We start from the raw sequence: 244,042 nt of genomic DNA, 5'->3' as shown, positions 1-244,042 counted from the left end.
AATGTAAAATATTCTCCCTTGATGCTTTGGGCTAGTCATAGCACATTTAAATAGTGCACAGCCCGTTGACATCTTAGAACAATTTTTAAAATTATCTTAAACAATCACAAAAAATGTTTTTTGGGTGGATGAAATTCTCCAAGATCTTTTTTTTTGGGGGGGGGTGGTACCGGGGATTGAAATCAGGGGCACTCCTCAGCCACTGAGCCACATCCCTAGCCCTATTTTGTATTTTTTTTTTTAGAGACAGAGTTTCACTGAGTTGCTTAGTGCCTTACTTTTGCTGAGGCTGGCTTTGAACTCACAATCCTCCTGCCTCAGCCTCCTGAGCTGCTGGGATTACAGGCATGTGCCACTGCACCCAGCTCCAAGATCTTTTAACTAATGGAAAATACAAGGTGAGACACAAGTTTCATATTCAGGAAATGTTGTGGAGGAAGAGCTCTAGTTTTCTATTACATGTTTTCCCCTAACTTCAGAAAACATAAAAACAAAGTATTTTATTTCTTGAATATTTTGAGGTTATGCTCTCTACAGGGCTGTTTGGGGGCAAAGTGGTGCCAGGATTTCTGGAAGAAACTGGAAAAACACTAGAAAAAAGGTACCAGAACCTAGTTCCAATGTGCCTTGACCCTAAAAGAAACTTTCACTCTGGAGTTTCCAATTTAATAAAGGCTTTTAAAAATAAGTATTTGTAGACTGTGGTTTTCTTTCTTTTTTAAAATATACATATATTTTAAGACAAGCACTCTGCCACTGAGCCACAATCCCAGCCCTAGATTGTGGTTTTCGAATGTAAATTTTTATCAAATTATAATATTCTTTTTTTTTAAAATTATAATATTCTTATAAAAAGTGCATAAATCCAGCTAGGGGTGTGGCTCAGTGATGGAGCACTTGCCTAGCACTGGGTTCAATCCCCAGTACAGGGGAAAAAAAAAATTGTAAGTGATCATCTGAATGAATCCCCACAAAAGGTGGACAATCATGTAACCAGCATGCCCCTCTAATGATCAGCAATACTCAAAAGTCACATCTATTCTGATTTCTAACACCACCAATTACTTCTGAATAAAGGTTTCTTGAAGGGAAAATTATTTATTATTCATTTTATATTTTATCCCTTACCTTGGCACATTTCCTGGCAAATAACACTTTAAGAACATTGGTTGAAAGAGGGAAAGAAAGAGGACAGATGCCTGACTTTTTCTAAATCATTGACCAAATTAACTTACACAGATTATAGGGGGGAAGTGACATTCAATCTGGGTGAGAACTGGGACCTGGGGATGCTAAGTTGGAGACAAGCTGACAAACTTTATATAGAAGAGCGCACTTCAGTATCATGGTATATCTCCCCCCTCCCAGTGCTGGGGAGGGAACCCAGGGCCTCATGCATCTAGGCAAGTCTCCACCACTGAGCCACACTCCCAGACACCAATTCTGTTTTTTAGCAAATGTAAACAAGTGGAATAAATTCCAACCTCCTGGAAGTTTTCATTGGGCCTTTATCAACTCTACTCACAACACAGCCACTGTAACTGGTGAGGCCAATCTCCAGGGACCTGGTTTATTTTTCTCAATTGTAAAGCAGACCCAGGCTACAGAAAAGGACCCTCCCACCTGCCCAATACAGCCAAGAAATGACTGTTTCCAGGGCTTCTCCTCCCGGCTCCAAGGTCTGATCAGTCAGAGAACAAAATAGTCAGTCACCCCCTCCCTAGGCCAAAACATGTGATCCCCAGCCAGAGTGCTTCCCGCCCTAACAAATGAGGTAATGAGGGGCCAAATAAGGTTTCAAATGTCTACAGCCTCAGAATTCATTTTCCTGAACTGTATTTTCATATAGCTGGAATTAAGAACCAAGCATTGCCAAATCGCTGCTCTGCAAGACAGATCTATCAACTGTTGGAGATAATAAAAGGAAAACCCATTTTAAGCTTTGAACTGCTGTTCTTGAATGATTCCCAGAGAAGTACAGATCAACTTTATCTCTTGAAGGACAGACTCATTATGAATATTCTCACTAGATGAGGTTTCTAAATTCTTCAAGATACTTCAAAATTTTAAAAGGATCAGGCATGGAAAAGGAAGGCTATTTCACTCAGACATGCATCCTCCAAATGCCTCCCACTCCTTCCTCAGAGATATCAGAGATGAGACGTCAAAGACTCTGTACTTTATCAGATTTATGTTTTATCAGAAGTGGGCCTTCAAAGACTCAGGGCTGGGTTGAGGATATGTTTGTTTAATCTCCAGCAATTAAAAAAAAAAGACTCAATGCAGAGTTATTGGTCAAACTGGAGAAACATACAAATCCATTTAAATCATATGGAAGGTAGTCTTCAGAAATAGGAATGTGGTGTTGGGCTGGGGTTGTGGCTCAGTGGTAGAGTACTTGTCTCACATACATGGGGCACTGGGTTTGATCTTCAGCACTGCATAAATAAATAAAATGAAGGTTCTGTGTCTGTCTACAACTAAAAATTTTAAAAAGTGTTTAAAAGAAATAGGAATGGTGGCAATGTAATCCCAGCTACTTGGGAAGACGAAGTAGGAGGATTGCAAGTTCAAGACCAGACTCAACAATGGTCTCAAAAATAAATAAATAAACAAACAAACAAATAATTAAACAAACAAACAAACAGATGGGCTGGAGATGTAGCTCAGTGGGAGAGTGCCCTGGATTCAATCTCCAGTACTATAAACAAACAAAACAGCAACAACAATTTTTTTTTAAAAAGGAAGATAATATTCAGAAACAAATCTAACATATCTAATCTTTCCAAAGAGAGCTGAGCAGAGAAAGTAGTTCTCTTTCCTTCTTACCTTTTTCTTAGGTATGTCCAATTAGAGGGCCTTAAGCAAATGTCATCTGTGTACAAGTTGTTTCCACCAGGCATGATGGCCTCCCTGCCCAGATGCCTTGACTCCACCTGTAGGACCCTAGATGTCCTCAACCATGCTCTGAAGCATCCCTGGTGCTTCCAGGCCCTCTCAGATGTTGTAGCATATAACTGATAAAGAATTCGAAGCAGAATTTAACAAACCAGCAGCAATAAGTAATCAACAAAAAAGATAAAAATTCAGTAGAAAAATGGACCAAAGATTACAATCTGCACTTCAAAAAAGAGGGAACTCACAGGGTCAATAAATATATTCTCAACCTCATGGATAATCACCGCAGGGCAGGTTAACAATTAAGTAGTCAGTATTTCATAAAATTAGATTCTACGACATGCCAGATTGAAAAATTAGAAAGTCTGACAACATCAAGTGTTAGCAAGAACATGGAAGAAACTCATATACTGGTGAGAGTGTAAGCTGATACGGCAGCTTTGAAAAATAGCTTTACTTTTAGCATTTGAACAGGCACTGTTATGGTTTGGAGTGTCCCCCAGAGCTCCTTCATTGGAATCATGGCCCCCAGCACAGCAAGATTCAGAGGTGAGGCCTATAGGCTATGATTGGATTTGTGAGGATTCTGACCTTATTAATGGATTAATCTACTGATTGCTCAATAGAGTTCACAGATGTGGGACTTAGCTGGAGGGAGTAGGTCACTGGGAGTGTGGTCCTGGGGACTATAACTATCCCCAACCCCTTCCTGTCTCTCTCTGCTTCTTGGTTATGGGCTAAGCAGCTTTCTCCTGTCATGCCCTTCTGCCATGAAGTTCTGCTTTATCTCAGGCCCAGAGCAATGGAATCAGCTTGACCATTGACTGACACCTTGGAAACCTTTGAAACCATGAGCCAAAATAAACTTTCTCTCCTTCTAGTTGTTCCTGTCAGGGATTTTGGTCACAGAGATGAAAGGCTGACACAGGGACATACCGTAACACCCAGCAACTGCACAAATAAATAGCTAACCTAGAGGAATCGTGCATGTGTGCCTTAGGAGATTTGCATGAAAAAGTTCCAGCAACATTATTTATAGCAATCAAAATGGGAAATTCATATGTTCATTAAAAGTAAAAATGGAAGGGCTGGGGCTGTGACTCAGTAGCAGAGCGCTTGCCTCTCACACGTGAGGCACTAGGTTCGATCCTCAGCACCACATAAAAATAAACAAAGATATTGTGTCCATGTATAACTAAAAAAAATTTTAAAAATGGAAAAATGGACACATTGTGGTGAATTTTCACAACAGAAAACTATACAGGAGGATGGGCTGGGGTTGTGACTCAGCGGTAGAGCGCTCATCTAGCGTGTGTGAGGTTCTGGGTTTGATCCTCAGCACCACATAAAAATAAATAAAAAAAAAGGTATTGTGTCCAACTATAACTAAAAATAAATATTAAAAAAAGAAAACTATACAGGAGGAATATGATGAGCTACTTTTGTGCACATCAAGATGAATCTCAGAAACATTACAGAAGCAAGTGAGAGACTATTCCATTAGAGAGAGAGGAGAGAGGATTGAACAGAGCTACTACTGAGCTACATTCTCTGCAATTTTCTTTTTTTGAGACAGGGTTTTCCTCAGTTGTGCAGGCTGGCCTTGAACTCCTACCTCAGCCTCCACAGTGTCTGGGATTACAAGTGTGTGCCACTGCACCCAGCTACAGTATGGTTTTTTATGTCTAGAAAATTCAAACATGCCCAAATAAAACTAAACTAGGGGGCTTTGGGAGGTAATTGGTCATGAGGAGAGCAGAGTCCTTAGAAGAGAGTGAGCGCTCTCTCTTCCTGTCATGTGAGTGAGGCTATGAGGGGAAGTCAGCTGTCTGCTGAACTGTGCCTGGCACTGTTAGAACTGCTGAGCTAGGACAAGGTGTATTCTGATTTGCTATTTCTTCATGATTTAGTCTGTGTATTTCTAGAAATTTGTTGATTTCATCTGGATTTTCTAGTTGACACATCCAAAAACATTTTATGTTCAGTTTGTAAAAAGATTCTTTTTCTCATACACCTCCACCCCCAACAAAACAAAACTGTTGGGATTATGATTTTTTTAATCGTATTTCTGGAATATTATCCCTTAATTTCACCTTTTATTTTCTTCTTTCCCAGTACTGGGGATTGAACCCAGAGCCTTGTCTATCCATCCTAGGCAAGTATTTTACAATTACATCCTCAGCCCTTTTCAAAAAAATTTTATTTTGAGACATGTTCTTACTAAATTGCTCAGGTTGGCCTCAAATTTGTGGTCCTCTTGCCTTCTCGGCAGCTGAGGTTTCAGGTGTGCACCTCTGCCCTGCTTGATAAATTACATCTTTAGCATTTTAAAATTTTCTAACTATTGCAGATATATAGAAATACAATTGATATTTTACATATTTATTTTGTATTCTGAAAAAATGCCTAGTTTTCTTTATTCCTAATTTTTATAATTTTCATTTTTTTTTCTAGCTCTGTTGTTCTAGTTAAAGTCTCCAGTATAATGTTGAATAGAATCCATCTGTGAATGTGAGGCTTTTTATCTGTCCCCAGTCCTAAAGAGAAAGATTTTAATGTTTAACTAATCAGTAAAATTCTTACTCCAAAATTTCTCTCCCCTCCTTTTTTTTTTTTTTTTTTTTTGTATTGGGGATTAAACTCAGGGGTGCTTTATGGCTGAGCTACATCCCTATTTTTTTTTTTTTTTGAGACAGGGTTTTTACGAAGTTGCAGGCTAGCTTCAAACTTTTGATCCTCCTACCTCTGTCTCCTGTGTTACTAGGATGCTCTAAATTTTCTGCACCTAGATTTTTATTTATTTTTTTAAACTTATTTTTTAGTTGTAGTTGGATACAATGTCTTTATTTTTTTATGTGGTGCTGAGGATCAAACCTGGGACTCCCATGTGCTAGGCGAGCACTCTACCGCTGAGCCAAAATCCCAGCTCCTGTACCTAGTTTTCATAGAGGATGTTTCCTTGAGTTTGTAGATTGCTCAGAGTTTTTTTTCTTGAAGAAAACATTTCATTTTATCCAATGCTTTTTTGCATGTGTTGAGGTGATCCTATGACTTTTCTTTCATAATTCATCAGATATTACATTATTTAAAAAATATTTTGTGGTTGTAGATGGACACATTACCTGTATTTATTTTTATGTGGTGCTAAAGATCAAACCCAGGGCTTCACACATGCTAGGCAAGTGCTCTACCACTGAGCTACAACCCCAGCTCTTACATTATTTTCTTTTTAAAGAAATATAAACTATTGTATAAAAAATAAAAAATAAGTTAATTCATTGCCCAATCACCAAGAAATAACCATGAGTCTTAGGTCTATTTTGTGTTAATAGAATACTACAGACTGGATAATTTATCAAGAAATTTCTACAGGCTGGCAAGTCTAAGCCCATGGCTCTGGCATCCAGAGAGGGCTTTCCTGCCACTTCATCCTATGGCAGAAAGTGGAAGAACAAGAAAGGGCAAGAGCAACAGAGGAAGCGGAGCCCAAATCTCTTTTTAGCAAATCCACATTTGAGATGACTGACCCAATTCCCAAGATATGACCGTAATACATTCATGAGGGCAGAACCTTCAAGACCAAGCTACCTAAAGACCATTAGGCTGCACCTCCCAACATTGTTGACGGAGGATTAAGTTTCTGACACATGAACTTTGGGGAACACATTCAAATCTTAGCATAGTGCTTGACTCTCCTTACCTAACATCTTGGTGTTCTCAGCCTTCCTGTCTGACTCTATCTCATTCCACCAGTCATAAGTTCTACATTTAAAATATTTATTTAACCTTCTTGTGAAAAATAATACAGTCAGGAAAAGTGCATGAAATATGAATACTGGATACCATGAATATTTGTAAGGCAAATAATTACTTTGTCTCCATGAGAGAGAACCACTACCTCACTTTCATGCTAATCCATATCTTTGTTTGTTATTATGGGTTTATTACTTATGTAATAATATCCATTTATTAGAGGAGTTTTTTTGCTTTAAAATCTTTATAAATAGACTCATATTTCTTTTGTCTTTACTTAAAGATTTGATCTATGTTGAATATAGTTATATTCATTTGTTTTTATATCTGAGCATAATTGCATTGTATACAGAGAGACCACAGATGTAGATGGAAATTTAGGTTATTTCAATTTAGCTTGATTCTGCCAGAAACATTCTTGTACATTTAAGCTGATACAGCATGCCTGTGCTTCTCCAGAACAGGGCCAGGGGAGGAGTCACTGGGTCAGAAGCTAAGGCAGGGAATCTTGAAACTCTACTAGATAATAACAAATATTTCCCAAAGTGATACAACATAGCATCTTTATTAAGATCATCACTGTTCAATGGAGAACCTACTAGCTAGCCACATGTGGTTACTGACATTTAGATTAATGTCAATGTCTCTTGACCTGAGTTAATATTATACAATAACACCTATGGAATGGTAAGCACCAAATAACAGCTTTAATAAATATGATACAGGCAGGTGAGACTCACTTTGCAATTCTCTGTAAATAAGATTTTAAACATTGTGGTAACATTTATGTAACCTAAACATTTCCATTTTAATCATTATTTTACATGTACAATTCAGTGGCATGATTTACATTCAAAATGTCACACAATCATTATCACTATCTAGAATTTCAAGATTTTTTTTCTTTAACCCAAATGGAAACTCTGTAACCATTAAGCAGTAACTCATCATTTCTTGTCCACTTCATCCTCTGATGACCTCTAACCTCTTTTCTATCCCTATGGATTTCATACGAGTGGAATCATGTAACGTTCTTCCTTTCGTGTCTGACTGATTTGACTTGGCACATGCTCAAAGTTTCTCCTTGTTATCAGGACTTCATTCCTTTTTTGTGGCTGAATGATACGTCTTTGAATGTATAGACTACATTTGTTTTTCCATCCATCTTGTGGATGGATACATGAGTTTTCCCCCAACTTTTGGATAATTAGAAATACTACTAGTAAGAACATTGTTGTGATGGTTAATTTTAGGTACTAACCTAAGTGGGTTAGGGGATGCTTAGGTAGCTCATAAAACCATTATTTTTGAGTGTGTCTATGAGGTATTTCCAGAGATTATTATTTAAGTAAAGAAGATCCGCCCTCACCAATATCATAGGCATCATTATTCCATCAAAACCTGAATAGAACAAAAAAGAGAAAGTATAAATTTCCACCCTCCCGTCTTTACCTGGGACACATATCTTCTCCTGCCCTTGGACCTTGTAGCTCCTGGTTTTTGGGCGTTCAGACTCAGGCTGAATTACACCACTGGTTTTCCTGAAATCTCCAGACAGCATATCATGGGACTTCTTAGCCTCCATAATTATGGGAGTGTAATAAATATTCATCCATATATTGTTTTTGCTTCTTTGGAGATTCTAATGTGGTTGGCATACAGTATGTGAGTCTGTTTTTTTTCCCCCTTTTTTGTGAGGGAGGAGGATGCCTCACATCATGTTGTCCCAGTTGGTCTTGAACTCCCCAGTTCAAGTGATACTCCTGCCTCAGCCACCTGAATAGCTAGGACTACCGTGGTGGGCTACCTACCATGCCTGGTTTTGCATCCATTTTCATTATTGGAGGGCATACAGCTGAGATATAAATGCTAGGTTTTTTTTTTGCACTAGGGATTGAACTCAGGGGCACTCGGCCACTGAGCTACATCCTTAGCCTTATTTTGTATTTTATTTAGAGACAGGGTCTCATTGAACTGTTTAGTGCCTCACTTTTGCTGAGGCTGTCTTTGAACTCAAGATCTTCCTGCCTCAGCCTCCTGAGCTGCTGGTATTACAGGCATGTGCCACTGCAGCCGGCTGTAAGTGCTAGGTTTAAGGGTAATTCTATGCTTCCCTTTTTTCAGAACAACCAAATCATTTTCCCCAGCAACTGCATTATTTTGGATGGCCATTGGCAATGTACAAGAGTCCCAATTTCCCCACACCCTTGTCAATACTTATTATTTTTTTAAATCCTAGCCATCCCATGTGTGAAATCAAGGAAAGCCAAACTGTGAATGAAGGGGGGCCTACTGCAGTTAAAATGGCATAGAAAACTGAGGATCTTTTTATCATCAACCTACCACATATAATACTCTCCTTTTATTTGAAGTGTCTTTTTCTGGCCCCTTCACTCTTAAATGACAATATGTGTATTAAATTATATACCAATGAAACTATACTGTAAATATGTTATAATCTATATTTAGATATAACATTCATATATAAGCTAAAGGTGATATTTACTATCTATAAGCTTTCAAATTTTTTTTTTGGAGAATTTTAATATTTATTTTTTATTTTTCGGTGGACACAACATCTTTATTTGTATGTGGTGCTGAGGATCGAACCCAGGCCGCACACATGCCCGGGGAGCGTGCTACCGCTTGAGCCACATCCCCAGGCCCTCAAAAGTTTGATTTTTGTACTGTAGTTTGTTGGTACACTGTATGCAGTTCATTATTGTCAGGATGCGTTTACTTTTATTTTCTATTTATTGAGACACTTCTTAATTTGAGGAATGCTTTTTTTCCCCATTTTGAAGATTTCTTACTTGTGATTGCTTTAAATATACCAAATTTCCCATACTAAACCCTATTGATTTTGTGGGGGGAGTTCTGGGGATTAACAAAGGGAAGCTTAACCACTAAGGCACATCCTTAACCCCCTTTTTTATATTTTTATTTGGAGACAGGGTCTCACTAAGTTGCTTAGGGCCTTGCTAAATTGTTGAGGCTGGCATTGAACTAGCCATCCTCCTGTCTCAGCCTCCCAAGTCTCTAGGATTACTGGCGTGCTCCACCATGCCTGGCTATTTTTTTTTTTTTTTTTTAAATCTGTATTACACATGCTGGTATTACTTCCCTATACTATTATTAAAGTTTCCATATTTATTAATTTAAAAGTAGTTTTAGAAATATAATTTGTATACCATAAAATTGACCCATGTAAAGTGTACAATTCAATGGTTTTAGTGTATTTAAAAAGATGCTATTTGAATTATGGAATTACATCCTGATAAATCTATTGTAAATTGAAAATATCTTAAGTGTGTTAGCTTTCCATTACTGTGACAAAAAACCTGAGAGAAATCAACTTAAAGTTCCTCCTTAGGTTTTTTTTTTGTTTTATAGTTTCAGGGGTTTTCAGTTCATAGTTGCTTGTCCCAGTTGCTTTTAGGTCTATGGTGAGGCAAGTACATTATGGTGGAAGGCATAGCAGAGGAAAGCTGCCCACCTTACTGCAGAGTCAGAAGCAAAAGAGAGAGGGAGCAGTGGAGTTCAAAATATACCCTCCAAGGGCATGTCCCCAGTGACCTACTTCTAAGTATACTACAATTCCTAAAATTTTTACCTTCTCTCAACAGCCCATTTTAAAAAAAAATTTTTTTTTTTTTTTAGGTATAGTTGGACACAATACCTTCATTTAATTTATTTATTTTTATGTGGTGCTGAGGATCGAACCCAGTGCCTTGCACATGCTAGGCAAGTGCTCTACCGCTGAGCCACAACTCTGGCCCCCATTTAAGTTTTGAATCCATCAATGGATATATCTGTTCATGACGTCAGAGCCCTCATAATCAAATCACCTCCCTAAGGCCCCACCTTTGAACACTGCTGTATATTGGGGAGCTTTTGGGGGACATTTAGATTTAAACCATAACACCAAAAAAATGCATTTAATATATCTAACATACTAACCTATTCCCTCCAATATATATATACTCCACTTTTATTATATAATAAAAGTGGAGTAGCATTGGTTTAGGGTACTTACTATGGAACTGGAGGGCCATTGGCCATTATTCATCAAATCTGAGGCATCCACAGCAAAACCTTTGAACTGGGCTACGGATGTCCCCAACACATGAGCTAACCTTTGAAGCACTGCTAAGACCTGCTTACCTTGTGTACAATGGACCCTTTCCTCCAATACTACCCAGAGACTGAAACTAGATCTAATCTCTTTCTTATAAAACAACTTTGACAGCACCAACCATAGGTCCTGATTACCAAGTGATGTAATTACCATCTCCCTTGTAGCTTAATTACAGATTTCACTCTGTAAAACCTCAGAGGACATGTTAAAATCTACATTTTTCCAGCCTTTTCTTTTTGGATTGGGCCTCAATGAATTGCCCAGTTTGCTCCTGAACTCTCAATCCTCCCACCTAAACCTCTGGAGTAGCTGGGATTACTAAAGTCAGGAGCCACCAAACCACACTTGTAATTGTCTTTGTTCTTGACTAGACTGACTTTACTCTAGGTCAACACATCATAGTTTAGCAACACAGTACACTGTAGAATATTGATCATTTCCATGCTATCGTGATTGTATGGTTGACTGGTAGCTGAGGCTTGCTGCTGCTGCCCAGCATCATGAGACTATTGTACCACATGTTCCTAGCCAGAGAAAACATTCAAACTCAAAATTCAAAGTACTTTCTACAGAATGCATATTGTTTTCACACCATGGTAAAGTCCAAACATTGGAAGCTGAGCCATCATAAACTGGGGACTTTCTATATGCACAACCATCTAGTTATTTCTATTCAATACCTCAGGAAGAAACTATTTCTATCTGTATTAGTTTCCTGAGTATTGTCATAATAACTTGTTAAAAGCTGTGAGACTTAAAATAACAAACTGCCTCAGAGTTTGGAGTTTACAAATCTAAAGGTGCTGGCAGTGCCATGCTTTGAGAATCCTTTTGTGCCTTTTGTAGCTTCTTATTCCTCAGTTGACAGATGTGTTAATATAGACACATGGCCCTATGTGCCATCATATCACCTTCTTTGTTTCCAAATTTTCTCTTTTTATTAGAACAATCAGACTGAGTTAAAAGCCCATGTGATGATCTCATTCTACCTAAATCACCTCTGTAAAGACCCTATTTCTAAACAAAGTCACATTTCGAGGTAATGGAGGTTAGAATTTCACCATAACATCTTTCGGGAGGACAGAATTCAACCCATAAGGATAAATTTCTTCTTTTTATTTATTTATTTTTAAAGTTGTCAATGAACCTTTATTTTATTTATTTATATGTGGTGCTGAGAATCGATCGAACCTAGTGCCTCCACACATGCTAGGCAAGCGCTCTGCCACCAAGCCACAACCCCAGCCCCACGATAAATTTCTTCTTTAGCTATCACACTCTGAATCCTCTTGTCCTCTCTTGGTCTAAGCAAAAAATAACTTACATACTTTCCTGATAGATTGCTCTATTGTAAATTTTCATGGGTGCACTATACTGATCTTTTGCTACAGACTTCTCTTACATACTTAATTCAATTTCATCAATGTTTATAGCATGTATCAACATTTCATTCCTTTTTAAGGCCAAATAATATTATTCTATTGTATAGAATAGATATAAGTCCAGTCATCTTTTTACCTTTTTGATAGTGTTTTTTGAGGCAAAAAAAATTTTTTTTTAAACTAAAGACCAGTTTTATTACTTTCCCTTTTGTGGCTCATGCTTTTAGTGTCATATCTAGAAGTCCTTTGTCAAAACCAAGGCCATGAGGATTAACTCCTATATTTTCCTTTAAGAGTTTATGGGTTTTGTTCTTTTCATTTAGCTCTTTGATCTATTTTCTATTAACTTTTGTAAATGGTGTGATATGAGGATCAAACGTAAGTCTGTATCATTTGTCAAAAGACTGTTCTTTTCCCATTAGTCTTAGCGTGCTTGTTATAAAGCAATCCATCATAAATGCATGTTCATATTTCAACTTTCAATTCTTTTCCATTTATTTAATGCCTACTTTTTGTCCCAGTTTTACAATCTTTATTTTAATGTTGTTTTCTGCTAAGTTTTGAAACCGAGGGATGTGAGTCTTCTTTGTACCTCAGAATTGTTTTGGTTATTCTCTCGAGGTCTTCTGTAATTTCATACAAAATGTAAAGTCAGTTTGTTGATTTGTACAAAGAATTCAGGTGGAGTCTGACAGAGTCTGTAGTCTATACATAAGTCTGGGGAGTACTGCCATCTTAACAATATTGTCTTCCAACTCATGATTGTGCAGTTTAAAAAAAAAAAATTAGAAAGCAGTATGGAGAATCATTGGAAAACTGGGAATGGAAACACCATTTAACCCAGCTGTCCCACTCCTCGGTCTATCCCCAAAGGACTTAAAAACAGCATACTACAGGGACATGGCCAATCAATGTTTATAGCAGCACAATTCACAATAGCTAAACTGTGGAACCAACATAGATGCCCTTCAGTAGATGAATGGATAAAGAAAATGTGGCATATTTACCCAATGGAATATTATTCAGCATTAAAAGAGAATAAGATCATGGCGTTTATAGGTAAACGGATGGAGCTGGAGAATATAATGCTAAGTGAAATTAGCCAATCCCCAAAAGCCAAATGCCAAATTTCTCTGATTTAAGGATGCTGCTTCATAATATGCTGGGTGGTGGTGGTGGGGGAGGGTTGGGAAAGGAGGGGGGAGATTAAATGAACTCTAGGTAGGGCAAAGGGGAAAAGGGGAGGAAGAGGACGGGAAGAGGTATAGGAGGAAAGACGGTGGAATGCGATGGTCATCATTATCCTAAGACACGAAGGATGTCTCTTTGTGTACAGAGATATGAAAAATTGTGCTCTAAATGTGTAATATGAATTATAATGTATTCTGTTGTCATATATACCAAATTAAAATTTTTTAAAATTTATTTAATCTTTTTTTGTGAAAAGTGTTAGTTTTTATTTTTAAAAAATATTTTTATTTTAGTTGTACACAATACATTTATTTTGTTTATTTATTTTTATGTGGTGTTGAGGTTTGAACCCAGGGCCTTGCTCATGCTAGGCGAGCGCTCTACCACTGAGCCACAACCCCAGCCCCTTACATAGTTTTTAAAGTAAAAGTTTTACATGTCTTTTGTTAAATTTATTGCTAAATGTTTTATTCCTTTTGATGCTATTATGAGTGGAATTATTTTAATTCCATTTTGGATTTTTCACTACAGAAATATAATTGATTTTTGTATACTTATCTTGTATCCTTCAACCTTGCTGAACCCATTTGTTAATTCTAAGTTTTAGTGGATTCTTTAGGGTTTTCTATATATAAGATCATGTCAAATGAAAGCAGAGATGGTTTCACTCTCTAAGCTGGATATCTTTTCAATCTGCCTAATTGCCCTGGCTAGAACCTGTACTACAATGTTGAATAGAAGTGACAACAGTGGACATATTGTCTCATTCCTGACCTTATGGGAAAGACATCCAGTGTTTCAACAATAAGTTTGATACTATCTGTGGATGAGAAAGTGCCATTTTATTATTAGTTAGTATTATAATGAAAAGCATTTGGATTCTGTTAAATGCTTTTGCTGTATCTATGGAGATACAGGTTTTTAATTCATTGATATGGCATATTGATTTTTAGATATTAACCCAGCCTTACACTCTTGGGATAAATTCCACCTGGATAGGGTACATAGTTTTCTTTATATGTTCAGTATTTGTTTTGCCAGTATTTTACTTAAGATTTTTGCATACATTTACCATTTTTAATTTTTACAGATTTTTTTTAAAAATTTTCTTGACTAGATGTTTCTTTATTTTTGGTACCAGGGATTGAATTCTGAGCCATATCCCCACATCCCCAGCCCTATTTTTTGTATTTTATTCAGAGACAGGGTCTCATCAAGTTGCTTAGTGCCTCACATTTGCTGAAGCTGGCTTTAAATTCATGATCTTCCTGCCTCGGCTTCCTGAACTACTGGAATTACAGGTGTGTACCACTGTGCCCAATTAGATGTTTCTTCATTGCCATTTGCTCTTAGGAATACCAAAGGTTTCAATATCGGGGGTTGCGGAGTGGGGAGGTGGCAGTACTGGGGATTGAATCCAGGTGCGCTTAACCACTCATCCCCAGCCCTTTTAAAATATTTTATTTACAGACAGGGTTCTCAATGAGTTTCTTAAGGCCTTGCTAAGATGCTGAGGCTTGCTTTGAACTAGAAATCCTCCTGCCTCAGCTTTCTGAGCCACTGGGATTACAGGCATGTGCCATCATGCCCAGCGAGACATTTGCTTTTTAAAAAATTTTAAATTATTTTGTAGTTGTAGATGGATACCATGCTTTTATTTATTTTTATGTGGTGCTAAGGATTGAACCCAGTGTCTCACACTTGTTAGGCAGGCATTCTGCTACTGAGCCCCAGCCCAGAAACATTTACTTTTAAATTAAATAGGATTATTTGACAATTCTATACTAATACAATGCAATAATTTTATGAGTGTAAGTAACCAGGCAATATAGTCAAAAGTATAAAAAATTTAGAAGATAGAATTTTATCTTTTTGACAGTAATATTTTACAATTAATAAGAACCAATTTCACTTAAAACAATTTTCAGTGCTATAATGCAACAAATATTAGTCTCTATAATTAATTATTTTTTGTGCCAGGGATTGAACCCTGGGGTGCTTAACCACTAAGCCACATTCCCAGCCCCACCCCACTTTAAAATTTTGAGACAGGGTCTTGCTAAATTGCTTAGGACCTTGCTAGGTTGCTGAGGCTGGCCTTGAACTTGGGATCCTCTGAGTCACTGGGATTACAGGCATGCGCCACAGTGTCAGGTCTAAGATAACTTTTTTAGAGCCTTAAATTAAAAAACAAAAACAAAAACAAAAACAAACAACAACAACAAAAAACACTTATCTGTTCAGTAGGGAAGAAACAATTCTGTTTATTAACCTCATTGCATATTCAGAAAGGATTAAAAAACACACATATTTCCTGGACAAAAACTGTACCAAAAGTTTTCCTTACAAAATAACCTCTCAGACCAATCGTTTGGATTTACACAAAGACATATATACTGACACACATTAACTTGAACTAATACACAATTTAAATGTTTTTGCAATAACCTTCTACCAAACTCTTATTGCATTAATGTCAGAGAGTATGTTTTCTTTAACATCTTAAAAATAGTAATAAAAAGTTACAAAATAATGTAAGTGTAGAATTAAGGCTGAGACTATATATTCTAGTATTAATAAAGCCAAACAATACTTATAAAAAAAGATGCTGCTGCACATTTTATTTATATACAGAATAAGCCTTTGAAATCTGAAAAGCAACCTGTCACATATTCACTCATCAATTTAATGTTATTCTGTGTCTCTTAACATTTGAATTCCAAGATACCTGTGCTTTTTTTTTAATCCTGAATTCTTCATCAAGTTTCCTCACATATTTACAATTAAATATCTAGTCTCCAGAACCTTCCTTACATAAAGGCCAAAACACTTCTGTTAAATAAATTCACACAAAAGTAATAAAAAGGCTGTTTTCAAGAAATAGTTCTAACATATTCATGATAATTATACTGAAAAATAGTACATATACTTTTCTTCAGGATTAACAGATGCCACGTGCCAGTTTTCCAGTCATTGACATATGAGCACACGTTCTTCTGACATATTTGCAAGATAATGACAACCAAAGGGCATGGTGACTGGAATAATTCCAGTAAATCCATACTGTCCACTGAGATTCATAAAATTGAATGGTTGCTTTTAGTCATCTGGATACACATGAAAATTCATGCCTAGATACTTGTACTGTCCCCAGAAATATTCAGTTTGTTAAGTCACCTTTTGTTCTTCTGAGAGAGATGCAGAGGCAGAGTATTCTTAGTAAGACCAGTGGCCCCTTCTCTATCACCTTTTATACATCTGATTTAGTTGGAATCCTGGTGGAAGTAGGAAAAGAAAAAACATAGTAAGTTTTATGTACCAAAAATTTTCTTTCCTAAATTCACTCATCAATAATTGTTTACTTCACATGTATGCCCCCTCAAAAAGAGGCTGAAAGGCTAAGTAGTTATTGTAGATGGACACAAATACATGAATGTCTATAATGCATGTAAGTAATTTGAAACAGTTCTTTGAAATGGTAGCATCTTGGATCCAAATTCTGCAGATATTAACCTCTCTTGTGCTTTCCTTAAACAAAATTATGATTTTAAGAATTAACAGGAATTCTAATGCTTATTATAGAAGTCACAAAATAAAGACAAGCAAAAGAAAAAACATTTAAAAATACCTATAATCTCATTAATGTAGAGATGAACACACCAATATCTTGGTAAACATCAATACTGATGTATTTTTATTCATATACATCTAAATGTTTTCTTTTCTAATGATATCCCCTGAAAATGCCACCCACAAACAGAAGATACACTTCTAAAAAAAAAATAATTATTTTTCAGTCGGACACAATATCTTTATTTATTTATTTTTATGTGGTGCTGAGGATCGAACCCAGGGCCTCGAATGTGCTAGGCAAGCACTCCACCGCTGAGCCACAACCCCAGCCCCGACACTTTTTTTTTTTTTTAAATATTGGGGATTAAAATCTAGGGGGGTACCCCACCACTGAACTATATCTCCAGCATTTTTTATTTTTTGAGACACAGTCTTGCTAAGTTACTAAAGTTCATATTAAGTAGCTGAGATTATAAAACATTTTTGATAGTGCTAACTTAAAATCTTTTCAGTAGAAAATGCATTATAAAACTGCCTATTTAAGAAAACAAGATGGTCTACTGAATATCATGTGCTAAACATGGTTAATACTTGCTTTTTTAAAAAATTGAATATTCCTGAAATCCAGATGCAATTTATGAGTTAATTTGAAGTTTTTCTTAATAGTTCATGAAATGATGGTATTTCTTATAATTAATGACATCTTAGAGTTGATAAAACATGGTATATTTCCTCTATTAAGAGATAATATATACACATACATAATATATACAGAAACAAATACGTTTTTCTGTTTCTACTATTAAAAATTTTTCCTGATTTTGGTATTTCAAAACCGTTAAAAGACAGTTTAATTTTAGACACTCTGACACGTAGAAAGTGTAAGAATTGTCAGTTCAAAACTTACAGAAATAGAGACTGGGAATGAGAAAATTACCTCCACAAGAGGCTTTATTAGAATTTATGCTGCAGCATAAATGGAAGTAATACAGGGACTGATCTTGGTAACTGTAATTTTTTAGAAGACTAGTCTCTTTACTGAATTATATTCCGGGTTTGTTTTGCTCTCTCATGTTGCTGACACTCCTCATATGTATGATTTTTGGTTGTACAATTACATTTAAGAAAGAGGATTATACTGTTGACTTAAATTTCTTCTGCTGTTAGAGAAACAGAACTATTTTCCCATCAAGTGAGTGAGAATTATAACTGAGACAGAATAGAACAGGGTCATTGAAGTCAAAGGTTTTGCTTTCATTGTGGGTGGACAGCCAAGTACAGGTCACTGGCTCCTAGAGGCTGACATCAGACAGGGCTGTAGGGTGCCAGCAACTGTACCAGAAGCCAATATACCAACATTTAATTGACCGGTTACCACTGTTATCTAAATATGTGGTATCAGCTTTTTATCTGGAGACAAGATAACATTAAGTTTGGGCTGAAAATATGGCATATTTTAGCTATGGTTTCCTTTCCTTTTCCCATTCTGCTCCCATCCTTTTATCTCATGTTGCTCCTTTTTAGGGCTGGGCTTTTCACTCTTTGTTATACTTCCTGACTTGGGAGTCCAAAGTCTCCATCATGCAGACTGTCTCTCATTATTTCTAGTCTACTTTCCAATCCTTCTGTGTCTAGTATAGTCTACCCCTTATTTCTGTTCTCTTATTCCAGAAACCTTTAACTGATATTCAGTTAAAGGCAAAATGACATTTTCAGACAAAATATGGCTCCAATTTCTTTCTTATTAAAAAAAAATATTTTCTTAGTTCTAGATGGACACAATATTTATTTTTATGTGGTGCAGAGGGATTGAACCCAGTGCCTCACAAATGGGAGGCAAGCACTCTAATACTGAGCCACAACCCCAGCCCAATTCTTTTTTTTATTGATGTTTTTAATATTTGACAACAAAATATATTACAATTCTTATTACACATATAGAGCACATTTTTTTTTATATATCTCTGGTTGTATATAAAGTATATTCACACCAATTTGTGTCTTCATACATGTACTTTGGATAATAATGTTCATCATATTCCACCACCATTTCTAACCCTCTGCCCCCTCCCTTCCCTTCCCACCCCTCTGCCCTATCTAGATTTCACCTATTCCTCCCATGCTCCCTGTCCCTGCTCCACTATGAGTCAGCCTCCTTATATCAGAGAAAACATTCAGCATTTGTTTTTTTGGGATTGGCTAACTTCACTTAGCATCATCTTCCTCCAGTGCCATTCATTTACCTGCGAATGCCATCATTTTATTCTTTTATTCCAGCCCACTTTCTTTTGGTACACTTTTTCTACAAAAGTTACAAGAGAGAAAAACATGGTACCCAAGAAACAGTGATTCAACTTAAGAGAGTAGCCAAGGAAGCCTGAGGAAAGCAGAGCTGCAGGAAGTTTATACAGCAACTATCACTAATGCAGGAGGAAGAGGATCTGATCAAGATACATGGCAAGTGATAAAAAAAAAAAAAAGTGGGATGGGGGGGCAATTAGAAACTTCAGAAAAATTAACATACAAGAAATAGTCCAATAACAGGAATACAATTTAATATGATTTTAAGAATGATAGGAGTACAGAAGTTTTATGTGAGCCTGATGTTTGTAACACTGAATTGTGGTCTAAGTAAGAACATTAGAACCAAATATAGAACTTTGTGAGGTAGCCAGAAATAAGGTGCCCTTGTTTTGTAAGGGTAAAATTTCTAAGCTGATTCTAAGCCGCAAAGCCTGAGTTAAAGTGTAAAAGACCGGGCATTGTAAAGCTTCGAGGCCTAATCCCTGGTACCAGAAAAAAAAAAAAAAAAAAAACAAACAAAAATATACAGAATGTAATACTCATACACAACTTTGCCTAATACTACAAAATATTTACATAGATATCATTATGTAATAAGTTATTTGAAGGTTTCTACTCTTGAAAAAAACATGGAGGACTTGGGTGTGGTTGCAAGATAGAATATAATTAAATAATCATGATAACATTAAATGCTCAAATAATTTAGAACTCAGTTCAAAAGTCAATAGGTGAGCAAGGCAAGACAGACCTCCACCCCCAAAGAGACAGGTGAGCTATACCCTCTAAAATTTAATACAATAAGACAGACAGAAGTACAATCAGAAGTAGGAGAAGTTATACTCCATTTATATATGTTGTATCAGAATGTATCTACCTGCATATATAACTAATTAAAACTAATTAAAAAGAGAATGACTAAAAATTAATAGTTAAAACAAAGGTTGCCTCTGGGGAAATGGAATAGGTGCGAGGATACATAGGATGAGTTATTTTATTATCATAAGCTCTGTCTATACCTTTTGTCCAAAACAGGAGCCACTAGCCATGTGTGGTTCCAGAGCACCTGCAATATAGTTAGTCCTAATTGAGATTTGCTATCTTCTGAATTTTGAAGACTTTGTATGAAAAACAAACAGGTAAAATAGCTCTTTAATCATTTCTTGTATTGTTTAAATGTTGAAATAATATTTTGGATACTGGATTCAACAAAAGCTATTATTAAAGTTAATCTCACTGTTTCTTTTTCACTTTTCAATATGACTCCTAGAGAATTTTAGATTACCCTGTGTGGCTCACCTTACTTTGGCGTTTCCTCCCTGCTCCCCCCACCCAGGGCTGAGGACTAAACCTAGGATTTTCATGTGCTAGGCAAGTACTCTGCCACTGAACTAAATTCCCAACACTACGTGCTCACATTATATAATACTATAAATCTATACCCCTATTCAGCTTCTATACTTGTATGACTTTAATGAAAATGATACAACTATTAATAATGATGAATTAAAAAAATAAACTTTAACCCAGTCAACCTCCAAATTGCTATAAAATCTTAACAAGTTTCAAATCAATGTCTGTAGTAATTGAGAGGTCTAGGCAAACTCAGTACTGAAATTGGCACATATTCAGAAATATCTATTTACTCTATATCCTTAGTCTAGAAATGGTCCTATGGAATTTCTTCACTGAGAAGAAGGTTCTGTTCTCTTAAAAACCCGGAAAAATGCTCCCCACTACCTGGGGGGGTGGGGGGAGATTCCTTAAAAAATTATGTCAATGGGGGGTGTAGATCAATGGTAGAGTGCTTACCATGCTAGGTCCTGGGTCTACTTCATAGAAGTGCCAAAAAACAACAAAACAAAACAAAACCCAAACAAACGAACAAAAACACCTGGGTAACATCTTTGGGCTGGGGATGTAGTTCAGTTGCAGAGTGCTTGCCTAGCATTGTATGAAGCTATGGATCTGATCACCAGCAAGGATGTATATACACAAACAGAGAAATCTACATAAAGGCAGAGGGAATAATATAGTGATATAATAATAATATAATATCCTGTTTTTGAGCTTTAGTAATTATAATATTTTGCCAAAATTTTAAATATCCTTTGCCTGTTTTCTAAAATATATATTTAAAAATATACCCAGACAACACAAATACCTTAGTATGCATTTCTAACTATACATTTATTTTAATGTAAATATTACACTATTATCCATAAAATGTACAATTTAACATATTAAAGTATATTAAATACTTATATTAAAACAAATATGATTATACAATAATATTTACATGTAACATGAATATATCTAATAGCTAGGTAATATTCAAGTTTCTCCAATTATTTTAACATTGTTGTTTTATTTATATAATTTTGTGATTCTGGGGACTTAACTCAGGACCTACACACATGCTAGGCAAATGCTCTACCACTGAACTACATCCCCAGTTCTTTTTCTTTTGAGACAGAGTCTCACTAAATTGTGGAGCCTGGCGTCAAAATTGAGATCCTTCTGTCTCAACCTCCTGAGTAGCTGCTGTCTGGTTCAACGCTGTTATTTTAAAGCTGGTTTATTCAAATCCAAATACAAACCAAGGTCTGTACATTGCATGCAATTGTTAAGTCTTTTAAATCACTTTTATTGATTCTTCCTTCTTAATGTCATTTATTTGCAAAACAAAAAGCAAAACAAAAGCAGACATTTGTTTTATAATGTTCTGCATTTGGCTCACTGCTTCCTTGTGATATCTTTTAATTTGGCTCCAAAATTCTACATATTTTCTGGTAGAATGGTAGTTAATAGTAAATGGTGAGCCCTTCTCAAATATGTGAATCAGGGTCTAATGCCTTAAGTCATTTATTATATATAATAAAGTAATCTTCTTTTTATGTACCCAGAATGGTAGCAGAACACTGAGAAGAATCACTCAAATAATTTTCTGCTGTGTTAAATTCTTCCGTGGAACTCCAGTTGAGAAAGTCTAAGTAGAAGTGTCATTAGATTCAGGTTACTTCCTCTGAGGCACATACAATAGCAAATGTCCTATGACTTTTAGAGTTACTAAGATTGATAATTGAGATCAGGTGTGCCAATTTGATCTTTCCATATTCAGTTTCCTATCAAATTTTTACTTAATTGTTGAGTACTCTGCTGATTATCATTGCCTAGATTCTTTATTTAGCAGCAGCAAAGTCATGATGTTTTCATTTTACCATACTTCCTATACTTTGTTCTTACATAAGAATTTTTTCTATAAAGAACTTTTTAAAAAAGAATGTTCTCCAGCTTTTTGTTAACCTAAAAGTTCATAAAAGAAAGACAGAACACATATCTTTTCTTTATGAATACATCAATTTTTGTAGTAAAGAGTTGGTATCCAAGCAATGCCTATGATGATCAATGACTTTACCTTTTTAAACACTATAACTTTTTGCAACATGATGGGGAAGTGTGTTTCATAATCTGGCCTCTGCTGATATGTTCAACCTCATTTGTCCCTATCTCTCCCTCTCACCTACCACACTTGCTATCTACCGGCTCACATCTTCCAAGCCTACTTTTTCTCCAACTGACAGCAATTTCTATTTGGCTGACTCCCTCCCATCCTTCTTTAGTTCTCTGCTTCAATGAATTTTTCCTGACAACTGATACTGTTTTCCCACTACTTTGTGTCATATTATTATTTCCTCTTTCCTTACATGTAGAAAAAAAATAAAATTATTCCTCTTCTACACAGAATTAGATAACATGATGAAGAAGCAAGAACCATGTGACTTTTATTCATCCAAGAATATACAACACAAAGTGAGCATTCAAATATTTACTGAATATGCAGGTGAACAGGACATGGAATACCAATTATAAAGATGCCAATATCAAGGGAACTCCTTTATGGTTATGAGAAAGTTACTCAAATACAGTCTATACTTATACCTTTGAAAAATCCCCTATATACCATGATGCCCTTCTGTGGGTTGCCCTTACTGATATCTAAATCTAAAAAGGAAAGGGTTAGGCTGCAAATAGCTTGTTAGTTTTTTGGTAGCCATCTAAATAGTATCTGATTCTTCAAATCGAACATTATAAGCAATTTTTAAATAATGTACAAATTTAAAAAACAGTACAGAAGCCTATAGAAATGTGGGGGGAAAATAAATTATTTTGCATGTCCTATATTTAGGTATGATGATCCTATGAAGCAGAATGCAGGGCATTTGAAACTTAACCCCAACAACAAAAAAAGCAAGTTCACTCTTAATGAATTTCAGTAAAACATAAACAACTAACATTTCCAAATAGTAAAAATTATTAAGAAAACTGAATATCCTAGGAAAACAAAATAATTTTCTTATCTTCATTATCATTGCTTAGAGTTTTTTTTTTTTTAAATTCTAATTGTAGCTCAAGGAATAAATAAGAAATAAACTTATAGTGTTATTTATCATGATCCAGGAGCTTTGATAAACTAACCAATGATAATTTTCAGGTTATAACGTGCTCACCTATTTTGTCTTGTAGTTTCTCTTCTCATTCTTTTAGTAGGAATTGGACAATCTGTCATCTCAACTTTTGTTGAATGACGCAATGAATCATTACACTTACGCGTGGGAGTCATACCTATAAAGATACAAAATGCAGAACAAACTGAAATATTATATGAAAGAAAAAAATATAAACATATCTTATAAGAAAGATAATAAGATAAAATACTGAGAATGTCTCTTACTAGTCCTGCTAAGAGAACAGTTTAAACCATTCTGAGATGACTTGGAGATTTAAGAGTTTCCTGTCAATTTAAATTCTGATCATTTGCATTCTTTCTTTTTATAGCTGGACTCTCTATCAACATAAATACCTATCTCTACACAGAAAAAGTAGAAGTTAACAAGAAATAAATATATACCAAGTTTCTGCTCTATTAGTTTCAGACTCTTCTCTTGTTCATCTAGTTCTTGCTTTTTCTTCTTCATATCAGGAGTATGAAGGTATTCTAACTGACCATTAAGGTCCTCATTCACACTGCCTAGCTTGCACACAGCAGAACGATACTGTTGAAGAAGATCTGCAAAGAAACCAACCAGACTTTTGGTTAAATTACTAATATCACACCAAATCCACATTTTAGGGAAAAAATTAGCAACATTAGGCATTATGTTATAGTAAGACATGGGAACTACTTTTAAAGTCATAACACATTCGATGTAAAGCAATGAAATAAGCAAGCATAGTTAAGACCACAACAAACGACCACTAAATTTGAATATTCTCTGACTGCTTGACTTAGTCTGTGTCAGGAAAAGTTCTCCATATAGAAGTGCTTGGTTAACTGGATCACTCTCTCAAAGCTTACGTCCTCTCTGATTCAATTCCACAGAGATGAAGGGAGGGGGTGAAAGGGAGGCACTATAAAAGGAACTAAACATTGTACTGTTAGAAAACCACTGCTTCTCAAATGAAAACTGACTAGAAAGTTTTTAATAAAAACATTTGTAATTATAAGCGTGACACTGAGAATGCTATGACAAGTCATGGAGTGAATATGGCAGTGCTGCAACTTATGAAACATTGTACACTGGAAGGGAGGGAGGGAGGGAAAAAGAATCAAAAACAGTGATTATAGAATTCTTTAAAAAAAATAGTAGGGTAAATATTTAATTTTAATAAAACTTAACTTTCCTTAATTTGTCTAAAAATGCATTACATTGATTTCATAGTATAGTCTGTTTACACGATTTACTAGACAATAAACATTAAATATAGTGACTAGTTTGTCAGTAAACTATTTTATAAGTAAACTATTCTCCACAGGCCAAAATAGAAATACATTCACAATGTTCTTAATACTGTGACTCACAAAGCCTAAAATATTTACTATCAGCCCTTTTAAACTCTAAATGTCACAAAAAACAATCAATATTTGTCGGAATGAAGAAACACCTAAATATTTCACAAATATATATAGTAGTTTACATACAAAACTGTCCAAGATAATTACTACAAGAACAGAGTATATCAAGTATAAAAAGATATAGTACACTTAAAGTGTCAAGAATGGTTTAAGGAAGTATCCAACACGCTGGGAATCTACACTTAGAATGAGTGAACAAATACACTTGCATATGTATCTGTGTGCTTGTGTCCCTTTATCAGAGATGCATAGAACCTTAAACATTTCAGATTTTAGAGTTTTTCAGATTTGGGAATACTTGCTTAGACTTCATAAGTTGGTCATCCCTAATCTGAAGATCCGTGGACTACAGATACTTAAGCTGTACATTAAAATTCTGTATGTGGAACTGAATGACAACAAAATCCTTTCGTTCTTTATTCTCTGTAACTAAACTGGAAACCTAGGAAGAAAGTCTAGAAAAAAGCCTGGTTTTCTGCTCCGATGGCACTTCTAATTTCACACTAATATTTTCTGGGTTGGGGATATAGATGAGGTAGAGTGCTTGCTTAGCATATGTGAGGCCCTGGTTTCAATCATCAGGATTGCTCCCCTCCACCCCCAAAAAAGGACCTTCTTTACCTCCCTTCTTTTCTTTCTGGTACCAGAGATTGAACCCAGGGGCACTTAACCACTGAGTCACATCTCTACTCCTTTTTATTATTTAATTTTGAGATAGGGTCTTACTAAATTGCTGAGGCTAGATTTGAACTTGCTATCCTGCTTCAACCTCCTAAGTCACCCAGATTATAGGTATGTGCCTAGTTTAAAAGTACTGTTTTCTAAGCATATACAATAATATTTTGCATGTGAGTGACTTGCAAAGTTATGTTCAAACAAGGATATCAGCAATACTGCCCTTATAGAAAAGGCAATACACAGAAATTCAGGTTATCAAAATACTGTTTAGTTATAAGATTTTTATTCTTTCACTTTTTCTTTCTTTTTTTTAGATGGGGTGTCATCATGTTTTTCAGATATTTCAATTATCTGGGGGGAAAAAACTGATTAAAGCTTTACTGAGATATGAAGAGCAAAACAAATTTTTTACAAAGGGCAGGGGTGATACTGAGGATTGAACTGAGGAGTGCTTTACCAAAGAGCTACATCCCCAGCCATTTTAATTGTTTTTTATTTAGAGACAGGATCTCACTAAGTTGCCCGGGCTGGTTTCCCAAGGCACTGGGATTATAGGTGTGTGCTACCATGCCCAGTGGCAAGATAGTTTTTCAAACAGATTATTTCAATGTGAAAATAATAGAAAAGAATTGAAAGGTTAAAAAATATAAAAAGATTAAAAATATATCTTAAGGGCTCTTACTGGGCAAGTATTTAATAAGAACCCAACTGTCTAAGCATGAGTTGCTTTGGAAGACACAAGCAATTAGAGGGGTAGGTAGATTTTTTTTAATAGTTCAATTTGCACTTTGTGCTCTACATGATTTTAAGATGTTTATTGGCAAAAAACTCATAAGCACTATAACTATAGAAAAATGTCATGAAAAATTTATACCAGCTTCTGTTTCAATTTGCTTCAAAATAAGCAGAAGGAAGAGATAGAAGAGTAAATAAGTTGTTAAAAGGTGGAAATAAATGAAACAAGCCTAGCTATATTTTAATAATTCAAAGCTAGTGATAGGTCCCTGGGAGATAATTACACTGTTCTATTGTCTTATAAAATAAAATCCCCTTCCCTGAAAGCTGTAGCATTTAATAATCTTGGTCATTATTTATAAAAATATTAAGAATATTAAAATTAAAATATTAAGAACAAACTGGTCAACAGGGCAAGACATATTTCAAATAAATAAATAAAATAAGCTTTATAAGGCAGGGCAGAAGAATAGACAATTTGACTGATGTATGCACATTCCATGTATGTATTATATGTCAAAACGCATTCTACTGTCATGTATGACTAAAAAATAAATAAATAAAAATTAAAAAAAAAAGAATAGCTTTATAAAAAACAATAAATGGGAGTGTAATAATTGGGAGCTCAACCTTTAAATTAAGAAAGATATAATAAAGTATAAATATAAATAATGTCTAATCTGGTCAGATATGTACTTTGGAATATATGAACATAATAAAAAGAGTAATAGTTTTGATGTCATAATTATAAACTACATATTAATTTCTCTAATTGCTATTAATAATTCTCCCTTTCCTCTCTCTTTTTGTACTGGGGATTAAACTCAGAGGTGATTTACCACTGAACTACATCTCTAGTTTTGTTTATTTTCTGAGTGTCTCACTAACTTGCTGAGGGTCTTGCTCAGTTGCTGAGGCAGGCCTTGAACTTAGGATCCTCCTGCCTCAGCTTTCTGAGTCACAGAGATTTATAAGCGTGCCCTACCCAGCTCTGTCTTCCCTTCTTCTAAAAATCCACATCCTGGCCTCCTTAGTCATTTTCTTTGCATTTTAAAAGTATTCCTACTCACAAGAATGGTATGGAAAACTTGGAATAATACAGGAAAGAAGAAAGGTTTCCCATATCACTTTTTATTAGATAGGTTTGGAGGTTCAAAAAAAATTTTGTGGGAGTAGTACTTGGGATTGAAATTAGGACTTCACATATGTTAAGCAAGTGCTCAATTACTGAGTTACACCCCAGCCCTTTTAATTTTGAGACAGGGTCTTACTTTGTGGCCAAGGCTGTTCTGAACTTTAGAACTTCCTAAGTCAGCCTCCTGAGTACCTGGGATTACAGACATGCACCATAGCACTCAGCTTGGAGGTTCATTTTAACACATGATTTTTATGTTTTCTATTCCGTTTCTATTTAACTTTATCAGAGACATTCACAAGATTAAAAAATTCAATTAAAGCACTTAAGATTTCTAATGTTTTGCAGAAATTTACATTTAAAGTTCACTTCTAAAATACCTATAGGATGAAGTTAACTTTCCGAACACATCCTTAGGTTAATAGTCTACATATATTTTCTGCTATTTCCTACAATTTAGTTCATTTCATTTGTAGATTCTACATATATTATAGAAATTATATAAACATTTAGTCATTTTTTCAAGTCTTATGCTTTGATTTCATTTGCTCTTAAGCCAAATACTATAATGTAAGACAATGTATACCTTAGATTACAAACACTCAGTTTTAACTGTTAGTAGTTGACAGTTTTTTTAAAAGTATTTTCTAGTTGTAGGTAGATACAATACCTTATTTTTTTTTTTATGTTGTGGTGCTGAGGATCCAACCCAGTGCCTCATGTGTGCTAGGTGAGTATTCTACAACTGAGCCACAACCCTAGCCCCAGTAGTTGACAATTTTTGTGGTGGTCTGGATTAAAATTGTTTTTGTTCCAAGAACAATTAATGATACACAGAAGGGAGGTTCCCAAAGCTTTTGTTCACTTTGATCTTTACTAAGGCTAGGTGACTCAGGAGGGAATTTTTGTCCTTGGAGTGGTGGAACCTGAGCTATTAAAAAAATGGCACTCCAAGATGAAGGTGAGGGAACTCAAGGCTGCTAACTCTCTTAAAGTCATTTTTGGTTTTGTCTTGGCTGTTTCCAATTTCCTGTATCTGTAATTTATTCCAGTCTCCTTCTAGTATTCTTATTTAGCTTAAAGTAGTCAGGGATAGCTGCTCTTGCATACAACCAAAAGAACTTTATACACAAAAGTATCTCTGTAAACTGTCTCATCTGATTTGAATTTTTGTTGTTTAATCATCAGTCTGAAAATGTATCTTTTAAGATATATCAAGAAGAATAAATGTTAAAAACTTGAAATCCTTGTGTTATTAATTTTACATATATGGAAAGTCAGAAAGGCACAGAAATCAGATATTGCCTGTTATATATTGACATTGAGATGCATAGGTTAACTCTTGCAACTTCTATAAATGTGGCAAAATAAATATGTATTTTTAAAAATATATTTTAGTTGTAGATGGACACAATATTTTATTTATTTTTTTGTGGTTCTGAGGATCAAACCCAATGCCTCACACACGCAAGGCAAGCGCTCTGCCATTGAGCTACAACCCCAGCCCTAAATGTGTTTTTTATTAAAGTTACACTGTTTTCTTTTTGGTTTTGGAGAAGAAGCCTCCTGTTGCTGGTGGAAGTTAGCATTAGCACACTTAGATGCGGGCTAACACCACTAGAGACCCTCTATCCCACAGCTTCCCTCTCAACTGCAGTTGTGTTGCTCTGGGATTCAGTCAGGCAGTGAGGGGCCTGCAGGATGTGGTGGAGGCATGGCTGAGATTGGAGTTGGGGGCTATACTACCTGTGATGCCAATATCAGCAGAAGCCATTGGTATCTCCCCTGTGGCTGCCACTGCCTTGGTACTGGGTCCGGCTGTCATCATGACGGTGGTAGCTGCTCCAGAGGCTCCAATCAACCCACCATCCCTTTTGCCACTGTCCTGATTGCTGCAAAGACTTCCACTTCAGCCATGGCTGCATTAGACACCCAGTGGCTACTCTAGAAGACTTTGCTTTGGCTATAGCTACTCCAGATGACTGCCCCACCCCCACCCCCCAGCTGCTATGGATGGCTAGATCAACCTTGAAGCCACTCTGTATATCACCACCCATGATAGCCAGAGGTAATGTGGGTTCAGCATTCTTGTGCAGAGTGGCTTTAAACTGCAAAAAGTCTGTAGTCAGCAGACAGAAGACTGCGTATGTGGGCCCTGCCTCTGTCTATAAGTCCTCTAGGGTCCAGTCCAGAAACCTCTGTCCCATATACTGCTCTCCATTATGCTGAAGTATAAACCACAATAAAGTTCTTTTAGATGGTTTTATTTTTCATATTCATGATTTATATCTCAAATTGAGCAGGCCGAACTGGTGGCTCTAACAGCTCATAACATTATCTCTAAGAATGGCTAGAAGTCAGTGAACTATTGAGAGCTGCTCAGAGTTAGCAGTCTTAGCTAAGAGCCGTTAGGATGAGGCAGGAGAAAGAACAGGAATAGGCAGACAGAAAACTTGGGCCCCTTCAAGGTTAGGTTTCTGTCTAAAAGGGCTCAGAGACCACAGATGCAAGCTAAGCCCCATGATGGTCAGGCCAATTTCTGTTTAAGGAGAAAAACTAACAGTGAGACACCTATTGCCTAGTGCCCAGACTCCCTCCAAAAAGGCACAGTAACCTGATTGGACCAAAGGGCATGTAAAGAGCTCATACGGACAATGAATGCCTTACCCAGGATTGGGTTGGGAGCTAACTTCCTTACCCTATAGATTCATATAAACCCCTAGACAATAGCCACTCATTGGCAACCCTCTCTTGGGATCCTTCTCCTATGGGAGCTCTGCTTCCTTTCTTTTTCCTGGGTTGCGGGGATTAGAGGCGTGCACCATCACACCTAGCCTAGAAAGCTAAAAGTGTATGACAAATACACTTTGCATTATTTATATGTTACCAGTTAATTCTTCATGTTAGATTCTCACTACATTAACCCTTAAATAAAAGGTTAAAATCAAATCAGAAACTGTTATTTATTTCAACCTACCTATTTGTTCCCCTAAGATCAGACACTGTTTTGGGACTGGAGCTCCAAATACCATTCCTCGAAGTTTATCCATTGGAGGAGCTTTATTCTGAAGGCCCCCAAACTTTCCATTACTTCGAATTCGATCTCCATCTCTGGTCAGCAATGTGGGACAGTGTGTAATTTTAACAACCTATTGTAAGTAAATGGAAATAGTGGGTAACTTACTCTAACAGATAAGTGAAATAAATCAGACTCAGAAAAATCAAGGGTTGAATGTTTTCTCTCAAATGTAGAAGCTAGAACAAAGTAAGGGGAAAAAGTGGGAAGCAGGAAGGTCATATACCATAAAGATAGAGGGAAGATAAACGGAATAGAAGGAGACTGGAGGAGAAATAGATAAGGGGAAAAATGTGGAATGAATTTGATCAAATTATGCTACTTGCATGTATAAATATACCATAGTAAATTCCACTTTTACGTGTATCTATAAAGCACCAATCAAAAATAAATGTGTGAGCCGGATGCAGTGGTGCACGCCTGTAATCCCAGTGGCTTGGGAGGCCAAGGCAGGAGGATCGTGAGTTCAAGTCCAGTCTCAGCAATGGTGAGGTGCTAAGCAACTCAGTGAGACCTTGTCTCTAAATAAAATAGGGCTGGGAGTGTAGTTCAGTGGCTGAGCGCCCTGAGTTCCATCCCTGGTACCCCCTACCCCCACCGGCAAAAAAGAAAAAGAAATGAGTGGACGAAGGACAGGCAGAGTAGAGGAAAGGGAGTAGGGAGAGGGAGGAAGAAGGAAAGTGGGGGCACTGGGGACTGAAATGGAGTAAATTAAATTTCATGCATGTATGATTATGTCAAAAGGAACAACTATTATGTTTAACTATAATGAATTGATAAAAGCCAAAAACATTACAGTTCTACCGAAATTATCTGAGATTATCTAAGAGTATCTCTTTTCTAATATTGTCACTGATAATGCTGTCCTGAGTTTCAATTTTATAGGTGAAAAACATATCTCATTTTAATTTGTATTTGGCCTGTTAATTCATATATTTTAACCAATTTTATGTTGATGAATGTGCAGAATTTAAATTGGTTTTGACAAGGTATTTAGACATTTGTATACGTATTGGCAAATGAAATGGTTGTTGTTTTTGCAGTACTGGGGATTTAACTCAGGGGTGCTCTACCACCGAGCTATATATCCCCAGTCCTTTTTATTTTGAGACAGGGTTTAAGTTGAAAGGCTGGCCCTACCCCTTGTGGTCCTTTCCCCTCAGCCCCTCGAATAGCTAGGATTACAGGAGTGTTCCACCATGCTTAACTGGAATGATTTTTTGTACATAGTTCTAATATAATAAAATTTAAAAACATGTTAAAATTGGAGCTACAGATTTAAAAAGAAATAAAACATATACCTCTTTTCTATAATGATTGGCTGCATCTAGATTATCCAAAATAATGGTGTCTCCTAACAGCATACCAAATACTGAAAAAGTTAAAATAAAAAAGGAATTAAATTATTAATAAAACTATCACTTATAACCTAAGAAGATATTTTTCATAATCAGCATTTTATAGATCTTTATCATAAACGTAACATCTGTATAAAAGAAAGCCACCATAATATCCTTTACCTGTTTCACAGTGTTCTATATTATCTGGAAATGTTAACAAATCTCGGGCAAAAACTGGGTCTCCAATGGGTTTAAAATATAATTTTCCATTTCGAAAATGAGGTAGAGGTCTAAAAGAGAAAAAAAAAACTATAAAAACAAAAAATCCAAAACTTTTAAAATATATTAAATATAATTTATATATATATATTAAATAATAATTTTTAAAAAATTATTTATTTTTATGTGGTACTGAGGATCAAACCCAGTCTCTCACATGTGCAAGGCAAATGCTCTGCCACTGCCACATCCCCAGGCACTCCCTATAATTTTGTAATGTAAAAAATTGGAAAACATTAATATACTGAATGTTATTTTAATCATATAATCAACTCCAATTCACAAGTGATACTCCTGAATGATTAGTTATATGCCCTTAGAAACTAAAACAACACTTACCATATAAAAATTTTCTGGTTTTATCTGTACTACTACCTTCAAGTAGTTTGTATTACCAATATAAGCTACTTGTTATCTGGTTTGCAATGAAAAGAGAAAGGCATTCTCTTAAGTTGACCCAGATGAGGATTCGAGATACAACTGCCTCATGTGGAGATGGGCAAGATAGAAACACTGATAAAGGAGGCAAGTCTTGAGTAAACTGAATCCCTGTCCCTCCCAAATAAAGAATAACTGAAACCTTGAATAATAATGGGATTTCAGAGATGGTAGCTGATTAGGGACAGGGACTACTTTTTGGTACCAAGGATTGAACCCAGGTGTACTTAACCATTGAGCGACATTCCCAGTCCTTTACAATATTTTATTTAGAGACAAGGTCTTGCTAAGTTGCTTAGGGCCTCACTTAGTTACTGAGGCTGGCTTTGAACTCTTAAAAACTCCTGCCTCAGTCTCCCAAGCTACTGGGATTACGGGCATGTACCATGGCGCCCAGGGGGACTTTCTTTATATATAAGGAGAATGAAGCGATGGTGGGAGCTTATGCAAATAGCTAACTTTAGCAGAACACAGAATAACCTCCACCTTTAGGAAAAATAATAAAAGGAAGAGGAATATTGGGAACGGGAACAGGGAGCATAACCAGTTTCTAGAGCAAACTTTGGTCCTAAATACTAAATTCATACTTTCCTTAAATTAACCCTTCTTAACTTGGTCCTTAGGTATTACAGAGATAAAAAGAGGCTTCCTGGAGGGAAAACTCTCCTCACAAAAAGTATTACTCTTATCAACGCAGTAAAATAAATAAATAAATAAATTTCTTCTTTTTAGTTTGTCTCACAAAAAATATTACCCTTATTAACATAACAAAAATAATACTTTTTTTTTTTTTTAAAAAAAACATCCACAAACTTTTTATTTTGAGACAGGGTCTCCATAAGTTGCCCAGGCTGGCCTTGAACTTGCAAGCCCCTGGCCTTAACTTCCTGAGTCTCTGAGATTATAGGCTTATAACCTTATGCCTGGCTCAACACTATTGGAATCTTCTATGCTATCTAAAATGGATAATAATTAGCAGCAGAGTGGGAGATTTGAGCAGAATCGATAAATCTGAGTTCAAATCCCAGTTATTTTCTCAATCTTATTTTAAATTACAAAATAACATGTAAGTTTATTGACATAGGATATGTGTATTTGAGTTCCTAGTCTCTTTTACATCCTCACTTATTCCCACTTATATAGGCCTTAAAACCAAACATCTACTTGAGTCTGAAAAAGATAAAATTGGCCAATACTGTTAAACATTTTAATTTTTTTGTTTTGTTAGCATTTCCTTCTAGTATTTTGAGGTCAATTTAAAAAGAGAGACATAGTCAGAATACTTATACAATATTAAAAAAATAAGAATGCCGGGCCGGGGTTGTGGCTTAGCAGTAGAGCGCTTGCCTAGCATGTGTGAGGCCTTGGGTTTGATCCCTAGCACCACATAAAAAAATAAATAAATAAAACAAAGGTATTGTGTCCAACTCCAACTAAAAAATAATAATAATAAAAAGAATGTCTATGCATTCTTCATTTAAAAAATAAAAACGTGTCTAAGCAGCATACAGTGGTGCATATCTATAATCCCAGCTCTTTGGGAGGCTATGGTAGAAGGACTGCAATACAAGGCCAGCCCAGGTAACTTAGTGAGACTCTTTTCAAAAAAAGGCAAGGAAAACAAACAAACAAACAAACAAAAGAAAGAAAGAAAGAAAGAAAGAAAAGCCTAAGTATTTTCCACAATTTTCCCTAAAACATATTTGAAAAGCAGATGAAATAAAAATTCACTTGAAGAAATTAGATTAATACTATCCTCATATTAAAATAAGAATGTGATAGTCAACTAGATGCTCTTTTACATTTCAACTGTGCTACTGGCAGTTGTAATATTTATGAATGACTGTGCCAACAAACACTCTTTACCTAAATGATGGCATATTTTTCACAGGACATAAAATAGGACAAAAAAAAAATGTGTGTGTGTGTGTATGTATATATATGTACAAATCTCTATATATTTCATTACACACACACACAGCCTATTCCAAAGACATTTTGCATTCTGCTAAGGATAATAATATTTTTCCAACTTTCCTGTTGCAAAGGTAAAAAGACTTGTTCTGAATTTATGTGTGCATATGCTTGTGTGTGCATGTATATCACATATATAACCGAACATTTAGGCCAGGTGGTACTGCCCACCTATAATCCCAGCTATGCGGGAAGCTGAAGCAGGAGGATTCAAAGTTTGAGGCCAGCCTGGGCAATCTAGTGAGACTGTCTTAAAAAAGGGCTAGGGATGTAGACTGGTGGCAATGCACCCCTGGGTTCAATCCCCAAAACAAAACAAACAACACATTTAACCAGCAATAAAATGGCATATATAATGAAATACACTACAACATAGATATTAATGAAATATGTTCATCTGTGATGAAGTCAAGAATAATGCAGATAATTTGAGTCTTTTTTCTGTTTTGGTTATCTTTTAGAGAAATTATTTTTATTTATTTATAGTGCTGGGAATTGAACCTAGTAACTTGCACACATTAAGGCAAATGCTCTACCACTGAGTTAGACCCCCAGTCCTAGAAATCTTAAAACAAAACCAAAACAAACCACTTATATTTTTTTTTACTAACCTTTTCCAATCTGGAAGAGTCTTCTTATAAATAGAATCCAGGGGTAACACCTGTTGACGACCTTGGGTTTCATCATAGATACGACGAGCAGCATCAGTGGTTAGGGTGACCACACAATCCATGTCACTTGCCAGATGCCAAGAAATAACCATTGCAGCTCTATCATCTTCAATTTGTGCTAGATGTGCTATCTATAACCCATTTAAAAAAGCCAAGTGGAAATTTGAAAAATAAACATAAAAATTTGGTACTACTCCAAATAAAGGTGTTCTATGTTCTACTACTAGTAAAAATGTACTAAATAACTAATGCCATTTTTAGATTTATTAAACATAAATATAGTTATAATTAATATAATCTCTTAAGCAAAAAAAATTTTTTTTCTTTTTGTGGTGTTGGGGATTAACCCAGGGTCTTATGCATGCACGTGAGGCAAGCACTCTACCAATTGAGCTATAATCCCCAGACCTTAAGCAAAAGTTTTACTTAAGTATTACAATATTTCTTTCATAAAACAAATCTAAACATCACAAACAATAAGATTTTATTTCATCATTTGCCGATAAGAATACTTCTTTCAAGTTCAGGAAAAATGATCATTTTTGTATTTACAAATACTTGCTGTCACAAGAATTCCTGCTCAAGTTCCACCAAGGTTGGGCTATTGTGGCTAACATCAAACATTCATTGTATTGGTATGGTCATGTCTACCCTTTATTTTTTGCCCAATGTGGTAACAAAACTTGCCTAACAACAAGAATATTTTGTATCTATGTTAGAACCATCATAGTGCCTGCCCTTGTTTTCCAATTCAATAGAAGTAGGTGGGGAAGAAAGTAAGAAAACGGACATGTCAAAAAATAAAAAACCAAAAAACCCTAGTAAATATAAATGAAGAAAAAAAATTTCTAGTCAATGTAGGGAAGATTAATAGAGGCAAATAAAAGCAGAATAAACAACCCTTGTTTGTTACAATTAGATATATTTTCTAAAGAAATACTATAAAACAATGGAGTAAAATCTATTATGATGGTATATCAACCATAAACACACCTATATTTAATTGAATCAAAAAAATCTTAAAAATGCTACGAATTCTTCCTTCTTTAGGGATGAGATTTCAAGATATTTTAAGTTGAGGAGGAAAAGACTAAAATGTCCAAGTTAAGTGAGGTAGTCACATGTTAAAACTAAATACACGAGAATATTTTGGAGGAAATCTTCTATTGCTCCTCACTATATTTCCATTATTACCTGCTTTATTAGTTTTATGGCAAATTCCAGAATTTCTTAAAAGGAATCAAGGAAGAAAATTTAGGGACGATTTGGAGGAGTTAGAAAGTTTTTTGTAATAGTAGGATTTGTACTTCTGAGGAGCAGAGGAGAAATTATATAAAATGAAATTTCAAGTATTTCCTCCAGGAGATTCAAGACACATGATAAGGAATACTTAAATAGGGGACTTTTAAATATTTTTCTTCTCCTGAAATTTATTTTATACCTTGTTAGAAATATTATACTCTGAACAAAGAATTTTATGTTGAATGAACATGAAAATGCACAAAGAGATTACAGGTATCCACATGCTTAGAATAAGGACTCTTATTATAAACTGGTTATAGAGAACACCATTTTACAACATTGTCTTAGCATCTTCTTTTCCAATTTATGAATACACATTCTTAATTTTTCAATTTGCAGATTTGAATTTGAACAATAATGTAACATGGTTTGATCCATAAACACTGCTACATATGACCCTTTATTTTCAGTGTGTAGTTCAATTCCAGGGTAGATGACAATGTATAAAGAAACTTTCATGGATTCTGAAGTCAGAGACACCTGGGTTCACATCTAAGCTCTGCCATTAAGTATATCTTAACAACTAATATTTAAGTTCCTTGAACTTCAAGGTCTTCATATATAAGCCAGAAATACAATAAACTGTTTACACAGTGGTTATTAAAGTAGAATAACGTACATAAACAAGTACAGACTTTGGATTCAAACTGCCTATTTGAGCCTGTTGCTAGCAGTCCAATTGTGAGCAAGTTTTTTAGTCTCTCTATACCTTCAGTTTTAGTTTAATTTTAAAATGGCAATAAAGGCAACGAGACGTATTATATAGAAAAGTCTAACAAGTAAAACATACGTATATGCCCAAGTGTGTCAGGAAAAAATCTATTAAAAATATAAGAAGCAACACTTACTGAAATAACTTACTAATAGTAGCAAATAGATATTCTAACTGAGAAAAATATAATACAGAATGTTCATGATTAAATAGTAGGATCAAAACAAATATAACTTATTTGACAAAAGTAACCAAAGAGGGAAAGGAAAACAGAAAAAGGAAGAATGGTAGAATGGTACTCTTGCCATTGGCAGCAAATATATAAGGAATTTGCTACAACATTAGACTTGGAACTCAGAATTCTTCTGATAATAAACTGTAAAAAAATCTTAGCTCTCCTTAAAGACCTACAACATAAAAGCATATTTAAATAAGCCCTGATTCAGGATATGTGAACAATTTCTACCATAGCTCTCAATGACAATACTAATTATTAATTCAGTTTTAAGCTCTGCCAAATCCCTATTAGGGTACTCAAGAGTAGGCAATTCACTAGAACAAATTAACAAATACAAAGAAATTTGACATTAAAATGTCACTTTTAGACAACATATTTTCAATAAATAAAAACAAGATAATAGAGTGTACTGCTTCTTAAAGGGCTTCAATACATACCTTCCCCAAAACATCTCCACTGCCTTTTGTATAGTTTGGTAGAGTACATGATCTTCTGGGTTTTTTCTTTAGTTCTTCCTGTTCTGACATCTTTCTTTTCAAAAGTGCTTCAATGTGTGGTATCTATAATTTAAAAAGGAAAATTATCTACAAAGTCAATTACTCTTGTACCAGGCAGCCAATAAATACAGCAAAGAAAAGTTAACAATTTGGAAAATTTGAGAACACTAAGTTAATCAATGGACATTACTTAAAACAATGACAAAACACAACTATGGTTAACAGTAATATAGAAAGAATTCTCATCTTCACGCAACCCCACCACCCCTAAGTACTGGGAATTGAGCTTAGGGGTGCTTTAACACATTCCCAGCCCTTTTTATGTTAGATAGGATTTCAATAAGTTGCTTAGGACATTACTAAACAGCTGAGGCTGGCTTTGAACTTCAATCCCCCTGTTTCAGCCTCCAGAGCCACTGGGATTATAGGCATGTGTCACCACACCCAGATCACTGAATCTTTTATATGTGTGCATGTGTAGTGCTAAGGAATAAATCCAGGTTTTTGTGCATGCTAGACAAGCTCTCTATCACATAACTACACTCCATCTCAAAGACAGAATACTTTTTTGTTTGTTTAGCAGTGTTGGGGGAGTGAGCCTGGGGTCTGGAACATTCTAAGCACACATGCTACTACTGAACCTACTCCTATGTTTTTTATCTTTGTTAAGAAATTTCTATACATACTATTTTTCTTTGAAGTTGAATTGCACATATAAATTTTTTAAAACACTAAACTTCATTTTGTTACTTTATTTTCTTTACCATCATGTATGTTATTACTTATGTAGCCCCTTAATGCAGCTCTTCAGCTGGTGTTTTTATTGGTATAATTACACTGAAAATACAATTTTTTCCCCCTTTGGTACTGAAGATTTAACCCAGGAGTGCTTTACCACTGGGCTGTATCCCCAGTTTTTTTATTTTGAGACAGTCTCACTAAATTGCTGAGGCTGGCCTTGAACTCGTGTTCTTCTTCATGTCAGCCTCATGAAACAAACTGCAATTTCTTGGAAAAGAGCATTCTATCATTTTGTTTGTACCTTTTAATGTATAGTAACTGGAGAATAATGTACTCCAGTCTTTGTACCCTAAAATAATAGTGCCCACAGCATTCCCAATAAAACATAAGTAGTTGAATTTAATTTAAAAATATTTCACGCACAGTTAGAAACTATACCTGTTGTGTTACAGGAATGTCAATATTATGTGCTTTCAGTTCATTTCGCAACTGGGCCTCTTTTAATTTTGCCTCCTCAACTTGGCCTAAAATTATATATAACAAAAAAATTACATTAATTTCTGATAGTCCCCAAAACAAAGTTTGTGGAAAAAAAAATTCATTTTCAATTTCTTTTCTTTCCTCTTAATGTATAATGCTAAAATGAAAATTGACAGATGATTATTTTAGAAATTCAAAATTAAACTATGAATCTCAAAGTTGAACTCTAATATATAAAAAGGAGAGACACTGCAGCTAAGGGAGATAAAATATGCTCTAGGATCTTGTATAGATATACAAAAAGTATAGTTTGAGGCGGGCAGCATATATTTATTGGTACACTGGTTAAAATTTTAACTATATAACAAATGCAAAGTAAAAAACCTAGCAAAAACATCTGACAAAAGGGAATAATATAGATAATATAGTACAACTCAGCAAATGCCTTATTTTAATTGTATACAAAAATTATTAAAAATTGCAGCAAATATTCTGAGAATGGACTCATTTAAAAATAAGTTATGTATTTCAGTATTAGTGTGTGTAGTATCATAACACCATGGTGTATAAAATATATATAGGTGCATTACCCAAACTAAAAAATAAACTACTTCTTACTCTGTTAATAATAATGTCATCCAATATCTTTTGCCAGTACCTAGAGGTAAATATTAACATTAACACTGTATGGAAAACCATACATTTTCCACAGATCAGATTTCTAACAGAAAATTCCAAAATTTTACAATTTGTAAATATATAAATTTATTTAAAATGAGGACTATTTCATTTTAAAACTTGCCAATGATGAATAACAAATTATTATCACTACCTTTCTACAGAGTTCTCCATTTCACTTGTAGTCCAGGAAAACAGACACATTTGTGTTTTATGGTCTCCACCATCTGCCTCATTATTCCCCAAAGTCTAATTTTTTATTTCCTCTGACTACAAGATGACTTACATTTGATTTCATCAAGAAGCTGTTTGCTGGCATCAAATAAGCTTCTATACATAACAATAGACTTAGATAACTGGTCCTTTTCTTTTGTAAGTGCTGCCATTTGTTGCTGTTTCTTAACATCTAAGAAAAAAATTTAGATTTAACTTAAACAACTTAAAAATCACAACTTTTAAAAAATACATCACAAAATTATGTTAATACACAGCAAAGCAAGATTTATCAAGTACCTCTAAATAATAGGGTTTCATTATCTATTTTCCTAGAAACTTACCATTGTAAAACATAAATGGTAGGATATATGGTTCTAATGTTCTTGATAAAGATGGTAGCCGAGGCTCAAAAACAATAAAATATTCAGTACTATCCCTTCCAGGACTATTTTCTGCCAGTACTAGACTCTGTATAAATAAAGAAGCATTAAGGAAAATAAAGATTTGAAAAGAAAAATTTCAGTGTTACATATCTGATCATACTATTTTCAAATAAGTGGTAAATTAAGGTTTATTAAACTATCACCACCACTCAAGACACAAAATAAAACATTTTACCTTTAGGTATTGATTTAAAAGTCAAATGATCTTATCAATACAGCTTATGGAAAAATTATGTATAATAGAAAATAGAAAAAAATAGTAGCATTCCCTTCACACCAGATACATAATGGCCACTTATATGTTGATTTGCAAAATATTCATTCTCACCTTTAAGGTGAAGCAATGTGAAATAGCTTATGGGGTGAACATTATAAAAACAACAGAGAGAAATACCCAAACCCCAATGCTGAGATTAAGTTACAGCTGTTACCATGGAAGTAGACCCACCAGTCCCATGTGACATTTCAAGAGGTACTGAAAAGCTCTCAGGATTTGTTCTTTAAAATTTTATTGTTTCACTAATCCACAAAACACCTTTAATATACTTTAGCCAAGACCACATCATATAACTAATAAATGATGCAACTTAAATATTTTTATTCTAAATGATTTTTCACATTTCCACAGAAAATAATCTATTAGTTGCTTTTTATGAAAAAATTTACATAAAGTAAAATTTTTTAATAAACCTGAACACTGTAGATGAATTATTTTTCCAAATTACAGAGAACATAAACCCACCATTAAACCAATTACCAATGCCTTTGTTTCTGAAAGCTGTTTCCAGTGTATTATATATGAATGCAAACACATGATAATGAGAAATATAATAACTACTTAAAAGCATTTATTTTTGTAGGTAAATATCAAATTTCTCTTCAAAATAAAAGTGTGTATCAATTTATCCTTTCACAAACAGTATATGAGAGTACCTAATTCCCCTGATGCTGGCCAACATTTAACATCAACCATGTATTTTTTTTTTTTCTTTTCTAAAAAGGAGGAATTTAAAAACCAATCAATCATTGTTTTAAATCACCTTTCCCTGAGTGGTACACTGAGGTCATGCTTCTTATGTTTACTGCTCATTTATATTCACTCTTCCATTAAACTGCCTGCTTAAATTCTGTGCCCATTTACTTGTCTTTTTTTCTTACTGATTTGCAAGAAGTTTGTAAAGAGGTATTAAATTATGTTCAATATATTAATCTTCTATTATATATACACATATATAGAATACTATTTCTCAGCTGGGCACGGTAGCACAAGCTTGTAATCCCAGGGGCTCAGGAGGCTGAGACAGGAGGATTATGAGTTCAAAGACAGCCTTAGCAAAAAGTGAGGCACTAAGCAACTCAATGAGACCCTGTCTCTAAATAAAATACAAAATAGGGCTGGGGATGTGGCTCAGGGGACAAGTACCCTTGAGTTCAATTCCTGGTACTCCCACAAAAATAATTTCTCCACAATTTATTACCCTTAAATTTTTTCCTCCTTCTGTTATAGAATTAGGTTAATGAATCTCTAAGTACTAACCATCATAGATTGTTGAAATTATTAACACACTGGCACTTCTTTTAATTGTTTAAGATATGCTTATGCTACATTAAAATTTAACTTTTAATGTAATTAAACAATCTTTTCCTTCATATCTTGTTTGTTTTACTGTAAAAGCCTGAGATAGAAAGGACTTCCTATATTTTATAATCAATGATTAAAAAAAAAAGATACACAGAATAACAGAAACAAACAAAAGCAAGGATTTAACTATAAATAAGGATTAGGCAGAAATAAAATGGAAAAATGAATATCAGAATAAAACTGAGTTATTTTTCAGAAATTTCCAGGTCAAGTAGGCAAACAATAGCAAATTTGAAGACAAGAATTAACAAACTTGAACAATTTATAAATTTAATTTAGATTATAATTTGAAACAAAGCAATATATATTCTTTTCAAGCAAATATGGAACATTTACTAATTTTAGTTGTATTCTGGGAAAGTGTTTCTTATCCCCCCCCACCGCAAAAAGCACCTGCTGGGCTGGAGGGCTCAGTGGAGGCCCCAGGCTCAAACCCCAGCACAAAACAAAAACAGAAAACAAACAAGTGAAAAAACAAAACACATATTCTGTCTATGTCTGATATATCAAAGTGCATAAATGCATTCTATTGTCATGTGTAACTAATTAAAACAAATTAATTTTTTTTAAAGACCCATGATCTTGTTTAAAAAAACCAGATTTCAGCTAGAAAGGCCTGTAATCCCAGCAACTTGGTAGGCTGAGGCAGGAGAATCACAAATTTGAGACCAGCCTGAGCAACTTAGCAAGACTCTGTTCTCAACATAAAAAGTAAAACGGACTGAAGATGCAGCTCAGTGATAAAGAGCCCCAGGGAAAGCCCTTGTATTTTTTTTTTTTTTAAATCAGATTTCAGAGCTCTGCTCCAGACAAATTAAAAAAAAAATGACTCACCCAAAATGAAAACAAAACCCCTAAAAATAAACAAAAAACAATTCACACAACCCACAAAACACACACACCAGTATGTGGGAGCCATGACAAGACAAATTAAGAAAACTTAACTTTTGTTTATTCATTGAGATCGTAGGGACCTCTAGTGGTCAGAAGAAATTCATACACATGAGGGAAGTTTAGATTTTATGTGTCAGCTGCTGGGAAACAGCTTAAGCCACTATCTTTACCTCAGGAGTATATACAGCAGGAATTGCAATTTCAAATGTATATGAGCACTGGAGAGAGCAAGGGAGACTCAAGAAAATAGGACATAGGTAAATAAGAAATAGGTAAAGTGGGTTACATGTATTCTTCTAACACAAACCCACTGGGCATGTTAAACATGGTTTTCCACATATGGCTTTCATTATCTAATTTTTATTAGGGTACAAAAAATTTCATTTTACTCTTCCCTAAATTAAAAAGTGGAAACTAACATTTGTCTTCAATATCAAGAGGTAAGGAACAGCCACTGCTCAGGCCACACATAAGAGAATCCTTGCCAGTGTTGCTAGATCTTTAGATTTCTCCAAATAAATAAGACATGCATATCTTTATGTGACAACTCCAGATCTTTAAATGTTTGTGACTTTTTTCAGAATAGGAAGAACTATTCAATAAAGACATTGAGCAAATTAGTTAATATGAAAAAGGGTAAAATAAAATCCAGACAAATTGAAGATTAAAGGCATAAAAACTAGAGATAGCATTGTGAATATTATCTGCTTTCCCTTTAACATAAATAAAGGTTAAAAATCTAAAAAAACAAATTCAGAAAAAAGTACTTATGTATAAGAGTATTAATATCTTTAATACATATAAGATGAAAACAGTTAACATTTCAAAAGGAAAAGAGTCAATGAACAATCATACAAATCAAAACTAAAAATTGTTCAACCTTATCAGTAACAAAGAAAAGTTTTGTTTTTTTTTTAAATAGGGAACTTGGTTAGAATTTTAAAATGTTCATATGTAGTACTGCAAACAAGACAAAGATGGACAAATTTCTGGTGGGTGAATAAATAAAAAAGCAACTGGCAATAACTATCAAAAGATTTTTAAAATGTGCATATCCTGTATCTAACCATTTTTGTTTCTAGCAATTTCTCAAGGAAAGCATATATGTAAACATATATACTTAAAGAAAGCTGGTTGAAAATATTGTTAGTAAAATCAAACTTCAGAAAGAGCTAAACTTTTGCCAAGGATTGATGAAAATAAATTGTGGTCACCGTATTAATGATATCAGCTTATATCCATGATGAAGAGATATATCAAAGATAAGGAAAAAAGCTTTTTATAAAAGCATAGTCATATTAATGAAGCTTAATGTAATTGTATATACCCCTCCCTCAACATGTGTATTATTGGGGTGTGTGCATACTGTTGTGTGTAGAGAAAAACACTGGAAGGTTGTAGAATAAACTGCTAATCAGTGTTTCCTTTAAAGGGGGTACCATGATTATGGAGGTTTTTACACTGTGTGTTTTTTTCATAAAAATAAAAAAATGTTCATTTTAAAAAAGAAAAAAGATAGGCTGTTATTTATTAAATTTTACCTGGACTATTCAATTTTATTTTTATCCACATGCACGCAGCATTACAACGAAACATAAACAGTATACTGACATTAAAATTAAAAATCACTAGAATCAGAGAAAGCTATTTGTATCATGGCAGGGAAAAAGGAGGTCTTAATATTAGTAACAATGTCTTTGGGTTCAATGCACAATCTCAGAACAAAACTGCAAAATATTTCAGCTGACTTTCCAATTTGGTGCATTACTTAGAAGATCTTCATAGCTATACATACGAAAGTAAAGGTAGCTTAATATGTTGGTTTAAATTGTTAAGTGCAGAATGGTGAATCTCTACTTGTATACAACCAGAGAATTGAAATGTTGTGCTCCATTTGTGTATGATGAATTGAAATGTATTCTGCTGCCATGTACAACTAAGTAGAACAAAAAACAAAAAACAAAAAAAAGAAGAAGAAAATGTTAAGTGCAGAAATCTTATCTACCAAAAGATATAAACATTTACCGTGATTTCAGCTGAACCATTCACAAAGGGAAATTCAAGTATTCTAATTTTCCCGATAAAGAGTGGAGTATCAGTGTCTTCCTCATGAAAACCTTTAATGGTAGCTACTATAGTGCCAACCAAATTTATTCCAGTATGATTGCCATATTCATCCTTAAAAGAAATAGAAAATAACTATTAGTTATTGGTTAGAAGACTAAATCCAGGGAAGGACATGTATGAATCAGAAATAAGACACATATTTATAGAGCCCCAGCAAGAAATTATCCTCATCCTTTTAAATTCAAACATGGAATTCAGTCCTAAGTTTGTGGTCCACATACAGGAAATAGTTCCAGAAACCATTTAACCAGAGACAACGGTTTCTAATACAATGGTTCCTAACTTTCTCAATTGTAAGAACTCTCATTTAAAATTTCATATTATGTATCTTAGCATCTACTGCTGTGAAAAAGTCATCAGTAACAAAAAGGTATTATGAATTTATAGCACTTTTAAGTTGTTTTTTAGTAACTTCAACAGCATCAGACCTGTGTAAATTATACTCTTCAGGCAATTTTTGGTATGCTTATGAATGCAGACACTTGAAGTACTTACATGTCACCATTTACCCTGACAAGATGTTAGGGAAGAGAAGTCAGAACCACTCACTTGTCTAAAAAATGGGAACATAAACTTTTATAAAAGGAGTTACGTATTGAACCAGCCATATTTTCCATTAAGATATAGTCTCACTACTGTGTTTTTCTATGGTGCTGAGGATCAAACTCAGGGCTTTTGCACTTGCTAGGCAAATGCTGGCTACATACCCAGGCCCTTGATTCCGCTTTTTATATTTTTGTTAATATTTTTGGTAGTTTTGTTGCTGCTTAATGAACAGGTAATCAGCAGCCTTGAGAAGCTCTGATTTTCTTCCTTAAGGCATTTTGTCCCATCATCCTAGATGTGTGACACTTTAAAAAACTTAAAACATAGTATATAATATTGTAATGTATTGAATATATTAACTAATATCATTTCCAACCTTTTAATGTACCTGTGTCAATTTCATTTAAATATTCAAAGAACCGAAAATTTGGAACTTAATGGATTAATAACGATCAGTCATCAGAGATCTCTTTAAAAAAATGTAACTGATCAGTCATCAGAGATCTCTTAAAAAAAATGTAACTATCTTTGTCTATCTCTTCTGTGAATCAGGCATTGAGAAATCAATATGGTTCACAAACCTTTACAACACATACATGAAATAGGAAAGGTAAGGCAGAAATTAGAGAAATGCAAATTAAAACTACACTGAGATTCCATCTCACTCTAGTCAGAATGGCAATTATCAAGAATACAAGTAACAATAAATGTTGGTGAGGATGTGGGTAAAAAGGTTTGCTCCATACACTGTCATAGGGTGCAACTACTATGGAAAGCTTTAAGGGGATTCCTTAGGAAACTTGGAATTAAACCACCATTTGACCCACTTATCCCACTTTTCAGTACATGCCCAAAGGACTTAAAATCAGCATATTACAGTGATGCGGTCACATCAATGTTTATACCAGCTCAATTCACAATTGCTAAGCTGGGGAACCAACTAAGTTCAGATGAATGGATTAAGAAAATGTGGTATATATACACAACGGAGTATTACTCAGCCATAAATAATAATTATGGCACTTGCCAGTAAATGGAGGGAACTGGAGACTATCATGCTAAGTGAAATAAGCCAAACTCAAAAAAGCCAAAGGCTGAGTGTTCTCTCTGATGAGTGGATGCTGACACGTAGTAAGGGGAGGGAGGGAAGAATAGAAGTTCATTAGATTAGTCAGAGGAAGGAAGGGACAGGAGAATGAATCGGATATAACTTTCCTATGTCCATATATGCATACATGGCCAGTGAAACTTCACATCATGTTAAACTGCAAGAATGGAATCCTAATTATGCTAACTTATACTCCATGTATATAATGTCAGAATATACTGTTATGTATATCTAAAAAAAAATTAAAGAAAAAGTAGGCAGATTTCTGCATTTTGAGTCAGTTATTAGTATATCTGAATTTATTTTATTTACAATGTTATGCATTTTCTAGTCATATCCAAACACAAAAATGCTTAAAAATACTTAATTCATCTGCACAAGTTTTCCATTTAAGCTTAAACTCAATAATGTGACTCTATAACAACTTCTGGACCCAAACATCAAAGACAATTTTTTCTTGTTATCCCTTTGTAGTTTTGAAAGAAGATAATATTACCGTGATACTGAGGCGTAAATCCTTAACCAAGGTCCTACTGGCAACTGAGCGAACATTAGAAACAGCTGGAGTAGCTGGCTGAATTTCAGGAACCAACTTCACAGGCTGATTAGGTAGAACATCAATCATAACCTTATAAAACAAAAGAATCATACTGAACAATAACTTATTAATGTTTTACCATTTGACAGAAAGACAATAAAAAATGATGGCATATACTAAATTAAATATTACCATCTAAAATTCATTTTTATTAATCTCTTGAAAGTAATTTACTTTAGTGGTACAGATACACAATGGAATATTACTCAACCATAAAAAAGAATGAAATTATGGCATTTGCTGCTAAATAGATGGAACTAGAGACGATCATGCTAAGTGAAATAAGCCAATTCCCCCAAACCAAAGGCTGAATGTTTCCTCTGATATGTAGATGATGACTCACATTAGGGAGGGGGTAGTGGGTAGGGGAGAGATTCTCCAGATTGCACAGGGTAGAGTGGGGGAGAGCGAAGGGAGGAAGGATGGGAATGACAGTAGAATGAATTGGATATAACTTTCTTACGTTCCTATATGAATACACAACCAGTATAACTCATGTACAACCACAAAAATGGGAAGTTATACCCCATATATATATGTCAAAATAGATCTTACTGTCCTGTATAACTAAAAAGAATTAAAATAAACAAACAACAAAGTGAAGCCACCCCACTCAAGCTTGCCCTGTTCTGCATGAGGCCATTTCCCTTCCTGCCTCTCTACCATGTTGTGGTGCAGCCAAAGGAGCCCTCACCAGGTGCCAAATAGATGGTGTGGCCCGATCCTCAACTTCCAGCCTCCAAAACTGTGAGCTAAATAAAACTCTTTTCTTTATAAAATATCACACCTTGGGTTTTTGTTACAGCAATAGAAAAAAAAAATATACTGTCAAAATATTTTTCTCCTTCCAATTTTCCCAGAGTTCTTGCAGCTATGTGTGGTCATGCAAGTAGTCACTGTCAACGAAGTTTGAGGGAATGGTGCGGGTCACTTCTGGGCAAGTTTCTTTTCTTAAAACTTTAAATTCTGAAATAACTAAATATTCATAATAATTTGCCAATAAATACACAGGAAAATGGCTTGTACTCTTTAGTTACTCATCTACAGTGGTATCCTGCATAACTATAACACAACATTAAAATCTACATGTTAACACAGAATATATTTAGAGGTGTGTGGGGGGCAACTCATTTTATCACATGCATGACTGTGTAACTGCCAACCCAATTAAGACACAGAACTATCCTGTCACCCATGCTATCCTTTTACAATCACAACCTCCTGCTCCTTGCCCTAAATTTCAATATCAAATCTGCTCTTAATTTCTACATTTTTTTTAAGTTTCAGGAATGTCTATCCAATTGAATTGGACAGTTAAAAGTAATTTACTTAAAAAGTTCAGAATAAAAGCTATGCCAGATTAATTTTTTAATAAAATAAGCATCTAAAAACAAACTGAGAAGCACTTAGAGAGTTTAAGTATTTTTTAAAAATTCAGTACATTGAAAAAATTAAATAGAAATGACATATGTTAGAATTAACTTGAACTTCACTACTTAGTATACTAATAACTGAAATGTCATCAACTAAAAATTTCTCATGTATGATTAACATGAGAAACTTTACCATGATATACACCCTCCCCCTTTTCCATAGATTTGTTCTCAGTAGTTTCAGTTGCCTGAGGTCAACCGTGGTCCAAAAGTATTAAATGGAAAATTTCAGAAATTAACAATTCCTAAATTTTAAATAATTTTTAGCTGGACATGGTGCCATATGCCTATGATCCCAATTACTTGGGAGGTAAAGATAGAAAAATTACAAATTCAAGGCCAGCACGAGCAACTCAGCAAGATTCTATTGCAAAAACAACAAAAACCAACCCACACATGAATCAACTTTTATTTTTTAATTGAATACTGCTAAAATTGTTCATGTGAATCTCCTATTGTATCTAGTTTATAAACTAAACTTTATTTTAGGAATGTAAATACAAGAAAAAAACAGTATATATAGTAGTTGGTACTATGCATGGTTTCAGGTACCCACTGGGGATCTTGGTATGTGTCTTCAATAAATAAGGGGGGAATACTGGATTTATACCTTGCATCCAATAATTAATTCACTTTTCAACTAAATACTTTATTCATAAACTAAGAGAAAAATGTAAAGTTAATCAAAATATATAAAGAAAGTAAGCAAACCTGTTCGCTGCTGAGAACATTTGTTTTATCCATCATAAAACCAAACTGGATACAGTATGTCCCCACTTTGTTTGGAATTACTTTATCCCTAGATTGAAAAGGAAGTGGTAAGGTTTTTGACAATGTAAATAAAGGAGAAAGAAATTCAAAGCATCAACATTTCCTTTCACAAAAAGTTAATTAATAGTAATAAGATAATTACTAATATTATATTTGCCTTCATTTGTTCAACAAATATCATATATTAAGTTAAATCCCAGGTCCCCTTTACTTGTACATTCTTTCACAAAACAAAGGCTCTGGATATAATAAGAATGGAAATAGGAATACAGTAGCAAGCACACAAAATATGATAAAGTATATAGGTCAAGTGAATTTTGTTTCACTTCTACATTATAAATTTCCAAAGAATGGTTTTATATTTCAAAATTATGAGTCATCTTGCTGATCTTCTATGTTGCTTTATTTTCTATTCAAACAGTTGTCTAAATATCTGACAATATATCCAAGTTATTTACTGTAATTTGATTTCTTAACTAATGTTCCTACTAGGAACACAAACATAGTTATAATTTAACCCAATGAAAATATGAATGAATGAATGAATGAATTTAAAAATTAAACAAGACCTGCTTCCAACTGGTCTGTCATGATGAAAACAGCCATGTAAAAAATGTTTGTTGGAAGATGCTCCAGAGTTAACAAAGCATAAAGAGGACTCAGTATCATATAATAAGATAGGATAAAAACCCTGGTAGATAAGTTTCACATATAAAGCTGCTTTATTCCTGGGAGAGAATTCTAGGAACATAGGTAGACCTAAAGTAGACAGGCTTTCAAGGGAAATGCAAATTGACAGAGACAAATGTAAACCTTTCTCTGGGGAAAGATTATTATCCCAGGCATATATTATTTCCATACATATTAATAAATAAAAATGTCTGATACAATAGCAAAATAATAAAGAGGCAATAAATAGACTAAAATATCAATAGAACAAGAGAAAATAAAAAATGACCTATAGGAACTGTGCACTGACTATTACTACTCAGGTTGATAAAAGACAAGACTAAAATGCAGACAACTGGACCTTTAAAAAAAAATGTTAAATGTAAGCCAAGAATAGTTTTAAGTGCCTTGTAGTCCCAGATATTCAGGAGGCTGAGGTGAGACGAATGCTTGAGCACATGAGTTTGAGAACAGCCTGGGTAACAGCAAGACCTTGTCTCAAAAACAAACAAACAAACAAACAAAACCCCTTAAACGTAAGTATGAGAACAAAAAATGTCAAATAATTGAAAGATTATGTAACTCAAAAGATGGACTTAACAGCAAATGAAATCCTACTGCATATGGAATTAGTTACCTGAAGATAGTTCAAAGTCAATAGTATGAGAAGACAGAAAAGAATGGAAAATAGAGAAGACAGTAACAGAGCACACTGTGAAAAAGGCTAACAAACTTACAGAAGAAACACCTGATGAGATAGTGATTGACAATTGTTCAAAACTAAAGACAATACAACCAAATCCAAGAGACTAGTATACATGCTCAAAAGAACTCCAACGAAAATCAAGTCAGGAGAGATTTTTATGTGTGTGTACAACACACAAAGCAGGAAGAAAGGAGGTAATAAGTGGAAGAAGAAGGAGGTGGGGCTTCCATGACAATGGCATTACTTCTTGACTTTAGTAAAGGGTGTACATTCACTTTGGGCAAAATCACAATGCTGCATATATCCTGCTTTTTGTATTTCTTGGGTACTGTATCTCACTTTCAAAAAGATTAAAAAATTAAACAAGATTATATGTACAACCCCAAACACAGTTTGGGTTAGGAACACAGACGCATTAGGAACCTAAATATTATTTTCATTTATTCAAACACAATTAATATATGTAAGCATATATTAAACAATGATAGAATGTGATAATTTTTAATAAGGTAAAATTCATAGAACATAAAATTAACAATTTTAAGATGTATCATTCATTGATAGTACATGCACACTGTTATGTAAGTAACCACCTCTACTTAGTTCCAAAACATGATTATTTTTAAGATTTATTAAAATGGATGGAGGGCTGGGGTTGTAGGTCAGTTATAAGAGTGTTTGCCTCACATGTGTGAGGCATTGGGTTCAATTCTCAGTACTGTATATAAATAAATGAATATAATACAGGTCCATCAATAATTTTAAAAAATTGAAAAGTAAATAAATAAAATGGACTTCTGAAACAGAGAGTCTCGAAATAAAATTTTCCTCTCTAAAAAAACAAAAAAATAAAAAGATTAAAAGGTTTCTTCAAACTGATGCTCTGGGTTGCTAAAATAAGACCTAACAAAACTACATATTTTGGAATACCATAAAATAGCCCAATTCTTGCATGTTAATAGACTTCATATAACAATTTAACAGATTGAAAAGATAGCAGTATGCCCCTTTTAGAATGTCTAAATCAGCTTCTATAATAATTTGGGCATATTTAAAAGACTGAAGGCAATGTTGGTCCAAGGACAGAGGCTGGTCTGAACATTCTGCTATTGGTCTGTCATAGAAAATTATATAACTTGAATGTTCACAATCATTGATAGCCACATTGACATTGCCTTGACAAGCATACATTCAGTGGACATTTTTTATTTTAAACAAAAAGTATCACCGATTGAGAATTTTTAGAAATCTAAACCTGGTCCTTTATCAGTATGAAAAGGCACTGAACAAACATAATAATCATTTTTTACTCCATTGACATTAATGTAAAGAACTTACAAAGAAACCTTGTGAGGGAGGGGAAAGAAAAAAGAAATCTTAGACATAGTCCTTTCAAAACATTTTTCAAATTTTAGAATGGTGGTCCAGAATGAAGGAGCAACAGATCAAAGTCACATAAACAGTAGAAGCCAGTTCAATCTTACTTCATAAAATCTTAGAATAAAAATTTCCTATATAATAAAAAACCATACCTTGATAATATAAAGGAAGTCTCATGACTTTCAAAGTTTCTAATACTGATATGGACCATCACAAAAATCTTTCCCCAAACCATATTACAAAAGTCTATTAAAAACAAAACAAAACACATCTTCCCCCGCCCCCCAAAAAACCCTACCCAATAACAAAATCATAAATTACTTTCCTTAGATAAGCAGGCAAATGTCTCTAAGGGAGAATTACTTTTGTAATAAGTCAGGCATGAAAATGATTTTAAAAATACCTGAAATAGAAGCAACCATCTTCCTTGTCATTGTCTTTTATTTTATTACAACTAAATGTTTCTGCCTAGAAAGGAGAGTAGGAGAAAAGGGGAAAAAATAAAGTCAATTCAGAATGAAAACTTACACACACATGTATCTTTATAAAATATGCAAGACAATGAAAAAATTCACAAAGAAACATCCATTAAAATGTATATAGCAGGGGCTGGGGTTATGGTTCAGTGGTAGAGCACTCACCTAGCATGTGTGATGCACTGGGTTCAATCCTTAGCACCACATAAAAATCAAATAAATATACTGTGTCTACCTACAACTAATAATATATATATTTTTTAAAGGTATATAATAGATCTCTATACTGATGACAACATTTTAAAGTACTAGCAGTTTCACTGTCTTACTGGTATAAATTGAATGAGTGAAGATCATGGTTGCTGAAACCATGGTAAATTTTGGGACTATCAAACAAGCTAGTTTCTAAAAAAGATAATGTGATAAACCGTAAATGCGGAAGTGGATTATGAAAATGGGACATTCTGACAAATTTTAAAATTTAGTTTCCAATTTGATATTTAACTCAAATTTTTACTATCCACTATGGAAGCCAATAGCTGTATGGAGCTTAATTATTAAGCATTCAATATATAGCTGGTCTGAATTGATAAGGTTTAAGATAAAAAGAATGTAAAATCTCATTAATAAATTTAAAAATACTGAATACATGCTTAAATGGTAATTATTCATACTTTTGATATTTTATGATTAAAAACAATTTAAATTAATTTTACTTATTTCTTTTTACCTTTTTAATGTAGTTACTAGAAGATTTAAATGCCACCTATGATATTTATACTGAACAGCAATGTTCTACACCCTCAAGCTCTTCTCCCTATGTTTATCTGCCTTATAGTTTATCAATATCTCTTTGCTCTCTCATTTTCTATGTTAACCCTTGGTGATATTTAATGGCTTTTTCTATTTTACAAAATAGTGTAAAATATCTTAACATGATAAAAAAAATCACAATGTAAGCTACTGTATTTCAATAGCATCAACAAGCTACGTGCAATGGTGTGCATCTATAATTCCAGCTATCTGGAAGGCTGAGGCAGGACTGGATGTTTAAGAAAGATCAGCCCTGACAACATAGTGAGAGCCCATTAAAACAAACAAAAAACCCCCCAATATCTTCAACACTTAACTTTGAAACATATACTGATGCATATTTTTTTAATCCCAAGTAATAGAGTATATTAATTCTCAATTCTCAAATATAGACATGTTGCATTTTACACTAGATTTAATTATAACTTAAATGTAAGGGCTATTTTTAACTTTTAAAAATGGTTCCCATTACTCACATTTGCTGGTGGTCGGTTCATACTGCTTACCAGCTTCCACATTTTCATGGAAATACGTGCTGGGTTGATATTTTTAATGATACTGTCATCTTCAGAAATAACACTAACCATAAAATCTGCCATGATAAACATAAACATGTATTTTACTAACTAACTGTAACAGAAAAAAACTCTAGTGCTAAATCTGAACATCAAGTTCTCCTCTAGAAATCTAAGAAATATCTTTGCTCCTAATAAGCCCTTCACTGATTTTTAGTCCACCATGCTATAAATTCTAGCATGCAAGACCAAAATGGCCAACTTGTGTATACTCAGCAATTTAGAACTAGGTCAGTTGGCCAGGTGTGTTGGCACACACCTATAATCCCAGAGGCTGAGACAGGAGGGTGGCAAGTTCAAAGCCAGCTTCCTCAAAAAAGTGAGGTACACTAAGCAACTCAGTGAGACCTTGTCTCTACATCAGTACAAAATAGGGCTGGAGATGTGGCTCAGTGGTTTGAGTACCCCTGAGTTCAACCCCCATACTCAGCCCCCCAAAAAAGAATTAGGTCAGTTAGTCAAAACATATGCTTTATGTATTCCAAGAACAGAATGTTTACTTTATATGACTTTTATAATAGCTAAAGTTTTATTATATATAATAGTCTCATTATATTTACAATTTGTAATTTATTTGGCACCTATTAGAGTTTTTAATTATAAGAAACCAGCTTTATTCCCCCCAAAGAGATTTAACACAATCTATAAAGCTGTTATAAAAGGCAATGTATATAACATATGCAATTTATTAAAATTATTGTTAAAACATTAAAAATCTAAACTTTTTGGTATGCTTCTCTTTTAGTGCTTATAACTATGTTCAGGCACTTATCCCTTCAATAAGAGGAGTTTTCCAGAAAATTACCTGTATAAAACAAATACTAATTTCCTTTGGACTTAGCAAGAGCTACACTATGTTAAAAATTTCTGCTTACCCACTGTATTCATTGAATACTTTAATATTAATGACTGTAACTAGAAGCCCAACATAGTAAACATTTGTTGTTTTGAAATATCTTAAATCTTGATGAGATGCTATTTCCACCCAAATTAAGTTAAGTGGCTGATTCTGGTTCTGATGGGTATAACATCACAACATATTTAATGAAACAGAGCTCCATAGTTCTCACCATTTACTTCTTATTTTTTTAATAGAATTTCATAACTCAGTGTACAAACATCAACTGAATTGCTTGTCTCTGGTTACCAGTTTATATATGAACCTTCAGCTCACTATTAAAGGACACGGGACAAAGAGATAAGAGTAGGCATAGCAAAAGTGGTAAGTATTTCGCCATTTAAAAGGCAATGACATGCATTATTTTTAATCATGCTGAGGACCAAACATAAATAATTTATCCCACTGATGTTATTACAAGGCAAATTATAGTTACAGTTTTATTTAAATACTGTCAAATGCTCACCAGTGAAAACACCCCCTGCTAAAAAGCAAGCATCTTTGTCATATTTAACATTGAGACGAATGGGTTTCTCAGGGTCTGGAAGAATCATTAACTTAATTATAGGTCCTTCTATAGTACTCTTGTTATAGACAGCTTTAACCTGCATAATATGTTCTCCCCTAAAAACAAAAACAAAAAAAATTAAGGGGGCAGGGAAGGATAAAAATTCAAATTACATTAGTTATGACCTAAAAATCTGAAGACAATTTATGCAAAGTTTTAACTCTTTTAGGGAATCTGTTTCTACTCAGTTCCACTTCCTGTCTTAACACTAAAAAAAAGGATGGTTATTATTCTTAACCTCAGCAAGTAATAAGAAAAATCATGATCGAAGATGGCAAATTAGAGTTACCCTTTATTTACTTGCTTCTCCATGAGACAGAATCAAAACCACTGAGAGCATCTGTTTACTGAGGTAGGTGACTGTGGATAGTAGTCAAGAAATGTGGAGAAACCCAGAGACTTTGGATAGATGAACAGAGGTAAGATAGAATACCCTAGAGCATGCTCCTTGGCAGCAAGTGGGGTAGAAGTAATGAGGTAGAGTTCAAGTGAGCAGCACTAGTACAGAATTTGGCACTGTGCAGAAAACTCCATTTTGAACAAAGAGAAAACCCAGAATTGTCATAGCAATCTGGCTCTGGAAAAGTTCCCTGCACTTTGTAGCAGATACAGTGCTATAACAGGGAGCCATCTTGAGTAGGTCTTGTCTGAGTCTGCCTCTCTGCAAGTGTAAGGCCTCTATATTTTACTGTCTCCTTGGAGCCCACAGCAACATTACTGAAGAGCAATATTACCTCACTGACCCAGTGGGTATCTGCTTTGAAATTCAGTTTAGACTCAGAGCAAAGCCACTGAAATAACACCTGAGAACTCTACAGTGGTGGGAAACAGATCTGTGATGCTAAAGGGAAGTTTAAGGAAACCAAGATAATTTCCCATTTAAGACTAGCAGCTTGGAATGCCAAAAAAAAAAAACCAGTGTAGTGTGATTGTGCATGGGAGTTGTCTCAGAACCCAAGAGTCATGGGTACTGGATCGTGTGGGACTCATCATTGCCCCCCTGCCCCAACCTGGACTATTATAGGACCACAGCGTCTCTCTGCCCTCCAAGTGGACTGAAAAAAGTGCCAGGGATCCTGACATGCTGCAGTATTTAAATCAGGCCTGTCCTTGAAGTGCACAGAGCGAATAGCTATGGAGCATATCATTGTTGGAGGAGTTCTGCAGTTCTCAAGTTTGTACAGATGTGCAGGGAAGCTGAGATGTATTTCAACTAGTTCCAGCCACAAACCAGTCCAGCTGGTCACCTAGAAACAACACAACCAAAAGAAGGGGATAAGACCCTTTCAGGCTTTGCTTTCTCCAAAGGGCTCATAGCCTAAGACGAAGGAAAGAAGCTCTGAAAATCAGCAAAGATTGTGATTATCTACTCTTGTATGCACAATTGATCACTTTAGCAAAGAGAAAATTTTTATTTTTTAAGACTTTTTTTGGTTATCATTGCATTGTGTGTATGTGTATTCTCTCTTCTCATTTTAATATTTTTTCCTTTCATTTTTCTCATTTAAAAAAATCATTTTTACTTTACAAATACTTCAATTTTTTATCCTTTTAAATTCTTCTTTCAAGGCTGTGGCTGTGGCTCAGTGGTAAAGCACTTGCCTAGCATATGTGAGGCACTGGGTTCAATCCTTAGCACCGCGTAAGAATAAATAAAATAAAGGCATTCTGTCCATACACTACTACAAAAAAAAATTTAATAATTCTTCTTTCCTTTTCCACTTCTTAAAATTAATTTTATCTATTTTTTTAATTTTTAAGCTGTATATAGACACAATACCTTTAGTTATTTTTATGCAGTGCTGAGAATCAAACCCAGTGCCTCACACATATTAGGCAAGTGCTCTACCACTGAGCTACACCCCCAGGCCTAATTTCATCTTCATTATTATTTTAACTGTTGTTTATTCTATCTTATCTTTTCTACTTTCTTTTCTGTTGTTGGTGCTGTGGTTGTGGTTACTGAGTTTTTAAACTTTATTTCTTTATCTAGTTTGCTTTTATTTAGCTGATGTTATTGCCTTCTTTTTTCTATGTCATGTTGGGGATAAAGCCTCATACTTCAAGCATGTTGGGTGGATGTTCTGCCACTGAGCTACCTTCCTAGCCCGAGTGAGAGATGTAGCACTTTACTACACACATGACCCAGTCCTGTGGCAGGTACTTCAACTTAAAGAATAGGGGAGATAAAAATCTCCACCTGATGACCGAGCATAAAGGAGGCAAAACAAAGTGGGGACCTGAAGTCCTGTTTCTATATATTCACCCTCTTAGGAAAAGCAGAGAGAAATAACACAAAGGTGTAGATATACCACTTGAGAACACTTTGGTCACTACCTCTAAATCTTCTGTGCAGTTGTAGTCACTCCCAGTTTCCCCACCAAAGCCTCCTCTCCCTGGCCATAGGCAACCATCTTTTGTCTCTGTAGATTTGCCTATTCTAGACATTTCATTAAAAAAAAAATGGAATAAAAAAAGGTTGTGGACATGGCACCTATGAGGGACCTTGGCATAGATTGCTTATATAACCTATCAGACCATATGCTTCCAACAAGATCAAAGGAATAACCACAGAGGTTGCATTGCATATATTCAGCTATCCATATCACTCCTGCCTATCAGAGGATGCCATTCTTGCAAGACCTATAGGGAAAGCATGGCCTCAGGCTCTTACAGTGTCAAAATCCGCAGATCATAGCTAAAGAAGTCACAGGAAAACAGCTCTATGAAGGTCAATTGGAATTAAACTCAACACTACACAACAAACAGATATCCCAGAAGTGCATCATCAAGAGTAGGCTGGCCATTAAGAAAGCATAAAAATATGATGTGCCCCTCAAATTCCTAATTTTCTGGCAACTGACTAAAGATACTGAGTGAATAAAGTGCTGGAGAAAAAATTCAAAAGCATGATTTAAAAATGATCAATGAAATTAAAGAGAATACAAACATACTGTTAAATGAATTAAGAAAGACTATTTAGGATATGAAAGAGCAATTCAATGAAGAGAATTTTTTTTGAAAACGAACAGAACCTTGGAAATAAAAAGCTAATTAAAAAAAGAATATCACAGATTAAAATTATTATTATTCAGACAGTAATAAAGAAAAAATAAGAAAAAACAGAACATACATATCCATGGGACACACCACTACAAGATCACATATATGTATAATTGGAATAAACAAGGAATTGAGTTAGAGAAAAAGGCAAAGAAAACCTATTCAGTGAAATAGTAGCAGAAAATTTCTCAAATATTTGGAAAGATATGGATATCCAGGTAAAGGAGGCATTTAGAACTCCAAACAAACATGACCAACAAAGGAACTTTCCAGGGCAAATTATAGTTAATCCACCAAAATACAGAAAAATGAAAGAAAATAAGTCCAACATAGCTTACTATATACCCAGCAAAGCTATCCTTTAAAATCAAAGGAAAATGAAGACCTTTCAAGATAAGCATAAATTAAGTGAATTTATGATTACTAAAACCCAACATATATAGAATACATTTCATATCTGGTGCAATCACTCTGAAAAACAGTATGGAGATTCCTCAGAAAACTTGGAATGCAACCACCATTTGACCCAGTCATCCCATTTCTCAGCTAATACCCAAAGAATCTAAAATCAGCATACTATAGTGACATAGCCACATGATGTTTATAGCAGCTCAATTCACCATAGTTGAGCTATGAAACCAACCTAGATGCCCTTATATATATATACAATGGAATATTACTCAGCTATGAAGAAGAATGAAATTATGGCATTTGACAGTAAATGGGTGGAACTGTAGAGGGATAATGCTGAGTGAAATAAGCCAGTTTTCCCAAACCAAAGGTCAAATGTTCTCTCTGATATGTGGATGAAACCTGTAACAAAGGAGGGTAGGGAGGGGAAGTATAGAAGTTCAATGGATTAGACAAAGGGGAATGAAAGGAAGGGAGGAAGGATAGGAACAGGAAAGACAGAATGAATCAGACATAATTTCCTATGCTCATATATGAAACTCCACATCAACCACAAGAATGGGATCAAAATTGTAATGGTTTGCACTCCATGTAAGTACAATGTATCAAAATATGCCCTACTGTCATGTATATCTGAAAACAACAAATAAAAATACATACTTATTTATGCTCAAAAAAGGAAGCAAGTTTAATACAATCACAAGAGCATAAGAACGAATAAACCTCATTAGAAAAATAGATAGATAGAAATAAGCAATTAAAAAAGTCTCAGATGGTTCAGTAAACCATCAAACCTCTTGAAAGGAAAAAATGAACACAGAATATTCAAAACAACCAGAAGAAAAATAACAAAATCACTACAACTGGCAGAGGGGCCCAGTGGACGCCTGCACGGTAGGCAGACCACCCCAACTGGAGGAGGGGCCCAGCCACCCAACCGTGCGGTCACCGGACAGAGCTCTGGACAAACATAAGGTCTCCCCAACACCCCCCACATCATCAAACACCTTATGAGAAAAACTGATGTAACTCATCTTGGAAAATCCCACCAACCCTTAAAACCCATCAACCGGTGGGCGTGGCTACCAGCTCGGTTCTGCAGCGGATCAGGCACCTGGTTTACATCTTAGAGAATAAGAGTACAGAGGCCACAGGTGGAAGCTCAAGTCCTCTCACACTGACTACCAGCACCACCCTGAACGCAGAGACTCAAGCTAGGAATAGATAATGCCACTTACTGAAAGAAAAGAAAACAGAGTTCTGAGAGACATTTTTTTTTCTTTCTCTTCTCTCTCTTTTCATCCATTCATCCAGTCTCTTCTACCCTTCTCCCTCTGGTCCTCACAACCTCAACAGAGGTGAAACCAAGAATTGTGCATGGAAAAGGTCTTTAACTACTGAATCAAAAGAATAATATAATATAGAGGAATTGCATATGCCCCACCTCCCTCCCCACCTCTTATTTCTTTTCGTTTTTCTCTTATTTTCTTTTTCCCGCTCTCTTTTTTCTCTTTCTTTCCTTGTTATTTGTTTTGCTCCTTCTTATTCCCTCTATCCCACTTGCAACCGCCTAAATTTTACTATTTATAAGTAGGGTAATCTTGTAAATACAGATAGGAGTTTGAATCTATACTTTCTTCCATAAATTACCCATCTATTGGTTAGAGCTCTCCAAAGTTACTAAGTTAGATTAACCCCATACCCTCACTCCTTTCCCCCTAAACATAACATCCTACACCTGAAATTCAGTTTTCTTCATGCTACCAGAAACGGTATGCCTTTCATAAAACTAATGACTATATTTGTAAATGATAATTGAAACCAACATTTGTAGATATTGAGTCTAGCTATAAATGTAGTAATAAGGAAAACATGTGCTTAGATGATGTACTATTGATATTGGGAACTGTTAACATTGTCTTTCTCCACAAAAGGGAGACTTTGGAACTATACAAGAGCAATATAAATATATAGGGGGGAAATCAATAACGCAATAGTTTCACAAAGCAGAAAGAAATGTGAGCAGTATGAAAAGACAAGGAAAGAAAGGACCACAAGCAATGCAGGTCAACTCAACTCAACTTTAGAAGAGGTAATATCTGCAGCAGATGGAATGTCACATAAAGAATTCAGGATATACATGCTTCAGATGATCTGGAGTCTTAAGGAAGACATTAGACAGCAAATCAATGAAAGATCACTTTGACAATGGATTACATAAACAAATCCAAGAAGTAAAAGATCAACTATACAGGGAGATAGAGGTTATAAAAAAAAAAAAAAAAAAAAAAAAAACAAACAAACAGAAATCCTGGAAATGCAGGAATCAATAAACCAAATTAAAAACTCAAATGAAACTATTACCAGCAGAGTAGAACACTTAGAAGATAGAACATCAGACAATGAGGACAAAGTATTTCAACTTGAAAAGAACAAAGACAGCTCATCGAGAATGTTAAGAAACCATGAGCAGAACATCCAAGAAATATGGAATAGCATAAAGAGACCAAACTTAAGAGTTATTGGGATACAGGAAGGTATAGAGGTCCAAACCAAAGGAATGAGCAATCTGTTCAATGAAATAATATGAAAAAACTTCCCAAACTTGAAGAATGAAACAGAATTCCAAATCCTAGAAGCCTACAGGACGCCGAATGTGCAAAATCATAAGAGATCCACACCAAGACACATTATAATGAAGATGCCCAACATACAGAATAAGGAGAGAATTTAAAAAGCTACAAGAGAAAGGAAGCAGATTACATTTAGGGGTAAACCAATCAGGATAACAGCTGATCTTTCAACACAGACTCTGAAAGCTAGAAGATCCTGGAACAACATATTTCAAATGCTGAAAGAAAATGGATTCCAACCAAGAATCGTGTATCCAGCAAAATTAAGCGTCAGGATGGAAGATGAAATTAAAAACTTCCACGATAAACAAAACTTAAAAGAATTTGCAGCTAGAAAATCAGCTCTTCAAAACATCCTTGGCAAAACATTACAGGAAGAGGAAATGAAAAATAACAATGAAAACCAACAGCAGGAGGTAGTACAGTAAAGGAAAAAATAATCAAAGAGGAAAACAAATCATGTTAAGTAACATAAATAAACAAATATGGCTGGAAGTACAAACCATATCTCAATAGTAACCTTAAATGTTAACGACTTAAACTCACCAATCAAGAGACACAAGGCTAATAGAATGGATCAAAAAAAAAAAAAAAAAAAAAAAAAAAGATCCAACAATATGCTGCCTACAGGAGACGCCTTTGATAGGAAAAGACATACATAGACTGAAGGTGAAAGGTTGGGAAAAATCATATCACTCATATGGACCTCGGAAGCAAGCAGGAGAGTCCATACTCATATCAAATAAAATAGAATTCAAGCCAAAGTTAATCAAAAGGGATAAAGAAGGACACTACATACTGCTCAAGGAAACCATACACCAACAAGACATAACAATCATAAATATATATGCCCCAAACAATGGTGCAGCTATGTTCATCAAACAAACTCTTCTCAAGTTCAAGAGTCAAATAGACCACAATACAATAATTATGGGAGACTTCAACACACCTCTCTCACCACTAGACAGATCTTCCAAACAAAAGTTGAATAAAGAAACTATAGAACTCAATAATACAATTAATAACCTAGACTTAATTGACATATATAGAATATACCACCCAACATCAAGCGGTTACACTTTTTTCTCAGCAGCACATGGATCCTTCTCAAAAATAGACCATATATTATGTCACAGAGCAAACTCTTAGAAATTATAAAGGAGTAGAGATAATACCATGACTCCTATCTGATCATAATGGAATGAAACTGGAAATCAACGATAAAAAAAGGAAGGAAAAATCCTATACCACTTGGAGAATGAATAATATGTTACTGGATGATCAATGGGTTACAGAAGACATCAAGGAGGAAATTAAAAAATTCTTAGAGATAAATGAAAACACAGACACGACATATCAGAATCTATGGGACACAATGAAAGTAGTTCTAAGAGGAAAATTCATTGCTTGGAGTTTATTCCTTAAAAAAAGAAAAAAAACCAACAAATAAATTATCTCACACTTAATCTCAAAACCCTAGGAAAAGAAGAGCAAAACAACAGCAAAAGTAGTAGAAGGCAAGAAATAATTAAAATCAGAACTGAAATCAATGAAATTGAAACAAAAGAAACAATTGAAAAAGTTGACAAAACTAAAAGTTGGTTCTTTGAAAAAATAAATAAGATTGACAGACCCTTAGCCATGCTAACAAAGAGAAGAAGAAGAGAGAGAACCCAAATTACTAGCATAAGGGATGAAAAAGGCAATATCACACCAGAAATACAGAAGATAGTTAGAAATTATTTTGAATCCTTATACTCCAATAAAATAGAAGACAGTGAAGGCATCGATAAATTTCTTAAGTCATATGATCTGCCCAGATTGAGTCAGGAGGATACACACAATCTAAACAGACCAAGATCAATTGAGGAAATAGAACAAGCCATCAAAAAACTACCAACTAAGAAAAGCCCAGGACTGCATGGGTATACAGCAGAGTTTTACAAAACCTTTAAAGAAGAACTAATACCAATACTTTTCAAGCTATTTCAGGATATAGAAAAAGAGGGAGAACTTCCAAATTCATTCTACAAGGTCAACATCACTCTGATTCCTAAACCAGACAAAGACACTTCAAAGAAAGAAAACTCTGTACAGACCAATATCTCTAATGAACATAGATGCAAAAATCCTCAATAAAATTCTGGCAAAGCAGATACAGAAACATATCAAAAAGATCGTGCATCATAATCAAGTAGGATTCATCCCTGGGATGCAAGGCTGGTTCAATACACGGAAATCAATAAATGTTATTCACCACATCAATAGACTTAAAGATAAGAACCATATGATCATCTCGATAGATGCAGAAAAAGCATTCAACAAAGTACAGCATCCTTTTATGTTCAAAACACTAGAAAAACTAGGGATAACAGAAACATACCTCAATATTGTAAAAGCTATCTATGCTAAGCCTCAGGCTAGCATCATTCTGAATGGAGAAAAATTGAAGGCATTTCCTCTAAAATCTGGAACAAGACAGGGATGCCCTCTCTTCACCACTCCTGTTCAACATAGTTCTCGAAACACTGGCCAAAGCAATTAGACAGACAAAAGAAATTAAAGGCATAAAGATAGGAAAAGAAGAACTTAAATTATCACTATTTGCAGATGACATGATCCTATACCTAGCAGACCCAAAAAAGCAGACCCAAGAAACTTCTAGAGCTAGTAAATGAATTCAGCAAAGTGGCAGGATATAAAATCAACACAAATAAATCAAAGGCATTCCTGTATATCAGTGACAAATCCTCTGAAATGGTAGAGAGAACAACCACCCCATTCACAATATCCTCAAAAAAAAAATAAAATACTTGGAAATCAACCTAACAAAAGAGGTGAAAGGACTATACAATGAAAACTACAGAACCCTAAACAGAGAAATAAAAGAAGACCTTAGAAGGTGGAAAGACATACCTTGTTCATGGATTGGCAGAACTAATATCATTAAAATGGCCATATTACCAAAAGTACTCTATAGGTTTAATGCAATGCCAATCAAAATCCCAACGGCATTCCTCGCAGAAATAGAAAAAGCAATCATGAAATTCATCTGGAAAAAGACCCAGAATAGCAAAAGCAATTCTAAACAGGAAGAGTGAAACTGGTGGTATAGCAATACCAGATTTTAAACTATACTACAGAGCAGTAGTAACAAAAACAGCATAGTACTGGTACCAAAACAGGCAGGTAGACCAATGGTACAGAATAGAGGATACAGAGAACAATCCACAAAATTACAACTACCTTATATTAGACAAAAGTGCCAAAAGCATGCAATGGAGGAAGGATAGCATCTTCAACAAATGGTGCTGGGAGAACTGGAAATCCATATGCAACAAAATGAAATTGAATCCCTTTTTCTCACCTTGCACAAAAGTAACTCAAAATGGATCAAGGAGCTAGGAATCAAACCAGAAACTTTGTGTCTAATAGAAGAAAAAGTTGGCCCTAATCTCTATCTAGTGGATTCGGGCTCCAAAATCCTTAATAGGACACTTATAGCACAAGAGTTAAAATCAAGAATCAACAAATGGGACATACTCAAACTAAAAACTTTTTTCTCATCAAGAGAAACAATAAGAGAGGTAAATAGGGAGCCTACATCCTGGGAAAAAATATTTACCCCTCACACTTCAGATAGAGCTCTAATCTCCAGAGTATACAAAGAACTCAAAAAATTAAACAACAAGAAAACAAATAACCCAATCAACAAATGGGCCAAGGATCTGAACAGACACTTCTCAGAGGAGGACATACAATCAATCAACAAATACACGAAAAAATGCTCACCATCTCTAGCAATCAGAGAAATGCAAATTAAAACCACTCTAAGATACCATCTCATTCCAGTAAGAATGGCAGCCATTATGAAGTCAAACAATAACAAGTGCTGGCGAGGATGTGGGGAAAAGGGTACACTTGTACATTGCTGGTGGGACTGCAAATTGGTTCAGCCAATTTGGAAAGCAGTACGGAGATTCCTTGGAAAGCTGGGAATGGAACCACCATTAGACCTATTCCCCTTCTCGGACTATTCCCAAAAGACCTAAAAAGAGTACCCAACAGGGACACAGCTACATCAATTTTCATAGCAGCACAATTCACAATAGCTAGACTGTGGAACCAAACCAGATGCCCTTCAATAGATGAATGGATAAAAAAAATGTGGCATTTATACACAATGGAATATTATTCGGCACTAAAAAACAACAAAATCACGGCATTTGCAGGGAAATGGATGGTATTAGAGCAGATTATGCTAAGTGAAGCTAGCCAATCCCTAAAAAACAAAAGCAGAATGTCTTCTTTGATATAAGGGGGGCAACTCAAACCAGAGCAGGGAGGAAGAGCATGAGAAGAAGATTACCATCAAATAGGGACGAGAGGTGCGTGGGAATGGGAGAGAGAAGGATAATTGCACGGAAGATGGTAGGAGACCCTCATTGTTATGCAAAATTACATATAAGATGGTGTGAGGGGGAAGAAAAAAGAGAGAGAGGGAGAAATGTGTCACAGTAGATTGGGTAGAAAGAGGAGGGGAGAGGGGGATAGAAGGGCAGCACAATACAATAGACACTAGTATGGCCCTATGTATAAACGTGGCCGTATAACCAATGTGATCCTGTAATCTGTACACGTGGAAAAATAAGATTAAGATTACGTACCCCATTTGAATCAAATGTATGATGTCAAGATCATTGTAATGTTTGGAGCAAGTAATAAAAAAATTAATCAAAGAAGTAAAAGATAAAAAAAACAGGACTCAACAATTTATTCAACAGCAAAGATGGACACAGACTAAAAGTGCCCAAAGGACAGAAAATAATATTGAATAATAGGATAGAATGATAGAATAATAGAATAATAGAATCTGGGTAAGTAGGAGTAGCTATACTCTTATCCAATAAAACAAACTTCAGTCAAAAATTGGCCAGGAGACTAAGGTGGTCACTAGATATTGATAATAATGATATATCTTATCAAAAAGATATAATAATATAAATATATATTTCCAAATGCTGGCATATTCAATTTGATAAAACGAATGATACTGCACATAAAGACCTCATGCAATAATAGTAGGTGACTTCAACATCCACCCTACTCTCACCGGCAGATAAGACAAAAATCATCAACTGAAACATCAGAGTAAAATTAAATTATAGATCAAATGGACTTATGAGACGTCTACTAATTGTCATGTCATCTGCAGGAAAATGGATAGAATTAGAGAACACCATGTTAAGTGAAATAAGCCAGACAAGGAAAGACATGTTTTTTATCAGATCTGGAAAAGAAGGGGAAAAAAAACAACAACATGATCTAGAAGTAGAAAAGAGACTCTTATAGGAGAGGAAGGGGACAAGGTGAGAGCAGTGGGGAAAGAGAAGAGGGTAACAGAAGGGAAGACAGACAGGATCAAATCTTAATATATACATGTATTAATATATCACAGTAAAACCTTTTAACCTATACAATTAATAAGCATTAGTAATTATATATGTTTTTAAAAATCAATCTCTATAACACCAATATCTAACAAACTTTGAGTTCTTACCTAGGGGCAACAACAATGAACACTCCCAAATTAGCCCTGCCCTTTTCATCTGTTTTATGCTGCTGGTTTGAAGGCATGAGCTAAAATCAAAACAAAATAAAATAGTTTATTAAAAAGTGGTTTTCATCTATTCCTATTTTAAAAGTTATATTTACACACACTTCTAAAAATTTGTCATCTGACACCAGTTGAAATAATGTCTTATGCAATCATGTAATCCAAAAGAGAAGAGTCATCCATTTTGGTCAATTAAACTAGAATTTCATGTTAAAAGTTGCAGGATTCTAGGTTCACTAAACATTGGTGTAAATCATATATATGGTTACTAAAACACTTAAGGTGCATTTCAAACTGGGCTGGTGTGGGGGACAGCTATAGAGATATAAATATACCCATACATTCAATTTTAGGCATCATAAAACCAAACTTTCTGTTCAATTTTACTCAGGTGTGTGTCTTAAATTTTACTGCAATATTACCCTTTATAGTGATAAAAAAAGCTTTCATTTTCAAGTGACTAAAAATTGGAGACGACATTTCCTAATAATAGGTTTGAAGAGTTTCAACCTTAATGGATGCTATTCAAGAAAATAGAATCATACCCTTATTCTTAGGTTGAAAATAACCACTATTTCACTTTCTTGGAAGCAAACGTTCAAAACAAAATGATTTGTAGACTGTGGTAGTGGAAAATCAAGTGTCTCTTAAACTCTAAACCTCATTTCTGCTTAAGAGAACAGAGTATGGAATAGTGTTACATGCTGACACAAAAAGCAATGGATAGAGAGGGAAAAAAAGGAGAAACTGACATTTCACTAAAAAATGGAATCAAAGACAGGATAAAGTCCATATTAACACTCATCCCATTTACCCTTGGATCGATTGCCTTCTGACACATCTTAAAGTTCTTCCTCTCCCCATATGGATCCCAAATCCCTGTTGCAAAGTCAAAGGAATCTTTTTTTTCTTTTCTTTTGATAATATTTTTAAAAAATTATTTTTGTAGTTGTAGGTCAAACAATACCTTTATTTATTTATATGTGGTGCTGAGGATTCAACCTAGTGCCTCACAGGCTAAGCGAGCACTCTGAGCCACAACCCCAGTCCAAGTCAGAGAAATCTTAAATGTCATGTTACATAGCAATCCCATAGGTTTGTTGGACAGTTTTAAGAACCCTGACTCTCATTATTTTAGTAGAAAAATAGGTCCAAGTATCATAAGCCTCCACTGACTTTTAAGATCAAATCTGAAGTCCTAGAAAATCTCTGTTGGGAATCTAATTGAACTAGCTGATTTCAAGAACACTGCCACCTTGAGGCAATGTTTCTTCCATTAATGAAATATTTGTGGCCCAACCCAGTAGTGCACACCTGTAATCCCAGCAGCTCAGGAGGTTGGGGCAAGAGAATCCTGAGTTCAAAGCTAGAATCAGCAAAAGCAAGGTGCTGAACTAGTGAGACCCTGTCCCTAAATAAAATACAAAAAGGCTGGGACGTGGCTTAGTTGTCAAATGCCCTTGAGTCAATCCCTAGTACCCACCCACCCACCCACCCTAAAAAAAGAAATATTTGTGGAGGGATTTTCCAGACTGTCTGAATATAATCCCAGGAACTTTCTGTGGGTTGCCTAGCAACAACTTGACCAACAAATTTCCTTCAATCAAAAAAAGGTACTGTGTAAAAATAAAATCTTGCAAGGAGCAGTAGTTTTTCTTCTTTTTCATAGTAAGAGGGCCTCCAACATTGCATCAGGAACCTAGTTTCCATTAGATGATGAGCAACAGCCTGTCCCAACATTATGGAAGCAGCTGATATCTAACACTGAACTCTTTGGTACCCAAGCACTGTGTTTCTCCCTAGACCTTAGTAGGCCACATTCATACTTGCCACATAAAAAGAATAATAGAGGAGAGGTGTTTCACCCTAGAAAACAATGTAGTATAAGGTCTAGCAGCTCTGCCCTGGCTCTGGTAGTTCTCCATAGGATTAGAGGACAGGTATCTGCATGCCTCTTTTGTTCAGACTCAGCATGTTTTCCCAATAATACCTACTCCTTAACCCACACTGTAGATCTTCATGGTATGTCTTCATTCACTTTGTTAAAATTATCTATCTTAATCTGAAGTGCAAACATTATTAGTACTATATGAACACTCAAACTGCCCATACAACACTGGCCCCATTACACTTGCTCAAAATAAATATAAACATTCTTTAAGTTGATTTATTATGAGTAGTAATAAAGACTATACACACACACACACACACACACACTACACAAAATTACACATGTGTGTAATTTTGCCGTACTGGGGACTGAACCCAAGGTCTTACATATGTCAGAAAAGTGCTCTACCACTAAGCCACATACCTCACTTTTCAATTTTATTCTGAGACATGGTCTCATTAGTTGCCCAGGTTGGCCTTTAACTTGTTATCCTTCTGTCTTGTCTCCCGAGTAGCTAGGATTACAGTTCTATACCACCACACCCACCTAAGACTATATTTTAGAAAGAGAAAGAATGTAACACTAAATCGTTAGGTACAATTTCTTTTTTTGTGTGTGGCACTGGGTATCAAACCCAGGGTGCTGCTCATGCTAGGCAAACACTGTATAAGAGAGCTACATCCCTAGCCCTGAAGTACAGAAGTTTAAGTGAAAAATAATTAGGGAAGAACTTACCTTTAAATTGTTAGCTTTTATGAGATTTATTTTAACGTGTGGTACTGGTGCTGGATTATCCCACTGATCACAAAGTTGAACAGTGAGAGGATTTTGTAATTCTCTTCCATTAATCACTGGAATGGGCTGAAATGAATATAAATATTTAGAAGCATTAAAACACACATGCCAACCAATGTACTTACTTGCATACTTATAAAACAACTTACTTTATTTATCCCTGTTTTATTCACAAATCACTTCTTTCATCAATGAAAGTAAAGCCCTGAAAGCCAACTAAATTACCATAAATGTCACTCTTATAGAAATGATTGATAATTTGATAAAAGGAAAAACAGCATTTGACATCAGTGGCTTTTAAGGTACTTTGCTATAAGTTACATACTAGAATGAATTCAGTGGAAACAAGTTTATCTTTGATTCTCAGATTTAGCATTGGCAATCTGTAGTTTAGCTCCTCTGGAAATATTTAGTTCTCTGCCATTATGTATTATGTGGGATAGCTTTCTAACCCTTGGTTATAGAGGACAAATGATCTACCCAGTTTTGCTGGTTTTAAATGCTTTCTTTTTTCTCCCTAGAAAATATGTAAGGCTTGTTTAATTCTAGGACTCTGTCTGCTGATCTATTAATACTAGATATATCAAAGGACATATTGTTAAGCAAGGTAACTGCTAAGAGTCCAATTCTGTGTCAGATTTTATTTATTTTTTTTTTTTATTCTTTTTTGGTATTACTGGGCATTGTGCCCAGGGGTACTCCACCACTGAGCTACATCACGATTTCTTTTTGAGTCTCCCTAAGTTGCTGAGGGTACCTAGAACTTATGCTCTTTTTGCCTCAGCTTCTTGAACTGTGGGAATTACAAGCATGTACCACTGAGACTGGCTTTGTATCAGAGTTAAGTTACAAAAAGAAGATGGGAGAGAATGAAAGAGTGAAAAAGGAAATTTATCATCTCTCTTCTATCTATGTTTCTTCTGCTTTCTCCATTTCTCACTCTGTGAGAAGTTTATTAGAAATGGGAGAAAAATTAATGCTGTGTAAACAAAACAAACAAGAACCTTGAGACTAATTTAGGTATACTGCTTATCTCCCATGAAGTTTACAAGGCTATAGTTGAGTGTATATTTCATTTGACAAAAATATAAAAAACTTGAATTTTAGAAAGCGCTAAAAATTTCTAAGTACTTTAATCTTATCACAAATAATTATCCATCTTAACTTCTTTCAAAAGATATCCTAACTTTTAAAAGTATTCCTAACTACTTTTAAAGGATATCTTTCAGTAAATGACAATTTTTTTTTTTTTTTTTTTTTTTTTTTTTTTTTTTTTGCAGTACCAGGAATCAGACCCAAGGCCTCATAAATCTTAGATAAATGCTCTTACACTGAACCCCAGTCCTTTCAAAAGTTTTATTCAGGGGCTGGGGATGTGGCTCAAGTGGTAGCGCGCTTGCCTAGCATGCGTGAGGCACTGGGTTCGATTCTCAGCACCACATAAAATAAAGATATTATGTCCACCTAAAACTAAAGAATAAAATATTAAAAAATAAATAAAAATAAAAAGTTTTATTCAGAGATGGTGTCTTGCTGACTTGCTCAGGCTGGCCCCAAAGTTTTGGTCTGCTTAACTCAGCCTCCTTGAGTACAGGTATGTGCCACACCTAGCACAGTAAACAACTATAGCCCAAGCCAGCAGATATGAAATTTTCTGGGAAATAGTAGAAAAAGTCAGTTTCCAAAATTAAATGTTTGTGAAAAAAAGGAGCTGCATCTCCAGGCCTTCTGTCAAACTGGCATGTTATTTAACATTTCAGAATTTGAGTTTCCTAATAATTTATGTAGATACTTATATATTTATTTTTAAAATTATTTTACTAGGTTATTATGTCAGTTCCATTTTGTACTTACTTTCTATGGGAAGAGGGTGAGTCAAGAATTAAATTAGGAAAATTAGATACAAAGTGAAAATTTTTCCAATCTTAAGGATATACAAAACACATGACTAACAGATGAATAAATTCGTTTTATGCTTTATTTTAAAGTTCCTGAATTATTACGCTATCTACAAATAAATCTTGTAACAAATTAACAAGCTGTCATTATTTTTACAGTCTCCCCCTCAAAATCATACAAAAAGATAAACATGTTAGTAAGATTTTTCCCACCTGAAAAGCACTATAATATAGTCAACTATATTAAAAAGTTCCTGATTGGTAATAATAGCCACAAAAATGCTTTAATTTACACAGTACATACACTCCCATTGGCTTTTCAGTGAAATAACTTGCTCACCACACTATTTAAAAAAAAATTTTTTTAAGTACACTAGCATAACCACTTTTTTCCTGTTTTTTTAAATTCACAAATCAAAAAGGGAAACATCAAAGTGGGGCACAGGCATGTAAATTTTCTTATACAACTTGCTTCTTTACTAAAATCATTTTACCTACTACTATGGGTAGGGTAAGTGAGCTCACTTTCTTTTAAAAAAGTGTAAGTCACATCAATAATTAAAGCCTGCTATACCATAACTGAGTGCTAGAATTCGAACATTTTAAAATTATTCTATTAAAGGTCACAAAAATTTCAGATAGGATGTCTAAGTTTAAGAGATCTATTGGACAATATGGTGACTAGTTAATAATGTATTTTTGAAAATTGCAAAGAGTAGATTTTTAAATGTTCTCACAAGATGTGAGATCATATATATAATTAGCTAAATTTGGCCAATAAACAATGTAATACATATTTCAAAAGCCATATTATATATAATAAATGTATATAATTGGCAATTCTCAATTAAAAATAAATAAAAATGTTAAAAAATAAAATTAGAATTCTAAAATTTAATTAAAAAACTTTAAAAGTAAAATTCGGCAGATATTTGTAAAATAACTGTTCTAAGATTTAAGTACTTTCATAGGTTGGCATACTAAAATATATATGGGTATAATAACCTTATGATTAGGATATGCTTTTTAAAAACTCCATTAAAATTTTTTAAATAAGTAATTGGCAAAAATCAGTAACCAATAAAACTGGTAACTGAATACTGAGGTTCATTATGGTATTTTTAATTTTTCTGCATGTTTGCAAATTCCTGTAATGCAGTTTTTAAGACCTGAACTATTATATTTGTTATATTAGCAAATTAAGACATGGTGATCAATTAAATAAGGAAACATTAAGCCTTGCATTACCTTGCTCTTTTGTTATTGTTATTTTCACATTAGTTGTTATTTAACAACAAGATATATCTATTCTGATCCACTAACCCTTGACAATCTGAAATTAACAAGCTATGTAATATTAAACTTTTCCCAATATATGAAGTTGCTTACCTCTTTTAGTTCTGGCCAATCTATAAGGAGAAGTTTAGCTGGAGGTCCAGAAATTAGCTGAACTCGAATAAAGTCAGAAAACTCACGCCAAGTAAAACAAAGATCCTTATTTCCAGGAGGACCTGGAATAAATTTGATCCCTCTTACACTTATACTTTGTGTGTTTTCCTAGTGAGGAAAATACATTGAAAAAAGACAGGTTGATATTGCTTAGTTAAAAAAAATATATATATTTTTAAATTAAATGTTTTGTCATTAGTCCACGGCCACATAGATGTTTCTGGGTATATAATGATAAACAGACTGTACCCATGCCAACAGCGGCATACCATAGATTTTACTTTAAAACAAGGAGAAACTGAATTTCCTTCTTTCTTTTGGTAGGGTAGAATCTAAAGTGCTGTTTGTTTCATTTTTAACAAGAGATTGAACCCATTCTTTTTCACTTTTTATTATGAGACAGGCTGGCCTTGATCTTGTGATCTTCTTTAGCCTCCTGAACCCTAGGATTAGGTGTCACTGTACCTAGCAAATCTGAAAGGTTTTGGCTACATATTACCTTATCATTTCCTAATTTTCCTGTTCCTTATACAGAAAGAAATGCTTATCTAAAGTGCTTGAGAACCAAAAGTACTTCAGATTTTAGTTTTTCAATTATGAAATATTTGTATAAACTTGACTGGGTGAATTGCTCCAATGTGAAAAACCTCAAAGTGTGAAACTTTTTGCATGTCATCTTCAGTACTCAAAAAGTTTCAGATTTCAGAGTTTTTCAGATTTTGGATTAGCAATAATCTGTACTGCTTCTTTTCTGTTACCCAAATAGCCAAGCAAGTGCGTGCTGCCAGATAACAGCCTTTATACTTGTGTTCTTTTCCTCAGTTTGCAACAATATGTATCAGATATCTATATGGCTTTTCTTTAATTATTTGCATATATGATACCTTAATTAAAGGGGTCTTCCTTAACCACTCTACATAATGGCACACTATCACCTTCTCTTTTTTATTTTTCTTATCACTTTCTTCTTATCTATTACAAGCCATATCCATGACAAGGTGATCTCCAAGGGTAGGGACTTTGACTCTATATGATACTGTAGTATTCATATTTTAACAGTAGACCTTTACTGACTTAATCATTTTACATTTCCTCTAAGTAGAAATACACTTCATCAAAATTTAAAAATCAGAGATAAAATTTCAAGTTTTATATTCTAGAACAAATGTTTATACAGCATTTTAGGTAAAGTAAACATTGCAATAATCCAAACTAATCTCCCTTAAACCCCATGGTTTAGCAAAATTTTCAATAAGAAAAATCAAATAGATTCATCAGTAAAACATATTCAAAATTCAAAATATAAGAAGCCTATCATAGGATTGTACATTTAACATCATAAATAAGAGGTGATTCCTTTTTAAAGTCATGTTGGAAGTTGTTCTGATTTTATTTCAAATCTTGAAAACAAAATCGCGTTTACAATTATGGGTCAGTACAAACAGAATTAAATATAAATTTCTGAACATGAGCCAGGAGACTATGTATTGGTTGTAAAATAATAGAAAGCTGAAAGAGGTTCACTTGGCTGTAGAATAAAAAGCTATGGAGGGTAAGGGGGGAGGGAGAAAGTTGTGAGTATACTAAGTGGAATATTATAAGACATTGCAGACTAACTAAAGCAATAGACTTTAAATATAGTATTGTAGGATCTCAAGTTTGAGGCCAACCTCAGCAACTTAGCTACATCCTAGTAACTTAGAGACTACCTCAAAATAAAAAAATGACTGGGGATGTAGCTCAGTGGTAAAGTGCCTTTGAGTTCAATCCAAAATACAGAGGGAAACTGAAGATGTAGAAAGACAGGTTACAATTTAATAGCAATTAGGTTAGAGAGGAGAGAACCTGTGCACAGAGTTAGGAAGCAGGGATTATGTATGAATAACAATAGGAGCACATTTACTTCTCATTTCATCTGCACATGGGGTTAAAGCTAGGTAAGGAAAGAACCTCAAAGTCAAAGAACAGACTTTATCACTGTACAAAAAACATCATTAAAAGTTGTTCAGCAGGGCTCCAATCTAGTCATAGTTCCATTCTGAAAATCAGAAAATAATAGCTATAACAGATTAGCAGAATTATAAAAACTCTACTTGGGAAGGGCAACAACGAGGCTATTGTGATTAATCTGTCAAATGAAAAGTGTCATGAAAGCTCAAAGTGGAGGAAAAGTCTTAAGAAGGTCAATGTTATACATAAATTCAACTTCACTTAGGCCTGAGAGAACACTCTCACTCATGCTGGCCTTGCAGGTTCCTTGAAGACACAACTCCAGAATGTCCTCTTCCCTAAAGTCACCTTTGACTTTTCCAATCATGCTTGTTTGTTTTAAATTCTAAGAATGCCATCAGGGTTTATATTTTTTAAATTTTTATTAAAAGTTTCTTTTTTACCTGTAGATGAACACAATACCTTTATTCTGCTTATTTATTTATTTTGAGAGAGAGAGAGAATATTTTTTAATATTTATTTTTTAGTTTTCAGTGGACACAACATCTTTGTTTTACTTTTATGTGGTATTGAGGATCGAACCCAGCGCCCCAAGCATGCCAGGCAAGTGCACTACCGCTTGAGCCACATCCCCAGCCCTGTTTATATTTTTTTATGTGGTGCTGAGGATTGAACCCAGTGCCTCAAACATGCTAGGCAAGCACTCTACCACTGAGCCACAATCCCAGCCCCCCAATCAGGGTTTTTATTTTTCAGGCTGAATTAACTGTGGCCAATTTTAACAATAAGTTTTCTCCTTGGTATCCTGTTTAATGCAGAGTGTGAGTAAGAAGTCTAATAAGCTACTTGAAAAGTCACTACACATAATACAAATATATATACATATGCAAAATATTTATGGAGAAATGATATAATATCTATAATTTGCTACAAGATGATATGATATAGAAAGACATGATGATCACTAAAGTTGAGTGAGGGGAACACAAGAATAACTTTTGTTATTCCACTTTTGCATAACTGCAAATTTTCATTATATAAGTTTTGCTTTTATGACTTTGAAGTTTGAAAAATCAAGTCAAACCTCTGAGATATTCTCCTTTGACTCCAATGCTTTTTATACATTTAAACAAACAAACAAACAAACAAAAAAGGTCTGAAAAAACTGTTACAGAAATTAGCCTTACCTGCAAAGTTGTTTTCAAATTTGAGTTATCAAGTCCAACCCCAGCAATTGACAAAGCAGATAAACAACCTGGTGAAAATGCTGGAATCTGATTTCCATACTGATCTGTAACTATTAGGACTTAAAAAGAAAAAAGTTTTATCTTTGTGTTATCTCTTTAATACAAGATATAAATACATATGACATACTTAAAACATACTTAGAAATTTTAACTTTGTTCTCTTACAAAAGTAAATGTGGGCATTAAATGAGTATGCTCATTTCTTTTATAACCATTAAAAATTAATACATCAAAATCTACATAAGAACAATTAAACTATATATTTAACATGATGTTAATGCTAGCTTTCTTTCTTTCTACTTTTTCGGTGGTATTGAGGATCAAACCCAGGGTTCTCATGCATGCCAGGCAAGCTCTCTATCACTGAGTCACAGCTCAAACCCATCCCTTAATCAGGTTTTTTACCATGAAAATTTAAAGAAAATATTTAATATTATGTAATTTTTTAGATATAATGAATGAACAGGCTGCATAGGAATATATTTACTCTATACTTAATTATTATTTCTTCTGACAAAAGGTCAAATTAATTTTTATTTTTGGTGGCAGTGAGGCACAATTTAAGCAAAATTTACTGTATCACTAAGCTATATCCTTTACCTTTTTTAAGATTCCTTATTTTAATTTTTCACAGGGTTTTGCTAAGTTGCCTAGGCTGCCCTCAAATTTTTGAATCTCCTGCGTCAGCCTCCCAAGTACCTGGTATTATAAGTATGTGCCACCATGTCTAGCTGCTAAATCGATTTTGAATGGATGTCAAAGCTTGCCTTTCAGGGGCTGGAATCGTGGCTCAGTGGTAGAGCGCTTGCCTCATATGCATGAGGCCCTGGGTTCAATCCTCGGTACCACATAAAAATGAATAAATAAAAATATTTTTTAAAAAAACTTGCCTTTCAGATTATGCCTATTAAAATACTAATATATGGCTGGGATTGTGGCTCAGTGGCAGAGCGCTTGCCTTGCATATGTGGGGCACTGGGTTCAATCCTCAGCACCACATAAAAATAAATAAACAAAATAAAGATATTGTGCCCATGTATAACTAAAAATTAAAAAAAAAAAAAAACTAATGTAAAAAAACCACCACAGAAGAAAGAAAGAAGGCCATACTAACCTACTTCTCCTTGAAGCTCTTGGCCCATTTGTACTGTTTTTCCCCCCTTTAATTCACATTTTAAATGTTTGGCTTCATCAGGAAGTGGTCTGAAATTGTTTAAAAGGCTTTAGTTACACCATTAACTGTAGAAAAAACATTTAAAGTAGTTCCAATATTCCAAAGAGCAATACATATATCATCTTATAAAACTTAAAATTAAGATATCCTTCCAAATACCTCTTCAACTCATAAAGTATAGCTATTAACTCTAAAAATACTTAAATACTTAAAGTCATATAGTACTGATATAGGGATAAAAAAAATTCAGATTGGGACCTCTCTTCAATTCATACAATGAAAAAAATATATATTTTTTAAAACCATTTTATGTCATAGTTAAATTAAAAGGAAATTAAAACAACAGTGCAGTGAGAAAATAAATTGGTAAGAACAACTCATCAAGAGAATTGGTTATGGTCAGAAAAGTGATAAATCCAAAGATTTTATTTCAAATTCAGAGCTGATCTAAGTGCTGGAAATATTATGGAAACAGGTAGAGGAATTACAATGCAAGAGATCACTATAAAAGAGGTGGCCAAGGAATTGATAGGCCGGGAAGATAATAGGTTTTTACATATTTACATAAGCCTTTCCCTTTTCTGAGTTCTTCATAATAACTATGATTGGAATCAGCCTTAAAGTCATCAATAACCAATAAAAGAATTTTTCCTTTTAAACATCACACTGATCACTCTGCATCTTTTTTCATGCCATTGTCATTTTGGAGATGTTTTCACTGTTGCTTCCAAAATGGAAGACTTTCCTTTAATGAAAGTTTTTGTTCTTTCAGTTATTAGAGGGCAAATTCAATGAATGCAGGGTTATAATCATGATAAGAATTAATCACCATTTACAGTGAAGCTTTATTCCAAAGACAACCTACCCGTATTTAATTGAAACTGCAATATTTTTATCTCATAAACAACTTTCACATGTTTGCATTGAAGAGAAATGTTTATGACATATCCCAAATTTTAAGTATCTCAAAATTTACTAAGTCCACAAACCTTACTGTAAATGCACTTTCCAAAGACACATGATCATCTTGAAATGAAACTTGGCAATAGCGCATATCTTTTACAGATGTTGGTACTTGTACATCAGGAAGCAGACCCTGTAGCAAGTGTTCTTTGTTAATCTCAGGAGTCCAATTAACCTAGAAAATAATAGCATTATTTAAGAATATAGAGTCTAATTTGTTTAAAGCACTAACCCCAAGGAGAGACAGAGTCCTTTTATGTCAAAAATGATTCTGGTTATTTAGTAGGATGACAGGGGGAAAAAAAAGTATTGTCTTTGCTGTTATTGTGCCATAACTTTCAGTGTAATAAAAAAAATTAAGTTCTTACTTTAGAACTCTGCCACAAAATTATCCCCACTGTCATTATTATTTAAAACTACAAGAAAAAGAGGGAAAAAACCCTATAGCTCAGATAATGTGATCAATTCAGAGAAGTATAAAGGCTCTGAATGAGACCTGGGTGGACCTTTATATAGCAAGATGAGAAAAAGAAAGTCATATCCATTAATGTAATTTCCTTTCTGGTCATCTTTTGGTCTTAATCTCTTCTTGGATGTTTTAAGCTCTAAATTTTATATTCTTTGAATTATTTATTACTTAATTCATACTTCTTCAAATTGATTATGCTACTCTGTCGTACTTTTAAATTGAATCCTTTTAAGAATTTTTAGCTTAACATTCTCTCTATTTTCAGCCTTCTGTAGTTGTGATTTTTATTTATTTTATTTTATTTTTTTAAGAGAGAGAGGAGAGAGAGAGAATTTTTTTAATATTTATTTTTTAGTTTTCGGCGGACACAACATCTTTGTTTGTATGTGGTGCTGAGGATGAACCCGGGCCGCACGCATGCTAGGCGAGTGCGCTAACGCTTGAGCCACGTCCCCAGCCTCAAAGTAGTTGTGATTTTTAAATCATCAATATCCTAATATTGTTTTATAGTATATGCTACTAGACGGAGGCAAGCAGGAATTATATAGAAAGGACAAAGCCTTTCTCTCTTATCCCAGCTGTGCTGCCCTCTCAATTCAAACTGATTTCCCTCAATCTTGGCTTAATTCTCTAAAGACTACAAAACCTCTGTAAAAATTATACATTTAACTTAAGAAAACAGTAGTATTCACTCTCTTTCCAGTTATTCTGGCAAGCAAAGAAAACTGCTGTATTTTTAAAGTATTTATGTACTTCTTCACATATGCATTACTGTTTATATTTTGCTACTTGTTTTAGGCTCCTTTCTTTTTAAATGGGTTACTAATGAAGTTTGAGTGTTGTGCCTCTAATTCCATTTTCCCCATAAGCTTTGTGATTTTTACTGCATGGTTCTGGATGGCACAGTGCATTTGAGGAATGCCCATGTCTCATTATGGCAGAACTCACTGGACTTTGAAAGAAGCAAGCATAAATTGCCCAATATAATTTCAGTCAACCAAAAGGAGAATGCCACAGAGCTGTCTAATTTATATGGTGAAAATTTTATGTGAGGGCTGGGATTGTTGCTCAGTGGTAGAGTGTTTGCCTAGCACGGGCGGGAGCTGGGTTCGATCCTCTGCACCACATAAAAATAAAAGGCATTGTGTTGTGTCCATCTATACCTGAGGAATGAATATTTTTTAAAAATGTATGTGGTAAAAAATAGTAATATGTTCCATATAGTAGCATATACTATAAGACAATATTAGGATATTGATGATTTAAAAATCACAACTACAGAAGGCTGAAAGTAGACAAAATATTAATAAATTTTGTTCCCTGTTCATTGATATGTTGTTTTACCATGCACATTCAATCCAATCTAAGTTTAAAGTTAGATTTATATGATAGCTATATCAATCTCAAATGGCCAATAAAGGTTCTGTAGTTAACAATATTATTTCACTGATGGCTTTTCAACACTTCCATTTGTTTAATACCTTCAGAATAACTATAAATACAATGCATGGGAAAAGGCAGAAATTACGACTGCAGATTTACATTTGATGAAACAGTATATAACTAAATAAAATGCCAAAACCTAAAAATTTTGATTAAGGGTCAAAATAATTTTTCTAAGTACAACTTTCTCACATGTGAATCACCTGCATTTCAGTACAGTCCTTGAAAAAACTTTCTCAGCCCAGAATTTTAAATAATAGTCATTTTCTCTAAGTTGCTTCTTAGAGACTACCCATAAAACTTCTTGCTTATGCTCCACCTTCTTGCATGGTGGTGCACAACTGGAATTCTAGTGACTTGGGAGACTGAGGGCAGGGAGATCACAAGTTCCAAGACAGCCTCAGCAACTTAGTGAGACCTTGTCACAAAACAAAATATAAAAAGGTTTGCAGAATGTGGCTCAGTGGTTAAGCACTCCTGGGTTCCATCTCCATACCCCACCCCTCCAAAATCAAACCAAAATAAAAAAACTTCTTGCAAGTAACCAATTTGAGATACTTACTTTAATTTTTTCTGTTAAAGCTGATGTTATGTTGATTTCTCTTTCTCCTTCATCATACATTTGAAAAATAAGATTACGCATAATATCTCCTGCTATCCAATTAACCTCATCCTGATGCTTGATCTGGATTGCCTTTTGTCCCTCTACACTAAATATCTGAAGTCGGGCAACATGGCTACTAGGAAGCAACTTGATTGTCTTCTCCACAGGTGACACATCTTTACAGCTCTAGGAAGAGAGAAAAATACAATCATGTACTTAGTGGCATTTCCACTAAAAACTTAAAAAATTTAGTAGTGAAATCCATTACACTGCTGAAGAATTTAGTTTCAAAATTATGGATGATCATCATAAATACTGTTACACTTACAGGGTTTGTCATTAAGTTTGTTATATTATTAATAATTCCATGTTTTACACCATCAAGTTATAAATAGCCTTGGTTACATTCTTAAAACCAATAATAAGTATATTTGTACTAAAAGAATTTCTTCCCCCTCATTTCTGAATTTGTTTTAAAAGTACTGTAAACTTATAAATTTTTTACTATGTCACAGATTCAGTGACCATCACTTGAAAGTTATTAAACAATTTATTATTTAATTATAATGGGTTACCATTGAAGCTTTCTATATTTTACCAGTTGATAACACACTGGGTAAATGAACATAGAAACCTGGATGCATAAAGCCAAAGAAACCTAGATGAACTGAACGCTGAACTGATCAATATATTGGAAAAATATTAATTATTATTAGCATGCCAGTGTTCCACAGATCAGTGAAGAACTGGTTTATGCTATATAAATTGATTTTAAGTACACAAAAATATGACATCATTATTTCATAATCTCACTACATTCCACAGCATACACTAAGTTTAAAATAAGCTTAACTCTAAAATACTTTTTACCTTTACCTTGTTTAATTCATCTCCTTCTTCATCTAGTTGCAGCCATTCCTATGGAAATCCATTCAAGTGACTGATAATATATTTAAAATTTGTACTTCATTGACTATCAGGCAATCTATTAGAAATTTATCTTACTTGCTTGACTCCTTAAACTCTGAGGAATTGCCTTTGGCTAAGATTTTGTAATTGCCCATTAGAAAATATACCTTGGTATTTGTTATAAGTGATTTGGACTCTTGGTCTTCTACCTACTGCTATTTTTTAGTATTCACATAACTCCTACTTATTACTCTTGCCTCCAAGTTCAGATTCTTCTCCAAGTCCTGTACTTCCTGACCTTCTAGAAGATAGTTTGCTCAAAAATATGTTGTCTATACTAATGCATAAAAGAAATGAATAAGACTTATCAAATATAATCAGCTTGAAAACAAGAATAAAACTCAGAAATCTTCTTCTGATTAAAAAAATGCAAGTACTACCTTTTACTCTATGAGGCTCAAGATTACTAATAATTATTGTATAATCGGCAGACAAGTATGAGTTAATAAATTGATTAGGTTATCTGCCAATCATATCGATTACTAAGAAATCACATTTAAGTTAGGCATAGTGGTGCATGCCTGTAATCACAGCAGATTGGGACGCTGTGGCAGGATTGTAAATTCAAGGCCAGCCTCAGCAATTTAGGGAGGTCCTAAGCAACTTAGTGATCCCCTCTCTCAAGATGAAAAATAAAAAGGGCTAGAAATGTGGCTCAGTGGTTAAATGCCCCTAGGTTCAATTCATGCCGTGCATACACACACACACACACACACACACACACACACACACACACACGGGGGGGGGGGGGATCACATTTACATATTTTATTTATTTGTTATCCCATTCAGCAATACTGCCTGTTTATAGTGCCCTCCTCCATCATGTCTTCACCATCAGCCAGGATGCATTTCCAATAAGAACTATTCTATAAGTAGATTATACAGGTTATAAAAAAATCCTTTAATGTGGAAATACTAATAAAAAACTATATATTTATAAAAAATAGTATAAATCTGTTAAAGACTAATTGTTTTAACAATCAATAATATTAATAAATAATGACAACTTACAGGTATTTCAATTTTTGCTTTAAGTGTCTGGTCTTTTTTAATATTCTGAACATGAATTGCAGATCCTGTTAAAATACTGGTTCCAGAACTACTGCAATCCACTGTGTAGACTGGAAGGTTTGGAGCACCTGAAAACTATAAGGAGGATGAAAAATAATTCAAAACCCTAACAAATGTAACTGAGTATTTAATAATTAATCAAAATTTCCAATGATTCACTATAGTTACTATTTATGGGTATAAACTGGAAAATTCTAAATTCAAAATTCTACAGAATTAGCCAGGCATGGTGATGTAGACCTATAATCAGAATGACACGGGAGAATCTCAAGTTCAAGGACATCCTCAGCAACTTAGTGAGACACTGTCTCAAGATAAAAAATAAAGAGGAACTGGCAATGTAGCTCAGCGGTACAGTACCCTGGGTTTAATCCCAGGTCCCAAACTAAACAAATAAATGAATAAATAAATAAATAAACAATCCAGAGAAGTTTTGTACATAACGAATAATTTTCTACAATGCTAAGTAAAAGTTATTTCTTTTAGAAGGAAAACCAATATTCTCAATCACTAGTCTTTTCTTTTTTACTACGCTTTGTTGGGTTTCCTTTCCGTTTCTGTAGTCTTTTTACCCACCTTCATTTATCCATCCACTGCTAATCCTGACAGACATTTGTATTTGGCCTGTACAAATAAAATACTTCATCTTAAATGGGGATGAAAGAAAGGGAGAAGAGAGGAGGAAACTTTCATCCACAAATCTCTTTCTGAAACTGGGCAAAGCTGGTGTCTTTCATTTCAAGCTGGTGTCATTTCATCTTAGCAATAAGAGCTCCCACAAATTTCTCCACGGAACAATCATGTTAAGACTTACTATAAAGTAGTTTAAAAATGTAGTTATTGCCATTTACTACTACCATGGGATTTAAAATAAGCCTATAAGTATTCTTGTCTCACAATAAGCTTACCTTACAATGGACAATCAGTTTTGGTTGTGCTGTTATGTTGTCTGATTCATCTAGAACTTCCACCTGAAATGGGAAAGCTGTTCCATTTTCTATAACTAAAATTTCAGAATCAGGTTTCACTTTCAAATGACGAGGGGGACCTAAGAGAAAATCATACAATAAAATACACCGGTTTTAAAAACTCAAGTGCTGAAACATCAAAAGAAACAATGATTTGATATTTTATAAATAATACAATCAAGCAAAAGCTAAGCAATGTACAAGCTTAATAATTTCTGTCTCCAAAACGCATAGATTCTACATGTGATGAAAGCTGTCTCAACTATATAATAAAAATGTCTGATGTCTAGGCTTAGTTTTATGCTAGAAACTATGACAATGATAACTCATGCTAGAAATCATCTGAGTAGATAAAATCTTAAAAGGATTGAGGTACAAAAAGTATTCAAGAAGAAAAATTAAATTTTATCAAACTACTTTTTATTTGTGATCTTTAACTTTACACAATATCTGACTTCTCAAGCACAAATAATGATAGGCTCTTTTCAGGCATTCAAAAGATGAGTTCTTGTATTGATATAACCAAGTGATTTACTTATTATATTGCTCACTACTTCCAATGTCCATAAGCAAGTTATACCACAAGTTTCCTGGAAGATTAGTAAAAAAAAGGGTTTATACCTCTGCAGTATACTGATTTTACTCCATAATCACTAATATTTTAAAATTCAATCTGTGTTAAATACTGGTAAATCCACCCATATAAAGATAGTCATTAGAAACACTTATTTTACTTTGTAATAATGTTAATATTTTATTTACTACATGTGCCAGGCACTGTGTTAAGTTTTAATTAAGCACTATTCTAACTGTAAATCTCACAATAATCTAAATGAAGAAGGTACTATTATCAGATCCATTTTATAGATGAGAAAACAACTACATATAATTAACCTAAGGATTAAATAAGGAATATACTTAATCCAGAGAGATTAAATATTTTGTCAAGGACATGAGTAGCTGACTCAGATTTAAATTATAGTTTGTAATTTTAAACCTCTTGACACTTTTTTCACCATACCATCTATTTCCTTTTTACCATTTTTGCTCTCAAATTCCAAAAACAATGCAGAAACATCTAATTTTACTAAGAATTTTAGTGCCCAAATCTATACTGTTTAGCTAACCTCTATAATAAAGCATAACAAGTACTTAATTAACACAATTTTTTTCTTATACTTCTACCAGTGTACCAATTTTCACTTCTTTTTCAATGAATGCTTGGAGGAAAATTCATATAATTTGAATTTGTGAAAGCCAATAAAAAAATTTATTCCCTTTTGCTTAAAAATAGTACAAAAGGTAACAAAAGAAGATATGATTAAGGTTTGTTAATATCAGAGCTAAACCTTTCAAGTGAAGTACTCTAAGTGTTTCACGAGTATAGGCAGTTCTCACATTGCACAGTACTGATAATGAAAACTCATGCACTCTGTCTTCCAATCAGTTACAAAAGACCAGCAAGGGAGAACTACCTTTACTAACTTTTGAATTCTCACAACAGCCCTTTGAGAGCATATATTTCATTTTATATGTAAAGAAACTGAGGCACAGGATCAAGTGTAACCTAAATACAAATTCAAAACGGCTGCTTCTAGAATAAATTCTTTAAATCTCCACAGCAGATTGCCTCTCAAATTAGTCAGCATTTTCTATCTTATGTAATTTTTATGTAATTTTAGTTTTTTGCGTTGTCAATATCAAATTAAATAAATAAAATCAGAAACTTCTCTTCTTAAAATATAAAAGAGTTGTATCATGAAAAAAATAAAGAACAGCACAGTTTTTAACATAAAGCTAATAACTATATACCTAGGAAAAATTACCTAAAACACTGTCAATATTCAAAATTTTCTCCTAAGACTATTTTTAGAACTTCACTAACGTATTCATACATGTTTTCCTTTTTACTGGTCATTTCTGTCAGTGCTATTTGACAATACAAATGTATTTTCAAGATTTATATCATTACCAACCTGCCCCAAACTCCAACTTTCTACTATCATCACAAGTTTTAAGAATATCATTTAAAATAAGTTATTAGATATATTTCTTAAAATATTACCAGGCAGTAATCTAATTTTCAAAATCTGTGAGTCTTCTTTTAAACCTGGCAGAATAACCTTCAGGTTAAAATTCTGTTGGGGAAAAAAAAATGAAAAAAAAAATTAAACTCAATATCAATCAAAGTCCTTTATTTACATGTACAAATATGCCACAGTGACACTAATTGAATTCTGTATCATTAAAATATAACATATAAAAAAGAAACTGAAAGTACCAGAAAAAAATTAAACCAAATTCAAATACATACTTGGTTCATTGTCTCAATTCTGATTTGTTTTTTACTTTTATTTCCTTACCATTATAGAAATCTATTTGCTAATGTTATCATATATTTAAAAGAGACTCAAAAGGAAAAATTTGATTTATCTGGCTTTCTTGTAGACAAGTATCTTTAAACTCAAAAAGTCAACTGTGAATAATTATTTCAATCAAAGATGAATATTACAAAAATGAGAAATTTAATAAGTAGAAAAAAATCTAGAAATTCCTAAATGTAGTGTAGTATTTTAGATTAGATTCTGAACAAAAAATTACTAATTACTTGATACATTTGAATAAAGACTGTAGTTCTTTTACTTATATCAGTGTTAACTTTCTGTCATTGATAAATATGAGGTTTTTAAAGATGTTTATAGAGTAACTTTCTATATAACTACTATATTTAAACTCCTCTGAAAATCTAAAGCTATTTAAAAATAAAAGTTTTTTTAAATATAGTAATCTTTTTAGCAAGTTTATATTACTAATGTTTAAATGTGTCATGAGTTTCTATTTCTGGAAAACTTTCATTCAGAAAGATGTGCAGCATGTGCCTGTGCTCCCAGTTACTTGTAAGATGAGGCTAGACCAGGCAACTTAGCTACAAAATAGTATATACTAAGTTGAATCCCTTATCCAAATGCTTGGGACCAAAGTGTTTTGTATTTTGAAATATTTGCATATACATAAAGAGGGATGAGATCCAACTCTGAACACAAAATTCATTTACGTTTCATGTACACCTTATATACATAGTCTGAAGATAATTTTATACAATGTTTTTCGTGTGCTCATGTTTTCACTATAATCTATCAATTGAGGTCAGGTGTGGAATTTTCTACATTGTGGCATCATATATGCTTCAAAAAGCTTCAGATATTGGAACATTTCTGATTGGGGATGTACTGTCTGCAATACATGAAGAAATTCACATGCTCTATTTAAAATTTATTTTATTTTCCCATGGTTGGGAATTGAACCCAGGCTTTATACATGCTACTCTACCAATGAGCTATATATACCCCCAATCCCAACATGCTCTTTTGAAAATCATACTGGGGGTGGGGAAGAGGAGCAGTACCCAGGATTTAACCCAGAAGCACTTAACCACTCAGCCACATCCCTACCCCATTTTTATGTTTTATTTAGAGAGAGGGTCTCACTCTTAAGCTTAGAGGCTTAAGGCTGGCTTTGAACTCACAATCCTCCTGTCCCACTGTGCCCAGTATGGTAGGGATAGATAGCCCCATCTAATAGGAATAATTTTAAGTATATACTAAAGGTAAATGGTATAGTATTTAAAAAGGTAATAAATTATTTAAGGTATTAGCTACAATAGTCTCTAATAGCTACTATATAGACCTAATTGAAAAGGTACCTTATGTAGTTTATGTATTTTCCTTTCTTAACCATATCCCTAACCAAATACCTTCACCTGAATACCAAACCAATTATATTTAAAGGCATAAGCTTAAGTTTCTCAGACTTCTATCATTTTTGTTGTAAGAAAAAATACTATAAAATGAACAGAAAAAAGAGAAAAAACAATGTTCCACTGGATAACTGTTGAAAAAAATGAAGATAAAGACAGTAGAAAAACATCTAATTCACAAATTTTAAAAAACTACAGTAATGATGGTGCCAATTTTTCTTAAAAATAAAACTAGTAAGTAAAGTGACATGATGCTAATTAATTCCTAACTACTCAATAATACTATCTAGTGTTGTTTAAAAAAACAGCTCATTTGATATTAAATTTCCAATTTCATTTTTACTATAGAAGAAACAAATGACAAGTATTATAACATTTATGTATAATGCTTACCTTGCCTTGACAAGAATTTACAGGACCCTTAACTGTAACACCACGAATTATACAATTTGGTCCTTTGGTTATTTCTTCATAATGTAAAGATAAGCCACTGGAAAAAAATAAGTATTTTAAAAAGTTTTCCTCTATTACCTATGAATAAGGTGCAAATATGACATTGGCATGTTTAATTCACTTTAGTAATAAATAATTTTTTTCTTGGTATTAGGAGTGCTTAACCACTGAGTCACATCCTTAGATCTTTTATTTATTTTTATTTTTAGGTACTGGGGACTGAACTCAGGGGCACTCAACCACTAAGACACATGTCCAGCCCTATTTTTGTATTTATTTAGAGACAGGGTCTCCCTGAGTTGCTTATAATGCCTTGTTTTTGCTGAAGCTGGCTTCGAACTTTCGATCCTACTGCCTTAGTCTCCAGGGTGGCTAGGATTACAGGCATGTACCACTGTGCTGAAATAACAAAATAATATTAAAATATGAGGTGATAAACAGAACACTTATTTTGTTGGAATGAAATAAATAGAATGAAGGGTTGCCTACCTACAATCAAATATAAAGTCAATTAAGATCCTTAAATCCCACTTTTCAATTTTTGTTTAATTAACCAATTTATTTGATGGTACTAGGGATTGAACTAAGGGTGCGCTAACACTAAGCAACAACCCAAAGTCTTTTATTTTCAAACGGGGTGTCTCACTAAGTTGCCCTGGCTAGTCTTGATCTTACAGTCCTTAGCCTCCCGAGTAGTTGGGATTTTATAGGTACGTACTACTACACCTGGCTCCCACAGAAAACTGATCCAGCAAGCATTTATAAGCATAGATAAACACAGTAAAAAATTTAAACTCAGGTTAAGGATATCTTGAGCATTTGTTATGAATTCTTTGAAATCTTTCATCCAGTTGAATTTTGGAGAATTTCTGGAACCTATTAAAATTATTGGCAATTTTAGAAAAAGTCTAAATAACCAGAGTCTTGCCATGATGTAAGCTGGTTAAAATATATGGAGAGATCCCCTAATCTACTGTTATGAGCAACTTGATTCCTAAGTCAGCTTCAACCAACCACATGTAGACCTATTGACTAACATTTCACTCTCAGGTAAGAAAAGGGGGAAAAAAATTAAAAATACACCATGATGGAGGAAAAGGCCTAATTTTCTGAAGCATTTTTAATATAAGTATTTAATATAATATAAGTACTTTTGAATAGACTGGAAGATTTAAAAATGACAACAATTTAAGGATCTTTTCTTCTAAAATATTTAATTTTTAGGTGGAGATGGACACAACACAATGCCTTTATTTTTATGTGGTGCTAAGGATGGAACCCGGGTCCTGCCAGTGCTAAGTGAGCGTTCTACCACTGAGTCACAATCCCAGCCCCAATTTAAGGATCTTAATTGACTTTATATTTGATTGTAGGTAGGCAACACCTTCATTCTATTTGTTTCATTCCAACAAAATAAGTGTTCCAATAAGCACAGCAGAGGAGGCTGATTTTGTAGACAAGGAATAAAGCAAGCAGAAACAAAAATAAAAGGCAAGTTACTTTCCCTGTAAGAAAAGGATAAGAAGACAGAATGATAGGGAAATAACTAGTTAACATCAGATTATTTCCTGTTACTTTTTTTGTGTGAGGATTATGATCAAAGGAACTTCATTATCATGCCAATTTAAACAGGCTTGCATGGGAAATGTGGATGGTATTCTCTCTAATCCTAGTTTCTCAGAAATTTAGATCACTTGTTGACTGGGACTTTAAGATGAATAACTCCATTTTGATTTTTAGCTTGGTTTGTTGGGGCCTACAGCATAACCCTAGTCCAAAACTCTGATTCCCATGATTTTTATTTAACAATAAGCCTTGTTTGAAGGAAAAAAAAAAAAAAAAAGTAAAAGTGCCATACAAGATAATAACTCTCTAGGAAAGGTAGCATGTTAAACACATCTATTTTCATTGTCTCTTAAAATCTCACTAATATTGAAAGCAAAGGTTTTCTTTTATTTATTATTAAAAGCAAACATAAGGAAAAGGTAGGAAAAAAAAAAAAAAAACAAGGACACCAAATTTTCTTCTTCTTTTTTGAGTACCAAGGAATGAACCCAGGGGTGCTTAACACTGAGCCACATTCTAGACCTTTTTATTTTGAGATCAGATCTCACTAAGTTACGGACTTGGCTTTGAACTCACAATCCTACTGCCTCAGTCCCCCAAACCACTGGGATTACGGTCTTGTGCCAACATGCACGGCTAACGACAGCAAATCTTATTTGCTAAAACGTAGGGTAGACAAGGGGAATTAATTTCCAGGTACCACTCAGGAACTGGTAGTACTAGGAGTCTTTAGAAACTGGAGTAAAGGATAACATTAAAGAGTGAAGGCTGGGGGTGTGGCTAAGTGGTAGAGTGCTTGCCTAGCATGTGTGAGGCACTGTAAAAAAAAAAAAAGTTCATCCACAACTTAAAAAAAGAAAAGAAAGTGATGGAAGTTTAGATCCTAAATTTCCCCTCTCCACTTCTGGCAGATGACTGGAAGACTGCTCTTTGAAAAGGTTAAAATCAAAGATTGATAAACTAGGAGCAGCAGATTAACTGAAGGAGAGAAAAAGGAATGGAAAGGATAATTCTAAATGAATGCACGTAGATTCTGAAAACCCCCCATTTATCCAATTCCCACTCTAGCTCTGTTCTTTGACTGGCTTGGAATTACAGAGATCAAAGATTTTTCTTTAAGGAAACTACCCAACCCAAGGGGTGAAAAAAGACCTAAAAGACTCACAACCAGGTTCTTCCTTACTCCCAACAAAGTTCCCCAGACAGATAATCCCATAGTGGAGCTACCAGTTCAATAACTTCTACTTCCAGATTCATCCATTCACATTTCAGTTCTCTACTTATTTATTAGGCTGGGGATGTGGTTCAATGGTAGATGGCTTGCCTGACATATATGAGGCATTGTGTTCAATCCTCAGTGCGGCAAAAAACAAATAAAAAAGAATTACTTACTTACAAGCATATGGTCAATGACTACCATATATCTGAAGAAAAGAGAGTAGGAAAAAAAAATAAAAAGCAACTAACTTGGGGAAAACAGTGTCTGTATAGATAAAAGATCTACCATTTACTTATGAGTGAAAAAACATTACATTCATAAAACAAGAATAGGCTCTTTAAAATAACATTCAGAAAACCAGGACAAATTCTTGGAAATCAAAAAATGTGATCGCAGAAAGAAAAATTCTCAATGGAAAGGGTATACAGATAAGTTGAGAAAATCCATCAGAAAATACAAATATAAAATGATTGAGAAAATTAAGAAAATCAGAGAGTCGTCCCAGAAGGTTCAATATTCAATAAATGAGGATCCTACAAAGAGAAAACAGGATGACAGATGATCAGAATAAAGTACTTAAAAAAAAAGTAAGAGACCTATAAAAAGACAAAGCACTGTAAAATTTCACAGTGAATGAAACTGAGAATGAAAAGTAGATTTTATAAGCTTTGAGAGAGAAAGAACAGGAAACATGTAAAAGGAACAAAAATACGTTTAAATTTATCAGGGATGTTATCAAGTAAAAATGAATCAAGTATAATGCTTTTATAATTCTGATGGAAAAAGTTTCTGACTTATAATTTAATCTATCATATCAGAATAAAAGAAAAACATTTCACAGAAGAATTTTTACTTCACATGAACCCTTTCCTCAGGAAACCAAGGAAGGATGTGCTTCAGCAAATACAAAGGGGCATGAGATTTTTTTTTTTTTTTAAATATTGCAGATCCATGAAAGGATCCAAATCCTTAATAAAATAAAACTAATATAGTTTCACAACTCTGGAGTATTTCTTTAAGCACCAAGAACCATCTCCTTGAAATGTAATGAAAGAAGATAATGTCCTACTTTCCATTAGTCTGGGAGAACATGGGATGAATTTCAACTGTTTTGTGATTCCAAATTGCAAATCCTACCTTCTGTCATAAAGATGCCACAAATTTTTACAATTTTCTCTTGAAAGCATGAATGTAATGGGTTGTATTCCTCTTAAGAGTAAAATTCCTACCTGGGCATGGTAGTGCATACATCTAATCCCAGCTACATGAAAGGCTAAGGCAGGAAGATCAGTAGTTCAAAGCCAGCCTGTGCAGCTCAGTCAGATCCTGTCTCAAAAGACCTTTACTCGCATGGATGAATCCCTAGGTACCACCAACAAAGAGCAGGAGGGGTGGGTAAGATTTCTTTGTATTCACAAATCTGTTTTTTGTTTTTTTTAGTGGTGGTGGTTGTTTTTGGTACCAGAGATTGAATCAGAGGTACTTAACCTCAGGCCACATCCCCAGCAACTATTTTAATTTAATTTTGAGACAAGTGTCTCACTAGGTTGCTTACAGTCTTATTAAGTTGCTGACTGGCTTTGAACCTGCAATCCTTCTGTCTCAGCCACTCCCCTTCACCTCCTAGCTGCTGGGATTATAGCAATGTGCCACCAAACTGGGCTACAAATCTCTTTAGCTTGGCTGCTTTGGTCGCATGCTGGTTTAATGTTATGTATATAACTTTTTTCTTTCTCTTCTACCTTTGTTAAGAAGTTTTCTAGGTTAGGAAAAGGTTTTTTTGGTTTAATTATTTCCCAAACACAGAAGACAGACAAAGGAAGTCCCCTGGATGAAAATGGAAGAAGATTACAGAAAGAAAACTGTCAAAGCATAGAAACATTTACTCCAGACTAGTCCTTATCACATGCTCAAAGGGAACCGTCTCCAAGGATATGAAACCAATGGACTATCTGTGTACCTAAAATGTACTTCCCTCTCCCCTCCCAGTTCTGGGGATTGAATCCAGAGGTTCTTCTTCTTCTTCTTATTATTATTATTATTATTGACAGAATCTCGCTAAGTTACTGAGGTTGTCCTTGAACTTGCAATCCTCCTCCCTCAAGTCTCCTGGGTTGCTGAGACTACAGGTGTGTGTCCCAAGCCTGGCTACATCTAAATATCTTGAAAAGAAACTAGACAATTGTAAAAGACAATTTCAGAGTTTAGGTAATAAGCTTAGGAAACAACAACAACAAAAAAGTACAGTAACAACACAGTAGTAACACTGACTAGAATTTATATTACTATTATATAGTAAATACTAAATATTGATCAAACCAGAATATAACTTCACTAAAGAAAGAGGAAACAAGACAGATACTTATTTTAAAGGAGTTGACAATAAGACAGTATGTCCTAATCTTCCATAGCCATTAAATAGAGATAACACCTAAAACTGAAGAATCAAGGTCCAATATAAAATTTACTTAGATATATGGTAAGAATCAAGCAAGAAAGCTGAAAGAGGTTCTCTGAGAAGTAAATCATGGTTAAAGTAGAAAGGGATGGAAGCCCTTTGGGGTTTTTTTACCCTCAGTACTGGGAAAATACTGACTGGGTTTTTAATTTTAATTTTGATACAAGGTCTTGCTAAATTCCCCAGGCTGCCTTGAACTTATGATTCTCCTGCCTCAGCCTTTTGAATCCTTAGGATTGTAGACATGTGCCACCATGCCCATTGACTTAACTTGATTCTTTAAGGCATATACATGAATAATTTATTTAAAAAATTAAATAACTCTGAAAACAAGGAACCCACCCATTTAATAGTCATCCTCTCTTGACGATAAATTCACATTATCATGTCACCAAGACATTTTTAAATGTCCAAAATCATAACTATCACTATGTGTGTATATATGAGGAAGACTTCATAAATAAGAGTATCCTACCATAGATAAAGTAGAAGTTATAAAAGATTAAGAGGTATGGATACATGCATTAATATTATCATTTGTGGGCTGTGGTTGTGGCTTGGTGGTACAGTGCTTGCCTAGCATGTGTGAGGCACTGGGTTCGATCCTTAGCACAACATAAAAATAAATAAAATATTGTGTCCATCTACAACTAAAAAAAAAAATCTTTTAAAGATGCTTTAAATATTATTCATTTGTAATTAGATACCTTTACTGTTTTATTATTTAAAAATACATGTTTATTGAAATCTTCCAGTGCTATTTAATATTCAAATGAATATAATGTCAAAAAGACAAAAAAATGACCTTTTACAACTTAAAGGAACATAAAACAACAAAAAATTCATTCTGATTTTCTTTTATAAGTAGATATTGCTTTTCAAGAATTTCACCAAGGCATATTCTAGATATAGCTCTATTTCACTAGTCTATGAGCTTCTGGAAGGCAAATGTCCTTTTTATTAATTTCTATTATTTTAGCTACCAGGTACATGTTCAAATAACTAAAAGTGAAAGTTCCACCACAAGGGGAAAAATACATAGAGACAATAAAAGGAAGTATACATGAAAAGATGGCACAGGCCTGGGGATGTAAGCTTAGAGGTAGAGTACTTGCCTAGCATGCATAAGGTTTTATTTAGGTTTGAGCCCTAGCATCATAAAAATAAAACAAGAAATGGGTACAAAAAGAGAATTTTGGCAGCTAATGCAAAATTATTATTATTATTATGTTTTATAAATAAACAACTGCTTAGAATCACAAGTTATCCTCTTAAGACTCTTTTTTCAGGAATTTCTTACTAAGCATCTCAAAAAAAGTAATAGGAAATAATGAACATATTCAATGGCATCAACTGACATACTATTAAGAGCTATTTTTTGATATAGGGCAATTATATCATTCAAAAAGGGCTATTAAGTACAGGCAAATTTTAAGGAAGAACAGGAAATATCAATTTCACTGCTTAAAACACCAAAATAAATTACAATCCCATCAAGTTTGAATGGCATAACTTCTAAATAAACAAGAACTAAAAAAAATTGCCAGGAAGACATCATATCATACTTGCAAAAGGAATGGATTAAGACCTATATATGACATTGCAGTCTCAGAAGAGAGTTTGGGCCAAATAAATCATCAAACGTCAGAAAATTCACCAAACATTTTAAATGACAACATTGAAATTAACCTCTCAGAAATAATTTAAGCTTAGAAAAAGAAGAATGAATGGTTAGTAAATATAAAAAGATGAATAAATCAATATTTCAAATTACCTTGCTTCAAGAACTGGCTGAATATCAGTTATTAGTTGGCTGGTATGACCAAATTCATCCTGAAATTCCAAAGGGATGTTGAATGGAACTCCAACACGAAAAGGAGAATCCAGAAGACCAAAAGAAAATTTCTCTGGCTTGCCCTCTTTAACAAAAATAAAGATTAAAAAAGAAAGAAAGAAAGAAAGAAGGTAAATTCATAGGTCAGAAAATTCAATGGAGGTAAGAAACAGACATTCATATATGGGGAGTTAGACTATGATAAAGATGGCATTTTAAATCTGTGTAAATTTTAACTACTATTAACAATCCATACGGGAAAGTAAAATTAGAACTTTGTCACACAACATATATAAAAGTAAAAGTACAGGTAGAAATAGATGTTTATCTCAGAAACTAGAATATGATGAAGAATGTTTTTAAGTTTAATCACAAGAAAAAATTTCTAAGGCAAAAAACACAATATACTGAACAGCTATAAAAGGATTTGATGAGTTTAACAGAGAAGCTGATTATGAGAAATTATTTGTAAAGCATGCAATGAAGAATTAAAATTCAGAATACATTTAAAATCTCCTATAAATCAGCTATTTTCTCTCTCTCTCTCTCTCTTTTTTCCCTTGTGCTGGGGACCTAACCTAGGGCCTCATGGTAAACTTGTGTTCTACCACTGATACCTTAACACAGCTATTCTAAAAGCGTGGTCTCTAGTAGTTTTCACCATCCCTAGGATACATTAGAAATGCAAATGCTACAGCCTACCCCCAAACATGCTGAAGCAAAAACTGGGGTAGAGGGCGCAGCATAATAAGCACTCTGGTTCAGATACAAACTCATGTGAGAATCACAGCTCTAAACTATTAAAATGGGTAATGCAAATAAATAAGCTTTCAGGTGATATACAATGTCCAATAAAGGCTAGAAGAGGTACACAAACTCAAAATTAGAGAAATCAAGGCTGGGGTTGCAGTTCAGTGGCAAAGCGTTTTGACAAGTAGCATGTGTGAGGTGCTAGGTTCGATCCTTAGCACCACATAAAAGTAAAAAAAAAAAAAAAAAAAAAGGCATTTTGACCATCTACAACTACAAAAAGAAAAAAAAAATTAGAGAAATCACCTGACCCGCAATTTGTCTAAATAAATACATAGGGGTTTGACAAATAAGTAGGTGGGAAAAGAATTCTTATCATCTGTTGATTAGGGTATGATCTACATAGCCTTTTGAGAATTTGTTGTACCTAGAGAAATTCTAGCATATGTACATAAAACAGAATAACTTTTATAGCCAAAAAACTGGAAACAACCTAAATGAATCATCAATAGGAAACTGCTAAAACTACAGGAAATCTATACTTTAAAATATGTTTCACTGTATTAAAAGAACATGGTATATTTCTATGTACAAAAAATAAATGATCTTTAAAAAAAAAAAGAAAATTCTGCTAGTGATCCTTCTAATCAAAGAAAACAAGGTGATCACAGGCTCTTAAATCAGTCCTTTCCAAAACCCCATAATGACACTTTGGACTTGTTTGTTTTGGGTAGAGGGGCACTAGGGATCAAACCCTGGGTACTTCACCACAGAGCTAAATCCCCAGGCGTTTCTTATTTTTTTGACAGGGTCTCACTAAGTTGCTGAGGCTGGGCTTGAACTCATGATCTTCCTGTCTGAGGCTTGCAAATCATTGGGATTATAAACATATGCCACTGCACACGGCTTAGACTTTTTTTTTTTTTTTTTTTAAAGGGAACTAAACTTACAAAAACATCACATAAGAAAAAAGATAATAGTGGGTTGGGGTTGGAATTGTGGCTCAGTGGCAGAGCATTAGCCTCACACATATGAGGCACTGGGTTCCATCCTCAGCACCACATAAAAATAAACAAAAAAAGATATTGTGTCCATGTATAACTAAAAAAAAAAAAAATTTTTTTAAAGACAACAGCAACGAAATTTGAAAGCTGAAGAACATATGGGCAAATGTAACTGTCTCACCAGAAAAATCTAAGAAAATAAATTTCTCAGATGACAATAAACTTGAGACTCAATTGAAGTCACACTCCAGGACACCCAAAATTCTTAGAAATGGTTGTATAAATCTGTTGTGAAATTGGAATAAATTTGGAAGATTTGTTGAAGTCTGCTGAAGACACAGTATCTCAAATGCCCTATCTCTAAAAGTGAGGGCCAAATATTTTCCTCATCCCTGGCAAAAGATGATTTATTCTCTAAAGAAGGAAAAGGGCAAGTCTAAGGAATGAGGGACAAAGCGCTAATAAAAGTGTCATAGTTAATAGAAAAATCAACCGAAAGATTATGTATTAAATCTGAGATACCACTGCCAACAGTCTTCCGCAGCTTGGCTCCCAAAATGCTAGCAACCAGATTGTTACTTTCCCAGGAGGAAGCTGGAAGGTTCCACGTTGAGGAGACTGACCAGAGAGAAGACCTAAAAATCCTTATAATTTCCCCCAACAAAATACATGTTTCCTAAATACCCCATTCTTAAATGTGAGCAAATGACTAATTATATAAAACAGCATTTCATATAACAGAGCAAACAGGCAAAAAGCAACATGGAGAAAACAAGTATTAAAGATAAGTTATACTCTGTGTATGTATAATTTGCCAAAATACATTCTACAATTATGAATAACTAAAAAGAATAAAAATAAAAAAGACTGGGGCTGGGATGGTGGCTCAGTGTAGAGCACTTGCCTCACATGTGAGGCACTGGGTTCAATTCTCAGGGCGGCATATAAATAAATGAATAAAATAAAGGTCCATCAACAACTAAAGAATTAAAAATATATAAATTTAAATAAGATTAAAGAAAAGTTCCTAATGTTATTGATAGCTTCAGAGAAGTAATAAAAGTAGTGAATTCATCAAATAGGAAGAGAATGCTTGGAAAAAGAGATAACCAGATAATAAGGAAAGTTAGAAACTAAAAAATAACAGCAAAGAAAAAACTCAATTAAAAGTGTAGAATATTAGGGGTGGGGTTGTAGCTCAGTGGTAGAGTGCTTGCCTGGCATGTGTGGGGCACTGGGTTTGATTCTCAGCACCACATACAAATAAATAAAATACAGGTCCATCAACAATTTAAAAAAAAAAAGTGTAAAATATCAAGGCAATCTCAAATTAAGTAGAAAAATAAAACCAAGAGATGAAAAATTAAAAAAAAAAAAAAAAGAAAATTAGTATATCTTCCAGGCAATTCACCATCTTAATATTAGATTTTTTTGTGGGGGGTAGGTACTGGGGATTGAGCTCAGGGGCACTTAGCCACTGAGCCACATCCCCAGCCCTAATCTGTATTTTGTTTAGAGTTAGGGTCTCACTGAGTTGCTTAGTGCCTTGCTGTTGCTGAGGCTGCCTTTGAACCTGAGATCCTTCTGTCTCAGCCTTCTGAGCCACAGCGATTACAAGTGTGCGCAATATTAGATATTATAGAAAGAAAGGAGAGTAGGAAATCAAATAGTTTAAGAAAAATCCCTAGAAAATAAAACAGGAATTTCATGACTAAAAGGGATATGAGGAATATAGCAAGTGGATAAAAAAAATTCATATCAAGTCATACATTTATTCCTCAAATACCTAAGGTCATGCAAAAAGTTATAAGTCAAAACAGCTTTACATTTTATCAGTAACAATTCAAAGTAAAAAACAAATGACATTTTTAAAATTAAAAATATGATCAAGTAGAATTATAAAATCATTTAAAAATCAAGATGGCTACTCAACTGTCCAACATCTTTTATTTGATTATCTTATCTTCCCGTGATTTAAAAATTACATATTAGTGTTTTCCTTACCTTTAACAGAGAATTTAATTGCTTTAGATGGTAGTGGTCTTCCTGCATAGGTATCTGCATTACTTTCATTAAGTACAACTTGCAATTTCAATGTGTAATTTCCCAACTTTTGAATATTTTCTGAATATGAAGAAATTAAAAATCTAGTCAATATAATACATAACTGTAACTGTATCTACCTTCACACACACACACACACACATACACACACACAATTTTTCCTTTTAAGACAAGACTTTCACCATGTTCTAGGCTAGTCTCAAACTAAAGTGATCCTCCCACCTCATTCTGCAGAGTAGCTGTCACCACAGGTGTGTGCCATCACGGCTAGCATCCTCCCCTTCCACCCTCAGTGGCACTAGAGATTAAACTCAGGGCCTTACACATGCTAGACAAAACACTGAGCTACATTCTTAGTGCCTGATACATATTATTAACATTCGGAATAAGAACTCACCCATTTTTTTAAACCAGTAAGGCCATTTTCCTCCATGTTGACTAATATGAGAAATGATTTCTTTATTTCCACTTGAAGCTTAATAAAAGAAAAAAAATATTGTCTTGAGAAATTGAGAATATGAGATATCACAAAAGCATCAAATACAGTTATCTCTACTTAAAGTACATTTTATGTTTATTTATTTTTAAAATTTACTTATTTTTTATTCCAATTTGTTATATATGACAGTAGAATGCCTTAAAGTAGATTTTAAAAATGATTTTAGAGCTTCAAAAGACCTCACACAATGCAAGGGAACATTCATTTAGCTCATTAATATCTTAATTTCAAATCTTTAATTTATTTTGTATAATATTTTATTTTTTTTAAATAAAATTGACTGGTACAAAGAAAATAACTTTCCTTAAAAAATTTTCTCCAAAATTAAAATGGCATAGTTTATTGATAAAACTTATCTCTAAGATGTATTATTCAGAGAAAAAAGCAAGGAACATGTATTGCTAAGAATTATAAAAGAAAAGCAGAAAAGCTAGGCCAAAAACAAATAAAATGGCTTACATGAAGAGAAAAGAGGAAAACAGAATAGAGTGGTGACATGACTCTCTGAAATAGTCCTTGTTACTTCTTGTCCATTTTGGAATTAGATAAAAAGGATTGGGAATGTAGTTCCAAAGTAGAGATACCCTGGACTCTATTCCCAGTACTGAGGGGAAAAATTAAAATAAGGCAGTTTATAAACAAAATCAAACTGTGTATGAAATAGGTGACATGAACACATGAATTCAGAATGCCTTTTTTTTTTTTTTGACTATTTACAAAGAAAAATATTTTAAGGAAAAAGAAGTCAAATTTAATTCAATAGTCTTTAAGGGACTTGGGTTGTGGCTCAGCAGGAGACTGCTTGGCTAGCACACGCGAGACACTAGGTTCAATCCTCAGCACCACATAAAAATAAACAAATAAAGGTATTGTGTCCAACAACAATTAAAAAAATATTTAAAACCAACCAAACAAAAAAAGAATCAAGATGTTGGAGCCATGAATATAAGCTCCAGCGTAGAGCTCAGTGGTAGCTCCCGGCCCTTATTATTTTTTAATATTGAGACATGTTTCTCTCGATTCAACCTCTGCAGTAGATGGGATTATAGGCTTGAGCCGCTATGCCTGGTCTAATTCTGCTTTGGAATATTCAATATTAAAAACTTTACATAAATTACAAAATGAACAATAAATAACAAGGATTATTTTAGAGAAGTCATACCAACCCTCTATTCTGTTTTCATCCTCCCTCTTTATTAGTTTTTGGATTAGCTTTTCTGTTTTTCTTTTATAATTCTAAGCATGCCAAGGCTTAGGTTTAATCCCTAATACTGGGGGAAAAGAAAAAAAAAAACAAAACTCAAAAAGATTTTTCAACCTAAAAGAAAGGAAATACAAGTATAAAAGAAAAGTATTTAAGTAAAAACATAAAATATCAGTATGTATTTAGTTTTTCTCTTCTTTTTTTTTTTTTTTAGAAACAGTCATTTTGAGCTATCAATTAAAAAAGCAAGAAGCCGTTTCATACCACCATTCCCAATTGAAAGGAACTATGAGTAGAGGCTAAACTGGGGCGAGGGTCAAGCACATATATAAGATTATTCTAGGATATTTTAAGCCAGGAAACATGAAAACTTCTATCAAAGACTAAAAAGATCATATTGAGTGCCCACAAGTCAACATGAAGGTATAATGTGGAGAGCAGTAACTTGAATCATGATCTCTGACTGCCTCATAGCTGCATTTGTATTGGGAACTTCCTGTGCAAATGTGCAGATCAAGATTTCCCAGTTGCTATGGTGACACCCAGTAAGGTCACAGAGTTATATCAGTCTGGACCTTGAGTTCAGACACCAGCTCTCAGGGATAGAGAATTCTGAACATAGTAAGATAACCGTAATGTCCCTCCAGTGCTGCATCCTTTGCTCTGCCTCCTTTGCAGAAATTTTCCCACAAAGAACCTTTTGATGATTAAAGCTATAAAAATGTGCTAATAAGCTAGGTCTGGGTCACTGTTCCTCCATCAAAGGACAGTGTCCCTCCAGCTTTCTCTCTACATGTGTTTGTCTTTCTCAATCCCCCATAACCTCTCACTGATTTCTGAATTAACAGTCATGGCAGGGCAGCTGGCCATGGCAGTATAATACCCCCAAATGAATCACATTAAATATATAAAAACTCTAAGTATACAAGAATACCTAAAATAAATTCTCAAAGGGCATTACTGTAGAGCACTAATTCTGTACTCTAAAAATCTGGAATAAAACAAAACAAGAACCAGACATGGTGGCATATACCTGTTATCCCAATTCCAAATACCTGGTAAATTGTAGGCCTGCCTGGGCAACATTAATAATACCCTGTCCTGGGGCTGGAGTTGTGGCTCAGTGGTAGAGCAATCGCCTATCACGGGCAAGGTCCTGGGTTCAATCCTCAGCACCACATAAAAATAAATAAATTAATTAAAGGTATTATATCCAACTACAACTAAAAAATAAATAATAAATAAAATAATATAATTGTAATTTAGTGGGTTAGTTTTTTTGTGTCCTCTATTCTGAACCATTGGTCCACTAGTCTATTTTGGTGCCAATTTCATGATGTTTTTGTCACTATTGCTCAGTAGTAGAGTTTAAGGTCTGGTATAGTGATGCCACCTGCTTCACTCTTCCTGCTAAGGATTGCTTTAGCTATTCTGGATCTCTTTATTTTTCCAGATGAATTTCATAACTGCCTTTTCTATTTCTATAAGGAATGTCATTGGGATTTTGATAGAAATTGCATTAAATCTGTATAGTGCTTTTGGAAGTATGGTCATTTTGATAATATTAATTCTGCCTATCTAAGAGCAAGGTAGATCCTATCATCATCTAAGGTCTTCTTTGACTTTTTTCTTTAGGGGTCTGTAATTTTCATTATATAGATCAATTATCTTATATTAGACAAAGATACTAAAAACATGCATTGCAGAAAAGATAGCCTCTTCAACAAATGGTGCTGGAAAAACTGTAAATCCATAAGCAACAAATGAAATTAAACCCCTATAAACCCCTACATAAACCACTCAAAACAGATCAAGGACTTAGGAATAAAACCAGAGACACTGCATCTAACAGAAGAAAAAGTAGGCCCTAATCTCCATCATGTGGGATTAGGCCCCAACTTCCTTAATAAGACTCCTGTGGCCCAAGAATTAAAATCAAGAATTAATAAATGGGATGGACTCAAACTAAAAAGTTTCTTCTTAGCAAAAGAAACAATCTGTGAGATGAATAGAAAGCCTACATCTTTGGGAGCAAATTTTTACCCCTCACACATCAGATAGAGCACTAACCTCTAGGGTATATAAAGAACTCAAAAAGCTAAGCACCAAAAAACCCCAAATAACCCAATCAATAAATGGGCCAAGGACCTAAACAGACACTTCTCAGAAGAGGATATACAATCAATCAACAAATATATGAAAAAATGTTCATCATCACTAGCAATTAGAGAAATGCAAATCAAAACTAATCTAAGATTTCATCTCACTCCAGTCAGAATGGCAGCTATTATGAAGACAAACAACAGTAAGTGTTGGCAAGGATGTGGAGAAAAAAGTACACTCAGACACTGCTTGTGGGACTGCAAATTGGTACAGCCAATATGGAAAGCAGTATGGAGATTTCTTGGAAAATTAGGAATGGAACCACCATTTGACTCAGCTATCCCTCTCTTCAGTCTATACCTAAAGGACCTAAAAAACAGCATACTACAAGGACATAGCCACATCAATATTTACAGTAGCACAATTCACAATAGCTAAACTGTGGAACCAATCTAGATGCCTTCAATAGATGAATGGATAAAAAAAAAATGTGGCATATATACACAATGGAATATTACTCAGCAATAAAAAGAGAATAAAATCATGGCATTTGCAGGTAAATGGATGGAGTTAGAGAAGATAACGCTAAGTGAAGTTAGCCAATCCCAAAATAACAAATGCCAAATGTTTTCTTTGATATTAGGAGGCTGATCCATAGTGGGATAGGGAGAGGGAACATGGGAGGAATAGACGAACTCTAGATAGGAGAGAGGGATTGGAGGGGAAGTGAGGAGTTATGGGGTTATAAATGATGGTGGAATGTGATGATCATTATTATCCAAAGTATATGTATGAAGATAATAATAATACTACTACTACTAATAATAATACCCTGTCTCAAACTTAAAAAAAAAGGAGGGGTGGTGGGAGGATATAATTCAGTGAACACCCCTGGGTTCCATCCCCAACACTGGAGGTATCCTCTCCAAAAATAAACTAAGGCTTTATACTCCCTTTTCCTGAAAATGCTATTTTTCAGAATAATCAAATTAACCTCACTGATAAAGGAAACTTCTTCACATACAAACTCTAGAAAATAAATTAGGAAGAATCTGAATGCCAAAATTATCATTCCACATAATCAATAAAATAAAAGCAAAAAAATATGGATAAAATATTGACAATTTAGATATTATGTACCTTTTGATGTAATACTATAATAAACAGATTACTTATGAAGTACTGATTTCTTGCTTTAGGGGTTAAAAAAAAAAAAGTGAACTTAAATCTAATCAAGTTGTTAGGGCTAACTTCCAGTTTGCAGGAAATAGAATATTGGACCAAGTTAAATGATACCTGTAATAATCTTATACAGAAATATATATAGTAATCCTAGGACACCCTCTACATACCCCTTCTGCATCCTGCAGATACCAAAATTTGCAGATGTGCAAGTCTCTAAAAAATGATATAATATTTGCATATAGTTTAAGCATAAACTCCCATATATTTTAAACCATCTCTAGATTACTTTTGACATCTAATACAATGTAAATACTATGTAAATACTGTTATACTACATTGTTCAGAGAATGACAAGAAAAAAAAGTCTGCACATATTCAGTACAGAAGCAATTTTTTTACCAAGTATTTTCAGTCTTTACTTGGTAGAACTAGCAGATGTGGAACCCGTGGATATGAAAGAATTTGAAGAGCTGGGTATATTTGGTTTTACTTGGAATTTTGAATACTGTGAGACAAGCATTTCTTGTTATTTATTACAAAGTCCCTTTTCAACCACATTTGAGTTTGTTGATGAAGTAACTTTTGGAAACCACCCAAGGATGAAGGGCAGGTTGCCAGAGGAATGTACCATGTGATAGAAGACTGAACTTCCATATACAACCCCAACCTCAGGGGAGAGAAGAGCTGTATATTGAATTAAATCACCGAATGTCAAGAAATTAATCTATCACTATCTACTATAATGACATTCTCATAAGAAACTCCATAAGGAAGAAGTTTGGAGGGCTTCTGGGTTGTGAACTTATCAAGGTGTTAGAAGGGTGCCCTAAAAGCTACAAGTACCTCTCCTCCACACCTTGTCCTATGCATCAATTTGACTCTTTCGGAGTTGTATCCTTTATAATAGACTAGTAAGCATAGTAAGCGTAAGTATTTCTTTCTCTGAATTCTGTGAACCATGCTAGGAAATTATCAAATCTAGAGAGGAGGTCTTGGGAAAGTATGGATTTGGAACAGACTTCTTAATTGGGTGGCACAGTTGAGGTCTGTGCTAACTCTGGGCAGATAGTGCTAGAATTACATTAAACTTCAGGACACCCCAACAGTGTCTGGTAAGAAATGAAAAACTGGCTGGTGTGAAAAAAACACATGACATATTGATGTCATAAGTTTTCTATCTGAGTAGAAGAAAAGCTTATTTTCCTCTTAAAACATTCCAATTAAATAATGAGAAATAAATAAAACACTATACAAAACAAACTACATAAGTTCTGTTATAAAATCATTGGCAAGGTAAAAAGGAGGGGACTCTCCTGTGGGAAAGAGACTTAATACATAACTAAACATAATACATATATGTGCCTGATATCCCCAAAACAACCATAAAATGTTATCAGTTTAGCAAACTGGGGAATATTGAGCTGGACTGGGTATCATATGGTAATAACTGAATTATAATTACATAAGAAAGAGTCCGTAAGAGAAACTTACTTGTAATTCAACAACCATCAAAAAAGAATGGATGAAGCAAATGAAGCCAAATATTTGATAATTTTGTTGAACTAGGTTAATCAGTGTATAAGGACTCGTTATATAATACTACATGTGCTTCATGAATAATAAAAAATTTTAAAAATGGTGCAAAAAATTTTTAATTTTAAATAAGTTGTAAATTGGTCATAGAAATTAGTAAATCAATATAAAAAGATCTATAAAAGGATTCAGCAACTTTCTGATTTTCAATGTATTTATTCAATAAATATGCATTAATTATCTCCTATATACTAGGCACTAGAAAAACACGAAGAACACAATATGCTTACTTTTGTGGAGTTTTAAATCTTTTTTCTTTTTGAGATAGTGTCTCACCCCATTGCCTAAGTTGGTCTCAAACCTCTAAACTCAAGCATTACCTTGCTTGGTCTTGAACCTCTACACTCAAGTGCTCCTCCTGCCTCAGCATCTTGAGTGACGGGGATTACACAGGCATGTACCCCGGGGCCTGGTTTTGCGTTTTTATCTTTTTTTTTTTTTAGTTTGAAGACACTTTATTAAACAATTGTGGGTGTTGCTGTACAGTAGATGGGGTAGGGAGAGAAGATGGGAGGGGAGGGGAGGGGGGATAGTAGAGGATAGGAAAGGCAGCAGAATACAATATACACTAGTATGGCAGTAGGTAAAAAAGTGGATGTGTAACCGATGTGAATCTGCAATATGTATATAGGGTAAAAATGGGAGTTCATAATCCGCTTGAATCAAATGTATGAAATATGATATGTCAAGAGCTTTGTAATGTTTTGAACAACTAATAATAAAAAATAAATAAATAAATAAAATATATAATAGTATAGTGCTGTATAATATATACTAAAATATCTAAAAATTATTAAATATGATATGAAAACAAACAAAACAATTCAAAAAAATGGGCAAAAAAATCTGAATTGATGCTTTCCATAGAAGATACCTAAATGGCAAATGAGTATATAAAAACATGCTTACTGTCATCTTCCATCAGAGAAATGCAAATTAAATGGAATGGCTAAAATCCAAAACACCACTTGACAACACCAAATGTTGACAAAGACGCAGAGCCACAGGAACTCCTATTCATTGCTCGAGGGAATGTGGAATGGTGCAGTCACTTTGAAAGATGGATTGGCAGTTTCTTAAAAATTTGGACCTAGTCTTACCATGCAACCTAGCAACTGTGCTCCTAGATTTTTACACAGTTGGGTTGAAAACTTAAGTTCACTCAAAACCTGCACATGTGTTTTTATACTAGCTTTATTCATAATAACTCAAACTGGAAGCAACCAAGATGTCTTCAACAGACAAATGGATAAACAAACTACAATACATCCAGAAGATGGAATCTAGTGAGTAATAAAAAGAAATGAGCTATCAAACAACAAAAAGACACAGAGGAACCTGAAATCCATATTGCTAAGTAAAAGAAACTTGTTTGAAAGATGTCTCTATAGTATATGATTTCAATTGCATGGAATTCCGGAAAAGACAAAACTACAAAGATAGTAAAAATATTTATAGTTGTCAGGGATTCAGAGAAAAGGTGGAAGAGATGAATAGGTGAAACATGGGAGATTTTAGGGCAATAAAACTATTCTGTGTAATACCTTAAGGATGATTATGCAACAGTCTTTGTCAAAGCACATAAAACTATAAAACACAAGGAGTAAACTTCAATGTAAAATACTAACTTTATTTAATAGCAATATATTTATGTTGGTTCATTAATTGTAACAAATGTAGTAATGAAAGATGTTAATGATAGGGGTTCTAAGGAAACTATCTGTGCTATCTGCTCAATTTTTCTATAAATCTAGAATTTCTGTGAAATACAAAATCTATCAAGGAAATAAGAAAGGAAGGAGGGAGAGAGGGGAAAGGAAAAGACAACAGCAAATGTTGGAGAAAAGAGAAACTTTGCACACTATTGGTGGCAATGTGAATTTGTGCAGCCATTATGAAAATCAGTATAGAAGTTCCTCAAAAAAATAAAAAATAGAATTATTAAAAAAAAATGAAAAATGCATTTCAATAAAACAAATATACACTGAAGTGGTTTTCCTTTATATGAATGATGAGCTGTGCATTAATATTTAAGAGCAAAGTATGTCACCACCAAACTTCAGATATCTTAGGATATTCTAGACACATTTAAGATCACCAAGCTCTGTCAGTACCCTTGGGAATGGTGATCAGCCTATCCATGTTTGTTTCTTGAGCTTCTGTCTTAGAGCTTTTTGTCATTTTCCAATGTTTACTGAATGGTGTAGATGGTATGAGAAGAATGTGATGCTGTTTCTGTCTCAATTCCAGCTTATCTTCAGTGCTTTCTTTAGTCTGTGAAAGGTGTGCTCTAATTCTTTCCTCAGAGTCTCTGGTTCCTTTAGTGTCTTATGCCTGTTTGGATGATGCTGGATCATTTTTGCCAAAGCATCATGCTCTGGGCAATTTTTTTGTATTTGTTTATGTATGGCTTGAAGAATCTGCTTTTTCTGCTCAGCATTTTTTCATGTGCTCCAGCAATGCTGCCTTCTGTTTCTTTGTAAAATTTTTTCCCTAATTTTCCATTTCTTTGAGATTCGTGTCATATACCTGCAGGGTTCTACCCATTGGAAATCCACATTGAGACGGTTGGTTCTGGCTGTGTCCTCCTTCTTGGGGTCTAGAATTATAAAGTTAATGAAACTTTTGCTTGCAGACTAATTCTAAAGTCATCTCCGGCACTATCTGCATCACATAGGAGACGATTCCATATACCTTTGATGTCAGTCATGGCACGCATGGTATACCCTGTTCTCCCCTTCCACAGGCCTCTGCATTCCCTGGCTTGTGGTCCCCGCCTTCCTCCGTCCTGAATCAGTAATGGCCAGTCGGTTTCCACTCATGCTTTCAATTGTTCCTTGGTTTGTTTTTTTCTTTAATTATTATCTCTCTCTCTCACTTTTTCACTTGTGTTCTGTGTTCGAGATGGTGTCTCACAGTGTTGCCCAGGTATGAACTCCTGGGCTAAGCCATCCTGTCGCCTACATCTTTGAGCAGCTGGGTCTAGAGGTGCTCAAAGTCTTCTCCTCTTTTGCTTTCCAGGGTCCACAGGAATAATCCAGGATACAGTCCCCATTTTAAGGACAGCTGATCAGCAACCTTAAAACCATCTCCAAATTAATTTTGACATGTAAAATAACAATCACAGGTCTGGGGATTGCAGCAGAGATGTTTGTATTCAGCTAATGACTGGCGCACCAGACAATTCACGGGATGAATCCAGTCTAGCAAGCCTGTCCTTCTAAGCCTCTGGCCTCCCCTTCCACTTCACACTAGGGAAGCTCTGGTGTCTCTATTCCACTGACTTCAGGCCACCAGTGAGTCCAGTTCTTAAGTCTTCTGCAACTGTAACTCCAGTGACTCAGAAGGTTCTGGCAGAATCACAAGTTCGATGCCAGCCTCAGCAACTTAGCAAGACCCAAGATCTGAGAAGGCATGGACCAGGCAGCAGATGTGAGATCAACCCATCTTGAGGGATGGTCACCAGGGCCAGGTCTCCTTTTGGCCTGTCTGCCACAGCTGCTTTTGGTAGTGGAATGTTGAAGCAGCCAGACCACACAAGTTATGAAGGCGGAGATTCCCGGTTTCCGCATTTTTATCTTTTAAGGCAAGGGGGTCAGCAAACTACTATATTGTGTATGGCTGCTTTCAATTTACATTGATAATTTAAATAGTTATGACAAAGACCTTATGCCCCTCAAAGCCTTTTAAAAACTACTGCCTGATCCTTTAAAAATAGTTGACTACCCTGTACTAGAGGGCAGACATATTTAAGAAATAACTAAATTTGGTCCAGAGGTGGGAAAACTTGGCTTCTACAGGAACCAAAAGAAAGCAATTGTATTTAGTAGTATGGTGAATGAGAATGAAATGAAAGTTGAGAAGGAGGGAGAAAGGGTCAGATCACATGTGGGGTCTTGTAGTGTTAGGACTGGTATTATCCTCAGCCACTAAAAGTGAAGTAATACAAAACGAGAGTGACATAAGCAGATGTACAATTTTAAAAGATCATTTTGAGGTACAAAGAGGTAAATAAGTTGGATCAAGAGGGTAGCGGGGTCTTCAGTGAAGCAGATACTAAATGGTTAGGATAAATCATCATGATGATTTTATTTATATTTATATATTTATATATTTTAATATCAGTTTGGTGGTAGATTGGTTACAGGGGATTAAAAAATGAATGGAAACACTAGTCCTTCTCAAACTCCTCCAAAAGATTAAAGAGGAAAGAAACACCTCCTAATTTGTTTAATAAAATGAGCATTACTCGATATCGAAGCCAGACAAAGACATCATAAGAAAACTACAGATCCATAACCGTAATGCATACTGATGCAAAAGTTCAACAAAATACTAGCAAATCAAGTTCAGCATGGTTTTATTTATTTTGCAGAAGTATTTTAAAAGGACTACATGATATACAAGTGGGATTTGTTGCTGGAAAACAATGATAATTCAACAAAACAAAGTCTGGACTGAAGCAGAAAAAACATTTGATGAAATCAAAGGACTAAATACTTTCCTCCAAGATTCAGAATAAAACAGGCAAACCTGCTTTCATCACATCTACTCAACGTATGAAAAAAACATAAATAGAAAGCATGAATTTGGGAGGGGAAAAAAAAAAGAAAAGTATTTCTGTTCATAGATAACATGATCTTATTTATAGGCAGAAAACCCAAAAACAAAAACACCAAAAACAAAACAAAAAAACCCACCCTGTAAGCCTTCACATATATGGTAAGTTGATTTAACAAGGGTGCCATGATCATTCAATAGGGAAAGGATAGTCTTTTTACAAATGTTGCAAGGCAATCTAGATAACCTGCGTACACTAGAAGCACATAAAAATAAGTTAATGGATTACAATAAAAATTAGAGTAAAAACTACTTTAAAAAAAAAAGTTCAAGGCCATACGTGGTGGTGAACACTTGTAATCCAAGCAATTTGAGGCAGGAGGATCTCAAGTTTGAGGTCAGCCTGAGCAACTCAGGGAGGCCCTACTCAGCAAGATATTGTCTCAAAATAAAAAAATAAAAAGGGCTAGGGATTTGCCTTCATGGTTAAGGACCCTTGGCTTCAATCCCTGGTACAAAAAAAAAAAAAAAACAGTGAAACTAAGAATACCAAATCTTGAATGATCTGTGGTGTAGACAAACAAGTATACAGTGACAAAATAGATTATTCAAATACAAAAGAAAATATTTTAGGCAGTTGAGACAAAACAATGAATAAGAATGTTATTAACAGGTGTGTTAGAGTTAAGGAACTAGAAGATAAGCAGTAATATTCAGCTCTTCCCACCTCATGTATTATTTATTTTATTTATATTTTGTGGTACTATAGATTAAACCCAGATGCTTCTTCATGCTAGGCAAGCACTCTACCATTGAAATGCATGCCCCACCATTCTAAATTTTGAGACAGGGTCTTGCTAAGTTGCCTAGGATGGCCCTGAACCTGCCCTTAATCTCCTAAGTAAGTGCGATTTTAGGCATGTGCCACCAAGAAGGTCAGCTCTTTCCCCTTGACCACAAAAAAGGACCAGGCCTAGTATCTGGGGTTAAGTACTTCTGGTTCACAGGTTTAGAGCCACAGTAGTTTTCATTTGGAAGAGACCTTAATGTTTATCTAAATTAGTAGTTCTACACATATGTATCATACCTGTTCTTTATCTCAAAATTACATTTCTGGGAACATTCAGGATAGTTTTGAAAAACATAAAACTTAGTAATAAAAAGTGAACTATTTATATCACAAATAAAATTTTTAACTTTAATCAAATTCACTATCATCAGATTACTATCATCAATAAGTACAAGAAGATACTCAAATCTGTAGCACATCTTTAAAGAATAACATTAAAGGTCTGAATTAGTCTGTATACTTACAGTGTAATATAACTTTAAGCTCAACTAGGAGTTTCTTTGAACCTCCATGACTTGTTCCTGGAAGCTTTTGCATTGCCTCTCCCTTTTTATTCAGTATTTCAATTCTTAATGCACCTATGAGTTAAAAGTTAAAATAAAGCATGTCTTAATTGCACCCCAAAACTCTGCTTAATCTGCTAGGTTTTCCTATCACATTTTAATTTTTCATGGTTCTTTACTTATTAGAATTATAAGACAAAATAAAAGCATTTTTTTTGGTATTAGAAAAACAACAAACTAGACAAAGACATAAGATGTTAAGTTCTAAAGATTATTAAAAACATTAAATATGAAGCAAAAATTCAAACTAACTACAACTGCTTTATCCAATGGAAAGATCAAGTGCAAGCAAAATATAAAATACTGTGTCTTTATTTCAATGATTACATACCAATAGGGGTTCCAGCAGGCCTAATCTCATTAGGCAACAATTCATCTCCTTCAGGCCAAGTTACTGACAATCTATCAGGGAGCCTATAATGAAATTAACCTATTAATGTTTCATGAATTTGGTTAATTATAGTCTTAATTAGAAATATACAACTTAACTACCTGGCATGTGTGAGACCCTGTGTTCAATATACAATACCACCTACCCCCCCTCAGAAAAAGTATATAAGTTACTAGAATCTTAGTTTTTTTTCTTCTTTTAAGAGTTTCATAGTTATACATAGTAGTGGGTTTATCATGACAAACTCATACATACATGGAAATCCATTTCACTTCATGATCCGCCCTCTTTTTTCCTCGCATCCTCCCCCTGCTCTACTAGACTTCCTTTAAAGAGTTATTGTTGAGGGGCTGGGGATGTGGCTCAAAGTGGTAGCATGCTCACCTAGCATGCTGGAGGCACTGGGTTCGATTCTCAGCACCACATAAAAATAAAACAAAAATATGTGTCCACCTAAAACTAAACAATAAATTTTTTAAAAAAGACTTATTGTTGATATATACATATTTGAAAGGTTAAATCTGGAAATTTATATGACTAATCAACTAAAATGTTTTTCTTTTCTTTAATTTTGCTGTAGCTTCCAAAAAAAGCAAGTCAAAATATCTTGAGAGAGGATAAACTCTAAGAAGAGAAAAATTCAGTAAAAACCAAAATGACTGCATCATCAACTACATAAGCAAAAGATGTAGAAATAAGAATTTTGCTTTTTAGAAGGTTGTTAAAGTTTGGATATAAGATATAGTCTAAAAAGCTCCTGTGCTGATGTAGAAGGTAAAATAATCAGATTATGGGAACTCTAATTAAATCAGTGGATTAAACGATTTGATGGATTAAGTTAACAATAGTTGGTTGAAGTTAGAGAACTAGAAGATAAGCAACTCTTTCCAAATTATTAATCCATTTGGTAGATTAATTTGAATGAACTATGTGGGTAAGTAACTGTAGGAAGGTGGAGTGTGGATGGAAGATGTAGGTCTCTGGGGGTGTGCCCTTTAGGATTTTATTTTTTCTCTTAGCCTCCTTCCCCTTTGCTTCCTGGTTTCCATAAGGTGAGCAGCTTTCCTCCTCCATCTTCTTCTGCCATGAAGCTATGCCTCAGGCCCAGAGTGATAGACTAAGCAGACTATGGACTGAGACCTCTGAATACATAAGCCAAGATAAACTTTTCCTCCTCTAAGCTGCTCTTATAAAGTAGTTTTGGTCATAGGGCAAAAAGCAGACTAACACAAAGGCATTATAATTTTCACATAGTTATTAGACAAAACAGGTTGCTTTTTAATAAATGCCTATTATAATCATGGTACCTAAAAATATAATACTTCAGATACATAAGATATCCTTTTCTCCTACAAATGTAGGGTTCTTTTTTTGGTAAACAGACATTTAATATTTAATGTCAAGAAGTTCACCTCAATACGTAGAACATTTTTTTTTCTTCAGTGCTGGAGATTGAACCCAGGGCTTCATGTAACATGGTAGTCACATGCTCTACATCTGTGCCATACCACCAACAACTATCTATACATTATCTTAAAACTACAAAGCACTATCAGAAGGGTAAATGACACAATCAAGGAAACCTAGAAGCATTACAATGCCTCTTGAATTTTTTATTTTTGCCATATTTCAAGAAATGACTTACCTTGCCATTTCATCTTCTACATATTTTCTCACAGTTTTCTCAGCGACTGTCCTATCCAGCTTTGCAATTGGGACAGTTTTCACTTCATCATATAGTGCCTGAGGTTCCTGAATTAATAAAATTAATTTATACCAACATTCCAAAGAAAACCATTTAAATTTAACTGCAAACGCCACTTGTTTCTGTCAAAGTGATCTATTTTTACCTTTTTTAAAGTGTTTTTTTTTTAAACTTTTTTGTTGTTGTTGTTAAAGATAGATACCTTTATTTTATTTACTTATTTATTTTTATGTGGTACTGAGGATTGAACCCAGTGCCTCATTCATGCTAGGCAAGCACTCTACTACTGAGCTACAATCCCAGCCCCATTTTCCCTTACTTAAATGAGAATAGTTATTCTTACATTATATCAGAGTATCTATTTTCACTTTTTATGTAATCTCCATTGTCCAAATGATAAACCACTCAAATAACAAGTTATGTGGGGGAAAAAACTCATTCTATTCTTGCAGTTACTCATTCTTAGGAGAGAATTCTTGCTCCAATGTTTACTAGCTTATAGGCCCTGGAGGAAATGTACGCTTTACAAAATCCCATGATAACTATAACTATATATATGTGTGTGTGTGCATTTGTAAAACATTGGGCATGTAGATGTTAAGTTCTAAAGATTATTAAAAACATTAAATATGAAGCAAAAATTCAAGCTAACTACAACTGCTTTATCCAATGGAAAGACCAAGTGCAAGCAAAATATAAAATACTGTGCCTTTATTTCAATGATTACACAAAAGTGGTACCAAGAGTCTCTCAGTACATATTTTTATTACTTACTGTCTTACCATTGCAATTTGAACTTCTCCTCCTGTAGCATATACTTCTCCATCATGATCACCATAAAGAAAAAATCTTACTATGCTTCCATAAAAGAGGGGGAGTGTCTTGATTGTCTTGACCTAATAAATTAGTTTAAAAAAAAAAGTATTAATATTACTAACAAACAGGTTTAATAATAACTTTACAAAATTCCTTTATACAATGCAAAACACCTTGATAACCATCATCAGAAAAACAAAAGCATTTTAATAAAATTATTTTTATAAAGTTCATTTTATAAAAAGTAATATTTTTAATATTTCCATTATTTCAATTCAGAAATTCCCAAGAAGTACTTTTAAGACTTTATAACCAATCTACCCTTCTTAGCCTCATTTCTACTACTTTTTTTCATACGAGGTAGGCTGCAGAACAACCCAACATTTATTGCTTGCTATAGGATCTTCTAGAAAATATTTGCCTCACTGCCACAAAGTATTTGACAAATGTAATTACTTCCTCCTTATAATTCTTCACTTGGCTTCAGGGATACTATATTCTAGTTTCCTTAGATCTCACAAGCTTATCCTTTCAGTATTCCTTTGCCAACTCTTTCTTTATATTCTAAACCTTATATGTTAATGCCAAACCGTAAGTGTTAATGTTAACCCTTAAATGTTGGTGTTAATGCTTTAAGCTCAGACTTGGCCTCTTCAGCTATATTCACTACTTCAACGAATGATCTCATCCAATTCCATGGCTTTAAATATATGATGGTGACCCTCACATTAATGAATGGTAAGAACAGATGTCTTTCTACTTTTGTTAATTATCTGTGTAGATTCAAGCCTCTACCTCTTTTAAAATTCACAAAAAATGCTGCTTCTTCACCCAAGTACTTCATGATTTGTTGTCTTCTTCCAAATTCAGAAAATTGCCTCCTGTCCTTCCAAACTATCCTCCTCTCTTCAGTACACTTATGCCCCTATTAGCTATTTTTATGTATGTTTATGTTGTCTCTGCTCTTAGGTTATAATAACACTAGAAACAAAGCACATTTCCTCCATCTCTGCATTCTCCTCAATGCAGTCAAAAGGTACAGTGAGTAAAGCAGGTGCTCCTACCCTCAAAAAAAAAAAAGACTAAAAAAAATATTTCACAACACATTAAAACAACTTTGATCTCCATGTAAATAAAAATTAGAATAAGAAACAATAAAAAAATCTTGCTAAATGAGCCTCTGGCAATAAACAAGCTTTCCTTTTTAAAATGTCATAGTAAATTATGTAATTAAAATCAGTTTATATGGGGTAAAAATGGGAGTTCATATCACACTTGAATCAAAGTGTGAAATATGATCTATTAAGAACTATGTAATGTTTTGAACAACCAACAATAAAAATTAAAAAAAAAAATCAGTTTATCCTTTTCATTCTATACTAATTCCTTTGAGCTAACAAATGCATTATTTTAGTTGAATTTTAATACATAAAACTAATTTAGTTTCAAATTCTACTAAAAACTAAGTCTAAATGTAAGTTAAACATACCAGCTGTCCTGCTTTGTATATTTTTCCATCCCATTCTATTGCTGAGTATGTTGCCCAGGGGCCTTGCTTTTTAGAGGGAAGATCAGGACGGGTAATTATTCCTTTAAAAAGTGTAAATTTTATCTGTTTGTCATACTTTTCATGACAGTCCTTCAGCCACAAAGCAAATTCTCGGTCAATTTTCATTCGCTGCTCCTGTAAATTTTAAAATGTTATATGAAAATAGTTACTAGTAAACAAATATAGCCATAGAAATATGTCACTCATTTCATTTTTTTCTTTCATATACCACACTTCAGAAAAACTAGTAAAAAAATGAAAATATTTTGCTGGATCTTTCTGGTTTTGTCCTTTTCCCAACTCCCTTGCTGGGGGATCCTTCTGTAAAAATTTAATTTCAAACAAAAGTATTACTTAAGAAATCTTTGAATATCATCCTTGAAACCAAGGTCTCAGTGGTGAATACCCAACAACAAAACTTTCATTTCTTGCTTTAAATCCTACACTAACTACCAAAATAAAAAATACTGGCTGGCCAAAAAAGAACAAGCTAGCTTCTAGGTCTGAGCTACTATTTATTAGCTATATCTTCAGCCCTTCAGTGAATAATTCTTAAAAAGTTTATCAATCTTCTATGATTCTGAATCTTTACAATAGCAAAACTAATTTCAACATCTTATAGGAATGACTGGCTATAAACACCACGTACTATGTTGTATTTATTGCTTAGCAATTTTAAGCTGATAATAAAAATCTCTACGCAATACAACATTAAACTACTGAAAGAGTAGTACCAAGTAAAAATTTCTGAGCTGTGTGGGTAGAAAATGTACACTAGGTTCCATTCAACATTTATTTTTTTTAGTTGTAGTTGGACACAATACCTTTGTTTTATTTATTTTTATGTGGTGCTGAGGATCAAACCCAGGGCCTTGCATGTGCTAGGCAAGCACTCCATCACTGAGCCACAACCCCAGCCTCCCCATTCAATTTCTTAATGTTTCTTCAAATTGAAATCTTCCATATTAATTAATATTAATAACATTGACTAACTTGAAATCATCTTTTAGCCAAAAGTATTTTATAGTTCTTTTCCATTTTTTTATCCAGACTAGATTAAAATCATTTAGTCAGGTTATTAATGTGCAGAGCCCATGATACACACAGATGTTCATACATGCTCCCATTAAATAAAGCTGCTTTAAGTCGTCATCTTCTATTCACTGTCTGCCTTAATAGTAAAATCTAAAAAATAAAATTTTATCTAAATATTGTCTAATTAATTTGAAATGAGTTATAAACAGTTGAAAGTATATAAAAATATTTAAGCACCATAATCTTTTGATTGACTAAATCCAAAGTATGCAAAATAACTCCAAAAAATCTATATTACTAGTGTCTTTGGTTTTACTTAATAGAATTTTTCAAACACTCAAAACTTAATACTTAAAGTCATACCTGTCCATTTAAAATCCTTGTAAAAAGGGTGTTCTTATCTTTCAATTTCAACTCAAGATCCATGAATGTCAGTTTATTTGTGCTGACCTGAAATTTGTCATTAGTGAATAACGCACCAGATATTCTGTTGTAGCATTCAATTGGTGCAAGCCCTCTCTTCTTAGGAGGAGTACACCAGTCAAAACTTGAACAGAACAAAACATCAGTTAGTAAAAAGATTAGGTTATAAAATGATGTAATTTCAGCAAAAACCAAAACTTACTCTTCAACTGATGTGTATGGTATTAATCGTCCATTCCAAAAACATTCAAAAATAGGTCTTTTCCCTCTTGCTGCTTTCTCAAGCATGAAACAATCATCATCATCCTCTTCATCTTTTAATTCTAGATAGAAAGTGTAAGTGGAATGTTTTATTTCTATAAAGTAGGATCAATTTTTATTACTAAGCCAATTTCTTTTTTTTTTTTTAATTTTTTCTTAGTTGTAGATGGACACAATACCTTTATTTTGCTTATTTATTTATTTTTATGTGGTGCTGAGGATGAAACCCAGTGCCTCACATGTGGGAGGCACGTGCTCTACCTCTGAGCCACAACCCCAGCCCCTACCTAAGCCAATTTCTATGACTAAAATACATATTAATTTTATATCAGAGAAATGATAACACAAACCCATGTGATCCTTCAAATTGTGCCCTATAAATCCTATAAGTTTTACTTGGTTTGCCTTCAAAAAGGGAGACTTCAAAGTGGTTCCATATTACTAACAGCATTTGTCATTTAAAGTGATTATTATAAACCTACCAATTTGTACTAAGAATAACATGCTAATCAATTAGCTTGCAGTTTCAAAGCTATTTACAGAATTAAAACAGTCATATATCCAAAAAGATCATGTCCTACAACAAAATCCCTCTCCTCTACAAATGTCTAAATTCTACATCTAAAACACAGTTGCACAATTAAGAAAGAACAAATATGTTCACATGAAAATACCCTGAGAAAAATAACGTGTCTAGGAGGAGCAAGTTTGCCTGGTTTGAACAAATTAGTCAATAATTCTGAACTAAATTTGATATAAATCACCACCTTTTCAAAGATCAGATTTAAGTAGGCAGGCAATGTGCACACAAATAGAATTACAAGGTATGTTAACATGTACCAAAGCATGATTAGCCCAATTATCCATAAACTGTTTCTTAGCAATACATTCTCATATGCCCAGATAAATTAAGATCAGACATTATGATCCTAATATATTAATGCCTTAGCCATCCTGTCAGTAAGTCATCTAACTAAAAATAAAGCCTTTTCCTCTCAAAAAAAGAAGTTCCTATGTAAAAGTTGTTTAGTTGTTTGGGGTTTGTTTGTTTGTTTAATCCAAATCACTTTACTCTTATAGAACCCTGAAGGTCATCACTCAACTTAGTGGCTTCTTTTTTTTTTTTTTTTTTTTTTTTTTAAACCAGGGATTAAACCCAGGGATGCTTAGCCAGTGAGCCACATCCCCAACCCTTTCTAAAATATTTTATTTAGATACAGGGTTTTGGTGAATTGCTTGGGGGCTCACTGAATTGCTGAGGCTAGCTTTGAATTCACAACCCTCCTGCCTCAGCATTCTGAGCCTGTGGGATTACAGGCATGCACCACTGTGCCTGGCTAGAGGTTCTCATTTTTTTAAATTAATTTTTTAAAATTTATATATGACAGGTGAATGCATTACAATTCTTATTACACATATAGAGCATGACTTTTCTTATCTCTGGTTGTATACAAAGTATACTCACACCAATTCGTGTCTTCATACATGTACTTCGGATAATAATGTTCATCACATTCCACCATCATTTCTAACCCCATGCCCCCTCCCTTTCCCTCCAACCCCCTCTGCCCTATCTAGAGTTTGTCTATTTTTAATACAACTTTGAGTAACTATATCTGTCTACAAGAATATAAAAATCAGGGCTGGGGTTATGGCTCAGTGGTAGAGTGCTTGCCTAGCATGTGTGAGACACTGGGTTCGATTCTCAACACCACATATAAACAAATAAATGAAGATCCAACAATAACTAATAAAATTTTTTTTAAAAAAAGAATATAAAAATCAGAAATAGCACATTAAACAGAGATCAGGTGTATTATAGAAGGTAGAGACACTGAGTAACAATACGTATTAAGGACTTATTTGTGAGCATTATTCTAAGAACTTTGCCTTAATTTTTTATTTAATCTTCACAATACCTCTATGAGGTATGAACCACTACCCCCATTTCATGGAAAAGGAACTTAAGGTAGAGACTAGTTTATTCAAAATTACACAAAAGAAAACAGCAAAGATGGGATTTAAATCAGGAAATCTGATTGCAGAACCCAGAAAAGTAAAAGGATTCTGAGAAAGTTTAATATTGTTAATTCCTAAGTAATATTACATAATTCAATGTAATCTCAATAAACTCATTAGGGCTTTTTAAAAGTGAATGAACACCACAAAGAAAATATTAAGTTAAATTCCTACATCACTCTATATATAAAAAGTGAAAGAGATACATTACATATAAGAACATAAAAGGGCAAAAATTTTTAGAAGACAAAAAGCTACAGAATCTTTTAAAACTCTTAAGTTACAAAAATCCTTTCTATAGTAAAACAAAATCAAACTATGATGAAAAAAATTGGACAGCTATGACTACATTGAGTGTAAAAACTTCCTCGTAAATACCGATAATTTAGGGAATATATAAAGGATCAACATGCATACGTATCTAAAATTTTAGTTCAATAAAAGATCTAAGAAAGAACAGTTTCTTACCAATCAGTGCTTTTGTTAAATTCGGAACTGAATACATATAAAAAGTTATAAAAATTATAAATATCGAACAACTTAAGACTTGCATAAGAAAAAAATATTTTTTTATTTATCTAATCTTACTAGTCCAGATAGTAATCATTGTTTTTAAAACTATTATAAATTACAACATCACATTTGTTACCTAAGAAAACAGATTAACATACTTGATGGAAAGCATGGATCATCAGGGTAAGTCTCTCTATCATACAAGAAAGGATGAAATCGGATTATCCCTTCCACTACACCGTCTCCTTCAACATGAGCCTTGAACTCAAAACTATCAGATGCTGTGTTTATATACAATGTCTGCATGTCATCTTGTATTTCTCTTAGGTTGACAATCTTAGGAGCCTTCCCTTTTTCAAACATAGAAATCTAAAATAAAAACAAAAATAATTAAATTTTATGGTGACTTTTTTTCCCCTCAGCCATGATCCAATAACAGAATAGGAAAAACTTTTATTTCTACAAGTGATCAACCAGTTTAATGAAAAAATATATATGTATGTAAGTATGTATGTCAAATGGCTTTAAGTAGCATCTCAATAAGGAATATATTACTAAAAAAATTAGAAAGTAAGCAAAGAAACAGCAAATCATAGTCAAAGGAAAGATAGGCCATGAATACATTTAATTCAAGGTTTCTTGCTAAAGGTAGAAAGTAGGATAAATTTATACTTCAAATTCTTTCTACTATGTGGCAAATATATTGACAACCCAACACTCAAGATTCTTCTAAATCTTGTCACAAGACTTAACGGAAGAAAAAGCCAATCATGTTATATATACCCCCTTTTCTCCCTGCTTCAAAATATGATGAACAGCCAGGCGTGGTGGTGCTCGCCTGTAACACCAGCAGCTCAGGAGGCTGAGGCAGAAGGATCGAAAATTCAAAGCCAGCCTCAGCATAAGCGAAGTGCTACACAACTCAGTGAGACCTTGTCTCTAAATAAAACACAAAATAGGGCTAGGAATGTGGCTCAGGGTCAATTGCCTCTGAGTTCAATCCCCAAAGCCCAAAAGACAAAAAAAAAAAAAAAGCATGACCAATAGCAATAATTTGGGTGTCTATAGAAGAGAGGAAAAAGAGAAACCAGATACTACAACAAAGAAAGGCTTAATGAAAACAAATCTAGGAATATCTCTTTATTTGAACATCAAATAATCAAATTACTTTCGTAAAAGAAGTTAATTACTAATTTTTGTTATCCATAGTCATTTGGGACTGGAACATGTACCTAATAATAATAGTAATATTTTAATGACAGTAATATGATGATTTTTTATCTTACTTCAATGTCAATATTGTTGAAAGGTCCAACTTCTTTTGATGTATGTATTTCATTACCTTTTGGGCCATGAATATAGTAATGATAAATATGCCTGAAACAAAAAGAATAAGTTTAATTCTCATAAAATTATAGTCCTTAATCTTCTACCAAAAAATTGTATAGCTACTAACTAGTAGGTGTCAATCACTATGTTAAACTTTTTTCCCCCCTCTTTCTGGTACTGGGGATCAAACTCAGGGCTTCACATATGATAAGGGCTCTACCATTGAGCCATATCCCTAGCCAAGCCAACCTCTAGCATTTTTTAACACAGTTTCCCAATGGTAAAAACAATTCTGAAATGCAGTTATTATTACATCTCATTTTACAGATACAAAACCTGGGAAGCAAGCCATAAATATAACTTATCTAAGGACTAGAATTAGGGAGAGGTGGGTTTTAATTCAAGACTTTACAAATTTAAAATCCTCATACATTGTACTTCCCAGAAGTAGTTTTTCAAAAGGCAAGGGTCTATCATTCTACTTCTCAGGGATGTTCTATAATGTACTCAAATATCAGGGAGTACCATGAATTGTTTTATCATTAAATAACAATCTAAGAAAGAGAATATCAATCTAGAAGTATTTTATGGCACTGAGATAACCCTACCTCAACATTGTAAAAACAAAACTAAAAATTCAACATCATCCCACTGAAAGCCACCACCACTGCAAAAATCTTTGCTAATCTTTGCTACTTTTTTTTTTTTTTTGGTACTGGGGATCCAAATCCAGGGCTTTATGCAAGCTGCCCAAGCACTCTACTACTGAACTACATCCCTAGCCTTCTACCTTATTTTTAAGGAAAGTTAATATATTACATTTCAGTGAATTGTTTGAAACTATAAAACATCATGTGTCTATTCCTAAAACAGAAACCTGCAAAACTCCTTCATACAAAAACTCCTTCATACAAATTTTAATTAAAATTTTATCCTAGCTACTCTTCAAAATATCACTGAAGTAAACAAAATCACTAAATGCACATATCTAATCTATTAATCCCAGCCATTCAGGAGGCTGAGGAACAAGGGTCCTAAGTTTGAGGCCAGTGTGGGCAATTTAGCAAAACTCAGTCTGAAAATAAAAAAGGATGGGGATAACCAGGAACAGTGGTGCTTATTTGTAATCCCAGCAACTAGTTAGGAGGCTGAGACAGAAGGATCTCAAGTTCAAAGCCAGCCTTAGTAACTTAGTGAGGTAATAACCAATTTAGCGAGACTCTCTCAAAAAGAAAACCTGAGATTCGATACCCAGTATCACACACACAAAAGAAATCTTCTATTTTTCTTCAGACATCTCTAAGTGTTAATGTATAAGTTAACAGTAATAAATATGTGAAATAACATTAAATAAGTTAACTTATCAACAATAAGTTGTTGTCAATAATAAGTATCAATACTGACACTATTCTGAAGAGAAGGAAATCAAACAAAAGGAATCACCATACTTATCACCATATTTTAACAATTATTTATTTTGGAATGGCTAAAATTATGGGGTTTTTTTGTTGTTGTTGTTATTGTTGTTAGAATAAGAATATATTTTGGGGCTGGGGCTGGGGCTGAGTGGTAGCGCACTTATCTAACATGTATGAGGCATTGGGTTCAATTCTTAGCACCGCATAAAAATTTTAAAAATAAAGTTCTATCAACAACTAAAAAATTGAAATAAAAATTTTTTAAAAAGAATATATTTTACTTATATGTTATGCACACCAAGTTCCTTCTGTAGAAACTCTAATTATAAAATAGCTAACATAGGGCTGGGGTTGTGGCTCAGCCATAGAGCGCTCCGTAACACGTGCAGGGCCCTGGGTTCGATCCTCAGCACCACATAAAAATAAATAAACAAATAAACAAACAAATAAATAAATGTATTGTGTCCAACTACAACTAAAAAATAAATGATTTTTAAAAATAGCTAATATAATCCTTAGAGAAGAAAAATCCAAAGTTCTTACATAAAATCTCAGGCATTAAACAATAATACTCAAGAAAAAAGGTATTCCTAAAAGCTAAATTTATTTTCCCATAAAAGACAAAAACTTTTAAAGTCTGTTAATATACACTTAATAGAGAAACTCTCAAGTATAACAGCATTTGGGGTAAATGTGAGAAGTTTTTGTTTGTACTGAGAATTGAAAATACAGGCTAATCTACTACTGAGCTATATCCCCAAGTCTTTTTAAATTTATGTTTTGAGAAAGGGTCTTGCTAAATTGTCACGGCTGGCCTTAAACTTGCAATCTCCCTACCTCAGCTTCCGGAATAGCCAGGATTACAAGCATGTGCCACTGCATCTGACCTGGGAAGTTATTTTTTCTTTTCTTAAATATAAATTTTGTGCAGATGCAGCCATTTTAACAAAACTAAACAATTCAACCTAATGTGAATTATGAAAACAATCCACTAAATAGTATATACCATATATTATAAAAAGAAAGCTTATAGCTATTAAATAAATGTTCTTTGCATTTGGTCTAATGGGATATATATATATATATATATGTAAAACCCAGAAGTTTTACTGGGTTAAACACATAATGACTTATTTTCAGAACTACTAATATGTCATATAGGGATACAGAATTTTTTTTATTGATACATTCATTTGTTAAACATTTACTGAGCTTTTATTATGTAGCTGCTCTACTTCCAGGCAGTGAGAATACAGTACTGAAAGATATTTCAATGGGGAAATCAGACAAAAAAATAAATAAAATATGAGACATGGAAAAATATGTAGTTACTTTTAAAAAGAAGCACAAAAGGGGGACATGTGGAGAGAAGTTCATTTTAAATTTTATAATAGGTTCCAAAAATCCTGTGCCTCAATTAATACTCAGTAAACTTCAGGTGATCTATAAATAAAATTTACAGAATGAATGGCAAACCATTTTAACAGCAATGTTAGGATACTGACACTATTCTGAAGGGAAGGAAATTGTACAAAAGGAATATCAAATAGATTTTAAGGTATCTGTAATATTTTCTATCTTAAAAAAGATAAGTAGCAACATTTTTTGATCCAAATATAATTACTTACGCTAACTGTCGTGTCCAAAGATGGAAATAATTTTTCAAGTACTGTATATGTTCAGGTTGTACCCCTGTGATAACCACAGCAGTAAAGCTATCTTTTTCTTTCTCCTCTATGATAAGATTATGTAGAAATCTTTCATCATCATTTGTAATGTGAACTGAATCAGATGGCTGTAAGAGTGAATACAAATACAACAGATTAAAGCATCTGAATTATAATTATACATGAAACTATACCATCAAATTTTAATGTGACCCACTTGGATAGGTTTCATAAACAATCTTCAGGAAAACTTTTGGAGAAAATTGGCCCAATACAACAAATGAGGTGAATGTGTGACAACACTGTAAAGACAGGAGAACTTTCACACGGACAATTAAATTAGCATACATAAAGAATGCTCTATCTCATAAAGCTAAACTAATTTTAGGATCCTAAAGGAAAAGGTGAAGACAAGTACTTTAAAAAATGGAGGACACTTACTACTTAGGACCAATGCCTGGCCTTCCACATCTAATGTAACTAGGGTACAGTCTGGACTCAGTTGATTTAACCCAAACACACACTGTGTTTAAAAGGGAGTAAAATTATCCTGGGCACCAGTCCACTTTTAGAGAAATGTCAAGAGCTTACAGATGGGAGGTGGGAGAGATTTAAGGACAAGAATTATAAACTTCTAACATAAAAGTCTATTGTGTGAAAAATTACATGAATATTTGTGTATAAATATGCTTAAATATACTGTGTACATTGCCATTTATATAAAAACTGTAAAGGTAAACACAAAACCACCAGGAAATCAATCATGTATTACTTAAAAAAAAAAAGGTACTTCAAAAACCATTCTTAAGTATCTATACATTAAATTACTAATATTATAAATTATACATACTAACAGCAGATTTGATTTTACTAATGATGCAAGTTTATATAAAATATTTATCAAGGGCTGAGGACACAGCTCATGGGTAGAGTGCTTTTCCAGCAAGTGTGATGTCCTGGGTTTAATCCCTAGCAATGGGGAGGAAAAAGCTATCCACAATGTCAAATCCTATGCTTCAAACTGGGCCCAAGAAAGATAAGATATTCAAGAAAAATACTAGAGTCCTTGCTCTTTATAAAATTCCACTTGGTAAGAAATGGGGAAAAAAATAAACAAAATAACACACCACACTAAAGATATAAATCAAGGACCATCCAGAAAAAAAGACAACATTCATTTAGAAGTTGACAGAATAGGAATATTTCAGACTTTTGAGAGTTTAAGGAAATCAAGGTAGTTTAGAGTATATGGTAAATAAATGATGAAAGTAGAAAGACTGAATTAGAGCAGTTGGAAATGGGTGAAGGAAAAAAAGAGGGCAGATAAAAGGAACAATTCTTAAAAACAGAATTAAATGTGGTGAATGCCTAGCAACATAGATTGTCAGTTCTAACTGTGAAGTCAATAATTAAAAAGGGTAGTTGGGAAGAAGCAGGTAGAAAGAAAGGTTTAAAGACTGTGTGTGTGTGTGTGTGTGTGTTTATTTTATTTTAATTTTTTTTTGCATTACTGGGGAATGAACCCAGTGTCAATCCACACTCCCCCCCCCCTTTTTTTTAAAGTCTTTATTTTAAGACATTTAGGTTCATGCTAAATTGCTGAAGCTGGCCTGGAATTTGTAATCCTCCCACGACAGATACCTTAGTTCCTGGGATTACCAGTATAGGCCACCATACCTGGTTGTACCAAAAGTGAGTTACTTGTGGAACACCTGGGAAGGACATCTACATGAAACTGGAAATGGATATACTGGATGTAATCAGCTATATTCATTCCTACCATCTTTTATTGTGCCTTTTTGGGGCTACAAAGTTTGGAAAACCAAAAGAGTATTATTCCCCAGCTATTTGGGTTGAGCATGCAAATGTGTTTTCAACAATTAGATGTATTAGCAAAATTAAGACTGAAACCAATTCTAGAAATACCTTAAAGGTTTTCTATTATCATACCCTGAAGGACCAGTAACCAGATTTCAACTTCGAAGTATCCAAAGGCCACTAAAACACTGGTTATAACCAGAAATTTTGTATTTCAGTTGGAGCAACTGTGGAAATGAGATCTTTCCAACTCTTTGGTACCCAGCAGAGGTCTTCCTACTTCAAAATTACAGACGATACAGCATCCCCCTCCAAGGCCAGTTCAGAATGTCCTGGCATCACTCTAGGAGGTTCAGCTGACTGATTATTCCTTTGGTCTTTCTGATACTCATGTAAGTATCTAAATAATTAAATCCTTTACTGTTTAAAGTATCAGATGGTTTAAACTCAGCCTGATTCAATATCATAATCCTAACAAAAAAGTCTTGACAAAAAAAACAGATTGGAGAATTGTTGGTATCTAAGTGGCATATACATTTGTATATGCCAAGACTGCTAATTACAGATGGAAGATCGACAGGCTCATTGGGCATGATGGTGGCTGCCCACAATCCTAGATACTTAGGAGGCTGAGGGAGAAGAATCACAAGTTTGAGGCCAGGATTAGCAACTTAATGAGACCCTGTCCCCAAATGAAACAATTTCAAAAAGGACTGGGGATGTAGCTCACTGGTAAAGTATCCCTGGTTTCAATCCCCAGTACCCAAAAAAGAAAGAAAAGGAAAAAGAAAAAGGAAGAAAGGAGTAACACCAACTTCACCCACATTCTGAAAATGGCTAAACGGTCAGGGATAGAAGTTCAAAAAAATTAGTCTAGAAAAAACTGCTCAGTAAAAGAAAAGAACAAGTACCAATTGCTACCTGTTAAATGCCTGTTGGGATGCACTTAGCTGGCAAAGAAAAGATGATCCATGAGACCCTGCCCTGTTCAAGCTTCATAATATACACTTACATTCTCAATTTGTTTTTTAACTAGTGTTTTTTTTTTAATGCCTAAGCTTTTTTTTTTTAGTTGTCAATGGGCTTTTATTTTATTTATAAGTGGCGCTGAAAATTGAACAGAGGGCCTAACACATGCTAGGCAAGCACTCTACCACTGAGCCACAACCCCAGCCCTTTTAACTAGTTTTAACATGGCAATTAATATTTCCACCAATATATTAAATAAGGCTTTTTGATGGTAAAATAGAAGACATAGAAGTCTGTTAGGAAAATATATTACAAAATATGTAATTTGGCAAATACATTACAAAATATGTAATTTGTTAAATATATACAAATTTTTTATAAAGTGGAATATATGAAAGTAGTTTCCTGAGCAGAAGAATGTTAAATTATAGAAAAAGTAAAAGTAGCTAAAAGACATAAAAATAAATTCAACTTGGCAGTAATAAAAGAAAAGGCAATATTTATACCTATCAAATTGTCAACATTTTATTGCCTTTTCTCCTTTTTTCCTAAAAATAAGGAACTGAGCAGATAGCTCCTTCATACACAACTGCTTGAAGCTTAAGTGACTTTTGAGTTTAATCTTGAACACATACCAAGGACATTTTAAAAGTTTAAATTTATTGTCAACTATTAAAATTCTAACAAAATATTAAGATTTCATGGCAGTATCTTTCTAATTATAGTACAATCCTACAAATAAGAAATATTGTGGCGCAATTAAAAATATATTGCACATTTTATAAAATACTCTAAATGTTAATATAAGAAATCTAAATCAGGGCTGGAGTTGTGGCTCAGCTGTAAAGCACTTGCCTAGCATATATGAGTCACTGAGTTCAATTCTCAGCATTACATATAAATAAATGAATAAAATAAAGGTTCATCAACATCTTAAAAAAAAAAAAAAGAAATGTAGAATCAAAGCTATAAGTTATATATTTTTAAAAATAGGATTGGGCCAAGCCTAGTGATGTATGCTTATAATGCCATCTACTCCAGAGACTGAGGCAGGAGAATTGCAAGTTTGAGGCCAATCTGGGCAATCCAGTGAGACCCTATTTCAAAATAAAATAAAGGGCTAGGAATGTAGCTCAGTGGTACAGTGCTTACCTAGCATGTGCTAGGCCCTATGTTCAATCTCTAGTATCACCAAAAAAAAAAAAAAAAAAGACACGGGGGGGGGGGGGTGTCACCAAAATATTATATGACATTTGGCAATATTCTCATTTTCTTTCCTGTAAAATTTTCTGATTTATTTTGGAATAAAAAAAATTTTTTTCTTTTAGGTACTGAGGATTGAATCCAGGACCTCATATATGGTAGGCAAGTATTCTATCACCAAGCCACACCTCCAGCCCAGAAAACAAGTTTTAAAATGCTCAAAATTACTTTAAAATAGAGATTTTAAGATGAGAAATTTTAAAATGTTTCAAAAGAAAAGTTGAATATACAATAAATTCTATGTACTCACCTCCAAGATCCAAATTTGTTAAATATTTGTCATATTAAAAAGACAATTTAAATATAAACTTGCAACAGAATCTCATTTGTTTCTCTGGAGCTCTGATTTTCTGAAAGTCAACTAACATATCACAGTTTCTTTACATCATTTCCATGATCAGTTTTTAACTAAGACTTTAAAACCCAAATTCACACCAAGTAAAAAAGTTTACATTTCTTACGAGCAATTTACAAAAAGCTTACTAGGCTTTATAATATAATTTATTACAGGAAGAGTTTTACTATAAGGAAGCACAAAAACAATTATTTTTGCCACTAACATGATTAAAGAAAAAATGAAAAACTACGTAACTCATTTGAAAATTATCATATCTTCAAATTTTTAAAACGACGTTGGCAACTTAGCAATAAATTAGAAAAAAGTTCAGTCCTATCGTCTGTCCAAAGGAATAAATTTACAGTTATGAATTAAGTGTATTGTACCTTTCTGTTTCTAATATATCCGCTATATATTGCCTCCTTATTTTTTTCCTTCTTCTCAAAATCTTCTTTAGAAAGTACAAGCTCATGAACATCTTGGGACTCTGCAGGTTTACTTATCATCTGTCAAATATTAAAAGAGGACTTTAAAAATTGCTAATAATTGCACAGGTCAACTTCAAAATAATTTAAGTAAAAAGATATCTTTCTACTTACTCTGGCTGATTGTCCAACAAAGAAAACAGCCTGCTTGCCCCCAACACCAAAATAGGAAATATCACTATTTAAACTCCGTGGCACAGGTACTGGACGAACATATCCTGAATGATCACTAAAATAAAATAGTACATCAATGCAGTGATTTTAAACAATCTACTTAAGTGCCTAAAGAAATTATATAGCAATTTTGGCCTCCAAACCTCTCAGCAAACAGAAATAAATAATTCCTTACATATTTTTATGCCTCTAGGACCTTCACTTCAAAATGTTGTTTGCCACTTCAAAACTTGTTAAAATATTTCCATTTACATGTAGCATGGAAAGTGATGAGCTAAGGAAAACTCCCAATGTAGAATAACAGCACCCTGGAGAGGGGGCATCACTGGTCTTTCAAATATAGGGAAGATCACCAGGGACAACACTTCCCAATATCAGAAATAAACAATTAGGGATGAGGATGGAACCACTGTTACACTCAATGAAAAAGGTTAAAAATTACAGGGCGTGGTGGCGCATGCCTGTAATCTCAGTGGCTCTGGAGGCTGAGGCAGGAGAATCTCAAGTTCAAAGCCAGTCTCAGGCAACAGCAAGGCACTAAGCAACTCAGTTAGACCCCTGTCCCTAAATAAAATTCAAAATTGGGCTGGGGATGTGGCTCAGTGGTCAAGAGTTCAATCTCTGGTTCCCCCACCACCACCAAAAAAAATAAAAAGATTAAAAACCACATATGACATAGCTGGAGAAAAATCAAAGAACAGGAAGATATAATCAAAGAAAATAAACCAAGTTTAAATGTATTCTTAGAAAAAGACAAAGATAGAGAATGGATAATACCTACAAATATTCTCAAATCAATTATGAGGGATAGAACAAATATTCTCAAAGCCCTGGCTCCACAGATCTGTGAAAACCAATAGAGCCCCAAAAAAGGATGAGTAAAAAGAAATCTAGGGACTGGGGCTGTAGCTCAGTGGCAAAGCTATTGCCTAGCACATGTGAGGCACTGGGTTTGATCCTCAGCACCAAGTTTAAAAAATAAATAAAGACATGCTTTATAACTACAAAAGGAAGGAAGGAAGGAAGGAAGGGAGGGAGGGAGGGAGGGTGGGAGGGAAGGAAGGAAGGAAGGAAGGAAGGGAAGGAGGGAGGGAGGGAGGGAGGGAGGGAGGGAGGGAAGGAAGGAAGGGAGGGAGGGAGGGAAGGAAGGAAGGGAGGGAGGGAGGGAAGGAGGAAAGGAGGGAAGGGAGGAAGGGAGGGAGGGAGGGAGGGAGGGAGGGAAGGAAGGAAGGGAGGGAGGGAGGGAGGGAGGGAGGGAGGAAGGAAGGAATCTACCTCATTGTTAACACCAAAAGGAACAAATAGAAAATAGACTGAGTTCAAGCAGTTAAGATAATACCACTTATTAGGCTTTGACAGCAATAGTCAAAGATAGTGAAATACAATCCACACAGGGTCCAAAGAAAAAGATTTGTCAAGCTAGAATTGTGAACTGGAGATAATACCACCAAGAAATCTGCTCTAAAGGAATGAACCTCCAAGTACGATCTGACATGCAAAAGATTAATATAATATGGTAAATACAAAGTTAATTTTTTGAAAGTAATATGTGTGAGATATTTAAAATAGTGTGGTTAGGAAAAAATGGAATATAAATTGTGGGATTTCTAAAGTCAAACTGGAATATTTTCAATAATCAAAGTATGATTTTGGGGAAGGGACGTATCAGAGGTAAAGGGTCCTAAAGTCCTTAATTTGGAGAGAACATCTAAAATTACGTATTATAAAATTTCAAAGACAATCAGAAATTCATAAATTATAAAATGTTTTTAAAAAGGAGTAACAAGAAAAAAAAAAGATAAATTTTAAAAAGAAGCCAGGTATGGCAGTATATGCCTGGAATTCCAGCTACTTGGGAAGCTGAAGCAAGAGGATCCAAAGTTTTAGGCCAGTCTCAAGAACTTAACAAAATCCTATCTCAAAAAATAAATTAGGGGCTGGGTATAGCTCAGGGGCTGAGAGCTTGCCTAGCATGCATGAGGTACTGGGTTTGATCCTCAGGGCTACATACAAATAAATAAAAAATAAAGGTCCATCAACAACTTAAAAAAATATTAATTAGATTAAATTTGTTTAAAAAAGGGCTAGGGATGTAGCTCAGTGGTACATAAACAAAAATAGAAAACAGAAGACAAAAACAAAAACAGAAAATAGGAATAAAAATGTTTTAACTGGCATAAAAAGTCCCAACTCCATATGTTAATATTCTAAATACAGCCAATATTGACTAGGTAAGATATATTAATAATTCACATACATAAATATAAAATTGCACAACACACCTACACACAAACCCATCCCTATCTAAGAGACACAAATCTGCTAACACACAACACACACATACCATTCCTGCACAACACTCTCAAAATGCCTCTCCACAAGCATGTATTTCCAACCATAATGTTCACACTACCTCTTCTCAAAGAAATGCACACCCTGACCCTATACAACACACATACTTACCAATGATAAAAAGAAAACTTTTTTTGAGTCAGAGACAATATATATTAAGATACAAAGGTAGGAATAACATCAGATTTCTCATCATAAACCATGCAAATCAGTAGAAAAACTAATATTTAATGTACCAAAAATTTCTTAAAAAGTCAACCCACAGATTGGGCATGGTAGCACATGCCTGTAATCCAAGAGGCCTGGGGGATGAGGCAGGAGGATCTCAAGGTCAAAGCCAGCCTCAGAAATTTAGCAAGCCCCTAAGCAAATTAGTGAGACCCTGTCTCTACATGAAATATAAAAAAGGGCTGGAGATATGACTCAGTAGAGTTAAGTGCCCCTGGGTTACAATCCCAGGTACCTAATGTGGAAGAGGAGTCAACCTAAAATGCCATTCTCAGCAAAAATACCCTTTAATATGTATTTTATTTATTTTAGGTGTGAGTGGGAAGGGACTCCTCACCCTTTATCATACATAGAAAAAAATCAAGAGCAGATCCAAGTTATAAAAAATATCTTCTGGGAGGAAAACAATAATGGATAGACTTACAGGAAGAAATACACCATGAATATCTGGTGTTCATATAAACTTACCTGGGACTGAAATAGACACTTGTATACAAATGTTCTTAGAAGTATTCGACAAAAAGCTAGAAATAACCCTGTGTCCATTAACTAATGAATGGATAAAAATATGTGGTATGGCTACAGAATGGAATTATTCAGCCATAAACAGGAATAGAATTCTGATTCATGCTACAACACAGATGAACCTTGAAAAAATTATTATGCTAAGTTAAATAAGTCACACAAAAAGATACTGTATGATTCCACATAAATGAGGTACCTAGAACAGGGAAATTCATTTAGACAGAGAATAGAATAGTAGTCACCAGGCACTGAGAATATAGAGAATGGCGAGTTAGTGAGTATGATATTTTCAAATTGGTCATGATGGCTGGTGCATTGCTATAATCCCAGCAGCTCAGGAGTCTGAGGCAGGTGGATCTCAAGTCCAAAGCCAGCTTGTACAACTCAGCAAAACCCGTATCAAAATAAAAATGAAAAAATGGGCTGGGGATGTGGTTAAGTGCTTCTGGGTTCAATCTCAGCTAAAAACACCACACACACACACACACACACACACACACACACACACACATACACACACACATACACGTTTATGGCCAGCCTGAGCAACCTTAGAAAGACCCTGTCTCAAAATAAAAAAGATGGGGATATAGGTCAATGGAAGAGTACTTGCCTAGCATGTTTGAGATCCTGGGCTCATCACCAGAACATTGTTTTTTAAATTTGGGGGTGGAGTATGAAAAACTTCTAAGAATGTATAATAGCAATGGTTCCAAAGCACTACAAATGTCATTAATGCCACTAAATTATTTACTTTAAAATGGCTATAATGTAATTTTTTACTTGTTGAATTCCCTGAATTCTTTATAAGAGATGGTAACATGATCAGAGGAATTCTTTTTTAGTATAAAAGCTGTCCCTTCTCTTCTTCAGAAATTGGTTAACTTGTTATTTCAACTCTCCTAGCAAGCTACTCTTACCCAGTATTTATTTGGTGCCTTTTGAGAGGGGGGAGAGATGAACTCACTCAAGCTGCCAATATTTATCTACTAACTGTAGCAGTGCTATAAATCATACTGCAGCAGTAATACAGAGATGCTCTGGGGGTGTATGGTATACAATCTAGTTTTCTTCATATTTGAATTAAATTTTCATTTCTTGATGTCAGTCTCCTTTATTTCACCTCAAAGTTAAGCCTTTTGAAGAAACAAGAATGATAAAGAGTCTTGAAAGGAGACATTATACATAATCTGAAGGATGAGAAAAGTACTTCTCCTTATAATATCCTACTGTAGGTGGTCAGCAGTTTTGTTTCTCAAAGGGAAATCTGAACCACCCATCAGGTTGGCTCATAAGAACAATGTTAAGAGCAGTTCATCAAGAACTGAACTTCATATAACCCTGTTTGAGAATACGAAAAAGGAAGAAAGTCACAGGAACGGCCCATTCAGTCTTGGGAAGATCTGGATAATTCTGCACAAGCAATAACAACTTAAAATTTATGTATAGACACATCTCTATTAATCCCCCTTCAGCTGACTGGATAGTCCTTCTTCAAAGCAAGAATGTAATGTTCAGATTTCACCAGATTTTATACACTCAACTCATTTTTGGAACCAGCTTACAGATTCCAGGTCCCTTTAGCATATATAACATTTATTCTTTTGCCTTTTTAAAAAATAATTTTGTTTCTTATTTGAAGTCCTTGTATTAGGCAATGATTCAGTTCAGTATTATTTGAATTATTTGCCATAACAGAATGAGAAATATTTATGTGTTAAATAAAACTGGTGTAGGAAAGTCTTTACATCCATTTCCCAGATAATGCTAAGTGAAGCTAGCCAATCCTTAAAAAACAAATGCCAAATGTCTCCTTTGATATAAAGAGAGCAACCAAGATCAGAACAGGGAAGAAGAGCATGAGGAAAAGATTAACATTTAACAGAGACGAGTGTGGTGGGAGAGAGGGAGAGAGAAGGGAAACTGTATGGAAATGGAAGGAGACCCTTCATTGTTACATAAAACTACATATAAGAGTTTGTGAGGGGAAAGGGGAAAAAAAAGGGAGAGAATTAAACCACAGCAGATGGGGTGGAGAGGGAAGGGGACGGGGGATAGTAGGGGATAGGAAAGGTAGCAGAATACAACAGTCATTAATATGGTATTATGTAAAAATGTGGATGTGTAACCGATGTGATTCTGCAACTTGTATTTGGGGTAAAAATGGGAGCTGATAACCCATTTGAATCAAATGTATGGAAGATGATATGCCATGAGCTTTGTAATGTTTTGAACAACCAATAAAAAAATATTTAAAAAAAAAAAAGAAAAGTCTTTACATGAGTTAAGTAGTTGTGCATCACTTCAGCCTAGATTTGCCTTGATAAGAGGCACTCAGTTAAAATGTTATTGGCCTTGTATAAGTACTCCAATTTCTATTTAGCTTTAGAAATCTTTCACAAGGACAGATTGCCAAAATTAACAAATGTGCTGTTTTAGCTACATATGTTCTGGGTAAACATGCATATATGAGGATTCTTGTTAACAGTGATACTTAGTCCTCTTTATAACTCAAATGATGCCATTAATTTTTTAAAAGGAGGGAGGCCTTAAAAATGATCTTAGAGTCTATGATTTAGAATTTTCAAGCATGAAGGTGAAACATAAAAAATTAAACTCACAAAAGTTCAGTTTTTTCAATATGTGTACCAATTTTTTTAATTTAATGATCAGAAAATATAGATTTTTCTCAATTTATATTCTCAGGCTGGGGACATAGCTCAGTGGTTAGAGTGCTTGCCTAGTACATGAGACCCTGAGTCTAACCTCCAACATTGAAAAAAAAAAGTACCAATAAAAGTTGAATAAACTTAACAAAAAGCAAAACAGACTACATATATAGTTTTGAGAGATGATATTTTTCGGTTTTAACAGAAATGGACCCAAATGTTATAGTTTGGCCATATCCAGAAATATGCAGAACTTTACAATTCATATATTTATCTCAAGACAAATGAACTATAAAGTTCTGACATTAACCCTAAATCTCAAATGAATGTTCTCTCTCTTACAGCCAAAGAGTATATTTCATCTCAATCAATCTTTGGAGCTACCATAGAGATAGGATCAATGTTACATAATTAAAATTTCACAAACAAAACTTGATTTATATTAAAGTTCTACCATCCTTTTCTAAAATTGTGGCTTCATTTTGCCAAAATAATTCTGTACTTCTTTAAAATGTTTGCTTTGAATTTGGCAGTTAAGCAATGGGAAAGTTTATAACTGCTTTGTAGGTAATACTATCTAAACTAACATTTATTATTTATTAAGCACCTTTAATTCACATACCTATTTTGACACTAAACCTACAAATACTACATGAACATATCACAGCTTTATTTCCCCATTATAGTTTTAGGGTCACTGTGTTTGGATTTAACTGTAAGAAAGCACATTTCTTAAGTGTCACTGGGTTGACTTAGTTTTTAGAGTTTTGATTTTAGATTCTGATTAGACACATTCTGATTTTAAGAAGCCACTCAAATATTTGTTAGTACCCCCTCCCCCCACAAAAAGGGGGTTATAATGGCCAGGCTCAGTGGGACACACCTATAATCCCAGTGATGTGGGAGGCTGAAACAGATGATTAAAGTTCAAGGCCAGTCTCAGCAACTTAGTGAGACCCACAGCAACTTAATCAGATCTTGCCTCAAAATTTTTTTAAAAAGGAGTGGAGATGTTACTCAGTGGTAAAGCACCCCTGGGATTAATCCCCAGTACCAGAAAAAGAAAAAAGTTTTAAGGACAAACTTTATTCTATATTTATTTTACCAAAATTAACAATAACAACAACTAAAAGACTTTTAAAAAAAGGGACAGTGTGTTGTCTGAGCATAAACAGATGTGTCTACCCCTAGCCAGAAAAGTCAGATGTTGAAAAACAGCATTATGTTAAAGGAAAAGATAACTGGCTATTCAAAGCAAAATACCAATATACTTTGGTTTTTATAATAAATTTCAAAAAGAAAAATCTATGAAAACAAAAGCACAAAGGTCAAGATAATATAAATGGGAAGTATACTCTACTCCTATGATGTACTTATATGTTAAGTTGCATAATAATACTTCTCGATATAGATTGTTAAACTGAAGAGACATTTTATTAATAATCCTAAAGTTGCCAGTGAAAAAAACAAAATGTAGTTATGGCTAATAAGCCAAAGAAAGACAAAGTAGAATCATACCCATGCAAGGTACTATTTGAAATGAGTCTGGGGGTACAGGGGTCAAAAACAGCAACATAAAGCAGACAAGAATGTAAAAAAACAATAAAGATGTTACGATTAAGTTCAAACATACCAATAAAAACATTAAATGCACGTGGCCTAAACATCTCAATTAAAAAGCAGAAATTGTCAAATATTAAGATACAATGATCTTTTGCTAAAATGAAACCCTCTTTAAATATAAAGAAAACAGGTTAAGAGACTGGAAAAAGATTTTCCATTTTAACACTACTGAAAAGAAAACTGAAGTGAATATATTAACATCAAAGTAAACAGAAAAATATCACCAGTAAATGAAGGGGGGGAAAATATATATATACATATATATATATAAAAATAGGGGCTCACTTTTCTTGAGTTTTTTTTTTTTAATATTTATTTTTTTTAGTTTGTAGTTGCACACAACACCTTTATTTTACTCATTTTAATGTGCTAGGCGAGTGCTCTACCGCTGAGCCACAACCCTAGCCCCTCTTCTTGAGTTTTTAAAATTATGTTAGATGGCTGAAATCAAGTGAGTTAAGGGACCTAAATAAGTTATGATAGATCCCTACAATTCACTTTAAAAGTAAAATGTCCATACTAGTAGACAGTCATAGTTATATAGCATACAGTCCCAAAAAACAAGATAAACTCTAAAAAGAAAAAAGAACACTAAAAGATGTTTAAGTGATCCACAAAATTCAGAAAAGAGAAATAAGAAACAAAAGAAATGGGGCGGGAGTTGTAGCTCAGTGGTAGACTCATGCTTGCATGTGTGAGGCACTGGTTCGATTCTCAGCACCACATAAAAATAAGTAAAATACAGGTATTGTGTCCATTTACAGCTAAAAAAAATTTTTTTCTTAAAAAAAAAAAAAGAACAAAGAACAAACAAACTAGTACATTAAATGTACTAGTACAAATTCACTAAGTAAAATTGGCAGAGTGTATGCACTACCACAGTCAGTTCTGTGAATACTTTTTAAAAACAGAAACCTGAAATTAGAGCAATAATGAGTTCCACAGAACCACATGCAATTTTAGGAATTTTGCAAGTGATAATAAAGTAATCCCTAAAGCCTATTTTGAAACCTTTCTACTCCTCTACAGGCTTTTATCACATTTAAGTTAGTAATGAAAGGTGTAAAGCTTTAAAGTATGCAACAGAACTCCTACATACCACAAGAAATACAAAAGGAACTGTTAAATGAAAAGGTAAAATGTTAATATTGTTCTATTTCTGATTATTGATCACAAAAATTCTATTTAAAAAAGTAAATATATTGATAACATCAAAACCTTTTCATCATGTGTATACAAAAGCATATGAGTTCTTACTATTAAAACATATGGCTACCTGTAAAAAAAAAAAAAAAAAAAGTAAGATTTTCTAACCTTTCAAAGTCACCTTGCCGTGTAAATTTTGACAACCTATACACAGCCCAGTTGTTAAGCTGTTTAGAAGTCATTCCTCTTCCATTATCTATTACTGCAACAGCAGGTTTTCCTTGTGTCTCATCAAAAAGCTATGAAACAAAATAAGTTCAAGAAGACAGGAAAAATCAAATCAATATTTAAAACATCAAAGGTGATTCATTCAACATGTTCACTCATACATTGCTCATCAATGTGTAAAGTAATATAATTTTCTGAAAGGCACTTTGGCTATATCTATTAAAATCCTTAAAATTCTTCATGACTTTTAACCCAGAAACAGTATTTCTCAGATTTTAACTTCAGAAAATAATCAGAGACATGTACAAAGATGTATAAGAATGTGCATCATTTCGGCATTACTTCTAACAGCAAAAATATAGGAAAAAATCTATTAAGCAATAGAAGCCTTATTATGCTATTTTCATTACAGTCAATAAATCATTCTGGAGTAATGGAATATTATATATCACAATACTCATATATACAATGTACGATTAAGGGAGAGTGGAAGATTACAAAAACAAAATGCTATATGTAAGTACACACGTAAGCACAGAATAAACAATCCAAGAAGAAATTTTAAGTGGATAAAGAGACATCAGATAATTACTTCTACTATAGTTTAATTTCTGTTTTCTAATTTTCTCCAATCAACTTATACTATTATCAAAAGAAATACTAAATTTCTTTAAGTATTATTTTCTTACCAATTTGATCTGTATTCTTCTAATACCAACGTTACGAGAAGTAGCAGACAATGAATTGTCGATTAATTCTGCAAGAGCAAATGCTGAAAAAAGAAAAAACTATTGCTTAATTTTTCCCTAAAATCCTTTGCATAAAAGTTTAAAGCAGAAGAAACTCTGAAGTACCTTAAAGTCATCACTTATTTTCCAAAGAGCTAGAATTAAAGTATTATCCTGATCCTAATGATAAAATACATAATAAAAGGCATCATCGCCAATCACTACCAGCATAAAAAAGCAGTCATCAACCAGTACTTGTATAGCACTATACGGCACAATTCAGCCAGCCACAACTCCTGGTTCAAGGAGTTTATAATAAAAAGACAGACATATAAACTTAAGAGACAAACAGAAGACCATACCACAAAAGCAAATAGAAATCTGATGTACGTCATTATATCATGGGCAAGTCAAAAGTAGGAACAGAGATATAGAAGCAAATATAAAGCAATTGTATACAAGTATCTCTTAAGAACTATTTTGGATATAGAATTCTAAAGACTATCAGAACTTGTCAAATGGCAGAACACATCTTCAAAACTGACAGAACACTACTATTGATTCTCTATAACAACACTAACTTGACATTGAGTTTATCATTGGCTCAGCATTAATTTATTTATATTTTTTCAAGGCCACTACTCAAATTATTTCCTACTTTATTCTTTTAATTAGAAAGAAAAGGAACATACCAAATTTATGTCTTAATTCCACAGAAGTGTAACCCAAACAGAACTGTAATTAACCAATACAGTCACACTCCAGCAAGCACTTCCACTCACTCTAAACACTTAAAAGACAGCAATGTTCATAAACTACAAAAAGTTACCATGATTCAGATAATATATATAAGAATCTGGCTAAGGGTAATAACTCTAGAAAATAAAGATAGAACATTTAGTAAATGGGAAAAAAGAATAAAAAGAAGAAATTCAGCTAGGCATGGTGGTGTATACCTGTAATCCCAGCCCAATGAAAGAGGACTGTAAATTCAAAGCCAGCTTCAACAATTTAGAAAGACTCTTAAAAAAGGGTTGGGGCCATATCTCAGAGGCAGAGTGCCCTTGGGAAGGTGGGGAGAAGAGAAAGAGGAGAAATTCATAGAACTTAGTATGTGATTAAAAAAGGAGAGGATGCCAAGCTCAGTGGTGCATGCTTATAATCCCAGCAACTCAGAAGGCTGAGTCAGGAGGATCATAAATTTGAGGCCAGCTTCAGCAACTTAGCAAGACCTTGTCTCAAAATAAGGGTTGGAGATGTGGCTCAGTGGTAGAATGCTTCCCTGGCATGCCTGAGGCCCTTTAGGTTCAATCTCTAACATCACAAAAATAAATAAATAAATAAATAAATAATATACAAAGCACTGGGGGTGGTAGCTCAGTGGTAAAGCACCCTTAGGTTAAATCCCCAATATCCCTTCCCAAAAAAAGAAAAGAGAGAAAGATAGATAGGGAAATAAATCTAAGACACCTTTGAATTTCTGTCCCCCCACCCCCCCCCAAAAAAAAAACCAGAAAGGAAAGGTCATTTTTCCCATAAGGGAATATTTAAAGAGGAGGAAAGAAAAAAAATCAATTTTAGATATAAGCTATGCAACTACATAAAGTTTAATGAATAGTGGTATTAAATAGGGAGCAAATACTGGGCTTAACTGAGAGGTAAAGCTTTTTGCTTCATTGGCATAGATATAATAGCTAAACATTGGATCATTTTTCTAAGAAAATATCAGTATGACTTGAAAATCAACTACTACACAGTCAAGAGGAACCAGAAGCAAGAAAACAGGGAGGAAACAATCCAGGGAAATATTATAAAGTCTCAGAAATCAAAGAAAGAGTTTAAACACTACTTATTCACATAATGATGGCAGGAAAAAAAATAAAAAGTCTTATTCAGAATTTTATCCTCAGGGAAATAACTAAAGATTGACTTAATATTCAAATAAACACATACCATGTGCCACACATTATTCTAAGAACTATACAAAACCAATTCTTGTTCTTAAGAACTCAACATTCTACTGGAGGAGGACAGAAAGTAAAATGTAATCACAATAAAGTAAATTCTATAGCTTAGTAGAAGGTGGTATGTGCTATGGTTAAAAGACCCATAGGAGAGTGAAGGAACTAAACAATATAGTAATTAAATAAGTTCTGAAAAGGTAAAAGATAAACAATACTTGAATGAGGTGAAGTAACAAATCCTAGGTTTATCTAGGACAAGAGCATCCCAGACAGAGAGCACCATTTGAAAAGATGGATGACACTGGAGTGGAATGAATAAACAAGGGGGAAAAGTAGTAGAAAGCAAAGCTTCTACACCCTAGTAGTTTATAAAGACTCTGGCTTTTACTCTTAGCGAAATGAGAAATCATGAGTTGTTTTCAGCAGAATGACACAACCTGACTTTTCAAATCTTCCATGGACAGGGATGAAAAGAGAAAGTGACCAATTAAGAGATCACTGTGCAAGTAGGGTGATTTGATGGTACCTCAGACCAGGTAGCATTAATAGAAGTGGTGAAAAATGATTTTTGGTCTGGGCAACTGGAAAGAATGAGCGATGACTGATTATTTGTCAAACAGGATTCAGGGATCACATTTCAGACATCTTAGTGGTAGTGCCAAGCAGGCAGCTATATGGATCAAAATAGAATTCAGGAAAGAATTCTAATACTATTTTCAATATTTAACTAAAAATGGCCATTTCTTCCCACCTCAATTTGAAAGTCACTTCTATAAGATGGTATTTAAAGGTATGGAATTGAATTACCAAATAAAGAAGAAAGAAGATAAAAGACCAAGTACCAAAACATGAGACAATTCAACCTTAAGAAAGTGGAGAAAGGGTTGGGGTTGTGGCTCAGGGGTACAGTGTTCACCGAGCACGTGTGAGGCCCTGGGTTTGATCCTCAGCACCATATAAAGAGAAATAAATAAAGTCATTGTGTGCATCTACAACTGGAAAAAAAAAAAAAAGTGGGGAAAGAACCAACCTAGATGCCCAACAGATGAGTGAATAAAGACAATGTAGTAGGGCTGGGGTTATGGCTCAGTGGTAGAGCGCTCGCCTCGCACATGCAAGGTCCTGGGTTTGATCCTCAGCACCACATAAAAACAAATAAATAAAAGTTATTGTGTACAACTACAAAAAAATAAATATTTTTTTTAAAAAGACAATGTGGTATATATACACAATGGAATATTACTCAGCCATAAGGCCAAAAGTTCTCTCTAATATGTGGATGCTAACATACAATAGGGGTGGGGGGTGTCACTGAATAAGACAAAGGGGAATGAAGGGAAGGGAGGGGGAACAGAATACTAAATACAGTGAATGAATATATGAATACGACCAGCATAACTCCACATCATGTTCAACCATAAGAATGGAATCCTAATTAGAATAAGTCATATTCCATGTGTGTATGGTACATAAAAATGCATTCTCTTGTCATGTATATCTAAAAAGAACATCAACAACAAAAAAAGAATGTGGGGAGAGAAAATAAAGGATAGGCAGAGTAAGAAATAACTAAGAGAACATGGTCTAAGGTCTTAGGGTAGAGGACATACCTAGCATGTGAGACTGGGTTCAATCCCAGCACCAAGTAATACAATGTGGTCTCTTAAAAGTCAAGTGAAAAAAGTGTATCAAGGTTGACAAAGTGATTTAACTATGACAAATAACTGAAAATTGATGCTAGATTTTCAAAATTTAACTAAAAATGACCAAATTTGACCCTAAAATTAGGCAGGGACAGACACCTAGTCAGAGTAAGAAGGAAAGAAGAGAAGAAAAGTGCTGTTGATAGTGAAAACAGTCAACTCATTCAAGGAGATTTCATAATTGTAAGAAGTTTGTAGGAGGCCAAGAAGAATAAATCAGGAGAGAAAAACATACAATAGATGAAAAGATACAAGGAATAAGATTCCTCATGTATTGATAAGGAATATGAGTTCCACTAGTAGAGTAGCTTTAAAGGTGATTATTTTTACTTTGAAGATGACTTAGGTTAAAAAAAAAAAAAAGTATGCTATGAAGAAAAGGAGTTGAGACAGCAAGCTCAAAATGAGTGGTCAGACTCTTCTAAAATGAGAGGATTTATAAAACTTGAAGAAATGGGACCATGGAATAAAGGAGAGTAACAGTTTATCAAAATTACCATGAATGAGATACTTACGCAAGGGATTTTGTCCTTCACTTGCATAATATTCATACATGCCACTTTTAACCAATGTGTCATAGTGAGGTAGGAAGTCAATTCGTTCTTTTGTAGCTGTTAGTAGTAACTGATTGACTGACTGTAACAGGTACAGAGTGACTCCATCTTTAACAGTTTCATCTGTAATCAAGAGTTAAAATCTTAAGTGCTAGGTTAGTATCGTAAAATTCAATGAACTTACAATTTTGAGTATGTTGATTTTATCTATGTAATATATTAACAATGGTACAGGAAAACCCTCAAATAATGAACTGATCTAAAAATTCAGCTATTTTGTTAAGGATACACCAATTAAACAGGTAAAAATATTTCAACTCATCTGAAAACTCAATTCATAATAAGTTAAACTATCACAGAAAATCAAAATGAGGCTCTGCATTAGAGTGGTATTAACATGAATGGAGAAGAATGGTTATATTTAAAAGGAATCAGGCATGAAAAACTGGCAGGTCCTAAAAACTTAACAGAAAATGGAATAGGTAAAAACAGAAAATGGAAGAATTCAAAATAAGTTTAAGTTGAAGCTAAAAGTCAGCTTGAGGTCCAAACTGTGCTAAGGGTTGAGAAAGGTCTTATCTTTTGTAGCCCTGATAGCAACTACTATTCTATAATCAGGCTTGAAAAAATGACTTATGAGTAAACTATGCACAAACAGCCATTTTTTCTCTTCCATCACATAAAAATAACCAAACTATCAATAGTTTTGAATACATATTTGTGTAATAGTTATTGCCCTATCATTACACATTAAATTTAAAAGCAAGTGCTTAATTTAAAACATCATTACTCACCAAAATTATCACAGGTAATTTCTTTCCTACTTGTTGTTGTAATAACAAATTTTTCTTCAGGTGAAATGCCAAGTGTCTAGTTAAAATAAGAGAAATAAAATGAATTATTTCAGAAAAGAAATTAATGCATTATTCAAATTAGCAAGAATGTGAATACTGATAGTATATTATAATCCTGCAACAATTACTAGAAAATATAACTCAGTATTTTCATATTTTCCTTTGTAAAATTAATATAACATAAACCCATGTAAATTATAAATTACTTCTTTGTTTTAAACAAGGTTCTTTTTCTTCAACAATATGCCACCTAGTAACACTAGTGATTAGGTGGAATGTTTTGAAAGGAACACAACATTAGCATGGCCCACCCTGACAAAGACATGTTATTTCATGTCATTATAAAAGTAAACATTTTATTTAAAGCAAAGCATTAACATAACACTTATTTCATAAAAATACTTAAGTATATAAAAACAAAACAAATAAAACAGAAGAGAATATGACAGAACACTAAGGTAAGAATAGTGGCAATAAGCAAGATGCGTGAAACTTTACATCTATTCTATTCTATCCCCTTTCAAAAAAAATAATCTTAAAACCTTAAAGCAAATTATAAATTAGAGGGGCTGGGGTTGAGGCTCAGCAGTAGAGCACTCGCCTAGCATTTGCAAAGCCCTGAGTTCAATCCTCAACACCACATAAAAATAAGTAAAATAAAGGTATTGTGCCCAACTACAACTAAAAAATAAATTTTTTAAAAAAATTATAAATTAGAGTGGGAAATTGCAATAAGAAATAAAAAGCCTTAATAAATCAAAAAGGTAAAAACTCAAGAATGAAAAGGAGTACATCAAGACATGACTAATCAAAAGGAAAAATATAGCCAGGCATGGTGTACCTGTAATTCTAGGGGCTTGGGAGGCTGAAGCAGAAGGATTGCAAGTTGAAAGCCAGCCTCAGAAATTTAATAAAGTCCTAAACAACTTAAACCGTGTCTCAAAATTAAAAATTTAAAAATGGGCTGGGGATACGGTTCAGTGGTTAAGCATTGCTCAGTTAAATCCCTGGTACCAAAAAGAAATATGCATGACCAATGAAAACATGAACTGTGAAATATCACAACTAACAAATAAAAATTAGAAATTTATGTTTTCATTCTCATTTAAACTAAAAGACATGTTTTTTTCTAAAATGAAATTAATACAATGATGATGTATAGTTAGAAGAAAAGGCTTCTGCTTCAGCGATAAAATAGTTAATCTAGACTTCCCACTTGAAGTCACCTAGAAATAATCTACATTCATGATACTCAAATTACAATAGTGATATAAAACAATCCTTTTAGGTCATTATTAGAACTAAGTAGGGCACTGACTCCTTACTCAGAACACACACAAACGAAAGGGGACAAATCAATCATTTATCCTGTCTTCCTTGTATTTCACGATATTACTTTCTTGTATTTCATGATAACCAAATAACTTGAGTTGATGAGACAAAATTGTTTTAAAGAATTCTAGCTAATAAATATAGGAGGAACGACAATCCGAATATCATCATTTAATGAACCACTTGATCAACATCTTATTATGAAGGGATTAAGATGAAACCACCTGAATTCCACAAATTCAACATTAACACTGCTAGGAATAGGTAAAACATTCACACATTATGTGACTCCTGATGTGACGTGATATGAAGTATCATACTACCTACAAAGTACTCCTTTGTCTCTCTACCCCAAAGAAATTTAATCTAAATCTAATAATGGTTTTTTTGGTTTGGTTTGGTTTGGTACTGGGGACTGAACTCAGGGGCACTCGATCACTGAGCCACATCCCTATCCCTATTTTGTATGTTATTTAGAGACAGGGTCTCACTGAATTACTTAGCACCTCACTTTTGCTGAGGCTGGCTTTGAACTCGAAATCCTCCTGCCTCTGTCTCCAGAGCCTCCAGGATTACAGGTATGCCACCACTCCCAGCTCTAAAAAAATCTTTAAAGCTAACTTTTAGTTTACAGAACACAGAAATAAAAGTTAAACGAGAGCACTGAATAATCCAGAGTGTGGAAATATTAATGAATTACCTCGTTGATTCCTTCAACAGGTCAACAGCAAGAAGATTAAAGATAGAATGGGGTTGCTCAAGGATTTAAAAGAATTAGGAAACAGATGGGGACAGGGATATAGGCTTAACGGTAGAACGTTTGCCTAGCATGCAGTAAGGACTTGGGTTAGATCCCCAGAAAGAATGGGGAGGAAAATAGTTAAACCTGAGGACCTTGTTGAATTGTGATTTAAACAAACTATAGACATTTTTAATAAAACAGATAAAAATGAATACGGACTGAAATACTATACAAGATGCTTAATCCTGATGGTATAATAGTTGATTTTACCTTTATATTCTTCATCTAAGATCTACAATAAGCTTTAAAATACATTAAAGACAAAATTATGCCAGCTTGGCCAATTCTTGGTAACTGCTAAATATTGGTGATGAGTATGGAAAGTTCCTTACATAATTCTCTCTTTGTAAACATTTGAAGCTTTACATTTTTAAAAAAATCTATTTTAAAATATCCTATAAAAGACCAACAAAAGAAGATAAAAGGTTCTCAAACAGACCCACACACATATGCATGGGGAGCTTGGTAGATATAGGTAGGAGAGGTGACACTATGCCACATAGAAACATTATTTTCTTTTTGGTGGTGCTGTCAATCCAACCCAGGGTCTTATATTAACTATGAAAGTGCTATCTCTTCCACTGAATGATACCTCTAACCCCAAAGAGGCTGCATATTAATTCAAATTTGTGGAAAACACAAAAGCATAATTTTAAAAGAGTAGAAAGGATTTCTGAAAAGATACAAATCATGCAAGCCATAAAGGAAAAAGACTAGAAAACATAAAAAGATATTCAACCCAGATAGGTGCAGTGACACATGCTTGTAATCCCAGCTACTTGGGACTCTGAGGCAGAAGTACTATAAGATCCAAAACAGCCTCAGTAACTTAGAAAATAAAAAAAAAACTGGGTGTGTAGCTCAGAGGTGGAGCGTCCCTGGATTCAATCCCCAGGCAAGGAAGGTGGACAAGATGCTCAACTAGTTATCAAAGAAATTAAAATAACTTGATGCCATATCCATCAGGTAGGTAAAACATTTTCAGTTCTATCAAGTATAAGTTTCCACATAAGGAAATAGCAACTTACACAATAACAAGACTCAAAAATTTGTACAACCATATTGGAAAGCAATTTGGCTTACTTTAGGAAGCTTAAAGACACTTTTATACTAAGTAGTTCCACCCTAGAGAAATAAGGCCCTAGACATAAAGTAAATAAGATTCTATTTATTTAATAGATTTATATTAGGTTTCTATATAATTGTGACAGGCATTTATCGATCATTACTGCTTTATTTCTACAATGTTCCAACTGTCAGATCATGCACTAATACATCCTCTATAACAAAATACACTTTTACAATTACTGAAAAAACTGCAAATGACTGCAGATTAATGTACAACTGAAAGGAATTTATATCTAATTATTTCATAATTCTCTCCGTAAATCAATTATTTTTAAATTTTCTTGAGGAGCTTTCTAGGATAATTGCATAGAATACTTCATCTAGCAAGCCACTAATTATATAGAAACCTTCTGCCCCTCATCTTTCAATGTATCTTTTTTTAAAATTTTTATTTATTTTTTTTTGTCATGCATGACAGTAGAATGCATTTTGATATATAATACATACATGGAATGTACATACATCAATCATATTGTCTAGTCTATTCTGCTGCCCTTCCTATCATCCCTACTCCTCCCCTCCTCTCCCATCCTTTCTGTATATCTAATCTAATATGACACATTTCTTTTTTTTTCTTTTTCTCATTACAACATCATATATGTATTCTGTATAACAATGAGGTTCTCCTTCCATCTTCTGTGCAACTCCTCTTCTCCCTCTTTTTCCCTCCCACCTCTCTTCCCTATTTAGTGATAGTCTTCTTCTCATGCTCTTCCTCCTATCCCATTTTGAGTCACCCTCCTTATATCAGAGAAGACATTCGGCATTTGACTTTTTAGGGATTGGCTAACTTCATTTAGCATAATCTGCTCTAATGCCATCTATTTCCCTGCAAATGCCATGATTTTATTATTTTTTAGTGCTGAGTAATATTCCATTGTGTATAAATGCCACATTTTTTTAATCCATTCATTTATTGAAGGTCATCTAGGTTGGTTCCATAGTCTAGCTATTGTGAATTGTGCTGCTATAAACATTGATGTGGCTGTGTCCCTATAGTATGCTCTTCTTAGGTCTTTTGTGTATAGTCCGAGAAGGGGAATAGCTGGGTCAAATGGTGGTTCCATTAGAAGTTTTCCAAGGAATCTCCATACTGCTTTCCAAACTGGCTGCACCAATTTGCAGTCCCACCAGCAATGATGAATGTACCTTTTTCCCTGCATCCTCGCCAGCACTTATTGTTGTTTGACTTCATAATGGCTGCCATTCTTATTGGAGTGAGATGGTATCTTAGAGTAGTTTTAATTTGCATTTCTCTGATTGCTAGAGATGGTGAGCATCTTTTCGTGTATTTGTAGATTGATTGTATGTCCTCCTCTGAGAAGTGTCTGTTCAAGTCCTTGGCCCATTTGTTGATTGGGTTATTTGCTTTTTATTGTTTAACTTTTTGAGTTCTTTGTATATTCTAGAGATTAGAGCTCTATCTGATGTTGAGGGGTAAAAATTTGTTCCCAGGATGCAGGCTCCCTATTCACTCGCATATTATTTCTCTTGCTAAGAAAAAACTTTTTATTTTGAATTCGTGCCATTTGTTGATTCTTGGTTTTAACTCTTGTGTTATAGGTGTCTTATTAATAAATTTGGGGCCTGCCCCATGTGATGAAGAATAGGACCAACTTTACCTTCCATTAGACGCAGAGTCTCTGGTCTGATTCCTAGCTCCTTGATCCATTTTGAGTTGACTTTTGTGCATGGTGAGAGAAAGGGATTCAATTTCATTTTGTTGCATATGGATTTCCAGTTTTCCCAGCACCATTTGTTGAAGATGCTATTCCTTTCTCCATTGCATGGTTTTAGCACCTTTGTCTATATTAGTTGTAGTAGTAAGGTAGTTGTAATTTTGTGGATTTGTCTCTGTGTCCTCTATTTTGTACCATTGGTCTACCAGCCTGTTTTGGTGCCAGTACCATGCTGTTTTGTTACTATTGCTCTATAACGTAGTTTAAAATCTGGAATCGCGAAACCACCAATTTCACTCTTCCTGCTTAGAATTACTTTAGCTATTCTGGGTCTCTTGTTTTTCCAGATGAATTTCATGATTGCTTTTTCTATTTCTGCAAGGAATGTCATTGGGATTTTGATGGGAATTGCACTGAATCTGTAAAGTGCTTTTGATAGTATGGCCACCTTAATAATATTAATTCTACCAATCCATGAGCAAGGTAAATCCTTCCATCTTCTAAGGTCTTCTTCTATTTCTGTCTTCAGGGTTCTGTAGTTTTCATTGTATAGCTCTTTCACCTCTTTTGTTGATTCCCAGGTGTTTTTTTTTTTTTTTTGAGGATATTGTGAATGGAGTACTGTCCTCATTTCCATTTCAGAGAATTTGTCACTGATATACAGGAATGCCTTTGATTTATTGGTATTGATTTTATATCCTGCCACTTTGCTGAATTCATTTACTAGTTCTAGAAGTTTCTTGGTTGAATTTTTTGGGTCTGCTAGGTATAGGATCATGTCATCTGCAAATAGTGATAATTTAAGTTCTTCTTTTCCCATAGTTATGCCTTTAATTTCTTTTGTCTAATTGCTCTGGATAGTGTTTCAAGAACTATGTTGAAAAGAAGTGGTGAGAGAGGGCATCCCTGTCTTGTTCCAGATTTTAAAGGGAATGCCCTCAATTTTTCTCCATTTAGAATGATGCTGGCCTGAGGCTTAGCGTATACAGCTTTCACCAAGTTGAGGCAATTTCTTGTTACCCCTAATTTTTCTAGAGTTTTGAACATAAAGAGATGCTGTATTTTGTCGAATGCTTTTTCAGCATCTATCGAGATGATCATATGGTTCTTATCTTTAAGTCTATTGATGTGGTAAATCACATTTATTGATTTCCGTATATTCAACCAGCCTTGCATCCCAGGGATGAATCCCACTTGGTCATGGTGCAGGATCTTTTTGATATGTTTTTATATCCGATTTGCCAGAATTTTATTGAGGATTTTTGCATCTAAATTCATTAGGGATATTGGTCTGTAGTTTTGTTTCTTTGAGGTGTCTATCTGGTTTAGGAATCAGGGTGATATTGGCCTCATAGAATGAATTTGGAAGTACTCCCTCTTTTTCTATCTCCTGAAATACATTGTAGAGTATTGGTATTAGTTCTTCTTTAAAGTTCTTATAAAACTCTGCTGTATATCCCTCCAGTCCTGGGCTTTTCTTGGTTGGTAGTCTTGTGATGGCTTCTTCTATTTCCTCACTTGATATTGGTCTGTTTAGGTTGTTTATATCATCCTGACTCAATCTGGGTAGCTCATATGCCTTAAGGAATTCATTGATGCCTTCACTATCCTCTAGTTTATTAGAGTATAGGGTTTCAAAATAATTTCTAATTTTATCTTCTGTATTTCTGAATTGTCTGTTGTGATGTTGCCTGTTTCATCCCATAAGCTAGTAATTTGGGTTCTCTCTCTTCCTCTCTTTGTTAGCATGGCTAGTGGTCTATCAATCTTATTTATTTTTTCAAAGAACCAACTTTTAGTTTTGTCAATTTTCTGGATTGTTTCTTTTGTTTCAATTTCATCTCTGATTTTAATTATTTCTTGCCTTCTACTGTATTTGCTGCTGATTTGTTCCTCTTTTTCTAAGGCTTCGAAGTGGAGTGTGAGGTCATTTATTTGTTGGCTTTTCCTTCTTTTAAGGAATGAACTCCATGAAATGAATTTTCCTCTTAGTACTGCTTTCATAGTGTCACAGAGATTTCAATATGTTGTGTCTGAGTTTTCATTTACCTCTAAGAATTTTTTAATTTCCTCTTTGATGTCTTCTGTAACCCTTTGTTCATTCAGTAGCATATTGTTTATTCTCCATGTGATGTAGGATTTTTCTTTCTTATTTTATTATTGATTTCCAATTTCATTCCATTATGATCAGATAAAATACATGGCAGTATCTCTACTCCCTTGTAATTTCTAAGATTTGCCCTGTGACATAATATATGATCTGTTTTTGAGAAGGATCCATGTGCTGCTGAGAAGAAAGTGTATCCGCTTGATGTTGGGTGGTATATTCTGTATATATCAATTAAGTCTAAGTTATTAATTATATTATTGAGCTCTATGGTTTCTTTATTCAACTTTTGTTTGGAAGATCTGTCCAGTGGTGAGAGAGGTGTGTTAAAATTTCCCATGATTATTGTGTTGTGGTCTATTTGACTCTTGAACTTGAGAAGAGTTTGATGAACGTAGCTGCACCATTGTTTGGGGCACATAAATTAATGATCGTTAAGTCTTGTTGGTGTATGGATCCCTTGAGCAGTATGTAGTGTCCTTGTTTATCCCTTTTGATTAACTTTGGCTTGATGTCTATTTTATTTGATACAAGTATGGACACCCCTGCTTGCTTCCGGGGTCCATATGAGTGGTATGATTTTTCTCAACCTTTTACCTTCAGTCTGTGTATGTCTTTTTCGATCAGATGAGTCTCCTGTAGGCAGCATATTGTTGGATCTTTTTTTTTAATCTATTCTACTAGCCCGTGTCTCGATTGGTGAATTTAAGCCATTAACATTTAGGGTTACTACTGAGATATGGTTTGTACTTCCAGCCATATTTGTTTATGTATGTTACTTAACATGATTTGTTTACCCTCTTTGATTATGTTTTTCCTTTACTGTACTACCTAGCGCTGTTGGTTTTCATTGTTATTTTTCATTTCCTCTTCCTGTAATGTTTTGCCAAAGATGTTTTGAAGAGCTGGTTTTCTAGCGGCAAATTCTTTTAACTTTCGTTTATCGTGGAAGATTTTTATTTCATCTTCAATCCTGAAGCTTAATTTCGCTGGATACATGATTCTTGGTTGGAACCCTTTTTCTTTCAGCGTTTGAAATATGTTGTTGCAGGATCTTCTAGCTTTCAGAGTCTGTGTTAAAAGATTAGCTGTTATCCTGATTGGATTACCCCTAAATGTAATCTGCTTCCTCTCTCTTATGGCTTTTAAGATTCTCTCCTTAATCTGTATGTTGGGCATATTCATTATTGTGTCTTGGTGTGGATCTCTTATGATTTTGTACATTCGGTGTCCTGTAGGCTTCTAGTATTTGGATTTCTTTTTCATTCTTTATGTCTGGGAAGTTTTCTAGTATTATTTCATTGAATAGATTGCTCATTCCTTTGGTTTGGACCTCTAAACCCTCTTGTATCCCAATAACTCTTAAGTTTGGTTTCTTTATGTTATCCCATAATTCTTGGATGTTCTGCTCATGGTTTCTTAACATTCTTGCTGAGCTATGTTCTTTTCAAGTTGAAAAACTTTGTCTTCGTTGTCTGAAGTTCTATCTTCTAAGTGTTCTACTCTGCTGACAATAGTCTCATTTGAGTTTTTAATTTGGTTTATTGTTTCCTGCATTTCCAAGATTTCTGTTTCTTTTTATAATATCTTCTGTCTCCCTATAGAGTTGATCTTTTGCTTCTTGGATCTGTTTATGTAATTCATTGTCAAAGTGATCTTTCATTGTCTGAATTTGCTGTATAATGTCTTCCTCGAGACTCCAGATCATCTGAAGCATGTATATCCTGAACTCTTTATCTGACATTCCATCAGCTGCAGATATTACCACACCTAATGTTGAATTGACCTGTTTGTTTGTGGTCCTTTCTTTTCTTGTCTTTTCATACTACTCATGTTTCTTTCTAGCTTTGTGAAACTGTTGTGTTAATGGTTTTCCCCTTATATATTTATATTGTTCTTGTATAGCTCCAAAATCCCTCTTTTTCTGAGAAAGACAATGTTAATAGTTCCCAATATCAACAGTACATCATCTAAGCACAAGTTTTCATTATTAATACACTTATAGTTAGAGTCTAAGTCTATAGATATTGGTTTTAATTATTATTTAAGAATATAGTCATTAGTTTCATAAAAGGCATACCATATCTGGTGGCATATAGAAAACTTAATTTCAGACGAAGAATGTTATACTTAGAGGGAAAGGAGTGAGGGTATGAGGTTAAACTAACTTAGCAACTTTGGAGAACTCTAATCAATAGACTGGTAATTTATGGAAGAATGTATAGACTCAACCTCCTATCTGTATTTAGATAGTTACCCTATGTATACATAGCAAAAATTAGGAGGTTGAAAGTGGGATAGAGGGAATACAAATGAAGAAAAGAAAAAAATAACAAGAAAGAAAAGAGAAATAAGAGAGAAGGAAAAAGAAAGTAAGAAATAAAGAAAAAATGGGGGGAAGATGGGGTATATGCAATTCCTCTATATTATTTTGGTGATTCGGTTGTTCATGCACAGTTCTTGGTTTCACATATGTTGAGGTTGTGAAAGAAAGAGAAGAAAAGACAGAAAGAGAAAAAAAAAAAAGTCTCTCAGAAGACTGTTTTCCTCGCTTCCAGTAGGTGGCGTTGTCTATTCCTAGCTTGAGCCTCTGTGTTCAGGGTGGTGGATATAGCCAATGTGAAACGACATGAGCTTTCACCTGTATCTTCACTACTCTAGTCTCTGAGGTGGAAATAAGGTGCCTGTACAGTTGTTTTGCGTTGATAGCTACAACCCCCAAAAGCTTGCGGGAAATATTCTGAGTTATCGCAACTAAGGGTGGGGGAGTTGGAAACCGGGTACCTGGATCAGCCGCAAAACTGGGCTGGTAGCCACGCCCTCTTTGATTGGTTTTAAAGGTTGATGGGCTTCCTCTGGACTAGCACGTGGGGCGGGGCCAGGCTTCCTGCCCCGGTCTGGCTTGGCGCCGGGCTTCCTGCCCCGGTCTGGCTTGGCGCCGGGCTTCCTGCCCCGGTCTGGCTTGGCGCCGGGCTTCCTGCCCCGGTCTGGCTTGGCGCCGGGCTTCCTGCCCCGGTCTGGCTTGGCGCCGGGCTCCTGCCCCGGTCTGGCTTGGCGCCGGGCTTCCTGCCCCGGTCTGGCTTGGCGCCGGGCTTCCTGCCCCGGTCTGGCTTGGCGCCGGGCTTCTTCCTCCGGTCTGGCTTGGTGCCGGGCTTCAGGCTTCTTCCTCCGGTCTGGCTTGGCGCCGGGCTTCCTCCTCCGGTCTAGGCTGGGCTGGCGCCGTGCTTCCTCAGTACTCCATCCTTTCTCAATGTATCTTTATCTATGGGTAAGAAAGCTATCAGCCTTATTCCCTCTTCCAACATATGCAACTGCATTACCATAATGAAGGAATTTCATCCATCAAAGATTGTACAATTGTTGGGATGGGGATGTGGCTCAAGTGGTAGCGCACTCGCCTGGCGTGCGTGCGGCTCGGGTTTGATCCTCAGCACCACATACAAACAAAGATGTTGTGTCCGCCGAAAACTAAAAAGTAAATATTAAAAAATTCTCTCTCTCTCTCTCTTTGAAAAAAAAAAAAAATATATATATATATAGTACAATTGTTCCTCTATTTACCATGTGATTACATTCCAAAAGACTGTAACTTAATGTTAAGTCAAAATGCATTCCATAGACCTAAGCTACCAAACATCATAGCTTATGTTAGTTTACCTTAAATGTCTTAAAAAGATTTATATTAGCCTACAGTTGAGCAAAATAATACAACCACTAATGCCCATTTTAAAATAAGATGTTGAATAAAGTGATACCATACTGAAAGTAAAAAAAACCAGAGGGTATCCTATAGCATACTGCTAGCCTGGGATAAGATCAAAATTCAAAATCAATGTATGACTTCTGCAAAATGCATATTGCTTTTGAACCACTGTAAAGTTGAAAAATTCTAAGTCAAAACAAATTCAATCAGGGACTGACTGCATTTTCCTGCACTGAAGCAGATAGCTGTCTTACAATTTTTAACCTATATTTAAAAAATCATAGATTTTAATCAATAAATCAATTACAATTTAATTCAGACATGCAAATTATCTTGTTTTCCTTGTTTCATCTGTCATTTCATGTAAAATTCTTATATTCATAATTTTTCTAAGTACTTTATAGTTCTCATACTTTATACATTACTACTCATTGTACTTTAATTCAAAACATCATACCCTTCTCTCTCCATGTTGGTTTTTTCATTTGTTTTTTGTTTTGTGATACTGGGGATTGAACCCAGCGCCCTGTACTTGCTAGGCAGGCACCCTACTACTGAGCTACAAATCAGTCCTTTTTAAATCTTATTTTTTGAGACAAGGTCTCACTAAGTTATTCAGGCTGGTCTAGAACTTTCAATCCTCCTGCATCAGCCTCCTGAAAAGCTGGGATTACAAGTGTGCCCCACCATGCCTGTCTTCTCCCCAGATTTTCTGATCTAAATATCTATCTTAGGGCTGGGGTTGGGGCTCTGTGGTAGCACGCTTTGCCTAGCACATGTGAGGCACTGGGTTCGATTCTCAGCACCACATATAAACAAATAATGAAATAAAGGTCCATCAAAAACTAATAAACTTTTTAAAAAATAAATAAATAAATAAAGATAAAAATCTATTCTTAGATGCAAAATGAGATTTTTCATGTATCTGTACTAACCTGACATTGAATACAGATATACTCTTCTGCTTTTCTGTATGTGAAAAGTCACAGGGTCATTCTATTCAGGCAAGAGTCTTGACTGGACTTTTTTTTCTTTTGTAAGAACTTTTTCTTAGTTAATTTTAAAAACATATGAATTTGTCTTTAATGGGGAATACAAAGCACTTGCCCTCCATATCCTTAGGACAGCTTCAAACTATCTGCTGGATAACTTCTCTTCAAAAGTCAATTTTAAGAGATGTTTATAGCTGGGTATGGTGGTGCATGTCTGTAATCCCAGTGATCTGGAAGGCTGAGGCAGGAGAATCTGAAGTTTGAGGCTAGCCTGGGGAACTCAGGGAGACCCTATCTCAAAAATAAATCAATTAATAAAAGGGTTGGGGATGTAGTTCAGTGGCACAGCACCCCCTGGGTTCAATTTCTAGTACTGGAGAAAAAATATTATTTCTGAAGGGCTTAACTGCAGACTACAACATCTAAATAAGCTAAATTTCATCCATCACTTAAGAGTGTAGCTTAGTTGGAAAGAACATGCTTAGCATGCAAGAAGCCCTGGGTTTAATTCCCAGCACCAAAACACAAACAAACAAAATTCATGGATTTAAGTCAGTCAGAAACTACACAGCTTAATGTATTGCTCTGAAATTCTGCAAACTAGCCTTTAATGATTAGTACTTTAGCATTATTTGATGTCTGTCCTACAGATCAGGAAAACCTATGCTGAACTGAAAGAAATTTCTACAAAAATTTAAATGATTAATAATTAAAACAGACTTTTCTACCCTAAATAACATATACCCTCTATCCTGCATTAAAGGTTAGGGTAAGAAGCAGCAGTTCCCATCCGTTATACATTTTATCACTCAGGATTTGTGAGGAATCTAGGGAAATTTGTTTCTCAAATAATTGCTTTCTTAGAAGTTGTAATGCTTTTATTTTGAACAGACTGTGAATTAATTAATTCTGTTTTCTTCTTTGTTTTGAACACCAGAAATCTCAAGACTTAGCATCAATATAATGTATTATCAAATAAATTTCCATTTATTAATTTTTCTCAGGTATTTTATTATTCTACATCTATTTGCCTTTACTTTTTTCCTCCTTAGCTTTTGTTATTTTTAACACAATATACAGTTATAAGATTTCACAAATACTTTTTTGAGGAAAGCAAGAGATTGATCCATATAAATAACAATCATAAATCAGCTACTAGTTTAAGCTCCTGTCCTCAAAGAACATACAAAAAATATATCAGATAAAAAAAAAATTTAAAAATGGGGAAAAGAGGGATTGGGGTTGTATGGCTCAGAGGTAGAATGCTCAGCAAGCGTGCTTGCCTAGCATGTGTGAGACACTGGGTTCGATCCTCAGCACCACATAAAAATAAAGATATTGTGTCCACCTATAACTAGAAAAAAATTACAAAATATAAAAAAAATGGGGAAAAGATCTGAATGAATATTTCTCAAAACACATACAAATGGCCAACAGCAGGTACAGATTGGTTATTCCTTATCTGAGATGTTTAGAACTACAAGTGTTTTGAATTTTGAATTTTTTCCCTTCAGATTTTATAATATCTGCATACACATAAATGAGATATTTGGGGGATGGTTGCCAAGTCTAAACATGAAATTCACTTATGCTTCCTAATATCTTTGTGTGGAAGAGGGGGGTTTACTGGAGATTAAACCCAGAAGTGCTCTACCATTAAGCTACATTCCTAGCCCGTTTTATTTTTTTGAGACAAGTTGTCTTGCTAAATTACAAAAGCTGCTAAAAATTGTGATCCTCCTGCCTCAGTCTCCTGAGTCACTGGGATTACAGGTGTGTACCACCACACCTGGCTATGTTTCATAATAGCTTATATTCATAGTCTAAAGGTAATTTTACACAGTATTTTTAATAATTTTGTATTCAAAATTTGTTTCATGGTGTGGATTTTTCTACATTTGCTCTCAGAAAGCTTCAGATTTTGGAACATTTCATATTTTTATTTGGAATACTCAATTTGCACATGAAAAACTGCTTGTGTGGTGCACAGGCCTGTAATTACTTACTCAGGAGGCTGAGGCAAGAGGATCACAATTCAAGTTCAGCCTGGGCAATTTAGCAAGACAGTGTCTTGAAAAATAAAATAAGGGGGGCCAGGGTTGTGTCTCAGGGTAGAGCACTCGCCTAGCATGTACACACCCTGGGTTCGATCCTCAGCACCGCATAAAAATAAATAAGGGTATTGTGTTCCAACTACATCTAAAAAATAAATACTTAAAAAAATTCACCTACAAAAGAAAAAGAAAATAAGGGTTGTAGCTCAATGGTTGAGTGCTCGCCTCACATGTGTAAGGCATTGGGTTCGACCCTCAGCAGCATGTACAAAAATAAATAAATAAAACAAAGATATTGTGTCCACCCCATAACTAAATAAATAACTTGAATAAAAATGAATAAATAAGCAAATAATATAAGAGGCTAGGGACATTGCTCAGCACTAGTGCATTTGCCTATCATATGCAAGGCCCAGAGTTCTATCCCCAGTGCCACAAATCATCATCATCATTATCCGGAAAATGCATATTAAAACAAAATGTTACCTCACAATTTGTTAGAATGGCTATTACAAAAAAAAAAAAAAAAAAAAAGACAAAAGATAGCTACATGCCTATAATCAAAGCCACTGGGAAGGATATGGTAGAAGGCTGGCTAGTTTGAACCCAGTCTCAGCAATTTAGTGAGATCCTGTCTCAAAATAAATAAGCACTGGGCTAGGGTTGTGGCTCAGAGGTAAAACACTTGCCTAGCATGTGTGAGGAACTGGATTTGATTCTTGGTACCACATATAAATGAATACAAGTCCACTGAAAACTAAAATAAATAAACAAACAAATAGGCAGTGCTAGGGAAATAGTCAGTGGCAGAGCATACCTTGATTCAATCCCTATTCCACAAAAGAAAAGGGAGGAGGGATGCTAGCAAAGGAAAACCAGTACTGGTGAGATTATGGAGAAAAAGGAACCCTAGTACACTGTTAGTGGGAGTGTAAGCTACTACAACTCTTGTGGAAAATAGTAAGGAGGTCTCTCAAATAATAAAAAACAGAACTACCACATAATCTAACAAACTCACTACAGAGTTTATATCCAAAGGAAATAAAGTTAGTATGTTGAAAAGAACTGCACTGTCACATTCATTGCTGGACTATTCATAATACCCAAGATATGGAATCAACCTGTGTGTCCATGAATGGATAAAGAAAATGTGGTATATATATATAAAATGGAATACCATTCAGTCTCAAAAAAAGGAAATCCTATCATTTGAGACATGGATGAACTTAAAGGATATTATGCTGTGAAATAAACCAGGCACAAAAAGACAAATACCACACAATCTGCCATGTAGAGAGTAAAAGGGAGTTACCAGAAATGAATAGGGTGCATGTAAGACTTGGGAAGATGTTGATTAGATATGGTCAGTTAGACAAAAGAAATAAATTGTAAAGATCTACTGTACATCATAACTACAGTTAATAACAATATATTGCATATATGGAATCTGTTAAAAGTAAAATTTAAATGTTCTTATCACAAAGAATAACATATGATGTATATATGTTAAATTCTTAAAGTCATTCTACAATGATACGTATATCAAATCATGGTGGTATACCATATATACACACAATTTTTGTCAACTGAAGTAAATAAAAGGCTGGATGTTCCTCAGTGGTAGAGTACCTGCTTAGCATATGTAAAACCTTGGGTCAATCCCCAGCACCACAGAAACTAAACAATAACTGTTTTGACTTATTATTTTTTATTGACCCTGACCTCATACATGCTAGGCAAACATTCCAGTGCTACATCCCTAGCCCTTTTTATTTTCTGAGACAAGGTCTCATTAAATTGCCTAGGCTGACCTCCAACTTTCCATCCTCCTTTCTCAGCCTTCTGAGTATCTGGCATTACAGATATGCGCCATGACAGCACCTGGCTTTTAAATAAAAGTCAATTGGCCATATGTATCCAGGTCCATCTCTGCTGTATTTACCTATATATTTACATCAATACTGTATTACATCAATACTGTACTGTCTTGATTACTATAGTTTTGTAAAAAATCTTGAAATCAGGTAGTTTTAGTTCTCTGTTCTTTTTTCATTTTTTTAACTCTTTACTATATGACTATTCTAGATCTTATGCATTTTAATATAATTTTCTAAAACCTGCTCACCTATTTCTACAATAAACCCAAGTGGTGGGGCGAGGGGGAAATGATGGCATAAATACCATGACAGAATAAGAAGGTACAGTGTAGCCACACAAAAGAAAAAGGAAACGATTTCTCAAAACTACAGGGTGGACACAGGGACTTAATATATTTAAAAACTAAATGATTAAAGTCATTTTTAATCTTTTATTATGCAAGGTCACATGTGCTCAGGTGAGTCAAAAGCTAGATGTCTAAGAGTTTATTCTAGATATACCCTTTTCCTCCCCTTCCTTCTTGAAATAGCTCCCCTTTTCCACAAGGTGAGCTTTCCTCTACAGTTCAGAATCCCTAACATTCTCTTACACTACAAAAACTATTGGTTTAATTTACATTTTAACAAAAAAAAAAAAAACCCTTTAATGTAGTTTAAGAATGCACAGCCTCTCCAAAGAGAAAAATTAATACTCTAGTACACAGTATGGGGAAGGTTTTTCTAAAAAATACAAGCTTTATAAATCAAATTCATCTAGATTCCAATCCCAAGTGAACGAGTAGTTTCACTGCTTGTTAACTGTATAATCTTGGACTTAATACAGGACTTTAATTCAGTTCTTCATGTATGTAATGGAAACACTGTTATGAGATCTGTGGCATAATTAAATGAGGCTTTAAAAAAAAAGTCTACTTAGTCTTCTTTTTTCTTACTAGGTCAAGTTAGTCTACTTAGTCCTCCTTTTTCTTAACAGTTCTCCCCCTTCACTTCTAATCAAATTTAACCTTCATCTATTCTAACAGGGAAAAGCGAGAGGAAGAAAGAAAAAAATTAGCCAAAGGAAATATATTAAAGGACTTTATCTGAGGCATAGTGAATATATCAGAAAGAACATGAGTTCTGGGTTTGAATACTAATTTGATTTTTACTATCTCACTTAGGTGTGTCACCATCTGTAAGAGTAAATTCCACTTCTGCAATAAAAGGCTAATAATACTTCCCCTATCCAAGAGAGTTACTTAGACATCTCATAGGAGAAAAGGAAGAAGTAAATAATCTATTTCTAGAAGATGGATTAACTAGCACAACTTTTTTGAAAAGCAATTTAAAAATGTTTCATTGGGCTGGGGATGTGGCTCAAGCGGTAGTGCGCTCGCCTGGCATGCATGCGGCCCGGGTTCGATCCTCAGCACCATATACAAACAAAGATGTTGTGTCTGCCGAAAACTAAAAAAAAAAAAAAATATATTAAAATTCTCTCTCTCTCAAAATAAAAAGAAAATATATATATGTGTGTGTGTGTGTGTGTGTGTTTTTCATCAATTACTTCTCAGCTTTTTGGCTAAAATCAAGTATAAAAATATGTATCAGGAGCTTTAAAAATGTTTCTGACCTTTGATCCAGTAATTTTATTTCTAGGATTCCTAACTAAAGAAACAATGAACACAACAGGCTATTAATTCAAAAATGTTTATCACAGGGTTGGGTTATGGCTCAGAGGTAGAGTGCTTGCCTAGCTCCATCCCCACCACCACATAAAAATAAAGAAAGAAAGAAAGAAAGAAAGATATGTGTCTATTTACAACCAAATTTTTTAAAAAATGTTCATCACAGCATTATTTAAAACTGCAATATTGAAAATAAAGTAAATCAACCACTATGTAAACAGTGGCACTAAATCAATCACTTCCAATTTTGAGTATGAAAACACATTAATAATTAGACACTTCTTAGCTAGGTGAGGAGGCACACATGCCTAAAATCCCAGCCTGTAATTCCAGTTACTCAGGAGGTTGAGGCAGGAGATGGCAAATTTGAGGCCAGCCCTATCTCAAAATAAAAATAGAAGATGTGGGAATGCAGCTCAGTGGCAGAGTACTGCCTAGGAATCTCCAGGGCCTAAACACGATCCCCACTACTCCAATAGCAACAACAACAAAAAAAGACACTTCTGGTAATATTACCAAAATACAAAACATGTTCTGGTAATAAAAGGATAGAGATTAAAGACAACAGTGGCACACGCCTGTAATCTCAGCAGCTAAGAGGCTGAGGCAGGAGTATGCAAATTCAAAGCCAGCCTCAGCAATTTAGAGAGCTTCTAAGCAATTCAGTGAGAGGCTGTCTCAAAATAAAATAAAATGAAATAGGTCTGGGGATGTAGCTCAGTGGTTAAGCACCTTTGGGTTCAATTCCTGTTACCAAAACAACCAAAAAAAAGAAAACCTACAAAGACATAACCCCAAGTGCCAACCGTTGCTGTAATAAATTTCAGTGAGTTAAAGGTTTAATTTTCTCACTTTGGTTCTGTATTTTCTTTAATGTACTGATATTTTTACAATAAAAATGACAAACTCAAGAGTTTCCCTTCTGAAGCATGGTTCTGAATATAAAACATTCAATAGAAAGATACACATTTATTCATTTACTTTTCAAAATGCAACTGGAATGTACAAATATAATGCACCAATTTAAAAATGTGGGAAAAACACAATATATGAAGAAAAATGCAAATGGAATCTACTACCACATATCCAGGCACAGAATGACATTCAAAGTTTACAGGTTGTCTTCATTCATTTATCAATTCTAATCTGGGCATTTACAATGCTTAAAAGCACAATTCTAGACACTGGGAATACAAATGTGAATGAAACAGCATTCTTACTCCCGATTGGTTTTCATTCTGTGGATCTTAGTATCTATTATTTCAGCAACTGTATAGAGGTTATGTCTCCAAGACGTTTCTAAACCTATCAGCCTAATCAAGACAAAACACTGCTTTCAAAGTTCTTTTTCCTTGGAAGCTAAGTGTTTTTTAATCGCTTAAAAAGTACCTCATGTGGTTAATTCAGAGCATGACCACATTCCTCTTTAAAAAGCTCAGACAACAATACCACCTCCTATCTATAAGGTACTTCACAAATTAAAGCAGATTTTCCTACGTAAACCTTTTCCTTCTTCTTTCAGGGGGTATTGGAGTTGAACCAAAGGCCTGACCCTTGCTAGGCAAGTGTTCTCCCACTAAGCTATTCACCAGCCTTTTAAAAAAATTTTAGACACGGTCGTTCCTCCTGCCTCAGCCTCCAGAGTAGCTGGAGGTCACAGGCATGCGCCACCACGCCCAGCTAGTCATTAATTACTTTAAAACAAACTAATACAATGGGTATACAACGTTCTTTATTGACACTCATGGATTTGGTTTGGGAACTCCAGGGGGTTAGAATACCAGAAGGGCAGCTCCACCTGCAAAACTTGGCCAAGTATTTCTGTGGCGGGGAAGACCCCTCCAGGGTTGGCCTCCCAAACCTTGACAGGACATCCCGAGAAATGCCTGCACATCAGTTTATTAACTTGCGTTAAGCCTACTTCAGGAATTTCACAACTTTTAACCATCGCAACGCGCACAACACGGCTAGCGGATACAACTTCGTACCTAATTTTTTTTTTCTGATAAGTTAAGGACTTCAAGACAGACACCAATGCTCCCCTCTGCAGAGGGATTTAACTGGTAGGCGGCGATCCGGTTTAGCCCGCAGGAGCCAACAAACCCAGTGAAGTCGAATGCTGGGGCAGCGACCGCCCGAGGCAAAAGGAGGCCCGCGGAGGGGCCGGCTCTGCAGCTCGAGGCCGGAGGTAGGCCGGCCCTCGGCCGCGACCATGGCGGACACTCTGGCGGGAAAAGCCCAGGCAGCCTAGGCAGTGGGGCCAGGGCCGGGTGACAGGTTTATTGCCTCGGTGAGCGACCGGGGATTCTCGTCCCCCTCCCACCCCAATTCCACCCGCGCATCCCTCCATCGCCCCCGCCGGTACCTGACACACGGAGGCGCGGAACGCCGCGTAGTCCGTGTGCTCCGCCACCTGCAGCGCCCGCTCCCCGAGCTCGGACTCCTTCTCGCGCCGGTCAAACAAGTACACCATCCTGGGGCCACCGCCTCCGCCGTCCTCCTCAGTCCCCACAGAGGGCCCGCTGGCGCCCGCCGCTGCCATGTTGAGGGAAAGGAGAAAAGACAGCGGCGCTGGTGATTGGCGCCGCGGCGCTCAGGGCCGAGATGTGGACTCCGCACGGCGCCTTAAGCTCCAGTCCCCGGAGCGGCTCGAGCCTCAGCTCAGCGCGCTGCAGCTCCTCAGCGGCAGCAGCGACGGCGTCGGCGGCGGCGGCGGCGGCGGCGGAGCCGAGCAGCCGCGGGCGCGAGGATCACCCGGGAACCGATTCAAACGCGCTCCTGCCTGTGCACACGTCACTTCCGCGACCCGACGCTCCTACGGACAAGGGGGGGGCGCCGCGCGCTCCTCAAAGGGCCCGCGCCCCGCGCCCGCCGCAGCCCCCGCGAGCCTCACAGCGCGACTAGCCAGCAGGACCGCCGCCGGGACTGTGGCGGAGGAAGAAGAGCGGCGGCGGGAAGGAGGCGGGGCGAATCCAGCAGGCCACGCGGGACGGGGCGGGGCTTCGGCGCTCTCGCCAGGGCCCGCCCCTTTCGCCCTGGCGAAGTTGCAGCGGAGCACGGAGTTGGCGGGTTCCTGCGCCTTGTGGGGGGTCTTCTCAAAAACTGAGGCGGGAGATCTGGCCCCGGGACTGTCTCCCGAGAACCTGCATTTTCCAGGACCGGAGGGTCCTGGTGCCTTCCCGCCTCGTCATTAGGCCTCGGGCTCCAGCTGGACCGCGCCGGCGCTCCCGGAGCTGCGACCGCACTCTGCGGCTGGGGCGGGTGGATGCGGCGGCGGGAAGCCTCAAGCCCGCTGGCTTCGCGAGGTGGAACAGGTCCCCACGCGAAGAAAACTACCGCCAGGAGACCTGGCGCCGCTTTTCTCGCCTCATTCCCATATAGTTCTAGTGGACTCTACTGAGGGACTCTTGAGACAAAGCGGGCCTTAGGAGAAAGAACCGAGGTTCTGTGACGTCACGTGACTCGTCGTGGCGCCCTCAGGGTGTCCGGGGCCGCGGCCAGCATTCCTGGCCGAGTGTCCCCAGCGTCCGAACCTTCCCACTACACGCACCTGCCCACCGCCGCCATGTTGCCTCCGCTATAAGTGGAACCCACGCCTGAATTCCTGGGATTCAATTAGGTGTTCATAAAATGCTTACTGTACACCACACTTCAGTAAAAGCCATTAACGTCTTTGGGGGGCGTATTTATTAACTATACTGATAGCGAGTATGTAGTGCCCTAACTCAGTAAAAAAAAAAAAAAAAAAGTCCTTGGAGGACTGGATTTATTCCCCAGTACTTAAGCATATTTATTGTATATTTTGGACTTGGAGAGTGACGGGTAAGATTCACGAAGCCCAAAGTAGCAGATTAGGGCTTGTACAGATTTCCAAAACTTTGGATAAATATTTCAGTTTTATTAGGATTGCCAAAACCATATTTAATTATCTTAGAGACCTACTGATGAAGTTAGTACATGTTATAAACATGTTGGGTTGTTGATATGAAGATGTTCCAAGGTGGGAAAATATAATTGATTAGACATTAAGATATTACAGGTAGAATATGCAATTGGAATAGCCTAGGCTGGGGCTGTAGCTCAGTGGCCGAGCGCTTTGCCTACATATATGAGACACTGGGTTCATCCCTAGCACCACATAAAAATACATAAAATAAAGGCATTCTGTCCATCTACAACTACAAACTAATTAATAATAATAAAAGAATAGCCTATAGATTTTGTAATGGACAAACTACTGGGCCGAGGTGGGGTGAATTGGAAGGTAGAATGAGGAAATTTAGAAATGCTGGCGATAATTAAAAACCTGAAGAAAATTTTAGATTGTTCAGAGTTAATTAAAGCCCCCTCCTCCTCCACTGAAGCTTGTCTTGAACCCAGGGCCTCTCAAATGCTAGGCAAGCCGCTCTGCCTCTGAGCCACAAACCCAGCCCCTGAAACATTTCTTAATCCTAAAAATATGGTACAAAAAGAAAATCTTTATCTGACAATGAATCTGATGACAGCAAATCAAAGAGATGCTGCTGAGAAACCGAAATGCTTTGCCAGAGATGTTGATCCTGGACAAAGAATTGTCTCTTGTTCAGGCTGTAGTGGAAAGAGTCGAATGAGTCTTCCCCCTCTACTCTCTTCCCTCTTTACCCTCTCCTTTTTAATGCCTCACAATAGGGGTTAAATTCCAGCATCAGAAGGGATGAATATTCAAACGTTCAAATCACAGCATCCCCTCAAATAAAAATACCTAGAAATGAATGCTGTTCTGAGGCTGAGGAGGATCCTTTGAGCTCAGAAGTGCAAAGTCAACATAGCCAGACCTCATTTCAAAAAAGAAAAAGAAAATTGATTTTAAAAATATCTTTTTTTTCTATTTTATTTTTTCAAATTCTTTCTGGAAAGGTAAGAACAATCCTAGTGGCACATGACTGCAGTCCTTCCAACTAAAATACTTTCTGTGATATAATCTGTGACTCTCCAATCTTCTGACCTGGTAAAGAACATTTTGGAATTTCTTCTGTTACAGTTTTAACAAGTCTCATGCTCTGGGTGGGGGCTATTGGGATAGGTTCATTCATATCTACTTGTCCTCTTGAGATCTGGAGGCTTCCTATTAATCACTTGCAAGTTTTTTGTTGTTGTTGTTTTGTTTTTGTTTTTTGGTACCCGGGATTAAACTCATGGGCACTCCACCACTGAGCCACATCCCCAGCCCTATTTTGTATTTTATTTAGAAGCAGGGTCTCACTGAGTTGCTTAGCACCTTGACATTGCTGAAGCTGGCTTTGAACTGAGATTCTCATGTCTCAGCCTCTATAACTGCTGGGATTAAAGGCATGCACCACTTTGCCGGGCTGCAAGATTTTTTTTAAATCTCATCTGCCAGGATGTACTATAGAACTCTTTGAGGGGGAAGGACCATCTCTTCCTTCCTATCTATAGGGAATCTCTCTCTCTCTCTCTCTCTCTCTCTCTCTCTTTTTCTTTTTAATCTAGATAAAATCTTTCTCCTTTCCTTCCCTGCCCCCCTTGATTCTGGGACTGGAACCCAGGTCTTCGTATATACTAAGCATGTGCTCTACCACTGAGTTATGTCCCAGTCCCTCCTTTCCTCTTTCTTTTAGGCACCCTATAAATATCTATAAACCTTTTCTCTTTTTCATTTTCTTTCCCAAGCCCTCTGCAATTGCCTGGAGGCTTAGGCTTTTGGAGAAAAAAAAAAAAAAAATGTTCCCAGCAGGATGCATCTTTCAGTTTTGAATTGCTGTACAACAAACTATCTCTAAACCTAGTAGCCTAAAACAAAACACCTAATGACTTTCACACTTCTACTGTTAAAAACAGGTCATGGGCTCACTGGGATTGTGGCTCAGCAGTAGTGCACTTTCCTAGCACGAGCGAGGGCCTGGGTTTGATCCTCAGCGTCACATAAAAATAAATTTAAAAATAAGGTGTTGTGTCCAACTACAACTAAAAAATAAATATTAAAAAAAATATATGGCAGGCCATGGGGCCATCTCAGAGTGAAGCAATAGGGACTACTCAAAGACAGGAACACAAAGGGCATGATTATTTGGGAACACCAAAGTAATAGTATGACAAAGTCCGGGACAAGAAAGCATAGGGTATACTATTTTCTTGAATTGAGATGGAGAGTTGGTGAGCCTCAGACACACTAGGTACATTTTCTCACACTGAGCTTCATCCCCATCCTGAATTTTTTTTTTTTTTTTCATATGTGAAAAGTGATACTAGACGACTGGGGTTGTGGCTCAAAGGTAGAGCGCTCACCTAGCATGCATGAGGCACTGGATTTGATCCTCAGCACTATATAAAAATAAAATAAAGATATTGTGTCCACCTATAACTAAAAAATAAATGTTTAAAAAGATGATACTAGAACTTATTGAATTCTTCAATTGCCAGACCTCTATCAAAACTTTACATTTTCTTGTTTAGTCTATTTTTAAATTTTTATATTTATTTAATGAAATATTTCATTCATACAAGAGAATACATAGTCTAATTATCCATTAAAATACAAAGATGTGTAGCCACCACTCAAGAAATACAGCAATGCCCCTCCTAAAATGACATCTAACCACTACCAAGGTAATCTCTATTCTAAAATTTGTAGGTATTTGTTTTCAGTTTTCCTTCTTTTATAATAGATTATATAGTTTTTGAAAGTTTTTGAACTTTATATACATGCATACATTCTTCTGCACCTGCTATGTTTGCTCAACATATTTGTGAGATTCAATCACATTGATGCATGTAGCTATAGTTCATTTTTAAAAATATTTTTAGTTATAGATGGATGCAATATCTTTATTTTGTTTATTTATTTTTATGTGGTGCTGAGGATCGAACGCAATGCCTCACATGTGTGAGGCAAGCATTCTTCCACTGAGCCACAACCCCATCCCTAGTTCATTTTTTTTAATAAATTTTTTTTACTGCAATACAATGTTTCTTGATTATATCACAATTTTCTCATTCTCCCATTAATGAACATTTTAATTATTTTCAGGTCTTTGCTGTTTTGTTTCTGGTTTGTTTTGTTTTGTTTCAGCAATGGAACTTGAACCCATGGCCACACACACATTAGGCAAGTGATTTACTACTGAGCTACACTCCCAACCTATTTTTGCTTTTTTAAAAATAAGATTTCATTGAATATTTGTGTGTTGTATCCCAATGGTCTTTTGCAATGGGTGTATTATGTAAGCTATACATCAAGTGTCATGGAGGATGCCTATTTATAAATTTACTACATAATAACAAATTATTTTTCTAGCACTAAGGAAGAGTTACTTTTACATTTCCTTGTCAATGCTTAAGAGTGTTTTACTTTGTAATATTTTTGTCAGTCTAGTAGATATGAATAGTGTTTCAGCATGATTGTAATTTGCATGTCCCTTATCACAAATGAGATTGAGCATCTTTTCATATGCTTATTTTCTTCTTGTGTTTCCTCTTCTATGAAATGCCTGTGCATGGCCTGTGTCTATTTTTCAATGGAATCATTTGACTTTTCTTACTGATTTTTACAAGTTCTCTTTCTATATTGTGGATACTAATATTTTGTTGATTATGCATCTTTATAACATTTTTATTAGTTTGTGATTTGTAGTTTCCCTTTATGAGAACTTTTAATAAATAGTAGTTCTTGATATTAAAATGGTCAGATTTGTCAAATTGTTTCCATTATGATTTGTGCTTTTTGTTCTCTTTTAAAGAATTTGTGTACTAGCAAACTATTCTCAAATATTCTTAACCCGCCCCTTGGTTGTCTCTCTCCTTTTCTTTCCTTCTTTCTTTTCTGGTACAAGGGATTGAACCCATGGGTGCTCTACCACTGAACTACATCCCCAGCACTTTCTATTTTTCATTTTGAGACAGGGTCTCATTAAATTGCTGAGGCTGGCCTTGAACTTATGATATTCCTGCCTCAGCCTCCTGGGTAGCTGGCATTACAAGTGTGCATCCTCTGTGTCCAGCAAATTCTTTTCCATTTTGAGAGCTAGGGATATATCTCAGTAGCAGAGTACATAATTAACATATATGAGACTCTGGGTTCAATCCCCAGGACTACATTAAACATTTTTTCAATTTTAAAATTTTAAAATTTTTAATTTGTGTGAAGTTGATTTTTATGTATGATACTAAAAATGAATCCAACTTTATTTTTAAATGAATAATTAAATGTCTGAGTATGATTATTGAATAGTCAGTCCATCTTCTCCCTGCTATATCCTAATGTAAATTGCATCACATACTAAGTTACCATAGTGCATATTTCTCTGTTCCTGGGTTTTCTAGTTGTTCCATTGGTTTTTGGTTTTGTTTTTATTTTTCCCTTCCTGATAAATTTATACCACATTAGCTAGTCTAGCTCTATTATGCTTTAACATGCAAAGAAACAAATTACCTCAACTTATTCTTCTTTAGAAGTGTTATGTAGTTGGTTTTTATGTGCTTCTTGAATAATGTTATGGTTTGTGTCTTTTCGTTAGATCTTTTTGTTTGTTTTCACAATGGGATTGAACCCAGAGATGTTCTACCACTGAGCTACACCCCCAGCCCTTTTTATTTTTTATTTTGAGACAGCATCTTGCTAAGTTACTTAGGTCCTTGCTAAGTTGCTGAGGCTGGCCTTGAACTTTGCATCCTCCTGCCTCAGCTTCCTGAGTTGCTAGGATTAAAATTGTGTGCCATCTGGCCTGGATATGTTTTATATCTTACATGTCCCTCAAAGGCTCATATGTTAAATGTTTGGTTCACAGTTTATCAACTATTAGGAGGTGTTGGAACATGTAGGCGGTGGTGACTAGAGGAAGACAGTTAGGTTATTGGGGGTAAGTCCTTAAAGTAGATCCTTGGACCCCAGCCCTTTCCTCACACTCTTTCTCTTTGCTTCCTGGCTGCCATGAGATGGGCAGTTTTCCTCCAACACACGTTAACTGCATCACCACAGGTCCAAAAGTAATAGGGTCAGAGACCATGGGCTGAAACTTCTAAAACATGAGCCGAAATAAATCTTTTCTCCTTTAAATTGGGTTCCTTGGCCATTTTGTCACAAACAACAGAAAACTAACACAACTGATAATTTCCTTCTCTTTTTGCTTAACAGTGTTCTCAAATATGAGACACCTGGGACTGTGATCAATTGCATTTCCACAGTAGTAAAACCTATGGTTTAATAAAGGATTGAGTACATCATAAGGTTTTTAAATTGACTGGTATCACTACTGGCATTGCAAACACTTAGCTGTGGTTGGAAAGCTGCTGTTTGCTTCCACATCAAGCTCATTATCAGATCCCATACTCCTTGATATTTTCATAGTGTTCATAATTAGCCTGTGAATTCTGTTTCAGTTACAGCACTATTAGACCAGTCTCCTAACCCTCCCTGGGTTTTCACCCATCTGAACTAAATGGTAAAGCATGATTCTGCTGATCTTGTTTGTATGCACATATACATGTGGTGAAACTTTTGAAGAGAAATAACAAAATGGGAAACTTCTCCCTTCACCACAAATCCTAAAAGTAAAATTGGCCCTCTGGACTAGAACTCTATGAAATGTTCTATGCTGTGACTTAGTTACCTGCTCATGCCCCAAATTGAGAAACATGGCTATTGGCAGCCAGAAACAATAAGAAAATTGTATGAATGAGTAGCCTAACAACATCTGTTCTAAAAGTAAAACTCTAGCACTGGTGTAAAGGAGGGACACCGTGTTATACACACTTTATACTTTATTTAAATGGTAAAGGGACAGTTATAAAAAGTCTGTCACTATCTATTCATTCAGCAAACACCTAAGAAGAAATTGAAGATACAAATCAAATCCCTGTCTTCATGGTGCTCACATTCTATAGGGTGAGACAAACAATTTAACAGTTAAATACACAGAATGTCAAATAGTGATCAATATATTATGGAGAAAAATAAAATGTGGAGAGTGCTAAGTTCTGGAGGGTCACAGTTTTATATAGGGTCAGATGCTGGACATAGTGGCTCATAATTATAATCCCAGCAACTTGGGAAACTTAGACAGGAGGATCAGAGTTCAAAGCCAGCCTAAACAATTGAGTGAGACCTTGTCTCAAAATAAAAACCTAAAAATGGCTGGGGTTGTAACTCAGGGGAAAAGTGACTCTGGGTTCAGTTCCCAGTACTAATAAATAAATAAATAAACAAATATTGAGTCAGAGAAATTCTCTCCAATAAGGTGAATTTCAGCAGAGAGCTGAAGAAAGTGAAGGAACAAGATTTTTGTTTTGTTTATGAATCCAGGCATGCTTTACCACTGAGCCACATCCCCAGTTCTTTTTATTTTTTATTTTGAGGCAGAGTCTCACCAAGTTGATTAGGGCCTCGCTAAGTTGCTGAGGCTGGCCTTGAGCTTGCAATTCTCCTGCTTCAGCCTCTCACATCACCAGGATTGATTGCAGGTGTGCACCACCATGCCTGCCTGTGAAGGAACAAGTTGTGTAATGATCTAGGAGATTTGTTCTCCCAGCAGAGGTGAAAACTACAAAGATCCTGAGTTCTGAGCATGTTTGGTGTCATGAAAATAATAGTAGTATTGGTCGAGATCAGATGGAGATCAATTAAGGAGAGGAGGAATAATGGAAAAGGAAGATCATGGTGATGACCCTGAATGAAATGGGAAGGATTGAAGGACTTAGAGCAGATGTGTGATATGTCATGAAATATTTTCAAAAAGAACTCCTCTGAGTCAGGTGCCATGATGGACTTCTGTAATCCTGACTACTTGGGATACTGAAGCAGGAGGATCAAAAGTTCAAGACCAGCCTGGGCAACTTCATGAGACTGTGTCTCAAAATAAAAAATAAAAAGTACTTGGGATATAGCTTAGTGGTAGAGCACCCCTAAGTTCAATCCCCCATACCATAGGGGTGGGGTGAAGGAGAACTTCTCCTTTTTATTGTGTTGAAAGCAGACTATAAGGGGCCCAGACTGTAAGAGGCCAAATGCAGAAGGTAGCTGACTGCTTAGGAAGCTGATTCAATAGCCAGGCAAGAGATAGGAGTTCTTGATCTAGGGTGGTAGTAGTGGAGCTGAGGGGGGAAGTGGTCACGTTCTGGATATATTTTTTAAGGTGAAACTGACAGATGTATTATTAGACAGACTGTGGGTATGTGTGAAAAGAAAGCATTTATGCCAACCTCCAAAACCTGTGGCTCTTGAGGAAGTATTGTACATACTTGCATATTTTTATACTGAGCATCTCCATCCCTTCATACATTTGGGGGATCCTCCATCACATAACTCTAAGTGGCAAACAGAACTTAGCTCCCTCTGAAAGTGTGACTGAAAATGAGACTCTTCTTTTTCCAGTGGGTTTTGCATCTGAGATGCATGCATGTGGCCACAGCTTAATCAAAGACTCATGGGGCAATGGAGGGAGTCTCCCATTTATAAAACAACAGAGACACCCTTACCACAGGGTTGAAGGGGACAGTTATGCAAGGGGGAGGTGGTAGTGGTGTCCTCATAGAACAAGTTCATGATGATAGATAATTCTTCTGGTGATGGGGCATTTAAGTCAGATTGACAAAACTCCCAATAAATCCACAAGCTCCCAGTTTGCTATCCAAAAACAACGTTTCTGCTTTTGAAAGAGCCAGAGTTCTGTCAGTACATGCCTAGAGTCCCAGCTAATCTGGAGACTGAAGCAGGAGGATTTCAAGTTCAAGGTCAGACTGGGAAACACAGCATGACCTTTTCTCAAATAAATTTTTTTTAAAAGGGGGTGCTGGAGGTTTATCTTAGTTGTAAAGTGCCTCTGAGTTCAATCCCCAATACTGCAAAAGAAAGAAAGGAAAGTGAAGAAAGAAAAAAAGCAAGAAGGAAGGAGAGAAACAAGAAAGTTGAAGGTGGTGTTATTTTCCTTGCATCTGAAAACTCTAATTATCCACTAATAACTAATATTCCTACTGTGAATGCTGTAATAATTATCGAGTGAGGCACTTATTTCAAACTGAGCCATTTTCCCATTCAGTTTTCTGTGACTTCTATGTATATTGTGACTTCTATGTACATTAGTAACAAATGCTCAACTTCCCTTGAAATCCTTTAAAATTATAAGACTTAGTGACAAAACATTAAGATGTGTCACTGTTTTGAAAAATTATCAGTCTGGCAAGAGTCATAAATCAAATTCAAAATAAATTTTATTGTTAGTATTGTTTGAAATTTAGCCAAAATTAATTAACTATTTTCTCTGAGAATTTCAGTTTTAATAAACCTTGTTTTGTTCAATTAGAAGTTAAAGGCAAAGTAATATGTTAGTAAATACACCAACTTCTTCAGATGGCATCTATTAACAGATTAAGTACTGTGGTGGATTGGAACATAAACATTCTTGTGCTATTTTAAATAAAAGAGCTATAGTCAACTAAAATACAAGGATGATAGGCTTGAATATTTGAAACTCATCACTGGACAATAATATGGAACTTGCCCATAAGAAGTGTGGCTAAAAAGAAATGGAACCAAATATTATAAAAGAAATGTAGTTTGTGAGTCCAGAGATGAAGCATGCAAAGGAGGGGCATGTTATAAGATTTTTGTTTGCATAACATTAAAGAGGCAATGTGGTGGGGCTGAGGCTGTAGCTCAGTGGTGGAGCACTTGCCTTGCACATATGAGGCACTGGGTTCAATCCTCAGCACCACATAAAAATGAATAAATAAAATAAAGGTAGTGTATCCATCTACAACTAAAAATAAAAATAAAATAAAATAAAATAAAAAGAGGCAATGTGGTGTTAGGGACAAGAAAACTGAATTAGGAGTAAGGACTTGTGTCTCCAAGTGCTAACCCTAACCTCTGTTTAGCTATGCAACTAAGGAGAATTCAACAAGTGCGGAGCACAAGATGTAAGAGAAATGAATAAAACAGGCACAGAAACAAACAAACAAAAAGCTGTGAGACCGTATTAGATGCACTTTTTTCATGCACTTTCATGGGGTTTATTGATTTTTTTAACCATTCATTACATATTTTATTTGGAAATATTTACACAGTACAGAGAAACTAAATTTTTGAGACATGGATGTTATTAGGTTATCATCAGTTTATTATAAAAGACACATGGAAATTATTTACATGATGAAAGATTTCAGATCTTCAGTGAACTGGGCAGCTTCATAGGATGCCATTTCAACAGTGATTTGTTTCAGTATACAGACTTTCCAAGAATGTCACTATCTCTGAATAAGAAATAATCCTTGTCATCTAGAACTACTTTGATGCCTCCAACTTTCACACTGACTGGTTGAATCTCTCCACCCTTTCCTTTAGAGCCCGACCCTGCAGCTACTACTGTACCTTGCAATACTTTTCCTTGAATTTTTTCTGGAAGCATAATGCCTCCTTTGGTTACAGTTTCCCCTGCACTCCTTTCGACCAATACTCGGTCAAAAAGTGGAAGAAACTTTCTAAATGCTTGTCAGGCCATGACTCGCGCCGCTGCAGCTCGCAGCTCTGGCTCTGCCCTCGTGCAGCCACCACAAAGAGTTAGAAATATTTATTCTTTATTCACTAATTAATTTAGTTCTTGTTCCCAGTTATATGCCTATTGTGGACCAAGCATTGAGTTTTTAAATATAAACAAGAAAAAGTGCCTCTCTATCTCCAGCAAGTGGCCCAGGGAAAAAGGACCAGAGACCCCTCTTCTCATTTCTAATCTCACTGTGGAATTGACAAGATTGACATTCTGAACCTCCCTTCAAAGGCTTCTCTCTCCCCTTTCCTTGGCTCTTCCTAGTTCTTTTCTCATCTATTACCACCTCAACATATCCTTAGTTTAACTAACTGGGATCAATGTAGACATTCTTCTTGCAAATAAGAATTTCTTGACCTGTGCTTTCTCCCCACCAGATCTCCACTCCATCCCTGGGGCAGAATGACCTTCAGAAACCTAATACCTGCAAAGTATTATTGTTCTTACTATTCTATGCATATGGTAAAAATTAAAATAATGCAAAAGTGTATAATAATAAGGAAAACTATATAAACTTAATTTGTTCTAGATATTCTGAACCTTAGATAATCTAATTTATCATCTTTCCAGGGGGCAAGTCTATGCACATATCAACCTTTTTTTAAAAATATATATTTTTAGATATTGATGGACCTTTATTTCATCCATTTAGTTATATGTGGTGCTGAGAATTGAACCCAGTGCCTCACACAAACTAGGCAAGTGCTCTACCACTGAGCCACAACCCCAGCCCCTATGCAATTATCAACTTTTGCATGCACTTTCATGGGGTTTCTTGATTTCCTGAAGTCCATTATTGTTCCCAGATCAGGAGTCCTGATTCTATCCAGACGAGATGGTGCATACCTGTAATCCCAGTGGCTTGGGAGGCTTAGCCAGAAGGATCGCCAGTTCAAAGTCAGCCTCAGCAATAAGTGAGGTGCTAAACAACTCAGTGAGACCCTATCTCTAAATAAAATACAAAATAGGGCTGGGGATAATGTTCAATGGTCAAGTGCCCCTGAGTTCAATCCCTGATACCTGCCCCCTCCCTGGCAAAAAAAGAGTCCTGATTCTAAAATACAGTTTATTCTTGAATTTTAAAAGGGGTCAGATTCCAAAAGGCACTGGAGTCACCTTAAAGATTTTGTACTTAATCAGGACAACAGTGGAATAAAATGCTATTAAAGATGTTTGACCTAGGATGGGTATTTTTAGATCAGCTAATGACCTATTGGGGGCTGTTACAGAAACACAGGCAAAAGATTCTGGTTGACCTATGAAGAATATGGGCTTTAGGAGGGGGTGATAAAAATTTCTAAAATTAGATTGTGGTGCTGGTTGCAGAATTCTGTGAATATACCAAAATCTATTCAATTGTTCACAGTAAACGTGTGAGCGTTTTGTTTGTTTTTGTACTGGAGTTTGAACCTAGGGCTTTACGCACACCAGGGAAGTGTTCTACCACTGAGCTACATCCCCAGATGCCCCCACTTTTTTTCTAAATTTTAAATTTTAAGATAGGTTCTCACTAAGCTGCCCAGGCTGGCCTCCAATTTGTGATCTTCCTGCCTCAGCCTTAAGAGTACTTAGTATTATAGGTATGGGCCACCACACAAGGATAAATGGGTAAGATTTATGGTATATGAATTATATCTTAATAAAAATATTTTAAAAATCCATTTATTTATTCTAATTAGGTAAATATGACAGCAGAATGCATTTTGATTCATTGCACACAAATGCAGCACAACTTTTCCTTTCTCTGGTTGTACACAATGTAGAGTCGTACCGTATGTGCAATCATACATGTACTAGGGTAATGATGTCCATCTCATTCCACCATCTTTCCTGCCCCCCAGACTCCTCTTCCCTCCCTCCCCTTTGCCCAATCAAAGTTCCTCCATTCTTCCCACTGCCTCCCTTATGGATCACTATCCACTTATCAGAGAGAACATTTGGCCTTTGGTTTTTCAGGATAGGCTTACTTCGCTTAGCATGATATATTCTCCAACTCCATCCATTTACCTGCAAATGCCATAATGTATTCTCTTTTAATGCTGAGTAATATAATAAAAAATATTTTTAAAGCAGCAGATAGTCGGGTGTGGTGGTATGCATCTGAAGTCACAGCTACTTGGGAGGATAAGGAGGGAGATCTTGAATTTGAGGCCAGCCTGGACAAGTTAGCAAAACCCCATCTTGAAACACAACACAACATAATAAAAAGCAACAGATTAAAAAATGAAAACTCCTGCACACACACACACACACACACACACACACACACAAATTGATCTAGAAGTGCTGGGGCTGTAGCTCAGTGGCAGAGTGCTTGCCTCTGCAGGTGTGAGGCTTTGGGATTGATCCTCAGCACCACATAAAAATGAATAATAAGGGGATACCAGGATACCAGATATGGCCCCCTTCTCCCTCTAGGGAGAAATCTATGTTATCCCTTTTCAAATAAGCCCTGCTTTATATGCTTGCCTGGACATGCTTCGCTAATGTTCAAACATCAACGTGTGAGGAAGCAGAACTCATCACGGATAACAGCGGTTCACCGAGATCTACACTGAGATGGTTCTTATATGCGATTAACAGAAAAAGAAGATGAATCGCTGCCAATAGATGTAGTTCTTCAGACACTTCTGGCCTTTGCAGTTCCCTGTTATGGTATAGTTCATATTGCAGGGGAGTTTAAAGACGTGGATGCCACTTCCGAACTAAAAAATAAGACAATTGATACCTTAAGGAATCACCCATCATTTTATGTATTTAATCATCGTGGTCGGCCTTCGGATACAACAACTATTCCCCTTCGGATACAACAAATTCTTCAAACCAGGAGGCATTGTCCTCTAACACATCATTGAAGTTACGAAAACTCCAATCACTGCGCCGCTAAGATTTTTACAAATTATAATAGCAGGACAGGACACAGAGCTAAATCTTGGAGTTTGGGGTATAAAACACTCCCCCACAATCAGTATTTATATTGATCTTTCAGACCTAATTAAACAAATCTATACCCCTTGTTTGTACACTGTTAAAAAATCATAGATGGAGTGTAAGTTATCTGCAAAATGAGTCTTTAATCTTTCATGTATATTTTCATTTAAAACAAATTTGCATCTTTTGTAAAAGTCACTGTTTTGAACACATTTCCTTGAAAAAGGTTGTTTTTTATGTTTATTTATTTTCTTAGGTTTCTTTTGCACTAGTTTTTAGGACTCCTTTTGGAAATACTGCGTGACTACTGAATTTTGCAGCATGAATTATAATAAAAAGGTCTTCAGTTCTTATCAAATTGAACTTCCCTAATGAGACCAAAATAGTGACTTCTCAGTTTTTCTTATGTGCCCTCAAAAGTGGCTCTTTTTTTCCCAAGATACTTGCCTGATATTAATTTATCCTTGATTCTCCCCTCACCCCATTCCTATATACCTTCTAACATCAGTTGTCTTGTTTCATCACTTCTCTGAGGTTCTGTGTGCAGTGAGCAATTTTTTGCGTCAGAAATTCTGTCATAACAAATGCACTTAACAAGTTTAACTTGCTGTAATGCTGCTTGTGTTCTCCTCATTTAGCTGTAAAAATGTTTTCTAACTTTGTAGTATTAGTTGAAGATAGAGCAAAAAGACCATTTGTGATTTCATTATCATCCCTCTATGAAACAATCATAATCATTGAGGAAAACTGATTACCTGTCATTAGCCAGTTTAACTTATTCAAAGTCTGTGTTATTTCTTACTAAATAAGTGAAAATAAAAGAAGCTTCTCATTAATCTAAAGGCAGACTCAAAAAAACTGGGCCAAATATATTCTAAATATTTAGAACTAATATATTAAATATTTTAGAAAATTAAAGTCATTTAAGAAATTATAGTCAGTTTAGTTTTCAGTCTTCACTGTATAGTGCTGAAGGTGAAGATGGATAAAGAGTTGGATTTTTTCAGAAATAGTAATTTTACCCTTAGGGAAATTTGGCTAGATCTTTGAGCAGGAAGCTCAGCATTTTTTGGTAGAGAGCATTGCTTTTGTTGAATTGTACAGTTATAAAAACATTAGTTTTTGTTGAATTGTATAGGTGTAAAGGGAATAAATGTATGCAGGTTTGAAAAGGAAATATGCTTTAGGTAAGAGTCATAAGATGCCCTTATACCTGATGGCATTTTTTCCACTGGAAATAAACCTCAGCTCTTACATTCTGCCTAGTTGTGCACAGCCCCAAAGGATGAGATTATTTTGTCATGGGATTTTTATTGTCATTTTATTTTGTTTTACCAGCTCAGTCGGTGGAACCCTGACTTTGGTCTCTAATGAGACAAAGTTAAAAATCTGCTGATAACCTAAAATAATTTAGAAATGTGTTAAAAAATATGAAGTAAGGGATTAAAGTGATGAAGTCAAAATAGCATGTGGGAAACAACTCTTTACACCATGCTTGCCTACCATTTCCTCAGGCATGGCCTGCTTTGGGAGAGCCTCTTGTTTTCTTCTCTTCGGGGACTGTCTTCCTTTCTTAAAATTTTTGTAACAATGTATTTGGCATTTGATTCACATACTTTGTAATTCACCCACTTTCTATACCTATTTTAATCATTTAATATAAATGAATTCATACAATATCTAGTCTTTTGTGATTGACTTCCCCAAAATGGTTTTCTCTGGCATGAAAAAGTTGTTCTCATCTTAAAAACTCTTATTGTAGGAAAAGAAAGTGACTGGTAAATCAATGAATTTAAGGAGGGAGGACCAGATACCTCACAGGTTTCTCAGTTAATCTTATGCTCAGTTTAATCTTATGCTGAATAGCCAATCATTCATTGTATACTATTGCTTATAATATTTTGGCTAGTTTGTAGAATGGACATTGAAATCTATCTTTGCTGGCCCAGTCAGAAAAGTCCTGCTAAAAATGATGCCAAATAATTTGGCAAATAATTGACATAGCACCTTTCAGGTGTCTGTCTTTGTCAGCACTTCATATACCTTGGACCAGGTGAGCTCCCCAAATCTCTTTTAAAATTTATTCCAGTGAATTTCTGCTGTCTTTTAAAAAGTGTGTACCACAGGACTAAATGTGATTTGAGTGCATTATAACAGTGCTAAATGTATTAAATGGAATTTTATTTACATTATTATGAGATAGTTAATTATTGCCTAAAGTAGTTCAAAACTATAGTGATGAGAGTTAGTTAGTCCTTCGGTTGACTACGATTTCAGTGACAATTCAGAAATGTGAGAAGTACACACCAATCAAAGTTCTCTAGAATACAGGAAGACTCAATAACCAGGGAACCAGCCAATACTATGGGCTAATGGCCCAATGGCAGAAAATGGAGATTGGTGAATTAGAGACTATTATGTTCTGTAACTCCCTAATAATTGTTCCCAAGCATCGTGGCTTATTTTTGAGTGGCATGACAGCATCTTCCTGGTTATATGTGGCCTCTTTCCATGATGTATTGAGTAGTGTTGTTTGTTGTGAGCATCGATGCCTGTAACACCAAGCTAAACTCGTTTTGAATATGTTTTCTCTCTTTAAATGACCTTGTCCTGTCCAATAAATAAATGATTGTCAAAAAAATGAATAATAAAGATATTGTGTTCATCTACAACTAATATATATATATATATATATATATATATATATATATATATATATATATATATATATATTAGTTTTTAGTTTTAGATGGACACAATATATTTTATTTTTATGTGGTGCTGAGAATCAAACCCAGTGCCTCACACATGCTAAGCAAGCACACTACCACTTGAACCACATCCCCAGCCCCGTAAAATATATTTTAAAAAATAATCTAGCAAAATCATATTGCTGGGTATGTACTCAAAAGAAATGAAATAGTATGTCAAAGAAACACCTGTACTATCAGGTTCATTGCATCACCCTTCACAAAATCCACAAAATGAAGTCAGCCAAAGTGTCCATGGATGAATGGATAAAGAAAAAGTGATATGTAAACAAAACGGAATAAAAAATGCTACAGAATCTCACTCATATGTAATATCTAAAAAAGTTAAATTCAGAGAGAATACAGTGGTGGTTACCAGGGGCTGGGGTGGTTGTGGGAAGGATTTGAGAGATGTTGTTCAAAGGATACAACATTTTAAACAGGAGGAATAAGCTCAAGAGATCTAGTGGACAACATGGTGACTCTAATTAGCAAACTATGACAGTCTTGAAAAATGCTAAGAGTGTAGATTTTAAGTGTTAGCATAAAATGGTAAGTATATGTCAACTAGCTCAATTTTGCCACTCCAGAGCATATACATATTTTGAAATATACACACTTTTATCAATTTAAACACAAATAAAATGGGACTAATGCCACTCTCAAAATTAAAAAAAAAAAGAAAGAAAAAAAAAAGGAGAAATTATATCTGCCATCAGTACAATGTGTCAGACTTCTTTCTAAAGAAGCCAGAAATCCAACACATTCAAAATACAAGTATTTAGGGGGAAAGGAAGGCAAAATCATCAATGTTGGCAAGTTTACATCAGTTTGTGGATGGCGAGACGGAAAAGCAACTTTCCCACACAGATATCATATTTACAAAGATCATTCAAATATTCAGATATTAGCATGTTTTCAAAAGTCAGGGATATCACTCTAGAGAGCCCACGTACACTTGAACTTTTCTAGGGTTTCTTATATTGGAGAGGGGAACCAAGCAGAATGACCCTTTTATTTTCAGATTTTCCTAACAGTGTAGAGTAGTTTTATTTAGTTGCTTGCTACAGAATGTGATGTGCTTAATCATAGTGGAAGCAGAACAAAGTGTTGGTTTTGCTTTTACAGGAGATTAGTAATGAAAAAAGCACGTGAAGGGGGAGGGAAGGATGGGGCAGAGGATGTGGAGGCATAGAGTTGGGTGCGTGTGGCAAATATGTAAGGCAAGCAGCAAGTCTCAACTGTTATTAGTGCTGTCAGTGTCACACTCGGGTGTGTCACAGACCTCTGGAAGCCACATTGCAGTCTGGTCAGTCATTTCCAATCTTTGATTCAGACTCCAAATGAAATGTCGGTGAAGAATCCTTGTAGTACACCCTGACTTACAATGGGGTTATGTTCCAATAAATTTATCATAAAATGAAAATAATTATAAGTAGACAGTGCCTTTAATACAACAAACCTACTGAACATCATAGTTTGCAAGGCAGTACTCTTTAGTCTCTGTTGCTTCTCATGATTGCTAGGCTGACTAGCTGCTGTGATTCACTGCCCAGCCTTGAGAGGACCAGTTGGTATATCTCTCTAGCCCTGGAAAAGATCCACACTCAAAATCTGAAGAATGATCTAGTGCAGTGGTGCATACCTGTAGTCCCAACTACTTTGGGAGCCTGAGACAGGAGGATTGTGAACTCAAGGTCAGCCTTGATAATATAGTGAGACCCTGAATTTTTAAAAAAATCATTTTTGAAGTACACTTTCTAATAGATGCAAGTTTCTTTCACATTGTTGTAAAGCTGAAAAGTTATAAGTCAAATTTAGAAGCATCGTTTTCTTATTGTTCTTGACTACCTCTTCTCTATCTCAGTCTGTAAGAGTTTTATATTAGAGATTTTTTCTACTTATCTCACATATCTGTTTCATCAGGCATGGAATCAGCCTCTTTTGAACAAAGCTGACATGAGGTGATATAGTTTGGGTTAGCCAATTTACCATTTATAACATATATGAACAGATTTTATCCTAATATATGTGCACAAAGATAAGCATTAATAGGGTCTTTGATTGTCTTTCAATTATTTTTGAAAAAAAATATATACAGTAGTCTCAAAACTAATTTTTATTACAAATTAAAGTCATGGATATATAGGAGATTTGTTTAAATTAAATTTCATTGAATACATTAAAAAGAACCAAGAGAAAAAAAATTAAAAGTGGAATTATGTTAAATTGGAGATCATCTGCACTTAGAAAAGGTAGAACTGAAAACAAAAAGGGGGTGGGTCCTACTGAAATGGTTAAAGAAAGGTATTGTGTAGCTTGAAGATCACCTTCCTAAAGGTTTCACAGCAAAACAACTTGGAAGCCTCAAGCTTTATCCCATGGCAAATAATGGGTAAGGTATTTCCAGGCTTCTCCAGAAAGAGTCAGTCTGTAGGAAATCACTAGCTCCAACAATACCTGTCAAATTAAAGTTTCCACAACAGCAACAGAAACAGAATTTAGGCATGGGCTCTGAAGAACAGTTAGACTTTGAAAACCCAGTTTTTCTGGGATCTTTTTTGTTGCTGTCACCATCAGATATTTTTAAAAATTTTTCTCCCCTTTTCTGAACGCAGATCTTCTTAATTTCTGGCAGCACAATTGAGATCTTACTGGGTTATTCAGACTGTAGAAGGAATAAGAACAATGTATAATTCATGTTTATGTATTCTAGGTTTCATGCCTATATATTTTGAGTCAGCTAGGTATGGGAAAGGGAATTAATATTTTTAACAACTTTTATGTGATAGTCAGAACAACATGTTTTGCAAAACCTGGACCAAGGGAGACAAGCAGGATGATGACTACAGAAAAGAAAATAAAGAACAAGGCGTGGTACCAAATGCCTGTAATCCTAGTGACTCAGGAGGCTGAGGTGGGAAAACTACAAATTTGAGGCCAGACTGGGCAGTTTAGCAAGACCCTGTCTTTTTTTTTTTTTTTTTTTAATTGTAGTTGGACACAATACCTTTATTTTATTTATTTATTTTTATGTGGTGCTGAGGATCGAATCTAGCACCTCACGCACGTGCTGGGTGAGCACTCTACCACTGAGCCATAACCCCAGCCCAAGACCCTATCTTAAAAATAAAACATTAAAGGACTAGGGAACTCAGTGAGACTCTGTCTCTAAATAAAATATAAAATAGGGCTGGGTCTGTGGCTCAGTGGTTGAGTGCCCCTGAGTTCAATCCCTGGTATCAAAAAAAAAAAAAAAAAAAAAATGAACGGGGATATAGCTCAGTGGTAGAGAACCCCTTGGCTCAATTCTTGGTACTGCAAAGTAAAAAGAATATTAAGAAGCTAACTGAAAAATCGACATTCTGTATGATTCTAATTATGTGTCATTTGGTAAAAGGCAAAACTGGGGGGTCAGGAAAATATCATTGGTTTCAGAGGGTGAAGATAAAAATGAATAGGCAAAACACAAAAGGGCTTTTAGGACATGAAATACTCTGTAGGGTCTAGAGCAGTGGGTACATGCCATTATATATTTACCCAAACCCACAGAATGTACAACACCCAGGGTGAATCCCAGTGTTATCTATGGATTTTGGGTGATTATTATGGACCAGGAAACAAGGTTCCTTAATTATAACAAATGTACCATTCTGGTGGGGGATGGTGACAATGCAGGAGGCTGTGTATGGGTGTGGACAAGATAAATATTAGAAATATGTAACTTTCTCTCAACTTTTTATTGGGGGGGTACTAGGGATTGAACCCAGGGGCATTTTAATACTGAATGATATCCTCAGCCCTTTTTATTTTTTGTTTTGAAACAGGGTCTTACTAAGTTGCTGAGGTTAGCCTCAAATTTTCTATCCTCCCTGTCTCAGCCTCCCCAGTTGCTGGGATAATAGGTGTGTGCCACCACACCCAGTCCTTCCTTTCAATTTTACTGTGAACTTTGAAAACTGATCTTCAAAAACAACTCTTTTTTTTTTTTTTTTTTTTGATGGGAGGTAACTGGGAATTGAACCCGGGGCACTTTACCACTGAACTACATCACCAGCTCAGTAGTAAAATCCCCCTGTCCCTTTTTTTCATTTTGAGACAGGGTGTCGCTAAATTACTGAGTCTGGCCTTGAATTTGCGATCCTCTGGCTTCAGCCTCCCAAGTAATTGTAGCTGGGATTACATTGTGCCCAGCTTAAAAACAAAGTCTTTTTTTTTTTTTTTTTTTAAGAAGAATAGATGGATAGTCTGATTTACAAAATACATCTGACTTATTTTCAGTTTATAGCCCTTCCCTCAATAATCAGTAGTATCCTCAAGCATGTCTACATTATTTCAAATATAGTCCCAAGATGAAGTCCAGGAGGAAATAGATGTTCCTCCTATGGACTGAGTTTCTATTTCTCATTTAGGTTTCACTTTCCTATAAGAGAGCTGATCTCTTCCTGGAAAACTGGATACTCTTATTCATCTTCTTCTTATAAGGCAAAGTTAGAGTGTAGCATCCCCAGGAGAGATGCACAGACATTATAGCATGGAGCTCATTTAGTTATACATAACCACATACATTATAAAAAACAAGGACAGTGTTTATTTTTCCCATTCCTCAAAGTCTGCACTTTATAATTCCAAAGGCCTCCATCAATAGTTAACGCAAGATGGACTTTGCCAAGCCCAGGCCTGTTTTTCTACCCAGTTCTCTATCAGCTTGAAGCAACTATGACTCCTATAATTGCCCCTCTGCTGTCTCATGAGACAGCTCAATACTTCTAAAAGGTGATCTAGAAGAGAAGTACATCTCCAAAGGAAACGATATGTTTGCCAGGAAAATACTGCCTACATCATGTTGGATACTCTTCTCCAAGAGAACGAAGCTTCCCTGTTCTTAATTAGAAGTATATGAAATGTAGACTTTTTCAAGCAAGTTGGAACAAAAAATACACAAATACTCTCAGTTTTCATACTTCAGTTTTATAGTAGATGTTTCCTGCTTCTACAGCTGTTGGGTGTGTCCCTCCTCCTGTTCCTGCGATCTAAACCTAAAAAAAGGCTGGTCAAAAAAAGAATAAAGAAGTTAAAGTGATCACAAGTTCACACCACACACAAACACACACACACACACACACACACACACACACACACACACAGAGTTTACAGGGTCACCCTGAACATTTTAGTTTCTTAAATCCATAAAATCTGAACCCTTTCTGGTTTAAAGAATGCTTTTGTAGTACTAAATTTGTTCAACCTTGCTGCTTTTACGGAACAAAGGGAAGTCAATACTAAATAGTATATTGCTTCCAACTTTGCAAACCTGAGAGAAAAACTGCTTGCAACTCAAAGCCAAATTCCTCAAGGTGTTCTAGCTCAAAGCCAACCACAACAGAAAGGGGAAGCATGCAGTTTCTAACACAGAGTGTAATCGTGGCACTCTCTCCCCATGTTCCTAGTCTTCTTCCTTGTCTCTAAATCTTCTCACAGGAGAGCACTTCCATGAGAGTGCAGGAAAGAGCTAATGAGTATCTGAAGGAAAGTTCACCTTAGATATTTCAACTGTTGTTCAGTGGCCATCTATCTGCACACAAGTTATAGTTCTCATTATCTTCTGCCTATATAGAATTGTTCATGGGGCTGGGGATGTGGCTCAAGCGGTAAGGCACTCGTCTGGCATGCTCGGGGCGCTGGGTTCGATCCTCAGCACCACATAAAATAAAATAAAGAGGTTGTGTCCACCGAAAACTGAAAAATAAATTTAAAAAAAATTGTTCATGGATTGCTCTTCTAGAATTACAACCCTACACAGATTTTTAAAAATTTTTAAAAAATATTTTTTAGTTGTCAATGGACGTGTATTTTATTTATTCATATGTGGTGCTAAGAATTGAACCCAGTACCTAATACATGCCAGGCAGGTGTTCTACCACTCAGCCACAATCCCAGCGTCTAAATTTTTATTTTTTAGTTGCAGGTGGACACAGTACCTTTATTTTATTCATTTATTTAAAACAATTTTTTTAGTTGTAGGTGAACATGATACCTTTATCTTATTTATGTGGTGCTGAGGATCAAACCCAGGGCCTCACACATGTGAGATGTGTGCTCTACCACTGAGCCCCAGCCCCAGCCCTTACTCATTTATTTTTATATGGTGCTGAGGATCAAACCCAGTGCCTCACATGTGCTAGTTGAGCACTCTACCACTGAGCCACAACCCCAGCCCCCTACAGAGATTTTTCCATGGCCTTCTATTCAGTCAAATTACTTTTTCCAACCAGCACTCTTAACTCTAAGTAGAGCTTGCCAGACTCTGCTAAGAGTCAGACTGTAATGAATGATGTTTTCAATAGGACAGGGAGAAGGCTAACAGAACAATGTTTCTAACCAAATTTAATAAAGGGTATACTGCACTTGCAAAAACTAGCAGTCTCCTCTTACAAGCAACCCACACAAACTCCAACACTATAACAAGCTCCTCCCCACTCTATCTGACTGAGATATCCCATGACTAGTTTCTCATTGCAACAGTAAGTTCAATAAACAACTTTAGTCTCTGTGAGTATGATAGCTACTGGGCTTTAACTGGCTTTTGTTAGCTCTGGCTGGCTTCTCTAATTCTCAGAGTGTCTGACCCATAGAATTAGAGTCTCCAACCTCTCCTCTTCGAAGCCACATTTTCCCATTTGCTTGATGGAACTTCCCAAGTTCCCTTTCTTTGCTCCAGGATATAAGTTTACTTAAGGGGAGACCCAAGAACAGGCTGTTCTTGGGTCTCAGTTGCTCAATTGCTCACCCTCTCTTTATCCACAGATGGAGAATATTTGGATTTGTTGCTCTCAGGATCCACCCCTTGCTCACTACCTTCCATCTGGGGGCTCCACCCTGATAAGTCAGAGACAACCAACCAGCCTTTCCCCTTCTCCACAGCCAACTCCATTTCCAGCCTGATTTCATTCCACATCTTCTTCTCCCGAAAATGGACTATTTCAAATAAATGGCTATTTCACTTCTTTTTTTTTTTTTTTTAAGGTGGACACAATATCTTTACTTTATTCTTATATGGTGCTGAGGATCGAACCCAGTGTCTCACGCATGTCAGGTGAGCGTGCTACCACTCGAACCACATCCCCAGCCCCTATTTCACTTCTTCATACCCCACTTTCAGAAGTGGAGGCATTAAGATTGTAGGTGTGGAAATTGGAATTCCTTTTCCAGGATTTATATGACTTGGACTTTGCCTGGAAAAACCAACTCAAAACAGACTTTCTCTCATTTTCCCTGCTGAAGTTGACTGATATCTAGGGATTCCAATTTACAGTTAGTTTATTTATCTTCCAATTCAATGGATTCTTTTTTCTTTCTTTCTTTCTTTTTCTTTTTCTTTTTTTTTTTCGTGAGCAAAATGAAGCTTCTCTCAAGTGTCCAAACAAATAACTTATTCTTTAATGCATAGAGATAGTTACTCATTCTATGTTTGAAGCGGAAAGATAAGGAAGGAGTCGTTTGTCCCACAGTGACACCCTTCTGCTAGGACACTCCTCTGGTTTGTATCCTCTTTTAGACAGAGTACCCCAAAAGTTTCTACTAGTGAACAGACTGGCTTAGCATGGACATCTCCCTCCTTTCTCAGGAGTTGAAAGAGCTGTCAGTGGAGAGCTACTTATTATTTCACCCTCCACCAGCTGTCACCTCCCCCTCAGAGGCACTCCAGTAAGGGGCCATCCCCATTTGTCCCTTAATCCTGCCCAAATCTGGTGGGTGGAGTCTCCTGCTTTAGAGCTGATATCTTTCTCTCTAGTCAGAGGTTGTTAGGTTTGTAAAGAATAAACAACTTCACTATCATACCCCTCTCACAGAACAGTGGGGCCACTCGTCCTCTGCAAACTCAGTTGTTTGATAAGAGCATTTTTTTCGTGTGGGGGCAGGGTACTGAGATTGAAATCAGGGGCACTCAACCACTGAGCCACATCCCCAGCCCTCTTTTGTATTTTATTTAGAGACAGGGCCTCACTGAGTTGCTTAGCGGCTCACTTTTTGCTGAGGCTGGCTTTAAAGTGAATCTCCTGCCTCAGCCTCCCAGACCGCTGGGATGACAGGCTGCACTACCACACTAGCAAGAGCCATTTAACCATCCCCAATGTAACCACATACTGCTTGCTTGGCAATTTCATTGACCAAATTCCAAGTAGTTGCCAAGTATTTGACAGGACTGTAGTTGAAAGATCCTTTCACTTTCGTCATGTTACTTTTTTTTTTTTTTTGGTACTGAGGATTGAACTCAGTGGCACTCAACCACTGAGCCACAGCCCTAGCTCTATTTTATATTTTATTTAGAGACACGTCTCACGGAGTTGCTTAGTGCATCACCATTGCTGAGGCTGGCTTTGAACTTGCAATCCTCCTTCCTCAGTTTCCTGAGCCACTAGGATTACAGGTGTGTGCCACCTGCTTGGCCATGTTATCGTTTTGCACATTCCTTGGAGGGCTGCCTGACTTCTTGGATGCCTTTCTAAGCTGTACACAGTCATTTTTATTGATTTCAACTTGTTCCCCTTGGGAGATCTCTTTTGCCCATTAAATGGGTAAGCAAGACATCCCAAGTGACATTCCACAGAGAAAAATCCTAAAAAAAAAAAAAAAAAAAAGGAGGTAAGACTATACTATATATAGCCAGTGGTAGAGCTTAGCATGTGTAAGGCCCTGAGTCTAAGCCCTAGCACCACTAAAAAAAATAAAAATAAAAATAAAAGAAAAAAAATTAAGAATCTAACTCAAAAATTAGAAAGGAAAAACCAACCCAATAAATTGAAGCAAAGCAGAAGTCAATTAGTAGAGAAAAAAAAGCAAAAATTTATCCAGTTAAAAAACAGAAACACGGGGCCAGGGTTGTGGATTAGTGGTAGAGCACTTGCTTCTAATGTGTGAGGCCCTGGGTTCAGCACTACATAAAAAATAAATAAATAAAGGTATTGTGTCCATCTACAATTAAAAAAAAAAACTAGTATTAAGTTAAAAACACTAATAGAGAAATCATTAGCTATTTGATTCTAAGAAAAAGGGGAGAGTTCAAATAAGCAAAAAATTTAATTTTTAAATCTTAATAATTTGCATAAAAATTAATAATTCATATATTTTGTTTTATTGTTTCCTAGAACCATGTAGAAAAAGATCTCGATAAATTACTTTGTTGAGTTCTGTGCAAATCAATTTCAGAAACTGGATTAAATAAAGAATGTATAAGATTATATAGTTTACCAAACCTACAGAAGATATTTAAAACAAAATCTTTAACTGAGTTCTACAAGAACCAGGTAAAGCTGGGTATAATGGTGCATGCTTGTAATCCCAGCAACTTGGGAGCCTGAGGAAGGAGGATGACAAGTTTGAAGTCAGCCTCAGCAATTTAGCAAGGCCCTGTCTCAAAATAAAAAAATAAAAAGAGCTGGGGATGTAGCTCAGTGGCAGAGCACTCCTGGATTCAATCCCCAGTACCAGAAACAAAACAAAACAAAGCAAAACCTAGGTAAAATTGTCAAAGTACTATATACATAAAAAGCAGCCCACTCAGATATGAAATTATACCAAATTTAAAAATCTTATTATTTTAGGGCTAGGCATATAACTCAGTTGGATGAGTGCTTACCTTGTATGCGCAAGGCCCTGGGTTCGATCCCCAGCACCAAAAGAAAAAGAAATCATATTATTTTAATATTTTTATGTTATTCCAGAATATTTATGCTATTTGTAAAAAGAAAAATGTCTTTTTTCTTTGATGTGAATATAATATTGGTACTAAAACCTGACAAAAATTAAAAACTACCATACCATCATGCTTACTTATGACTCTCATTGCAAAAAATAAAGTTCAAATAAGATATTAAGAGAATCCAGGAGTATATTAAAAGAAATAAATATAGTCAGGCAAATGGCACATCTACTTAGGAGGCTGAGGCAGCAGGATCACTCAGGCCCAGAAGTTCAAGTTTGTAGTGGGCTGATCAGTTGTCCACACTAAGTATCAATAGAGGGACAGCGCCTGTAGATAACCAGTGTACTCTAGCCTGGGCAAGACGGTGAGACCATTTAGTTTAAAAAGGGAAAGCAACACCTTTATCTCATAGGATTTATTCTAGCGAAGTAAGAATAGTTAATGTATTAAGAATATAATCATACAAACTCTTCAGAAAGAAAACTTATATAGCAATGTCATAGATGCTTAAAAGTCATTTGATAAAATTCAACAACCATAATAAAATGAGGGGAAAAAAAGGTGCTTCCTTACCAACATATCTATCATTTAGCACAAAAATTGTGATTATGATTAATGGGACAACAGTCAAAGCATCATCACTAAAATTAGGAAAAAATCAAGAATGGCCTCTCTCACAATCAGTATTTAACATTCTTGTATTTAACTGGCCAAGAAAATTAGACAAAAGGAAATTGGAAGTATAAGTAAAAGATGTAAGTAGAGTTGTTACTATTGGCAGGAATTATAATTAGAAAAACCAAGAGATTCAACCACAATGTAACTATTGAATAATAAGATTTGTAAGTTTGTGACAAATTAAATAAATATGTAGAAATCAGTAACTTTAATATATACAAACCACAAACAGGAAAGTAGAATGGAAGAAAAGACACACTTATAATAAGACAAGATACTTAGGTGGTGCAAAGATACCTAGGTGGCACTCACCTGTAATCCCAGCATCTTGAGAGGCTGATGCAGGAGGATTGCGAGTTCAAAGCCAGACTCAGCAACGGTGAGGCACTAAGCAACTCAAGTGAGACCCTGTCTCTAAATAAAATACAAAATAGGACTGGGGAGTGGTTGAGTGCTCCATGGTTGAGTGCCCCTGAGTTCAATCCCCAGTACTGCGCCACCCCCCCATAAGACTTTTATGAAGAAAAGCTTAAAAAAAAAAAAAAAAACAACAACAACAACAAAAGGACTTTCAACAAAAAGAAAAATATGGGGCTGGGGTGTGGCTCAGTGGTTAAGCGCTCACCTGGCACGTGCGAGGCCCTGGGTTCGATCCTCAGCACCACATATAAATAAAATAAAGATATTGTGTCAACTTCAACTAAAAATTATTAAAAAAAGAAAGAAAAAATATATGCTCAGCTTTTTTTTAGCTGAGCCTCCCTATCTGGGCAGTGGCAAATGACTGCAATTCCAGCAACTCTGGAGGCTGAGACAGAGGGATTCCAAGTTTGAGGACAGCATTGGCAACTTACACTCTATTTCAAAAAACAAAAAACAGAAAGGTCTGAGGACGTAGCTCAGGATAGAGAACTACTAGGTGCATTCTCCAGTACTAAAAAAAAAAAAAAAATCTCTCTAATTTATAAATCTTTTAGTGCAAGTCTTCCTAGAAACAAACCAAGGTGGATTAAATGTGCCAGAAAAATCTGAGAAAGTTATCCAACCACAAAGCAATGAAGGAGAGGGAGAGAAAATTGGGTTAAAGTTTTATATACTGCTGGGTCTTCTGAGGAAGCTGTGGGAAAGCTATAATGGAATTCTTGGGCCAAAGTCAATTTGCTTCCTGTGGGCAAATCTATGAGGCACATTCTCATAGGAGCCACACTTCACCAAACATTTCCACTTCATGCAGGCTTAGGGCCTAACTCCTCCATGGGCATTTCTTGAGAGATGTGAGAGTGGGGTCAGCAGGAAGAATGACAGCCTCTATTCCTACAGTTGATCTCAGGGCCATAACTAGCATTCATCTTCTCTCTCCTTCATTTTCCATCCCCAATTCCCTTACTCCCTACTGCCAACTGGGCTTACTTGATGCTCTGACTTAAAGTTCATTAACACATTTCTCTTTGGGGTTTGCTCCACTTGTTTATTCAAAGTCACAATGAAGCAAGAGCATACTAGAAGTGCTCATTGGATCACCTGGTTCTGCGCCCATTGTACAAAAGCTGGTCTAGTTCCTTGGTGAATAGGGTAATTTGTCTCTGACTTGATGGTGGCTCCTTTACTTTTCTGCTGCTCGCCAAGCACATGAAGTCCACATGTGGTGGCAGCTGTAAATGGTAGCTGTAACAGACAGATTCATGGTACCTTGGGCAAGAATATGTCTACTTTGGGAATAGGACCTTTAATCCTGCAGAGTTTGGGAATCACAAAATCGCCATTGGATCACCGAGACTGATGTTATATGGAGCAAATCTTGGTTCCACTACTTGATTCAAACCCATGTGTTTTTCTTACTGGGAACAAAGCCCATATAGAGGTCTGCGATTTTAAAACTGGATTGTATTTTTTTTAATTTATATATTTTTTAGTTGTAGACAGACACAATATCTTTCTTTCTTTCTTTTTATGTGGTGTTGAGGATTGAACCCAGTGGCTCATGTGTGTGGCAAGTGCTCCACCACTGAGCTACAGCCCCAGCCCCCAAACTGGATTGTATTAAAATATATATATTTATATTTATATATATTTAGTTGTAGATGTATACAATATCTTTATCTGGTTTATTTATTTATTTTTTATGTGGTACCATGATTGAACCCAGTGCTTCAGCAAGTACTCTTCCACTGAGCCACAACCGCGCCCTGGGATGCCTTCAGTTAGTTCTCCAAACATGCATATCACTTGCATCTTTAGAAGTCTGTTCCAGCCATTCTAGGTCAGTATATGATAAGTCAATATCCCATTGTCATGGATTCACTCCTACATTTCTTTCACTGACCAATGTTATATATGTGGAATTCATTGCTTCCCGATCAGGCATTCCTTACATCCCAGATAATGGTAGGGATTGAGATTCTATGGGGAGAAAAGGGCATCTCTACTAATTTTTTTTTAAACTTAGTACGTCTGTTTTCATACTGACTAGTTTTTGCTTATTATTCAATAATTATCTTCTGCTTTGCTTCAATTAGTTTCATTTTTTCCCTAAAGTTTGAGTTAGATTCTTAAGTTTTTATTTAAATTTTTTTAGTTGTAGATCAACACAATAACTTTACTTTATTTATTTATTTTTATGTGGTGCTGAGGATGGAACCCAGTGCCTCATATGTGCTAGGTGAGCACTCTACCACTGAGCCAAAACTCCAGCCCTTAATTATTTCTTAAAAATGTACTTAAAACTATGAATTTTCCTCAGGGTTTTACTTTAGTAGTATTCCATGTTTTAATATATTGTGTTTTCGTTTCCCATAATAGTGATCTATCCTTGTGAGGATAAAATACTAGTCTTACTAGGATGGAAGGACTCATGGAGTCAACTTGTCATCAAATGGTCATTTGGTCTATTTAAGGAATAATACTTATCAGAGGCGCAATATCATTCTCTGTTGCAGACAAGATGAACATTCAGAAGTAGATCACTAGATCAATCTTGTACATACAGATCCTTGCTCTTGGGCATACATATGACTTCCATTTCTGAAGCATGGCCATGCAGGTGCCCAATTACATCAGTTTTGCTTAACTTCAACTGACTGAGTGATTTTGTCAGTATCTCTTCTATTGTAGCTGTTTTCTGGTGGGTATTAACATGTGACACAGAAGTCTTCACTTTGTGCCCACTCGGTTTGTACACTTGGCTCTACCACATATAACTGACTCCTGTTTTTTCATCAGCTCTATGCCTTCTAGGCCCTGGGGCGATGGCCAAGCCATTGGTCACTATTTGAGAATTTGCATGTCTTCTCATCTCAGGCCACTTCTACAAGAAGGAAACCCATTAAGAAAATATTTCCTGGAAGGCTTCCAGGGTCACCTCTTAATGTGGCTGCAAAGTACCTACTGAGAGTTTTCTCCTTGGAATCACATAGAACTGGCTGATTCATCTGTAAGCCAAGCTTGGGACCTTTTTCCTACTTTTTCAGCTAGTTGCATAGGACGCTGTGATGTCCATAGGTTAAAATTAGGGGGAAAGCTTTGGTGCAACTGTTTCAGGGGAAAGAAGGCTTCAACTTCCTTGGGCAGCTTATCTGTGCCCTCTGGTCTTGTTCAGACTGATTCTGGAGGTACCATTTCTATCTTGTGATGGGCTGTTGTTGGGTCTGACTTTATGACAAGGGTCACAATGGGAAGTATACATAGGCACTTACTGTCCCATGCTCATGTGTTGTTTTTACCAGACCTCTGTAATATGCCAACAGCTGTTTCTTAACTGGTGTGCACTTCTGCACAGATAGCAAGAGTTTATCCTAGAGCCCCAAACATTTGTTACTGGAGCTCTCTAGTGTATCTTTTACCCAAGAGAAATGAAAGCATATATCCATAGGAATACTTGTATGTGAATGTTCATAATGGCTTTATTTGTAATAGCCTGAAATTTTAAAAAATTTGTTTTAGTCTGCTTTTCATCACTATAATGCCATACCCAAGGCAGGCTTATTTTCATTTATTTATTTATTTTAGTGGTGCTGGGGATTGAACTCAGGGACTTATACATGCAAGGCAAGCATTCTACCAACTGAGATATATCCCCAGTCCCTGAGGCAGATTTATTATGGCACATGGTTCTAGAGGCACAGGTCTAGGAGCCTTATTGGATGACAGCCCCTCCACCCCACTGAAGAGTCCAAAGGCAGCTCATAGTATTACATGACAGGGAACACGTAAATGTATATCCTCTGGTCTGTCTTATAAAACCACAAGGATTCAATTATAGGGGCTCTACCCTAACGATTTTAATTAATTAATCTAAATCTAATTACTTCCCAAAGGTCCTGCCTCTAAGCAGCACAGTTGGACTAAGTTTCCATTCTCTTAATTTCTCCTGATGGGGATTAAATTTCACCACAGGAAGCCTTGGGAGACAAACTATATCCTAACCATAACATAACCCAGTGACCTTCAATAGGTATGATACCTGGGTGTATTAATTCAATGAAATGAAAAGGAATGAACAACTGTTACACAGAACATGCATAAATCTCAAAATATTTGGAGTGAAAGAAGCCATGCAAAAGTGTATGGACCAGGCATAGTGACACATCATGTAGTCACAGCTACTCAGGAGACTGAGGAAGGATGATCACTTGAGTCCAGGAATTTGAGACCAGCCTGGCCAACATAGTGAGGTGTCCTTTAAGGAAAGCACTATGGAGATTCCTCAGAAAATTGGGAATAGAGCCACCATTTGACCCAGCTATCCCACTCCTTGGTTTATACCCAAAGGACTTAAAATCAGCATACTATAGTGACACAGCCACATCGTTTTTAGCAGCTCAATTCACAATAGCTAGACTATGGAACTAACCTAGAGAGATGAATTTGGATAAAGAAAATGTGTTATATATTTACTCAATGGAATATTACTCAGCTCTAAAGAAGAGTAAAATTATGGCATTTGCTAGTAAATGGTTGGAGTTGGAGAATATCATGCTAAGTGAAATAAGCTAATCCCACAAAACCAAAGGCAGAATGTTTTCTCTAATATGCAGATGCTAATTCACAATAAAGTGGGGGGCACTAGAGAATATGTTACCTTAGACTAGGTAGAGGGAAGTGATGGAAAAGAAGGGAAGGGTATGTGGGGATAGGAAAGATAGTAGAATGAAACAGACATTATTACTTGTTGTATATATGTGACTACATGACCAATATGAGTCTGCAACATGTAGTCAGAAAAATGAGAAATTATATCTTTTATGTATGATGTATCAAAGTGTAAAAATGCATTCTACTGTTATATATAACTAATTAAAACAAAATAAATTAATTAAATTTAAAAAGTACATTTTTCAATAGCTATTTGTGTAAAATTCCAGGAAACACTATAGTTTATTTATCTATAGCTTGAGTTTTATCCCTAGTAATAGAAAGATCAGTACTTGCCTGAGGATTGGGTGGGGTGGGAAGTTACAGAGGTAAGAGGAAAAATTCTGAAAAGCCATTAAGAAAACTCTGGTGGTAATAGATGCTCATCAGCTTGATTGTAATGAAGATTTTACAGGTATATGTCATAATTTATGAAAACTTTACATGTTTTCGTTATTTATTTTTAATACTCTATAAAAATGCAGATTCTGATTTAGTTGGTTTTGAGTGGGGTCAAACATTAGTACTTCTAACAAGACCACAGGTGATGGTGATGCTGCTGCACGCCCGCCCCCCCCCCCACTCAGTTTGAGTGGCAAGGCTCTTGTCTCTTTTGCCACAGATGCCATCTAAGTGAACAATAACTATGGGAGCTGGTACCATATTGCATAATGCACAAACCATTTCTTTTGAAGAAAGTTCTACTGGATCCTGTAAGTTAAGATTCTAGAATACCTAGTAACCATTAATCTTGTCATATCTACTAGATATCCTCCAACTATGATCTTTCTTTGTTCATTGCGCTCTTAGGCTAAATGCCTTCCTTTATAAGCCTTTATTGTAATTCCATTCCAAGTTCTCATGCCTTTCTTTTTATCATGTTTTTCGTTCTGACTTACATTAGATTTTAAATAGTACTGAAAGAATAAAGTTAATAGTAGAGGCAGATGCCAGTTCAATTTAAGGAGTTTCCTAACAACTGAGACCTGTTTAAAAAACTTCCCATCCTAACACAACTTCCTTAGCATTGGGAATATTCACTTTTCATGGCTCTTATAGCTAAAATTTCAGATTGTGCACCAGCACCAAGTTCCAATGTTGTGTCTACCACTACTACCAGGTGTGACCTGAGATGAATCAGAGCCTCTCTAAAAATGAAATCTCATCTCTAAAATGAGGGTTTTGAGCTAAATTATTTTGTTATTTCCTTTAATTCCTTTATCTAACATTGCATATTCTTCTGCTTCAGAGTAAAGATGAACTTTAGCTTCTTGGAAAGCCATACAGCTGTAAACCAGGAGTGAGTTGGACTATTGTGTGTCCAGCATCATTAAGAAGTTTTAGTTGGGTATGGTGGTGCATGCCAGTATTCCCAGAAACTAGGGCGGCTCACAAATTTGAGGCTGGCTTCAGCAACATAGTGAGATCCTATCTCAAAATTAAAAAAAAAAAAAAAAAAAAAAAAAAAAAAAAAAAGGGCCGGGGATGTGGTTCAGTGGTAAAGTGTCCCTGGGTTCAATCCTCAGTACAAAACAAAACAAAACAAAAAAAGAAAAAGACCAAATTTCAAAATTAGGCAATACTAACCATGTATACTTTATACAAGTGGTCAGTAATCTTTTCCTATAAAGGACTTTAGAGTCAACATTTCTGGCTTTGGAGGTCACAAGGTCTCTGTCGTATATACTCAACTCTGCCATTATAGTGGGAAAACAGTCAGACAACATGTAAATGAATGGCTGTGTCTGATTTGGCTCACACGGTACTTGGCTAATTTCTGATTTAGACCACACTACCTGTCTTCTCACCAATTGAAGTTAGGCAAAGAAATGTGAGAAAAAACACTGTACAAATGTAGTTTTATTAACTATAGGTACATATAAAACTCAGCTATTTCATCTAAAAATGATCAACAAATTATCATAATTTCAGGTTTTACATATTTTCAGTTAACGAACTATTTTTATAAAAGATAATCAGCACTTGATCTTCATTCACCAGAAGCCTTAAGTAGAGCAGCATTCTTCTTATATTTTTCTGTAATCTCTCTAATATTTTTCAAGAGATCTTCAGACATGCATTCTTCATATTCTCTATCGACTTTAGTAATCTGCTCCTCAAGATGTTTCTAGTAGAAACAATTAGAAATTGTTAATGTAGAAACATTAATTTGTTCAAAGTGTGAAATTTACAAACAAGAGTGAAATATTTGTTAACAATAGAAATAAAAGGAATATTCTTGTATCTACCATGTTGGCCCTGTGTTCTTTCTTAATGAAATCCTCTCTTTTCTTCCCCAGAGATACTACTTGCCTGAATGTTTTGATTTTCTTTATACTTTTACCACATAGAGAGATATGTATGTATCTCTAATAGGTTGTTATGTATACATAATGATGTTTTGGACAATGATGTAATGTACACATAATGGTGGTTCCATAAGATTATAAATTACCTAATTACATCTTAGTTTGTGTAGGGATTTATATGATGTGCAGAAAAGAACAAAATTGCCTAAAAACATTTCTATGAATGTGTTTCTGTCATTATACAATGCATGACTATCTTGGTTTAGTGGGTGCTGGTTTCAACCTTTGCGCTTATTGAAAATTATTAAATATAATATTCTATGATATGTTTTTCACTCAGTATTTTAAGATCACTTATGTTAGTACACAGATGTACTAGCTATAGATTATTCATATAGTGCTGCATAGCATTTAAATGACTGTATCAATATTTTCTTATCTTTCTTTCTATTAGTGAATTTTTGTTTCTATTAGTGAATTTACTATTAGTGAATTTTTGTTCATTTCCAGATACAGCAGGCTGAAAACAATGATCTCTCCAGAGCTGATCATGCCTTAATTCCAGGAACCTGTGGCTATGCTATTGTGTATGGTAAAGGAACTTTACAGATGTGATTAAAAAATTTTTAATTTTCTTTAAGCTAAGAATCTCAAGAAAAGGTGATTATTCTGCATTATGGATAGGCCCAATGTAACCACAAGGTCTTTATAAGAGGGAATTAGTTGTATCAGAGTCAGAGAGAGAAGAAAACAGAAGAGGGCAGAGAAGAGAAATCTACCCTGCTGCTGGCTTTGAAGATAGAAGAAGGAACTACAAGCCAAGGACTGTAGGGGACTCTAGAAGCTGGAAAAGGGAAAGAAATGGATTCTACTCTAAAGCCCTTGAAGGGCTGCAGCCCTGTGAACCCACATTAAACTTCTAACCTCCCTAACTGTAAGGTAATGAACATGTGTTATTTTAAGCTATTAATTAAGTTGGTGATAATTAGTTACAGCAAACATAAGATAGTAGCATACCATGTTGTTTTTTTTTTTTTGCTATTATGAATGATACCATAAAAAAAAAAAAAATCACCACAAACTAGGTGGCTTAAAATAACAGACATTTATTCTCTCATAATTCTTCAGGCTAGAAGTCTGAGATCAAGATGTAAGCAGGATGGTGCTCTCTGAAGGATACAGGGGAGAATCCTTTGTTGCTTCCTCTCTGTTTCTGGCAGTTCCAGGAAATTCTTGGTGCTCTTTAGCTTACAGCTGCATCACTCACTCTAATCTCTACCTCTGTTTCACATGGATTTCATATAAGAATATCTATCAGATAGTGGATTTAGGGCCTGTGCTAATCCAATATGATTTCAACCAATTACCTGTGCAAAGACCCTACTTCCTAATAATGTTATATTCTGAAATCCTGGTAAGACAAGAATTCTGGGTGGCACTATTCAACTCTAGAGGTAGTGCCCTAGAGGTAGAGTGCTCACCTATCACATAGGAGGCACTGGGTTCGACCATCAGCACACATACAAAAATAAATTAAAAAAAAACAAAAAAACAAAAAAACAAAAAACCAGGGTGCATAGTTATATTAAGGATTGCCATGTTGTTTTCTAAAACTGTTATATCATTTTATACAATCACTGCAGTAAATGAGAACTTCTATCACTCTACATTGGGAATTATTAAACATTAATCTTTGGCCAACTTTTCTTTCTTTCTTTCTTTTTTTTTTTTGGGTACTGGGGACTAATCTCAGGTGCACTTGACCACTGAGCTACATGCCCAGTCTTATTTTGTATTTTATTTAGAGACAGAGTCTCGCTGAGTTGCTTAGTGCCTTGCTTTTTGCTGAGACTGGCTTTGAACTCGTGATCCTCCTGCCTTAGCCTCCCAAACTGCTGGGATTACAGGTGTGTGCCACCACTCCAGGCTTTGGCCAACTTCTTGAATGTGGAATATGATATATATTTTCATATGTTTATTGCTCTATTTGTGCTTTTCTGAAATTTTCATTTGGGTCTTTCACTATTTTTATTTATTTTTAAAGGCCATCATATTTCTGGATATTAATTCTTTCTCAGTTGTGTTTTTAAAACAGCAGTTTCAAGGTCTTTCAGGAGAGATGATGGGAAGTAGGGCAGCATATGCTCATATTCTGAACAAATGATGTGATGAGTATTTTTTTAAGCCATTTTCAACTGGAAATACATTATCATCCAAAAAAAGTACCCAGGAATTCTATGGTTCAGGAATTTATCTTAGCTTTTAGGGCTTGGCATTATAAGTTTGGTGAATATTTTTTTTTTTTTTTTTAATTTAGTTGTGAATGAACACACAGTATCTTATATTTATTTTTATGTGGTGCTGAGGACTGAACCCAGTGCCTCACACATGCGAAGCAAGAACTTTACCACTGAGCTATAGCCTCAGCACTGGATGAATAGTTTTATTGTTCTAATATGTTTTTGTTAAGTTGAGCATGGCCCGGTGTAATACCATTATATATTGTTGATATAAAAATATTATTGTATGTCATTTAAGTGAACAAAATAGTTTACTTTATAAAGTGCACAAACATTCTCTTATATCCCCTGGTCACAAACCAGACAGAATTTTTCTGACAAATTTTTACTAAGATATTTTCCATATAAATGAAACTAACTATATTAATTCCTATAAAGACAGAGCAGAAATATATTAAAATTTTAAAGAATTTCACACTTACCTCAATAGACCCTACATGTGTAGCAATCATTTCTAAAAGACGCTGCAAGTTATTTCTGACTTTTCGTCTTTCTTCAGTTGTAGTCTGCACAACTAGTTGGTACCTGAAGAATAAAAACATTTTTTTAAAGTTGTCTAGAAAATACACTAATATATCAGGTCTAGTTGGCTCACCTCCTATTTTCATATTCAATAAAACTAAGCTGTGATTAGTCTGTGATGCTTACTATACATGTAATTCATTTAGTTCTAGCTATCAATCATTAAAACAGAAGTAATATTTTTCAAAGATGCTTTGTAAGTCAACAAAACCAAAAAGCACCAAAACTGCATGCTTTATCAAAGAAAGCTGTGGAGTAAGAGGTTATTATTATTATCTTGTGGCTTTGGGGATGGAATGCAGGGAATTGTGCATGTTAGGCAAGTGCTCTACCACTGAGCTTCATCCCCAGCCCTAAATGAGCTTACCTAAGTCTCCAAAGGGATTATAACACAATGCTTTGAAGACAGAAAATTGCAAAGAGGAGAGTAGAAATCTTACCTTTAGGAATTCAAATTCAAAACAAAATAGAGAACAAATAAACCTCTGCTGTGTATTTTATCCCTAGACTACAAATAAAGAAATGAAGATGTGTCACTTTCTCAAGTATTGTCCTTGCAACCTCAGTGTGAGATGTCTTTTAGTTATTTGAGGGCCATATAAGACTTGAAAAATGTATATATTCATACCAATGTACACAGAATATTATGGATTAATTATTTAGTATGTTGATTTTTATATAGGTTGCACAATATAATCACAAAAAAGCAGAATATTCTTCAAAGAAAGAATGCAACATTTTTATAGTTAATACATAGTTTGGCTAAAATTCTTCCTATGTAACTTTCAATTAATTTCAAAAATCTGGTAGTGATATGAGAATAATGCAAATTTGTGCTGGCTTATGCCAATTTTCTCCTTGAGAAATATTTGATGAATGTAGAAAACTGCACCCAGCTGTATCCAGACATGAAGGTACACACAAAATATACACAAGCACATACCTCAGATGTGTACTCTCTCAGTTCAAATGTGATCATGTCATGCGTCCACAACCAGTGTTATAAAATTTTCCATTCCCTATCAGATAAATCTCCTTCTACCTCCTCATAACAACTCAGAGGCTACAACCTTCTGAATGCCCATTTCTCAAAGCAAATTGCATGTCTCTTTAAGGTGAAAGATCCCATTTGCATATTTCTTAAGTATTTAACATGTGTACAGTTATGCTAAAAGTTTTTATTAGGTCGTCATTATTTGCTCATCTGATGTAGTTTTTGAGTGTTGTGCCTAATACCAATTTTCCTAAAGGTCCTATAATTTTTACTGCATTATTTTGCACAGCATGGCAATTAGCAGCAAAGTATAAGTTGTATTACAGCACAATGACTCTGTAATTTATAATATAATCACATTTTACTATATAATACACATAATTTCTAGGAAATTAAAAAAAAGAAGTTTAGTGGGGCTTATTAAAATTCACTATCAAGTAGTCAAATTTATTTGAATTGATTTAAAGTGTTATTTTGTGGAGCTAGGATTGTGGCTCAGTGGTAGAGCACTTGCCTAGCATGTGCGGGGACCTAGGTTCGATCCTCAGCACCACATAAAAATAAATGAATGGAATAAAAGTATTGTGTCCAACTACAACTAAAAAAAATTAAATTTTTAAAAAAATGTTATTTTGTTTTCAGGGATTAAAATTCACTAATCAATTAAATTTAAAATGAATCATTTCTTGGGGGCAATAACTATAACAGTAGAAGAATGTATCTAAGTTGTATTTAAGTATTAATGTATTTAAGTTGTTCTGCTTGAGTTCTATTCACCACTCTCTCCACCACAAATAACTTTATAATAGGAATTAAAGGAAAAAATTAGATATAGATTTATAGAAATTATAAGCAACTAATAAACAAATAAATCTTGGCGAGATGAACTTACTCCCGCTGAACAGCATCTAACTCATTCATAGCTTCACTGAGGCCCTCATTAACAACACTTTCCAGCTGGTGCTTGTGTTTCTCCAAGGACTCAAGCTCATTGGCCAATTTTTCATCCTCTTCCTCAGCTTCCTATTAGGATAAAGTCATGGTTACATGTTTTTGATATTCATATTCCATATATTCAAGGTAGATTTAAAAAAATACGCAAAGCATTTTGAAACAATCCAGATTGCATCATTTATAATCTCAGGATGCTTACCACTTTCATTCCCATTGGGAATTCTGTATTATAAATATAACACAGATGTGACCTTTTCAAGAGGTCTGAAGAGCTTTAATTTGGTATTTTCAAGTCTGACTATTTTATTCTGACACTTTTTTCTACAAACCTGAATTTTTTAGGTCATTATTTCACAATGGCATTAACTGTGCACAAAGAAGCCCAAATACAATTTCTAGGTTTTTGAAGATAAGGTATGTATCCTAAAGTCTTTCATTTAAGTGCTTCAGAGAATAAACTTAAGCACTGTCATGGAGAATACATGATAAAACAAAAATTATTATTAAATATCTCACATATAGATGATATTTTGTGGTAAATTTTCTAAAATTTTGATACTACTTAAGAAAACCCCCAAAACAATAACAACAACAACAACAACAACAACAACAACAAAAACGCATGGGTTCCAAATATACAGAATAAGAAAAAAGTTTTCAATTCCTGATACTTTGCTAGCATTAGTAATGGTACAGCTCAAAATTTCACGTAAATTGTCTAAGTGGTAATGAACAGAGTCATTTGAATACTTCTCTAAGTAAAATGCTGGTCAGGGGGTGACATATAAAGTAATTAAGAATCAATCTTAATATTTTATCTGCCTTCTAGATTTCATGAAAATAGTTTTCATCCTCAATCCTTTTTATTTTGAAACAGGGTCGGGTTAAATTGCCGAGGCTGGCTTTAAACTTGCCATTCTTCAACCTTAGCTCCTGAAGCAGTTGGGATTACGGGCATGCAATGACTATTTTTTGTTTTCTAATCCCACCCAGCAACACAATGACTCTTGATGGGCAATTATGCATACAATAAGACTTTACTGGTGCTCAAGTTTAGGAGTATATAACACTGAATCTCTATAAAGAGGTAGAAGACATATATTTAAAATATGTTTTTGTCTTGTAAAAATACTGAATCACATACGCAAGTATAAAATACCAGATATGTTCTACGCTGAAATAACCTGAATCCAGAAAAAAGTCCTTTAAAGGACAGAATAAATGATTTACAACAAAATTTAAGAAGACAATCAAACATAAAGATTTCAGTTTTAATGTTAAACTATATGGTAAGTCAATCATGACACAGTTTTGGCTAACTTGAACAAATCGGCCAAGTTCTTACCTTAACTTTTTGTTGGTAAAGATCATCCAGCTTTTGAACTTCCTCTTTTAGAGTTCTCACACTTCTCTTGCTTTCTGTTATCATTGTATTCAACTTGGGGAATAAAATTTTGGTTGAGAATCATAACTATACATCAAAGAAATTTAACAGATCATATAATTTTATATTCTCTTTCTGTTATCATTTGTTTAGGCAATACTGGGGATTGAATCCAGGGCCCTACAGGCAAGAATTCTATTACTGAGCAACACCCACTGCCCTTTTTTCATTTTTTGAGACAAGTTGCCTAGGCTGGCCTTGAACTTGTGATCTTCCTACCTCAGGCTCCTGAGGAGCTGATATTACAAGCATGAGCCACTCAGCCTGGCTAACTTTTATATTCTCAATCAACTAACTATACCAATGTTATTTCTTCTAGTCTTTTTGACCTCCAATCTATTGTTTGTCCAAACATTTTATTATTCTCCAAAAAGGAACTGATTCCAAAGAAACTTTAAAATAAGATTACTAGGGCTGGTAATGTAGCTCAGTAGTAGAGTGCTTACCTAGCACGTATGAGGCCCTGGGTTTGATACCTAGCAACTCAAACAAAACAAAACACAAAAGCAAAAAGCAAAACATAAAAACAACAACCAAAAAAACCAAACCAAAACCAAATAAAAACAAAAACAAAAAACCCAAAGTACTAATATGTATTTCTATTGGTAGCTGTGGGAGTGCTTTATAAATACTCACATATATTATATAAATATTATACACATCACATTATTACATATTATTAATATTGTTATACCAACATATTCATAAGTATAAATTATTTTTGCTGTCTAGATTTTTTTATATTTTATATACTTTATATTTTATATACTTCATATATACGTAGCTTCCCATTTGTGTGTTCACTTTCTGAGATGTTAAAAGAGAATTTTTTAAATATTAATTTTATTGCATAATACTTGCTACTTGGTTATAGTTATATATTCTTTTAAAAGAGTAATAAGGTAATCATATTTAATCTTTTTGAAGCTTGACCTTGGAAATAAGTTGAAACCCAAACTGAAGAACTGTGTCTAAAGTTCATTTCCTGTTGATAACTACTGATACCAGTTGATGGCTGTGATTAAAAGTTTTCTTCAGGTAGATCAAGAAAATATTTCCCACAGGAAACAGAAAAAAGAAAAATGTATAAAGAGCTGACAAGTTTTTTTTTTTTTTTTGAGATGATAATTCTACACATACAAGAATGAAATTAAAAAAAATATGTTTTATGGAAAAGCTTAGTTTATTTGGCAAAAGATAAGGTAATGAAATAATTATACTTATTAAAGACAATCCCATCTACAGAATGTTCTTATTTTACATATGAGAGGAGTGGATTGGAAAGAATGCTTTTTGCTTGGGTTCACACAGTTAGCATAGGGTCAGAAATCAAAACCAGGAGGATCCAACATGGCGGCAGGTGCGGAGAGATCAAGTCTCTGACCTCTTCAGTTGCGCGGGCATAGGGAGTCTTAAACCCTCTAAATTCTATTTGCTCAGGATCACTAGGCAATTCTGAGCTGACGTGGATCTGGGGCGAAGAGTCGGTGCCTCTCAGAACACCCACCGAGCCTGGATCGGCTGAATTCAAGCTCCCTTTCCCTGCATCTCGCAGACAAACCGCTGTGACTCAGCACTAAACCATCCTGCTGAAACAACTGGTCAGCCCTTGTGAACCTGTGGAGGTTAATACCAACCGAGCCTTCATAGGCAGTGGCCACAGGATTGAGACGGGGCTTGGGAGAGCCAGTCAGGATCCACCGGTTGCATTGGTAACCTGGCAAAGGGAACAAACTGTCGCCATTTGCATGGGATACCACCATGGCAGAGAACTGACATCACCAGAATGCGGTGGAGGAGATAACTTCATTGAAACTGGCGGCGACAGGTGTGTAACCCCCTAGCCTTCCCTCTCCACACAGCGGAGAAACCTTACGGGCCCCTCCCAGCTATCCCGTGAGCGCAATAGTCAGACCGAGGGAATCAGGAGTGGCACGGGACCCGCAGCAAGGACCCCCGGTGACTGCTCCCACCAGTGCTGACAACTGAGGTCTCTTGCACCAGCTACTGGGGGCGTGGCTACCGGAGGGCAAGCAAAATACGCTGAGGGTTCTCAGCCCCAAACTTCACAAACTTAGGGTCTGAGGGAATGGCAAACAGGGAAAGTGTGCCCAGTCGTTCAAGAAAATAGGGCTCCCGGGAGCAGCAGACCTGGTGTGTAGCCAGTGTGTGGTGAGCCTCACTGGTGAGCGGCGCCTGGCTGGAGGAAAAGTGGGGAAGTGACTAGACACAACAAAAGGCCCTAGGCACTCAGGATTGGAGACCCGACCAGTCTTGGAGGAGGAGCTGCTGCACAGTGATTGGTTCCCGCATATTGAGCGGAGAAGCTTGGCCTGGTGGGCACAGCTCCACCTATTGGAAGAGAAGTTAATCAAACTGCATTTATTAAATTTTTTTAATTTGGGTTTTTTTTTCATTTTCATTTTTTTATTTTTAAAATTTTTTAATTTCTTTTTAATTTTTATTTTTTTGATTATTTTTTTAAAATTTCTTTTTTTTTATTTTCTATTTTTTTCTTTTGTCTTTTCATTTCTTTTCAATTTCCTTATTCCCCCTTCCTTGAATTCTACCTGTTTACTCTCATTCTCTTCAGTGACTTCTTCCCTTCCCTTCTAATACCTTTCCTCCCAAGCATCAAATAAATTTATAGGAGTAAACAGTAACTCAGCAGTCAAACAGAACAAGAAGTAACATGAGCAGCATGAAAAAGCAAGGAAGAAAAGGAGTACAAACAATGCAGGACAGCCTAAATATTCAGGAGGACCTAGAGGCATCAGAAAAATGATCAAATAAAGAACTCAAGGAATACCTTAGACAGATGGAATGGAATCTTAAAGAGGATATGAGACAGCAAATTCAAGCAATGAAAGAACACAATGAAAATGAATTACATAAACAGATAAAAGAAGCAAATAAGCATCTTCATCAGGAGATAGAGATTATAAAAAAAAAATCAAACAATAATTCTAGAAATGAAGGAAACTATAAACCAAATTAAAAACTCAAAAGACAGTATCACTAACAGAGTGGAGCAAGTAGAAGCCAGAACATCAGATAATGAAGACAAAATATATCATCTTGAAAAGAGTCTAGCCAACTCAGAAAGGCTGGTAAAAATCACGAAAAAAACATCCAAGAGATATGGGACAATTTAAAAAAATCAAACCTACGAGTCATCGGGATAGAGGAAGGTATAGAGGTTCAAACCAAGGGAATGAGTAACCTGCTGAATGAAATAATTATAGAAAACTTTCCAGAAATAAAACAGGAAACAGATGTACAAATTGTAGATGCATAGAGGACACCGAGCATACAAAATCAAAGTAGACCAATGCCAAGACACATTGTTATGAAGATATCCAATATACAGAACAAAGAGAAAATATTAAAAGCTACAAGAGGAAGGAGGCAGATTACATTCAGGGGTAAACCAATAAGGTTAACAACGGATTTTTCATCACAGACGCTGAAAGCGAGAAGATCCTGGAACAACGTATTTCAAACATTTAAAGACAATGGATGCCAACCAAGAATTCTGTATCCAGCAAAATTAAGCTTCAGGTACGACAACGAAATAAAAATCTTTCATGATAAACAAAAGTTAAAAGAATTTGCAGCCAGAAAACCAGCACTTCAAAGCATCTTGAGCAAAACACAAGAAAGAAATGAAAAACAATAACCAAAACCAACAGTGGAAAGTACCTCAGTAAAGCCAGAGGGCGGGGGTAAAGCTAATCAGGGAGAAACAAACCAAATTAAAAAAAAAAAAAAAGATAAATAATCAAACATGGCTGGAAGTACAAACCATATATCAATAGTAACTCTAAACGTTAATGGCTTAAACTCTAATAAAGCGACATAGGCTGGTAACGTGAATTAAAAAAAACAAATCCAACAATATGCTGCCTCCAGGAGACACATCTGATTGGAAAAGACATAAACGGCTGAAAGGTTGGGAAAAAATATACCACGCACACGGTCCTCGTAAGCAAGCAGAGGTGGTCATCCTCATAAGGAATAAAATCGACTTCAAGACTAAGTTAATCAAAAGGGATAAGGAAGGACATTATATACTGATAAAAGGAACCATTCACCAACAAGACATAACAATTATTAATATTTATGCACCAAATAAGGGTGCTGTGACGTTCTTAAAACAAACTCTCCTCAAGTTCGAGAATCAAATAGACCACAACACAATAATTATGGGTGACTTCAACACACCCCTCTCACCATTGGACAGATCCTCCAAACAAAAATTGAATAAAGAAACTATAGAACTCAATATCACAATCAATAACCTAGACTTAAATGACATATATAGAATATATCAACCATCATCAAGTGGATATACTTTTTTCTCAGTAGCACATGGATCCTTCTCAAAAATAGACCATATATTATGCCATAGGGCAACCCTCAGTAAATATAAAGGGGTGGAGATAATACCATGCATTTTATCTGATCATAATGGAATGAAACTGGAAATCAATGATAAAAGAAGGAAGGAAAAATCCTACATCACATGGAAAATGAACAATATGTTACTGAATGATCAATCGGTTACAGAAGACATAAAGGAAGAAATCAAAAAATTCTTAGAGATAAATGAAAATACAGACACAACATATTGGAATCTATGGGATACAATGAAAGCAGTTTTAAGAGGGAAATTCATCGCCTGGAGTTCACTCCTCAAAAAGAGAAAAAACCAACAAATAAATGAGCTCACACTTCATCTCAAAGCCCTAGAAAAGGAAGAGCAAAACAACAGCAAATGTAGCAGAAGGCAAGAAATAATTAAAATCAGAGCGGAAATCAACGAAATTGAAACAAAAGAAACTATTGAAAAAATTGAGAAAACTAAAAGTTGGTTCTTCAAAAAAATAAATAAGATCGACAGACCCTTAGCCATGCTAAGGAAGAAGAGAGAGAACTCAAATTACTAATATACGGGATGAAAACGGCAATATCACAACAGATGCTACAGAAATACAGAAGACAATTAGAAATTATTTTGAAACCCTATATTCCAATAAAATAGAAGATAGTGAAGACATTGATAAATTTCTTAAGTCATATGATTTGCCCAGACTGAATCAGGAGGATACACACAATTTGAACAGACCAATATCAATGGATGAAATAGAAGAAGCCATCAAAAGACTACCAACCAAGAAAAGCCCAGGACCGGATGGGTATACAGCAGAGTTTTACAAAACCTTTAAAGAAGAATTAATACCAATACTTTTCAAGTTCTTACAGGAAATAGAAAAAGAGGGAGCTCTTCCAAATTCATTGTACGAGGCCAACATCACCCTGATTCTGAAACCAGACAAAGACACCTCAAAGATAGAAAATACAGACCAATATCTCTAATGAACCTAGATGCAAAAATCCTCAATAAAATTCTGGCGAATTGGATACAAAAACACATCAAAAAAATTGTGCACCATGATCAAGTAGGATTCATCCCTGGGATGCAAGGCTGGTTCAATATACGGAAATCAATAAATGTTATTCACCACATCAATAGACTTAAAGATAAGAACCTTATGATCATCTCGATAGATGCAGAAAAAGCATTCGACAAAGTACAGCACCCCTTTATGTTCAAAACATTAGAAAAACTAGGGATAACAGGAAATTACCTTGACATTGTAAAAGCTATCTATGTTAAGCCTCAGGCTAGCATTCTGAATGGAGAAAAATTGAAGGCATTCCCTCTAAAGTCTGGAACAAGACAGGGATGCCCTCTATCACCACTTCTATTCAATATAGTTCTTGAAACACTGGCCAGAGAAATTAGACAGAAAAAAGAAATTAAAGGCATAAAAATAGGAAAAGAAGAACTTAAATTATCACTATTTGTGGGAGACATGATTCTATACCTAGAAGACCCAAAAGGGTCTACAAAGAAACTACTAGAATAAATGAATTCAGCAAAGTGGCAGGATATAAAATCAACACGCACAAATAAAAGGCATTCCTGTATATCAGCAACAAAACTTCTGAAATGGAAATGAGGAAAAACACCCCATTCACAATATCCTCAAAAAAATAAAATACTTGGGAATCAACCTAACAAAAGAGGTGAAAGATTTGTACAATGAAAACTACAGAACCCTAAAGAGAGAAATAGAAGAAGATCTTAGAAGATGGAAAAATATACCCTATTCATGGATAGGCAGAACTAACATCATCAAAATGGCAATATTACCAAAAGTTCTCTATAGGTTTAATGCAATGCCAATCAAAATCCCAATGGCATTTCTTATAGAAATAGATAAAGCAATTATGAAATTCATATGGAAAAATAAAAGACCCAGAATAGCAAAAGCAACTCTAAGCAGGAAGTGTGTATCAGGCAGCATAGCGATACCAGATTTCAAACTATACTACAGAGCAATAGTAACAAAAACAGCATGGTATTGGTACCAAAACAGGCGGGTGGACCAATGGTACAGAATAGAGGACACAGAGACTAATCCACAAAGTTACAACTATCTTATATTTGATAAAGGGGCTAAAAGCATGCAATGGAGGAAGGATAGCATCTTCAACAAATGGTGCTGGGAAAACTGGAAATCCATATGCAACAAAATGAAACTGAATCCCCTTCTCTCGCCACGTACAAAAATTAACTCAATCAAAGTGTGAAATATGATATATAAAGAACTATGTAATGTTTTGAACAACCTACAATAAAAATTAATTAAAAAAAAAAACAAAAACAAAAAAACAAAACAAAAAAAAAAAAACAAAAATTAACTCAAAATGGATCAAGGAGCTTGATATCAAATCAGAGACTCTGCGTCTGATAGAAGAAAAAGTTGGCTCCGATCTACATATTGTGGGGTTGGGCTCCAAATTCCTTAATAGGACACCCATAGCACAAGAGTTAATAACAAGAATCAACAAATGGGACTTACTTAAACTAAAAAGTTTTTTTCTCAGCAGGAGAAACAATAAGAGAGGTAAATAGGGAGCCTACATCATGGGAACAAATTTTTACTCCTCACACTTCAGATAGAACCCTAATATCCAGAGTATACAAAGAACTCAAAAAATTAAACAATAAGATAACAAATAACCCAATCAACAAATGGGCCAAGGACCTGAACAGACACTTCTCAGAGGAGGACATACAATCAATCAACAAGTACATGAAAAAATGCTCACCATCTCTAGCAGTCAGAGAAATGCAAATCAAAACCACCCTAAGATACCATCTCACTCCAGTAAGATTGGCAGCCATTATTAAGTCAAACAACAACAAGTGCTGGTGAGGATGTGGGGAAAAGGGTACACTTGTACATTGCTGGTGGGACTGCAAATTGGTGTGGCCAATTTGGAAAGCAGTATGGAGATTCCTGGGAAAGCTGGGAATGGAACCACCATTTGACCCAGCTATTGCCCTTCTTGGACTATTCCCTGAAGACCTTAAAAGAGCGTACTATAGGGATACTGCTACATCGATGTTCATAGCAGCACAATTCACAATAGCTAGACTGTGGAACCAACCTAGATGCCCTTCAATAGATGAATGGATAAAAAAAAATGTGGCATTTATACACAATGAAGTATTACTCTGCACTAAAAAATGACAAAATCATGGAATTTGCAGGGAAATGGATGGCACTAGAGCAGATTATGCTAAGTGAAGCTGGCCAATCCCTATAAAACAAATGCCAAATGTCATCTTTGATATAAGGAGAGCAACTAAGAACAGAATAGGGAGGAAGAGCATGAGAAGAAGATCACCATTAAATAGGGTCGAGAGGGGGGAAGGAAAGAGAGAGAGAAGGGAAATTGCATGGTAAAGGAAGGAGACCCTCATTGTTATACAAAATTACATATAAGAGGAAGTGAGGGGAAAGGGGGAAAAAAACAAGAGAGAGAAATTGATTACAGTAGATGGGGTAGAGAGAGAAGATGGGAGGGGAGAGGAGGGCAGGGGAGGGGGGATAGTAGAGGATAGGAAGGGCAGCACAATACAACAGACACTAGTATGGCAGTATGTAAAAAAGTGGATGTGGAGCCAATGTGAATCTGCAATATGTATACTGGGTAAAAATGGGAGTTCATAATCTGCTTGAATCAAATGTATGAAATATGATATGTCAAGAGCTTTGTAATGTTCTGAACAACTAATAATAAAAAATAATAAAAAAAAAAGAAATCAAAACCAGACGTTCAAACTCAAAAGATGTTTTCTAAATGTACACGTTATTTTTGAAGGGACTAACAAGTTAATAAGTGGTTTTGTTAAATTTACCTGCAATAAGACGAAAGGACATCCTAATAGTTTCTCATGGCTGGTCAAAACCATGTTTACCAGTTTCCACTTTCCATATCAACTCTACCAAAGATATGTCAATTAAGCATTTTCCCCTGATTATAAAAATAAATATATTCATTGAGGCAAAAAGAGAAAAAATTAAAGAAAAAAATATTTGGCATACTTTTTTAGTATTTTCCACCAATGTGGAATTCCATTACTTCCTGCCTCTAATCAACATAATTGTGTGAGAGTTTTCCTTCTTTTAAAATTTTTTAAATATTTTGGTACTGGTGATTGAACCCAGGAGTGCTTTACCACTGAGCTACATCCACAGACCTTTTTATGTTTTATTTTGAGACTGAGTCTTGCTAAATTGCTTAGGGCCTTGCTAAGTTGCTGAGGCTGGCCTCAAACTTACAATCTTCCTGCTTCAGCTTGCCAAGTCACTGAGATAACAGGTGTACATTGTTTCACCCAGCTTTTCTTTCTTTCTTTGAATACTTAAATGTGCATTCTTTTATTCCTAATATTTAAACTTTATCCTCATTCCCTTCCACTCCCTCTCACATCATTAAAACCAAACAATTCCCTTATCTGGCAAAACCAAACAAAACCACAAAAACCAAAAACCTTTTCTACACATCTCTTTTCTTACTACTGTTCCAAATCCTTTCTTCAGATTCAAATATTGGTAGTATTGTAATGTAGAGTAATCCACAAAGGCAAATCTATTCATAATACTATATCTCCTTTTCTACTATCCACACCTCAACTCACAGTAATATGGTTTCTGGCTTGTTGGCTGCATGAAGCCATTTCTGCAAATGTCACTAGTAACTTCTTTCCTCCCCTCAACTCCTTCAATCCAGGTTGGTGGGTTGGTCCCAGGTCCTGGAATGCTAAGCATGTCCTCTATCACTAAGTACACCCCCGGCTCTTCAGTAACATCTTAAATTCTAAAGCGAATGGATACCTTTCAGATATTTAATTCTATTTGTCATTTTAGTACTAATTGTGGTTACTAATAGCTTTTTAAAAAGCCCTTCCTTGGTTTCTAAGACCATGGAATCTCTTGACTTCATCTCTGTCTTGGAAGGTCCCTCTTCACATTCCTTTATGTTTCTTTTTCTATTCATAATTTGGATATAGATATTCTTCCAGGATTCTGATCCTGGCTGTAGTCTCACTTGCTCACTTGGGAGAGTGTTCTCTCACATCACATCTGGGAGATCTTTTGACTTTAACAACCTGCCTGTTAAAATATACATACATACACATTCTGATTTTATACTTTGATGTCCCAGAGACCTGAAACTCAGAATATCCCAGACTGCAACTCTGTTCTGTACCTCTCTCTCATTAAATATCAAGGTAAAGAACAACATCATATGCCCATTTGCCAGATACAATGTACCTAGACATTCTTTATTTCACTTTTCTAGCCTTCACATCCAACTGTTCACGTCAGTACTGAATTCTGTTGTCTCCGCCTTCCAATTTCTTTTCTCCATCCTCACTGTAGTAACCTTGGTGTGGGTCCTTACCATTTATTGCACAGGATATAGTTTAGTCTCCTAAGTCTATGTTTCTGGCTCATGCACCTCATTTATTTTTTCAAAATGCCAAATGCATAGGTGATTAGCATTCTTACTTAAAAATCTTCAATGGCCCCCATTGCCTATAGAATAAAAATCCTACCAGTAAGTAAGAGCAAGTTAATAATAATTAGATCATTGTTTCCCCAGGCTTTTCTTTTATCACACTTAACACTCTTGTAATTTGTTAACAAGCTGTGTACTTTGGTTTCTGGGCCTTTAGTTAGGGCACACATGTAAATTTCTGTGTATCCACTGGTGAAGTCCTAGCTTAATTCAGTTACTGCATCTTTCAGAAAGACTTCTGTGCTTATCTTAGGGCAATATAAAAGTACACAGCTAATTTATATTTCAAAAATGTTATGATAGTAGAAATTGTTTTCATGCCTGTCTTTTCAATCAAAAAGGCAAGAGCTGTATTATACTAGTTCTTACTACCAACACTAATTATAGTACCAGCCACAGAGACACTCAAGAAAATATTTGCTAATTAAATTTCAGTGACAAATATTTAAGTTTACCTGTACATTTATATTTGTAAGAATATAAAACATAAAGAGAATCTTTTTTTCCCTTTTCTGATCCCTTAAATTTCATTGTTGCTTAGTATTCAATCTTCTGCTATTTAATTTATACATTCTAAGAAATATCACCTACATCCATGGCTTGTGTGATTGGTTTGACTGTCTTTTGTGATGCTTTTGTTGTGGTATACACTAGCCTTTAAGAATGAATTAGGTCTCTTTGTGCTTTGTAACAATTTACATGTCGTGAAATCATCTGACCTTCAATAATTGAAAACAATGAACTTTTGTAAAAATCACCTGTTATTGAAATTTTTTGGAGAGCTAATTATTTCTGTACTTTTGTTTCTGGTTACTTAACTATTTTGACGTTTTATTTGGAGTCAATTTTGAGATTTGTATTATTCATGCTGTAATTCAATTTGATAAAAAACAATTTTAAAGATAAGATTTTTATAGAATCCCTTTTATTTTATTTTTTTTTGCAATGCTGGGATACAACCTAGGGCCTTGTGCATGCTAGGCAAGTGGTCTACCACTAAGCCACATCCTTAGCCCTTCCAGTAAGATTTTTGTTCACATGAATTACTCTGTAATTCAAATGAATTCCCACCATCTCTCTATAAACTGTCTGCTTCTTACTTCACATTTTCCTTCTTTTACCTGAATAGTTTTGGCAATTATATGTAAATACTTTTCAGATTGATTAGCTTCATTATTCTAATTTATTAATTTCTGTATGATCTTTACTATTTCCAATTGCTATTTTATCCTATGCCATCTTATCTTGATTAGACTATTGTCAAACTGAAAAAAGGTTTAAGTCTTTAGTCTCATTAGCATCAGGTATTACTGATTACTTCCTTCTTAAAGTCTCCCATATTTTGGCTTCTACTACATATTCTCTCCTTCAAAATAACTCTCTAGCTATTTTGTCCACTTTTTCTAAGTATTTTTTTCCATAATCTTTTATTTTCTTTCTCGATTCCTTAAATGTCATTGTTTCTCAGGATTCAATGTTTTGCTATTTTATTTATACATTCCAAGAAATATCACCTACATCCATGGATTCAGCTATCATATGTGTGCTAAAGACTATCAAAACTATTTTCAGTCCTGGTCTCTCTCATGCTCTGAATCTACTGCTTCAACTTTGCTCTCACTTTTCTTCCTTTAGGTAATATACTATAGTCCATTCAGTTGCCCATACCAGAAATCTGGAAGTCATTATAGAACTTCTTTTTCTCCAAGCTTGGTCATGAAATCCTTGGAATTTATTTACCTTCTTAACACTTCCTAAACATGTCCCCTTCCCTCTGTTTCTACTATGAATAGTTTGGTTTAATCTCTTAACATTTTCAGTTGCATCCTTTTTAAGCCACATTTTCCCATAACTTAAAGGGTTTTGCAAAAATGCAAATCTGATTAGCATAACTGCAAAAATGTCAGCCTTTTTCTCCAAGTGGGAGCCCTTGAAGGGTGGGTTTATTTTTAGAACACTAACATGAGGCCTAGCCTATAGTAGGCATTTTATACTTTCTTTCCCCAAGATTTCCTGCTCAAGGTCTTTCAAGTTTCAAGTCATTCTGAAAGCTATTTTAGTCATGAGGCCCCTATTGCTTGGAATTCATCTTTTGGAGGCTCTTCAGATTTAATGTCCATTCCAACAAAAAAAAAAAAAAAAGAAAATCAAACTGAAGCAGGTCAAAGAAAGACCTTGTCTCAAATAATTAGCACACCGTGTATACAGTCTAAACCTTCTTCCCATAGTCTAATATTTCATAAATCCCAAATTACTCAATAATGTTTCAAACTTGTTTTTTGAGGAGTTTCAATCTTGTTTTTTAACTTTTTAATACAAAGTAATTCTTTTTTATTTTTTGGGTACCAGGCATTGAACTCAGGGCACTCAACCACTGAGCCACATTCCCAGTCCTGTTTTTTTTTTTTTTTTTTTAATTTAATACTTATTTTTTTAGTGGTAGTTGGACACAATACCTTGATTTCATTTATTTTTATGTGGTGCTGAGGATCGAACCAAGAGCTCTGCCTGTGCTAGGCAAGCGCTCTACTGTTGAACCACAACCCCAGCCCCCACAGTCCTATTTTTTGTACTTTATTTAGAGACAGGGTCTCACTGAGTTTTTTGACGCCTCACTTTTTTGCTGAGTCTGGCTTTGAATTCCTCCTGTCTCGGTCTCCTGAGTCGCTGGGATTACAGGCGTTTGCCACTTGCGCTCAGCCAAAGTGAGTTGTTACAGAATTTTTTAACATTAAAAAATGACTTTCTGAGGGTTATTAGAATAATTATTTGTGAACTACAATAAGTTTTGTTTCTTAGTGAGAAAAAAATAAACATATTTCTATTTAGAGAAAAGATAAGACTTCATTCTTATCCAGGAATCCTAGTCAGGACACAATAGTTCTTTTCTTTTTTGTGGTGCTGGGTATTGAACCCAGGGCATTGTGAATGCAAGGCAAGCAAGCACTTTATCAACTGAGCTATATCCCCAGCCCACACAATAGTTCCTGAAGAGTTGAATTAACAACTAGGGGCTTCCTTTAATTGTTTGGTGTCATAAAAACACACTCAAGTGTGTTTGGGAAGTAACTTGTTAACTTTTCTCAATCAACTACTACAGCAATGTTTACTTTAAAGGTTACTGAATATAATAGCAGGTCTTTTTCAGGGATATAGGTGGTTGGCTTGGAATTGTTTCATAATTGTTTCAAGGATCTCAGAAGCAGGAACTTTCTGAAAACTAAATGGACTTCTATTAGCATTTAAGTTCTCCTGAACTTCCATGATCTAGAAAGAAATACTTGGCAAAAAGAAACCTCTAAATCCATCACAGTTGGTTAGCCTCATCGTGAATGACACATACGTACTTTAAACATAGACACCTCAAATCCATTTTAGTTTTAAAAAAGAATATTATTTCAAGTAAAGAGGGAATTCTGTAGTTCTCTACACTCCCAAAGGGAATGAAATCTAGTTTCATATCACTATATCATAGTGATATAAGAAGCCTAGGATATTTAAATTACTTGATAAGTTACTTCAAATATTTCAGTCAAGTTTGTACCAACTTTCATTTTACAGAATTTTTAAATAAAAATTAATTCCTTGGCAACCAGAAACCACAAATCACATTTAATTTTAGGCTTTAAAAAAACACCTTATTTTTGTTTTAATCTAAGTTTCATTACTTACTTGTTCTAAAGTATCCTCCAAACCCATTTTTTTATTCAGAGCTTTATTAATTTCTTCTTCATTTTCATTCAGGAGTTCCTTGAGGGGTACCTATACAAACATGAGAATGTGAGTGAAAGGTAATTACAAAATTTATTTTATGTGGAATATGTAAATTGTGATACAGGGATTGATTTCTATCATGGGGATTGAACCCAGGGCCTTGTGCATGCTGGGCAAACACTCTGTCACTGAACTACATCCTTTAAAAAATAATTTTGGAGACAGTGGCTTGGTAAGTTGTCCAGGATGGTTTAGAACTTGCCATCCTCCTGCCTTGGCCTCTGACTAGCTAGATTATAAAGGTGTGTGCCTGGCAAGCTGTAATATTTTAAATTTAATACAACATTACTAAGAAAATAAAACTAATTTTTAATGTAATTTCTATACCTGTAGAATATAACCTGCTTTTGGTTTTTAATACTTGCAAAGTTCAAGAATTGTTCATCTATTCTGGAAATTCACTTCTATACATTTTGTAGGTACACTAGGTTTACTGTAGTAATCTTTCTTCTTATTCTTCTTATTTTTTGTGGTACTGGAGATTGAAACCAGGAATGCTTTACCATTTAGCTACATCCTTAGCCCTTTTTATTTTTTGAGACAGTGTCTTGCTAAGTTGCTTAGGGCCTCTGTAAATTGCTGAGGTTGGCCTCATACTTGTGATTCTCCTGTCTCAGTCTCCTGAGCAGGTGGGATTACAGGTGTGCTACACCAAGCCCACCTTACTGCAGTAACTTTTTGAAAACAAATTATATGTAGGTTGTATTTTTATGCTATGTTCTCCAGATAGATTAATTTCTCTTACTCCTCTTTAGTTTTATCATTCTCAATTTGTTTTTTCTATGTTTATCTTCTGTCCTACAGATTTAATTTCAACACTACTTTGTTGCTTCTCATTATGTTTTTCTTTTATTGAGGTGAAATTCACATTTTAAGATGGTTAAACTGAAATAGGTTAAATTTAAGTGTGCAATTCAGTGGCATTTAGAAATTCTCGATGCTATGTAAATATATCCCTAGTTCTAAACATTTCATCATTCCAAAAAAACCCCTCATAGGCCATTATGGTGGTTTTTAAAAACTTGGGGTAAATTTTTAAATAGCTGTGTTCTACCACTGAGCTATATTCCCAGGCATGTCAATTTTTTATTTTGAAGAAGGGGCTCACTAAATTGCTGAGTCTGATCTTGAAATTGCCATCTTCCAGCGTCAGTCTCTTGAGTAGAAGGAATTATAGGCATGTACTACTATATCTGGCTAAGTCTAACTTAACCCATTTCAGTCCACTAATAAACTAATCTCCAGGAAAGCAAAGATTTTATCTACGTATCTTACCTCTAGCGTGTAGCTGGTCTGCAACATAATATATATTCAATTAATATTTGTTGAATAATTCTCAAGGGAAAAAGTGCACAGCTTTTGAATTTGACAATCTATTCAAAAAACTAAGTATCAGCAGGGTACAATGGCACACTCATATAATCCCAGCAGCTCAGGAGGCTGGGGCAGGAGGATCACGAGTTCAAAGCCAGCCTCAGCAAAAGTGAGGCGCTAAGCAACTCAGTGAGACCCTGTCTCTAAATAAAATATAACACAGGGCTGGGGATATGGCTTAGTGATTGAGTGCTCCTGAGTTCAATCCCCAATAACCCCCACACCCACAAAAAACAAACAAAACAAAAAAACCCCAAAAAACAAAAAGTATCATGAAAGAGGGCATTTTAAGGGGCCAATAAAATATTAAAATTTATGAATATGTAAGATGTTGTGATAGAGCAAACTAAAAATTTTCTTCCCCAAATTATTTCCTTGGTCATACTGCAAAATTAGGCATAGATTTCTCATTTTGACTGCTGGTATTTCTTAATGCATTATTACATCTTATGCTTTCACGTGTGTCCTTGTGCCTTTCACACACCATTCCATGAATATTTCAGTTTTCAAGATTTCATTCCATGGTCACCATCTCTGTGGAGTTTTATTGCTACCTGGGAAGAACCAATCTTGTTATATCTTGTAAAGACTTCTAATAGGGCACATATTTGTCATTCATTCATTTATATCTTTCTCCCATGAGGGGACTAGGAGCAAAGGTTGTCATGCTTATCTGTACAGTCTTGGTGTTTGTCTTGTATATAAATGAATTACTTACTGGATAGTTGAATAAAGTAGCTAGAGAAGAAGAAAAGGTTTTATATTTTGAAGAGTTAGCTGTAACAAAGACAAGATTTCTACCACCAAGAAGAAGACCAAGAAGTTCGGTCTCTTTAGTCCTGGGATATGGACATATTTAAGTTCCAGTTCTTATAGATAACAATCTCATAATTTACTTACATAAACTTGAGCCCTGTATTTGATGAGGCAGTTGGCACCAGCTTCAGGATTAAACTTAATTTCAAAGTCATAACCTTGGGAATTCTCAGCACTTTTAGGAATAAGTTTTAATTTTCTAGCCAGTTTGTGATATTCTGCTAATTGTGTTTCAATCTAAGGAAAGAACACAAAAAGAAATGTTAAAAATAAAGTAGCCCTATTTCATATGGTTTTCAACTGGCATTTCTGCAATTTTATACAAAATGTTATGACTATTTTTAGTAGTTTAGTGATTTAGTAACTTTTAGTAATAAGGCGGCAACTTAAAAATACGTAAAGGATGAAAGGTTTTATTCATACTAAATCTATAGAAGAATTTTAAGCCTATAATTGATTGGTAAGTAGTATATTACTATTCTTCCATTTACCTGATAAACAGTTTAGAATAAGTGTCCATGTTCAGGTTCTAACTAACATTTACTTTTTCAAATGCTAGACATAGAAATATGAAACAAATAAAAACCTTAGTTTTGTCAATGTACAAATTAAAACATTTCATTTATTCAAAATAAGTGAAATTTAATTATTTAAGGTTCAAAATGCTATCTTAACTGTATTGATAAAAATATTTTAGTAACGTATGTCACATTTTCTGTCCTCCCTCTTTCCATTGGGGCTTTGTTTAAATTATGTTATCAGAAAGGTTTCCCTTCTAATGTAGCCCCCGTGGTTTTTCTCAAACCTCACTTTTCTTTTTTTCTATAGCAATCATCACTAACTGACAAAATAAATCGCTCACTTTCACTGCTGGAATGTAATCACCATGAAAACAGCTGTATCTACTGTATCTACAACAATGCCCGGCATACAGTAGATGTTTATTATTTGATTGAATAAATAAATTTGCAGATTCCAGGCAACTTATTTTTATAGTGCTTTCTCCATTAATATGTACTTAGTTTCTAATAACTATTATATATTCATAACGTTTGAGTAAAGAAATGCAATGGCAAAGCATTTTTAATTTCAAAAAAAGCATTAGATCTCAAAGCAATACTACTTGTATATTAAGATTTTTCTAATAATCAATTAGGAAATCATTTCTATTACATTACTAAAATATAGTAGCTCTCTTGGAATCATTAAAGTATGTAGTTCTATTTGTCCTTATGCTAAATAATGCTGGGAATAGTTTCTTCTGTTCTTTTCTTTTAAATCTAATGAAATTAGCTTCCAAAAGCTAATAAGCTTTATTGTACCTAACTGCAAGGAGAGCAAATATGTGGCACATGTGTCTGTAGTTTCTCTTTCCCATATCAATTCACACAGCAAAAATTTATCACACTCTTTCCTGATGAATATAGATTTAGTACAATCTCAACAAAGAACTCCAGAAGGCTAATACCAGAGCTGAGATGTGGAACAAAAATTAGTCCCGGGGTAGGATGATAAATGAATGAAATGTTTATACTGATCTTTTGTGTGTACTGCCACCATCCTTTAATATCCCTCTTAACTAATTCTGAGGGACCCACTGCTCTAAGTTTTGTTTGCACTGTCCATGGCCTTGCTCTGGCTCATCCCCAGTCCACTGCTTTCCCACTTCCTCAATTTTTTTTCTCCATTCAGCTTGGTCATCCAACTACTAATTATAGTTTATTAAACTTAGATTTCACCTAGTTCAGAAATTCATAACTTTCCTTTATTGTACAGTGCTGGTGAGATAAGGTATAGCGAAGTAATTAATTTCAGATACACTGATTAAGTCTAACCATGTTTAATTTCCTGAAGAAGCAAATGGAGACTATGGTAGGTTAGATGACATGATGGGGTCACATAGGTGGATGGTGGCAAATCCAGGGCTAAACCCAAGGTTTATGAAATTCTAGGCTAGGTTTGAAGACTTTGTCTGACCACCAGAGGCCATCTCCCTTTCCTTCCCTTGGTTGGGATTGAACCCACGGCCTCACATATGGTAAGCATTCTACCACTGAGCTACAACTCCAACCCCTATTTCCTATAAATTTCCCTTTTTCTCCTTGATACACAAGCGGAGAGTTTACCTAGCAATGTCAGGAAGATGAAGAAAAACAGATGGCTAAGGAAAGAGCAGAATTATGTAAAACAGGGTAAAGAAAGGAGGTAAAGCTTTGTTAATATTGAACTGTCCATTTCATATTGAGATTCATATATGTTGGTGTGTAAAATTCACACTTTCAACAAATCAGTTAAAATCTGAATGTTCAAGAAATTATCTGCAGGCTGGGCAATAGCTCAGTGATAAAGCCCTTGAGAGGCACTGGGTTTGAACTTCACCACTGCAACCAATAAAACAAAACAAAAACAAAAACCAAATCTCTTTGATTATGTCTATAATGCAGTTTATAAATGTGACCAGGAATAGAAACTAGCGTTGCCCCCTTAGTGAAAACTAAGCTGCTATGCTTTAATAATTTTTTTTTTTCATGTGATAAATGTGTAATAAATACTGTACTAAATGGGCTGGAGTTATAGCCCAGTGGTGGAGTGCTTGCTTTGCACATATGAGGCACTGGATTTGATCCTCAGCACCACATATAAATAAATAAATAAAATAAACATAAATAAACAAAATTTTAATTTTTTAATTTGTTTAAATAAACAAAATTTTAATTTGTTTAATTTTTAACATAAATAAATAAAAAAATAAATAAACAAAAAAAAGATATTGTATTCAACTATAACTAAAAAAATAATAAAAAAACTGTAATAAGGAAAGTACTGGAGGTAATAAGATAAAAAAATGATTATTTTGGAACAAAAATCAGATGCTAATCAAATTTTCAAACTACATCTACCAATAAGCAAACACCATAAATGAAAATGAAAGAATGAAGAACTTTAAAGCAAAAATGTAAGTCTGAAACTCTCTACTCTCCATTTTCCTCCATTAAATAAGAAAAACCCTTTAAAACCTTTTTTTAAAAAAAAAAAAAAAAAAAAGATAACTGGAACTAATTAATAGGCTACAAGTAAGAGTAAAGAATGCACAGAAATTAAGTATGGCAGGATAATGAAGATTGCCTACAAAAATAAGAGTAACCTTTCATTATCTAGAAATTCATATGGTCAGAAAGTCTACTTTATTGACAATGTTGGCTAAATTATTAAAGTATTATCTATAAAATTAAGCTTAGGCTAAGTAATTTGGTTCTTTTATGCTGAAGTCTAAACCCATGTATACAAATAGTTTATTATGTCCTGGATGCCGCATATAAACAATACATCTATCCTCATTCCTGACTTATTTCTTATTTCTCTTCTATTCCCAAGTAAGTGGTACTACTACTCACCCAACTGTGCAAGCTAGACACATGGCTGCTCCCCCTCTCTTTCATCTATCTCATTTACTGTACCTCCTAAGTAGCTAGAATCCACCCACTTCTTAGAATCCCTATTAGCATTACCTAAATTTAGCTTGTAATTTCTCCCTAGATTACTGCTTCTGATCATTATTTAACTGTTTTGCTCCCTTCCAACACATTTTTCACATTGCGAAAAATAACATCTTTCTGAAGAGGTGATTACACCTGTTTATAATTTTTAAGTTCTGAGAGTTTTCAGGATAATGACCAAACTTATAAACTACAAGAAAAGCTTGTACATTAGGCTGCTTAGTCTGAGCTTTCCCATATATTCCTTTTTTGCTAATTCATGCAAAAAAAGAGTTGCCATGTTAACTCTTTCTTATATTTCTTAATTCAATTTGAAGTGTTATCTCTGTCTTGCCAAGTTGTTGAGGCTGGACTCAAACTTGTGTTATCTCTGCCTCAGCCTTCTGAGAGGCTGGGGTTATGGGCATTTGCCACTATGCTGGGCTAGGTCAGATGTTTCTTGATGGAAGAGTCTTTGCATTTTTATCTTTATTTCCCCTATGCTCAGCAGAGTAAGTGGCACACAGTGGCTGTTACAGAAATGTATGAAGAGTGATTAGGTAAATGAAGAGGGATTAATTTCCTCCTCTACAGATGGGATTTATGAAAATTATTTCATGGTCTTAAGAGATTTTTTTGTTTATTCCTTCGTTCACTGTTATAAAATAAAATATAGTATACCTTAAATATGACTGTGAGAAAGTGTTACTGAATTGACATAAAAGAAATGAGTATTTTAGTCATGCTAAATGTCAATGTTAGACAATTTTACCTCTTTAGCCAATTTAGTCTACCCACCAAGTTCTTCTTAATTGGAATAGACCTTTATAAAAAGGTCAACTCTCATGAGTTGCCACTGAAAATGGTACGACTTACCACCTCTTTGCCTCTGGCATACTTTAACTCTTCATTCCATAACTGCTGTTGTTCAGCTTCCAGCTCCTTAGTTAATTTATTAATGGTCTGCTGCAATTCGTTTTTTTCATGATTTATTCTCTCTATGTCTGCAACTGAGTACTTCTGGTTATCAACAATATTCAGTAGACGTGCATTCTCCTGTTTTATTGTTTCACATTCTAGTTCTGAATTGGAAAAAAACAAACTTTTAACTTCTTCAATTCCTACAAAAAAACTGATGCCATTATTTAACAGGACCAATGTCTAACTATCCAAGTTGTATACATACATATTTCTTCTTCTTTTGGCTAATTTAGGTCTCACTTTGCTAATAACATTCTTGGAAATAATACAGTTAAAATTCTATGTTAATATCTTATTTCTCTATTGTCTTACTATGGTTTTCAGAAAGTAGTATATGAAAAAAATGTAACCTAACATAATAATTACAATTAAGAATATTTGTACTTAAGAGGGGTAAGAGGGCTAGTCTGTTTCTGTTAATGTTCATTTAAATGCTTTTAATAGATGACTGTTTAAAAAAAAATAAACTTTATGTTATTTTTAAAAATATTTAGTTGTTAGTGGACCTTTATTTTTTATTTATTTGTATGCAGTGTTGAGAATCAGACCCAGTACCTCACACATGCTAGGCAAGCGCTCTATCACAGAGCCACAACTCCAGGCCCAATAGATGACTCTTCGAATAGCCAGAAAAACCACATCCACAAATATAAAAACTTTATTTTATTAAAATAAAGTTTGTAGGGCTAGGGTTGTGGCTTAGTGGTAGCGTACTTGCTTAGCCTACCGTGTGTGAGGCACTGGGTTTGATTCTCAGCACTGCATATAAATAAATAAATAGTCCATGAATATCTAAAATATATTTAAAAAGATAAAGTTTTTATTTAAATAAATCAGTATTTTCCAACATCCTGACTCATGCCTTACACAGATATGATAATATTTTTATAACAGGTTGTGATAAAAAGAAGGGGTTGACTAACTGGGTAAAGTACATCATCATGAGTGCTGAGAGGACCAATATGTCAATTTTTTTTTTTGGTACCAGGAATTAAACCCAGAGGTGTTTAACTACTTGTTCATATCCCCAGTTCTTTTTCTTTTTTAAGACAGGGTCTTGCTAAGTTCTTGCTAAGTTGCAGGGCTGTGCTAAGTTGCTAAAGCTAGCTTTGAACTTGTGATCTTCCTGCCTCAGCCTCCTGAGCTGTTGGGATTACATAGCCCAAGCCCAATATTTGGGAAGCTCCTCATATGAACTTAAAATAAGTTAATGTTGGTTTAGGTAAAACTTTATGCATTTATCACAAATACCTGTTCAAAAATATGTTTAGAGTTTAAATGTATCTTTTACAGTCTTGGCTACAAATGGCTTTAAATAATCAAGAAAGTTAAAATACTCCCAAGAATTAAGACATCTTAGGTTAATCATTACAAAATTAATCTCTCCAACTAAACCACTTTGAAATGACAAATGATAGCTGAAGTATTACTCTCTTATCAGTTTGCAACTATTGGGAAAAAATTTTCAGAAGTAGGAAATATGACAAGTCTCTTAATTATATGCCAATAAGGAACATACTGTATTAATGTTAGAAAGTATTGACTTAATTACATTACAAACATTGTTAGAATAATAAATTAGTCTATGGTTCCTTGTCATGATGGAGAACAAACAAAGGATAGTGACTAGGGGCCAAGTGTAAAATGATGAGTTTGTTTAGAGCAAATTAAACATACATAATTACAGTCATTTGGAAAAAATAAAACAAAACTGATTTAGCAAATACTTGGGATAATTACAAGACTTGACTTGACAGATGATCAATACTCCACAGACTGAGTTAAGTCAAAATTCCTGAGGATTATCTATATAATTCCCGCATGGTACAGACTCAACTTATAAAGTCCTAAAATAAAATACAAGAAGGCCAATTCCTGAGAAAGTAAATAGGATAATTTGTTCATGTATTTACTTTTGAACTGTAGCCCAACAGTTTTGTGATTTGTAGATACCTTCCTTTGCTCTCCTTCTAGATGCTATCAAATACGTGTGCCACAATATTTGCCAATTTTACAATTAAGATGGATATGAGTTCATGAAAACAAGGATAGGAAGACTCAGGATACAAACAAGGTTTCTTTAGTTGTGCTTTTGCTTCTTGAGAATTGTAGTACTTGCATCTTTTCATCTTATTTTCAGATTTAGCTGCTGAGCTGCTTTTATTTGTAGCAATGGAGAGTAAAACAGAGCACACTGAAACAGGCAGAGATCAAGAGTCTGGCTTATTAATTACAAAGCAGAATAGAATATGGAATAACAGACACACACACACACACACACACACACACACACACACACACACACACACTCTCTCTCTCATATCAGGCAGCATGTGTTCTTAGGGTAGGTCCCTATTGACTTCAGAGAGCTTGTGCTTGAAAAGGTGGAGGAGGTTGAATGATGGCGACACAGATATATGAAGTCCTAATCTCTGGAACTTGTACACATTACTTTATTTGGAAAAGGAGTTTTGCAGATGTGATTAAGAATACTGGGACAAGCAGATAGCCCTGGATTACGCAGGTGGGCTCTAAATATCACAAGCATCCTTCTAAGGTCAAAGCAGAGGGAGACTTCACATAGAAGAAAACTGAACATAGTGGCATAAGCATTTAATCCCAGTTCCTTGAAAGGCTGAGGTAGGAGGACAGCAAGTTTAAGGCCAGCCTAGGTAACCTGGCAAGACTCCATCTCATCATCTTAAAAAAAAAGACACACAGGGAAGGCAATATAAAGATGGACAGGGAAGACAATATAAAGATGAAGGCAGAGAATCAGAGAATGTGGTGATGTAGATACAAGCTTGGGAACACTGTCCAACACCAAAAGCTGGAGGAGGCAAAGAACAGATTCACCCTAAGTCCTTGTGGGGAGTGTAGTGCTATTGGTTTTTGGACATACAACACCTGTAACTATGATAGACAGAGTTAAGCTTTTTTTTGTTTTAAACTACCAAGTTTGTAGTAATTTGTTAAAGCAGCTTCAGAAAACAGAAAAGGCATTGGAAACTTGGTAACCAGCTATAAAAATTTACCATAGAAGCAAAATAGATATAGATAACATAGGTCTTGGAATATATGGGACAATGCCCATCTGAATGATCTCTTTCAGTATTAGCTGTGCTTACCTACTCTGGCAATTTCTTCATCGAGACCACTTAATTTCTGGTCCAGAATGGCTGAATGAGACTCCAAATTGCTCATGTATGCCTGATATTTCTGAACATCTGCTTGTAAGGAAGCTTTCAACTTCCTTAATGACTCTAGACGGTTCTTTAAGAGAAAAGAATATTAAATTAGTTATTCTCATCAATAATCATTCCATACTTTATTTTAAAAGAAAACAATGTTATTAAATTCATCTCAGAGAAAGTTTAATTAGCATTCCCTTTCATTTTAGGAGGAATCAAATGAAAGAGCACTATATTATTATTACCTATATTAAGACATGGACTTTTCAATAAGTCAGTTTAGAATAGGAAAAATCAAAACAAAAAATCATCACAAGGGCCAAAGAGAAAAAAAAAAAACACAATCTTTAAAATTGCTTATTTTATAAAAGAGCCTGGGTGCTTCATTAGTAATACGCAAAATAAAATTAAGATATCAGTATTTTAATTTAGTCTTTAGAAAACACTTAAGATATTATGTAAGTCAGATATATCACTCTTCCTTTTTTTTACTAACTATAAAACTCAGGGCTTCTTGTTAATAGTGCTCCTTGGAGATAAATACCACAGGGATTTTGTTCAAAAGCTATTTCTGGTCTTATGTAAAAAGGTAGAAATCTTTCATCATATTCTGAACACCATTAGTCAAAGACTGATAGATCCCAAGGGAAAACAAAACTCCATAGATACCAAACATGTTTTCAATGGGAATTTATTCTATGTAATATTTAACTTTTAAGAAGCTTACTTTGTTAAAAAATTTTATCAAAAAATTTTTGATAAAAACAGCCAGTATTCTCTAAGGAGACCAAGAATCTATAAGAGCTCTCAAGGTAGTACATAAACACATTTACTAACCGGCTCTTTTTCTCTCTCTTGTTCCAATCTTGCAATCTGTTCATTCAATGCTTTGTTTTTCGCTGCTAATGATTCTAGCTTGGAAGCATCTACATTATATAAATCCTCTGGAGACAAAACCCAAAAAAACTTCATAAGTCTCAGTCCACAATATTTTTTGCCTTCTATCTCTCTGGTCAAATCACAAAGTTTTGCCCAGGCTGGCCTTAAACTTATAATCCTCCTGCTTCAGCCTCTGGGTAGCTCCACTGGACAAGTTGTAGATGAACACAATATCTTTATTTTATTTATTTTAATGTGGGTACTGAGGATCAAACCCAGTACCTCACACATGCTACGCAAGTGCTCTACCACAATCCCAGCCCTGCACTGTAACTTTCGATTCCCCTTACCCTACTTGATTTTTCTCCACAGCACTAATCACTGCTTGATTTACTGTTGTTCATTTATTACTATCTCTTTCTATTAGAATGTAAGTTTATAGGGGCAAGGATTCTTTTAATCTCATATTTATTACTGTATCCCCAGTGTCTAAATGATGCCTAACACATACTAGATATACAACAGAAATTTGAATGGGTAAATGAATTAATTTATATGCTTAATTACATACAGAAATATAAAGTAACTCACTAGATACTTTCTGTATTAGATTACTAGGAACTTTCCTCTCTTAAAAAAAAAAAAATAAAAAAAATAAAGCGTCATTTACCTTGCTTTCTTTCTCATGTGTTAAAGCTGAAATTGACCTGGCTACTCTTCAGGAATGTCCATTCCCAGCAGAACATAAGGGAATGTTTTTTTTTTTACATTTCCTGCCATGAGTGGCGAGGTGATATTCTCCTGTTTTGATTGACTCAATTGTTTTTGAAGAAACAGCTTCATATATCTTAATCTATTTTACCTTTCTCTGACATTTTATATACAAGGTAATTCTAACTTAAGGAATAATATAAAATAATGTCCCTGGATCATTTTAGAGTTAGCCAGTAAATATTGGGATGTCACCAGATTATACTGAATACAAAAATATTTCTTTATTTAGAAATACAATGATCTGTTAACTTTCTGCGAATTTAAAAAGAGACTTTAGGTCTTTTGACTAATTGGTGCTTTAAGTTTTCAAATAGTAAAGCAAGGACATAAGAGGGATACTATCTCCTTAGAGAAATAGCATTTATTAATTACTTTCAATGCTGCTGGTCGTGTTTGGTATTATACTGCCATCTAATCCTGCAAAGCTTTGTCAGAATGATGAACTTTTTTGTTGAGTTCACAGTCGCTAAGCGACTTTAGGACTGACATCAACACCAGTATTCTGTACTCCACTACTACTTTTCTCCACCAAAGAAAAAAATTTGCAGGCATCTGTATGCATTTAAAGTACAGAGCTCTTATGAACATTAGATATGGCAAAATAAATTACCATACCAAGAGCAGAGGTAAATGACTGAAGGCAAGCATATTGGGTATGAGAACACTTACTCAGCTTTGACTGCAACTCTGCATTCATCTCTTCAAAGCTGTCAGCACCAGTCATGAAACTCTCATAGCATTTTATGGTGTAGTCCAAAAATAACTGGTTGGGTAAAGCAGATTTTAAAAACAAAGTCATGATTCTGTTAGTTTGTTCCACATTTCTAAATGAAAATTTATTTTGAATAAAAAAGAAGTCAAAAACACTAAGTAGTTATATAAATTTGTATGATTAAGAGACAGAAACCTATTCGCTGTACATACTCAGCATGCTACTTCTAAATGTAGTATTAGATTACTAGGAACTTTCCTCTCTTAAAAAATAAAAAAAGCATCATTTATCTTGCTTCCTTTCTCATGTGGTAAAGCTGAAATTGACCTGGTTACTCTTCAGGAATGTACACCTGCAGCAGAACATAAGGGAATGTTTTTTTATATTTCATGTCATGAGTGGCCAGGTATAAATAAGAGGTATAAATATGTATATCCTATTTTAAAAATATCTTCAGAATTTCAAGCTCAAAAAAACAAGGAAACTTGCTATAATTACATTGCAACTTCCAGCTCAAAAACAGCCTGGTAAGTAGAGATCTAAACAGTAGAGCATCAAAATTTTTAATATTTATCCAAGAGAAAGTAACACTCTATTTTGCAGTCATCGGGTATTTTGGCTCCTGAGAATGAGTATTTTTATTAGAAGGCAAAGCAATTCCCTTTGTGCTAATTCTTTGCTTACAAGCAACTTTCTCATTACTTGGTTGATATGGAAGGAGTACCTTAAATAGGCAGCACAAGTATTCCTATAACTGGACAGACTTACCACTGATGGTAAAATAATATATTTTCATTCTACTTCAAATCAGTCTCGTGATTTTTAGTAATAGTGAATCAGTTTCCCTAAGCTTGTTCAATTTTTATCTTACATATTAAAAAAAAAAAAAACTGAGTTTACAGACCCACAAAGCTGAGGATCAGAATCTGGTGAATTTAATACAGAGAAAACCCTTTATAATTAAAAATAGCACTTCATAGATTCCAAAGTGTTTCTCTATATTTAATCATTTGAAATAATAGCTCCGATGGCAAGAATAACTTTTAATGGTTTAAACCTTTTGGATGAATGTCAAGAAATTTACCAGTTAATAGGTGGTAATTATATTTGGGTGAAACTGAGGTACAACTAAATGTAGTTGAGCACACATGTTGCAATGTGGGAGAACTCTCTAAGGTAAGATCAAAGGCTTTCCAGAAGCAGTTCCAGCTGGGATCACTGCTGATGTAGAAAGGGGCATGTATATTCTTGCTCAAAAAAGGGCAGTAATAACACATCAGTTGATATATCTCTGAACTACTGACCAGGCAGTAATAAAAGATGAGAATGAAATTATTTCCACTCTCTTTTGGTGAGAAAGGCTCCAAAGAGTGAAGGTTAAAAGTAGAGATAGAAAGCTTTTCTTCTAGGGGCCCGGGTGGTAATTGATCTTTTATGTATGCTGGGAACACAAGTGCATAATCTCAACATTTAAAAGTTATTCCTTGGATCTAGATTTATTCCATTTAGATATATAGATTGGCATATTTTAGGAAATGGGGGAGGGGAGGCTTGTCACACAGCTTAGGTTCCAGTAAAGTATATAGTTCTATAAAAAAAAAAGTATATAGTTCTATAAAAAGTGCATGGTAAGTGACAATATGCCTAAACTAAAAAGTCAGAACAAAATAAAGAACCTATGTGTAATATTCTAAGATTCAATTTGTTATCCTTTGTATTAACAAATACATTAAAATATTATTAATATTTTCATTCTATAAGAGGAGGAAAAGATATATAACATAAAACATTTTACCTTATTATGTATAATTCCATCTTCAGTTTCTTCTCCCCATGGCTGTCCATCATCAAATAAAGGTGAGCTTTCTTTCATGGCAGTATATATCTAGTTAGCAAATAAACAACGTAGTAAGTTGATTGTTTAGATGTGAAAAACATGGCTTTCATGTTTGTCAATTTTTAGGGTAGGGTGGTTCTGGGGATTGAACCCAGAAGCTCTTTACCATGAAACCATATTCCTAGTCCTTTTTATTTTTTAAGATAGGATCCCATGAAGTTACTTAGGGCCTCATGGAGTTCCTAAGGCGGGCCTTAAACTTGTGATCCTCCTGCCTGAGCCTCCTGAGCTGCTGGAATTACAGGTGTGCTCCAATATTCCTGGCTCAATTTTTTTTTTTAATAGTTTTTTAGTTGTAGGTGGACACAATATCTTTCATTTTATTTTCATGTGGCGCCAGGTATAAAACCCAGTGCCTCACTTATACTATGCAAGTGTTCTACCATTAATTCACCACCCTGGCCCCTCAAATTTGTTTTTTAGTGTCATTTTAGAAGCTTTTAATTGCATGACTGAAAGTTTGTTTTTCTGGGATATTATATTGAATCTTAAAACATGATCCTTGAAATTTTAGTAAAAAATCTCTTAAAATTTTGGAAAGAAGTGCTCCATATTTAGTTCTTCTCCAGAGAGAAAAACATGTGACCCTTATACAGCTATTAATCTATTGAGAATATACACATTTTAATGCAACTCTAAGAATCCAAATCAGTACTGCCATAGAAAAGGTGAACTAATAATTATTTCTTTTGAGTTCAATTTTGGTAAATCTCATGTATAAATATGAACTTTAGATTGAATTTTACATTATAAAATTTCAGAAATACTACAATTATTGAAATTCGAAAGTAATAAATGAAGGTGGTTTTTGATGGGAAATTTTCTTTTCCTGGGTCTTATATACAGGATTTTGGGAAGACACTGTTCTTAGCCCAGAGTTGCCTGTCCTTCTACCCTTTCCCTAATCTCAAGGCACTGAAGACTTTCTGTAAGTCTAGGGTGGACGCAGGGAGCTCTATCAATTCATTCTTTGCCTTGTCTTTCATTGACAGGGCCTCAGGTGACAGTTTGGTTTAATGAAGTCTGAGAGACATGTATGGCAGAGCCCAAGAAAACAACAGAAGTTTCTATCTTGTCATTAGGATAAAGAAGTTTCTGCTGCCTTGTCAAATGTCCTTGTGAAAACTGTTACTACTCTGCAAGGTTCAAGGAGAGCCATACACAGACAGACAGATTCTCCAGGAACTATAGAAGCCTCAACTGCAAGGACTGACAGTTTTAAAATGAGAAGATTTGGTTGAAATAGTTGCAACTTGAAATTGTATAGAGATAAAAAGAAATATAGCTAGGCATAATGGTACACACCTGTAATCCCAGCAATCTGGGAGGATAAAGGAGAAGAATTATGAATCCAAGGCCAGCATAGGCAACTTAGTGAGACCCTATCTCAAAATAAAAAATAAAACAGCTGGATATGACCCAGTGCTAACGCATAACATTTTATGGTTTAATAGAAATTTCCTTAAGTTCAAGTTTAGTCTCCAGTACAGCACATACGCTTGAGGTATTTTTTTCAGCTAAAGATTACATTTTTTTCAAAATACTACCACTTCTCAAGATTGTGAAACTTCAGGCAGAAAGCCTGCAGAGGGATATGAGATAAGTCAGGCTCTGCCCCCTTGATCATTAAACAAAGGCTCCAGGGAACTCTAGGGGCACATACAACCCTCCTATTCATGGTCATCAGTAGAGGAGACAGGGGACTTTCTAAACTACTGCCACTCAAACCGATTATGTGCCAAGCTCTGAAAGGAGGCATAGAGAGAATGAAAGAAGAAACCAAACTTTATGAAATATTAACAAGCAATTTGGAAGTGTAGCAAAAGAATAATAAACAATGAACAAACAGAGGCAATTAGGAAACCAGGTCAAGAGAAAAAGAATACTCTCAGTAGATCCTGCAAAAGCATACAACAACCTTTACCCATTCCTGGTTAAAGCAGATGAACTTCAACATGAAAAACATTATCTCTATCTTAATACATTAAAACTAAATAATAAAATTGAAGGAGCAAAAGAGATAGGAAAAAAGAGATTGACTACTTTTACAAATGATGAGAATGAATATCGTCAAGATAGAAATCCCCTCCCCCCAATATATCTACGAATTCAATGTGATGTCAATGGGGAGCAAAAGCAAAATGGCTTTAAAAGTGAGGATCTGAAAATAGCTAGATAACTTGTGAAAAGCAATAAAAATCTGCCTCTACTACATAAAATATGTTAGAAAGCAAAGCAATTAGAATGCTCATGATGCAGGGATAGGAGAAAAGAAAAACAGATCTAAGAATACATTGAGAACAGCTCCAAATTATTGGGAAATGATAGGTTATTCAGTAAATGTTACTAAGATATGTGAGTGAGTTATTTAAAAAATAATGCTTTCTCTTTCTTAAGCTAAAATAAATTGCAGAGGGATAAAGATTTCAAATAACACAAAGCTGGGTGCGTTGGCATACACCTGTAGTCCAGTTATCTGGGAGGCTGATCACATGAGCCTTGGATTTTGAGACAAGACTGGGCAACAGAGTGAGACCTTGTCTCAAAAAAAGAAAAAAACAAAAAACAGAAAACAAAAAAATGAACAACAACACAAAGAAGCCATAAAAGTACTAGGGAAAATAACTGGAGACATTAAAAACAAACAAACAAACAAACACACACACACCAGGGAATAAAGGAGGCTTTCCCAGGTGTGACTAAAATTCTAAGATTAAATGGGAAAGACAATTAGAACAAGAAACCTATAGTGTCTCATGGATTCTATGTTGCTGCAGTGTTCAATTTTATCACATTGAGAAAAGCAAGATAGGAAAGAGGGGATTCCAACCTAAATAATGGGCTTGGAGGCATCTCAAGAGATCTCTTTTTCTAGCTGGATGCAGTGTCTGTAATCCCAGCAACTCAGGAGGCTGAGGTGGGAGGATCACAAATTGGAGTCCAGCCTGGGCAATTTAACAAGACTGTTTCAAAATAAGTTATAAAAAGGGCTGAGAATGAAGCTCAGTGCTCCAATGCTTGCCTGGAATGTGTGAGGCCCTAGATGGACATCCCAGTACTGTCCAAAAAAGAGGTCTCTCTCTGACCAGTCACAGCAGTTCCTGTACATCTGGAGATGTTATCTCACAACCACATAACAAAATCCTAAGACGCTTAGGCAAATAAGGTTGAAGTATTCCAGTGCTAATAGGGATATCTGATAGTGAGAATGCAGAGGTGGTTACCATGTCCATGGGGTATGTGAGACAAGTTAAATGTATAAATGTTATATATGAAGTCCAATAATTTGTGCTTTATTAATGGGCGCTGGTATTGGATTTCTATTCTTTTTTGTTGTTGTTGTTGTTTTTTGACAACTGCTGATGCTCCATGTACTAGCATGATTCTTGGGGTCAAAATCCATCCACCCACTGCCTACTTACATTTACTTAAGGGCTTTTGATGACCAACAGAATGTCAGGGGACCATACTGGTTTTAAGAATTCTATTGCTAAGTATGACAGGAAACTCAGAAGCTACAAAAGGAAGAGACTAGATAAAAATTCATAATTCAGAAGAGTCAAAACATAGTACACAAAATCAAAAGGAAAATAAAATAATATAATAATAATATAAAATAATATAAAATAATATAGACAGGGGCTAATTTCTTTAACTTATGTTATTATTTTTTTGTAGTGCTAGGGATGGAAGCCAGGGTCTTATGTATGCTAGGCAAGTGGTCTACCACTGAGCTACACTTTCAGCCCTAAATGAATCATTTTTGAACTACAATCTTGGGTTGGATATAGCTCAATGATAGACTGTTTACCTAACAATCACCTGGAATTGATTCCTAACACAGTTAAAACAAATGACAACAACAAAAAACAAATAAAATAGCACAAAAAGCAAATATGAAAATATTAGTTATCTTTATTTTGCTTGTTATGTTGCCAACTATTAAAAACAATTCGGCTGGGAGTATAGATTAGTTGCAGAGTGCTTGCCTAGAGTGTGTGAGGTTTTGATTTGTTTAATCTTGACAATTGTCTTATGGAGGAACCCTAAAAAGGGAAATCAAAGGAATAGCTGGGTATAGTGGGGAGAACTTGTAGTCCCAGCTTCTTGGGAGGCGGAGGTGGGAGGATCAATTGAGCCTAACTGTTCAAGATCAGCCTGGGAAACACAGAAGTTCCCATGTCAAACAAAATTAAATCAACCATCAACAAGTTTGCTATGTAAGGAGTTCAATACAGAAACGTTCAAATTAATAGCAAAATAATGAAATATAAAATAGGCCATAAAAGTGCATATAGGCAAATCAAAAGGAATATAAATAACAGAACAAACAAAAGTATAAATTTTTTGTTTCAAAATACTTATACTTGGGGGGGGGGTTGTGGCTCAGTGTCAGAGTGCTTGCCTAGCATATGTGAGGCACTAGGTTTGATTCTTAGCACCCTATATAAATAAATAAAAAATAAAGATCCATTAACAACTTAAAAAATTAACAAAAACAACAAAAAATACACATACTAAAACAAGCTATTTTTCAGCTCCCAAATTGGTGGATTTTGATAGTAATACCTATGATATAGAAAAAGGAGTATGTTCACACATTGTTGAGTATTTAATGAAACGAATTTCCTGGAGGGAATTTGTCAGTATATAAAAGAAAATACAGTCATGCATCACCTAATGATAGGGACACATTCTGAGAAATGCGTTGGTCAATTCTGTCTTTGTGCAAACATCATAGTGTACTTACATACACCTAGATGGTATTGGTCAATCACTTGACATGGCCTCTTGAACCAATCAAGAAATGTGGTAAATACAAGATGCATGAGGCTGCTGCCTGCATAACATGGCACACTGTTTTATAGTAAACATTTAAAAAAATGAGTAGGTAACTTTAAAGTAACAATAAAAAGTATGGTATAGTAAGTACTTAATTCAGTCACAAAGCATAGTAGCCTAGTTTATACCAGCAACACCATAGAAATGTGAGTAATGCTTAATATATAATAAGTAATGCTTAATATAAAAAAAGCTTATATTAATATGGTAAAAATAATATCTCAAAGTGATAGAAAATTTTCAGGTCTATGATAGATTTATGGGGCTATTGTCATAAATGCTATCACTGACTGATATGTCATTATGTGGCACATGACTGTACATACTTTGCAAAGTAATAAAGCATTTTTAAAACCATACCCAGGATGGGGGTACGACTTAGTTATTTAGTATGCTTGAGGCTCAGGCTTCAATCCCCAGCCCCACAAAAACAAATAAAAAATTACAACCAAAAGAAATGCTTTAAGTTGTCTCTAAACTGAGAGATTATGGGTACATCATTCAGTATTTTCTGAAACTTTTTACAATAAATACTGATTTTAGTTTTAAAACGGGAGAAACTGAATTTCATGAGGGAAAATAAAAAAAATCAATTTGCTATTGATTCATTTTAATTTAAACTGTAAAATCTCATGAAAATGAATAACCTCTTTGCCAACATGAACTTTATCTCCCTCACCTCTCATGACATATGTTGATAGTCTCAGGAACTTAAATGCACTTTGAAAAATGAAAACTTTGAAGCAGACTTGAGATAAGTGGCAAAAGCAAGACTGGGAGAGAAATAGGACTACCTTTTAGAGAAAAAACCCAAACTTTCCTATGTGTACATTTAAAAGGTGAAACCAAATACCTTGATGCAGTCTATTAGCCAAACCAAGGCTGCCACAATGTGAGGCCAGGTATGTGGGGCTCCCACTGTGTACATGGAACTTTTGGACAGTGCAAAAGGATACCTACGGTGGGGAGAAAAAAAAAAAAGGCTTATATTAATATGGTAAAAATAATGGGCAAATTAAGCAAGAAGTTACGTTTTTAAAATTACCCACATTCCATTATTTTAACTTGTTTAGAAAATATTTTGTTGCGATTCTGTGCTAGTCATCTACAAAATGATTTTGTGTATTTTTGGTTTCTTCTCTGCAGATTAATTTGTATTTATAAACCCTTAATATGTGGAATTTGATTTATAATCAGCATGTTGGAGTCCTATCAAAAGATCTTTTGTTTCCCTAAATTCAATAAACCACCTAAAAACTACTCATCCCCAAATCCAACATTGTGCTTACTCTATTTAGCCCTTTCCAAATTCATATTCATTCCATCAGACCTCAATGCTATTGCTTTTATTTCCATAAAATCCGTGGTAACCAGGGCTGGGGTTATGGCTCAGCAGTAGAGCACTCGCCTAGCATGTGCAAGGTGCTGGGTTCGATCCTCAGCACTATATAAAAATAAATTAAAATAAATGTATTGTGTTCAACTACAACTAAATAAAATATTTATTAAAAAAACAAAAAAAACAAAAAAAACCTGTGGTAACCAGCATGTACTTTCTACCCCATCACTTAGGCAGTTTAGGGCCTCATGCTCTATCACATGTAGTTCTGTACTAACTTACTGCTATGGTGTGAATGTTCATCTCCCAGAATTCATGGATTGGAAACTTAACCCATAAAGTCAGATGTTAATGATATTCAGAGGTGGGACTTTTGGGAGGTGACTGGCAGAGCCCTCGTGAATGGATTAATCCATCTAGAGGAATGTTATTGAGGGAGTGGCTTTATTATAAAAGTCAGATCTCTCTGACACATTTGTATTGTTTTGCCATGTGATACCCTCTTCCATGTCATGATCCAGCCCTCACAAGGTACAAAGCAGATGCTGACACCATGCTTTTGGGTTTTCTAACCCCCTAGACCATGAGCTAAATAAATGCCTGTTCTTTATAAGTCAAACATGAAACAGACTAATATATCCACAGTATAATTCCTCTTCTATTCATTCTGTATGTATTGTTCACAGTAATCATCTTAAAACATGTTACTTTTCTAACTCAAACATTAAATTTATTGAATTTGGTTTTTAGGTTCCAATAATTTCCCCAGACTAAGAAATATTAATAATGTTCATACCCAAGGTCTTTAAAGATTCTTGGAACCTCTTCTTCAAATTTTGTGTCAGGAAGTTCATATGAAGGGCATAGGAAGCCATAAAGAAAAGTGAAGATCTTCAGGAAGTCTTTAACAGATGGAGCTTGTAGAGATTTCATGGATACACTATATGCATAACCATTTTCTGTAAGAAACTACAATAACTTTTATGAAACATCAAACATTTTGTCATAATAAAATTATTGGAAAATACCTAAGAAGACATTCACAATTATTATTTGAATTATAAAATACCTCACAGAGTTGTCGAATACACTGCTGAATGAATGCTTTGTCATTAAGTGGTCTTGGGTCCTTGACTTTTTCAGAACTGGAAAATATGCCAATTTGACTGTTCCGGGATCCATGTCCACTAGTTCTGGAAACACAGTTTTAAAAGTCAAAGATATTTCTTTCTGTGGTCAAGTCTAAGTTGTTGCTGTTGTTATTATTATTATTATTTTTAACATTGGCACCAAGCATTAAAGTTTAATTTTTTAATCCTTATTTACTTAAACAGAATTCTATTATTTAAAGTAGAGAGAGCTGGGCGTGATGGTGCATGCCTGTAATCTCAGCGGCTCAGGAGGCTGTGGCAAGAGGATCATGAGTTCAAAGCTAGCCTTAGTAAAAGTGAGGTACTAAGAAACTTGGTGAGACTCTGTCTCTAAATACAATACAATAGGGCTGGGGATGTGGCTCAGTGGTTGAATGCCCCGGGTTCAATTCCCAGAACTAAATAAATGAATAAGTAAGCAAATAAATAAAGAGAATGTAAAATATGAAGTTATAACAGTTAAAAGAAAATTTAGATATAAAATAAGGCAGGGATAAAAATATACTGATACTTTTCATTAACAACACATACACTCTCCTCTAATGTGTACTGAGTCCACAAGATCTTCTGCACCAACTATTCTACACGTTTATTCAATAACCCAAGTCCTTGTGCTTTTATTTACCCCTCCATAATTGCTCCCTGCAACTCATCATTTCTCACTATTTCGTGTGGGAAATCTGCCTTTGGAGATTAAGAGTTAACACAGAAAAGCACTTAATATCTGGGCTTTAGAAATGCTCAACAAATGTTAGATCTTATAAATATTATCATCTCCTTCAATCAATCCTCAAAACTGCCTTGTGAGGATACACTGTTTTTGTCTCCAGCCATCATGTCTGGCCAGACCTTTTTATTTTGAGAGAGGGTCTTGCTAAGTTATTGAGGTTGGCCTAGAACTTGTGATCTATGATCTACCTCAGCTGGGTGCTGGGATTACAGGCATGTACCCCTGTGCCTGGCTCATTTTATCCATGAGTGTATAGTGAAGTTTTACAGAGGCTGGCTATAAGATGCATAATATTCTAATAGACTGCAGAAGCAGATATGAGAATCTACCTATCTTCTATAAAGTCACATATTAAAAGGGATTTGCAAAACTGGAAAGCAATGTCACTCTTCTCTCTGAAATAGTTTTGTTTTTGGAAACATGTTTTTTAACATTAAAAACATATGATTTATTTTACTATGTAATAGTCTTATTGCTATTTTAAATTGAATTAATATATATATTTTAAAATCTTCGCAGTGTTAATTTTTAAATGGCTAATATTGATAAAGCCCATACAACAAATGCTCCTTGGAGTTCTCATTAAGAGTATGAAAAAGATGAGACTCAAATGTGGGATTAGTTCCTCATTTTATAATCTATGATTCTATAGTATTTGAGTGCTAGGTATAGAACTTCCAATTATTCACATGGAATAATAAAATAGTGGTCTGAATGGGTTAATTTACCTCTTATTACCATCTAAAGCAGATATAACCTAAAAATTTAGTCATTTAAAACATTACCTTTTACCAAATATAGAGACTTTTCTTTCAGATGCAGGTTTATTTATACTCAACTTTCCAAAGGCTGGTTTCTCTTTGCTTTAAGAAAAACAGAAAACAACACTTTAAAATAAATACAAGAAATAATCAGCTCAAGAAACTTTTGGAAATATGTTGGAATAAATACCTCCTCCCTATTACCTATAAAATTATTCAGAATCATGAAAAATTTTAGCAGTAACCACAGCTGTTATGATAAGGATGGGCTAAAAGTATAAATTATAGTACTAAAATATTAAGAAGCAGAACAAAAATCTTATCTACATTATGATTTTATCTTAAAATATGTACATTTACAGATAACAATCTTACAGAAAAAGGCAAAATGTACAAATAGATATATTCAATCACAGGATGATAGTTACTTTTGAGACTTTTTTTCTTTTAAAGCTCACTGTTAGAATGTAGTTGCGCTCCGTATACAATATTTGAATTACAGACAAAAAACATTGATGATGGTAAGCTTTTTTTTTTTTTTTAATATCTATTTATTTTTTTTTAGTTTTCAGCGGGCACAACATCTTTGTATGTGGGCTGAGGATCGAACCCGGGCTGCACGCATGCCAGGCGAGCGTGTTACCGCTTGAGCCACATCCCAGCCCAATGGTAACCTTTTCACACCTAATACAATTCAATACCTAAAATCTTTTGGTGTAATGTGCAACAAAATATTCTGTTAAAGTATTCAGAAGGAAAATAAATATTTCACATTTCTAAAAGTACAGAAACTCACAGTACGTTAAACCCAAATAATTTAAGAACAGCCCGCAAGTAACTTGTACCTAAGTATTAGAGAAGAATTGATACAGCTCTACAGTGGCTTATAGTGTTCTTCTGTCAACTGCAAGAACATCAATTATAGAGGAAAAAAATACAGTTTATATCGCAAGTTCATTTGGGCACTGTTTTCCCTGTGAGTCTTTGAAAAAGTGTTGTTCTGTAGGTTGCTATTACGTTTTAGCTTATCATCAGAGCAAATAACATTGCTTTGATTTGATGAAGAACTTTGGTAGTTGGAAACATCTCAATAAATTTAAAGTCACAGTACAGGACCTGCTTAAACAAGAAGCTGTATAATAAAAGAAGATTATGTACAACTATAATGTACCAATTAAAAATATGAAAAACAATTATAAAAGAGGATTTGGGAATTTAAGAAACACCGGTATGAGGCCTATTGCCTAGTATTGTTGATTCCAAATTAGGTATCACTGGCAACAGATAGGATTCACTAACACATTACACAGACTACATCTTTATATTAACCATTTTATAATTTCTTTGCCTAAGACAAAACAAAAACAAAAACAAAAACACAAAAAAACAAAAAACACAGATTAGGACCACAGATGGCAGCACTTACGTTTGAGGAGTATGAAGGCCTTGTTTATTCATGTCCTGAGATCTTAACTCTTGCATAGAGAGGCGGCCGGCACCACCGGTGGAAAATGAACTGCGCTTCATACTTATGAACTACATTCATGAATTCAGTATTAGAAAAATGTTCCAGATTAGAACAAAAGTAGACTAGGCAATAATTAATGTCTTTATCCTCAAATATAAAAACAACTAGGTTCATCTTCAAGATAATCTTTCCCCTTCTTGTTCCTGTACACCGAGGTCTGCAAAGAATACCTATTTAAATTCATTTTAAAATATTCTACACACAATTTACTAACTGCCCTACCATGCACAAGGGAGTGTGTCAGGTAACATAGGAAATACAAA

General features: G+C 34.9%; 2 protein-coding genes and 2 pseudogenes across 2 annotated transcripts; all 4 read right to left on the bottom strand.

Moving 5' to 3' along the window:
• Positions 1-15,594: 15,594 nt before the first annotated feature.
• On the bottom strand, positions 15,595-165,226 carry Smchd1 (structural maintenance of chromosomes flexible hinge domain containing 1). Its single transcript, XM_076836989.1, has 48 exons — positions 164,722-165,226; positions 144,956-145,031; positions 144,123-144,284; positions 139,902-139,984; positions 139,153-139,283; positions 130,382-130,496; positions 130,169-130,288; positions 125,357-125,523; positions 122,268-122,358; positions 121,140-121,350; positions 118,391-118,511; positions 118,129-118,312; positions 116,671-116,865; positions 115,148-115,261; positions 114,306-114,412; positions 112,601-112,683; positions 112,171-112,284; positions 100,110-100,187; positions 99,653-99,772; positions 95,835-95,979; positions 88,758-88,854; positions 86,673-86,745; positions 84,548-84,687; positions 83,580-83,714; positions 81,556-81,783; positions 79,108-79,256; positions 78,059-78,147; positions 76,885-77,003; positions 73,688-73,855; positions 70,341-70,466; positions 67,658-67,737; positions 55,889-56,046; positions 54,426-54,541; positions 53,064-53,128; positions 49,846-49,933; positions 47,600-47,731; positions 45,348-45,500; positions 40,685-40,811; positions 40,414-40,533; positions 39,408-39,493; positions 38,169-38,291; positions 35,420-35,610; positions 32,298-32,407; positions 32,079-32,149; positions 30,679-30,850; positions 24,149-24,307; positions 23,748-23,862; positions 15,595-16,637 (listed from the first exon to the last, which is right to left on the bottom strand). Exons 1-48 carry the CDS (start codon positions 164,896-164,898, stop codon positions 16,613-16,615), a joined length of 6,009 nt encoding a protein of 2,002 aa, XP_076693104.1. The 5' UTR covers positions 164,899-165,226; the 3' UTR covers positions 15,595-16,612.
• Positions 108,461-109,015, bottom strand: LOC143382869 (THO complex subunit 7 homolog pseudogene; annotated as a pseudogene).
• Positions 165,227-175,564: 10,338 nt separating the features above from the next.
• LOC143382650 (10 kDa heat shock protein, mitochondrial pseudogene) lies at positions 175,565-175,846 on the bottom strand (annotated as a pseudogene).
• Positions 175,847-199,076: 23,230 nt separating this feature from the next.
• On the bottom strand, positions 199,077-243,778 carry Ndc80 (NDC80 kinetochore complex component). The gene is made up of 16 exons (XM_076837152.1): positions 243,678-243,778; positions 242,276-242,353; positions 240,679-240,802; positions 240,406-240,578; positions 239,124-239,226; positions 233,327-233,416; positions 231,489-231,582; positions 230,004-230,110; positions 229,104-229,248; positions 225,871-226,076; positions 221,603-221,755; positions 219,227-219,316; positions 205,511-205,603; positions 204,104-204,234; positions 202,118-202,220; positions 199,077-199,214 (listed from the first exon to the last, which is right to left on the bottom strand). The coding sequence occupies exons 1-16, from the start codon at positions 243,776-243,778 to the stop codon at positions 199,077-199,079; spliced, it is 1,929 nt and encodes a 642-aa protein (XP_076693267.1).
• Between the last annotated feature and the right edge of the window lie 264 nt (positions 243,779-244,042).

The sequence above is a fragment of the Callospermophilus lateralis genome, chromosome 17 (genome assembly GCF_048772815.1).
Source record: "Callospermophilus lateralis isolate mCalLat2 chromosome 17, mCalLat2.hap1, whole genome shotgun sequence".
NCBI lineage: Eukaryota > Metazoa > Chordata > Mammalia > Rodentia > Sciuridae > Callospermophilus > Callospermophilus lateralis.
The sequence above is the reverse complement of the archived record's forward strand: the minus strand, read 5'-3'. Positions and strand labels throughout refer to the sequence as shown.

Excerpts from the sequence above, each read along its gene's own strand:
- Smchd1 (XM_076836989.1), bottom strand. The coding sequence starts at position 164,898 with ATGGCAGCGGCGGGCGCCAGCGGGCCCTCTGTGGGGACTGAGGAGGAC. Across the intron at positions 53,129-54,425 it reads TGAACCGACCACCAGCAAAT|GCAGAAACATTTAGTTGTAA; the intron begins GTGAGTAATGGG and ends TCTCCTTTCTAG. Across the intron at positions 40,812-45,347 it reads ATGGTTCAGCTGAAATCACG|AGTCTAGTACTGGCAGAAAA; the intron begins GTAAATGTTTAT and ends TTATTTATACAG.
- Ndc80 (XM_076837152.1), bottom strand. The coding sequence starts at position 243,778 with ATGAAGCGCAGTTCATTTTCCACCGGTGGTGCCGGCCGCCTCTCTATG. Across the intron at positions 205,604-219,226 it reads TGGAGGATACTTTAGAACAA|TTGAATACAATGATAACAGA; the intron begins GTAAGTAATGAA and ends TTATTCCCCAAG. Across the intron at positions 204,235-205,510 it reads TTTACCAACAAAAAGTTAAG|GAAGCTGAGGAAGAGGATGA; the intron begins GTAAGAACTTGG and ends TTATCCTAATAG.